At 45.5% G+C, this 265,433-nt stretch overlaps 1 protein-coding gene across 1 annotated transcript; it reads right to left on the bottom strand.

Annotated features, from left to right (window-relative positions):
• Positions 1 to 24,431: 24,431 nt before the first annotated feature.
• On the bottom strand, positions 24,432 to 165,431 carry LOC109576502 (uncharacterized). Its single transcript, XM_070777269.1, has 6 exons — positions 165,390 to 165,431; positions 164,752 to 165,312; positions 160,452 to 160,510; positions 44,195 to 44,309; positions 32,140 to 39,097; positions 24,432 to 28,047 (listed from the first exon to the last, which is right to left on the bottom strand). The coding sequence occupies exons 1-5, from the start codon at positions 165,429 to 165,431 to the stop codon at positions 39,002 to 39,004; spliced, it is 873 nt and encodes a 290-aa protein (XP_070633370.1). The 3' UTR covers positions 24,432 to 28,047; positions 32,140 to 39,001.
• Positions 165,432 to 265,433: the final 100,002 nt, after the last annotated feature.

The following is a 265,433-nucleotide window of genomic DNA, read 5'->3' as shown; positions in this document are numbered from 1 at the left end:
TTGTCTGTAAAGCTTTCAATTTCTCTGTTGAATCAGGATATAATTGACTGGGTAGAGTAATCTTGGCTTTAGGTGCTTCCTCATAATCACTTTAAATGTATCCTGCCACTCTCTTCTGGCCTTCAGAGTTTCTGCTAAACACACACACACACACACACACACACACACACACACACAACTCAACTGATAACCTTATGGGAATTCCCTTGCATATGTTTTGTTGTTTTTCCATTGCTGCTTTTAATATTTTTTCTTTGAATTTAATTTTTCTCAGTTTGAATGATGTGTGTCTTGGTACATTCCTCCTTGAGTTTATTCTGTATTGGACCCTCTCTGCTTCCTGGGCTTGGGTGACTATTTCTTTTCCCATGTTAGGGAAGTTTTCAACTATAATCTCTTTAAATATTTTTTCAGACACTTTCTGTTTCTTTTCTTCTTCTGGGCCCCCTATAATTTGCATGTTGTTGCATTTAATGTTGTCCCAGAGGTCTCTGAGACTGTCTTTTTTCTTTGTTCTGTTCCTCTGCAGTTATTTTCACCATTCTGTGTTACAGCTCACTTTTTCATTCTTCTGCCTCAGTTATTCTGTTATTTATTCCTTCTAGTGTATATTTAATTTTAGTTATTTTTCACTCTTTGTTCACTGTTTGTTCTTTAGTTCTTCTACGTCCTTGTTAAACATTTATTTTCTTTAATCCATGCCTCTGTTGTATTTCCAAGATTTTGGGTCCTCTTTAATATCATTACTCTGAGTTCATTTTCATATAGATTGCCTATTTCCTCTTCATTTCTTTGGTCTTGTAGGTTTTTACCTTGCTTCTTCATCTGGAACATATTTCTCTGTTGTCTTACTTTTGTTGATGAGCTGGGCTATGTTCCTGTCTTGCTGGTTGTTTTGCCTGAGGCATCTAGTGCAGGAGCTTTAAGGAAGTTGGGTCTTGGTGCTAAGATAAGGACCTCTGGGATAGCTCACACTTATTAACATTTCCTGAGGACTGAAGTTCTCTATTAGTCCAGCAGCTTGGATTCAGTGCTCCTGCTACAGGGGCTCAGGCCCAAACCCCAGCCTATGAGATGTGAACTCTGTCGTCCTACTCTGCCACCTTGGCCCCACCCCTCCCTCCCATGGCATTTTTTAAAGTACCAGCTACTTCCCCTGGCTAGGCAGGACCAAGGGAATATGCTGTACTCTTTAATGGCTAACCATTCAGGGAGGAAGAACACAGATATTGATAAATTTTGTTTCTGCATCACCTCTCCCTTGGACTACTTCTGATTTCAGCACCACAGTGGTGGACAGTTCCAAATCAACTGATGGTGTCCTGCAAACTTTCTGTCACTTCAGTTACTCCTAGAAGCAAATGCTAAAGAAGAGTTAGATGAGCAAGAGATTTACTAGGGGAGATGTCTGTGAAGGCTGAAGGGGCTGGAGGTGATGGTAGGGGAAGTGAAAGTAGGCAGGGAGAACCTCAGACCACAGTATAGTTCCGAGACAGTCTTGGCTAGGCCATTGGGTCGTCTGTGAACAGACACCCTTTAGAGGAGTCCTTCAGTGGACAGGAATGGCCTGAGTCTAGTGCCCCTGTTGTGTTCTTGTTTGATGGGGACAGCCAGAGAAAGTGTGACCTTGGGGTGAATGCTGAGGCAGATTCAAGGGTACAGCATCAGGAGATACCTTGTAGCAGGTTCTGCTGAAGGTGATTTAAGTGGCAAACCTCCATGGCTGTTATGAGTGGTCCCTATAACTTCTCTCTAATTTTCTGCCTCATAGCTTTCTCCAAAGGTGATAAAGATCCCTGGACTTTTACACACACTTAGCTCAGTTATGCAAGGGGAGAGGGGGACCTATGAAGAGTGTGTAGCTTCTTGTCTGGGGAAGATTCTATATGGTTCCTCTGATGGTCCCCAACAGGACTGAGACTCATTGCCTACAATACTAATTAGTTCATTAATCCACGCTTTGCTGTAATTTTTTTTCCCTATTCCCACAACTTCCCTTCTGCTTCATGAAACCACTCTACAAAGAAACCACCCTCATACAAGCCCTTAGATGAGATTCTACTGAGAGTAACACATCTGAGAAGCTGAGCATTCCTGGGGATCAGTGGCACTGCTCCAGAGTGAGAACTCCCTAAAGGGGGTGACATTCCAGGGTACAGGGCTGAAGTTCCCTCCAGGGTGAAACTCAGGTGGTGCCAGACATGTTTTTATAAGGGAGGCTGGGTTTCCCAACACACTCTGTTTTAAAGTGTCTCATCTTTTTAAACCATGAGATGGCTCTCATCCACTTCCCCATGTCCCTGGTCACATAGTGTTTAGCCTCTTGACCTTGCTTATGCTGACAGTGTTCCCCAACTATTGTTAAAAAAAAAAAAAAAAGATTTATTTATTTGGCTGCCTTAGTTGTGGCACTTGGGGTCTTTTGTTACAGCTCAAGGGCTCTTCATTGAGGCATTCGGCCTTCCTAGCTGTGACATGGGCTCCAGAGAGCATGGGCTCAGTAGTTGTGATGTTCACAGGGTTAGTTGCCCCACGGCATGTAGGATCTTAGTTCCTGACCAGGAATCAAACCTGTGTCCCCTGCACTGGAAAGTGGATTCTTAACCAGTGGACTACCAGGAAGTCTTCTGTTTCCCAACTTTTTAAAACCCAGGTTGCTTATTGGTAACCATCAAACTTCTCAGGATCTGCTACCTGTCCCAAGAGAATATTACATGAGACTCACCAGCTTGGAGATCACTGCTGTTTGTTGTAAATGGCAGATGAGATTTCCCTGAACTTGTCTTTCTATACTGGTATTCTCAAAAAGCAGGACACTCCAGCCCCATGTAGAATTATATTAAAATATTTTCATACCAGTTTCCTTTCCCTGGAGATCACCCTGCCATTTTCATAACCTTGAGATTTGTTACATTAGAAATACTGTGATGAGAGTGGGTTTTCTCTCTTTCCCTTCCTTCTTCCTTTCCCTGAGTCTCACTGCAGATAGGAGGTAGTAATAGATAAGAGAGTAAAGAAGCAGAAAATTCTATTAACCTAAGAATCTGTAACTCCCTTTGCTGGTGTCCACAATCCCTTGCCCTTATCATCCCACCATCAGACTTTTCCAGCTGCTCACACCTGCATTTTGTTGCCTGAGGACTTGTTCTGACAGCAGAGGACATTTTTCCTAACCCTGGGCAGGCCCAACGCCCTAGGGAATTAACAGGGAATTAACTAATGAATACCTAACTGTTTTATTGTTTATTTTTTAAATTTAAAATTTTAAAATTGGAATTTAATTGCTTTACAATGTTGTTAGTTTCTGCTGTACAACAAAGTGAATCAGCCTATGTATACATATATCCCCTCCCTCTTCAGCCTCCCTCCCCACCCACCGCCCACACCAGGCCATTACAGAGCACTGAGCTGAGCTCCTTGTGCTATACAGCGGCTCCCCACTAGCTGTCTGTTTCACGCAAGGCAGTGGGCACATGTCAATGCTAACCTCCCAGTTTGTCCCACCTTCCCCTCCCCATCCCATGTCCGCATGTCTGTACTCTATACCTGTGTCTCTAGTCCTGCCCTGAGAATAGGTTCATTTGTAACATTTTTCTAGATTCCACGTATATGCATTAATATGCAATATTTGTTTTTCTCTTTCTGACTTAATTCACTCTGTATGACAGAGTCTAGGTCCATCCACCTCTCTCCAAATGACCATATGTCATTCTTTTAGTTCATTTCATGTCCTACTCTTTGCAGCCTCATGGACCACAGCATGCCAGGCTCCCTGTCCATCACCAACTCTCGGAGTTTTCCCAAACTCATGTCCATTGTGTCGGTGATGACATCCAACCATCTCATCTGTCGTTCCCTTCTCCTCCCGTCTTCAATCTTTCCCAGCATCAAGCAAGTTGACTCTCTTCCAGTGAGTCAGTTCTCCCCATCAGGTGGCCAAAGTATTGGAACTTCAGCTTCAGAATCAGTCCTTCCAATGAATATTCAGGACTGACTCCCTTTAGGATGGACTGGTTGGAACTCCTTGCAGTCCAAGGGACCCTCAAGAGTCTTCTCCAACACCACAGTTCAAAATCATCAATTCTTCAGTGCTCAGCTTTCTTCACAGTCCAACTCTTACATCCATACATGACTACTGGAAAAACCATAGCCTTGACTAGATGGACCTTTGTTGGCAAAATAATGTCTCTGCTTTTTAATATGCTGTCTAGGTTGATCATACCTTTCCTTCCAAGGAATAGTATCTTTTAATTTCATGGCTTCAGTCACCATCTGCAATGATTTTGGAGCCTAAAAAAATAAAGTCTGACGCTGTTTCCACTGTTTCCCCATCTATTTCCCATGAAGTGATGGGACCAGATGCCATGATCTTAACCTTTCACTCTCCTCTTTCACTTTCATCAAGAGGGTCTTTAGTTCCTCTTCACTTTCTGCCATAAGGGTGGTGTCATCTGCATATCTGAGGTTATTGATATTTCTCCTGGCAATCTTGGTTCCAGCTTGTGCTTCTTCCAGCCCAGCGTTTCTCATGATGTACTCTGCATATAAGTTCAATAAGCAGGGTGACAATATAGAGCCTTGATGTACTCCTTTTCCTGTTTGGAACCAGTCTGTTGTTCCATGTCCAGTTCTAACTTTTGCTTCCTGACCCGCATACAGATTCCTCAAGAGGCAGGTCTTTTAGTGGCTGAGTAATACTCCACTGTGTTTATGTACCACATCTTCTTTATCTCTTCATCTGTCATTGAATGTTTCCATGTCCTGGCTGTTGTAAACAGTGCCCTAGTTGTCTGAGGTGTTCATTCTCCGCTAGCTTCCAATGTGTCCCTGTGGGTGGCATAAATCTCCAATGGTCCTTAGAGGTAACTAGCTTAATAAGGAACCCTTCCCTATCCCATTTTTCCAGTCCCCAAATTGTGTTTTCTAGGATCACTTCCCAAGTAAAATGTTTTGCCCTCACACCCTTATCTCTGGATCTGCCTTTTGGGTTCTGGACAGAACCCCAAATAAGATATAACTCACCTAAGCTCTGCTCTGAAGGGAGTTGAGTGACCCACAGGGAAAGCTTCTTCCATACACAGAACCAGAACTCCAGCAATGCCATGCTGCCTCTCCAGATAGAGCCAGGACCCAGGTGGGGAAGGAAGAAGAAAAAACTATGGGGTTTGGGAAATCAAGGGAGGGAGGGAAGGAGGGAGTCAGTGGAGTCATAGTGATGTAGTGCTTCTGGACAGCCATTTGGTGGAAACCAATGGAGATGTGTGGAGAAGGCAATGGCACCCTACTCCAGTACTCTTGCCTGGAAAATCCCATGGATGGAGGAGCCTGGAAGGCTGCAGTCCATGGGGTCACGGAGAGTCAGACACGACTGAGAGACTTCACTTTTCACTTTCATGCATTGGAGAGGGAAATGGCAACCCACTCTAGTGTTCTTGCCTGGAGAATCCCAGGGATGGGGGAGCCTGGTGGGCTGCTGTCTATGGGGTTGCACAGAGTCTGACACAACTGAAGTGACTTAGCAGCAGCAGTAGCAGCAATGGAAATGTGGTGGAAAAGCAGAGTGAGATGCTCAAATCATCTGATGATAAGAATAACCCTTCCTGGAAATGGGCTTGACCTACCCTTCCTTTGGAACCAAGTTGGCTTAATGAGAGGTTCTGTGCCATGTCTGCGTGTGGGTTTATGGCTCCCCCAACACCAATGACAGAATAGGTGGATGAAAACAAGAACATTTGGGATACTTTTCTCTTAATTGAAATTTCAAGACTTCCTGACTTGAAGGACCTTCCCTTCGTGTTGGTTTAAAATAAGCATCCAGAACAAGAGGCTTCTGTTCCCTGAGGTCTCTTCCACAGTCTCAGTGTGAAGTAGCAAGGTTTGGCTTAGATGGCAGTAGGACAGAGCAGCCTCTGTGGAGGGTGGTGCTGGGTTGTGTCACGCTGCTAGGTGATCACTGCATCACCTTATTTCTCTATCTAGTGAATCTTCCTGAAATTTTTCTTTTGTCAGTAGCTAATTTGGATCTGGGAAATAGACTCTTGGAGGGCACAAACAGTACCTTGCGTGCACCAGGGCCCAGGAGATAGTAGCAGTGACCCCACAAGAGACTGACCCAGACTTACCCAGGAGTATCTAGGAGTCCCTGGCAGAGGCGTGGGTCAGCTGTGGCTGCTGCAGGCTTGGGGGCACTGAGTGCAGCAGTGCCTGCATGGGACCTTTTGAAGGAGGTTGCCATTATCTTCATTACCTCCACCATAGTTTGGCCCCAGGTAAACAACAGGGAGGGAACACAGCTCCACCCATCAATAGAAAATTGGATTAAAGACTGAGCATGGCCCTGCCCATCAGAACAAGACCCAGTATCCCCCTCAGTCAGTCTCTCCCATCAGGAAGCTTCTACAAGCCTCTTATCCTTCTCCATCAGAGGGCAGACAGACTGAAAACCACAATCACAGAAAACTAACCAATCTGATCACAGGGACCACAGCCTTGTCTAACTCAATGAAACTATAAGCCATGCCGTGTAGGGCCACCCAAGATGGGTGGGTCATGGTGGAGAGTTCTGACAGAATGCCCACTGGAGAAGGGAATGGCAAACCACTTGAGTATTCTTGCCTTGAGAGCCCAATGAACAGTATGAAAAGGCAAAAAGATAGGACACTGAAAGATGAAGTCCCCACATGGGTAGGTGCCCATTATGTTACTGGAGATCAGTGGAGAAATAACTCCAGAAAGAATGAAGAGACAGAGCCAAAGCAAAAACACCACTCAGTTGTGGATGTGACTGGTGATAGAAGCAAGGTCCTATGCTATAAAGAGCAATATTGCATAGGAACCTGGAATGTTAGGTCCATGAGTCAAGGCAAATTGGAAGTGGTCAAATGAGATGGCAAGAGTGAATGTCAACATTTTAGGAATCAGTGAACTAAAAAGGACTGGAATGGGTGAATTTAACTCAGATGACCATTATATCTACTACTGTGGGCAAGAATCCCTAGAAGAAATGGAGTAGCCATCATAGTCCACAAAAGAGTCTGAAATGCAGTACTTGGATGCAATCTCAAAAATGACAGAATGATCTCTGTTCGTTTCCAAGACAAACCATTCAATATCATGGTAATCCAAATCTATGCCCCAACCAGTAATGCTGAAGAAGCTGAAGTTGAATGGTTCGATGAAGACCTACAAGACCTTCTAGAACTAACACCCAATAAAAAGATGTCCTTTTCTTTATAGGGGACTGGAATGCAAAAGTAGGAAGTCAAGAAATACCTGGAGTAACAGGCAAATTTAGCCTTGGAGTACAGAATGAAGCAGGACAAAGGCTCATAGAGTTTTGCCAAGAGAACACACTGGTCATAGCAAACACCCTCTTCCAACCACACAAGAGAAGACTCTACACATGGACATCACCAGATGGTCAATACCAAAATCAGATTGATTATGTTTTTTGCAGCCAAAGATGGAGAAGCTCTGTACAGTAACCAAAACAAGACCAGGAGCTGACTGTGGCTCAGATCATGAACTCCTTATTGCCAAATTCAGACTTAAATTGAAGAAAGTGGGAAAACCACTAGACCATTCAGGTATGACCTATACAGTGGAAGTGACAAATAGATTCAAGGGATTAGATCTGATAGACAGGGTGTCTGAAGAACTATGGACTAGGGTTTAGGACATTGTACAGGAGACAGGAATCAAGACCATCTCCAAGAAAAAGAAATGCCAAAAAGCAAAGTGGCTGTCTGAGGAGGCCTTACAAATAGTTGTGAAAACAAGAGAAGCGAAAAGCAAAAGAGAAAAGGAAAGTTACACCCATTTGAATGCAGAGTTCCAAAGAATAGCAAGGAGAGATAAGAAAGTTTTCCTCAGTGATCAATGCAAAGAAATAGAGGAAAACAACAGAATGGGAAAGACTAGAGATCTCTTCAAGAAAATTAGAGATACCAAGGGAACATTTCCTGCAAAGATGGGATTGATAAAGGACAAAAATGGTATGGACCTAACAGAAGCAGATGATATTAAGAAGAGGTGGCAAGAATACACAGAAGAACTGTACAAAAAAGATCTTCACGAACATGATAATCGTGATGGTGTGATCACTGACCTGGAGCCAGACATCCTGGAATGTGAAGTCAAGTGGGCCTTAGGAAGCATCACTATGAACAAAGCTAGTGGAGGTGATGGAATTCCAGTGGAGCTATTTCAAATCCTGAAAGATGATGCTGTGAAAGTGCTGCACTCAATATGTCAGCAAATTTGGAAAATTCAGCAGTAGCCACAGGACTGGAAAAGGTCAGTTTTCATTCCAATCCCAAAGAAAGGCAATGCCAAAGAATGCTCAAACTACCGCACAATTGCACTCATCTCACATGCTAGTAAAGTAATGCTCAAAATTCTCCAAGCCAGGCTTCAGCAATACATGAACCATGAACTTCCAGTTGTTCAAGCTGGTTTTAGAAAAGGCAGAGGGAACCAGAGACCAAATTGCCAACATCCGCTGGATCACTGAAAAAGCATGAGAGTTCCAGAAAAACATCTATTTCTGCTTTATTGACTATGCCAAAGCCTTTGACCGTGTGGATCACAACATACTGTGGAAAATTCTTAAAGAGATGGGAATACCAGACCACCTGACCTGCCTCTTGAGAAATCTGTATGCGGGTCAGGAAGCAACAGTTAGAACTGGACATGGAACAACAGACTGGTTCCAAATAGGAAAAGGAGTACATCAGGCTGTATATTGTCACCCTGCTTATTTAACTTATATGCAGAGTACATCATGAGAAACGCTGGGCTGGATGAAGCACAAGCTGAAATCAAGATTGCTGGGAGAAATATCAATAACCTCAGATATGCAGATGACACCACCCTTATGGCAGAAAGTGAAGAGGAACTAAAGACCCTCTTGATGAAAGTGAAAGAGTGAAAAAGTTGGCTTAAAGCTCAACATTCAGAAAACTAAGATCATGGCATCTGGTCCCATCACTTCACGGCAAATAGATGGGGAAACAGTGAGAGACTTTACTCTTTTGGGCTCCAAAATCACTGCAGATGGTGACTGAAGCCATGAAATTAAAAGATATTTGCTCCTTGGAAGAAAAGTTAAGACCGACCTAGACAGCATATTAAAAAGCAGAGACATTACTTTGCCAGCAAAGGTCCCTTAATCAAGGCTATGGTTTTTCCAGTGGTCATGTATGGATGTGAGAGTTGGACTATAAACAAAGCTGAGCACTGAAGAATTGATGCTTTTGAACTGTGGTGTTGGAGAAGACTCTTGAGAGTCCCTTGGACTGCAAGGAGATCCAACCAGTCCATCCTAAAGGGAATCAGTCCTGAATATTCATTGGAAAGACTGATGCTGAAGCTGAAGTTCCAGTACTTTGGCCACCATTGTGAAGAATTGACTCATCTGAAAAGTGCCTGATGCTGGGAAAGATTGAAGACGGGAGAAGAAGGGGATGACAGAGGATGAGAGGGTTGGATGGCATCACTGGACAGGAGTTTGAGTAGACTCATGAGTTGGTGATGGACAGGGAGGCCTGCCGTGCTGCAGTCCACGGGGGTCACAGAGAGTCAGACATGACTGAGACTGAACTGAACTGAATTTGAATCTGGTATTTTTAATTTATCTGACTATTGACCTTTGCAAATGGAGATGATTGTGTGTCAAACTAGAAGCCTGGGAAGTATGAGGCAGAACATTTATGAGCAGAATTAACCAAGAATATGGGATAGAGGTGTAGATGTTCACCTTCCGCTCTCAGGAAGCTCCCAAGGACTTGTATCTGCACAACATATACCTGCTGTGTCCATGCCAACACCTCCAAGGGGCAGCCTGTGTGTTTCTTCTGTTACTATTTGATGTAATATATTTTCTCTTTAGTGGGTATGCATTATAGCTAGCTCATAGACCCAGAATATCTATATATAATTATGAATTAAAAAATCATTTTCACAGGATAGAGTAGAAATGGAAAAACTGGTTCATTTGTCAGCTTTTAATCCTCAAGGTACATGAGTCTCTGTGAAGCATCACATTTTGCCTTTGACAGGCAAAGCAGCAGCATTCTCTCATCTGCTTGAATGCTCTGTGAGCTTAGGGCAGACGTGGGCATAGGGGTGTCCTTAGGACACCTCTCTTTGAGAACCAGTGATTTGGAGGAACAAAGTGAGAATGCAAAAGATGGCTTTATTAGAATGACCAGCGTCCCAGCTTTAAAAAGAACCTCAAAGCCCAAAATCAGCCTCCTGGGGTGGGGCTGAAGAGCTGCCTTTTAAAGGCCCCTCTCTTCCCCACAGCTCTCATCTCTCCTAAGATTTGAGGCTCTCTGCTCTACACAGGAGAGGGTGCTGTGGGTGGAGGAGGCAAACCTCTCTTTAATTTTATGATTCAAATATTCTATCACACGTGTCCTGATTTCTTTGTCTCTCTTCTGAAAATACAAAGCAGTCCATGGAACAGGAGGACACAAAAGCCAACAGCTTAAACAAAACCAGGATATCTCATATTAGCGGGTCAGAGAATGGGACTCAGATGCAACATGTCAGCAGGTGTGTGGCCCCATTTCTATTTGTCTAAGCAATGGATGCATTATGGAGTGGAATATGAATGTTGCCGCTGAAACAGGATCTTCAAAAGTAATGGTCAGCCTGCTGGAGGGGAAGGAATGCCCTGCTCCTTCCCTTTAGACAGCCAAGGTGCATTCTCATCCTCCTCCTATCTGACCATAGTGTGGTTTTATTTTTGGTAGCTGAAGTAAGTTAGATTTAGGGGGCACTGGGGCTCTACTGTGCAGAAGTGGGTCTCTTTTTGGGCAGTGGGAAGGACCAGGAGCCTGAAGGGTGAGAGGAAGATAACAATGCATAATTTTGTCTGATGCCTGACCTGCCCCCACACAACCTCTCTTTGGGCCTGGAGGGGCATTTTATTAGAGAAACTGATCTAGAAGGTAGAGTCTTGAGTTATTGAGAACGACCCATGTGAAGATCCAGCATTTGGTGGATGATCATCCATCCCATGGACAGAGGAGCCTAGAGGCTACAGTCCATAGGATCACAGAGAGGCAGACATGACTGAAATGACTTAGCACGCATGCACACTTGCAACCATAGTCAAATTTAATCCCAGGTTAGAGGTCTTCTGGCTCTTGGAATGTAGATCCCCCAAATGCCCAAAGTAACCAACAGCCAAACTCCACTCCACCTCCAAATGTGCATCAGATACAACAAGAGGTATCAGAGGCTATGAAAGTGTTCACTGTGATGAGAGCTTGACCCACATCCTCATTCAGTCTTCCCTGAATCATGAGGTGGTGTCTTAGGTTGGGTTCTGTTCAAAGCAAACCCTGAGCCAAGGCCCCTGGTGGTTTATTTGGGAGGTGATCCCAGGAAGCATGGTGATGGTATGGGGACGTGAGTCAGCGAAGGGAGGAAAATGATACTGTGCATGAAAGTGCGGGTTATGTAGTGGGCACCCAGTTCTCCACCCTGATGGAGACCCACAAGAAAAAAACTTGTGAAACAAACCTCACAGTCACCTCGCCAGGGGCAAGAAATCTGCCACCAACCCCGATCCTCACTGGTTGAGGCTGTGGGCACATGTGGATGGCCCTGCACATTCAGCTGTGCTCAATGCTGTGGGCGGAGGACACTCTCAGGTAGGAAGTCATGGGTTTCCTTAAACTGTCCCTTGCAGCCTCCTGAGGAAGCCCAGTGGCTATGAGCGAGATCCCAGCAGCTTCTGCTGCAGGCGCACGTCACTTTCCTGTGAGAGATGAGAGACTTGAAGGAACTCCCAACGTCAGACAGCTTGGCCCTGCTCAGATCTGCTGGATTAGACGTTGCTCAGTGTCCTTCTGTGAGAACGTGCTCCAAGATGAAGTGAGAGTGGGACCAGGGCCCATTGAAACTTTATCACCACCTTCAAGGTGATGCCAGCGGCAGCCAGAGCAAGGAAGAGCCGACTGCAACTGTGACATGACCCTGCTGTGGTTCTGGAAGCTCTGGCATCTCTGTGGCACTCCTGGTGGCAGCACACCCAGGCAGGAGCTGTCCCATGAGAGCCTCTGTCTGTCCCACAGAGCCTGGAGCCTAGAAGGGCGGTCACTTCAGGGGAACCCCCCACTGCTGACCCAGGGCCTCAGCAGCATCTTCTCAGCTGTACCTCCTGGGTCATGGCTCCCTCCTCCAGATCTTGTAACAGAGTGGTAGACATTGATAGTATCGAGGGCTTGTGATGGCTGCCAGACCAGACCTGGGGGGTGAACAGCAGACAGAGATCTGAGACTAACAGACAAGCAGCCAGCCCGTAACACCTTCCAGCCCCACCATCACCCACGCAGTCAGAGCTGGCCCTTCCCTGCCCCCAACATACCTCATCTGCACTGTGGCCACTCTCAGCTTGGACAAGGTGGACCCACATAATCACATTCATAACACGGTGCCTAACAGTACATATTCAGGAGTCAGACAGCTCTGGATTCAATTCCCTGCTCCGTGGCCTGCCAGCTGCAGGTTACCTGACTTCAGTGATGGGGAAACTGGAGTCTCTCATCTGTTGACTGTAGGTGACAAATGGCCCCTGGCAGAGCCAGGATCAAGTGGGTCAGGCCCTCACATATATTAAGTGTTCAGTCAGTGTGAACTGTTAGCTTTGCAGTAATTGAACTACCTGGGGGAAGGGAGAGGCATGATATGATTTGTCCAGTTGGTGTTCCCCAAAGATGGTCCATAATATAACATTAATCATGAATAATTACTAATCATGCTTCTTACTAATTACACTGAGCCACCATAGCCCCATACATGTGTGCATGCTGTTTCTCAGTCATGTCTGAATCTTTGAGACCCTATGGACTGTAGCTCGCCAGGCTCCTCTGTCCATGGAATTTCTAGGCAAGAATACTGGAGTGGATTGCCATTTCCTCCTCCAGGCGATCTTCCTGACCCAGGGATCAAACCCATGTCTCCTGCATTGCAGGCAGATTCTTTAACTGCTGAACCACTGGGGAAGTTCTTATAGCCCCATGATTTCTGTCCAAACCCCTGCAAGTCTTGTGGGGACACTCAGGGGTCCTCTGAGGACCTCAGATGTTAACATTACCAACTCTGGGCTCTATGCTAATGGGGGATAAACAAAGCATGGACGGTCTGAGGAAACTGGATCTGACCCAGGCTCAGGGAGGCTCATGGTGGAGGTGGCTGCGAATGAGTTCTCCCTCTGGTCCGGAAAAGACAATTCCTTTCCATGTGTTCCTTTGCTCCTGGAGGTTGCTTTCCAGGCAGTGTGGTCCTCCCAGCCTTCCTGAAGCTCTGCCTCCTCTGCACCAGGGCTGTGGGGGGCATGCCAGGCCCCCACAAACTCCCTTTGTTCCGAGCACACCTGTGGAAAGCTGAGTGGGGTAGGAGCAGGTCCTCCTATGGCCTCACCAGCCGGTGGCAGGGCCATGTTCTTAGATCCCCATCTTGACCCGTGGAGCAGATCACACCAAGGGAGACTTCTGGCCTCCTGGAGGAACTATGGCTCACAAGGCCACCTTGGCAGATTGCAGCCCTTCCCCAGAGTCCCCTTTAAACCTTTTCAGTGACTGCAAATCGAAAGCCCTGGAAGACTCAGGCAGGTGTTGGAGGAGTGCCTGGACCCCTGGGCTGGCGTGGCTTTCTCTTTTCCAGGAACTGCCGCTCACTGTCTGATTACAGGGGCAGCACAGGCCTTCTCTTCTCTCTTTCTCCCCTCCCAAGGGTATTTTCTATGTGACTTAGAATAAGTATTCGGTCATGTGGATGTTACTATGGCAACCCATGTTTTAAATAAAAATAGTCCTCCACCCCCGGTAGCCTGTCAGTGTGAAATGAGCCGATAGGCAGTGAAAGGCTGTTGGCATCTGCATCCCTTCCATTCCCAGCAGCAGCCTCCTGGCACCCCCGGCCTCGAGGGCAGAGCCTGCAGCTGTGTGCAGGGGGCGGGCCTCCTGGGTCATCTGGGGAGAAGGCAGGTAACTTAGCGCAGTTTCCCCACCTGGCGGAGGGCTCTGTCTGGTGCTTCCGCCCGCGGACCTCTGCCAGCGGCGGATGGATGCTGCTGTTCTCAAAGTTTCTCGCCAGAAAGACTCTAACTGATTAAAAGTGGGCTTTGTCTTGAGGTCTCCATCTGGGAGAACAAAAACGGAGACAAGGATTTATGTGCAAGTAGTTTCACTGGGAGGCCATCCAAAGAAGCTCCAGCGGAGCGGGAAGGGAAGGCAGCTGGTGAAGGTGCCTTATCAAAAGTTGACTGCTCTGCATACAGGGAGCTCAGCCCCCAGGAAGTTTGGAAGCCATGTTATCCCCCAATGGGGCAAAGAAACTGGTGGATTTATCTCGCAAACTCCTTGGGTGCTTGAATGAGTGCTCTTCCCAGGGGCCATAACTCTATGTTCCCAGCTTTACCTGTGAGAAATCAGAATAAAAACAAAACGCCAGCGAAGTCATCAGGCAGAGTCGCAGGCATTAGCAGGCAGTAGCCTGCAGCATTTGAAGGTGAATCCTTACGTAGAGGATCCGCGCAGGGCAGCAGGTCACCTGTCCTGGGCCTCCTGGCTGAGCTGTCTGTTGGCCTGTCCATGAATTTCCCCAACTGTCCAAAGTGCTTTAGAGTTGGGCTAAGGAGCTTCAACTGAAAAGTGAAAGGAATGTAATAATAAAGATGTTAATAAAAAACGGACCTTTGAAAGGTTGCCAAAGTTCCAGAGAGCCAGGTGGTGAAATTGGTGTTTCCATGGGCAAGGCTGACTGTCCTCATCACACTGGAGAGTGGAGGAAGGGTTGTTTTGTTGTTGTCGTTGTTTAGTCACTAAGTTGTGTCCCACTCTTTTCTGACACCATGGACTATAGCTCCCCAGGTTCCTTTGACCTTGGAATTGTCCTGGCAAGAATACTGGAGTGGGTTGCCATTTCCTTCTCCAGGGGATCTTCCCAGCCCAGGGATCAAACTTGTGTCTCTTGCATTGGTAGGTGGATTCTTTACTGCTGAACCATCTGGGAAGCCTCAGGAGGCAGCCTATTAAGTCCCAAATGAGTGGTTTTGGAAAAGTTTGGGTACATCCTTCTTGACTCCCATATCTGATCCTGTGGGGAGTTAACACATGTTAAGATTAGACACAATGATATTGAACCTAACTCAAACACTGAGGGGTGTAATGGATGGTGGTTTAGGTAAGAGCAAACAGGTAGAAATGCATTGGAGGTGCATTGCTTTGAGCTCTTGGCATGAACTGGGACAAGGCAGGCATTGTGCCTTCTCATTAGGTTCCATTGAAACTAACAACCATCTGGCAGATCCATTCACCTTCAAATGTCAGGCACCTTGGTCTTGCTTTGGATGCAGAGTCAGTGGGTCTTTCCATCAGTGGAAGACAAGTTGCTTCTGGAAGTTGCCCCACCACCTCCTTCTCAATTAGATACCTTCTCCTTGGAATCTGACTCCTGAGTGGATGTAACAAGGACAAAATTTGACTGGAGTTTATTGATGTCAACAGTAGTGTCCTGAAGAAACAGAGTTTTCTAATTCCAGGAGACTGTGAGCTCTTGGGGCGCTAAAATTCTCTGGGTATCCCATTGTTGTTCAGTTGATAAGTCATGTTTGACTCTTTGCAACCCCATGGACTGTGGCATGCCAGGCTTCCCTGTCCTTCACTGTCTCCCAGAGTTTGCTTAAACTCATGTCCGTTGAGTTGGTGATGCCAACCAACCATCTCATCCTCTGTCATCCCCTTCTCCTGCCCTCAATCTTTCCCAGCATCAGGGTCTTTTCTAATGAGTCAACTTTTTGCATCAGGTGGCCACAATATTGGAACTTCAACTTTCAGCATCAGTCTTTCCAATGAATATTTAGAGTCAATTTTCTTTAGGATCCACTGGTTTGATCTCCTTGCTGTCTTAAGGGACTCTCGAGAGTCTTACCTGGCACCACAGTTTGAACACATCAATTCTTCGACCTTTAGCCTTCTTTATGGTCCAACTCTCACATCCATACATGACCACTGGAAAAACAAGAGCTTTGTTGACAAAGTGATGTCTTTGCTTTCTAATATGTCGTCTAGGTTTGCGCACTTTTCTTCCAAGGAGCAAGTGTCTTTTAATGTCATGGCTGCAGTCACCATCCACAGTGATTTTGGAGCCCAAGAAAATAAAGTCTGTCAATAAAATAAAGTTCCACTTTTTCTCCATCTATTTGCAATGAAGTGATGGGACCAGATGTCATGATTTTAGTTTTTGAATGTTGAGTTTTAAGTCAGCTTTTTCACTCTCCTCTTTCACTAGCATCAACAGGCTCTTTAGTTATTCTTTGCTTTCTGCCATTAGGGTAGTTTCATCTGCATATCTGAGGTTATTGATGTTTCTCCTGGCAATCTTGATTCCAGCTTGCGATTCATTCAGCCTGGCATTTTGCATGATGTACTCTGCGCAGAAGTTAAATATGCAGGATGACAACATATGGCTTTGATATACTCTTTTCCCAATTTGGAACCAGTCCATTGTTCCATGTCCAGTTCTAACTGTTGCTTCTTGACCTGCAAACTGGTTTCTCAGGAGGCAGGTAAAGTGGTCTGGTATTCTCATCTCTTTAAGAATTTTCCACAGTTTGTTGTGATCCACACAGTCAAAGAGTTTAGCACAGTCAATGAAGCAACAGTAGATTTTTTTTTTTTAATTTCCTTGCTTTTTCTATGATCCATAGCATTTCAATACATTCTTCTTCCTTTTCCTATGGAATTAATAAGAATCTGTCTCTATGCTTGCCATGGGAAGAGACCTGACAGATTCTAATTCCTTTGGAGGGATCCCAGTGGGATTAATATCCTACTGCTGCTAAGTCGCTTCAGTCGTGTCCGACTCTGTGCGACCCCATAGACGGTAGCCCACCAGGCTCCGCCATCCCTGATATTCTCCAGGCAAGAACACTGGAGTGGTTTGCCATTTCCTTGTCCAATGCATGAAAGTGAAAGGTGAAAGTGAAGTCGCTCAGTCGTGTCCGACTCTTAGCGACCCCATGGACTGCAGCCCACCAGGCTCCTCCGTCCATGGGATTTTCCAAGCAAGAGTACTGGAGTGGGGTGCCATTGCCTTCAGTTCAGTTCAGTTCAGTCGCTCAGTCGTGTCCGACTCTTTGCGACCCCATGAATCACAGCACGCCAGGCCTCCCTGTCCATCACCAACTCCCAGAGTTCACCCAGACTCACGTCCATCGAGTCAGTGATGCCATCCAGCCATCTCATCCTTTGTCGTCCCCTTTTCCTCCTGCCCCCAATCCCTCCCAGCATCAGAGTCTTTTCTAATGAGTCAACTCTTCGCATGAGGTGGCCCAAGTACTGGAGTTTCAGCTTTAGCATCATTCCTTCCAAGGAAATCCCAGGGCTGATCTCCTTCAGAATGGACTGGTTGGATCTCCTTGCAGTCCAAGGGACTCTCAAGAGTCTTCTCCAACACCACAGTTCAAAAGCATCAATTCTTCGGCACTCAGCCTTCTTCACAGTCCAACTCTCACATCCATACATGACCACAGGAAAAACCATAGTCTTGACTAGACGGACCTTTGTTGGCAAAGTAATGTCTCTGCTTTTGAATATGCTGTCTAGGTTGGTCATAACTTTCCTTACAAGGAGTAATCGTCTTTAATTTCATGGCTGCAGTCACCATCTGCAGTGATTTTGGAGCCCAAAAAAATAAAGTCTGACACTGTTTCCACAGGCTCTCAGATGAAGTCCTGTGAAAACCTTTGTGTTATTTCATGCAGGAGATCTGTTCAGGAGTGAGAGAGGAATGGAAAGATTATCTTAGTCTCATTTTCACAGAGGACTCAACTGAGAGGGACATAGCAATGAAAGGATTGTTTTGAGGGCAGGGAATGGGGGAGTGGGTTGGGCAGGAAGAACCTGCAGCTGCCATGCAGGTCTGCTGATGTCTCAGCCAGGTCACTGGGGCACTCCTGAGCAAAGACTTCCCCTCTGAGGAGTTCCGCATTGGCAGGAAGTGGCCGGGAAGGGCATGACCTTTGTTCTGAGACTGGGGTACATCTGAAGGCTCCATGGAGGCTGTCAGCTCACTGCACTTCTGGCAGTTGAATGGCAGGCTCTTTCTTGAAGGGAGCTCACAGCTCCGTGGCTGTATAGGGAAGAAAGGGCGGCCGCCTTCTGCCGAGCACAGACGAGGCGGGCACGTTCTCCATTCGCTGTTCTCAGGTCCCCCACTGATCCTGGGAAGTCAGTGTCATTTCCACTCCCGCGGATGATGGAGATGTTGCAGAAAGGGGACTCATTCCGGGCCCGAGGCTGAACTCTTGTCTCACGCTCAGAAAAGAATTATCCAAGGGGACACATGTGATGACAAAGGAAGAGACTTTTTGGGAAGGGGTGCTTGGGTGGGTGTGGGAGAAGAGCAGCAGGGGAAGGAAACCCAGAACTGCTCTGTCACATGGCTCACAGTCTCGGGTTTTATGGAAATAGGATTAGTTTTCACATTGTCTCTCATCAAGCATTCTGACTCAGAGTCTTTCCTGGTGGTGCACACATCACTCTGGCAAGGATGGGTTCCAGCAAGGAAGGTTCTGGGGGGATGGCAAGACATATGGATTGTGGTCTCTCTCCTTTTGACCATTCCCGAATTCTTGTGGTAGGTGCTAATTCGTTAGTTCTGCATTCCTTGCCAGAACTTCCTGTTGTAAGATAACTTATGCACGTCATTACTGTTGGGCCTGGCCAGGGCGGATGTTTAGGCAGTGGTTCCCCTAATCTAGCAAGTTGTTTACCCGAGGCTGCCCTGCTAGTGACTGGCAGAACTGGGATTTGAACCTGTCTCTATCTGACTTGAACATTCCTGCTTCTGTGTTGTGGGGCAGCGGGTGCTGGCCCCAGCTACCATCATCCCCTGAGGGACGTGAGCTCTGCAGCCGCGGTGCCTGCTCGTTGCCCCCAAAGGCTGTTTCCTCTCTGGGGTGGTGTAGGTACAGCCGGCCCTCTGTATCTGTCAGTTCTGCATCCTATCAAAAATATTTGGGGGGAAAGAATTGGACAAAGTTCCAAAAAAGCAAAATTGGAATTTGCTGTGCACCCTGGCAACTCTTTACATAGCATTTACATTGTATTTACAACTATTTACATAGCATTTACATTGATTCAGTATAATAAGTAATCTGATTTAAAGGAGATGGGAGGATACGCCTAAATTATATGCTGATACGATTTTATTTGTGGGACTTGAGCATCCTTGGATTTTGGTATCTGGCGGGGGCGGGGTTCCTAGAGTCAATCCCCTGTGGACGCTGGATCCTGAGGGAGGGCTGTATGCACAGATGGGTCTGTCTTGGGTTCAAAACACAGCTCTCTTCCCCATGTGCCTTAGGCAGATGCTGAGAAGAGTAGTTTAACAGAGAGGGGATGACAGGAAACAGGCGTTGAGGGGAGGACTCTTGAGCTGTGCAGAATGTTTGGACAATTTTTAAAATGAACTTTTATTGCAGTATAGTTGCTTTCTAGTGTTGTGTTGGTTTCTACTGTAGAGCAAAGGGTCAGCCATACACAAACATACACTCCCTCCCTTTTGGATTTCCTTCCTACTCAGGTCCCCACGTGGGGATGGGTGTGACTCGGTCCTCACGGTGGCACTGGCTTCCCCCTGCACTTCCTGAAGTCTGTGGCCTGCACAGGGGCCCAGTGACGCCAGGGTAGCAGGTAGAGCCTCAGGTCCAGAGCTTCAGAAAGGATGTGGTCACCCGTCTGTCACAGCCCCAGGGAGCCCAGGAAGCCCAGGTACCAGGTGGGCGTCCACACCAGCAGCCACACTGAGTACCCAAGGCTTGTGGAAAGAACCTGCCTCCAGTCTGGGGGTATCCAAGTCTTGCAGCTCAGGATGCAGGAGCAGCAGTGATCCTCACATTTCCTGGGACATCTGAAGTAGTCACGTCACACTGCTGTCACAGAATATGACTGGGTGTCTTAAACAACAGAAATTGCTTTTTTTTTTTTTTTTAATGGTTTTGGAGGCTGGAAGTCCAGGATCAAAGTGATGACCAGTTTCGTTTTTTCTGAGGCTGTGCAGCTGTCTCCTTGTAGTATCCTCACGTGGTCCTACCTCCTGTGTGTGTGTGCCTTTTGCATGAGTCTTCCTCTTCTGTTTTTTTGGCCGTGCCACCTGGCTTAGGGGACCTTAATTCCCCAACCAAGAACGGAACCCAGAGCCTCTGCAGTGGAAGCGTGTGTGGAGTCTTAACAACTAGGCCACCAGGGAGGTCCCTCTCTTCCTCTTTAAGGACACGGGTCCTGTCTGATTAGGGCCCCGCCTTTATAACCTCATTTAAGGTTCATTACCTCCCTGAAGGGCCTATCTCCAAATACCATCACATTCTAAGGCATTAGGGCATTAACATGCGAATTTTAGGGGGACACAGTCCAATTCATATCATGCGCGAGTAGCTGGCAAGTGGACCTGGTCTCAGCCATCTTGCCTCGTTGTACCGACCCCAGAGACAGGAAAGGGGACAGCTGAGGGCCCCACAGCTTGAGTGGCAGTCAGTGCTGAGTCAGGAGCAGATCTGTCTGCCCACGGTGATCCCAGCCCGAGGACTGCTCATGCCCACAGCCTGCAGGGCATCATGCCTCTGAGGTCTCCTGGCCTTGGTTCTCTCTCCTTGGGGACCTCTGGCACCTGTCTGTGGCTCCCCAGATTCTCCTGAATCTGGTGCTTCTCTTTCCTTGATGGATGCTCCAGGAGGTGGCAGGGTGTAGCGCCAAGGCCATGGTTCCCAGGCTGGCTGGGCTGGGTGACCTTGAGCAGGAGCTTCTTCCCTCTATCCCCTCATCTGGAAACTGAGTGGGCAGGGTTAGGCTGTCATTCATGTTTCTCTAGTCTTTTTTTTTTTTTTTTAGTGTTGTTGAAAATTTGCGGGGAGGTATGTGGGCACTTGTATCTGCTGGAGGGATAATACATTGCAATAATCCATCTGGGAAGGCAATTTGGTAGTATTTCAAATGCTTCAAAGAAACTACATATCCAAGATGATTTCTTGTGACATGTTCTTAGGAGCAGACCAGCTGGGCCGCATCTTAGCTACAAGGGGAGACCTTAGTGTTGGTTTCTAATTCTATTTTTATAAATGTCAAAATGCCCAATGCCAAGGGATCAAACGAACAATGGTAGTCTAGCCAATGGAACACACAGACATGATTCTGCAAAGATCATTTAATGACTTGGTAAGATTTTTCATCATATCAAATGAAAAGGGGAATTACAGAACAGCACACAGTATGATTTCATCTGTTAAAAAAAATAAAGATCTGAAAGGATAATTACAAAGGTTAACAATAGTGGGATACACAGTGATTGCTTCTGTATGATGGGATTGGAGAGGTGTTTTAAAATCTTTATTTTCTAAAGTAATATGTATTCATTGCTTTTATTATAAGAAAACCCACAGAAACAGTTCTATTAAAATAATTTACATAGTTCTGACAGATACTTCTGGCTAAGTCTATAGCTATTACTGACTCACTGCTCCCTTGCTGTCTCAGCTTTCCCACTCTGTATCTGAATTCTCATCTTTCTAGGGTGGGTAGGGAGGCCAGCTGATAGAGTTGTGGCCATTGAGATGTATGTGGAAGTCTGCTGGGTGATGGTGGAGGTTTCTAGAGAGGTTATGTCTCTTGATGAAAAGAAGGGGATAGTATTGGCTCTTCTACTTCCCTTTTCCTCTTCCCAGAAGGTGGAGGTAATGCCTTGAACAGCAGCAGCCCTCTTGTGACGGTGAAGTGATAAGGATGATAAAGCAGAGGGGCTCCAATAGCCTGGGCTTTTGATGGCATTGTTGAGTTATTTCATCCTCCTGGATTCACCTTTCAGGCTTCGTGTTAAGGGTGATAATTCTGATATAACAGTTCTGATTAGGCAGGTTATGAATGCTGTTAGCTGCAAGCAACAAAGTTTAGGTCTTTCCTTTAGGTCCTAAGTCACTCCTACCACACCACACTGATTCCATGGAAACAGGGGTGTCTTCACCAAGACACTTTCTTCCAAAGATGGTGATGCCATCTGTTTGGCATTAGTGTCTCAATTTGTTTGGTGACTCTGGGAGGAGAGGGGCACTGAATGTCTCCTGAAGGATCAGAAATGCAGTAAGCATGCCCCCCAGCCAGAGCAAAGCAGGGCACGGCATGGGCAAGTGTGTCAGCTGTCCCTCAAAATACCTACTATGTGCCGAGTCCTGGGTTTCTGAAGCTTATTGTCTAATGGAGAAATAGGATATGGCAAAGCCATAGTTAATTATTTGCTGAATTGTTTTGAAGTACAGGGTGCCGTGCAAGTAACGGGGATCCTGACCTAGTCCAGAGCTCAGAGAAGGCGGCCTAGAAGCTGTTTTGTGTGTCCTTCAGCTCCACAAGGATGAATGCCTCCCAAATGCCTGGGCTTGTTTCTGATGGCCTCTGGTCACAGTGCCCCAGGGAAGGCCTTCTTCTCTGGGACAAGAGCCCTCACCTGTGGGCTTCTGAGCTTTCAGCTCCCCAGAGCTTGAGTGACGTGAACACACCTTAGCGGAGGCCACCCCTGGAACCATACTCATGCAGGATGGGCTGGCCAAGCTGGGCCGAGAAGGGCCTGTCTACAAAGATGGGGTCCATGGTCTCTCTTTCAACAAACATGTATTGACACCGACTGTATGCCAAGTGCTGTTGGATACACCAGTGATCATAGGAGTCAGTTATGCCAGCCCTTGGGTCTGGAGGAAGATCAGATCACAGGTAAATAACATGAGTCTAAAGGTGACCTGTGCTGCGTGCAAGACAGGGCAGGGTCCGGAGATGGGAGGGAGGGGTGTGCTGCCGATGGCAGCATGCGGTCCGCTGGACGGTCAGGGGGCTGTCACTGGGGGAGGAGGGGCGTGGTGACACCTGAGGGGATGCTCGTGAAGGCCCTGGGGGAGGCAGTGTGGGAACAGCAGGCCAAGGGGTGGATCCCACGTGGCCACGGGCGGTGGAGGCCAGAGCCCTGTGACCTGACTGGTGTTTTAAAAGGACTGCAGGTCAGCCTTTGCCTCTTCAATTTATGGAGTCAGACAGCAAGAGGGTCAAGGGTGGGGGGCCCTGGCAACCCTCCAGGTGGTGAGCTGCGTCAGTGGCTGTGGTCTCGGCCCCTGTGCCCGCCAAGGAAGCTTATCAGTGAAGCGTTTACCTTCATCTTGTTGTATCTTTTAATGTGTATGGCTTTGGTAATCATAAAAAAGTATTCAGATTACTTCTAAAGAAGTGGTTCTCTCTGGGGACAGAATGATAAAGGCCTTCCACAGTCTTCCATATGTGTCTGTGCTCCTCTTGATTTTTGAGCGATTTGGTTCTGCAACAGTGTATTTTTTTTCCCTCCTGTTTTGTTCTGTGGCTCTAAACACTGAGGGGCATTCCTGGAAGCATTGTACAAAAAGAAATGGTAAAAAAAAAAAAAAGTGAATGGATTGTGTTTCACAGTTGTAAAGTCACACACCCACACACCCCTCTTCCTCCACTTAAGTCAGGCCTCAAGGGAACAGCCTTGGAGGTTCACTCCAGGAGGGCATGGCTTTTCCCCCTCATTTCCAGTGCTTTCTCTGCCCGAGCTCCAGAGTTTCAAGCAGAAGACACGTAAGCAGTCTTGAAGGCACTCGGTCACATAGTGTTAGGCTGCTGGCAGGTGTGTGTGTGTGTGGAGCGGGGGGAGGGCGCTGCCCAGGAAGGAAGGATGAAGCCCCTCAGCAGGGTTGGCAGCAGACATTTGGGGGCCTGATACCTCACCAGCCGTGAGGCCTTGAGCAAGTGTCTCGACCTTTCTGAGCTGGTTCTTCACCTAAGAGATGGGGATGACGACACTGCTTCCCTCCCCAGAGAGGCTCCGAGCCTCAGTGAGATGACCCCGTCCAAGGGCCGGGATGCAGGAAATAGCAGCAGGGGAGTGGGGTCACTGTGTTGGTTCTGGAGCATAGCGACCTGTGGCTCTGGAAACTGAGCTCCATGCTGTGTGGCCTAAGCCCGGTTACTTGACCTGTCTGGGCCTCTGCTTCGTCAAGTGGAAAATGGAGTTGCAATGGGACAAGGCCAGGTGGAGGTCTTTCCACAGTCACAGGCACCCCCCGAAGCCATGACGGCAGCCCCTCTGCTCCTCTCGGTGCCCACCCCAACTCCCGATTTCATTCACCTGAGATGTGACTGATGGGCCACTAGGAGGCGCCCACCTGCTCTGCTAAGATGGCAGAGCATCCCGGACCTGAAGGAGCTCCCAGCTGTCACGTTTCTTAGCTCTCCTTGCTTCTGGACTCTGTGCTACCCATTAGAAATCAGAAGCAGTGCCCCAGTATACCAGAAGCTGGAGAGAATTAGGCTCTCTTACTTATTTTGATCCATTTTTCTACCAAAACTCTTTTCTGCTATGCCTTAAGAAGAATTAATCTTTATTGGAGTATAGTTGATTTACAGTGTGTTAGTTTCTGCTGTACAGCAAAGTACATCAGTCATACATATATTCACTCTTTAGATTCTTTTCCAAGATAGGTCATTACAGAGAACTGAGTAGAGTTCCCTATGCTCTACAATAGGTTCTTATTACCTATTTTTTGTGTGTCAGGACTTCCCTTGTGGCTCAGACAGTAAAGCGTCTGCCTACAATGCAGGAGACCCGGGTTCAATCCCTGGGTCGGGAAGATCCTCTGGAGAAGGAAATGGCAACCCACTCTGGTACTCTTGCCTGGAAAATCCCATGGATGGAGGAGCGTGGTAGGCTACAGTCCATGAGATCGCAAAGAGTAGGACACAACTGAGCGACTTCACTTGGTGTATATGTCAGTCCCAATCTCCCAATTTATCCCTCCTCCACTTATCCCCTGGTAACCGTAAGTTTGTTTTCTATATCCGTGACTCTACTTCTGTTTTGTAAGTTCATTTATAGCCCCCCTTAAAAAAAAAAAAAAAAAAAGATTCCACATATAAGTGATAATACGTATTTGTCTCACATCTCTCAGTATGACAAACTTTCAGTCTATCCATGTTTCTACAAATGGCATTTGTTCCTTTTTATGGCTGAGGAATCTTCCATTGTATGTGTGCACCACATCTTCTTTCTCCTTTCCTCTGTTGATGGACATTTAGGTGGTTTCGCGTCCTCGCTACTTGTAAACGGTGCCGTTACAGCCTTGGGGTGGACTGCTTTGCCTTTTAAAATAGCAATTTCAAACTCTTTGGCCTCTGTGAGGTTCTTTGAGTTTAAGGGACAGAGTGAATGAGGGAATGAATGTTTATTGCCTCTCTTCTCTTTAAAAACCCATCAACCATCACTATGGTGAAAACCTTCCACTTCACCTCTGTGAGGTCCTGAACTCTTCCTAAAATTTCAGCAACATCTGTGTATAGAGTTTTCCCTGCAGCCTCACTGCTGTAGGTAAGATACGATACATGGGAGTTCTTGCTTTGTGGCAGCACAGCGAATACGTTACTATTAATATATGTGTAGCTATATAGTGAGGAAAAGCCACTACCCCGGGGTATCATTTTCAACAAAGGGCTGAATGTCCTTGGCTGTGGCTTACACAAGGCATGCATAAACCCCCACCCGTGGGACCTAAGTAAACGTCTAGTCATGACTCCAAGTGAGGTGAACCAGGAAAATCTCCCCTCCCTCCATCATCAAAAAAGAAACCCACCTCAAGGTAAATAACAAAATTTTTCAAGTTCAAGTGAAATGACTGTCCAGTGTTCATCTTTATGGTGTTATGTTTTAGAGTCAAGAGTTTCCCCAAGTTAACTGCCAAATCCTAAAGGGCTTCTGATTACTCAGACTGACCCCGGGTGCTCTGAGCTGGCATGGCTGACTTTCCTGGTCCCCAAGTGTTCATTACAGAGGTGGCCAATCAAAGGCAGGTCTGCGTGTGGGTCTGGGGGAAGGTTTCTTAACCTCTCCTTGCCTGTGGTTCCTCTTCATAAATGGGCTTGTTGTGAGCTCTGATGAAAGGCATCTAAAGCCCTGAAAATGTGCCTTGTACTCTGTTAATAATTCAGTCACTAAGAAATGAACATCTAAACCTTTAAATTGGTGGAAACTTTTACCTTCCAGTGTCCCTGCTGTGAGGGATAAAAGGATGTTCTGGGGATGTTTGTTTAGGTGAGGAAAGGAAGGGTCAGGTTTCCACAGCGTAGAACACCAGGAGATTTACTTTAAAAATTCAAAAAAGTAGGTTTAAGAAAAATTATTATTCAACTACAGTGTGGACTTAAAAAAATATTCACAACCTTAAAGTTGAGAGTTATGTTTTCTTTGGCGGGAATTTTTAGGATTTCGAGCCCAGGAGACAGCCTCTAAAGTAATCCTGAGAGAACTGCTCCAAGGAGGCGATGAGGGGGAGCTACATTACACAGAATTTTTCAACAAAGGGCAAGTAGTCAGAACAAGATGATTGTTAATTAAAGAAAACCAGATATCTCAAGATCAGGAATTTAGCACTTTGCTCTGTATGGAAAGAGGCAAGGAGAAATCATTCCTTTGATATGTACCTCTCCTGTCTGGGGCCAGTATGCAGTTTCCCCATTCTGAGTTTCCTCAGGGCTCACTGTAGGGAGTGGCTGCAGGCCGGCAGCTAGATGGCAGGTGGTCTTGTCTTTCCTGAGTTTCTCAGGCTCGTGTTGCAGGACTGGAGTCGCTGATGACGTGTTTACTGATATGGCCAGAAATATTCTATTTCTCAGATCCTTCTCTTGAACCAGAATTTGACCAATATCTGGGAGATATTTTATGACCAATTATTATCCCAGGGCACAGGGAGGCTCATCCCAGATCAGGCGAAGTTCCTGTGCCACTCCAGGTGCAAAGTTCCAGATTAGGCCCTGTTGATAAGGAAAGGTTCTTTGGATCTTCTGTCTTAGTCAGATCCAGGAAATGTTTTTCCTTGTTGCCTATTCTCATACCTAGAATCACACTGTTATAAGAGTCATAAATATGATCAAATTCCTCAAGATGTTTCAGTTCAGTTCAGTCGCTCAGTCATGTCCGACTCTTTGCGACCCCATGAATCGCAGCACGCCAGGCCTCCCTGTCCATCACCGACTCCCGGAGTTCACTCAGACTTACGTCCATCGAGTCAGTGATGCCATCCAGCCATCTCATCCTCTGTTGTCCCCTTCTCCTCCTGCCCCCAATCCCTCCCAGCATCAGAGTCTTTTCCAATGAGTCAACTCTTCGCATGAGGTGGTCAAAGTACTGGAGTTTCAGCTTTAGTATCATTCCTTCCAAAGAAATCCCAGGGCTGATCTCCTTGCAGTCCAAGGGACTCTCAAGATGTGTGGCCATCATCAGTTTTGTTGGAGTCCTGGTTGTACACTGGGCACTGTAAAAGACAACAATCTCACAAAATAGACATGATATATAAATAATACAGCTAGTACCGTTGACAAAAGTCATAGTTAAAAGTCCTATTCACCATTCAGTCCTATGTAACCAACTCCTGTTCATCTGGAGGAAGGAATCAGACATATTCCATTCGTTTTGTCACTTGTTACCCAGTTAGTTCAGTGGCATCTAAAGCTATCAGAAATTTTTGTTTTAAAAAGTTCTTTTTATGAGTCTTCTTGAAAATCTTCATTTTGTAAAAGCATCAGTGTAAAATAATTATTGTCTACAAAGGACAAAGCTTAAAATACTGTGGTTAAAGATTTAAGTACAATGCAATTACCAGGAAACTTGGATATTTTTGTGATATAACATTTTAGGATAATAACTAGAATTATGATTAATAACATTATATCAGGACATATCAGAGGGCAGGGATTCCATATAAATTTTGGAATATATTAATGACATTTATCCATGCTATAACCTAAGGTTATAACCTTATAAGACTATAACCCTATAGTCTTAGGTTCTAGGACTATAACCTAAGGTTCATCTTCAGTTACTTGACAATACTTCTGAAGTAATTTAACATACCAAATAAACTTAGTTTAATATTCCTCTCCAAGATCATTCAGAGATGTTCCTTTGAAGTATCTCAGAGTCAACTGGAAGCTAAAAGAATTTTAGTTAAGAGTTTGATAAAAAATATCAAAGAGGTTTAAAATGCAACCAAACTTACACAACAGGAAAACAAATATGAATCACTTGTGTGTGCACTAAGTTGCTTCAGTTGTGTCCGACTCTTTGCGACCCCACGGACTGTAGCCCGCCAGGCTCCTCTGTCCATGGGATTTTTCTCCAGGCAAGAGTACTGGAGTGGGTTGCCATGCCCTCCAGGGGATCTTCCCACAGGGATAGAACCTGAATCTCTTACCTCTCCTGCAGGCACAGAAACTCACACCGTATGTTACCAAAGAGGAGCGCTTCTAACAGAGAGAGAAATCAAATTCCAGTCTTGCATTAGTTTACTTAACAAGATCCATTTACTTAGTTAACTTCAATCTAAATTTAGTTAATCCTAACCATGCATAAAACTTGTTTCTCAGGTTTCTTTTCCACAATTTTTCTTCAGTTTCTCAGGTTTCTTTTCCACAATTGTTCTTCAGTTTTTGTATCTGTATCAGCCTGTCCCTTATATTTTTTCTTCCACATAAAACCAACCAACTTATTTTCCTCAATAAAATATAATTCCATTCCTCATACCTTCTTTACTGAAAACACATTCTATTTCCTACTCAATATTGAAATGTTTCTATAGTATTCCTAGTAGTTTTAATTACATGTTTAAATTAGAATCCTCAACTTTGTTTTGAAAAACAAGTCTATAAATTTATTCATGACTATTAGGCACTGTGGGATTCTAGTTAAAAATGGATATATCACCATAGTATAAACTAAAAATGCCTACAGGCATTATTTTTCTAGAGTAATTCAAATTAGTAGCTTCCATCTAGAAATATCACATAAGGTGTCTACATGGTAAACTGTCAGTGATTAGGGTTTTTCAATAGCTATTTAGAAAATTTTTAATTGGAGGGTAAATTACAGTATTGTGATCGTTTCTGCCGTACATCAATATCAATCAGCCATAGGTATACATATGTCCCCTCCCCATCCCACCCCTCGAGGTGGTCGCAGAGCACTGGCCTTGAGTTCCCGTGTCATATAGCAAATTCACACTGGCTGTCTACTTTACATTTGGTAACGTATATGTTTCAATGCTGCTCTCTCAAATCGGCCTACCTTGTCTCTCAACTGTGCCCAAAAGTCTGTTCTCTGTGTCTGCATCGCCCCTGCTGCCCTGTAGGCAGGTTCATCAGCACCATCTTTCTGGCTTCCATATATATGTGTTAATATACTATATTTCCTTCTGACTTATTTCACTCTGTGTAATAGTAGGCTCTAGGTCCTTCCACCTCATTAGAGCTGACTCAAATGCATTCTTTTTATAGCTGAGTAATATTCCATTGTGTATATGAACTACAACTAGAATCCTCAACGCTTCAAAACCCTAATTTCTAGTAAAAGCTAAGACGTAAGCAATATGAACTGTCTTTTACATTAGTATTTTGTATACTGGTGAACATAAATATCAGTAATACTTTCTAAAAACATTTGTTTTCTAACAGAGCATTTCAGGTAGCACTAAATATTTTCATTAATAGTTCTAAATACCTTTAGTTTTTCTATTTAGTAACTTATGACTCAGTATCTAATTTCTTTTTGGAAATTAGCTAGTCAATAAACTTCCATCACTTAAATTAGCACAGGTTTAGTACTGTAAGTTACCAATATCTGTAAAGATCATTTTAAGTAGGCATTTCTAAAATATTTTTAAAGAGTTTACCCAAAAGCTCATCAAGTCTCATGCTACTGCTACTGCTAAGTCACTTCAGTCGTGTCCGACTCTGTGCAACCCCACAGACGGCAGCCCACCAGGCTCCCCAATCCCTGGGAATTCTCCAGGCAAGAACACTGGAGTGGGTTGCCATTTCCTTGTCCAATGCATGAAAGTGAAAAGTGAAAGTGAAGTCACTCAGTTGTGTCCGACTATTAGCGACCCCATGGACTGCAGCTCACCAGGCTCCTCTGTCCATGGGATTTTCCAGGCAAGAGTACTGGAATGGGGTGCCATTGCCTTCTCTGATCAAGTCTCATAGTATCAAGTTATTTTCCTTGCAATAGATAGAATAGGGTTTTATTTAACTTCTGTTAAACCTAGGCTTCCTTGATGGTAAAGAAACCACCTGCTAATACAGGAGACATGGGTTTGATCCCTGGGTCAGGAACATCCCTTGGAGAAGGGAATGGCAACCCACTCCAGTATTCTTGCCTAGAGAATTCAATTCCATGGGCAGAGGAGCCTGGCAGGCTACAATCCATTGGATCGCAGAGTCAGACACAATTGAGCAACTAACTTTCACTTTTCAACCCTAAGTACTTAATACTGGTGACTCTAAAGAAGTGTCTATATTATCTAGATCAATAAACCTAAATTTTAATACTAGGTTTCAACTTAACATTGAATACTTCCTAGTTCATGTGAACCTGGAGGTCATTTTGGCCAGTTTCTTTAATTTGTAAGCACTCTTTAAAAATTTAATTTTGATAAGATTATCCACAAGTAGAGATATCTCATATGTATAATGTGTTCACAGACATAAACAGGCAAAACTAGACATCTCACGGATTTGTTAGGAGAAGCACACAGACTGAAACTGCCCACCCTGGCCAGGCACCACTGTAACCATTTACATGAGTTGTTCTACGACAGGAGGGCCTGGTAAGGAACACGGAACTAATAAGCCACCACCAACCAGAAGAGTTCAGGAAAGGTCAAAAGGAGACACCATATGTCTGACCACCTCCCAGAATCCTCCTCTCTGGCATCCATCTTGGCTGAACAAGCCATGCACCACCAGGAAGGGCTCTGAGTTAGAATGATTAGCTAAAGACAACCCAGAAACTAATCCATCACCATAAACCCCGAGACTGCAGAGCAGTTCTGGGTTCCCTTACCCGACTGCTCTCCACCCGGGTGCCCTTTCCCAATAAAATCTCTTGCTTTGTCAGCACGCGTCTCCTCGGACAATTCATTTGTCCGAGTGTTAGACAAGAGCCCAGTTCTGGGCCTCAGAAGGGGTCCCCCATCCTGTAACAGATTCACTTTAAAAAAAATTATGAATCTGGTATTATAATATAAACTTACTAATTTATAAAGAACAGTTGGAATAGAACTGCTTGCTCAGATGACTAAAGCTTTACTACTTGTGAAGTCTGGCTGAGGGAGCATTCCCAGTGGTTTGAATTTTAAAGCTGCCACTTTGTCATTTTTTTTTCTCCTTGGTTTCAGGTCTTAACCGATTGAGCTAATTAGGCTCAGACTCAGGTCTTTGTGGCCTGTACTTGGTAATACATTCTGGTTTGTAGAGACTTGCACGATAAAGACAGTTGCTTTTAATTCCCTCAAAGAATAAGTCTGTCAGTGAAATAATACTAAAAGATTGATTTGTCCAACTATATGTTATGTATCAGTGAGAAGACAATTCCTGTAACAGTTTCTACCTTGCTGAAATAGTATCCAGACTTCCTTATGTGTTTTTCCTATTAACATTAATTATTCTAATGCCATCTGTAAGACTCATGGAGGGGGAAGCAAAAACCACAAACGGAGCTTCCCAAACCAGTGTTTCTTGTTTTAAACTGAAGTACTTGGGTTCACCATTAAATACATATTTTCCACCTCTGGTTTGTTTTTATAAGTACCAATAAAACAGCTACTTATAATGGGAGCTCTCTAGATTCCACCAATTTGTTAGTTTCTCCAATTTTAAAAGGATCCATCATTTGGCCATTAATAAAATATATATTAATAGTGATTCAAACCTGCAGGAGACTTCTCCACAAGAGTAGGGGAGGATGTAAGTAAAGCCTGGAGAGTTTACTTTCAAAAATAGTATAGCAGAGGGCAAAACACACACTCTGACATGCATAGAATGTCCTAGGACAATCAGGTAGAAGACAAGACACAGAGAAATGCAAGCTCCCCACTAGAAGGGCTTTGTTTAAAGTCAAAATTTGAAAAGATATTTTTATCAAGCCAGCTTTTTAACCTTGATTTAACTGTATGTAATAAAAGAGTCCCCACCCCCACCCCCCCATTTTTAGGGCAAGATTTTCTTTAATTTCCTATTAAGTAAGTACCTGTAAATTCTGTACATATATAAACCTGGCTGAGTTCAGGTGAAGAAGAATCTGCTCCGGTCACTTCATCAGTCTGGACTTAAAAATATTGACAACCTAAAAGTTGAGAGTTATGTTTTATTTGGTGGGAATTTTTAGGACTTTAAGCACAGGAGACAGCATCTCAAGTAACACTGAGAGAACTGCACTGAGGTGGCCGGTGGGGGAAGCCAGGTTATATAGAAGTTATGCAAAAAAACGCCAAAAGCTGATTGTTATTTAAAGAAAACCAGATACCCCAGGTTAAGGAATTTAGCACTTTTCTATGTATGGGGAGATGCAAGGTCTGGGCTCACTGAAAGCATGCCTTTGATATGTGCCTCATCTATCTGGGGCCAGTATCCTACAGTTTTAACATCCTGAGTTTCCTCAGGCTCACCAGCTCACATGGAGGGCTGGAATCGTTGATAACTATGACATCCTTGTGAACTGATATGTCAAGAACTATTCCACTTCTCACAGTAAGTGCCCTCGGCTTCTCACACTGCCTTGAATGGACCGCGTGGGTTTTCCACAACCTTGCCCCTTTTACATGTGGTAACGAAAGGGTTTCCCCTACGTTTTACGTATTTCAGTGGTTCTCAAACTTGAGGCACTTGAGAATCTCCTGGAGGGCTTATTAACACCTAGGTTGCAGGGTCTCCCCTCAGGGTTTCTGATTCAGCAGGGCTGTAGGGACGTGGAGAGGATGTATGTGTCTAACAAGTTCCCAGGCGCTGCTGACCTCTGAAGGTAAACCCCACTTTGAGAACCATGGCTCAATCTGACATTAAATACTTCCTCAGGAAACTTCTTTCTAAACCCTGCTGTTCCCAGAAGCGCTGACCTCTGAAGGTAACTGTGCAAACCTCGAATGAATTCACCAGCTTAACAACAAAATTAAGTAGAGCTTCCTCTGGTTCTTAAGCAGTTTTCTCTCTCTGGACTTGACCCTATTTTATATTTCATTAGGTTTTTAATCAGGTTTCATTATGAAGTACTTTAAACAAGGTTGGAATTTAACCTTTTAGAAACGTACAAACAGGAAGACGACTTGCCTGGTCTGCCGGGTTTCAGAGACCAGAGAGGAGGGAGTGGGCTTTGCTGGGTACCTGGGAGCAAGCCCTGGGGACCTTCATGTCCAGCCTTGTCCTCCTGTTTTAAAGTATAGGTGATTTACAATATTGTGTTAATTTCTGCTGTGCAGCAGACTGACTCAGTTATATATATGCACACACATAAATACACGTTCTTTTTCATATTCTTTTCCATAATGGTTTATCAGGGGATATTGAGTTCCCTGTGCTGTACAGTAAGACCTTGTTCATCCATTCTATATATACTTGCTTGCATCTGCTAACCCCACACTCCCACTCCATCACCCCTCTCCCACCATCTCCCCCTTGGCAACCCGAGTCTGTTCTCTCTCTGAGTCTGTTTCATAGATAGGTTCCGTTGTGTCCAATTTTAGATTCTACATACCAGCGACAGCACATTTGTCTTTGTCTGACTTCACTTAGTACGATCATCTCTAGGCCCATCCATGTTGCTGCAAATGGCGTTGTTTCATCCTTGGCTGAGTAATACTCCATTGTATGTACGTACCACAGCTTTTTCATTGTTGATGGACATTGAGGCTGCTTCCATGTCTTGGCTCTGGTAAACAGTGCTGCAGTGAACACTGGGGTGCATGTTATCTTTTCAGCTAGATATACGCCCAGGAGTGGGATTGCTGAATCATAGAGAAACTCTATTTTTAGCTTTTTTGGAGGAACCTCCATACTGCTTTCCATAGTGGCTTCACCAATTTACATTCCCACCAACAGTGAAGGCGGGTTCCAGCTCTGTCCCCTGTGGCTTCTCAGCAGCAGAGTAGTAGGTCAGGGTGGCGCCAACTACTAACAGTAGGGATGGAGTGGCCTCACTTCTTACCTGACAGGCGGCTACACAATCTGCCACTTGGAGGTAACTGATGATGCAAAGGGCTCAGGGCAGTGTGTGCCCCGGTTTCTATTAAGTGCTTGCTGCTATTACTATAGCGTCACTGGAAGGAAACAAGGACCCAAAGCTCCAATGAGCAAGAGAGCCATTTGACTTTGAAGGACACTCAAGAGCACAGACTGAACAAATTCATTACTGAGTCACTACTCAGTGCCAGACACTGAACTCAGTTGAGGGTCCCTGCCCACAGGAAGCATCCAGCCATCGGGGAGGATTACATTCAGCAAAGATTCCCACCCGTGAAGGCATCATGACAAAATGGGACGAGTGTTCTGCAGGGGCAGAATTCAGCTTGCTCTGAACATCAGCTGTCTCACGTGGCCTCCTGGGTTGGGGAGTCAATGCTGGCTGAAATCTGGAGGACAGGAAGTTGCCAATCGGGGGAGTATACTGGGGGTATTCAGACAGGGCTAAGCTGTGCAAACGCCCTGGGCAGGAGGGAGCTTGAGGGTGTGAGGGTCTGGAAAGGGGTCTTGGGGCAGGGGTGCTGGAGGGAGGAAGGGCATGAATGGAGAGGTGGTTGGGGTGGGGGAAAGGCCACTTGGGGGGCCAGTGCTGTTAAGGTGAGGCCAACTCCCTGAGCAGTTTTAAGGCAGGGAGTGGAGGGGTTCCCACGATACAGGCACGTGTTTGGAAAAGACCATTCTGGCTGGAACAAGAAGACATGAGGTTGGAATGGAAGCGGGAGAGGATGTGGGGCGACCAACAGGAGCTGGTCGTGTTAACACCAGTCCCTGAGCTGAGGCTGGGCTCCAGGCCCCAGGACTGTGATGCAGCAGGCGTGTGGGGGCCACCTTCCCAGCATGCTGATGCCACCACCATGGACCACACCCTGAATGGTGCCTACTTGGACACTGGTGGTAGAAGGAGAACAGGTTAGTAGACAGATTCTTAGAGACATGCTGTTTATATGCTTCAAGAAAAAGGCGGGGGAGGCCTTTCTGGGAAAAACTGGGGCTCTTCACTCTAAAGATACTTGTCCCCAAGCATAACACAGTACAAGCTTCAGAGATGCCTGAGCGGTTTGGGGGTCAAGGACAGAACTTCACAGAAGCTTCAAGGGCCGTGATTAACCCAGGCTCTGGGTAACCTCGTTCTGCACCGGATGTGTTTTTATCCCTCCCTGTGGCTTCCTTGGGGACAGCAGCAAGCACTGAGGTGACACAGACGGAAGCCTGGGTTCATCGCACCAGCCCTGGATCTTGCTTTGTCCCATAGAAAACCAAAGAGGTGGACATCCTCCTTTTTGCTTAGTGCTTCAGAAAGCATGCTAGTCAACCAGCTGCTCTGCTTTAAACTCCTCCTTGGCTCTAAGAAACAGCGGTGTCATACAGAAGATTTCACTTAGGTACTCAAACATAACCACACTCCAACTCGGGAGGCCTCTGTCAGTACCCCTCTCCCCCTGCCTGCTGCCAGGTCCCTGGCTGTGGGGTCCTGGGGAAAGGAAGCCCACCTGTCAGCACAGCTGACTGATCACATTACCCAGGATGGGAGTGTGTGACACACCGATGGCCTGGAAGGGCCCTCTTAAGGCTCGTCCCGCGTGGGGACACGTTCTGACATGGGCATGTGTTCTCAAGGGCACCCAGGACCATCTAGGATAGATGTGTCCCCGGTCTGTGTGGGCCTTGGCCCTCCTCTCCCCAGGACTGTCCCCAGAGCCACCATCCTGTCACTAGGGCCTCCCTTCCCTCCACTCTGCGAGGTCAGAGCGGTCACCATCACGTATTAAAATCTTGGCCCGGCTCACAGCTGTGTTCTTAGCACCAGGAGGAATGGGCCGGTCGGTGCTGCTCAACCCTCCCGAGGTCATAACCCCGTTCTCACCGTGGGAAGCTGGTGGCTCCATTTTCTCTGCAGGAAGCCAATGCTGGTGGGAGTGCCTTTCACTTCCAAGTGGAGCTGTCTGCGCCTGGGGAGAAACCGCCTCAGGGCTCCTGTGTTTGCGGTGGTGTCTGCACAGCGTGAGGTGTCAACCGGAAAGCCGCTTGCTGCGGTTCTGGGGGGCTTGGCGGTGCCCCAGCGATGGCCATCGGCCGAGGTGGAGGCTGCATGGGGGCTGGAGCTGGGAGCGCTGCCTGGGGTGGGGTGTGACCCTGGTGTTGTGAAGTAGCCGTTCTCTGATTGGCGACGGCCTGATTCACAACACCAGCTGCCCCACCGCACCGTGCCAGCCGACGGACCTCCGTGCTGCCTCTGGAGTGCGTAGGGAGCAGAGAGCAGCCAGGGGTTAGAAGCAGAATGCCAGCAGAGTCGGCCTTTCATCTCCCCCTCTGTCTACACCCTGTTGACTTCGTTTATATTTTGAATTCTGTTTAAAATTTTTTTATTGATGTATAACTGCTTTATGATGCTGTCAGTTTCTGCGGTACAACAACGTGAATCCGCTTTATGTTCACATCTGTCTCCTCCCTCTCTCAGCCCGCCCCACCTCCGCTCATCACAGAGCACGGAGCTGTGCTCCCTGTTACACAGCAGCGCCCCCTCGCGATCAGTTTCACACGTCGGGGCGCATATATGTCAGCGCTCCTCTCCCAACTTGGTCCACTGCCCTCCCCATCCCGTGCCCACATGTCTGCTCTCTACGTCTGGGTCTCTGTCCTGCCCTGCAAATAGGTTCGTCTATACCATTTTTCTGGATTCCATATATATGCGTTAATATGCTATGCTTGTTTCCCTCTTTGACTTCCTTCACTCTGTATGACAGACTCTAGGTCCATCCATTTATCTGCTGTTCTGACTTCTCAAACATGCCACCCAAGCTGCTTCCTCCTCCTGGAATGCCTCATTCTCTATTTCACATAGTTTAACACCAACTTCTCTTTCGGCTTTCCAATCCAACATGACTTCCCGGACACCGTCCCCCAGCCCAGACCCAACTCTGCTGTCACGTGCTTTCCAGGCCTCTGGGCCTCTTCCTGAAGGTTCTTACCACACAGTGTGCGGCGAGCTGTTGCCACTCGATTCCAGCCTCCCTCTCGGGTCCCAAGCCTTCGCCATGTAGGGGATGCTTGATAAATACTGGCTGAGTGAATGTATCATTCAAACTAAGACTTGCGTGGTCCAACTCGTCTTTTCTAAGCGTTTGAAAACGGAAAAAGAAAGCTGGCACCCAGCGTCCTCAGGACGTGCACACAGCTGTTCTGTATGAACAGCTGACTGTCAGACCTCCTCACTCACCTCCCTGCCTCTCGGCTCTCGTGCCCTGATGCACAGCGACACCATGGGGATTCCTCCAGAGGGCCAGTTGGATCAGGATTAATCTCTCCAAGGCCCCCATCACGCCCACAAGTCGCAGATCCCATGGCTCCTCACTTCTGCACCTGCCCCTCCTCCCTCGTGGAGCTGGCGTCCCCCCAGTACACCCCGTGTGCCTGCCTCTGTGGCTCTGAACACCCTCCCCCATCTCGTGGGCTCCAGGGTCGTCCACTCTTCAGCCTGATCGTGGGGTCCCCTGCAGCCCAGTGCCACACAGCAGGACCTGCAGCTCGGCCACGCTCTTCCTGTGGAGGAAGTCCCCGCAATCTTAGAGGCAGAGACACAGCTTTGTCCTTAGTGTCTGCTCTGAGCCATCAGGATGGCCAACATCTTGCCACTGAAGGACATTTTCTCATCTCCACAGCCACCCTACATGGCCAGTCCAGCCCTCTACCCCTGCCAGCGCCCCACCTCCCACCTGGACAATGCTCCACGCATCGAACTCGTCCCTCGGTGGTTCACTCTACTGCAGCCTGAGTGACGCTTCTAAAAGATGACTCAGAGCCTGTCATTCTCCTGTTTGTCCCCTCCTTCCCTCCCCCTGTCCATCCAGAGTAAAATACAAGTCCAGCAGAAGCACACAGGTCCCGGTGGCCCTGCCCCGCCCACCTCCCTCTTGTCTGCTCATCTACGCAGCGTCTTTCCTTCAGATCTTGACACACTCAGCTAGAGCACGCAGCGCCTTCTGCAAGGGAAACAATCGGGCCTTTCCTGGGGACGGAGCCTTTTGTGAGCTCAAGAAAGTCCCTCTTTTCCTGGGCAGATGCAGATGCAGAACAGAGTATATGGGTGGCTACCTGCTGGGTGGCCTGGGCTGGACCCCAGCCACCACGTGCCCCAGAACAGGGGGCTGGCGCATCACAGATGCCCCTCCCTCTCTGCTCAGGGCCCGGTTACCTGCTGTTGCCTCTGAAGTGCCTCAGCCATGCCAGGGGCATTGATGAGCATGTTAACATTTCTGGTGTTCCAGAATTCTGCACCCATTTTAACCAAAGCTTTTTATCTCTTTATTTCCCACTCTGGCTTGTTTATATTACTTCTTCCTCTTCACTATTTGCTTGGCAAGGTCAAGCTAGCTAATTCTGGTGTGTGTGAGTGTGTGTGTGTATGTTTAACGTCACGTAATGATCACTTGGCGAAGGCAATTGGAAGGATGTGACATTTATCTAAGCTTTATAACATCAGAGGTCTCAAATCAACAAACCATTTTCCTGCCCCTTCCTTCTGGAAAAAGATGATGGCAATAGAAATAGGGTGTGTTTCCTCATCAACCAGCTCCCAGGGTGTCCATGGGTCAATGCAGATTTTCTCCAGCAGCTGACATCCCCCCAACCTGGCTGACTGGCTCAGGATGGGGAGGTGGGATTCAGGGCTCCCTCCCTCCCCACTTCCCAGCTTCTGCTGCAGTTGGTTTGAAAGTGAAGCCCAGGAATCCACCCCTACCCCCAGGGATTCTGATAATCCAGATTTGGGGACTGCTGCTCTAAATCTACGGCTCTGTGAAAAATGGAGATTTATATGAACCCTGGTGTGGTGATGAGAGTCTGATAGAGAGCATCTTCAGATGAAAATGAAATCTCACTCACGTGGCAGGTGCTGGCTGTATGGGGCCCCACTGGCCCTCTGCACAGGGTACCCTCGGCTGGCGTGGCCTCGCTTGGGCAGGAACATGGTGGGCCTGTGGGGTACAAGGAGTTAACATCCCTCATCAGTGATGCTTGGAAGCTGGTGGAAAAACTCCTGCTCTCTCGTCCCACCCAGGCTGGCAGAGGTCCCCAGCTGCCCACAGCAGTAACTTGGAGGGTAATTCCGTCTTTCTTGGTCCCCTCTCCTCTCACCTGCCTGGCCTCTTCCTGGCGCTGCCCCCCAACACTCAGCTATGCATTAGCGACAGTGTGAGTATCTAAGCGCGCCTGCATCTTGAAGGCCTGTATCTTCCTCGTTCCCACCACTGCTTTCAGCAGGACCAGGATGAGAGGCACGAGGCACTTGCTCTCAGGTGCTGATGCTGCCCTTGTATGGCCGGGACCAGGAGCACCTTCTGAAAATTTATGCCTTGGCCTGTCTTGCTTGCTCGCCCTGCTCTTGCCCTGACTTCCACACGATGCAAATCCACGCATCAGGCACAACCAACCATTCCGAGTAGGTATTTTGTCACGTGTGTTATACTTAATGATCGTTCATTGTTTTTCAGAGACAATCACCCTCTGAACGGAGGACCCTTTGGCATTCAAGCCCGGGGTACAAGGATCACTCTGCAGTCCGTGGGCGCCCATGCTGCCATGGGTATGTAAGAATGTACATTTGTTTATTCTAGGATGACAGCAAGCGTGAGCCTAAAGGCAGCCTGGGAAGCCTGCCTGGGTTAGCTGGTCTTGGTTGGGAGACTCCAGGTGGGCTTTAAAATAAAATATCCTGTTTCTGAGAGGACCCACAGGGCTGCCCAACCCAGCCTGGAGTTTATTAGCACAGTTAATATCGCATGCAAATAGATTTCCCCGCCTCGGTCATGCCAGTCCATTAATTCAGCCCCTTGTCTGCTACATCTTTATCCCTGGCAGGTTAATCCTGCCAAATGCCTTTGCTGTAGCACGTGTCACGCCGCGCCCACGGCCAACAATGCAGTTTTGCTAATCCTGTTGTATCAGCTTTGTGGCCCTGTCTGGTCAATCCGATGGTGCAAACAGCGCACAGAAGGGTTTTGTTTTGTTTTTTGCCAAGATCTTTCTCCTGCTCTGGCACCCCATACCCCTTCCTTCTCACTCTTTTTCCCCCTTAAATATGGTTTCAATTAAATAGTCTCAAAGTCAACCACAGTGTTTGGACAGCTGCCAATGCCAGTGCCTTTCAGACAAGGATGTCAAGGCTCTCAGCGGGCCTCCAAACTCTTTCCAGAAGCCTCACCCAGCTGGCAGCTGAATATGCTAAGTGGGAAGGGTTCAAACAGGAAAATCTGATAAAGATCCACCTTTTCCAAGGCCTTGAAGATGACTGAACGGAGGCTGTTGGTATCATACTCTTCCTCTCTGGTGCCACCACTTCAGTGTCCAGTGGGATCATTCACGTGAATTATTACAAAACGCGCATCCTTACCTGCAAACACCCATGCCAGGCGCGCACCTACCACAGGGAAGAGAAGCAACTCCAGGCCCCACAGCACGCTGCACTTCTAGTCTATGTCACTGGAGCCAGGATCACCCAAGTTCCAACCCCTGCCAGACCACTTCTACCTCTGTGACCTCAGGCAAGTCCTTTCTTCTTCCACAGGATGGGTAAAACCTACTGCATGGGATCGCTGTGAGGGTGCAGGGCCTTCACACACACTCATCACTGAGGGCGGTGCTGCCACACACAGAGCAGACATGGTAAAGGTAAGCGAGTATTTGCAGAGACGGCGAAATCCATCACCACACTCCCCTGCAGCTCCCTGCAGCACACAGGCCAAGCATGGTCACATTCCGCGTGAGCCTGTCTTGTAGAGTCTTCAGACCCTAAACGTAAACCTCACTCTCTTGCCGGTGAGTTACTGAGACCTGGCTGTGAGAAGCCCTTTCCTGTCTCCCCACCACCACTAGTCTTTCGATTTATCCCTGGCAGCTTTGGTGGGCAGGCAGAGGGGTTCTAGGTGGAGAAGCACAGGATATGTGATTAGATTTCCAGGGACTGAGTTCTGGCCTGTTGTTATATGACTCAGTACAAGGTACTCAACCTTTGAGACTCTTACCATCCTGATGCTGTGAGGTTTGGGGAGGACAAGGTGACGAGCAGGTGAGAACTGCCTGGCACACTGAAAGAACAGTCATCGCCCCTTAAGTAACGGCTCTGATGAGTCATGGAGTCTTCTGCGAGGTAACGGGCTTCCCTCTCCATCCGCCTACCATCTCATCTCCCCTCAGCTTGCATGGAGACGTTGTGAGAATCGTGTAGGGAAAGCAGCACAGGGTCTGGCTTCCAATACAAGGTCAGAAGATGACCCACGCTCACTGCCGTTAAACCGTAATTTATCCCAAAGCCTCAGCTCCACCATCCCTTTTACATTAGCCTGCGCATCAGCCTTTAGGCTGAGCCCTAAGGGGTGTGACTGGTCTGTAAATGAGTGTGTGCATAGGTTTAAAACTGCCCGGTGTTTAGACAGAGCTGAATGTACATGAGCATTAGATATTTCCGTGATAACCTTGAGGGTGGAGAACTAAACCCATCTGATACCGAGTAGATCAGGACAAGCTTCCTGCCCCGGATGTGAAAGGGGAATTCTGCTGCCAGGAAGTGCTGTTACTACATGCTTCCCTTGGCAACTCAGCCACTGAACACACTCCTACCTCTCCTGGGTCCCGCTAGACCTGCTGATCGAGTCTAACAATACAGTAAGTTGAGGATTTATGCTGTCCTTGTTACCGGGCTTGATCCTCCACAGGCATCATCTCGTTGAATTCTAGTTGAGGTGAGAGTCCTGTTTTACTGATTTTCTACTTTGAAGAAATGGAGAAATGCCCAAGTACTAAACTACTATTTAAATAAAAAGAAAATAGAGGCTCAGAAATGACAATGAACTTACCAAAAGCTGCAGCTCAAAAGTGGCTGCAGAGCTGTGGTTTGAGCCCAGGCCTGTGAGCACTCTGGACCACTAGGCTACCTAATCCATCTGTGATGTGATGCTGTTTCTTCTACTGAGCCTCTGAGTCAAGGGTCCTCCCAAATTACCAGCTCTCTTTAGCATTTATTTGTTCCAAGTTACATCCACAGCAAATGCAACTGTTTCCCCTTTCCCTTTAATTTTTGGATGAATTGTGTACTTAAGGTTTTTTTTTAGAGGGAGGGGTAGGATATGACAAAAAACAAAACAAAAAAACCTCAAGATTCCTTTTCTGCAAAAATTAGGATATACTAGTCTCTAGCTGGGATTAGGAAAAACCCCATACAGCCTAAGTTTATAGGACAGATCTTAATCTGATCTTTTTGCCATACTTCACGCTGATTAAAATCTGATGGAGTCAGGCTATTTGCACAAATGAGCAGTTCTGACCCTGTAGCCTCCACTGAGGCACACCTGTGCGTGGCCAGGGCGAGAATTCCTGCTGAGAGGGCAGCCTACTGGCTCGGGTCTGGAGAGTCCTGCTTACCTAGTGGAACTCAAACAGCTCTGAACTTTGCTTACTCAGAAAGGACGGCCTCAGCGTCCTCCTGCTTTGCGGGTGGCAGGATCAATCACACATCCCCGCTCATGATTAATCTCTCAGAGGCGAAGCTCCTCCTCGGGATGGATTGCTGTAGCTGAGTACAGCCTTCTTGGGGGAGAGGTGGGAGGCAAATAAAGGCCAAGAGCAGAATAAGCAGCACCCGGAGTCTGGAAAGAGGCTGCTCCGTGCCACGGGCTGCAGGAAGCTTCTTTGAGGTGTTGATTCACTGTCAAAAATTCACTTTTGCCCTAAAGACTTAGCATCACAGAGGGAGTTTATCATTTCTCCTTTCCTACCTCTGTGTGAATTGGGTGCTTAGATGTGTGTGTGTTTCCTGTTCTTTTTAAGCCAAATCCAGGTTGGCTCATTCCTGCCTCTTGGGTGGTTCTAGGGTTGCCCTCAGCACTCATGTCCTGTCAGAAGGATAGAAGAATGTACTTGGGTTTCTTTACTCAAAAGGTTTTCACTGTGATGACTTCATACAACTGACAGAAACCTGCTTTTGACTTTGCTCTCAGGACACTGCTTTTCTCATTCTTCACTGAATTCAAAAACACTTTAGGGTTAATTAAAAAAAAAAATTGTGAGGACTTCCCTGGTGGTCCAGTGGTTAGGACTCCACACTTCTGCTGCGGGAGCCTGGGTTCAATTGCTGGTTGGGGAATTAAGATCCCATGAGCTGCACAGCATGGCCAAAAAGAGAGAGAGAGACACTGCGGTCATCTCAGTTGCTAGGTTTGGCTGAAGGGCTGTGTTTGGCGGGGGTGGGGTGGTGATAATCGTTGGGTGACAATCCCATAGGCCTTCTTCAGAGCAGGCTAAGCCTTCTTGCCCTTTCCTGAATCATGCTGTTTGTTTCTATTTTAGGAACCAACCAAAATGCAGGAAAAAAAACCCTTGCTTTAAAGAAACCCAGTTTGTAGAAGCCTCTACTTCTGCAAAAACCACCTACGGGGTGACTTCAAGAAATCTAGGATTGCATTTGTTACAAAGCAGGTTACCTCAATGCCTTGAACACTGTGCATGAGACACACAGACTTCCTGGCGGGGACAGGCCCACGGTGAGAGAGGTACATCTGCCGCTCCCTCTGAAAAGGGATTTCTTCCAAGAAAGCGCCCCCTCCCCGCGAGGTCCCAGAAGACATATCGACAACGGCAGGATTAAGCCAGGCTGACAATGGGAGGATTATTTCCTAACCTGGTGTGTGACAAACGCCTATTAATATATGAACCAGACAGCCCCATCTCCATTTTCTCCTGGAGCTGGGGCATCCATGGGGTGCCTGACGGCTCCTGTCCTGTTGCCTGCCCAGGCCCTGGGGAGAGTCCCTGTGGGCTCAGCTGAGACCCCCGGGCAGAGGTGCCAGGGGAGGGCGTCGGGGCTCCAGCACCTGTCTCCCGGCAGTGCCCCTCAGGCTTTATTCTTGGCGTTTCTACTGACAGAGGACAAAAGGGTTTCTTGTCAGACAAAACGCACACCGGGGAAGCATGCCCAAGCCATTTTTCTCAGGGAAGAAAGGAAGTTGTTGTTTGAAACCTAAACTGGCACTGAGACCTCAGGGGCCTGGCTGGCCAGCTCTGGTTCTCAGCAGACCTACTTTTTCTGCTTTGAAAGTCCTGTTTCCTCCCGCACTTCCTGGCCATGGAGCTCCAAGGATGTCTCCCTGTGAGGTTTTAAGGCCTCTGTCACCACAGGTCTGAAGTCTCTTCACTCTGTAGAAAAGGAGGAAATAATGCCATTTGCAGCAACATGGACAGACCCAGAGATGATCATACTAAGTCAAGTAAGAAAGGGGAAGACAAATACCATAGGATAGCACTTATCCTGCTATGGGGATAGCAGGGAAAGTCACTCAGTCATGTCTGATTCTTTGTGACCCCATGGACTATACGGTTCGTGGAATTCTCCAGGACTATACGGTTCGTGGAATTCTCCAGGACTATACAGTTTGTGGAATTCTCCAGGCCAGCATACTGGAGTGGGTAGCCTTTTCCTTTTCCAGGGGATCTTCCCAACCCAGGGATCACTTATAAGTGGAATCTAATTTTAAAAACATGACACTTTTTTTTTTTTTTTAAACAAAGCAGAAACACACAGATCTCAAAATCATACTTATAACCATAAGGGGAAATGTGTGAGGAAGTGATCAGGCTGTGATCGACAATATACACACCACTGTATTTAAAATAATCTACAGGGACTACTGCAGAGCACAGGGAGCTCTACTCAGTATTCTGTGATAATGTATATGAGAGAAGAATCTGTATAACTGAATCACTTCGCTGTGCACTGGAAACTAACACGACGTTGTAACAACTATATTCCAACAAAAGTTTTAAAAAACCAGCAACTAATGCAGTCTTGGAGGAAGGAAGCCTTTGAGTGAAATGTGATTTAACACAGTAGCTAAGGGAGGTTTTGCTTCTGAACAGAACGAGTTATCTCTATGCACCAGAAAATACTCAAGAGGAAGATAATGAGGAATAGGCTTATGAGAATGTATGAATTATCCTCACTTCACTTACCTGTGTAGCCCAGGGTTCGCAGAGATGCTGATTCTCACACACACTCACATCTAGGCTTGCACAGCCGAGTGACACCCCGCCACCCCTATTCATGGTCTGTTAGGAGATCACCCGAACATTATTCAGGGAGATCACTAGCAAAATTGAGGGACAGATCACAAATTTCCTGTGGTTATTAAGCAGTTTCGGGAGGCTGGGCGCAGTCACCTCTTGGAGGAACCACTCCCCAGATTCTAGAGCTAGGCTCATCACTGACTCTGGCAAAACATCATTACTGGAGCAGCTCACAGTCCACCTCTGTTATAGCCCCTAAAGAAGACCCAGGCCAGCTAGTGAAGTCCTCTAGACTCTGACCCCACGGACCACACCTCAAAGGTGCCTTCCAGTCCTGGGGGCTGTGGCAGCTTTCCCGCCGGTGGAGGGTTGCATGACTGGGGTAGGGCGTCATTCAGAGGAGCAGGAAGGTGGTGTGGACCAAGGCAGAGGATAGAATCTGGGGATGGGGTTGGGGTCCATGCAGTTTTTCTTTGGCAATACTATTGAAAAGACGTCTCTGTGTAACTTTTAACTGATCAAATTAAACGAGGACTACTTAGACAAATAGGCTTCCCTGATGGCTCAGCGTAAAGAATCTGCCTGCAATGCAGGAGACACGACTTCAATCCCTGGGTCGGGAAGATTCCCTGGAGGAGGAAATAGCAACCCACTCCAGTATGCTTGCCTGGAGAATCCCATGGACAGAGGAGCCTGGTGGGCTGCAGTCCATGACTTAGCACCCAAACAACCACCACCTAGACAAATACTCCCGAGATTTTGCTCAAAGCAAAGCACTTTCGAAACCCTAGACATTTTACCTTAAGCATTTAAAGGTAGCGTGATGAGAAGGGGTCCACAGCAGAGAAAAGATCAAGGACCCCTTCCCACCAAGGATGTAGATGCCCTGGGAGGGTGGCCATCAGTATGGGTTTGTAAAGACTCACCCCGACATCAGACCTGTCGCCCTGTCGAGCTTGCGGCATTCGCGCAGCCTGCTACTGCTGTCCATGTGCTCTGGCCTCACTCTGTGCCTCAGTTTCCTTCCTGCTCAAACAAGAACAAGACCCTCGGACCTCAAAATCAGACATGTGTCTTGCCCTCAGCCATGGCTACAGTTAACTCCGAGCCCCGATCCTGAGGCCCAGAAAAAACCCTACTGACCTGGAGGCACTGCTGGTCCTCTCTGGACACAAACTGGGATATCCAGCCTCCTTCATTCCACAAGAAATTTCCAGAAAACAGTCACCCTCATCGTCACACTAACTTCAGCCTCAGCAAAGGCAACCTGGGGGTTCAGCTGAATTTCACAGAGACTGTGTGGCTCCAAATGCTCGTTTACTGGATTGGTCATTAACGGGCTCAGAGATCTTCATCATGTATTTGTCTTATATTTGCATTGTTGGGTTCTTAACTTTTTGAAAATAATGTTTTGATGTAGAGATTGGGACTAGCTGGTAGGTGAACACGTAACATTGTATAATAAATGTGCTCAGTTTGATTGTTGCTTCACAAAAGTAAAAAGAAAGGATGATCCACCTTTACCACTGACCTGCTCTCCTAACTGGGCTGAACAACTGCGGGGGTGTGTGGGGGGGGTGGGCGTGAAGGTGGGGAATCCTGCTAGCTTGGGTCCTCACTGCCGGATTCTCTTCTGCACATGCGTATTTTTTAAGACAGAGAGACAGGCACAGGTAACATCATCACAGCACCCTTAAGTGCCTCTTAGCTCCTGTTTGACTCAACGCCTCTAGTGACATGCTTTTATGTGTCTTTAAGCATAGGTGGCAAGTAGACGAGTTTCTGGTTTAGGGCCAGGGCACTCTCACCCACCCCACCTCCCCTCACCCCTATTCCACATTATTAGGGAGAAAAGACAGACAGGACGATGACGCAGCACTCTTTAGATCAAGTACCAGGCCTGCAACCTAGCTGATGCCACTCCTCTGCCCCCTCACTCCCAGAGGCAAGAGCTGCAGACCTGGGGTCTCTGGAGAAGGGGGGGACTTTGCAGGCAGGCTGGAGAGAAATGGGGGAATACGAGAAGACCCTTTGCAAAGCTTGTCTTTTCAGCTGAAGATACACCTGATCTCCATTCCCCTCAACCTCAACAGGTACTAAAAATGGAGAGGGGACTGAATCATGGTTTTGTGTCCACTTTGCAGATGGGGAAAGCTGAAGCAATGGGGCCCAAAGCAAACTTTTCTTGGGGGCAGCCTATTAACCCTGATGAAAATCACAGGTTGGTGGGGGCCACACATATTTTGTAAATGTTTTTTTAACTTTTCTTTGAAGCAAATTTTAATAGTTAATGCTTTCTATTTCCTTTACTCCTATAATGGGTTCAGACTAGCCAAGTGAAAAGGAGATAAAGAATGAAGCAGCTTGTCTGGGCCACAGCACTAATTCAGACTGAGTCAGCAGGAAGTTCAGGGCAGAGGGCTGCCCTTCAGGACTTGGAAGGAAGGCTCATCACGGTGACACCCAGCATGTGGACAGGCCTCTTCCGACATTACTTACTGCCTTTTCCACTTGAATCCTCTGTTAATGGGACTATGGTGAGCTCACGGAAGGACATGGGATCATGACTTTGCTTCTTTAGAGGGAGCCCTGGAGTCAGAAGGTGAGGATTTTGGTCACTTCCCGCCATGTGACCCTGGCCACTTAGTCATCTACCCCAAGCTTCAGCTGCATCACGTGTAACAGGAAATTGGGTTATTATAACTGAACAAGACCATATGTTTAAGGAAGGCTTTGCCATTTACAAAACGTTCCCCCCAACCTCTGCCAAGAGCCTGTAGCTATGTAACACTGCCCACCTTTCATGGCTGGTTCTGAGTGTCTGGCCACCTCGTGCCCATCAAATAGAGGGCAGTGTGGCTGGAGGTCCGGGGGAACCCTCACAGAGACACCCTGGTTGCCTGGGGTGGAAGGGTTAAGGTCAGTGAGAGAGATTTTCAACGATTAGCTGACAGTTTCCTCATCTGTAAAATGAAGACAACAGCAGCATGTATCCTCCTTGGCCACTAGAGGGAGTGAAAGAGCGAATCCTGGGGCTTGCTACACACACACAGCCATGATCATGAATGGCATCGGCAGGCAGCTCACCAGCCAAGGCAGTGGGGTGTTCCAGCCCTCCTTGGGGAGCCTTGGAGGAGTGCTGAACACTTGGAACATTCCTTCTCAATCACACTTCTTGCACTCAGTTCAGTGTGCCAGAGATGACATGTTGGTAGAACCCATTATGTTTTGGGACGTGGTTTTCTCCAACATCAAAGATGAAGGGATAGAGAGAAAAAGGGATCAAAGTAGAAGCACTCAGTTGATTTATAGCTAGGACAGGCTACAGAATATTTAGGTATCAACAGTAAAAGCAAAGAAAAATAATGGCATAAGGAAACATTTTACAAATGATGTTGGTAGGACAGCTGGTCAGCAATACTGAACAAACGTTTTGATGGCTACTAGGTAATGGCCACCTTGTGCCTGTAACCGAGCAGGACCCTCTGGGGAACCTTCTGGGACAGACCCCTCCCCCGTATCCTCTGCTGTAGGTCTTCTATGAAGTACCTAGATAACAGCACCTGATACACATTTCCTGAGTTGTTCTGCAGATGCTAAAAAAATACTCATCAAATGAAAGAAATTGACACATCCCCTCTGGAGTCTGGCCGAATCAGGAAATATCTGCAACAGTTCAGTTCAGTCGCTCAGTCGTGTCCCATGAACCGCAGCGCACCAGGCCTCCCTGTCCATCACCAACTCCGAGAGCCTACCCAAACTCATGTCCATTGAGTCGATGAGGCCATCCAACCATCTCATCCTCTGTTGTCCCCTTCTCCTGCTCTCAATCTTTCCCAGCATCAAGGTCTTTTCAAATGAGTCAGCTCTTTGCATCATGGGGCCAAAGTATTGGAGTTTCAGCTTCAACATCAGATCTTCCAATGAACACACAGGATTGATCTCCTTTAGGATGGACTGGCTGGATCTCCTTGCAGTCCAAGGGGCTCATCAAGAGTCTTCTCCAATACCACAGTTCAAAAGCATAATTCTTCGGCACTCAGCTTTCTTTATAGTCCAACTCTCACATCCATACATGACCACTGGAAAAACCATAGCCTCGACTAGACGGACGTGGGGTAGCTTGTCTCTGCCGCTGCCCCTGACCTAGATGTGGGGTAGCTCGTCTCGGCCGCCGCCCCTGACCTTGGACATTGGGTAGCTCATCTCTGCCGCCGCCCCTGACCTCAGATGTGGGGTAGCTCGTCTAGGCTGCTGCCCCTGACCTCGGACGTGGGGTAGCTCATCTCTGCTGTCGCCCCTGACCTCAGACTTGGGGTAGTTCATCTCGGCCGCCTTTGTTGGCAAAGTACTGTCTCTGCCTTTTAATATGCTGTCTAGGTTGGTCATAACCACCTTTTTCCTTTACCTCACCATACACCAATCCTAGAATTGTGCATGAGTTAATCACATACCCTGGGACTCCCCTCCTTTGCCTGGCCTTTAGAAACGCTTTGCTGAAACCTATCGGGGACATTGGGCTTTTGGAGCATTAACTGTCCAAGACTCCCTGTCTGGTGCCTTACAGTAAACAGCACGCTTTCCTTCACAGACCACGTGTCCTTAAGATACAGTTTACCGCATGCGGCTGAGTGGACCCCAGTTTTGGTTCTGGTAACACTGCTGTCTGTCTTCTGCCACACGGTGACGCCTATCACCCATATCAAAATCAGTATCTCAATGGCTGCCTCGCCCCAGCACGCCCAGCCTACAGAGTTCAGCCACCCCAGAGCTGAATGGCTAGCCAGGCCTCAGAGTGGCTAGTGCCCCTCACCCCACCATTAACGTGCTTCTCAGGGCCTGAGCAGGGAGTGTCCTCTGAGTTTAGCCTGGGGACAAGGTGAGAAGTGGGTGTGCAGGGCACACGTGATAGACGCACTCCAACCTGCCAACCTTGCTAAGCCTCTAATGCCCTCCTCCTGTGATATGCCAGGGACACACCAGAACTGCACTCAATGCAGGCTCACTGAGGCCAACGTTCAGCCCACCAACAAAGCCATCTCTGAGAGCCACCTCCAGCTGTTTGAGCGAACATATTACATTCAGACTATTTCATCTTAGTTTAATTTGCTTAGAATCCATTCCAACCTGCATTCCTCAGGTTTTTCCCCATATGTGTGCCCAGTCACTTCAGTCATGTCCAAGTCTTTGCAACCCCATAAACTGTAGCCTGCCAGACTCCTCTGTCCATGGGATTCTCCAGGCAAGAATACTGGAGTGGGTTGCCATGCCCTCCCCCAGGGGATCTTCCTGACCCAGGGATCGAACCTGTGACTCTTGCATCTCCTGCATTGGCAGGCGGATTCTTTATCACTGAGCCACCTGGGAAGTCTCCAGACTTCCCCAATAGAAATGAGCAGAATCTAGAAGTTCCTTTGGAGGAATGCCCCTTCTGACCTCTCCCTACACCTGTACTCTGGGGACCAGACCCCATCCTGTCCACCTCCCGATGGAGGTCTAAGCTGAAGCAGGACTCCTGGGCCCCACATCTTTTGGCTCCTACTCACCACCAGCATTTCTGCTGTGGAGACGGTTCTCAGGGAAGTGAAATTTGCTGACAGAGAGGCTCAACTCTATTTTGGCATTTTGCCAGAGATTTTATTTTGATTTTTGAAACTGAAGAATCCTTTTGATCAGGAAGAAGTCTCAGAAGACTGAGTCTTAGGAAATGCCCAGGAGCCCTCTGACCTGACAGTTCTGCTTTTTACAGTTGCCTCTGAAATCACCTTTGCAGGCGGGGACTCCCCGCGGACCTCCCCAGCAGCGTAAACGCTCACATTGGCACTCTCTTCAAATGCCAGAAGATCTGGAATTCTTATCAAAGACAGACTGTGAGCTCGGGTCTGCGGAGGAGGAGAGCCATGTCTGGGGGCTCTGGGAATGCTTCTGCTGCAGGAACCACCTCTCACCAAGCCTGGCTGTGCCGGTGGCCCAGGAGCCCACGGGTTTTCTGCTGAAGACTCAGTAACCCGGGGAGGGAGGTATCACTCCCTCATGGATGAGGAAATGGAAGACTCGGCCTCACCCACATGCTTCCCCGACATCATACGTGCTCCCAACGGTAGTGATAACAAGACAGGGAGGTTGGCTCTCTCTTACCCAGGCGGTGAGACAACAAAGCTGGACGGTGGAGGAGGGTTTGGGGAAGTGAGAGGGACAGTGGGCTTCTGGGTCAGTCACAAGGGACGTGGCTTGCGTTCTGGCCACAGTCCTCCAGCTCCAGACACTGGCAGGAAGTGTCACCTTCCTCTCACAGATTGGCAGGCTGCCCACTCCCAACTGCTTTCCCAAATTCCCTGGATGCAGAAGGGAGAAACTCAAGCCATTTCATTTTATTCTTGCTCTAGAAGTACCTCCTTAAATGTTGGCTATGAAAAGCCCAGAATTGGCAGCAACACAAACTTTTCAGACTAAGAACTGAAAAACTCATGCCACTTCTGAAATGTACCTGAGAAATGAATGAACTGCTGCATGCAAAGCAATCCTCTGAGGAACAGACTCCGTTGTCAGCCACCATGTTTGATGTTTTCAGACAAATTACTGACCAAAAGGATACCAAGTTAAAATTTTTTAAACACTTTAATGCCAGTGTATAAATGTATAAAATGACTTCTTTCCCCAAGCATCTTTTAGCAAGTCAGTTCAATCCTGAATTACTTGGAAATAGTGGGCAATAGTTCCAAATAGTTGGAAAATGTCTCAAAGATAAGGCTTTGGTGAGAGAGCTGGGACTTTGGGTCAGACAGACCCATAAACTTGATTCTTTGCTCTGTGATATCTTGGGGAAACCACGAGAGTTCAGTCTCTTCATTATAAAATGAGGATGGTAATCCTTTCACAGGGGCCTGCTGTGGGGATCAAACCAGATAAACAGAGGGTCCAAACGCTATTAACGAACAGTGAGAACAGTTGAGCCCAACACAACTCAGCCTCTTGTCTCTTTGCCCTTGGGATTCACCTGCTGGTCACAAGAAGAGAATTTTCACACATGTCCTAAGCATTCCTGCAAGAATTTCTTTGTGATTCAACGTCTTTAAAAAAATCAGCTTGGACACTAAAAAATTTGGTAACCAAATGATTCAAAAAGCAAGTCAGCACCAAAGTCCAGTTAATAGCCTGGTCCCTGGTACTGGAAGAGAAAACCAATTTAATCTACTAGACTTTGAACACGGAAACTTCCTTCACAATGACTCTGGACAGAAGTATTAATTGCTACCTACACAACCATAAAATTAGTCAGCAACTTCCCGTTAAAGCTCCTATGCTGAACAATAAGAGAATCATTGGAAACAAAATCCTCCCAATCCAGATGAAGAACAGGCTGAGAAATAAGAACACAGCACACACCAGTCACGACAAAGGAAAGTGAAAGTGTTAAGTCACTCAGTCGTGTCCGGCTCTGCGACTCTGTGGACTGTAGCTGCCAGACTCCTCTGTCCATGGAATTCTCCAGGCAAGAATACTGGAGTGAGCAGCCATTCCCTTCACCAGGGGATCTTCCCAACCTAGGGATCGAACCCCCATCTCCCACACTGCAGGCAGATTCTTTACCATCTGAGCCACCCGGGAAGCTCCACTAGTCACGAGGAAGATGAGAATTTAAATCCTTGGGGGACAGAGTCTGCTGGAGCTTCTGTCTTTATCCTGCTCTTCTGATTATCCCACACTGGGAGTTTACAATGCGAAGTTGCAAAGGCAGGGATGTACTAGAAATGAGGAATCATAGCTTAACTTGTGGGCTGGCAGGGTCTGATTTCTGTGGGGATAGGACCCAACCGGAAGCAGACAGACTCAAAAAGTACAACTACTGAGGCTTGGTTTCAATATCTAGCTGAACCGCAGCCTTACATGCAGCAATGCAGCCGCCCACTTTCCTTCCACGGAAGCTGCATCCGCCCCACAATGCCACCTACATGCAAAGAAATCCTACTCCAGGGGGAGGCAGCTCTTGGCAGGCGTCTTTTCTGCTTTGAGCCTAATTAACAACAACAGGTCATCTCATCTTGGCATCCCGATTTTGTTGTGGGTTCACTTTCAATTTGGGTTGTCACGAACCGCCTCAGTCAGGAGGAGATTAGGGAGCAATGTTCCCCAGCCCTCCTCTACACACACACACACACACACACACACACACAGCCTCCCCGCCTCCCCTAGTCCTTGCTGCTGGGACTAAATCTACAAGCATGCAAGTGCCATTAACTGACATTCATCAAAACACTCTCCATTGTTCGCAGACATGAGCGGCCGAGAGGTGGAAATTACTTGGCATTTCATTTTAATCTGTATTGAAGACTTGCCTGACAAAACATATTAAGTGTAAGAATTGCCGGCTTGGGAATGAAGCTCTGTTTATGGCCTGCCCCCCTATCTTCCTTCGCTAAAGGAAAGGCAACGACACTCCCCCATCCTTCCCTACCTTCTGCCGCTTACCCACCCCCACCCCACCACCACCATCCACGAAACCCTAACACTGAATTTTCCTCTGTGAGCGTGGCTTTTGTTAGCAGGGCCTACAGAACTGTCATAAACATTCTGTGCCTCTGCACCAGCACCTGAGGTTTTAAAACAAGAACAGAAACCCAGCAAACTCTGCCTTGAAGACGGTGTTTTCGGTAGCATCTCCCTTGGGATGGTACCTGGTGGTCACGTCGCTGCAGACCACAAGGCTGTGTGCTTCTCTGGAGAGCGACTGTCATCAAACGCTTGTGACAAAGAACGGATGCCACGCTAATGGATGCGCATAATTACCAAGGGACCCTGATTCCCGCTGCTGCGGCTGACGGTCTGTTGCCGAGTGCAGTAGCCTACGTACAGCGCTCGCCGGTCTAGTTCACCTTCTGGGGCTCTTCAAGTTCACGCTTTTATCTTTCAGGGTAATTTTGCATTGTGTTGACAATTAGAAGTCATTAAAGCTTCTCAGAGAGGGAAGCCTGTTTGTTTTTCCTGCTTTCCCAGTCTCTTTCTAGATTATGGGGCTGCGCTCTTGGGGTAAGGCACAAGGTGAGTGGTCCCCACTTTCGAGGCTGTGGCTGGCCAAGTGCAGGCCCAGGGACCCGAGGGCGAGGAGGAGTGATGGCCGACTCCTGGCACAGGCGGTTGGGGGCTGGGACAGGTCAGCAGGGAACCCAAGGACACCTGAGCTTGTCCATTTTATGCTCGCTCTGCTCAGGAGCCTTCTGATGGCAGAAACGGTGCTGTCAGAGGGTAGGTGGCATAGGGATACCCTTTGTCTTGCGTTTGGCTGTGATAAAATCTGTGCACTGGGCCTTTCCAGAGTTCCTCTTCTTGAAAGTGAAAGTGAAAGTTGCTCAGTAATGTCCGACTCTTTGCGACCCCATGGACTATACAGTCCCTGGAATTCTCCAGGCCAGAACACTGGAGTGGGTTGCCTTTCGCCAGGAAGTCTGACCTTCCAGGCTTGGCTTTACTGACCTTGGTGAGGGTCATGTAGGTAACCATGGCCTCTGTTGTCCCCCACTGTGACTGGAAATACACAAGAGGTGTGCATTTCAGCCCTTCCACTGGGCCTTTTGCCATTCCCAGGGTTTGTGGAATCAGCTGAAGAGCAGAGGGGAGGACAGGCTGGCTGAGATAAGCCGCAGTAGCAAGGCCTCAGCCACTTCTTCCCAGGAGGGAGCCCTCCCTTTCCCTTCAAACTGTGAGCCCTGGGGGGCTTCTGCTCAGGGGGTGTGGAGGGGAGGCGAAACTAGGAGAGTTGACTTCAAAGTGGTGGAGAAGCCGCCCACCCAGGGGAAAGCTTATGGGCGGGGTGCCATGTTCCGCCCCACCACAGGCATCAGACCTGCCGTGCTACCTCACCCTGCAGTAAGCATCTCTGGTCAAGTTTTGGTGAACGTATATACGTTTTTTTGGAGGGTGTGCGGGCACTTTCCCATAATGCACAAGAGAAAGCCCGTTGCTGATAAATTTATAATGCAACTATCTTAGGCTGACACCCAGAGACTAGAATCCATTTGTTATGACGGCTTGCAGGCTCGTTACCAGTCATGCCCTGAATAGATTCAGCCCTTCCTTCCTCTTGTGCCCCATCCAGGCTACCCTGTGGGCATGCTCAGTCATGTCCAACTTTTCATGATCCCATGGATGGTAGCCCGCCAGGCTCCTCTGTCCATGGGGATTCTCCAGGCAAGAATACTGGAGTGGGTTTCCATGCCCTCCTCCAGGGGATCTTCCCGACCCAGGGATCAAACCCACGTCCCTTATGTCTCCTGCATTGGCAGGCGGATTCTTTACCACTGAGCCGCCTGGGAAGCCTGATGCACTGCAAAAGCTCAAAGATGTGACCTTTTGAAAAGATCTGAGAAGAATAACATCTACCCGGTTTTCAGTCATCATTTCAGTCTGTTACCTTTTGATTCGGAAGATAACTACTATAAGAGAGACTTGCATATGGCCCGTTTTCAAGGGCAGATGTGAATGGAATGGTAATTACTTTGCTAAGAGTCATAGAGATTCACTGGAATGAACTGCATGGTATAGTCACATCATGTCTAGAAAGCGTGAGCAAGACAAAACCTATTCTAAAGTTGTGGTCCATAACTCGATTCTCTGTCATATAAACATAAAACAAATGATAATGCTCTATTAGCTTCCCCTGGTATAAACAGTCTTCTTCTTCAGGAAGTAGGTAATTTCTCAGATTATCAAATGGTGTCTTGTCCAATTCCTTGACCCCAAGTTCTCCCTGTAAGGTGGGGACACCCGGCTGAGGCAGTGCCTGGGGAAGCCAGGTGAGCGCCCGCACCCTTTCCCACTCCCTTTCACGCTACCCTATTTGATTGTCATCGTGGTGCTTGTCACCACCGGGAAGTGTGTCTTCCTGGCTTTACTTACTAATGTATCACATGACTCTTCACTGTCATATGAGCTCCATGAAGGTAGGAATCTGATCTGATCCATCAACTGTGTATCTCCAGCTCCAAGAGCAGTGCTGGGCATACAGGAGATGCTCAAGGTGTGCTTGCTGAATGAATGAATGAGAAGCAGCGTCAGTCCACAGGGATGCCCACGCTCCTCTGATCTTTGCCACCCCTCCACCCTGGCTTTGCACAGAGCAGGACTGTAGTTCTGCTACAGAAAGTAGTTCAGGAGAGTCTCGTGGAAGCTGAAGGAGAAACTTAGCTCAGAACTAACTACACTGAGAACCATAAACCAGGAGGAGGCACCAAGCATTCGGTTGGCCAGAAAGTTCATTTGAGTGTTTTCCCACACCATGTTATAGAAACACTCAAGTGAACTTTTGGGCCAACACAATACCATGGTTAAAAGCCTCAAGATTCTGGTATCACAGCCCAGGGGCAGTTGTTATAATGTTTCCAGTCTGCATCTTTAAGACTGGAAATAAGTGCAGACAAACAGGAAGGGGAGGAGGAAAAGGAAAAAGTTACAGACATCAGTGAAGGTGAGCACCAAGCAGAAGTCATAAAGCAAAGCCCAGAAGAACTGTGCAGTGCTGTTCAGAATTTAGAATGTGCGTGTGCTGCAGGCATGAGGGAAACCGGCCCACACCCCGAGAAACCTGAGGACTCAGACGTGAACCTCTTCAGTTCCAAGGACAAGAAACAACTCTTTGACTATTTCTTCTTCTAGATCCAACCACAGGTAAACATTAACTCTCACACACATGTCCCATATTCCCTGCAAAAACTTCTCTTAACCGAACCCACTAGTCAAAAGCTGGGTGTGGGGGTAGGTCTCGACTTGAAGACAAGAAGGCTATAGATTTCACTTACTGGCCTGAATGTGAACATCCCTTGTCAGTCTTGTTCACTGGTTTCTTGGCCTTGCCAATGATGTTTACTCATAGTTCCCAGCCCCTTCAGGTATCAGGCAATGTTTCTTTAGGTTAGCAGCTAATGTCAGAATCAGTTTAAAAACTTAGCTTGCTAATAACTATTAGTAATAGAAGAACGTTTATATGGCTGAAATATTTTTGATAATATATGTGGCCTTTTCTTTCATGATCGTCTTACATCTCTGACACACTTGGAGGGACTTCCCTGGTGGTCCAGTGGCTAAGACTCTGAATTCCCAATGCAGGGAGCCCACGTTCAATCCCTGGTCAGGGAACTAGATCCCATATGCCACGCTTTTATGCGGGTGCAGCCAGACATAAAAATAAATTAAAACATAAAACAAAACAGAAAGGGGCAGGAAAAAATAGGTTTTGGGTTTTGAAATGGTTGCTTTCCTATTTTGGAAAGAGTCCCTGGATACTTTGTTAGAAAATGCCTCCTGTGTGGGACAGGGCAGAGGGCAGAAGGCAGAGCCCTTGGCACATGGCAGGACTGCCAGCCACGCCCAACCATGAGCCACGGCCGATCTAGACACAATTTGGGGTGACAGGGCTCTGAGGCTTGCTAACCATCTGCCACTGCATGATTCTCTTATGAATTTGGATTATTTAAAAGAATATTGCCATTAATAATGGAAAAATAGGCTCTCATCTAATGATGAGGAAACATCAGAAAAACCCCCAGTGAAGGACATTCTCTGTTCTCTCTTCATATGTCAATGCTGCAGAAGACGAGAAAGGCTGAGGAGTCAGATTACAGAAGATCAAAGAGACATGACACCCACATGTAACAAGCAAGCACCACTGAACGGGATCCTGGATGCATGGAAAATGAAAGTACTTTAAAGAATATTACTGAGGCAGATGGCAAAATCTGAATATGGATTGCGATACAGCCTCAACACAACACAGTACTAATACAGTTGCATCCACATAATACTATTATACTGATGTTAAATCTCATGAATTGAATATTGTATTTGATTATGTTTTCAGGAAATACAAGCTGAAATATTTTAAGATAAACTAACGTGAAGAGCTGACTCATTGGAAAAGACCCTGATGCTGGGAAAGATCGAAGGCGGGAGAAGGGGACGACAGAGGATGAGATGGTTGGATGGCATCACTGACTCAATGGACATGAGTTTGAGCAAGCTCCGGGAGTTGGTGATGGGCAGGGAAGCCTGGCATGCTGCAATCCATGGGGTTGCAAAGAGTTGGACACGACTGAGCTACTGAACCAAACTCTCAAATGGTTTAGGGAAAATGTACGTGTATATGTGTGCACATATAAATGTACATGTGTGTGTATATAAGAGAAAGGGAGAGAGAAAAATGATAAAGCAATTACTAATCTGGGGACTTCTCTGGTGGTCCAAGGGGTTAAGACTCTGCATTTCCATTGCAGGGTTTGTGGGTTTGATCCCTGGTCAGGGAACTAAGATTCCACATGCCTTGTGGCCCAAAAACCAAAACATAAAACAGAAGCAATATTGTTATAAATTCAATAAAGACTTTAAAAATGGTCCACATCAAAAAATTATTAATCTGGGTCCAGAGTACATAGAATTATTTCACTATTCTCACAATTCTTTTTTAAGTTTTAAATTATTTTGGAGGGACCCATTAAAAATTTTTTTTTTTCTTTCTCTTTTGAAATCTGTCATCCATAAATACAGGCAACTGTGGTTAAGTTTCTTCTCAATTTTTTCAAAGAAGCAGGAAAAAGTAATACCTGAAGTAACTGACATCACACTGAATGTCAATTTATTTATCATGGTATTTCTTTAAACTCCAATATTATATGACCCAAGTCATTACTTGATGTACTACCCAATCTTAAACTGTTCCTTAATTTTCTGCCTTGTTGAAAAGCCACTTTGGGAGGAAATATATTTTATTTTTATATGGAAATAGATAAAATAGATGGTTTATACATTTTTACCCCCTAATTGCATCAGGTGGTTTAAACCACACAATGCCCTTTGGCTTTTTAATTAGTCTGAAAAATAAATTCCTAGTAATCCCCCTCAAAGCTTCTTCCTGCTCCTACCCCTACCTTGGCAATTTCAGAGGCTCATGGAGCTGGAAGTCCTTGAGAAACCTGCCTACCTCTCATATATGTCTAATCATCAAAGGGGATTCACTTTTAGCAAGCAAGGTCAACACAAATGTTGCCGATTTGACACTAAAAACATCCTTCCTTCTTTTCAAATGGCAGATGATCCAAAGGATTCAAGCAAGAATATCTTGCTTGGCACATGGCCTAAAAGTTCTAAATTTATGTATTCTATTTTTGCTTCTTTCTCAGATCAGATTAGTTACTAGGCAACTGAAGTATTTAATTTCATTTGCTAATAGTTACATTTTAATAGAGGCTGCTAGTGTACATGACTGATGCTGCCAGTACAAACACAATCCCAACGCCAGTCTCTGTCGGGCAGTAGTGAGCGCCCCTTCATTCTGGTTCTAGACAAACACGACTCTGTTCTTGCCTTTTATTTATTTGACTTTCAGGTACAGGAAGAAGGATGTCTCTTTTGGAATTCTTTATAGAAAGAAAATTTTAAGTGGTTTGTTTTCTTCACTCAAAAAGCTACCTGTTTGTATCCGGTCCCATCACTTCATGGCAAATAGATGGGGAAACAGTGGAAGCAGCGGCTGACTTTATTTTTCTGGGCTCCAAAATCACTGCAGATGGTGACTGCGGCCATGAAATTAAAAGATGCTTACTCCTTGGAAGAAAAGTTATGACCAACCTAGACAGCATATTAAAAAGGAGAGACATTACTTTGCCAACAAAGGTCGTCTGGTCTATGGGGTGGCACAGAGTCAGACATGACTGAAGTGAATTAGCAGCAGCAGCAGCAGTCAAGGCTATGGTTTTTCCAGTGGTCATGTGTGGATGTGAGAATTGGACTATAAAGAAAGCTGAGCACAGAAAAATTGATACTTTTGAACTATGGTATTGGAGAAGACTCTTGAGAGTCCCTTGGACTGCAAGAAGATCCAACCAGTCCATCCTAAAGGAGATCAGTCCTCGGTGTTCATTGGAAGGACTGATGCTGAAGCTGAGACTCCAATACTTTGGCCACCTCATGTGAAGAGCTGACTCACTGGAAAAGGCCCTGATGCTGGGAGGGATTGGGGGCAGGAGGAGAAGGGGACGACAGAGGATGAGATGGCTGGATGGCATCACCGACTCGATGGACATGGGTTTGGATGAACTCCGGAAGTTGGTGATGGACAGGGAGGCCTGGCATGCTGCGGTTCATGGGGTCGCAAAGAGTCAGACATGACTGAGAGACTGAACTGAACTGACTCACAGACATAGGGGACAAACTTGTGGCTGCCAAAGGCGGCGGGGGGCGGGATGGAGTGGGAGTCTGAGGGTAGCAGATGCAAACTATTATACTGAGGATGGATAAATAACCATGTCCTGCTGCATAGCTCAGCGAGCTATATTGAATACCCTATGATAAACCATAATGGAAGAGAAAAGGAAAGAGAGTACATATGTGTCTAACTGAGCCACTTTGCTGCATAGCAGGAATTAACAGCATTGCAAATAAATCAAGTATACTTCAATAAAATTAAAAACAAAGAAGCCACTGCAAAAGAGCCACCTGTCTGTGTCATTCTAAACCCTCTTTGAGATTTCTGCTTCAAGATGGCAGACCAAGCACATACGCTGTCTTCCCCACACCAAGAAGGAAAAGAAATCCTTATGAGCACTGAAAGGGTGTCATCAGTGCCCCAGACATGTTGACAGGAAGGGCAGGTTGACGGAAAAACGAGAATGGGGAAAACTGCTGCCCCAAACAAGCCCAGCACAACAGCCGGTTCAGCAGAGCCTTCTCACTGGTGTGCTGAAAACCTCCAAATTTGGATACAAGGCAGACCACGGGCTCTAAATAACCTGGACCACCCTTCCCTGCCCCTTCCCCCGGCATGCAGAAGGCTGCATGCTGTGAACTTACAGCTTTAAGAAGGCTGGGAGCTGGAGGGGGTTGGGGGTGTCCTCCTGGAAGCTGAGTCTAGAGCAACAGGTGGAGAGCACTCAGCAGACAGAGTCGAGGGGAAGGTGGGGAAAGAGAAACACAGCTCAGCGTGGAAGTCAGCTGTGGGAAACTGGTTTGTCTCAGGGCAAAGCTCCCCAATGGGACCCCACGAGGGTCCCCAGCTGGCCTGGCTGCTCCTTCCCAGATGTCCAGAAGGGAAATCGGCTGTCATACCACTGCCCTCTCATGAACCAACATGCGATTCTTAGCCATCACTCCCCCTCAGAAGAGGGATTTGCGGTGGAAACCAAGCATGTGATGCTGAGGAAGCACACGGCAGTGACCAACACCGATCCCCAGCTTTCTGCATTTTAACATGAATGGACAAGCAGGAAGTAGGAGACGTTTGGGGAAATGCTTTACACCATAAAGATGAAAATAACCTAAATGGGATTCCAATGCAGAGAAGAGAACTTACACACACACACACACACGCAATTGCTATCTTCAGAGGAATACTACATTGAGAAAACCAGAACGGGCTGTTGTGAACACAGTCATCAGAGAGCAAGAAAGAGTCCTTGGAAGTTAAAAACAGGTAAAACTTCACTCAAGATCTTGTATCGTGGCAAAGGTAGGTTACAAATTCTGATTAAAATGATATTTTCCTCTCAGTGATGAGAATTAGATGCTCTGCCTGAAACAACTGAAGAACAGAATGTAGAAATTCCAAAGCACCAAAATAAAAAAAAAGATAAAGATGACATTATGAGTGCAGCAATAAAGAAAAGGGAGTTATGTAAAATAGAAAGTGAAAATAAATGACAGGGGCAAGGTCAAACATAGTGATGTTTATAATAAATACAAATAGCTTAACTTTCCTATTAAAAGACAGACTTTGTGATGAGAAATATTTAGAACTGAGCTGTATGTTATTTTAAAAGACTTAGAATGGCACAGAACAGAACGACCGGAGATAAACCTAATTGTCATCGTTTAGTTGCTAAGGCATGTCTAACTCTTTGCAGCACCACGGACTGACTGCAGCCTGCCAGGCTCCTCTGTCCATGGGACTTCCCAGGCAAGAATACTGCAGTGGGTTGCCATTTCCGTCTCCAAGGGATCTTCCCGACCCAGGGACTGAACCCGCATCTCCTGCATTGGCAGGTGGGTTCTTTACCACTGCGCCGCCTGGGAAGCCCAGTAAACCTAGTACGTGTTATTAAAAAGAAAGGAAAATATGAAGTGTTCACATTAGACAAAAAGTGGGATTCAAGGTCAAAAGCAAAGGACTATTTTACGTGGATTAAAGATACAATCTAGAAGACAATAGTCACAAAGCTTTTTCACCGAACGCCACAGCATGGAATTATGTAACAAGCGTTTGAAATGCAAGCAGAAACTATTAAATCCATGAACATAGTGGGAAATTTTAGCATGTCTTCCCCAGAAATTGACAGATCAGGTAGACAGAAAAAGAGGTAAGGATAGAGATGATTTCAATACACAATCATCAAACTAAATACATTTCCTTTTTGAATTCAGTTCCCAACTAACAGACAATTCAGTTTCCAGCTGTTTGAATTTTCATGAAACAGTTAAAAAACCTGACCAATCATTTGGCCACAGATAAAAATCTCAGTACAACTCCTGGAAGATAAATAGCACAGGCCTCCTAGAACTCTAACCCAAGAGTTAATTTACAAACGAAAATCAAAAGAAATTGGAACCCACGTAGCAATGAATGATGATAAGAGCACTCAGCTCAAAATTGACAGGATGCATCAAAGAGGGACTCCATGCCTCAAGTGCATTTGGAAAACTAAAAAGATTAAAATTGCGCTAAACATTCATCTCAAGAAATGTCTTAGAGCTCAACAAAGTGGAAGGAAGGGAATCAATAAAGAGAAAAACAGGAACTGATAAAACAAAAAACAAACAAGTCGGCCGCATCATTAAAACCAAGAGATTATTTAAAGACCAACAAAAGAGATCAGCCTGTGGGGGAAAAAGGAAAGGAAACCAAACAAAATTAGAACTAATAAAGGGACTGAACTAGAGACGTGAGAGGGAGGGTGGGATGAGCTGGGGGATTGAGGTTGACGATCACCCCAACAGTACTGGGATACTGCTGATACTGTGTATACAACAGATAACCAAGGAGCACCTCCCGGACAGCTCGAGGAGCCCCACTCTATCTCTGTGGCGGCCTAACTGGGAAGGAAATTCAAAATAGAGGGGCTATATGGCCGATTCACTCTGCTGTACAGCAGAAACGAATACAACATTGTAAAGCAACCATACACCAATAAATATTTAAAAAGAAAAAAACTACAGGCATGGATTCATTTCAAAATTATTAGAGAATACATATGCGAGTTCCAATAGATTTGAGAAACCTAAATTTGCAAAGAAAGAGAAAATGATTTTCTGGGAACATGTACATGACCAAAATGACTCTGTAAGAGACAGGAAACCTGAAAAGACCAGTAACTATAGGAAAATAAAACAGAAAAGGTAGTTAGATACCCCTCTTCCACCTCCAATCCGCACTAACCAGGCCCCAGAACCAGATGGTTTTACTACTCACTCTTCCTTTTTTCTCACTTTCAACACCTTTAAAGTTTAAAGTACATATTAATTCCTGTGCTAGACTGCTGTGGAATGTAGAAAATATGTAAAGATTCTCCATTCATTCTACTAACCTAATGTAACCTAGATACCAAAAATGGATAGGATGGTGCTAACGCAGCAAAGTACAGACCAATCGCTCAAAACGCCTATGAAAGCCAGACCGGACACTTCATAAAAAGAAACTCAGTATTTAATAGGAAATGTAGTATTCATTTAACAGTGATTTTAGGGTGTGGTCTGAGGCAGTATGCAGAACACATGCCCCACTTGAAATAGGTCAACCCACTGGTGTAATGCAGGGCTTTGAAACACAGTCTTATGAATGCATACATAAGCAAAAGCCCTAAATACAGTACCCAGTCGAAAGTCGCAGTGTCTTAAAAGAGTAACACACCGGAACCTAGGAGGGTTTGTCCTACGAATGCAAGGAAGACTCAACATTAGAAAAATGTGTTACTAGAGTTGGACACAACTGAAGCGACTTAGCAGCAGCAGCAGAATTCTATTATGAATAGACCAGAGAAGAAAAAACACATGATTTTTGATGATACCAATTGATCATCTTGGTAAATTCAGTAAAGGTATTTCATAAAACTGCACATCCAATCTGAATAAAAATTCTTAATAAGCTATGTTTGGAGAAAACACTGATAAAGGATATAAACAGAAACCTAAAAAACAATCTATTGGACACTGAGAGATTAGATGCAAGAGAAGGACAAGTGCCCGCTATCATCACGACTCTGCCACATTACTCCGGTGATCCTGGGTAAGGCAGCGATGAAACAGGAAGTGAGGTATAAATATTGTACAGGAAGAGAACAGGATAGTTCTTTTCCAAGTATGTGATGGTCATTCTCCAAAATCCAACTCATCATTTGAAAATGATCAGAACCACTACAGTGGTTGGTAAGGTGCCTAGACAGAGGCTCTCTATATCTGTATACTTGCATCTCTACATCATGGAGACAAGAGAGGTGAGACGCGGAGAGAAGACAAGACTGGCCAGGGCCTGGGGTGCCGAAGAGCGCCGTGATGACTGTTCTGGGTTGTCCTTTTGCCTCCTATATTCCAGACTTGGAGGTGAAGAACCCAACAACTTGGAAATGCCACAGTAATGGAGTGAGTTGCCGTCTCCTGCTCCAGGGGATCTTCCTGACCTAGGAATCGAACCCACGTCTCTTGTGTCTCCTGCACTGGCAGGCAGGCTCTTTACCACTGTGCCACCTGGAAAGCCCCACAGGCAAAAACACCCCAAACAAGCTGCTCTTTACAGCCAAAGGACTAGAAAGAGGCATCCTCGCAAGACAGAAAACTTTTAGACAATAACTGATCCATTCCAGCCAAACAATGCAGAAAAAAACTGTGACCCCACTCCCACCAGCAAAGCTCAAGTGGAAAAGCTAAACTTTCAACCTTGCCAGCCTGTGCTAGGTACCCCCAATATGCCCCACCCCGACTCCTGCCAGGGTGGTGTCAGAGTAGTCTAAGTAGGAAGCCTGAACTTTCATAACCACCCCATGTTGGGATGGGGTCTGGGAGGCCTTAGGAATGTAAAGACTTTCAACAGTGCTAATGAGGCAAGCCACTCTCCTCAAACTGAGTTGCCAGTGCAGACCGTACGAAGAGCGGTAGAGAGCACCCATATTCTTCCCAGCCAGGTGGTACCAGGCTTAGTGGGGAGCTGAACCCTCCACCCCTTTACAGCAATAATAAAGAGCTCCTTCTTCCCTTGGGTATCAACAGCAGCTGAACTGGGAACCTGGACGTCTATACTCATCTGGCAGAAGCAAGGTGAGGCTATCTATCCCTTCCCTTGCCGGAACAGTGTTAAAAGAAGTCACCTAAAACAGAAAAAGCTTTGAGTAAGATTCTAAGTCTCATAAAACCCAAAGTGTCCTAGACTCAATCTAAACTTGCTCAGACCAATAAGTAGGAAAATCTCAGCTTGAATGAATTGAATGAATGAAAAAACAAACAGATGCCAATGCTGAGATGACAGAGATGCTACAGTTATCTATGAAAGGTTTTAAAGCAAGCATCAAAAAATACGTCAGTGAACAATTAGGAACACTCTCGAAACAAATGGAAAAAGAACAGTCTCAGCGAAGACATAGACCTATAAAAGAAAAACCAAATGAAAATTTTAGAACTGCAAAATACATTCAATGAAACAGAATGCTCAGTGGATGGGCTCAACATCAAATGGAGGGGAAAGAGGAAAGAATTTCTCATCCAAAACCAGGGAGGCCAAGTAGAAAGTGGTACAACATTCTTCAAGTGCTTTTCAAAGAACTGTCAACCCAAAATGCTATACCAGTGAAAATATCTTTTAGGAATCAAGGGTAAGTCAAAGCATTCCTATTTGAAGGGAAACTAAGAGAATGTGTTATTAATCCCATAAGAATGGATAAAGGAAGTTCTCTAAACACACAGGAAATGAACATGAAGGGACCTTGGAATGTTAGGATGAACAAGAAAATATCAATGGATATGAGTTTGAGCAAGCTCCAGGAGATGGTGAAGGACAGGGAAGCCTGGTGTGCTGCAGTCCACGGAGTTACAAAGAGTCGGACATGACTGAGAGGCTGAACAACAAATAATATGTCATCCCTCTCTTCTTGAATGTTCTAAAGTATCTTTGATGGTTGAAAATGAAACTGTCTGATGGGTTCTAAATGTAGGTAGAGGAAATGTTTATATAAACAGGAGAGAGTGAAAGAAGATAAAGGGAAGTAAAGTTTTTATATGCCACTCAGACCAGTAAAATGTTGATACCAGCAGAATGATAGATTACACGTGTACACAAGCACACACACATACATATATATATGCATATATGCTTTAGTACCTAGATAATCCACTAAAAAAGTCTAAACAAAAGCATACTCACGAATACTATATATAAACTAAATGGAATTATAAAATATGTTCAAGCAACCCAGAGGAAGACAAGAAAAAAACAGAGATAAAAAAGAGAGGGGGGAAAGTACAATTAGAAAGGAAATATAAAATGGTCAACTTAAGCCCTAATGTATCAATAATTACATTAAATGTAAATGATCTAACTGTATCAACTGAAAGTCAAAGAGTGGCTGACTGGATAAAATAACATGACCCAATTACGTGCTGTCTACAAGAAACTCACTTCAAACATAATGTTAAAGACAGATTAAAGGCAAAAGAATGTAAAAAGATGTATCATGTAATCATTAATCGAAAACTAGCAGGAGTGGGATTTTGATATTAGGTAAAATAGGCTTCAGAGCAAAGAAGATTACCAGAGACAGAGATGAACATTACATAAGGTTAGAAGGATCAAAAAAAACAAAAAACAAAAAACACCCAACAAACAAAAACAGCAAATCCTAAACGTGTATGCACCAAACAGCAGAGCTGCAAATACCAAAACCTGACAGAACCGAAGGGAGAAACAGAGAAGCCACTGTCAAAGTTGAACACGTCAACATCCCTTTCCCAAAAGGTAGTCGAAATAAGCAAGGGTACAGAAGCTCAGCATCACTGACCAACAGGAACTAAGCAACACTGGTATCAATACAACACAGCACCTGATAACTGCAGAAAACACATCCTTTCAAACGCTCATGGAAGTAGTCAAAGAAAAACAGTATCTAGAGCCAAACTCAACAAATTAAAAAAACAAAACAACACCTGTGATCAACAAATTAAAAAAAAAACAACACCCGTGAAACCATACAGAGTATGTCTCTGACCACAATGGAATCAAACTAGAAACAAATAACAAAAAGATAACTGAAAATTCTCCAAACAGAAACTAAAGAGTTCTAAGCTATCCATGGTTGAATGAAGAAGACTCAAGGGAAATAGAAACAGAACTTAATTAAGATGGAAATAAAACATATTAAAATCTGTGAGACACAGCTAAAGCAGTGCCAAAAGAAAATTTTTTAGCACTAAACGCTTATTTTAGAAAAGAGAAAAAGTCTCAAATAATAATCTAAGCTTTTACCTCAAGAATCTAGAAAAAGAGCAAAGCAAGCCCAAAGCAGGTGGAATAAAGGACATAATAAAGACCAGAAACCAGTAATATTGAAAATAGAAAAATAAATGAGAAACAAAAGTCTGTTTCTTTAAAACAACACTGATCAAACAAAAAAGAAAAAAAAAGAAAACACAAACTACAAATATCATGAATTAAAACAGAAGCTATTACTATGTGCTCTGAAGATACCAAAAGAATATGGAATTACTATGAATAATGCAACACACATAAATTTCACAATTTAGATAAAATGAACCAATTCCTACAAAAATACAAACTATCACAAACTCACCCCATATAAAATAGATAATTTGAATGACCTTAAAGTATTTTCACTTTCATGCATTGGAGAAGGAAATGGCAACCCAATTCAGTGTTCTTGCCTGGAGAATCCCAGGGACGGGGGAGCCTGGTGGGCTGCCATCTATGGGGTCGCACAGAGTCGGACACGACTGAGGCGACTTAGCAGCAGCAGCAGCAGCATAAGTATTAAAGAAATTGAATTTGTAATTTAAAGTCTGCCAAAGGAGAAATCTCCTGGCCCACATGGTTTCCTAGGAAAAGTCTACCAAGGAAGAATTAAGAACGACTGTATACGTTCTCTTTCAGTGACTAGAAGAGGAAGAAACTTCTCATCTTATGAAATCAATACTATCCTCATATCCAAACCAGGCAGGGACTCTATGAAAAAGAAAACTCGAGATCAGTAGCCTTCATAGAAATGGATGTAAAACTCCTTAAAAATATTAGCAAATATAATTCAGCAAAATATAAAAAGAATTATACACCATGACCAAGTGGGCCTTATTCTAGGGATTCAAGCTAGTTCAACATTCAAAAATATCAGCCAGCGTAATCCACCATATTAATAGGCTGAAGAAGAAAATTACAAGATAGTTATCAATTAATGCATAAAAAGTAGTTGACAGACTTCAACACCCATTCATGATAGAAACACTTGGAAAAATAAAAACAAAGAGGAACCTCTTTAACTTGAAAAAAGCACCTACAAATTGCTGTATAGTTAACTTACTTCATGGTAAAGACTGAATGCCTTCCACATAAAATTGAATTAGGCAAGGATATGCGCTTTCAAAACTCCTGTTCAACACAGCACTGGAAGTTCTCAGTCAGTGCACTAAGGTGAGAAAAAACAAGTTTATAAAGAACAAAAGATATCTCTATTTCTAGATAACATGAGGTTACATAGAAAATTCCAAGGACCCTAAAAAGAAACCAAAAGAAAAATGAACAAATGACTCCTAGAACTCATAAGGAAGTTTAGCAAGGTTGCAGAATGCTAGATAAATATAATATTTAAAAATCAATTGTATTTTGTAAGCTAGCAATGGACATATGAACACCAAATTAAAAGTGTAATATCACTTACAATTGCTAAAAAAAAAAAAAAAAAGGAGAAATACTTACATGTAAATTTAACAAAATTTGTACAGAACTTGGACGCTGAAAACCACAAAATGCTAATGAAAGAAATCAAAGATCTAAATAAATGGAGAGACATACTGTGTTTATGGATCTGAAAATTCAACATAGTAAAGATGTCAATTCTGCCTAAGTTGATATAGGTTTTAATGCAATGCTTTACAAAATCCCTCTATTTTGTAGCTATAGACAAGATGATTCTAAAATTTTTTTTATGTAAAAGCAAAGGTACTAGAATAGCTAAAACAATTTTGAGGAAGAATAAAGTAAGGATCACTCTGCCTGCTTTCAAGACTTACTGGAGAGCTATTGTGTGGTATTGGCAGAAGGAGAGACAGAGATCAACGGGAAGAATAGAGAACCCAGAAATAACTCCACTTTACTGCCTAACTGATTTTTGACAAAGGTGCAAAAGTAATTTAGTGGCAGAAGGCTGACTTTTTCAACAAATGATACTGGGACTGTTGGATACCCGTAGATAAAAAAGAAAACCACCCCCCTCAACTCAAACCTCATACCTTATACAAAAATTAACTCAAAGGGGATGACAGACAAATATAAAATGCAAAACTATCAAACTTAGAGGAAAAAAAAAAACATGAGAGAAGATCTTTAGGATCTAGGGCTAAGCAAAAAATCCTTAGATAGGACATGACACCATAAAAGAAAAAGAAGTTGATGACTGGACTTTAATAGAATAAAAACCTTGTGCTATATGGGCTGGAAGAAAATATTTGGAAGCCACATAGTCCACAAAGGATTTTTATCCAGATGATATAAGGAACTCTAAACTCAACATTAAAATCTCAAACAGGACTTCTCTAGTGGTCCAGTTGCTTAAGACTCCACACTTCCAACACAGAGGTTGTGGGTTCAACTAGGGGAACGAAGATCCCACGCTGCATGGCACAGCCAAAAAAGAAAGTCAATTTAAAAACCCAAAAGACTCAATCCAATCAGAAGGTGGGCAAGATACAAGAAGACTCATAACAGACAGACATTTCACTAAAGAGGCTAGGTGGATAGCAAATAAGCCCAACACAACTATCCATTTGGAATCGCAAATTGAGATTATGATGAGCCATCACTCCACACTTCTCAGTCCAGATGAAATTAAAACTTGTGGCAGCACAAGATGCTGGCGAGGATGTGGCAATATTGCTCATACGTTGCCTTTGGGAACGTGAAATGGTACAGCCACTCTGGAAAATGTCTGGCAGTTCCTTCAAAAAATAAACACAGATTTGCTATATGACCCAGCAATGGTATTCCTGGGCATTTGTCCTGGAAAAATGGAAATTTACATTCATGCGGAAACCTGTACACACAATTGTTCATAAAAGATTTACTTAAAAAAAATCTAGAACTGGAAACAAGCAAAATGTTGCTGCACAGGGAAATGGCTAGAGAAACTGCGGTCCATGCATATCGTGGAAGAGCACTCCACAGCAGAAAGGGACAAACGAGGGTACAGCAGCTGGGGCAGATCTCAGGGGCATTGTGCCGAATGGAAAGCAGCAGCCAATTAGGAAAGCTCACAGAGTGTGAGTCCGTTTATACAATAAGCTCAAAACGGCAAAATTGTAGAGGTAGAGAACAGGTGAGTGGTTGCCAGGGTTAGAGAGGGTGGGGGGTGAGGGGTGAGGGTGACTGTAAAGGGCCAACATGAAGGTCTTCATGGTCATGAACAGTTCTTCATCTCGACTGTATGATGGTTACACAAATCCACAAATGCAATTCTATTATATAAGACTGGTTTACATGATGTCCTATGATACTGGGGAAACCTGGAAAAGTATGCACAGAACCTTTCTATACTATCTTTAAACCTTCTGGGAATCTATTATTATTATTATGGGGGAAAAAAGGTTTTAAAAAAGCTACTAAAGGTCAAACTATATGGTATCTGAAAATCAGGGACTACAACAATTCTTGGGTGTTGTATCCTTAGCACCTAAACAGTGCCTTGGCTGTAGGAGCTACTCAGTTAACATCCGGGAACTGGCTGAATACTCATGTATGAGAGTCCCACTTTCGGCTTCTGTTTGCAAAGGCATATGATTATCAATGGCAAATGGTGAATCTTCCCAGAGGTGGGACAGAGACGGGGAGAGATGAAGCTGGCAGGTGAGGTGAGGAAAGGGAGATCTTATAATCAAGGCAGAAATACAGAGTAGAAGTATGTTTTCCATACATTTCTACCTCTATCATTCTAAAAGAGGATCTTTCTCATCTTAATAATTTTTTAAAAACTGTAATATGTGCTTATCCTTAAAAAAAAAAAAAAAAGCAAATAAATACATATATAAGGAATGGCACCCCACTCCAGTACTCCTGCCTGGAAAATCCCATGGACACAGGAGCCTGGTGGGCTGTAGTCCATGGGGTTGCAAAGAGTTGGACACGACTGAGCGACTTCACTTTCACTTTTCACATTCATGCATTGGAGAAGGAAATGGCAACCCACTCCAGTGTTCTTGCCTAGAGAATCCCAGGGACGGCAGAGCCTGGTGGGCTGCCGTCTATGGGGTCGCAGAGTTGGACACGACTGAAGCGACGCAGCAGCAGCAGCATAAGGAAATAACCCCACCATCTTCCTTCTACTGTCCTGACAGATGACAAGTGGTCTGTGTTAGTTGCTCAGTCATCTCTGATTCTTTGCAACCCCATGGGCTGTAGCCTGCCAGGCTCCTCTGTCCATGGGATTTTCCAGGCAAGAATACTGGAATGGGCTGCTATTCCCTTCTCCCAGAGATCTTCCCAAGCCAGAGATTGAACTGGGTCTCTTGCATTGTAGGCGGATTCTTTACCATCTGAGCCACCAGGACACCCGAGTGGGGAATCTTTATTAATTTTTAATTAAAAAAATTTTTTTTGGCTGTGTGACACATGGGATCTTAGCTCCCCAACCAGGGATGGAACCAGTGCTCCTCGCAGTGGAAGTGTGGAGTCTTAACCACTGGACCACCAGAGCAGTCTCAAGTGGTTGAGTCTTGTGGCATAAGCACAGGACAGTGAGTGAGTCTGCGACAGCAACCAGGCCAGGGGCACAGCAGAAACTGCCTGCTATAGCATCTCCCTGCCTTTCAGGCTGTCTCTGAAAATGCATACCGGTCAATCTCAGGGTGGAAAATGCACCTTACATACAAAACAAGTCCAAGTAACTTAAAACATTCATAAATTCTTAAGAAGCTAGAATAGAAAAATTACTTTATGTAAATAAAATCTACCTATTTGAGACTCCTTCTCTCTTCCCAACACCCCTTGCTTTTCTGTCTTGATGCGCGGTGCAAGGCATTTTTAAGGCAGTGACTTGAGTGATAGTGGTCTTTCTTTTTTTTTTTTTTTTTGATAGTGGTCTTTCGACCAATTAATTGCCCTCTGCAGGTGGTGATGTAAATTCCCCTTGCCCTCAGGGAAGAAGCACTGAAACATTATTCCTTGTATGATTCATTTCTCTTTTAACTTCAGTTCTTTTGGCTAGATCATGGCTAAAATGTGCCTACTTTCGGGCAGCCTTGTACCCAAGTACAAAAAGGCCATAGCAGACAGTGAACCCTTAATTTATAACATTTTAATTTTACGTTATATCATATCATGCTTTAGGCTTTTCAGTGTCTGTTCACCTGCGTCTCTTTGAAATGACATAATAGGCCCATGAGGTAAGCAGTATAAAACATTTTCAAGAAACGAAATATTATACCTAACATTTCACGTTCAGACAGTGGATGAGTCAGAAACCCAACCAGAGATTTCTGCCTCCCATTATCTCCAGCTTTTATGTGTTCTGGAAGGTGTGCTGGTGGGGAAATAAACACATTGTTTGTTACATCTTGTGAAAAGGAACGCTTAATTGCAACGACGGCTGTTTCACTTTGTTCTTCCTGTTTCACATAATACTTCAACTTTACACCTGTTCTCTCCTTAGATGTAAATTGTAAAAATTGGCAGATATTTAGTAAAGCTCTACTCTTTAACAGTTTAGAGACCCAATATTCTAGTGGTAGAACAGCTTAACTCACTTTCTATAGAAATAATGCTGAGAAAAGTCTAGAATAAAAGAATCTTCTTCCCTCCCTGAGCTTCTTGAATTTTAAAGAATTATAATCTTTTCAAGGCAAAGCAAAAACACATCTATGCTTTAGAAAAAACTGGTGAAGTAAAACAAAGTAACTCAATAAGTAAAACAATGCAACTGTGAAGTCTTAGCGATGGCTCTTGCAAGTCAGCAGATTTACTAAGCTGGACAAAGGCTGTAAGGTCACATACTGCTGAAAGCTTTAAACCATCTTCTTGGTGAGAAACATGACTATTAAATGTTGTGTCTGCCATGGAGGAATAACGGAATTACAGAATGAAATGTGTCAAAAAGAAAGAAAGAAACCCACAGTGGGGAGGACTTACTTTCCTGGTGATCCAGTAGCTAAGACTCTGTGCTCCCAATGCAGGAGACCTGGTTCAACCCCTGGTTAGGAAACTAGATTCTGCATGCCACAACTAAGACCCGGCACAGTCAAATAAATAAAGATTAAAACACACACACACACACACACACAATAGGATAAGTATGGTAAACCTGGTGATTCTAGGAAGTAAGAGGGACTGGAATGCAGGCAGGCATTATTCTGAATGAAAGTGAAAGTATTCGTTGCTCAGTCGTGCCTGACTCTTTGTGACCCTATGGACTGACTGTAAGCCCGCCAGACTCCTCTGTCTATGGGATTCTCCAGGCAAGCATACTGGAGTGGGTTGCCATTTCCTCTTCCAGGGGATCTTCCTGACCCAGGGATTGAACCTGGGTCTCCTGCATTGCAGGAGGATTCTTTACCGTCTGAGCCACCAGGGAAGCCTCACCCTGAATGAAACCTTGCCCAAAGTTGTTTCAGGAGGTGCCCTGAGATCAGTGACTCTCAAACTTGGCTGCACAGCGGATTCCAGTGGGATGTCTGAAAAAGAGCACAGCTGCCTCTGTCCCAAAATTGCCCAGAAATTCAGTTTAATTAGCATGGGGCTAATTAAACTGATCAGAGGGTTTCTAAAACGCCCCACCTCTAGATACTACCGATGGGCATCTTTTCCACACACCTCCCCTCGGTGCCTGATCCTGAGGTGACTGCAAACCTGGGGCCCCGGGAGAGCTGACCACATGGGAGCCCAAGGGCCCGGTTTCCCGGGAGCTGCAAAATGCACTGTGAAGCAGCTTGGGCATCCCTGCACACTCTCTAGGGCTCACTATGCCTCTCGTCTCTCTGGGCTTTAATTCAGTGATCTTAAAACAAAGTGGAAGACAGGCAGTGTCCACTGTGTCTCGTGGGGGGCCAGTTGCAGGATAAAAAATGTGCTCAAAGTAGGGCCCTTGTGATCTCCCTTTAATTTTTAGAGATCCTCTTTCATTTTCAAGGAAAAAAAAAAGAAAGTGACAGTTGACAACAGTTAGTAATTCATCACTACCCAATCTGGATATGGGAAAATCAGCCTTATCATTAATCAGTTAAGGATCACATTTTCCCATGATGACTGGCAAGCACATTTCCAGTGTCACAGCTTAGACTTTTTTTTTTTTACAGTGGATTAAGATTATGGGAGGAACCATCCCTTTCTCTTGCTACCACTGTGATTGAATTCTGACACTTTTGGTCAAAGATATAAAACGCTGCATACCACCCCCTAGTCTAAACGAGGTACAGTTTGCTGAACAGAAAGACACGTGGAGAGGGAGGCAGTAAAACCATCCCAGCTATTCATCAAAGGCTGCTGGAAGAAGCTGCCTCATGGGGCAAGAAACCTCACGCTTTTTAGGTCTCACCCAAGGGGAGCAGGAGATGAAGGCCAAGGACCCAAGTAAAGCAAGAGCTGGGTGAGTCATCTGACACCAGAATCATCTGACTTCATTACGGAAGACGGAGAAATTGTGTGTGATTCGGACCTTCAAAAACAAAGGCAGAAATGACTAAAGCTTTGATCTCATGCATGCTTTTCCCCATCCCCTCTTCTCGAGCCATTATTAAGAAACAAATAAGCAGAAAACGAGCAGCAGCCTGCAATCCTGAGCGGTACCATTCTGGCCGGCGACTCAACTCGGGAGCCGCCTTCCTGTCTGTCTCATGGGCTGAAGATCCTCCAGAACTTGCTCGGCATCTACAAGGTGAAGTGAGCTCTTCACCGCAGTTGATTTTACCTCTTCCAATTAAGTACTACTGTTGTAGCTCTTTCCCCGATGCATTATTCATTGAGCACTAATCCCCTTAAAATTGGTCTTCGCAGGGAAACTTTGCTTTTTAAAAGTCAGTATGTGTTTAATCAAGAGAGTGGGTCCCGGCTTTGCTGATGGGCAAGCGGCTCCATCAAGGCGAGCCGTGGGCCTCCCTGGTTCTCTCCACGTGCACTGCCAGCCTCCCATCTCTGCCACTCGGTGAAATACGAATCTTCTCTCTGTTGGCTAATAGACTCTCTTCAGAAATGGAAGTTAATCCTTGGGTGAAGCAATGTTAAACTGCTCGAGGAAGAATTAAATATTTCAGAAGAGGCGGGGGGAAGAGTTGGCAACTGCTATTTTAGATTCTTTGAAAATTTTAGAAGAGCAAAAAATAGACAGCAGCCCGTCTGCAGTACAATAGATCGAAGTTCACTTCCGTGAAATTCTTAATGAAGGGCAAGGAGACCAGGAAAATGGCCACATGCTTGGATGCCATGAGGGGACCCAGCCTCTCCAGTCAGAGGGGGGCCCCTCACATAACTGACAATCTCACAGAAGTGATCGTGGACCCACTGTACCAAGGAGGAGACTGTTCCAACCCTTTGGCTGTGAAAAGGACATGCAACTGACAGATGGAAACTGACCTATTTCCCTTTCCCTGGCAGTAAGGGAATGAAAAGCAAAAACTTTCACCCTCAGGAGGCATGGGCTCTAGTGTCTGATGTCTTGGCTTGGGGTCCTAGTCCACAGTCACCAGCCCCTGGGCTGGGAACACTGCTTGACTTCTCTGAACCTCGGCTGACTCCCCCGAAAAGGAGTAGTGCCAGGAGGGCCCTCGGCTGGAGTAGCTGTAATGGTGATGAGCAGCAGTGCCCTGTGAGGGGGTGAGTGGGGAGCAATCAATACAGGCTGGACGATGACGGTGTAATAATGAAACGGACTTAACCTGGATACATTTTTTAACCGCCGAAGTACAGCGAGAAAGCGCTCTCACCCCTCTGCACCGAGGAACACCAGGTAATTGTAAAAATGCTGCAATCATTTTTCTATCCTGCACTTTTACAATCCAATTTATTGCTCTGCTCCTCACAGCTGCTTTCCAGAGCCCACAGACTATGGTTACAACATATTAGCTGGAGTCAGAATAGCAGGCTCGAGTATTTATGTATTTATGGGTGGCTCAAAGAGGCACAAGTGATGTGACTTCGATTGTTTTAATTTGCTGGCCCTTCTCTCCTTCTGCCTTGGTGGGGGAGGGTGGTCTGGAGAGACAGGAGCTCCCTAGTGCGTGGGGGCTCTGTACACACTCTCGCAAGCAGCCGGCTGCAGGGGAAGCACAAGCCTGCGGTGACTGTGCTTCTGGCCACCTGGGGATGTTCCACTCTGGAGGCTTGTGTCACCCAGGTAGGTCCCAAAAGTGCCTCCACCTCCAATACCACGCAGGATGTGACCCAGAAACACCTCCATTCACACATGGTGAGGGCGGCTCTCACTGCTTCCAGCCTCTGTGGCTTTGCGACCAGATCGGGTCCCCAGGATAGGGGTCGACAGTATGGCAGGAAGCCCAGGTGAGGAGCAGGGCCTCTCGAGGGTGCCAGCTGGGGTTTTGCTCCTCGCTTGACCTTGAGCAAGTCCCTTAGCCTCTCTGGGCTTCCGTTTCTCCATCTGTGAAATGGAGGTAATAAAACCTACTTCTGAGGGGGAGGAGAGAAACTGAACTGATGCCTCCAAAGTGTGCAGTGGTTTAAGACTCTAGATGTTGGCTCTGATGTTACAGCATTTGGATGTTGAGTCCCATCCAAGGCCACATGGCCATGCAGCTGCAGGCCCAGACACACCCAGACTGACTGACACTCTTCCAAGTCCCACAGGGGGACTCCCTGCTTCTACAGGCAACACCCCACCCCCTGGAGGCTTTGCCCATCTGAGAGCTACTGCCTCATTCCAGTCTCGCCTCAAATGCCACCTCCCCCTTGAGGCCTCCCAGGCTGCCTGCCGGCCAGCTCGCTCCCCTTCCTTCCTTGGCCTCCCCTAGCAGGTTATGAAGTCACAGGGTGTGTGTTATGGACTGACACGGGTCATCATGGGGCCCAGACACAGGGTTGTGTCTTATTTATCCCTCTGGCTTTTCCATCTTACCCCATCCTTGGCTTGTACTCAATAGATATACCCCATGCTCTGGCTGAACTGTTACTTTCCTCACATGACCTTAGTAACCCAGCTTTCCGAGATCCCCGAATCAGAGTCTGACAGTTTATGTAGTGTTAGGTGCCCAGCTCACTCAGACATAAACGAACGTACCAGAGCTAGCCCCTCCCAGAACCTGACAGGAGCCCTCTTGCCCAGGGCACTGGGAAAGATGTCTGACCAAGAATCCCTTGTGGTGTCTGCCAAGGTGTGTGGTGGGCTGGGGCTGGAACGGGACTTTTCATCCTAGGTATATTAACAGAGAAGAACAGACCTGCCTCCATATTGAATCTACTCTTTTAGCCTCAACCTTTGTGCTCTGTTGACAGCCTGTGCCGAGTCATGCTGACTCTGCACCTCTTGTAAAAGAATGCTGCCGGCAGCCGGAAATACAAAGGGTAGCCTATTTTAAAGGCTCTGACCTTAAAGAGTCCATCCACATAGAGATAAAAAGTTACAGAACAAAGAATAACATTTGTCTTGGTGGAGGTTTTTAGGAAGGTTGTGATTGGACCTATGCGGGCAGCTACAAGAACAAGGGATTCCAGCACCAAGTCTGCACCCCACTTTTAGTATAAAAGCCTGAAGATGGTTCTTTGGGACACTAGTCTGTCGTTTTCTCGGTCTGCTGGTTTTTAAATAAAATTGCTCTTCCTTGCCCCCAAGTGCTCAACTCTCAATTTACTGACCTGTCATGTGGCAATCAGTATGAGCGTGGACCCCATAACAGCCAGACAAAAGCCCTGGAGGTAGATGCTCGTGAAGCACACAGGGAACCACGCACACCGTCTAGCTCTAGGTCAGCACACAGCAGACACTGTTAGTGTGCAACGTTCTACTGAAGGGGCTGTTCAAATGTGCATCCCCTCAACTTCCAAGAGCACCTCCTGAATTTCCCCCCAGCATATGTCATGAGGGTGGAAGCCCCTCAAGCTGCCTTTAACACTAGATGGCAGGGTTAGGAACTGGGGTTCTCTTTCTGGGCAGGTCTAATACTGCTATTCCCAACTGAGTGCCCCTGATCAAAAGTATTGATCCATGGTATGTCCTGGTCTCCTTCCTGTGAAGTTGGAAAGTGATTCACCCCCACCCCATGGAGCTGTTTGGCACAGCAATGCACCATTGTATGGAAAGGCTTGGTACAACCCCTGGCATACAGTAAGCACTCAGTAATAATCACTATTACTGGAATACTGCTGTAGTGAGGGGTGATTCCACTTGAAGTGAATTCTCTATAATCTAGTGTGAGGACTTCCCAGGTAGGGCTAGTGATAAATAACCTGCGTGCCAATACAGGAGATATAAGATGTGGGTTCGATCCCTGGGTTGGGAAGATCCCCTGGAGGAGGGCATGGCAACCCCCTCCAGTATTCTCGCCAGAGAATCCCATGGACAGAGGAGCCTGGCGGGCTACACTCCACAGGGTTGCAAAAAGTCGGACACTACTGAAGTGACTTAGCGTGCACGCAATCTAGTGTGAACCAGAGATTATGGGTGAACCTGTTTTGCTTGATGAGTCTGAGTGGGTATGAAGACATCAGGAAAGAGTAAAGAAAATGATGACTGGACCCAGGTATATCCAGACCCCAAATGCTGGTAAATGCTGCATTCTGCTTTTTAAGAAAAAAGTTCAAGAGGCAGTGCAACGGGTAGGGGTGGGCACGGTGCCTGAGGGAGAAATTTGAATGGATTTTTCTATTTCATGGGCCTCAATTTTCAAAATAAAGTCTCATGACAATAAGTACACCCTAGCTCTGAACTCATCACCCAAACATTAGAACTAAATAATAACGGATAACAAATGAAACGTGGGTCCCAGTGTATAACCCTTGGGATCTGAGAGGCCAGAAGGGCACCAGCTGCCCTTGGATGGGCCTATTCTCAGCCAAGGAGGGCCTTCAGTGGGAGTGAGAGAAATCGTCAGCCTCAAATGCTCTGTGCTTTTCAAATCCAGTAGACCTCTAACCGCCCTCTTCAGTTAATGAGTGAAATGAATGCTTGGGAGCTGCCTTTTCTGAAATGTACTGCTACAGTCAGAAGGGCAGGAGGCCAGTTCTGCAGACAGTGGTGATAAGGAGGTGTTTACGGAAGCTCCTGAACTATCTGCCTCCATCCATGGGTGCAAATCATCTCAAGAAGCTGCGGAAAACCACTTCTAGTGTGTGCAGGGGGCCAGGGAGAGAGGGGTGGTGGTGAGAAGTCATCTAGCGTGTGGGCTAGAGAACCATTTCAAGTAGAAGGAAATCAGCAAACCACCCTGGCCAATCTATTTAAGGTGCCGCTGCAATTAACAATTAATTTACAGTGTGCAGGAGCCGTTCTGCCTGCAGAAGCATTTGCTCTTAAGCTGTGTGTACCAGTGGAATACATCTGCTGAACATGCAGAGCTTCAAGTGCTCAGCAAGGTGGCAGCGGTGGGGGGAGGCTTTGGGGGTGCAGGCAAGTTCATTCCTTTGGAAAGCAGTTTTTGGTATGGATGTTTACTAACTGGTTCTCATACCTGTGATGAACTCACGGCTGCTGCTCCATACTCCCCCACTAATCACAGAAAAGGCCTCCCAGGACCTCAAGACCCAGAGTGGCTCCAGAGACCACGAGCATCTCACTGAGGAGTTGGTGCAAAAGAGGACCCCTAGGTTCACTCCTGGCCTGCTGGATCAGAATGTGCACTTAACAAGATCCCTGGGCGAGCACAAGAAAGCTGGAGGAACCCAGCTCAAGGGCAGAGTCTGATGAAGTGAAAAGTGGGAGACAGGTGGCCTCCTATCAGGCTGTTTGTTCAAGAATGTTTTTTCTCATGCACCAGGTGGGTTCAACTTTCAGGGAAAAGAAATTAAGAGCAGGTACAGTTTGTAAATTCTGGTTTCTGCCAATTTTATAAAAGCACCTCCCAGGATCAAAGGGCTCATCAGTTGCTGGGAGCTCACTTTGCATTTTTCATCACTATTACTCAGTCTTTGTGGGTTACTAATCTGTTTCTTTCTTTTCCCTTTAATGATGCTTTTTCTAGAGGTAGGACTGACCAGGGACATTTCCCAGTGCCTGGTTATTGGACCCCAATGCAGCCCTTTCCCAATTTGGTTGCTCTCCCGTCATCTTTCACTCCTCCCCTGCTCACAGGTGCGCACAGCTCCGCTCCTAGCCAACAACCATCATCTGCTTAGGCTGCCCAGCACCACCCCACCCCAACTCCAGCTCTTACCATTGCCATTAACCTGCCACTGTGTCTGCATCATCCTCTCTCCCTGATCCTTGGCTGTGGGAACCATGTCTTCTGCTTGCCCCCTGGGTCCCCTCTCCTCCTTTTGTCGCCCAGTTCTGGGATCCAGAAGGCTGACGCACAGTGGGGACTCCATCGATGGCTCCCTTCCCTCCTGATGGGGGAGGACAAGATATTGATGCCCTGGCTCAGCCTCTGCTGGTCCCTCGCCGCTGAGACTCTCTGTCTCAGGTTTTGGGAGCAGCACCCTACTCTGGTCCTAGGTCTGCAACATGTCTTACATCCTACCCACACTTCTGCACACCATCCCTTGATTAAATTCTCCTCAAATGACCCAACCTGAGTGGGCCATCCATCTCCTCCCGGGTCCCCTGACCGCTGACACACAGCTCTGCTATCCAACACACCTTGCATTCTTAAAACAATCCCCACGGACTCCTGCAAAACAGCCAATGGTGGTTTCTCTCACCTTCATCCTTTCTGCTTCATCTGATAGACAGCTCCTCTTGGATCCAGCCCCACCCATAACGTCACATTCAGGATGTCTGAAATAACTCATTCTGCTCCCCAAATGTGTTCTTCCCACCCCCTTCTGGGGGCGTAACCACTTGCCCGATCCAGGCTTCTACCCTGCCTTCACCTCCACCACCCCTTCCTGTCTGAGAGTTTCAGGAATCATCAAGCTGGGGGAGCCCCAAGACTTCCTGGTCTGCCCCAATGGGACACTGAGGCTTGGTGAGCAAGCTGCCCAAGGGTCTGGCCTTGGCTGTTTGGGGATATGGGTCCTTGGATGAAAAGTTCAGGCTCTTTCCATCTCCCCCATTTCCCCTTTCCTGACATGGCTGCTTCAGAGTGATGGGCACCTCTGCTCCTGACCCTCTCGAGTTCTTGATTCTCCCAAAATACTCTTTATCAGCTCCTTGATGGTTTCTCCATTCCAGCTTCTCTAAGTCCTTCCACCCACTGGGATAATGAAGTCATCCGAAAAATACCATTTTGAACATGCTACCCACCAGCTCCACGCGGCTCCCAGCTTCCCAGTTTGCATAAGCCCCTTGCCTGAGCACGCAATCTGGTGTCCTGCCACCTTCCCAGACACCGGGCAGCCTGCAGCCTCCTCTCACCTGCGGACATCAGTCCTCCACGCAGGCTCCTGGGTGTGCCCACCACAGCCCAGCCCAGCACACCCACCCTGCCCGCTGCCCCCGTTCACACTCTTGTCCCAGGCCTGGTATCCTTCTAGCGTTCAGATCTGGCTTGGAAAACCCTAGGGGGCTCTTCCTCTCTCTCATTTCCTACAGTCCCTTATTTTCTGTCCCATTTATCATTAAACAATTAGTCATGTCCTACTTCTGGCTGCCTTGATCGGCTATGAAAGACACACACTTAACTCTTCAGCTGCCCCTGCCTAACGATTCCAGCTAGACCCGCAGTGCTCTTATCGTGTGCATCTCTCCGCCTCGCCCAGCATTGAGCAGAGTGGGATGCACACGGAAGGTGCCGGAAAGGCAGCATGCCACCCTCCTCCACTTTAAAATGGGGGGATATATGAATAAAAGAAGGCAAAGGCCTCTGGGAGAGTTTGAGTGCCCTGGGAACCAGAGGAGGCACAGGGACAGTCATTCAACCTCTGCTGTCCTCCAAACCACCTAAAACGAGGTCTCCAGTTTGTGGCTTCTGTGTTTTATATAAATCTGGCCTCATTACACCTGATTAAATATATTGCCAATTCTATTTAAATAGAGGTTACGACATCCAGACATTCTCCTCATCCAAAGACGCTGAAATGCTTCTATATTCTGACTCTCATCCGAGACCCTCATGTGAGACCAGCAACACGGCCGCTGTTCAGGTGCCAGCACCCTGTCCCCATCACACGCTGCCCATCGGCTGCCTCTCCTTAGCCATCACCCAGTCTAACCTGCTCTACCCTGCAGCAAGGTTTTATGACAGCCAAGTTGATCGTGTCATTGTCCTCCATGGCCTTGATCCGTCAGTTCTTCAAGGCCACTCCCATGCCCCCCACCATCTCCTGTCAGGATGGCTCACCCTTCCCCCAGTTCCAGCTCAGCCCCTCCCTCTAGCCGCCTGGTAAACCCATCCGTCAGGTTTCTGGCCTAAATGCCACTTACTCCCTGTCTACAGGCCCCCCTGACCCCAAGGCATAAACTAAGCGGCAGAGGGTCTGGTGTGATTTTCTCAGCATCTGGAACTTCCTGCACATAGTAGGTCCCCAATGTGTGCATCTCACTTTCCTCAAGAGACAACTGGAGCACGGGGAATTCAGAGAGAGGCGAGCCATGCCACATGTCCCGACGTTCATCCTTGTCTCAAAGTTATCAGAGCTCTACCAGCAGGGCACCCTGTTCCGTCTGTGCCATGAGGAGGCGACAGGCTGAGTGAAGGCACCTGTACCCGCGGTGGCAGCAGACACCTCAGGCTCTTTACTGGCCCCGCCGGGGATGGCCAGCCACCGAGCAGCCTTGGGGACGCTGCTACCCAGATGTTGGGCCTTGGTTTTCCTCCTTTTTAAATAGGAGTAAAGTATGTATAACAGAAAGTTAACCATTTCTAAATGCACAGTTTTGTGCATTCACCATCACCCACCTCCAGAACTTTTTCATCTGCCCACACTGAAACTCTGAACCCATGAAACCCCACTTTCCTCCTCTCCCCTGGCTCCTGGCAAGCACCGTCCTGCTTTCTGTTTCTGTGACTTTTCTGTTACTTCACATAGCAGGAACCACACGGTACTTGTCCTTTCACTTAGCAGAACGACCTCAGTGCTCACCCACGTTGTAGCAGGTTCCTTCTTTAAGGCTGAAATACATTCCACTGTATGCAGAGACCCCATTGCGTTTATCCATTCATCTGTCCATTGACCCTGAGTGGCTCCAACCCTTCCCCCAGCAAAATGGAGCAGGTGCTGCTAACACGCTGCTCACGTACCCTTGGCACCTGCTGTGCCACCCAAGTCTTCTTGCCCTGGATTCTCTGCCTGAGGCTGCAGAGGGCAGGCTGGACGTGCTGGTATGTACACAGCCCCGGGAGCAGCCCTTATGGCCTGGGAGCTGGGGGGTGAATGTCCCACTGACACTCTCACCCTCGTGGCTGTACCCACCTGCCCTTCCCTCCCCATCTGCCCTCTCCCTGCTCCGCAGTGCAGACTGCGCTCGCCTCCCAGATAAACCAATTGCTTTTGAATCCGCCCGCAGTGTCCGCCTCAGGGGGAATCCAAATTAAGGGCTGTACCAGGCTCCCTCGCACACACAGGTCACAATGGGGGGAGAAGCCGGGCGGCCACAGCAGGGTATGCTCTGTGGATGGAGAACCCTACCGTCACCCACAAGAGCACGGTCATGCCGCCCAGCAGCTCTCAGTAGAGGGATCTTGACTGAAGTCACCCGGGAAAGCCTCTTGGGAAAGCAGCGAGGGGGTCCTTTCTGCCCGCCCCAGGCTCATGACAGCAGCCGCTCTCCACCGGTTCCAGGCCTCCCCACCCAGCAAGCTGAGCAGTGTCTCCCCCACAATAGGGAGGACTCAAGTGCAGTCAGGCCCCAAGCACACCTCACTCCTGTAGCCGGGAGCCCACCTTCCTTCGGGGGCTCATCATGCCCTCTGTGCCAATGCTCAGATGTCTAGGCAGGGGCTGGCCAGCAGAGGGGTAGGTCCAGACCAGACACCAAGCCTCCGCCCACCACAGGAGCCAAGGACTGGGTTTTACTCAGTCATCGAAACCTCCCGGCTGCCTTCCTGTCCCTTTTCAAGGCTCATTCGGCTACATTAACCCTTTCCTGCCTACAGCGAAAGATTCAGCGACACAGCCATTGTGCTCTGTTGATGCCAAAAAGGCAAGAGCCGGAGTGCAGGGCTTCTAAAGCAGCAGCCGGCTCCCATGCCTGTCTGCAGTTGCCGATACGATCGTAAGTGGACATTCTGTCGTTACTAAGGTCACGTATCTTGTGCCCTTCTTTCCTGATTCAGTGTCTGGCACTGGGAGCATGATAGCTTTTCACAGATCCAGCTGGAATGGACCTGCGTGGCTGCAGGGCTGAAATCAACACCGGAATTTCCCTGGTGGTCCAGTGGCTAGCACTCTGTACTCCCAATGCTGGGGTCCCGGGTTTGATTCCTGGTCAGGGAACTAGATCCTATATGCGTCAACTAAGAGTTTGCATGCTACAACTAAAGATCCCATGTGCAGCAACTAAGCCCTGGCACAGCCAAATAAATTAAAAAGCAAAACAAAACACTGATTATAAAAACGAAACTTACTAAATTCCACAAAGTCCACATGTTCCTCTCCTCCTTTATCCACTGGCAGCTTAGTCCAACCTGCCCACCAAGGCCAGGAGCAATCCTATTTATTCTATAAGTACTTATTGAATACCCTCTCTGATAAATGATGCTGGGTTGGGGGACGCACAGAGAAGCCTGAGTGAGAAGGGACCTGCCCTCCCAAGCCTCCTGTCTAGTGAAGGGCAGACCAGTCAGAACCCATAGTAACAAGTGCTGAAAACGTGCCACAGCTTTCCAAAAGCTTCCATCTGCTCTATCCTCCAGCAGCCCTTTAAGAAGGACGTCCTATGCTCTGCTCATCACGGGGTGAGGAGGCGATGGGACCCCACTGCCTCAATTCACCCAGGGTCAGCAGGCCATCAAGGGTTGGGCCAGGGTCCCACCCAGACAGCAGGTCCCAGCACCACACTCTTAACCCCTGTGTCCAGCCCTCGGCATTTCGCATGGTCACTGTCTGTCTGCTGCCTCCTTTTCTGAGCCTTGGGATAGACCCGTCTCACTTCCACAGGGAATCCACGTGTGACAATGAAGTCTGCTCACCTTTTGGAATGTCCTAGGCTCTTCTGAGCCCCGTTCAGAGCAGCTCTGTGTGACTAGTGTCTAAAGTCAGGGTTCTGATGGAGAGAAACAAGCCACAGACGTCTGATGAAACGTTCCAGGGCTCTGACTTTTGACAGAGGCCTTCCCACCACTGAGGGCAGCCGCTTGACAAGGTCTTGCCATCTTGCTTTCATGAGTCACTGAAATAGCCTCATCCCATCTCCTCTGCCAAGTTAAAAATGTTTTAAAGTACGATGATCACAATAGACTATGACACAACAGAATAAGCATAGAGACATACTCATGCACATATGCAAACCCCGCCCCCCCCCCCCCACCACATCTTGCATTTGGGTTGTTTCAACACAAACAACTCACCCATCCCTCATTGATGGCGGAAAAGACACAGACATTTATGCCAGGCAGTGTGGCGGGTACCTGGAAGGATGCAATGGTCTCTGACCTGAGGTTCTCAGAGTCTAATGAGAAAGACTACCAGGGCATTCACTTTAAAATGCTATGATAGTGACTTTCCTGGCAGTCTAGTGGTTAAGATTCCACACTTCCAATTCATGGGGGTCACAGGTTTGATTCCTGGTTGGGGAACTAAGATCCCTTGTGATGCACGGTGAGGCCAAAAATAAATAAATAAATAAATAAAACTGAAGATAAAGGAAATCAGTCCTGAATATTTATTGGAAGGACTGATGCTAAAGCTGAAGCTCCAATACTATGGCCACCTAATGCGAAGAACTGACTCACTGGAAAAGACCCTGACCCTGGGAAAGAGTGAAGGCAGGAAGAGAAGGGGATGACAGAGGATGAGATGGTTGGATGGCATCATCGACTCGATGGACATGAGTGTGAGCAAGCTCCAGAAGTTGGTGATGGGCAGGGAAGCCTGGCATGCTGCAGTCCAAGGGTTGCAAAGAGTCAGACATGACTGAGTGGCTGAACTGAACTGAAGCCCTGGGTTGGGAATGAGGACCCCTAATTTCTAGAACTATTTCTGCCTAAGTCTTGAGGTTTAAAAAAAGAAAATTAAAAAAGAATGCTATGAAAACAGCGCTGGTTACACGAGAAGCCACTGATCCTGTCAGGAGTCAGGTAGGGGTGACAGGGAGTCAGGGAGAGCCCCCAAGAAGGAAACTGACAGCGGGGTCTTGAACACCAAGTAGCAGTAATTTATAGTTAATTAAAAAAAAAAAGGATGCAGGACAAGGGGCTAAGGAGGAAGGGCATTTCCTAGTCAGGGATGTGGAGGCAGGAGCTTGGGAGCTTGGAGGCTCCCAAGGCTCCACATGTAGACCCTTGGTCCCACCTACTGGGCCTGGACCTTGACCAAAGATTCCACATGTCTCCTCACCGGTAGGAGGCTAACTGCACACACCATCTCATTTACTCCTCACCATGATCCTTAGCCCACCCAGCACCTGGCCAATCACTTGCTTATTCAAACGATGCATGAAGAAGTCACTTTATTTTCTACCGCAACTACGTAAGTCACTTTGGTCTAGCAAAGGTCGGGGTGCGCCCCTCATCCAATGTCTCAGAGTTTGGCAGCGTCCCTGGCTCCTGAACCAGAGCTTGAAACGTGAATAAAAGTTGACCCTTTCGTTTTTGCAGACCATACTTCCTGGCAGAATCATGGCTTCCCAGATGGCTCAGTTGGCAAAGAATCCGCCTGCAATGCAGGAGACCCTGGTTCGATTCCTGGGTCGGGAACGTCCACTGGAGAAGGGATAGGCTACCCACTCCAGTATTCTTGGGCAGAATCATATAGGAGAGCACATAATAGCTGCCACACTACCATTAAGAGGAGAAAATTCAGCAGGCTCCAACAGAGCACAGGACAAAGAAAGCCTCCATCAGCTTTTGGGGCCTGTTATTTTTTTTTTTTTAACTTTTTATTTTATATCGGAGTACAGCCGATTAACAACACGGTGATCGTTTCAGGTACACAGCAGAGTGACTCAGCCATGCATATGTGTGTATCCATTCTCCCCCAAACTCCCCTCCCATCCAGGCTGCCACATAACACTGAGCAGAGCTCCCTGTGCTATACAGCAGGTCCTTGTCGGTTATTCATTTTAAATACAGCTGTGTGTACATACATGTTCATCCCCAACTCCCTAACTCTCCCTTCCCCCTTCCTGCTATTTAAATGGTCATAGTCTCTGCAGGTGGTACCGTGCAGTGGAATGGGATGTAGAACTTGGCTACAGGTGAACGGAAATTTCCACCAAACCACCGGTTAATTGTAGTGAACCGCAAAGCCCAGAAGAGAGGCCCCTGTTGCAGAAAACAATCCACAAATAAATTGCCAATCAACACAGCTCCAAGTCAACGGCAAAGTCCTCTTCAAAACAGTGCAGGAAAAAGCAGTGAGGGAAATTTACAATCTTTTTTCCTGGGCATATATCAGCCTATATTCCTGACAAGCGGTAATGGAAAATAGGCTTCCTGCACGCTCCTACTCTCCTGTCTGTTGCTTCTCTAACCTGCTTTCTGCCTCTGTCTGCTCTTTCAACATTCAATCTATTTTGTGATGCTGACTTGTCCAGTGACCCAGGCATGCGTGAGGCTCGCTTAGAATTTTAACCACAGTTCTTTTTCCTTTTTTTTTTTTTCACTTTATTATTTTTTTTGGAGGCTAATTACTTTACAATATTGTATTGGTTTTGCCATACATTGACATGGGTCCGCCACAGGTGTACACATGTTCCCCATCCTGAACCCCCCTCCCACCTCTCTCCCCGTATCATCCCTCTGGGTCATCCCAGTGCACCAGCCCCGAGCACCCTGTCTCATGCATTGAACCTGGATTGGCAATCCATTTCACATGCAATAATTTACATGTTTCAATGCCATTCTCCCAAACCATCCCACCCTCGCCCTCTCCCACAGAGTCCAAAAGACTGTTCTATATATCTGTGTCTCTTTTGCTGTCTTGCATACAGGGTCATCGTTACCATCTTTCTAAATTCCATATATATGTGTTAGTATATTGTATTGGTATTTTTCTTTCTGGCTTACTTCACTCTGTATAATAGGCTCCAGTTTCACCCACCTCATTAGAACTGATTCAAATGTATTCTTTTTAATGGCTGAGTAGTATTTCATTGTGTAACCACAGTTCTTTTCTTGACTGGTTCTAGCTTATCCATTTCTCCTGTGTTCTTGGCCTCTGGTCCTTGGTACCAAAAAACCCAGAAGTATGAATGAGCAGTGGCTTGCCTCTGGTGGCATGAGGAACCAGAATGGTCTTTGAGACAGATTTTCACAAAAGGAACTGGGAGGAGAACAACAGAGAAGGTACAGGAGAATAAAAGTGGTTTCCAAGGCACTGAATTCGAGGATTCTAGAAAGTCCCTTACACTAAAGCCTACAGAAAAACAGTGATGGAGGAACACCTAGTTTCTCTGTCTCTGACGAGATCAACTATGAGACGGCGGCTGGCCATGAACAGAACAGCTCTGGGAGAGTCCAGAGTCCATGTAAGAACTTTCAGCAACACTGTGCAACAAAAGCCCTGAGAATAACCACACAAGAAGTCAAGGAAGAGAGTTTCATTCTGCCTGCGTCACGCCATCCCCTAAGCCGGCACCACGAAAGACCATCTCAGCTAGAAGGAGCTCCCTCACCCACCAGGAAACCCAGAGTGCAGTGAGCAGCTGGCCTCTCCAACTTTTGGGGGCAGCATGCAAAGGTCTTGCTTTGGTCTCACCTGATGTAGGCACCTTACAGAACCACGCTTCTCAAAATTTATGGCACACATGAGTTACCTGCAGACGCTGATTGGGCAGGTCTGAAGTGGAGTGTCTCAAGGTCTGTGTTGCTAACCAGCCCCCTTGGACCACACTTTGCAAGATTCTAGGTAACCTAATTCAGTCTTTGCATTTTTAGACGAGGACACTGAGGTCCAGAGTGGGGCAATGACCTTCGGAAAGATGGCTCGAGTAAGAAATGAGCTGAATCTTTCTGGGTCTGTGATTCCTGGCCCAGCATCCCTTCAAAGGGATCACTTAGATAACCACGGAAGCAACAGGGGTGAGCGGCCTGCCCTCCCCTCATATTCAGTCTTAGACCGCATTTTGCTTGGCTATGCTGCTGAGTTTTGAACTCCAAGTGAAAGCCCAAAGTGAGAATATAAAGTTCAGAGTAATGACCTCTCAGTGCCAAATCTACTTTTATTTTCTTCTTTCAGAAAAATTATTTACCTTGTTTTATTTTGGGGCTGCAATGGAGGTGCAGAGTCTTAACCACGGGTCTACCAGGGAAGTCCCTGAACCCATTTCTTTGCTGGTGCTCCTGAAGGAACCAAGAGGGCTGATGTCATCAAGTACAGCACTCTTAGGGCCACAGAAAGAGAGCTGCCCCCTGTCCCCTGAGGTCACACAAGGACAAGAAATTACCGATTCTGTGGGAATGCAAGGCTTCTGCCTTAATAAGACAACATCTGATAACACTGCACATCCTTTAATGCAACCACGTCTTCCTGATCTGGGTCACAAATAATCAGGGGGCTTCCTTGGTGGCTCAGTGGTAAAGAATCGACCTGCCAGTGCAGGAGACTTGGGTTTGATCCCTGGGGTGGGAAAATTCCCTCAGAGGAGGAAACGGTAACCCACTGCAGTATACTTGCTTGGAAAATCCCTTGGATAGAGGAGCCTGGGGTGTCAAAGAGTCGGACATGACTGAGTGACCGAGCAGACACATGCAGGTAGCAAGATTTGGAACAGTCTGAGTGTTACCTGAGCGGAGGCTCTGAGACCACTGGTTCCCAAATGAGCGGGCCTCCCTCTCTGCCCTCCGGGGCATCCAGGAAACTGAACGTGTAGACAGTTCCCCAGCTGATTCGAACGCCCAACCAGTTTGGGGGACCAGCAGCTTAACCGACCCCTCAAACTGCCTTTTCAGTCTGGGATGGTGCAACAGCCTGAGACAAGGGCTAAGACCGGACGGCTCACGTGTCACCTGGGGATGGAGGGATTAAGGGCTCATGGTGGGAGGGTGAAGTTGAGGCCCTGTCTCGTTACTAATACAGAGGGGAATGGGGTTGGGGGCTGGGGTCCCTGCCCCTCATCTCTGTGAACAGAACCACTGGAGTGGGTTGCCATTTCCTTCTCCAGTGCATGAAATGAAAAGTGAAAGTGAAGTCGCTCAGTCATGTCCGACTCTAGTGACTCCATGGACTACAGCCCACCAGGCTCCTCCATCCAAGGGATTTTTCAGGCAAAAGTACTGGAGTGGGGTGCCACTGCCTTCTCCGAACAGAACCAAAGTCGCCCACAATGAGGCAGGGCCACAGATGAGCCACCATCATGCTGAGAAGGGCAATCTGGATAATTCCGAATTTATCAGAGGAAAAGGAACAAAACGAGTGTACAGGAAGGCATTTCTAGAAAAAAAGAAAAGAAAAAGAAAAGGCTCCTTTGAAAAGCTTTTGAGAATCACATGGAAAACATCTGAGGTGGGACAGATTTTCTCTGAAAGTGGGAGCAGCTCGCTGGGCGATCCGTGCTGTGTGAGAGCATGCTATGGGGATGGTGTTATCGAGGTCCTCCAGGCTCCCTCAGTGCCTGCTAGTGGGAGAGGGCGGTGGAAGAGGGTTCCTCCAGATGAGCCTCCAGTGAGGGGTAGGGGGCGTTATGGACCCGGTTCTGACCCTCCACCCCGGCTCTTTGCCACATGAATTTGCTGACTCTTCCCACTAAAGGGGGAGGGGCGCACGGCCCCGTGACTTGCTTTGGCCAGCAGACAGATGGAGTGCTGGCAGGCAGTCTGGAGCCTAGATCACAAGTGGCCTGGTGTGTTTCCACTCGTCCTCTCACTCCTCTACCTTTGCCATGAGCAGAGCTGCCCGGCTTCCTCACTGGTCCACGGAGAACGAGAGACCAGCAGAGCACAGCTGCCACATCTTGAAGCACCGGGACCCCGCCGGGCCAACCCTACATCAGCTGTCCCAGCAGTCCTGCAGACATGGGATAAACGAGTGCTTCTGAAGCCATCTGGTTCTGAAATGGTTCCTTGCGCAGCCCTGGATGACCAAGGAGACACTCAACGGCCATTAGACACTCAGCCTGCCAAGTCAGTGCTCTGCGGGGCAACCCCTGACTCTAGAGGGGACAAATCACCAAGTCGCTAATTGAGGGGACAGGACAAAGCCACCAACAGTCATCGCTGACTCCAATTTCCTGATGCCTTCTGCTCACATCCCTACACATAATGAAAGAGAAACTGGACTTTTAATCATTGTGGTTGGCTGGACAGTGTGACACTTTTGCTAATAATAAACATGAGATGCTTAATGCTCTATTGTGTCACATGCCTTCTGCCGGGTCCCTGAGTGCGCCATAAACACTCACTCATTCAGCATCTGGAGGCCTGAGGCTTCTGATCACTCCCACAGCCAGGACAGCAGCAAACTCCTGGCCTGGAGCACCATTCCCAGGCTCCTGAGTTAATAGGTTTCTCAGAGGGAAGAGAAGGAAGAGGTATGACCCATGGCCTTGTTGGAGAAGCAAAGTACTGACTGTAAATAATTTCTTATCCATCCAACTGCTTGCCTTGTCAGAGCCTGGCTCAGGTCTTAATCTGGCTTACCTTTTTTTCTGACTGTGTCAACTGAGGAAGATCAAATTTTCTGAAACTCAGTTTCCTCAGCAGAAAACCTTAAGAGTTGCTGTCAGGGTTCTAGATAAACCCTGTGTTAACTGCATAAAAACTCTTGGCCAAGAAAGGACTTGGGGCTGAAGCTCTGCACGCCAGGCCATGTCTCCTGTGTGGCCTGTGGCTGTCAGGAAAAATGGGTCCCTGCTCATAATTTGCACAAAGGCTCTGCAGTAATCTTGAGGGCAAGCCCAGTGTCCTTAAAGCTAAAGCTGTGTCTATGCTGAAAGTTTTCTGAAAGAATGTGAAAACAAAATAGATCACTTAACTGGGTAACTTGCAAATAATTACACAACTCAAAGGGCTTCCTTGGTGGCTCAGACTGTAAAGAATCCACCTGCAATGTGGGAGACTGGGTTCGATCCCTGGGTTGGGAAGATCCCCTGGAGGAGGGCATGGCAACCCACTCCAGTATTCTTGCCTGGAGTATCCCCATGGACAGAGCAGCCTGGTGGGCTACAGTCCATGGGGTCGCAAAGAGTTGGACATGACTAAGCAGAGCACACAATTCAAAAAAGAAAAAAGTCAATGGTTTTCCCCTTCACCCTGGAGACTCTGATTCAGTAGGTCTGGGGACAGGCCTGAGAAGAGGGGTCCACAACCTCCAAAATCTAATGCCTGATGATGTGAGGTGTAGCTGATGTCACAGATATAATAATGATAGAAATCAAGTGTGAAATAATGTGATGTGCTTGAATCATCCTGAAACCATCCCCCCCTCACATTCCGGTCTGGGGAAAAATCATCTTCCACGAAACAGGTCCCTGGTGCCACAAAGCCTGGGGAGGGCTGCCTTAGAAGCTGTATTTAAATCAAGTCCCAGGTATCGGCACACATCAAGGTTCACTGTGAGGTCTCTGGTGCCTTTGGCCCAGGCCTGGGCTCCTGGGAGCCAAGAGCAAATCCAACAAACCAACAAGAAAAAATCTCCAGCAGTCCAAGTTTAAATCCCAGAGTTCAAAATCCAGAAATAACCCCTGCGTCTGGTTAACAAGAGTTCCGGTCGGCCAGGACCTCCCAGAGGCTGGAGCAGAATGGCCGGGGCCGGGCAGAGGCTACACAGCGGAAGGGGCTCGGGAGGTGTGTAGGTCTCTGACAGGTAGCCTCTGATGCCCAGGAACGACAGGGCAGAGCTTGGCCACCAAGGGCAATTACAGAGGATGAGACATGGCGCAAGCCAGCAAGTCGGGGGAGGGCAGGGGGATCTTATTATCTCTCTGTCTCGCTTAATAGGAGTTAATAGTTGGAAGGGAATAAAAGGAGGCTGTGTGAAGTTTAGTGCCAATCCAGTCTAATATGCATGCTATGTTTTTATTTCAAAGAGGATAAAGGCCCAAATTTTATACTGAAAACAAATGTTAAAAATTAATTATAAAGAAGACACCAGAGAGCCCCGAGCCTGTTCCCTGGGTGACTGATTAAATGCCTGCCTCATTTAGACTGGTATAAACCCAATCTCTTGGAAGAAGGCCAAAACTATTTGCCAACGTCCACAGAGACTCTCCAAGAAAATGATCCCGGTGCCAAGGAAAGAGACAAACACGCTCGCCACTGCTGCCTGGAGCCGGCCCCCGCCACTGGGTGGAAGGAATTCAGTCATGGGCAGGAAAGTTGAATGATCCTGCAAGGTCAACGTGGGTGAAGTGTGTCCTTCATCACCTGAAGCTGACCAGTGAGGAACCAAACCAACGATGCTGCTCGGGCCTGTGAGAAAGAGGCCTGAAGAGGCTTTGAGGGGACAGCGTTGTTTTTTTTTTTTTTTCCCATCCCTGGATTTTGTTGGGTTTCAGAGAATATCTTCCCAATTCTTAGAATATGCAAGCTCCAATTGAAAATTTCTGGGCTAGGAAGTAAGCCAATGACTCCATTATCTTTTGAATTTTAAAATTACATTTTAATGGCAAGATAACATTTTCCTTGTGAAAATAAAACTGAAAGATTACCAAATAATGCAGACGTCCCCCTTCAGCACTCCCTGCCCTCAAACTCTGGTTCCTTCTTTTTGCCCCGAAGGCAACTACTATTAGAAAACCGGGGAGGCGGGGGAGGGGGCGTTCCTCAGACCCACAGAGAACGCCAGCTCACAAGAGCTGTTTTGCGTGTGATTTTTCCACTGGTGATATCACGCTGGGCATATTTTTCTGCAACTTGCATTTTCCATTAAACGACTGGCCTTGGAAGTCAATCGATGTTGGTGCATATGGTAAATGCAGCATAATACTCCAAAATATGGATCCAGTAATTTCATGTTCAACAGAAAAAAAAAAAAAAAGAAACACCATGTTTCTTAGGCTGATATTTAGGGTTGTTCATAATACGGTCCCAACCTACATTTTCTACTGTTTTCCTCAGGTCCCCCCGCCACCTCCAATGGAAACTACACTCAAACCAGAGAAATTATCTGCAGTTTCCTACAAGGGAAGGGCGGCGTTTCAGTGGAGTGTTATCCACATCATCCACTCCCAGTGGGCAGTCATTACACCTCCTCTATGCGCCCTTTGCACAGGGCCCTTAGCACTTCCGCTGGGCATTCAAGTCATTACCAGCTATGTTCACTGTCCTTTCTTAGGAGTGAGCTCTATGGGGATAAGAGTATGGACCAGGGATAGTAGGAGCCCGATAACTTTTTTTTTTAAATGGAAACAAAGTCTTACTAATTCTCTATCTTGCTATGGGAGGAGGATCGAAAAGTCAAATAGAGGTTGGACTATGGATTCATTTTCCTTCCCTCCCTCCATCTGTCCATCCATCCTCCATCCATCCTAACCTAACCTCCATCCTCCATCCATCCTAACCTAACCTAATCCATCAACCTAACCTCTATCCAGCCAACCAGCCATCATCCATCCACCTACCATCTAGCCATCCATCCATATTTCCTTACATCTTTCCTTCTGTGCATCTTTCCACTTCTCCTTCCATCCTTGGTAGCAGTTATAAAAATGCACCTTTCAGATCTCTGATTATAGGCAGTGTGTTGGTAACTTGCAATATGAAGCTGGGGTGGGTTAATTCATGAGAAGCATGAGATCGTGCCTGCCACGTAGGTGTGTGGCACCCCCATGGCCACTGCTGAGGTATGACAATGTGGTAACAGCGGCTAACATCTGCTGGGGCTCCTCTCTGAGCCATATCCCAAGGGTGCACCATTCCTGGGTTCCTCAAACGATGGTAAAGGGCCTTCCACTTTTGTTTTATCCTACTGTGATCTGGGATTTGGCCATTCACATTCTAGAGTTAAAGGAAGTGACCATGTGGAGAGACCTGTAGTTTGCCTGAGGGGCCGCAGTTGATGCCACACGAGCCCAGATGCTCAGACCTCTATGAGCTCCTCCAGCCTGACGCCGTGGAGTCCAGACAACCACTGGGGAGTCATTGGAACCAAACTGGTTTCCTGATTATTCTCAACTCTGTCTGGCTGCTGCTTGTCTAGTAACATACAGTATGCCCAGCACATACTGAAAAACTAGGATTTAAAAAACACAAAAACCAAACAGACTGTTCCACCAGGCAAAGATCGGATCGTACTCTCCTTAGAATTTTCTAGATTCTGAGATTCCAAAGCCTGCTCCACACACCCTCTTTCCAGACACGTGCTGTCGCCTCAGGTTCTTTTACTCAGTCTAGGAGCTCCCCCCTTCCAAGTACTGGCGTCAACAGCAGTTCCCCAACTTTGGAGGCTGCAGTGAAGCCTCTGTCTACCTAAGTTCCCATCACTGACACAGTGACACTGGCCTCGCCTTCCTGACTGTGTCCCTGGAGGAAAGTTAGACCCTGGAGGGCCAGAGACGGCTGACGACACTGTCACAGAGGAGGCTGGGGACAGTGTGCAGGGGGACGCCTCGGAGGTCAGTCAGCTACAAAAGCAGACCCTGTGTGTGTGTGTGTTGTGTACAATGGAACCCTACTCAGACATAAAAAGAATGAAATCGTGCCATTTGCAGCAACATGGATGAACCTAGAGATGATCATACTAAGTGAAATCAAGTCAGAAAGGGCAGGACAGATACCCACATGTCATCACTTAGGTGTGAAATCTGAAATACGACATTAAGGAACTTACCGACAAAATCAGGAACAGACTCACAGACTTAGAAAACAAACGTGTGGTCCTGAAGGGGAAAGGGAGGGAGAGCTAAACCAGGAGTTTGCAGTTAGCGGATACACACTGCTGTGCATAAAGCAGATGACCAACGAAGATCTGTTATATAGCACAGGGGACTATATCGAATATCTTGTAATAACCTATAATGGAAAAGAGTCTGAAAAATATATAATATATATAACTGAATTACTTTGCTGTACACCAGAAACTAACAAAACATTGTAAATCAGCTATACTTCAATAAGTTAAAAAAAAATTTTAGCAACTTGAATCCAACAATATAATCAAAAGATAACATATCATTAAAAAAGCAGCTGCACAATAAGGCACAGCCAGCCCTCTCTGGGCAGTCCCCGCCAAGTCTATCCTGCTCACCCCTTCCCTCTCAGCTTCCCAAGCCTTCCAGGACTGACTCCCCGCTTCTCAGCAGCGGCTGCCCGCCGTGTCTGCCAACCCTGCCAGGCCTCTGCAGGGGGGTCATGCCTTGTGTTCCCATTTCCCAGCGTCTCCCACGTCCACTTTTGGGAATAGGCTTGGAACGCATGCCTGCTTGTCAGCATCCTATCAGCTGTTTTCCTGGCTGGTTGCTTCTTTTTCCTACATTTCCACTCACGCTCTGTCGGAGGCCTTGTCCCTGCTGCTCGCACGCCCCCAGCGCCTCCCACCTCCGCTCCTTCTAATTCTCTCACTGCCTCTTCAGCACACTTGCCCTCAGACCTTTGTTCCCTTCCTTTATTTTTGCTTTAATAACACATTAAAAAATACTAAAAAAATTTTTTTACAATGTTGTGTTGTTTTCTGCCATACAACAGTGCAAATCAGCCATAATTATACATACACCCTCTTGCCCCCTGGAGCCTCCCACTCCCCCAGGCCATCACGGCGCCAAACGGGGCCCCTGTGCCACACAGTAGCCTCTCACCAGCAGCCCATCTCACACCTGAGTGCGCATATAGGCTGATGCTACTTTCTCCATTCGTCCCACTCTCCCCCTCCCACTGTGTCCAAAAGTCCATCCTCTACACCTGCTTTCTCTTTTCCTTTCCTGCAAATAGTTCCATCAGTACCATTTTTCTAGATTCCATAGACATGCGTGAATATACTTTATTTGATGAACCTAGAGCTGCCTCGGTTCCTATCTTGATTCAGTGGATCGTCCCCTGTGTTCGGTAATGCCTGTCCAGCGGTCAGCCTGACTGTGATCCTGTGATAACCTGGCCCCAGATCCTGCTGAGCCCCTCAGCAGCTTTTAACACACCATCCATTTTCAGCGAGGCAGTCAGCATATTTTGGCAGACAAGTGCCTGAGAGCCAGCCTGGGAGTTATTGGGTAGGAATCAGTCATTTCAAAGGACTCAGACATAAACAAGATCTATCCAAAGTGTTTTAGCTGATGGACCTGGTGAACAGAGAGGGTAGGTCTACACTGGGGGAGAAGAACTAATTTTGATCAATTTTGTTTTTCACACCCCAATAAATGAGCCATGGGTACTGGTGATGATAATAATAATAATACAAAAATAATAAAGGTTAAAACAGTAAATTTCATTTTTAAAAGTCAGGTGAATATCAACTATTTCTGTTCTAATGGTTAGAAGTTAATTAAAGTCTAGGAGAGAATTGAAAGCAAATAGTCACTTATGGTGCTTTCCAAAAAAAAAGGAAACAAAGTATGTTTTTAAACAATCTTTTCTTTAGAGTCCTATTTATTTATGTATTTGGCCACACCATGTGGCATGTGGTATCTTAATTCCCTGACCGGTGATCTAATCTGAGCCCCCTGCATTGGAAGGCGGAGTCTGAACCACTGGACCTCTGGAAAAGTTCCACAAAGTATTTTTTTAAGAAACAGAAGAATTAAAATTCCCCAAAAGGGTTAACTTATTAACTCTTCTATTTTTTACTTGATGTATACAAATACAAAAAAGCTATTCTGACTTTGATGCTGAAAAAACAAATGATTTCAAGTTTGCGTTGCCTTTCAAGATTGTTGCATGAGCCCCTAAACAATTTGTAGGGTATAAGGGGGGGCATCCACCATCACCCTAACACTCAGGAAAAGTCTTATCAAAGGACTTCCTTGGGGTCCAGTGGTTAAGACTCCATATGCAAGGGGTGTGGATTAGATTCCTGGTCAGGGAACCAAGATCCTGTATGCCATGTGGGCAAAAAGTCTCATATATATATATACACACACATATACATATGGAAAGTCCTACCCACCTTATATTTTATTCATCTTTGAAGAGACTAAGACATCACAAATCCCCAAGAGCATCAGGTGACAGCTCCATTTTGCCCTGGCCCTGCTATCTTTAGCGTTCCAGAATGACTGCACGTTAAACATGGGTTTTCCTTGTCAGCTGAACAAGAGCTTCGATTCTCCCCGCTAGAGATGAGGCTACCTAAAGCATCACCCACATGTGTTCCAGAAGCCTCTGCTGGCACCACAAATGAATAGCCCTTGGCCCAGCTCTGGGGTGGAGTGGGATCCGACAGGAACCAGAGCCTTTACTTCACGGGCAAAACCAAACTAGCCACCCTTCACCAACGTCAAGTAGCATGATCATTGATTCGGGCTGGTTGAAGCCCCTCGTCTTCCCAGGCTACTGATGTCTGCTGTTCTTTTCTATTAACTCTTCTCCCAGTGACCCTCCACCAAAGGGCTGGCATTTCTACTTGTGCTTCTCAGGGAACGCATCCCTCCCTTTCCTGAAACAGCATGTTCAGAAGTTGCAAGCAACGGGTTTTTAGGACTGCTTGCTCCCACCAGGGAAGTGGGGAGTTTAAGCGATCTCAGACCTTCACGGGTATGGACTCGCACCCTTCAACCTGCATGCGTTTTCACAGATGAAATGCGAGTCACCGCTGTCTTCACAAAGGGGCGTCGATGTTATCCCTATTGTCCCATTAATCATATTTAATGCACACCTCTAACAGTATTATCTTTGCTCCTAGTTCCAGGAGCCTGTAATTTAACCAAAGCATGTCTTCCCAAAGTGTGAATCAGGTTCAAACACTATCTCTCCCAACTTCCTTTGTGCTTCTAAATGAGAAAACCAAAATGTCACTTTTCTCAGATATGAAATCCTCTCAAGGTCAATGGAAAAGAATAAGGCAATTAACTTCCTGGGTAAATCGCAGTATGGAGGGGTGGGGGAAAACACCGTACCTGAAAAAGTGGTTAAAAAAGAAAACCGTTTCTCCCAACAACATCCCTTGTTTAAGCCCCAAATGATGAATGCAGGTCCCAGGGCTCCTGTCGGATGAATAAAGTAGAAGGAGTCCACAACTCTTGCCAGCTGGCTACAGCAATGCTGTTTCTACGCCGCTGCATACAGTGACTTGGGTGTTTGCTGAGGCAGCTCTGTGGCTAGTTTCTTTGCTTTTCTTCCTTTCCTCCCCTTTTGATTCTTGCTGTTTTAGTCACTAAGTCATGTCCAACTCTTTGTGACCTCATGGACTGTAGCCTGCCAGGCTTCTCTGTCCATGGACTTCTCCAGGCAAGAATACTTGAGTGGGTTGCTGTTTCCTCCTCCAGAGCGTCTTCCTCATTCAGGAATCGAATCCAGGTCTCCTGCATTGGTAGGCGGATTCTTTAGCACTGAGCCACCTGGGAAGCCCCTCTTTTTGACACCTTCTTCCAAACTTTCTAATAAAACAAGTTCCATTTCTGAATTTCCAGTGGGGCCACTGTGGTCTCACAAATAATGTGAACTCTATACCCTGGCTAAAAACACTGCATTCTGTTAGTGAGACCAGTAATTATGAAGAAACAGACCTACACAGAAACAAAAAGACAGAGGCAAGGCTCCAACGAGTTGTTCAAATCTTGTGAGTTTTCTTCCATATTTGATTATAATTGGGGTTTAAAATTTGCCATCTCCTGCTTTTGCATAAATAAAAAAGAAAACACGTTTTCTTAGCACATTTCTTTACAAGAGTCACATTGTGACTCCAAGGGTGAAAGGACCGGCTTCCCATATTTGACTGAATTTCCGAGCCATGGGCTGGGGCACGGAGGGCTGGCCCAGAGCCCCGGAGTTCTCATAACCACAGAGGTCAACAGTCCACCCGTGACTGAATTTCCTAGAACCCAGCCAAAGGCATCAGTGGTTCTGCAGAAGAGCTTGACCTCAGAATACAAAATGGTCTTTGGAGCACGGCTGCACCTGGCAGACCCAGGTGTGGCCCCAACACAGGCAGGAGGCACCCCAAAGCAGTATTACATCAAGGCATGGGCTAATCCTACGGCCCCAACTCACGTCAGTAATAGGAAGGGGGCATGCTGAACTGAATGCCAGCATCATCTCTTCCCAGGTCCCTAGATGTGTGCACAGGGGCCTGTGAGGCTGTGACCATGGATTCTCACTAGCCTCTGGGGAAAGGCAAGCCTGTGGCTAACCCTTCTGTGAAGGCCCCTGAAGCACCGGCCACAGGTTCTAAAGAGATGCGGATACACACAAACAACAGGCTTTGGTGCAGAGGCTCTTCCAGGCACATTTGGGGGTTTCAAGATCTCCCCAGCTGCTCCAATCCCCAGTTCCCCACCAAGTCCATCTTTCATTGCTCCCCAAGCCCATCTCCCACCAAATGTCTAGGCATCCTCCCCTGCTCATTCCAGTCTGGTGAACCCCACAGTTCCTGGAGGAGCTCTGAGCATGACTGCACAGACCTCAAAACGCAGCAGGCTCTGTAGAAGTCCCCAGCCCCACCGAGGGCTGGGTGCAAGTCTCCTCCCTGCCCCTTGGGGTGCAAGACAACAAGCAATGCTGAAAGCAAGTGTGGCCAGGATGCACGAGAACCTTAAAGAGCACACACACTGCATGCCCAGGGACGCCGGAAACCCACTCTTCCTGTGATCTCCAGTTGTAAATCTTCTCAGCTCTTCGGCAGGCAGGCAACTATTCTAATCCCTCCAGCCTCCTCGGCAGGGCCACACCCTCCTGCTGCTTTCTCAGGGTGGTGACGGAAGATGCAGAGTGACAAACGCACACTCAGGGCTCAGTCTCACGTGTCTGGGGCAAAAGCAGCCCACAGCTGGCAAAGAAAGCCTTCAGGACTCAGATGAGCCCAGCAGGGCATGCAGGGAGCCAGGGCGTCCTGGGTATGCTGGGAGGTGGTGGTGGGGGGACCTCGAGGGAGGGAAACCATTACACCCACCCCTGGGTGCCCCCCACCCCCAGCTTCGCATGAGGTGTGAGCAAAATTTTGCAACCCGCTGCTCCACGCGGGGCTGGCAAGGCTCGCTTTCCCTGTGACTCATCCCGCTTCACTCTTAGGACTTCTTAATGCCTTTTATCTGCCACGAATGTTCCCGTCAGGGAGCTGGTAGGTGTTAGATGTTCAAGCCGACTCAGGGGGTGCGAGCACACACACACGCTGTCTTTTGAAAAGCACGTTTGTCTCACTTACAAACAAACAAAAAACAATACGCCTAGTGTGCCTGGAAGCACTCCTCCGGGGATGGACAGCCTGCCTCTGACTTCTGAGCTCCCGTTTCACTGCCTCCACAGGGATGAGCAACTCTCTCCTCAAAAGGAAAAGCAAGATCTCAGGCCTAGACCCACATGCCGCTGGAGCAGGCACACGGGCAGCAGGAGGAGACAGGCGGGGAGGACGAGAAATGAGGACGGCCTGGCAGACGTGTGGGGCTGAGTGGATGCAATGATGCTGCCTGACATACAGCCGGGGCATCAGTGTGGGCCCCATGCAGGACCGTGGGATGTTGGGGGCGGGATAACTGGAATTCCTTGCAGAAAAGGTGAGGCAAGAGAGAGAATATTAGTGTGATTATTAATCAATAGTGCGTTCTAAGTTGCTTCAGTCGTGTCCGACTCTTTGCAACCCTATGGACTTTAGCCCTCCAGGCTCCTCTGTCCATGGGAGTCTCCAGGCAAGAACACTGGAGTGGGTTGCCATGACCTCCTCCAAGGGATCTTCCTGACCCAGGGGTTGAACCCATGTCTCTTATGTCTCCTGCATTGGCAGGTGGGTTCTTTGCCTCTAGCGTCACCTGGGAAGTCCAATTAATAGTAATAACTATTATGAATAATGAACACCCTCTATTCTGTCCCTCATCTTTAAAAACTGATAACAGAAGGTGGTTTCCCAAATTTTCAAGTCACGCTTAAGATACTCTGAGAAGTCATTTTCATCTAAAAATCCTGAGGTCATTCACCTTCTAGGGCTCCAACCAACTGAACAGATTCAATTTGACTCCACAAACCTTCAGAGAAGCATAAGGAATGGCCCTTGGGAAGCTGATGGCTTGGTGGGGGCCGGGGTGGTGGTGCAGGCAGGCAAGTAAAGATCTTCCCCAATGTACGATTGGGTTACTTCCCTATCTGTTTAATGCACCTAACCTACTGAACATCATTGCTTAGCCTAATGTGCCTTACATATGCTCAGAACACTTCCATTAGCCTTCGGATGAGGAAAAATCTAACAAAAAGCCTGGCTGCTTGTCTTAAATTATTATTTATTTTTGGGTGTGCTAGGTCTTCACTGCTGCCTGGGCTTTTCTCTAACTGCAGTGTGCGGGCTTCTCATTGCAGCGGCTTCTCTTGCTGAGGAGCACGGGCTCTGCAGTACACGGGTGCAGTAGCCATCGTGCTCCAGCTTAGCTGTCCTGTGGCTGTGGGATCTTCCCGGAATAGAGATCGAACCCACGTCTCCTGCATTGGCAGGCAGATTATTTACCACTGAGCCACCAGGGAAGCCCCAAACACTGTTTTATAATCAAGAAGTCTCTCATGTAACTGACTGAATACTGCACTGAAAGTGAAGACCAGATAGCTGGTCTGGGTGCGGGATGGTTGTAAGCATGCTGGTTGCCTGACCCTCTATGACCAAGAGGCTGACTGGGAGCTGTGGCTGGAGACCCCTGCGAGCATCACGGGAGAAGATTGTACCACCTATCACTAGCCCAGAAAAGATCAAAATTCAAAATCTGAACTCCGCTTACGACTGAGTGTGTATTACTTCCAAACTGACACAAAGTTACAAAACCATTAAGTCTAACCCTTGTAAATTGGGGACCATCTGTATATGAAACTGCAGAATAAGATAACAGATGTCAGAGTGGTGTCCAAGAAACATGATGGAACACAGAGGATGACGGGGGATCAGGGAGAGCCTTGGTGGAGGTGGCATTTGAGCCTCAGAGAATGGCCCGGCAGCAGGAGGCAAAGGGGAGTGCTGGGGGGCACCCAGACACCTGGGACCACCAGGCAGTTCACAACAGGCAGGCAATGGGGCTGGCAGCTCCCTGAGACCCCTATGAGAGTAGATGGTCGTCAGATGCCTATGACGGCTCCAGTGTGGGGGGTGACGGTCAGGGTGGGGAGGGGGACTCGGGAGGATAGTGGGGGTGGAAGGGAAGGGTCAGAGCTGAAACACAAGCTGAAGGCAGAACTCACAGGACGGGGGCTCGCAGGACAAAGCAGAGAGACGTGTCTGCCAGTGAGAAGTAGATGTAGGTGGCTGGGGTTCAGGATTTGAGGGCAGGGGAGGAACCGGAACGGGAAATACACAGAGAAAAGGCGCATCTCGGTGCAGAGCTGTCTTCCCGTTTAGGGGGCTCCAGGCAGCTGCCTTCATCGCTGAACCCTGCACACCTCACAGGATCAAGTACAGTGAGAGGCCAATGTCAGCTGTCACAAACAACACAGCCTCATCTGAAGGGATGGGGCTAAAAGATACAGGCTCTTGTGAGCTTGGACCAGGGACCTATGTGGGGTCACAAAACAAAACGGGGGCACAAGAGACCACTGTAAAAGCCAAAGAAAACTGAGCACTCGGTTAGCCTCCTGACTCTGAAGGCTGGCCCTTCGGCAGTGCCGACACAAGCGAGGACAGTTTCCAGGTCTCGGAAAGCTGGTTCTCCCTCAGCAGGCAGCAGCTCTGCCATGTTACTCTGGCCCCAGAATGACCAGGGAGGATCAAGAAAACAGGGTCTGTCTCCAGGAAGGAACAAGCACTTCACAAGCCTTAATTTTAGCTGAACGTGTGGACGGAGATTTACTAGCACTGACTCTCAGCGGGACGGGCTGTCCTCTCTCCCTCCTGCGTGTTAAAGCCACAGCCCCAGGAGGCATCCTGCGGGGGTCCCGAGCGGAAGCCCTGGGTCTCCTGCACACCCCACATTCGTCCACAGAACCTGCAGAGAGGACGCCGAGGCACACAACCGTCTCAAAGGAACCCCACAGCCACGGCGTTAGGCGATGATACAAAATAAAACGACCAACCTTTGGTGGAAATGCAAGACATCTTCCCACCGTGCTTTTCCTGGCACTGGCTGACTCCCTCTGCCCGTCTCCTTCGCCACAGAAGGAAAGGAGGGAAAGTGAGGAGAGACCACAACTGCACTTCAGAAACAGACTTGGTTTTCTTACATAAACTTCTGAGTGGAATATTTCATCAATTCCCCGACTGCAGGGTATTCTATCTTAGGTTACTGCAATTAGGTAAATCCCGCCTGTCTTCAGAAATGAAATGAGGAGCTGAAAGAGCGCAGAGAGAGTCTCTCCCCAAGGTTACCGTGCACAGAATCCTGAAGTCGCAAAAGAACGAACGGTTTCAGGGAAAACAACCCACATATCCTAGGGGTGTATCTGAAAGCTCTGCCAAAGAGCTGTATGTTTAGCTTCATCTGGTGACCTATCCGTGACTTTTCTCTATCCTCTTCCTTCACCCCACGCATTACTTTTTGTGCTTTTTGAGGGCAAGCATTTAGCTGCTGACAGCACACATACATGAGAAAACAAACGATACTTACAAACTGCTCATCAGGTACCGAACAGCCATCACCTATCAGGGTGTCTTAGAGTATAACTGGGGCTTCCCCAGCGGCTCAGGGGTAAAGAATCCACCTGCAATGCAGGAGACACCACAGGAGACATGGGTTCAATCCCTGGGTTGGGAAGATCCCCTGGAGGAGGGCATGACAACCCAGTCCAGTGTTCTTGCCTGGAGAATCCTATGGACTGAGGAGCCTGGCGGGCAACATACAGTCCATGTGGTTGCGAAGATCCGGACATGATTCAACCGACTGAGCATGCACTGAAGCACACGGTATAACTAGCGGTTGCTTGTACGGTAATCAGTTATATTTCAAGTTCTATCTCTGAAGTTAGATGCAGAGGGATTTGAAGCAGCAAGTGAGTCTTTGCTTTCCGCCTTCTCCAATATACTGGCCTTTTGTACCATGGAGTGACTTTTTGAATGAACACGCACAATTGAATGAATGGCCAGTTTACTGCAGCTTAGTTAGGTCCAGCTACGCTTTCCCTGTTTCACCTTCATAAGAATCTTCTCGGGTTGAGGGCAGGAGGACGGATGGCGGATGCGGAAAAGCCTGGTCAGGAAAGATGGCAAATGCGTGACACTTGAGCCAGTCCTCCTCCTCCTCATGCCCTTGACAGACATTAATAATCAATTACAGGACTCTCTGCTGAGCACTGATTAGATCTCACATTTCATCTGGGATGCCAAACCCAATCAATGGCAGTAGCTACCCTAAGTCTTAGGAAGAGAAGGATCTATTTGCCTTCTCTTTGTTAGATCCAGATATTTTAAAGCATCACTTAAAAAGAAAAAAAGCAGGATCATCTCTCTGGTTTTAATGTCACCTCTTTTATTTTTAAACCCCTTCTTCCTTCCTGTGATTTTTTTCCCCCCTCGATATTCTACCTCATTCCGTTTAAACAGAACCGTGTGTGATAATACAACTGACTTTCCTTGAGATGCTCTCTGTTCCTGTTCTCCTACATCAAATGGCCAAACATTCTGGGCTCAGGAGATGCACTGGCCACCTGAGAGCTAGGTCATCCTTACAAAGGGAGGGTGCAAAGTGACAGTCAATGAGGTTGATGGGAGGGTCTCAGGCTAAAAGGTCCTTCCTACAGAAATACGCTATGTGCTAGCAGCACTGGCCCGGGGGAGGCGATGGAGAGAGGCCGAGGCCAGGGTGGTGTAACTTCAGAGTTTCCAGGAGTGGACTACGATCCCACACCTCCAGAGTGGGGGCAGGGTGAAGGCTCGAGGGGCGGGGCTTGTGTCTCTACAGGTTGGTCTCCGCAGATGGGGGAGAAAGGAAGACAGATCTCCTCCACCTTTAGAGGGCAGGAGCCGGCAGGGCGCCTGTGGAGTGACGGGGTCCCCCTTTCCTTTTCTTTGCTCCATGTCTCTGAACTGCTGACTGGGGTTGAGTCGCGGCAGGCTGACCGCAGCTTCGCTCAGGGAGACGGATGTGAATTAAAGGATGAACAAGGCCACTCAGTGGCAGCCTCACTGCCAGGGAGGTGGTGGCCTGGGCCATGCAGGGAGATGCACTAGGGACAGACAGGGACGCTCAGGAAGGCGGGGGTCAGCACACAGAATCGGCACCAGACTCAGGCAGAACGGAACTGCAAAACCCCCAGTGTGGTCCCAGTCTTGCTCCTGGGGAAGCTGGCTGAGTGGCCTGAGGTGGGTGGGACTAGAAAGGATGAGCCTTGCTTTCCCCTGAGGCTGGCGGGGTGACATGGCACTTGGTCTGGACATTTTGCGTCTGTCTCTAGAGCCCTAGGGGGTGAGAGGACGGGTCCTTGCTGGGCAAACGGTGCTCTGGGCATGGGAATGGTGGCCCAAGGGGCCGGCAGTGGGAGAGGTGGGCTGCTGCTCAGAGCTCACCCTAGGCTTTGCGCTCGGCCTGGGCGCCAGGCACCTTGGAGCACAAATGCAAATGTTCTGGCCTGAGGGCGTATAATCGCAGACTAAACTCATCTGGATAAACAGAAGTCTCCAGTTTCTCCCTCTGTGGGTGTCCTGTGGTCACCGCTTCCTTGCTTTCCTTGGGGGGATTAGGAACCCACTGATAAATCAACCCCAAAGGTTCCCATCAGTGTAACTTGGAGCGAAGCCCTGGGGGAGGGGAGCCTGTACCACTCTCCCGTGTGGGCTTCCCTCCAGCTCCTGCCCCTCCTCCTGCCTTCACCCACAAGGCCTCTTCTGGGCCCAAGACCCCCAGCTTCCCCGTCCTCCACCTCCTCTTAGACCCGAAGCCTCGCCCTCCTCCTCTGATTCCCCAAAGCAAGGCAGAGCCCGATAAACAGTTTGAGAACGTGTTATCTAGGAAACCAGGTTGTGTTTGCTTGCTTGCTTTGCAACTCAGAAAACACACAGTCTCTACCCTGTAAAGAAAGATCTAATTTCATTTTGGATCACGCTTCTGTTTGCTTCTCTGGAAAGTAAGATCCAGGCAAGTCTGTAAGAAACCCTATAGGCCTAAAATTGATTTCATACCCCCACACGCTACAGAAGCTCATCAGAGGAAAACATATATAAAACTGACCCAAAGCTGGCGACTGAACACGCTTCCGCACCCACAGATGGACGGGCCTTCTTGTGCCAGCAGCGTCGCACAGACAGTGGGGGTTTGTTGGGGAAGTTATATCAGACTTCAGTCGAGGCCCCCTGCCCCCTCCCCAGCTCTGTCCTTTGTACCAGTGACAGGACAGATGTGCTGACTGGAAAAGGGTGGGGAGATCCACCGCGTCAATGCCGGAGATGTTGGGGGGCAGGGGGGGCGGTGCGCTAAGGACCAATTCAGAGCCGTCAATGGCTCCATGGAAAGCCCTTTGTGATGGCCCCCTCCCCAGGTGCCGGGATATAAGGACTGGGCATGAAGGACCCATTTCAATTCAACAAGACTGTATTGAGGTCCCACCAGGTGCAAGGCACTGCGCTCAGCCTGGGGAGAGGCTGGCCGGGAGGGACAGAAGACAAGACGGTGGTGTCAGGGCTGTAGTCAGCCGAGCCCCTGGCATCGAGCTGCACTGATTGAGGAGTGGAGATGTTTGCACTCATTGTCCCCGCACGTCCAACCGCTCACCCGAGTCAAGGGAGCTGGGGACTTTGAGAGTCATGGAGGGATAAATAGGCACACTCTTGCTTTCTGCTCAGGATGGTCCATTCTGCAGTATCTCAAGGGCCCCACTGCCCCTCAGCAGGTGGTACCCAGAGCATGCCAACATCTCTGCCCAAGGCCTTCTCCCCTACACTCCTGTAACCACCCTCAGCACGGTCCCCAGGGTACCACGTGCCACTCGCCCACCCACCCCTGCATTCTCACACGTGAAATCTCAGCAGCTTAATGACACGTTGATTTCTAAGTAGAACCGAAGTTGATTTTTGAAACTGGATTAAGCACTTTGACACTTGAAAGTGAAATCGTCCTTGAAACATGAAGACTAAAAAATTATATCCATTGAGTTGGTAGATAAAATTCCCTTAAAAGCAGGGGGAAAAAAAATCTTTCTGCCATGAGCCAAAAGGGTCTTTGTTCCATGATGCATAAAAATACTCATAGCAAAAGAAGTCAGTAACAGTACCTAACTATTTACCCTAGTTTTTCACAATTTCATGCAAAGGTACGAGTGGGTCAAAAATCGTAAATGAAATTTTATCCCCAAATCAAATCCTCATATAAAAACTATTACCAGAAGATCTCTGTTTAGCAGCGTACATCCCAATCAATATTGTGAAGCCTTCATGTTCTAGCATAAGCGACAAACCCAGTCTTTGTGAGTTTGGCGCTGTGGGGTTTAATCTGTATTAAAAGTTCTTATCTCTAGTGGAGAGATTTGTGGGGGAGGTCCTGTCTGCCTACGGAACAGCCATCAGCTCAGATGCCGTATCTGGAAGATCCTTCACAGAACCAAAGTCTATGCTACTGAAAAAACTTTGAAAATGCAGGATGAACACTATATATAGCAGAAAAGCTACTTTTCACTGGGGAGAGAGGGAGTTCTAGCCTTAGACATTGTTGAATTCAGAGGCTAATTCCTGATGTTCCTCAGGCGACGCTTTCATTAACAGGACACCTCACCCAGGTGCTGTGAAACCCCGGATATCTAGCTTCAGGTATTGGTGGAATGACCTTAGGGTGGTAGCTACAGGGTAACAGACCGACAGCGGGTTATCACCCATGGAAGACATTACTAGTCAATCTTCTGCAACCTCATACCTCCTAACACTGACTCAGGCAGCAATGTATTAACATCTCAGTAAGGTCCCCCTTCTGTGACAAGGAAAATCCCCTAGTCCAACCCCGGAAAGCAATTTTCTCATCTAGAGCTTTTGGACCACAAACTCAGGGTGGAGCTGCTAAGAAAATAGATGACAAAAGCTTTAGGCTTAAAGACAGCATTCAGATGGCTCCCAGCAGTCATGTCTAGAATTCCAAGAATGGACTGGTATGAAGAAGGCCAGCTCAACAAACTTGTTAAAAATACCAACTAAACCCAGTACACTGGACCCTTTGTTTATCTGGGCTGTTCATAGAGAAATGTCCCAATTCAGAAGTATTTACAAAGAGCTGAAATGACCATTCACCAAAAGACCTCTTAGGTTGCTCCAAACTGATTAGCACTGGAGGGCGGGCCACGAGAAGGACCGATAAAACGTGAATTATTTGGAGGCCAGAACCTTCCTGTCAAACTGCATTCCAAAGATAACCAAGGAAATCACAGAGGCTGTAACATCGCTTATGTGCCTGCTGGATCACCTGTTCAACCTTCATCACAAGCCTCTGTTGGTTGATAAAGGGGGAGCCCAGAGACTGCTCTAAAGATGGAAGAATATCCTGCTGCCTCTTTAATCCTGGGAACTGGTTGCTTAACAGAGGGCTCAGACTCCATGGCTTTCCACAAACACATTTACACTATTAACCAGGGTACAAGAAACGTGGATGCTGAAGGCACTTATGGACCCTGATTGGAATACAAAAATCCAAGGAGGTCCCTACGGTTCATAAGCCCCCTCCTGCAGAGATGGAGGAGGTTTCACTAGTTAATCGGCAGAGAAGATGCATGATCAGAAAGGGATGATCCACAGCTCAACTTCCAAGGCAGTGCCTTGAAACTAGTAAGAATTTGTCAGGTGCTAACATTTTAAGAATCAGACTTGCTTTTAAAAACAGCATTGTCAGGTCTATCCATATGGCCACATCCCTTGCATTCCGATGAGATGCTGGAATGGGAGAGAGGGGGTGACTTTGGTGACTGCCAGGGAACTTTTCGGAGCTGGCAGCCTGCTTGTCTCTGACACAGTGCTCAGTGAGTGCCCATGAACCTTGTCCTGTTAATAGTGATGGCAATTGTTAAGTACCTCTGTGCTTTACTCCCCTGCCGGAGATTTTACTGTTAGTTCTGCTGGAATCTAAAGATACCCACAGAGGTCTACTTCACTTGTCAATGTTAACATGTCTGTGATTGGGGTGGGGTGACAAGAATTCCTTCTGAAGCAGGACTTCCCTGGTGGTCCAGTGGTTAAGACTCCATGCTTCCACTGCAGGGAGCACGGGTGTGATCCCTGATCGGGGAACTAAGATCCCATTAACCAAGCCATGCAGCTAGGAAAAAACAAAAACACTTCATCTGAAGCAGTCAGAAAGATACTGACAGACAACTTGGAACTGAACAGAGGTTGTCACTCGGAGCAGCTGGTTACGGCTCAGCCCTGGGGAGTCCAACATCTTACCTGGCTGGGGAGGACTTCCAGGTGCAGTCAAGTCAATGCGTCTTCCAAAGGCTTCCCCATCTCAATACGGTTTTCTAAGGTGTTTCTAGTGCTGGAAAGAGAAGGCTTTCCCTGGTCTATCATGCTGTGTGTGGAGGTTGTATTTCTCACTGCAAAGCATCTGATGGGTTTTTTAATTTACCAAGAAATGTAAGCAACAAGGGTGTGGTTTCCAGGGTCTAAGTCTCAGAACCAAGAAGCCAAACCACCACTGACCTTCATGATTATTACCTGGCCTGGCTGTCTTATTCTCACTTTTTTGACAAGGGAAAAAAAAATACATAGTAGAAACATGGGGGTTATAAAACTCTGGTCAACATACCCATAACTTGGTAACCCCAAAATGAAGCATACACTTAAAGACAGATTTCCCCCTTACTACCTACCTCTGAAGTTTTATATCATATACAATCACAGCACTGATTGTGTCTACTCCCCCTAGAAAGTTCTTCATTCTATTATGCATACCAGAGGCTAACAATAGAGTATGTAAAATATGACAGCTCACACTCTTAGATTTTTGCAGGAAACAACACAAGTGTTATGAAGGGCATACCAATACATCATACGATGCTGTGAGGGAAATTACCATACTTGATTTATACAACTGATGCTTACTTTAAATTTCTTATTTTTACACACTCAGGTGAAAACTGACCCTCTTTGTTCTAGATTAATGGTAACTAGCTAACACAGGGGCCTCCAATCTGTGCTGAGCACACAACCCCACTAGTATAAGGAAAACTGTGGTCACACCGCTGATAGATGCATGCTTATTTTTAAAGCAGGTATGTGCACTGCTGTACTAACATACTTAGCCTCATCCTCTGTCATCCCCTTCTCCTCCTGTTCTCAATCTTTCCCAGCATCAGGGTCTTTTCCAAGGAGTTGTCTCTTTGCATCAGATGGCCAAAGTATTGCAACTTCAGAGGATGAGATGGTTAGATAGCTTCTCCACCTCAAAGGACATGAGTCTGAGCAAACTCCAGGAGATACTGAAGGACAGGGAAGTCTGGCGTGCTGCAGTCCATGGGGTCACCAAGAATCTGACACGACTGAGCGACTCAACGACAACTACCATACTGGATCTATGACCCAGTGCATTTTTGGTGCTCACGGTGGGTTATCTTGTGTGTACTCACTTTGGAGATCTCATGTTTAGCCAACTGAGAAAAAAGTGGTCAGCAAGACTTGGCTGGTGTTAGTTTGCCACCTGAGAGGCTCCATAAAACCCTACCATTCAGGTCTCTCACATGTAGCAGGGCCACACGCTGGAAATCTCCAACCCAGATGAGCGGCATGGCCTCAACAGCCTGTACCTGGTAGGTTGCCAGCAGGAACTCTCTTTCCTGGGCTCAAAGTCCCTTCCAACAGCGACATTCAGAGCAGCTCTGCCTGGGGACCTCAGCACAGCTGGCTGAGGCTCCAAGGAATTTCTGAGAGAGAAACATTCCCCTGTTTATTCATATGGCTTGTCTACAAGAAGATAAAACAGAAAAGCTTCAATGATTCTTTTTCTGCTCAGAAAGCCTTAAATACAAATAGATGGCAGTCAGAGTAGTCATATCAAAGGTTTCTAAATGTTTTTTACAAAAATCTGATGTTAGGACATTACTAAAAGTCAAAACACCCTGGTGCAAGGCTGCATCTAGATCTGTCTTTAAAAAAGCCAATAAGAAATGCTAAGGGACTTCTCCGGTGGTCCAGTGGCTAAGACTCTGTGTTCCCAATGCAAGGGGCCCAGGTTCCAACTCTGGTCAGGGAACTAGATCTTGCAAGCTGCAACTAAAGATCCCGTATGTTGCAATGAAGACCTGGCCCAATCAAATAGATAAATAAATAAATAGTAAAAAAAGAAATTCTGAGAATGCGTGTGCTTCTCTATTTTCTCCAAACAAGTTCTGAGTGACATGGGAGAGCTCTTTCAAGTTCAAATCTGGAGGATGATGGAGACTAGAAGTTAAACAAACAAACAAAAAAACCCAAACTCTGTGAATCCAAAACAAAATCTCATAAAATGTCTGCTAACCTCAATTCCATGTTTGCTAGATGGAGGCTCTGAAGAATCTCCAGGATTTGGAGTACCTCACCTAACATCCAAGAATTAGCAGAAAGTAGGAATGCAATACATCTTCGGAATGAATGAATGAATGAATGAACCAACGAACCATGAATGAATAATCCCCTGACATTCTAAAGTACATCACTGAGGTGTGGGTCTCAGCCTGTGTACTCCAGAGATTTTACAGACATGCGGAGCCTTCCAGAGGCTATTTTTTCAAAAAAAAAAAAAAAAACTAAATGTATACTGGGAAAACAGATGACATAAAGACTCCTGGCCTCCAAGAACAAACAGAAGAGTGCAGAAGAAAGAGGATCAGCACAGAAGGTCCATTTAGCATGCTCTCACAAGAGTCAGAACAAACTGCAGGAGGTTGTGGGTGAGCAGAAAGGCCTGAAGCTGCCCTTGGGCCAGTAGGGATGGGGGACAGGGAGCTGCTCAACAAGGTAGGTCGGGGTGGGGGGACCCCCAGCACAGGAAGCAGCTCCCTGGGGCGTGCCAATGGGGAACATTGCCAAGTTCAAGACGCTCAGGCCTAAAGGAGGAGGCTGACTGCTTGGCAAGCAGCTTGCAGAAGGCATTTTCATTTCATCCTGCAGGCAATAAGGAAATGAGTTGACTTTAAGTAGGACACAGACTTTGGTAGTTTTTGAAAACATGACTGAATCTGAACCAAAAGAGAGAGAGAGAGCTCTAACAGTGGGAAAACAGGAAATATCCAAAAATAATTCATGAGCTCAGATAGGTTAAAATATCACTTCTGTTCCATATTATGGCCCCTCCCAATTCGCAATCATTAATAATGGGGCAGAGCACCCTTTGACTGATCAGAAGCGGGTCTGCTTCATGGAGCAGAGCCGACCAGAGCCACTGTAGATGCGTACACCTCGTGATGTCTGTTATGAACTTCAGATTCGGGTAGAACCATCTGAAAGAGATTCCACTTTTTATGGATGTTATACCTGAATCTCCCCTCAAGAAACTGACTACGGCTGCCTAGAAATGTGTGCTAGACAATGTTGCAAAGGAAACAATTGCATGCAAATAATGACTTAGCTTTTTCCAGAAGGATACAGTAAAGACTTAAGCTGACCCAATCTTATTAAAAACCAAAAAAATAAGAAAGACAATATGCATGTCCATGAGATACCACAAAAACGAAGTCTCTGTCTGCTTCAGTCCTTTACAATCACCCAGGAAAAGGCAGGAAGATGCTCAGGAGAGAGTTGCACAGGAACGGTCATGCCTACTGACTGGAAAAAACTTCCATCAGCCATCCTGAGTGACATGATCTCATGACAGTAAGGAAGGAGGTTGGTGCGTTGGCTTTGGGGGGGGTGAGCCTCGCAGGTTGGGTGTGACTGAAATTAAGCAAACGCTCCAGTCTGTAGAAGGGAGAAAGATAACAGGTAGGGAACCTTGGAGAAGGTGTTCTCCAAGCTACAGCAAGGGCCCAGCTCTGTGAAGTCACCATATCAAGAGGGGCACAGCATCCAGGGCTTGTAGGGAGGCCACAGGGAGGGGCTGCCAGGGACAGGGTCACCCTCATCATTTCATGTGCTGTGGGCGCACAGCCACAGGGGTGCTCGTATAAGGGGTGATGGGTGCTGTTCTCTGCTGCCCCGTCTGGGCACCCAGGAGCACTGACCTTGGCTTCTGGCTGGCCAGTTCCCCTCCTCATCCCTGTCCCCCAATGCTCCAGTGGCTCACGACAGCCAGCTGTACAGACATTGACGAGGAAGATGCTAAGGGGATTTTTATACTCTTCACACACTGACGAACTTCTTCCAAAATTTGGAAGTAAACATTAGAGGTAAACTGATGAAAGTCTGTTGCTAAAACAAAACGAGGGCAGGCAAATTAGGTGTCACAAAGCCCCAGTGAAACCAGCACCATTTGGGGGGTTGCCTGACCCCGTTGGCCACCAGAACAGCAGTTTACGCTGACACACAGAAAGACAGGTGCACCGTGGCCCAAGCGGAGTTGAGCATGGGGCCTCTCTACACAGCTGAGAAGCCAAAATGGGAAAGCCAGTCATCACACCCCTCTCTGGGTGCCCAGCAGCCTTTGCTCACCAGAGGAGCGTCCTGGCGTCCTCATACTCGGGGTAGGGGGGAGCAGCAGGACACATTTCCCCCAGCACTACATACCCCCTCTTTCCCGCACATGTCTTGGGACCTGCCCTCCTCCACACCTAAGGGGCTGAGGCATACCTGCAATCGCAGGGCACCCCACTTTCTCTGTGAGGCTCAGATCGTTACCAGCGCCACTGTGATGGCAAGACATGTTCATTAGTGAAAGGTGCTCTTCGGAGGAGCGATTTTGATCTGAATGAGCAAGAGACACACATGACTTGGAACAACCTGCTCTGTCCCCTTCTTGGGTGATCTCTTCTGGCCTTCCTCAGTCTGTCCTGCTTGTGAGATGTATGACCAGTGCCTTGCTGCTTTGCCATCAAACGCTGGCCCCGAGGTCAGGCTTTGCTTTTACAGAGCTGCTTTGTAAAGAAAGAAAGGTCTGATCTACCGCCAGAACCAAAGCTCCCACCTGTGCCCTGTAGGAAGCACCTCAGAGCAGTGACAGACAGTTCAAACAGGCAAGGGCTTGCCCTCCGGCTGAGGAATCAAGATGAGACCAAGGCCCAACAGAGTGCCACAGACTGAATTGAGGATCCTGGTCTGCCCGGAAAGGTAGACACGAGCCCCAGAGATCACCGTGTCCAGTGAGAAAGAGCACCGTGAGGTCAGAGGGGTAGGCACTTCTGGTGGGTCAAGGGCGTACCAAGGTCCTCCAACCTGGCCAAAGCTGCAGCCAAATACCACACCTGGAAAGCCCCTTACAAATAAACATGCAGCCCTTTCACTGTATTTATTTATTTTTATCTTCTCAGTAATTATGGGGCACAGGCTTAGCTGCTCCGAGGCATGTGGGGTCCCCGTTTCCCCACCAAGGATCTAACCCACATCCCCTGCATTGCAAGGCGGATTCTTAACCACTGGACCACCAGGGAAGTCCCAGCCCTCTCACTGTATAGGTAGGTAATTGCCTTCTTCTCCAAGCCTCTGGCTCCCTAAAATGACACCGTAAGCAAGTGACTGGGGCAGAGGAGTGGGGACAAGAATCTTGGGTGTCCTGCTTACTGATTCTTATTACCAACCCACCAAGCTGCTTCTGGAAATGGATAATCATTTTCCACCTCCCAGCTCAGAGAATGCCTTAAAACACATTTAAATCGGATGCACTCCAAAAGCTTGATGACAAGAACTATGATTTTGGCAAGCAATGTGAGTAGACAGTTCATGGAAGCGCTCATTCAAATAGCCAATAAACACAGGGAAAGATGTTAAACCTTAGCAGTTGTCAAGGAAATGTAAATCATAGCAACAATCAGCTGTCACTTATCACTCTTTAATTTACCAATCTGATAAGTGAGAAATCCTGGGGGTCAGGTGGGGTATGGCTCAAAAAATCACTGGTGGAAATGCTAAGTATTTCCATCTGCTTAGAAAGCAATCTGACAACACAGACTCCAACTTAAAGAATACATTCCCCTACTGCTAAGTCACTTCAGTCGTGTCCGACTCTGTGCGACCCCATAGACGGCAGCCCACCAGGCTCCCCCGTCCCTGGGATTGTCCAGGCAAGAACACTGGAGTGGGTTGCCATTTCCTTCTCCAATGCATGAAAGTGAAAGTGAAGTCGCTCAGTCGTGTCCAACTCTTAGCAACCCCATGGACTGCAGCTTATCAGGCTCCTCCATCCATGGGATTTTCCAGGTAAGAGTACTGGAGTGGGGTGCCATTGCCTTCTCCACATTCCCCTACACTTAAACTCAAATCTCACTCCTGGCAAACTTTTCTTTCGTAGATACTGTTGGGTTGGTTTCCTACTCAGCATTCACTTCTCCCTTCTTTCTAATATTATAGAATACCAGGTTTCCTGGGTATCCACCTCTGCCTCCCACACAATTCACCCCAGTTCTCACCTACAGCTCCTTTCAAGTACCCATGATCCAAAAGTAACCCCAAAAGTAACTTGCCTGTGATTAACTCTGGAACACAGGCCTAAGCCAATCAACTCCTGGCCTTCTCCTGGCCGGACCAATGGGACTGAAGCTAGAGTTTTCTAGGGGCTTCTGGGGAAAATGAGTCTGAACTCTAAGGAGACTCATCAGAAGCCTCTCTCTTCCTTTGGCTGTTGTCACATGCAGTGGCCAGGCCAGAAAGACTGTACCAATCTCGCTTTCAGTCTGAGAATAAATCACAAACATGCCAGAGGACAGAGGCTTCCCTGAACCCCATCTGCCACTGACCTTTCTTGCCAGTGAATCTCTTTCACTGGTTTTCTTTGTATTTATGAAGTATTTTAAACACACAGAGAGGTACAGAGGTTGTGGTAGTTGTTTAGTTATTAAGTCCTTGCAACCCCATGGACTGTAGACTGCCATGCTCCTCTGTCCATGAGGTTTCCCAGGCAAGAATACTGGAGTGGGTTGCCAGTTCCCTCTCCAGGGGATCTTCTTGATCCAGGGATTGAACCCACGTCTTTTGCATTGGCAGACGGATTCTTTACCACTCAGCCACCAGGGAAGCCTGTACAGAGGATAAGGAAGTATATCCAAGTGCCTACAACTCAGATTTCACAAATGTTCCCATTTTGCCATATGCTCCAGTTCTGCATGTTAAATCAAACTTTAGACACATTTGAAGCTCCCTTTGTAGGTTTTCCTGACTTGGTTCCTCTGTCTCCCTCTACAAAAGCAATCACTACCCTGCAGCTCGCCTTCCCTTTACCTTTTAATCTCTATGTTATGTACATATTAGACTATACAAATTGATCAATATCAATCATTTTTACCTATGCATTTTATCTACATATATTTAATATATTTCAACCTAATTTTTTTTTTTTTTTTTACAAATGGCATCACTGTATGTATAATTTAGCAACTCTGGTAACTTTTGAAGTTTATCCATGTTGATCCCTGGCATTTTAACTGCCACTCAGAATTGCACTGATTTGATGAGTGATAAAAGTATTTTTCACATCTTTTATAGATGGGTGTTGACCTGTTTTCCATTTTTTTAAAATCACAGGTGCTGCACCTCCTGGTGCTCGTGGGGAGTCTCTCCAGGGTAGAACACTCAAGTGGAGCCCCTGCAGAGAGGCAGGATCTTGAGGTTTACTAAGTGTTATCTGCATTCACAGTCCTACCATCCAGTAAGACAGCTCCTACTTCTTAGCTTCCTCTCCAAAGCATCCTCCTCTCTGCCAGCCTTCAACATGTGTGCTAATCTGCTGGCTGTGATAAGCCTGCAGCTAACGTCATACCTAATGGTGAAAAGGCGGAAGCTTTCCTCTAAGATCAGGAATAAGACAAGGATGCCCACTCTCACAACTTCTATTCAACAGGTATTAAAGTTCTAGCCAGGGCACTTAGGCAAGGAAAAGAACTGTCAATAAGAGGCATCCAAATTGGAAAGGATGAAGTAAAACTGTCATTATTTGCAGGTGACATACTATATATATAGAAAACACTGAGGACTCGACCAGAAAACTGTTAAACTTATAGATGAATTCAGTAAAGTTGCAGGACACAAAATCAATATATAAACGTCTATTGCAGGTGTATATGCTAATAATGAACTATTAGAGAAATGAAGAAAACAATCCTATTTACAAGTAAAAAGAATAAATACCGAGAAATAAATTTAACAAAGGAGAAGAAAGACCTGTACACTGAAAATTGTAAGACATTAAACAAAGATATTAAAGAAGATACAAATAAATGGATGTTCTATGCTCATTGGGGGCTTCCCAGGGGACATCAGTGGTAAAGAACCTGCCTACTAATGCAGGAGACATAAGAGATGCAGGTTCGATCCCATGGGTCAGGAAGATCTCTTGGAGGAGGGCATGGCAATCCACTCCAGTACACTTGCCTGGAGAATCCCCACGAAGAAGAGGAGCCTGGCGGGCTACAGTCCATAGGGTTGCAAAGAGTCAGACATGATTGAGCATGCATGCATGTCTGACATGCTCATAGACTTGAAGAATTAATATTGTTAAAATGTCCATACTACCCAAAGCAAACTACAGAAGCCATGCAATCCCTATCAAATACAAACGGGAATTTTCACAAAAACAGAACAATCATAAAATTTGTATGTAACCACAAAAGATTGAATAGCCAAAGCAATCCTAAGAAAGAACAACAAAGTTGGAGGCATCACACTTGCTAATTTCAAACTATATCACAAAACTATAGTAATCAAAACATTATGGTATTGGCATGAACACAGACACTGGATCAATGGAACAGAATACAGAGTCCAGAAATTAACTCATACATATACGGTCAATCAATTTACAGTAAAGGAGCCAAGACTATAACAATTGGGAAAGGGCAGTGTTTTTGATACCTGGTGTTGGTAAAGCTGAACAGCCACTGGCAAAAGAATAAAACTGGACCACTATCTTATATCAAACACAAAAATGAACTCAAAATAGATTAAAGGCTTGAAAGTATACTAAGACCTGAAACCATAAACCTCCTATTAGAAAATGTAGGTGGTAAACTTCTTGATATCTGTCTTAGCAGTGACTTTTTGTGTTTGACAGCAAAATCAAAGGCAACAAAAATAAAAATAAACCAGTGGGACTATATCAGACTAAAGAGCTTCTGCACAGCAAAGGAAACCATCAACAAAGTAAAAAGGCAGCCCGCTGAATGGGACAGAATATTTGCAAATCATTTATCTGATAAGAGACTAACATCTAAGACATAAAAAACTCATGTAACTTAACATTAAAATTAAACAATATGATTTGAAGCATGAACAGAGGATCTGAATATACATTTTTCCAAACACAACATACAGGTAGCCAACAGGTATATGAAAAAGTGCTCAATATCACTAATCATGAATGGGTTTGATTTCAAATACAAATCAAAATCACAATGAGATATATCTTTCTCCTGTTAGAATGGCTATTATTTCAAAAAGACAAGAAATAATAAGTATTGATGATAATGTGGAAAAAGGGAACACTCGTGCACAGTTGGTCCGCATGTACATGGGCACAACTGCTATGGAAAATGGTATAGAGGGTCTGCAATAAATTAAAAATAGAACTATCATATGGTCCAGCCATTCAGCTCTGGGAATTTATCTGAATAAATGAGAACACTAACTTGAAAAAATACCTGCATGCCCATGTTCACTGCAGCATTACTTCAAATAGGCAAGACATGAACACAACCTAAGTGTCCAGTGATGAATGAAATGGATAAAGATAATACGGTATGCGCGCGCACACACACACACGATGGAATATTATTCAGCCATAAAAAGAACGACATCTTGCTATGTGTGGCAACATGGAGGGGCCTTATCAGCATCGTGCTAAGGGAAATAAGTCAGAGAAGGACAAATACCATACGATCTCTCTTTTACATGGAGCCTAAAACAAAACAAAACAAAAAATCACCCAGAATCCCAAAACCCAGTTCACAAATGCAGAGAACAGATTGATGGCTGCCACAGGTGGGAAGTAGGTGAGATGGGTGAAGGGACCCAAAGGGTACAACCTTTCAATCATAAAAGGGAGAAGTCCTGGGCATGTAACGTATAGCATGGTGACTACAGCTCATAATATTGTATTGCATATTTGAAAGTTGCTAAGAGGGTAGATCTCAAAAATCCTGATCCTAAGGGGAAAAAATATAGCTACGTGTGGTATCAAATAAGTAGATTTATTGTGGCGATCATTTCACAATATATCCAAATATTGAATCATTACATTGTAACTGAAACTAACGCAATGCTGTACCTCAATTATATCTCCGTAATAAAAAAGGAATGTAAGATGAGGTTGTCTCCAGCATCCATCTGGCTTTTAAAGCCACGGGTTCATGTCTTTCCGTTCCATTCATTTGCTCAGTCGTGCCCGACTCCGCCACCCCATGGACTGCAGCACACTGGGCTTCCCTGTCCATCATCAACTCCCCAAGCTCACTCAAACTCATGTCTATCAAGTTGGTGATGCCATCCAATCATCTCATCCTCTGTTGTCCCATTCTCATCCTGCCTTCAATCTTTCCCAACATCAGGGTCTTTTCTAATGAGTCAGTTCTTTGAATCAGGTGGCCAAAGCATTGAAGCTTGAGCATCAGTCCTTTCAATGAATATTCAGGACTGATTTCCTTTAGGATTGGCTCTCTTTGCAGTCCAAGGGACTCAAGAGTCTTCGCTAATAAATACTTTGTTACATTGTTACTAGGGCTGGTTCTCCGCCCACTTTTTTTTTAGTGATGCAGGAAAATTTTTAAAAAGAAACAGAAAAAGAAAGAAATCCTTCCCTGCCTGAGGTCATAAGGATAATTTGCCTGGTTTTCTTTTAAACACCAAAAAACCCTGTCTTTCATGTTTAGGACTTAGATCCATCTGGAATTTATTTTTGTGTGAGATGTGAGAAAGCAATCTTGGTTTACATTTCCTTGTATGAGAAATCAGTCATCCTATACTGACTTGGCGTCCTTTCCCACTGATAAATAACGCCACCTCTGAACTGTAACTGTAACTCCAATACACACTTTGACCAAAGGGACAGACTACAGAATGCAAATACAACATCTTTGTAAATAACACGTTATTTTAATAACTATCTTTTTGAGAAAACCTCTCTCATTACACAAGACCACCTTCTCTAAGCTTTGTCCTGGGTTTTGTTACCCTTTACTCTTTCATGTAAATTTTTTAATCAGCTCATCAAATTCTGAGCAAAATTTTATCAAAGCTTTTATTGAATTTGTACTTAATTAATACATTAATTGGGGGAAATTAATATATTAATGTCTATTTAGCCATCCTTTCTTGTTCTTCAATAAATTTTAAAATTATTTGCATATACATGTCATATGTCTGTAATCAGATTTATTTCTGAGTTTTTGCAGTTCACGGCATCTTCTAAATTTCACCCTCTATTTAGAAGTTGCAAGTGCTTAGGCATACTACTGAATTTGTATTCAGAAAACTTTCTGAATTCATGGAGTAGTTCTAATTGCATAGATTATCTTGGATTTTTCTAAACTGAGTACCATAAGGGTTTCCAAAAAACAATAAATTTGTTCACATTTCAATCCTTAACAGCCCTTATTTATCTTCGGTTGCACCTTAGTGCCTAGGACTGCCAGTGGAGATTTTAAAGAGAAGTGGTCCAACTGGGCCTCTCTGCAGTATTTCTGCATGTAACATTTCACCAGTAAGCAGGTGTTTAGTGTAGGTTTTTGGCAGATGCTCTTTACCAGGCCCTCTATTCATATGGGATAAAAAAATTTTTCAAACACTGGGAATAAGAGTAGAATTTCTGCTTTTTATGCATTAATTGAGATGCTTGAACTCTTTTCTCCTTGGATCTGTGCTCAGTTCTAATAGATTTCCAAATATAAAGCCATTCTTCCATTCCCTTGTATTGATGTATTTTTTACTAATAAGCTGCTGGATCCATTTTACTTATATATTATCTGGGATTTGTGTATCACATTTATTGTGTTTACTAAGCTCTTACTTTTTAAGCCAGTTTGAGTCAGATCTCCTCAGAGCAAGGGCTCCAGCTGGCGTGATACCGCTGAAATCAAAGCGAGTGGGCCCTGCTGTAAGCACATGCACGCCTATCACAGCGGAGGCTGCTGCAGCAACATGCTGCCTGCACTGCGGTCCACGCATCCCCAAGGAACTGGCCACCACCCACATGGAGGGCGAGGGTTAGCTCTCACCATTCCCTGGAGGGAGCAGTCCGTTTGTGAAGGGACGAAGGCGAAATGCAGAGAAGCACGGGTAGGATGACTTCGCATGCCTCAAACAATGACCAAATCGTGTTTCTCTATGGTATGCACTCAGGATTACACACCCGTGCAGAGAAGTATGGAAAGAGACTACCAGACTCCTGAGGCTGGTTATCCTGGAAGTGGCGGAGACAGGGGAAGGGAGAAGGGCTGTTTAAAAAAAAAAACGTCCACTGTGAAAAATATCACACCCCATGTATGATATGATCCCCTGTGGATGACATTTTAAGAATACTTTTTGAAGCATCAGACAATTTTTGAAAGCAAATTATATTTATGTAGTGAAAAAAGTTTAAAGATTATTTTCAGAGAAGATTATTACCAAAGATGCCCCAGAAAGACACATTTGATTTTATCTGAAAATGTTAATGTGCATGTCAGAAATTGCTGTCACTGAACTCTACAGCCAAACAGCTCAGCTCCGGTAACTGTATCTGCCAGCCAGACACCTCACACCTGCTGGGTGAGGGCAGGGGCCATGGCAGGAGCTTAGGAGGCTTAGGTGGGTTTGTCCACACCGACCCCACAGTGCCCCGGGGCCTGTATTCATGTGTGCGTGTGTGTGTACATGTGCATGCGGTCATATCTGACTCTGCAAGTGTGTATGTGTGTGTGTGTGTGTGTACACGCACACGCACTCACTCATGTCTGACTCTTCAACTCCATGGACTATAGCCTGCCAGGTTCCTCTGTCCATGGAATTTTCCAGGCAAGAATACTGGAGGAGGTTGCCAATCCCTTCTCTAGAGGACCTTCCTGACCCAGGGATCGAACTCAAGTTTCTTGCGTCTTTTGCGTTGGCAGGCGGATTCTTTACCACTAGTGCCACCTGGGAAGCCCCCCTCCGCATTCTAAGAGCCAGTTCAACAAATAAAAGATGTTGACATTCTACCCACTTCTCAGAGACGCCACAAACCAAGAGGGAAAACCTCAAGCTGGTTTCTCACCACCTCCAAGCCCCAGGCAGGAAACAGAGAATAGATGTCCTCGGGGGACCCATTTGTTCCTGGCATCTTCTCTTCTCCTTGCTTTTACAGAGAAACAGAAGAGATGGAAGAACTTATTTTTTTCCATCAGCTCCAGAGTAAAGTCACTTATCCTAAGCAAAGGGCTTAGAAGGATGGCGAGGCAGGTTGGCTGCTGGGCTGAGATCATGGCACCACGAGCGTCTCTGCGGATTACCCGAGGACGTCCCTTGGCCACAAGCGACCTCTTTCTCCAGCTTCTCTGTAAGGAAAATGATGGACTTGGAAAACATGTGCTAGCATTTGCTCTAGGGCCAGGAGCTGGCTGTGCACTGGGGGTCGGCAGGCCCCGACTTCCAGGAGCACAAAGTCTCCTGGGAGACTCTCCCACTTAAACCAAGATTTTAAGCCCTAGAAAACTGCAGAGCAGTATGAAAAACCACACATCCTCCCCACTCCAAAAAAAAAAGAAAAGAAAAGGGAAGAGGCTTATCTCTAGATATAATGAATCCAAGTGAATTTCACAGAGTGGCATGGTTGAAGTCTTCTGTCAAGAATGTTGGTAAAGATGTCTAACGGTGTGGAAGGCGTCAGGGAGAGAAGAGGAGGGAAAAAAAATGGAAGGAAACAAACAGGAAGAGGAAAAGAAAACCCAACAGTTGTCACCCATGGTGCCAGGCGCCACTGTAAATGCTTTGCATCCACTTACTCATCTCCTGACAGCCTCCCTGCAGTGGTATCACGGTAAGCCCCAGAGAGGCAGTGCGAAGTGGCACACGGGGTTCAGTGACCAGCTTTGGCTTGGTGGCCTCTTAGCCACCGGTTCTTACTGTTGTTTAGTCGCTGAACCGTGTCTGACTCTTTGCAATCCCATGCACTGCAGCCCGCCAGGCTCCTCTCTCCATGGGATTCTCCAGGGAGGAATACTAGAGTGGGTTGCCATTTCCTTCTTCAGGGGAATCTTCCCGACTCAAGGATTGAATCTGTGTCTCCTGCTTGGCAGGTGGATTCTTTACCACTGAGGCACCAGGGAAGCCCAGCCACCACTTCCACTTCCTCAGAAAGAACCTGAGAAAAAGTGATATCCTCCGCTGGCCTAGAAAGAGGGTCCAGTTGCAGACTGATGTGTACTGGTACCCCGGGTGAGGTGATGAACTGCCACCTATTTAAATCAAAACTTTAAATATTGTTACACATGTCTGAGAGGCAAGGTTCTATGCTGCTCTGGGGAGTTGTGCAGAGGGTGGGGTGGCAGGGGGCAGTGTCTCCTTGAGGGTCCCCAGGAAGCAGTAGGTCATCATCACTGTCATCAGATCAGCAGCGAGCCCCACACAGACCGAATCCTTTTGCTGGGCCAGGTGCTGCTCTAAGCGCTTAATATTTATGCTCGTCAAGCAGGGAAGCAAGCATGTACTGTTAACAGCCCCATTTTGCTCATGAAGCCCTGGGAGGTGAAGCAACCAGATACACACAACTGAAGCTCAAACCCGGCTGCTCTGTCTGAATTACCAGGAGTCGGAGGCCTCACTGTCAGGCAGTTCTGGCCTCAAACTTGGCACGCCCACCCAGCCAACCAGAGCCCTGGGATTCACTGGCCTCATACACTTGGGCCAGCAGCTCGCTGGGTATCTGCTGTTAATCTAGCCTGCTCTTTGAGGGTCCTCAGGGTCATCACCTAGCCTACCCCAAATGGCAGGCTCCAGATATCCCTCTCACCATATCCACCGAGGAGTCCTGGGAAGACAACCTTTTCCATCTTGTTGAATTTCCCTACATGGGGAGTGCTCTTGGAGGACCATCCAAGCTGAGTGCCCTTAGGAGACTGTGTCCAGGGGCGGAGGCAGTGACTCCGGCTTCACCACGGGACTAAGCCATCCCTCCTGCCACCCCCCACCTGGTGTGTCCACCGATGCCATGAGCTGTAATTTGGCCTCGAGGCAGATGTCCTTCATTCCAGTCTCACGCCTGCCCTTGACAGACCGTCTTCCCCAGGCAGGGACGCAGGGCTTACTTTCAGTTTCATAAACTGGGCGGGCTGGACAAGAGGACCCAGAGGCTTCTCTCATGTCCCCCAATCAACTGTGCACCTTCACTGAAGCCTTCTATTTCCACACTTGGACAGCCAAGCCTGAAGCAACTTGTTCACTGCTTTCCTAAGCCTCTGTCTTCAGAATTGCTCTCCTCTTAGGAGGATTGGCCCGGGCAGGGGGTGGGGGTTGGGGGGCGGGCGAGTGGGTGGGTTATGGCTTTTAATGGATGAAAGCCCATAGCCCTTTTCTAGCCAGGAGCAAAATGTACCTTGAAAGTGAGCAGTGTTCAGTATTCGGGATCTTAGTTCCCCGACCCAGAGATGGAACCCAGGCCCCCTGCAGTGGGAGTGCGGAGTCCTAATCACTGGATCACTAGGAAAGTCCCTCTGTGCCGACTTTAAACATAAGCTATAAATGGGAGAGCCAGTGCGATCAGTTACTGACCCCCAACCTTAGTTTAAAAGGGAGGGATAGACAAAACCAACTCCGACAGCTTTGTGTTCTATCAAAAGATGCTGGCAGCTTTTCCTTTTAATTATCTAAGAGAAAACATCACAAAGAGCCAAAGCTCTGGGTGCAGGCAAGCCTGGGATCTGATCCTAACTCCACCTCTGTGAGACTGGGCAACCAACTCAGAGGCTCAGAGTCTCATTTTTCTCCACTATTAGTAGAAAATTCAAATAGCAGCATCCCTATCATAGGATTTCCATCAGCATTAAATGAAATCAGACACAAAAAGTCCCCAGTAAATGTCTGTGTTTGAAGACTCACAAACAAACAACCTAAAGCACAACTAATTTTAAGAGAATTGTAAAAGGACCCTTGAAACATGTAATGAATGGTGTCCACGTGTAAAAGTGTACACTACAGATCTGTGTGTTTTACTCTATGTAAAATATACTTCAATCTTAAAAGTTATAGGAGGAAGAATAGGATGTGAAGGTTTATTAATCATGACATTTACAGAACTAGTCTGCATTCTCGTGAAAAACAGGAACAAACATCCAGCCATAGTCGAACAATGAAATAAATTCAGGGACTGCCAGGCAGTAGAATGCCGTTTGTCTACTAAAATTATGTTTTCAGAGAATGTTTAATGTCATGCGAACATGCTCAAAATAAAAAAGTAGGAAGAAAACAGGATAAGAAAACTGTGTGTAGACTACAATTTCAATTCATAGCTCATATCTGCACAGATCAAGATGAGACGAGCCTGATGAAGGTGTTATCAGTTGTCGTCCTGAGGGGTATAACTGTGGGTGGTATTTATTTTTCTTTTATCCTTTTCTGTATTTCCTCAATTGTCTAAAATGAACATGTAGTACTTTTAGAATCAGAGGGGAAAAAAAACACAGTAAGAGATAAATGTGTGCCAGATAGCACTTATAAGAAGTGGTGGTGTTGTGGAAATAAGGTTTTTCACTAACGGACTATACTCCCAAACCTGTTTGGGGTTTTTCTGCAGAACAGAAAAACCTTGGGCATCTTATCACTGGAAAAATATAGAGCCTTTGACTCCAACCCCAGCAGAAAAGCTGGAAACTGGGTTTCAAGATCACCAAAATGATGAACCAAAAGCCCAAAGCATTGCTTAAGCACTCTTGGAAATCGGGGACAAGAGGGAAAGAGGAAAAACCTTCAGGGTGATTTCAGAGTTCCAATTACAAGAGACACAAGAGAAGTTTCTCAATGAGAAAGACTGTTTCTCAACAATTATTTTTTGGTAACACAGAGACAGACTCATTCAGGGATCACCTTCTTATTTTATGATCATGAATACTATTTTCATCAGATTTTGTAAAACAGTAAACTGTCTGCAATGTGAGGATGGCTTTTCATTTTTGAACTGAAAAGATGAGAAACTAGAGTTTATCTCCAAAGGAAAAGAATATGAAATCTCTGCAACAATGAGGACTTTGTGTGGGATTTTACACTTGCATTTTTTCTCTTTTCAAAAAGATGTAAAATAGAATATTGCCTTTGATTTTTGGTCTTTATCTCAATGTGTCTAATGTTCCTGAAAGGATAACATGAAAGAAGAAAGAGAATCCCCTCTTATCCTAGCAAATGCGCCATATGACACCGGGGGAAGGGGGACTATTTAATGATCGAGGTGGAGAGGTGCTGAGGAAGAGGATGGATTGAGAAGGACCACAGCCACTGCCAGGGGACGCATCTGGTCCTGAAAACCCCCTGAACCCTTCGAACAAAGCTCAGCGTGCAGTCCCCAGCCACTCCTGTCCCACCAGCTTGCCCTGAGGGTGCTGCCGACGATGCTGTGACTGCCCTTGTCCTCACCCAGACAAGCCAAACTGAGACCCGCCAGGAGCCATCAATGGAGAAAAGGCAAGGGGGACACCTCAAAACCCCAAGGACAGGGAGGCAAGGGACCCCAGTAAAAAGGGTCAGCTGAATTTCCAGAGGGTTTTAGCCAAAGGTTTTTTGATCTTTTCAGTTAACAAATTGGACTGGGGTATTTATTTCCTGTCAGTAAGATCACAATAAATCTGGAGAAACAAGACCAAAAAAAAAAAAAAAAAAAAAAGTCTTTCAAGCTGAGGTCTGAAGAATGAGAAAAGAGAAGAGGGGGAGGATTTCAAGGTAGGATCTCCAAGTTGGGGGGAAGAATGGCTTACCCGAAGAAATGAAAGAAGGTGGGCAGGGACCCAATGGCACAAGGCCGGGGGAGCAGGTAAAGGATTTTGGTCTTCTTTTTAAAGGTAACAGAAAGCTTTAAAGAGACCATTGGCTCAATTCTCTCAAGAACAGTTTATCATCTGTACCTGCCTAGATGCATCAGAGAGCAGTTAACTCACTACATCATGCATGCCTGAGGGGCTAATACCTTTAATGAACTGACTGAGAAAGCCTGGCTCACACTGTATTTGGTAACCTCCTTTTGTTATTTTAGTAACCATACCCCTCATTCAGGGAAGTCTAAGGCTAAACTGCTTTACACAAAATTCTACCACACGGGGGTAGGCAGCAGAGCCCAGTGGCTACAGACACTTGGGCGGAAATTCCAGCTCTGTCGCTCACAAGATGCATGACCCTAGGCAAGCCACTTAACCTTCCCGTCTCAGCTACTGCCCAGTACTTCCATCATTCCTTCCTTATATCTTCCAACCAACTCTAAGCCATGATTCATATCAGGATTTTGGCATATGTTGACTGGGCATGTATTGTTATTACTGCATTATTATTATCACACAGTATTTGAGAAAGGACTTCCTGTGTCACATGAGTGAGAACTACCCTCCTGCCTTCCACAATGGCCGAGAAGTTACTTCATGAAAACATATACCATATTAAAGTGTTAGTTCTTGGTCTTTAGACTAAGTTACAGTTTCCAGTAAGTGAAAATAATTGGGGATATTTTTTCCCCAGAGATAGGTGTTGGTCAAAGTTTTCTGCGCATTCTGGATGAGGGAAGGCAAGATGAAACCCCCAATTTGGGGCTCGGCTATGAGGAGTCTCTCTCAGGATTTTCTGGGTGGCAGAGCTGTAACCATGTGACCTGGGAAAGCCCATCCTTGCTTCTTACTGGCTTAGAAGGGCTCTGAGTCACCTCTTACCAAGTGTTTTCAGGACTAACTACAGACATTTCTGACCAATACTATTTTAAGGGTTATCTGAAAAGTAGCAGAAATCAGACAGACCTTATTCTTTCTACGGACAAAACCACAGTACATCTCTACCCACTCTGGTGAAGAAAGACAGGAAAATCAGTTTAGGATGTGTCCCAAGGAACTAGAACAGTGGATGCTCCATTTTATCAATATTTGTTACAGGAAGGAAAGAGGGGGTTATAAAGCCTTTCCTGGCATTTTGATGTGGGAAGATGAAGACCGAGAAGAGGATTCTACTGGGAACAAGAGTAATTTCTAGCATCCTGGGATGTGTGGGCAGGGCCCACCTCAATCTTTATAGACTTTCAGCAGGAGGCGGAGAGTCAAACCCACTCATTCAACATCGTAGTCTGTCTCACTTCACGGTTCACAGGGACCTTTCCCACATGTTCTCTCAGTTCCTGCCAACAGCTCTGACACAGACGGTCTTACCCTCTCTTTAGGGATGTGGAAGCTGAAGCTGAGAGAAGTACTCAAACCAGTCTGCTAGCCCCAGCCCCTGGAGCTGTTGTGAAGATGTAGAATCCCAGGCTCCGGCCTCAGACCTATTGAATCAGAACCTTACGTTTGGGGAGGGGCTGGCCTGGGGATCTGAATTTGTAAGCATCACCCCTGGTGTTCTCACTTCAGCTCCCCACTTACCTCCCAGTGTCCTGTCCCTTGATCAACCATAAACTGTTCTCATCTAGCAACTCTATTCAGGCCAGATTTTAAACCACCATCCTGGGACCCAAGCCAGAAGAAGAACTCAGAGTCTGTATGGGGCAGCTTTATCTGGTCAAAGGGTCTACCTTTTCCAAAGGAAGGGTCTGAAAAGAAATACTAATTTTTAATATCTGCAATTTTGCTGGTTTTATTCCCTGGTTTTGTACATTCCATCAACAACATAAAATTTAAACCTTACCTATTTTGTTTCTCTCTGCACAGTACTAATTTGTAAGGTACTTCATTGAATTACACAGATATCAATGTGAATTTTAAAATAACCAAGAGGACCTGATGGATTTCAGAATGGTACTGTGCATGGCCAAATAAGCAAATGGAAGAGGGACAAGGAAGTCAAGTAGTTCATATGCAAAGGCTCCAGGGCCAACCCACTTCCTCCCTGTGAAAGTGACCAGGAATAACTGAGAACATGTTTGAATGAATTACTCAGTGTGGTGGTCATTCTGTGTATCTACACCTATGTGTTATGTTATTGGTAATTTTGCACTTCCAGTTTGAGGACCAGTTAACAGTTCCATCTTGTCACATCCTTGCTCTTTCTTCTCACTTCTAGGCTTTCAGAAAGGTGAAAATATGGTTAAGAAAACAAAGCAAAAGATGGAAACATCTGACATAGAAAACACAGGGACATTTCCTCAAAGAAAATGGAGGATGGAGTCACAAATAAACTGGGGCTATAAAGTCTAGAAAAGATGAGGGGTTGGCCTGAACAATAAACAATCTTTAGCCTACATGCAGATCTTTACTCTAAAGACGTTGATCGTGAGCTGTCGGCAGAAACACACAAAGCTCTGTGTGTGAAGAATGTGCTTTGGCAGAAGGAGAGAGAGATGAAAGACCTGCTTTTGCAAAATCTGACTTGATATGTTCATAAGCAAGACGATAACAGAATTATGAGCAAGATCATACAGATAATGTTAAAAAAAAACAAAAAAACAAAACTCTCAGAACACAGTCGAGTTAAATTCCTCTAAAATACTGGGTAATGGGCCATTCAGGTCTATAGGATTGAACAAGGCCCAAATGGAAAAAACAGAAATCATTTCAGTTTTTAGAAATAATATTTCAGAGTACTCTCTTCTGAGCGTGACGGTATGCCTACAAGAAAAGTGACTGTTCTGGTCACTCACCCCCCATAAAGACCCTTGTACTTTCCATCAGCTGAGGACAAAGATTGGGAGCTTCATTTTTCAAAGCGTGACTTTGTTTTGCATTAAGAATCCAAAGTAAGAAAAGATACCAGGATGCTTTATCCCTTGTCAAGTCAAAGACTCTACATTTCCCAAAAGAAGGGCTTGGAAAGAAGAGAGATTTCACTGTCAGTATCAGTTATTTTGCCTGGTGTTTTTATTACGTGGTTTTGCAAACACTAGGAACAGCATATAACTTAAAAGCCACCTTTGAAGTGTTCTTTTTTTCAATGCATCTGGACTCTGTGTGGACAGGAAAAACATAATCTAGCAAGTTAGGAGTCCAAAGCATTGAAGGACACTGGCAGTCCCTCCAGGCGAATGCTGAAATGGGAACTCTGGGGTGTGCCCACCCTTCAGAGCCCCTGGCTTCTCCGCTGCTGACTGGCTACGTGGCACACCCAGGGCAGGAGAAGCCACTCAACACTGCTCTAACTGATCTTACCCTCCAGTTCCAGCTGTTCTGTAGCTATGCCATGGGATTTAAGAAGAGATGGGGTGATGCTTAGGGTTCTAGAAGCCCGGAACAAAAGGAAACCCATGGCAGGCTAAGGCAGGGCAGTGGGAGTTTAAGGAGAGGAGAGAGCAAAGTGCCTCCATCATCTCTGACTTTACAGAGGACGGCAGAAAACAAGTGGCAACTTAACTCTTTGCAAAGATGCAACAGAAGAGCCAAGACGGAAGTGAACCCAGTGTCCACCGACAGGGAAATGCATAGAGAAGATGTGGTCCCCATGCACAATGACATACTACTCAGTCATAAGGAAGAGTGAAATAATGTCATTTGCAGCAACATGGATACAACTAGAGATGATTATACTAAGTAAGTCAGAGGAAGATAAACATCTCACTTATATGTAGAATCTAATTTTTTAAAAATTACACAAATGAACTCATTTATAAAACAGAAATAGATTTACAGAAATGGAAAACAAACTTATGGTTACCAAAGCGGAAATGTGGCAAGCAGGGATAAATCAGGAGTTTGGAATTGACATACAGTGTTACATATAAGACAAATAAACTACAAGAACCTACTGTATAGCACAGGGAACTCAGTGCTGTAATAACCTATATAAGAAAAGAATCTGAAAAAAAATGAATATATGTATAAATGAATCACTTTGCTGTACACCTAAAACTCGCACAAAATTGTAAATCAACTAAAATCCAATAAACTGAAAAAAAAAAAAAAAAAAGGTTCAGCAGAGAAGACAGCCCTCCCCTTGATCTACCCCACCGTGGGGCCTGTCCTCATCTCCTAACAACTACTATAAAAAGAATATTCACATTTGATATCCACTGAGCACTTACTGGGAGCCAGGATTTCTCAGCACTTGAAAAACGCTATCTTATTTGATGCTTAGAATACCCCTGGGAGGTGGGCGCTATGAGGACAGAAGGGAAGCACAGCTGAGAGGGGCAGGAGCATGTGTTTGGCTCTGAGGGCTGGAGAGGGCCGGGTGGAAGCTCCACAAACAAGCACTGGATCACAGATGTGGACCCTGAGGACCAAAGTCCATGCAGCTGGCCTCAGTGCTGTGGCCAGTGTCATGGGGCAAAATGGATCAGTAACACCTTTCATGGCCTCCTGGCACTCTGAGGCACCCATGCCACTTTGGGGGGAGGTGGTGTAAGAATTCAAGGAAAGGAAAAAAGGCAGGAACAGAGGGACTCAAAAGGACGGACTGAGGCTGTGGGCAAAGAGCCTGAGTGAAGCAAGCCAGGGTACCATGGTCGGGAGAGTAGGTTAAGACAGCCTGGCTGTGGCTCACCTGCACTCAGCTCTGCTGCCAACTGCTATGACCTGCAGTCAGCTATTCAATGTCACCATGCCTCAATTTCCTCATCCGTGCAATGGGGACGATACCTCATAGGGTTGCTGTGAGGGTTAAATGTTTAGACGTAAAACCAAGTCCTTATTCACTGTTCGTGTGTGCATACTCAGTCATGTCTCTTTGAGGCCACGTGGACTGTAGTTCACCAGGCTCCTCTGTCCATGGGATTCTCCAGGCAAGAATATTGGAGTGGGTTACCATTTCCTTCTCCAGGGGATCTTCCCAACCCAGGTATCGAATGCGTGTGTCCTGTGTTTGCGGGTAACCACATTCACTGTTAGCTATTACCAGATCACCCCGGTAGTACTGCGACTTACCGAACAAGATTTAATTTTAGAAAAACATCACAGAATCTACTGCACCTTCATCAGCCTGAGTTCCCCCCAAGGGCACTGCCTGCAACAGGCGTTCAAGGGAGGATGGTTTAGCAGGAGCGGGGCAGGAGGGTGAGATGAGGAAGGAGCTCAAGCAAGCAGGGGAAGCATCACAGGTTGGCTGGATCTTACATGAACTGTCCAGGGAACCTTATGCAATACGGGCAAAGAATGAATGGAGAAACAGACCTCCACCAGCCCTCACTCCCACTTCCTGGACGAGGTGTTACCAGCGGGGCAGTCAGTACAGGGTAGGGCAGAGACTCCTCTGACTGGCAGCTTGGGACCAGACTCTGCAGTGGCTGGGGCTGCAGAGGGTTCAGAGCTGTGAGCGAGGCGTCCACAAGGTGTCCACTCAACAAATTCCTACTAAGCGCCTCTCTGCTGTGTGGCCAGGCAGGGCAGACGGAGCAAAGAACAAGCCAGGCAGAGTATCTGTTCTCTTCTCCACTGTCGTGAAGGAGATGACAATTAAGCAGCAAGCAAAGCCCAAGTCTGTTCTCTCTGTCTAGGGTGGAGGGAGAGGGATGGACTGCAAGTCTGGGGGTGGTAGGCGCAAACTATTGCATTTAGAATGGATAAACAACAAGGTCCTACCATATAGTACGGGGAACTATAGTCAATATTCTGCGATAAATCATAATGGAAAAGAATATTAAAAAGAATTTGTGTTTCTGTGTATAACTGAGTCACTTTGCTGTACAGCAGAGATCGGTACAACACTATAAATCAGCTATACTTCAATTTTTTAAAAAAGCAAGGGAAAAGTAATTTTAGATAGGGATAAAGCACCTGGGAAAAAAAATTACAATGAGCTAACAGGGTTAGAAGGAAAACTTCCTTTAGACAGAAGACCCAGGAAAGACCTCTCTGAGGAGGTGGCATCTGAGTTGAGGTTCAAATTATGAGGAGCCAGACAGAACGCACAGGGCAGATACAAAGATTCTGACTCGAACTCCAGGAATTTCTCCGAGTCTAGGACGCCAGTTCGGAGGAAGAGGGAGCTGGGGGACAGGACCGGGGCAGGGGAGGAAGGTAGGGGAAGAAGGGCAGGCAGGGGCCAGGTCCTGAAGGATCACAGAGGAGGCCAAGGTGAAGAGCCTGGATTTTATTCTGAGCCCACTGAGAAGGCAGTAGGACATTTTGCAAGCAGGGGAATTCTGTGATCTGGTTGTGTGAGAAGGAGAGCAAGGTGAGAAACTGGGAAATGAGTAGCTGCTGGTTTTGTAGGTCAGAAATGGCTGAATGCTAGTGGTTTCAACTGGTTCAACCTGATTCCTGTCCTGTTAAGACTGTCATTGAGAACAAGAGCAGCATCTTAATAAGGCTGCGGTGACCGCCACCACCATGGAGGCTTCCCTGGGAGCACCAGGGACGACGGCTCTGAACCAGGACGAGGACCTGAACCTTCGGGGGGTGTGGAGGCGGAAGCACAGCAGAGGGGTCTCGCTGGGTCCCTGCAACCCACACAGCACACAGGAAATGATCCCTCAGTTAGTGTTTCCGGTCTATCATCTTCCCGGGTATTGGGTTATTCATGTTCTGCCAACTTGCCACCAATGCCCTTGACCACCTGTATTTATCTGCTCCATCACAGACAGACAGACAAGGGAGGGCCTCTGCCACGGCTTTCCTCCCAGGCTCTTACTTCTCCGACTGCCTCTGGCCTTTTTAAAAAATGTTCACTGGCGTAGATTTACAATGTTAAGTTTTAGGTGTACAGCAAAGTGAGTCACTTACATACACATTACATATATACGTATTACATACATTACATACACATATATCCATTCTTTTTCAGGTGCTTTTCCCATATAGGTTAGTACAGAGCATTGAGTCGAGTTCTCTGTGCTAGACAGTAGGTCTTTAATAGTTATCTATTTTATTTATAGTGCAGTGCATATATTAATCCCAGTCTCCCAACTTATCACTTTCTTCCACGTTTCCCCTTTGGTGACCAACACAATTCCACTCCCGGGCATATCCAGGAACACCATAATTCGAAAAGACACAAGCACCTCCAATGTTTACTCTAGCTTCTGCAGAAGAAGGGAAAGTCTTCAGAACAGGAGAGAGGGTCTGTGTAAGAGGTGACCACAGCCACTGACCAGCGCACCTGTGCCATACAGTGACGAGCATCCATTTGCATCCTGACAGGCCTCAGTTGCAAGGATTTTGCAGTTAAGCAAAATGCAGACTGCTGCACTGCCAGTCTGATTTAGCCCCCGGCCCAGATGAGCACACAGTCCTATGCTTCAACACATCCACGTTTTACTTAGGTGCATGTGACGATCAGTTCCACAGTGGTGTGAAGGTGATGCTTTAAATTCTGTGGGAGAATATGGCACCAAAGTTTATCTTGAGGCTGTGGAACTGATACCTAGTATCCAGTATTTGCCATGCAATTTAGGAAATTTCTTAAGTTTCCCTCTTCAGTTCAAAGACCATCAGCTGTCTAGTAAATTAAACAATACCTTGATGTTACTGTACACTTTGATTTTTCTGTGGTTATCCTTGAAGCACAGAGGGAAAGTGCTTATTTAACCCCCCAGCCACCCAGAGACTGTTATGAGGAAATCCTCTGTGGCACAGATACAGAAACTTCACTGGAACTCAAATCCCACGTGAGTCATTAATGGTTCTCAGGCAGAAGGGCACTGACTTTGGGATCAAGTTTGAAGAAAGGGTGAGAGCTTTCTCTCTGAATCTATTAGAAACTGGTTACTGATGGCCTCTGGGGCTGCCCACAGTCACTCTTCATTTATCCTAAGATCCGCTGGGTTTGTTAACATTGGTCAGCCATCCAGAGTAGCAAAATAGGCCACTGACCTGGAATAGAGAGCTTAAAATACGTAAATTATGTAAAGATAAAACCACTAAGGTATTTTACTGTCTCCCTGGAACTAAGCTCTGCAAAAGTACACCAAAAGCAGGTCCTTTTCAAGCATACAGAAGATGTGGGGTTTTTTAGGGGGGCATCATCATAACCCCCAAAATGATAATGTTAAAGTGAGACCAGAGACAGCTTTGACTCAAAGGTGGTTAGAGGTCACATACCAGCTACTACGGGAGCCTAACTCTACCAACACAAGAAGGTTTTTTTTTTCATCCCATCTAATTTTTAGGGGAATTCAAAATATCCTAGTGGGATAACTGACCCCAGTGCACAGAAAGTACAAAGAATTCCATCCTATGTTGAGCTGCATTTAAAAAACAACAGTTTTGTATGTCAGTAAATAAGTACACATAATGTCTATTATGTGAAATACTCCCCATAAATTCATTCTCAACATCACCCTTGATAAACAACAGGGGACCGATGGTGACCGCAGAGTGGAAATGACCTTCCCCTTGCTTCTGATTCAACCACGACAGACAGACATAGCATCATGTTGTCCAGGTACAGGCTTTTATATTCAACAGTTCCCTTTCAATCATTCACGGAAATGGGGGTGAAAATACATATGTGAATCCTTGAATCAATCAAATAGGAGGTTTGTGTCAAATGTTTCTCATACTGAGGAATATTTCATTTGCTGTTCTTTCTTAGGACAGAAGCCTAACCAACCAACCAAATCAAACACCTGTCTTTTTAATAATTAAGAGTTTCCGGTAGGGAAGAGGGTCACTTTCTAGGCTTAAAACAAAAAAATCACAGCTAGTGACCTGATGGTAATGGTCTTGAATGGAGCTTCAAGAAAAAATCCCCTGTAATTTTTTCAATGAATTGAAAAGAAGACTGCACAAATGTATGTTTGCATGGCTTACTGTCTAATAAACAAGCATTTGTGTTTATCTTGTAGGAGCACAAGAGGATTCAGACTCTCAGTACAAGATGAGATACACCATTATCCTCCCCAGGGATTTAGTGCCAACTCCACGTACAGTGAACAAAAGACCACGCAGACAGTACCACGAAAGGCGGTGCTGGTGACTACTGTGTTCTCACTCAAAAACACACATTTCAAGGCAGAGTATCTCTCTGCTTAGAGACAGTCAACTCAGCTCACCCTAATTCTTTCCTTCCTGACATTCTGTGCATGGTAAATTTCTGCTATTCCCAAGATCTGGAAAAGATCTATGTAACTGCTTCCATGCTAAATGTATTACTGCTGTGTTAAGTCGTTACATATTCATTCTGTGTTCGATACGTCAGTACCAGAGCTCACAGACAAGGGTAACGTGCCTCCTATAAAGCAGGCACAAAAACACACCAAACATACCCTGTGCCTACATGCCAGAGTCACTCATCTCTGCTGTTCCTGTTAAAAATCTAGCCTCGTGCCATTTTCAGAATATCAAGTTTATGATTACTTTTCAGCAACTGAGGCATGTCAAAAATGTGTGTAGTAAATAACATAGAAACAATATACTGCCTAGTTAACATTTGGTCCTCCCACTTTTACTTAACCCTTCCAACATGCATACGATACCAACAGGGAAAGCTTGTTTAATATTTGAAGGGAAAAGCTTTGGGGTCCCTTTTCATGTGGGTTACCTATAAATTACTGATCTGGAGTGGTTTCCCTCTTGGTGTTTCTCATAGAGGCAGACGCTTCATCAGTCTCACCCTAATGGCTGTTGTTTCTACCCATGGATTAAATCCTACATGTATATATGTACTATACATTCATCTATTTTATACAGAATACTAATTGGCAACACACTGAAAATTTAGATCATTTTAAAAAAGTAACAGAGGCGTATCAAATAGAATACACAATAAGTCTGCAGAAAAGATAAAACCCAAACAAATGTTCTATACTCTAGTGATTCAGTTTTACATGACTTCTTCCCTTGAAAATACAAGAAATGCATACTTTTTTCTAGAGTTTAAAATCAGAATAATATTTCATGGGGTGAGAATTTTTTTATTGTTAGATCGGCTAATTCCATAAAGGAAATGTGTAATGATTTAATCACTAACAATATAAAGATCTTTTGTTAGGAGCACATTTACATTGATTGGAACTGGTTGGGTTGAACAGGCTTTTAAAGTACTGAATCTAAAAATAGTTCTATCAGGATCTGTAGAGACATTTTTGCTAAGTGTTCACTGGCCTAAAAATATCTTTTAGAAACAATTTAGCTAATGTGACTGGGGGGAGGGCGGTGGTTCACATAGACGTACTGGTCCATAGACTGTGACTTCCTGTATGACAGAATAACCTATCAAATTAGTAACATCACCCAGGTCAAATTTATAGGCATAATAGAGCTCCTGAAGAAATACAAGCAAGTCCGCAAAGGTAATATTTTGTTTAATGATGGGGTTATAGATGGATGTGAGAGGACTGGGAGCATGGAAAGATGAAAATCACAGTTGAAGAACAAAATAAGAAAATAGAATATACAGTTGAAGTCGTGTCTCCCTTTCACTGCAGTTTCCTTTGTAATGAAAGGCAACATTTCTTTTCATGGACCCTGATGGGAACATGCGGTTGACTGTTTCACAGAAGTAAGAGCAATCCTGGAATGAACCCCAAACTGAAACAGCACAACACACTGTCCACTCAGTGGACACAGAGCCCTGAAGAAGTTAGTTCTCAAATGCTGGGCTTTTAAAAATAACCGTATGCTTTATTTACCAACACTAATATTGAATTCAGTGATTCCTCCGGAGGGGGGGATCTACCATTGCTAACGAGCTTTCCCTATAACAACAGAAGTCAGTGGTCACTAGGTAGAAAATGAAGGGGTGGGGGGAGGCGGCAGGACCACCTTTTGTCTTTGATCTGGGACGCGCAGACGATTCCACGAATTCAAGATTGCTAATTACTCAAATAAAGCACACTTTACACGCATATCGATAAATCAACCTGCAATGGCAAGTCGGGTAGCGGCTACCAGACAAAATGAATATGCATAAGCACCACCTCCAGGGAGAGACTCCGGTGGGTGTCGGGGCGGATCACCAAATCTGAAAGGACGGTCCCAGGAAGGCGACCGGCAGTGCCCCGGGAGAAATGACAAGTAATTCACCCACCAGAGAAGATGCCCTGCTAAGAAGTCCCGGCGGGGAGGGCGGGGGCCGAGGTCAGCAGCAGAAGCCCCGGCGAGGACCCCTTACCTTGGGCAGGGGTCGGAACGGGCAGGCAGCCGGCCACGTCCCCGCCGGCCCCGGAGCGCATCCAGCCGGAGCGCTGGGCGGCCGATGCTCGAGCTCGGCGAGGACCGCACACCCGACTGGAGCCCCGAGCGCCACTCTGCTACTTACCCCATCGGCGTTACTAATAGATGTTAATGGCTCCCTCAGATCCAGTAGAAACCTCTTTCTTGTCATCTGGAAATTCCAAGTTAAAAAAAAAAAAAATCCTGAAGCAGCAGTGGGCTCCCTGCAGCCGGGGATGCCAATCCGCACTCCGCCCCCAAGCCGCCTCCACCCTCCGAGCCAGCCCCCAACTTGCTGCCGCGGGGGCCAAAAATCAATCCGAAGCCGGAGCGGCCGGGCGCGCAGGCAGACAAAGACTTCACCTCGGGCAGGGCCGGAGTCTGGCTTTGCTTTGAAAGCGGTAACCTGCCAGTGGCATTGCAGAGAGGGGGTCCTACATGTTGTTTACCTCCAGAGGATTCTTTTAGGACACCCCAAAATACTCAAGTCCGAGACTGCGCGGGAGGTTGTCCCGTAGCTGTGGACAATCATGTCCTATGATTTAAAAAAAAAAAAAAATCCCCGTCCCCTTTGTGTGAGACCAGAAAGCACACTTGGGAGGCTCCTGGCCCCCAGACTCCTGACACCCCATGTTCTTTCCTGACACACCTATCCTACTGGCATGGAGTCCCCAGGGACCTCCCTCTCCTGCCAGGAAGAGCCTTCTAGCCTCCCTTGGGTTTGGGGAGGGAAGGAGGAAGGGAGTCAAGGGGGAGGAAAAAAGAAGAGAAGGAAGGAAAGAAGGAAAAAAGGTAGGAAGGAAGGAGGAAGGGATTAGGTTTAATCCGTTCAGAAGTGCCATAGTTAATATCAATCAACTTTTGCTGCTTTTAGTTCCAAGATGAAATGTTTCCCTGAAAAGATGAAAAATTAAAAAAGGAAAAAAAAAATCTCTGGTGAGGAGAGTTGGTCTGAATGCAGTTGAGCAGGAGACATACCTGGCACTATTGTGTCTGCCCCTTTAGTGGGGTTACTTAACTCCCGGATGGGTCAGACCATCTGGGTTTGTCACACCCACCCCCAACACCCAGCAAGGCCTGCCATGTTGGTGACCAAAGCAAGCCAGGTTACCAGTTTAGCTGCTATCTGCTAGAAAAGTCTGTAGTTCAACTCAGGGAAGGACTCATTAATTTTGCAAGCTGTGATAAACCCTTCTGTGGCGGTGGGCCATAGGTAGGGGAGTGCCTGGCTTCCACCCTTCTTGACCCTCAGAATCTTGTACGCTTGGAAAAGGAAGCCATCAAAACTAACAGCCTTTGTTTCTTGACTGTGTCTTCCAGTTCTTGGTGCAGAAATTGTTAGAGGTCCTTTGTAGTTAACATGGAACCATGTTAAACATGCTTGTTGTGCATTGTAACTATTCTTAATTATGCTACCTTTTCCCATTTCTTAGTTTTCATTCTTATCTATATAGCTTCCTCCAAAGTAGTAAAACTCCACTAGTATAATTACTATTTTTCAGCAAATCAGATTGCTCCTGTGACCATGATTCTCAATCAATGAGAATTAATGGTCTAATAAACTATAGAGGTTGCAACAGAAGACACAAATGAGAGAAAAATTGGGAATTTCACTAGACCCTTGGAATAATTTTATCAATTCCTTATTCTCTTCACATAGGACAGGATAAAATGTGATAAAGTTTCAGAACAATGGAAATTTTTAGAGAGACATACATGCTCTATAACAGTCAATATATATTTTTTTTAATTTGGCTTTTAATGAGCAGCTGCAAAAGTTCAAGAATAACCTATTAACCACTTCAGGGTCTGCTTTATGAGAAATGTGATTCTCCTGCATGACCCAGAGCCCTGCAAATTCCAGTAAACGAGGGGTAATATAGTTTTAAAAATAAATCAATATGCCAAAGTAATTGCACTGAACATGCATGGCCTGGGAGGTGAGAGTGGTTAGGGAGAGGGAGGCAGACCGAGAGTTACCTTCTTATGTGCTGATAAAGAACCGCAGCGATTTTCTTATTCTCACCCAAAGAATGAAAAATGTCATTAATTCTTCCAAGACAAATGCAAGCAACCGGCTTTGTTGCTGTTTCTTCCTCCTTCCCTCCCCCCGCCCTCTTTCTCTGCATCTTTAGAGAAAGACAACAGTTAAGATTGTAGCAAGGATGGAATCACAGGGTCTGGCTATACTAGCAGAATCAGACAGCACTAGAGCGATGTCTTCGCTCTCCAGCTCTCTAATTATTTACCCAGATCAAGCCTGACTGCTGGAAAATCAGCTCTCTCCAGGAGGTAACCGAGCTGAAAGGTTCTTTTCACTGAGAAATGATGGGCTGGTGGCTGGCATCCAGCCCAAAGGCCAGTGTGCCCTTGTGGGCAGTGTCACAAAATGAATACCCAGGACCACACCATTTTCCTCCTCTGTCCCCAGGAAAGTATTGGTCAGTTTCAGAAAATTAGGGGCAAGGAGTGTTGACTGTGGTACAGCAAACACACACAGACTGAGCCCCTACAGGACACTGTTCTTCAGAATTAACTGGGTGACATGAGGAACTTGGGGGCAAGCTGAGGGTGTTGGTATTTTATAGCTGGAGCTTTTCTGCAAAGTCCCTCTATGCAAACAAAGCCGATCGCTTCATTGTTCCCACTGACGGGTGCTGTTTTCCTGTGCAGGTCTCCAGAAAACACAAACTGTTCAGCAACGTTTCTGTTCTAATTTGCTCGGGCTCTTCTAAAACAGAAAGCTGCTAGCCCTCTGTCACCTCCTATATGCCTCCAAAGGCTTTGGGGTCACTCGACTCCACAGAAGAAAGGATTTTTAAAAAAATCAATTTAAGTCATTCTCATTTGTGTGTGTCTGTTTCTAAAAGCTTTGTTAGAAGCGACACAATTTCAATGCCTTGCACTTTCTCATCTGTGTTCCTCGGACTGCAAGACTACTGTCTCACACATGTAAATTTTTCATTTACCAGACCCACGATGGGACGGATCACCTTCAGATTCCTGTATTTTTTTCACCACTCACAGACGAACATGGCTGCCAGCGAGAATCTGTCTGAACGTGAGGGCCTGGCACGCACATCACCCCTGCTCGCCTACCTACACATTCAGAAGATACAACATCAGGGTTCATCCACCAAATCTATCATAGGTTTGGGAAGACAATGTATGTATTATCGACTGGTATTTCAAATGTATGCTGTGTTTATTCTAACATTATCATCAATTTGTATTCTCCCCATACACAGCCACTTCTTAATAGTACATTTAAGGATGTTTTTTCCCTGCTTCCCGGTCAAGACTGGAATTCCAAATCTGCTGTGGTTAGTTAGCCTGCCAATTTTTAAAAATGAATCTCCCATTAAAAAAAAAAAAAAAATCCCTCTTTTGGGCAACTGACATTCTAACTTGAGTTCACAAAGCGGTGGAATTTTCTTCCTGCCTTCAACATCTAACCAAACTACTTCCTTTGAGTGCAGCTGGGATTTGTAATATATTCATCAAATTTCTATCATGAAACTTGGGCATCTATATTACAGCTTCTATGTTCAGGAGAAGGGGTTCAATAAATTCATTATTTAGAAAGGAACTAAGCCTGGGTTTCCTAAAAGTCTGTATCAAGGTTCTCATTAGACTCTCCAGAAGCACTTATTAGATTCCACAGAACCAAGTATTAATAGAAGAATTAATAGAATTTTGAAGAGGGTATAAATTTAACCAGGTGGGATAATGGGGTCATTTCTGTTTTCAGTATAGAAACCACTGCCCAACTGTCTTGCGATGCCACTGAAAATAGAGAAAACTTCATGTTAGCACGAGGGGAAAAAAAACCCTCACCCTCATTTAAATAAATTGTTTTATAGGAAAACAGAATATTTTTTATCAAATTATTCATCAGGAGAATACATATTAATTATAAACAATATCCTCTTTGGTATTAAAAAAAATCTCGGGTGGAATATAAAGGATTTTCTCCTAGTTCTAGGAAGAAAAAGAAACTGTCAGTATTCTCAGAGCCATCACAGACTGTAAGACTACAGAGTAAAATATAGAATTTTTTATCTTGTATATAAAAATGTTTATTGTAGGGATTGAAGTTTTTTTTTTTTTTTTTTCAAAAAAGATGTTGGGGATATTTTCACTGCTCATAGGATTTGCAGCTACTGAAATACCTTGTACTTTCTCTCTCATAACTGGATCTAACTCTACTTACACAAAGCCACTGTCCACCCGAGTGCAGGGCAGCCTCCCTTTTCCTCCCTGGGACTATTTAATGATTCCCCTCTATTTTTCACCCAACAGTACCAGATATAAAGTTATTGGAGCATTGGTCCATCCATACTCCTAAAACAAATGGACTGAGTCAGGACCACCCCAGCCTGGAGAAGAGCCATTTGATTTGCTTCATGGCCAAATTATTTCAGGATGGAGAGTTAGCATAGTCGACTGCCTGGGCGGGGGGGGGGGGGGGCGGGCTGGGGGCTGTGACTATCAATGGGGGCGTCCCTAGAGGAGGAGTGAGGACCACCTGCAACACCTCATCTCAAGGCAATGCCCCGAGATTTCCTCCTGGTCTAGACTCTCTTGGTTATTCCTTTCCTCAGCCCTGGTGCTAATCATTATTGGCTGTGTGTGATCCTCACGTTTTCATGGAGACAGTCCAGTTGGATCACAAGTGCTTTGTGAGTTGCTCATGAGGAATCACAAGATGGTAACTATAAAAAAAACCAACACTACCTTTTCGAGTTATGGGGCCAGAGTGGACTAAGCCGTTAAAGTATCAGTGTTTGAAAGGAGAATACTGTAGACCTGAATGCGGGTGGTGTTTATACAAACGTGTTGTGGCAGCCCTGCAGCAGGTGAGGGTACGTGGTGGTGCTATTTTGCAGAAGAGGAAACATGTCAGCAATGAGGTGACGAGGTGACAGAGGCGGCTCGTGTCCCAGTCCAGGATTATGTTTACCAAATCAGGGTGTCTCCCTCAGGAGTCTCTGATGCTCTGAATGCCCAGCTAATACTGGGATGGGACTGCCTTGTGGTTCCTCTTGGAAGCAAGGGCCTCGTGTTACTCTTCACCATCTTTCAACCTTAATCCCCCTTCACCTTCACTCTCAAGGCCACTCTCATCCCCTGCGGGCCCACACTGTCAGCATCAGGAGGGCTGCAGCTGGAGCCTGGACCGGAAGCTCCTTTATTTACATGAGCGCAGGCATTCCCAGGTGGCTCAGCGGTAAAGAACCCACGTGCAATGCAGGTAGACTCAGATTCGATCCCTGGGTCAGGAAGAGCCCCTGCAGAAGGAAATGGCAACCCACTGCAGTATTTTTGCCCAGGAAATTCCATGGACAGAGGAGCCTGGTGGGCTACAGTCCAGGGGTTACAAAAGAGTCAGACACGACTGAGTGACTAAATAACAACAAACAGGTAAAGGTAACCCCTGTGTGATGCCACCATCTGCCTGGGATTCCATCTGTGTGCAGCATGGAGCTTGAGTCTGTGTGACCAATACCAGCATCTAAAACTGCGGCCTGATCACGAGTGCAAAATGAGACACGAGGGTCTCCCTCAAGGACAAGGTCAAGAAGCACCTCCATTTCTTGTTTTGAGTTCTTCGGTCTTTTCCCCTTTGACTACCACCTTAAAATCTTTCTATCACGGCCCGACTATTACAGCTGCTGTGACTGAAACTCCATTGTACCCCATTGTCATCATCTGTGAAGCTCTTGTAACACAGAAGAACAAATCTGACTCCATATCAAATCTGTTTCTTTTACTTTACCCTTTATTTCTTTTGCTACAATTTACTATGCTTGATCTCAGCCAAAAGGCTAAGAAGTGATTTTTTTGCTACAAGTTAATTTAAAGGGATGCTGCCTATAGCTTAAGGCATATGTAATGGCCCATCTCCAGGAACCCTGCCCCTGCTGCCTGAGTGTTCGGCTACAATACCTTTGTCTAAGGTCAGAGGAAACATCATGACCAGGCCTACCTGTGAATGGCTGCAGGAAAGAAGAAATTTATATATCCTCCCTGGACCCTGGTCAAAACCAGGAAATATGTGCCACAGTTTATCCCCTTTGTTATTTTACCTCATCTCCCTCTCTTTGCTCTACAATAGAGACTCTACAATAGAGCACCCAGACCCAGGCAAGATGGTTCTTTGAGACATTAGTCCACCATCTTCTCGGTCTGCTGGCTTTCTGAATAAAGTTGCTATTCCTTGCCCCAACAACTCATCTCTCAATCTGTCCCGTGGCAAGCACTATAAGCTTGGACTCGGTGACAATCTCAACTCAAAACCCTCACTGCTGATACGGATGTGGGCAGGGCCAGGCCCTGCAGGGGGAGGCTTCTTTTCCTGCTGTTCTTTCCCCTGCTCTTTGTCTTCCTGTTGCTGTCAGTGCTCTGTCTGGAGACTGACCACACCTGACCTGTTGTCAGACCTCAAGAGCTCCAGATGAGGTAAGGGGCCACCCCACTGACATCCTGATGAGACTGAACAACTCTTCTCCTAGACAGACTCAGACAGTTCCTAGATTCTTTGCGGGGAAAACTGTCTACCTGCCTTCACAGACCATCACCATATCTGAGCTGTCCTCACTGAGGGACCTCGTCTTGGCCGTGACCTGGAGAAAAAGTGGTTTGATCCCATTATGGCAGAGAAGATTTGCTTACTTGTTTCTAGCAGGTTAGTTCCTCTTAGGCTTGGCTGATAGACCAGGTCGGGGTTGGGGTGGGGCCGCATCAGCTTCTCTGAGTCTCAATTTCCTTATCAGTCACATGGGAAATGTACAACCCACCCCACAAAGTCTGAGTAGAAATGACTTGAGATATGGAGGAGAAAATGGCTACCCACTCCAGTATTCTTGCCTAGAGAACCCCATGGACAGAAGAGCCCTGGCAGGCTACAGTCCACGGGGCTGCAAAGAGTCGGACATGACCGAGTGACTGAGCAAGCAGGAACTGAGATAACGTGTGAGAAATCTGGCACCAAAGGCAAATCTCTGTTCATCCTCTCTAACTCAGCCAGGATTTCAGCCACCAGGAGCTAGTCCAGCATCACCATCTTTTTCCTGGTGAGAAGAGACCCGTCCTCCAAGCTCCCCAGAAGCATGTGCACCAGCTGCCTTGGGGAGCCCCTGGCTGGCTGTCAGGAGAAATGGCAGATGGGTGGTAGGCTGGAGGGGGGCGGGGGTGCTTACTTCTCCACCTGCCTGCACCAGCCCTGTTACCTCCACTAGGTCCTCCTGGCTTCTTAGCAGATGGGTTCCCAGACATTCCCGTCTTTTGACTCTCTAGGGCTTCCCTCTCTGTCTACCCCAAGCCATGGTTGTAAGCCCACTCTAGAGATAAGTAACACAGGGCCCTGCCTCAGGGCCCTTACCAGCCAGTGGGGGCAAGAAGAACAAAGCAGACTGCCGAAACTGCAGTGTGTTATGAATACAGGAAGCTGGAGCTCGAGGCCGCCAAGATGGAAACAGGAGACATGATGTGATCAGATTTGTGTTTCTCAGGCCCACCCTGGATGCTGTATGAATGGGGATGGAACAGAGGCTGGAGACAGGCAGACCTTGAGGCCAGGGTGGGGGCCCAAGAAGGGAGGTGTTGGCCTCTGCTCCAGTAGCAATTCTGGAGATGGGGTGGGTACAGGCCTCAGGGAGACGAAGGTGCCAGAGATGACAGCAGGCTTGGGGCATGCAGTCGGCTCGCTGGGGTCCCTGGAAACTACAGGAGAGATCTGTGGTCCATCAACAGGCGCCCACCTCTTGGCCACGAGGCAAGGATATCCCAGAGGGAACATCTGAGGCAGGGAGGGTTGGGTGGGTCCCTGAACCACACCTCTTATTGTACATAATGGCCTGAACCCCTCAAGCCATCATCGGATGTCTGCTTCACCTGTGGGACTCAAGCACCCATAAGAAACCTGAGTTGGCCCGCAGATCCCCAGCTGGCCTAGAGAAGACCACGCCGCTGGATGAAACCCATCCTGGCTGGGATCGCAAGAGCTTTCTCCAATTGGATGGGAGTCAGGTAAACAGGCGTCTTTCAAAGACAGAGCAAAATACATAACGGCAGGTGACACTGAGACACTCCCCTCTCGCCTGACCGGTGGCCCAGGGAGTAACAAGCAAAAGCAATGGATCAAGTGCAAATACACAAAGAATGAGGGCACTCATAGGACCAGTCCAGCTTCCAGAACCGGGGCCAACCCCAGACCTGATCTCATTCACCAAGAAGCAACAGCACACCCAGAGAGAGGAAGACAGCCCAGATCCCGCATGGAGCTCGGTGTGGCAGAGACACGTTAAATAAACAACAGATCACATCAGCTCCCGGACGGCTGTGATATGAATCTTCTGATTTTGGGTGGGCACTTTGCTAAAGCTGTCAACCGTCTCTGCCTATATAAAAACAGGAATTACTCCTGCTTTTCATTGGATGGAAACATCCCAACTGTTCTGAAAAGCCCTTTCCAGAAGCCAGTCTGTTCTCACTGCAACAAGGCTGAGCTCCTAATATGTGCTGGGCACAGTTCTCAGGGAGCTACATGGACGCACTCATTCTGTCCTTGTATCCACCCTGGGAGGGAGTACCACTATCGTATAGATTTGGAAACTGATGCACAGAGAGTTTAAGCAACTTGCTCAAGGGCACGCAGCACTGACCCACAACATAGCCAGGATTTGAACCCAGGATCTGAATTCAACCCTGTACTCCAGGGCTCTCACCAACAGGCTCAGGAGCTCAGCGCTGTGCTGAAGGCTACAGCCGCTTACCCTGCCTTTCTGCTCCTCCAGCCCTGAAGCCTGTGCCCGCCTACTCGGGTTTCCCGTCTTCCTTATGTGTCCCTGCTCAGGAAATGGCAACCCACTCCAGTGTTCTTGCCTGGAGAATCCCAGGGACGGGGAAGCCTGGTGGGCTGCCCTCTATGGGGTCGCACAGAGCCGGACACGACTGAAGTGACTTAGCAGCAGGAGCAGCAGCAGCTCAGGAACCCATTTCCCATTCTTTCAGTCTTCTCCAGCTAAGGTATAAATTGCCCTGAGACAGATGTGGGATCATTATCTGGGATTAAAAAAAAAAAATTGAGGATGGATACCGCACAGAAGCCAATATCCAGGGTTGAGAGCATATGGTTCTAAATTTTACAGAGATAGAAATCTAATATTCCAACAGAAAGTAATTCTGCAAGTCTTTGAAACACTTCAAAAAACTGATCTGCAGAGGCAGACATAAATCATCATTGTGAAGGAAACTTTTCCTCCTAATAGGAAAAAAAAAAAAAAAACTAAGGAAAAAAAAAAAGTTGAGGAAATGACTCACTGATGTGTATGGAGGCGAGAGAAAGTGGGCCCCGAGGAGCCACATGGGTGGTTTACAGAAGCCTCGAGGCCCAGCTGGGAGGAGGAGGCAGGCAAGTGAGGCCCCTGGAGCACCCATCTGAGCTTCTGACTTGTTCTTTCTTTTGCTTCTTCCACAGTCCATGACTCAGAAGCACCTGGAGATGGGGGTGAGCTGGGCTTAGGAGCCTAGGCTCAGACCGCTCAGAGTCCAGGCCCTGGAGAGGCGGGACAGCAACTTGGTCCACCTCTTCCTAGCCGTGTGGCCTCCAGCCACTGGCCTGCCCTCTCCGAGCCAACTTCTTTGTTGGAAAGAGTGGTGAGAGCAGTACCTATTACATGGATGGTTATCAAGATGCAAAATAAAAAGAAACTCCCCACACCAAGGGCCAAGGAAACACTACCAAGTAATAGCTAATGACGGTAGTCATAGTAAGGCTGGCAGATCCTCTTATGTCCTGGATCACAGTACCCAGGGACCAGGTGGCCAGTTCAGGTCCAGCCCCGAGATGGAGAGCACACACCTTGGGCATTCCCAATTCAAATGATGGCCCTGAAGCTCGAGCCAACTGTGGGCTGTGGTCCTGACCTGAACGGGAGCCCTGGATGCTGGGCAGAACAGGAATGGCAGGCCTGGGAGCTAGGAAGAAGGGGTCCCACCGTGATGGTGGGGGCAGAGTGGAGGGGTAGATGCGTCCAGGTAAAGAAGGGTTCCAGGGTCTTTGGATCCTCCTGCATGTTGGACTATTTCCAAAACTGCACTGGGTCTCGGTCCAGACCCCTCCTACGGCCCACCTGTCAGGGGCAAGTTCAGAGGGCGTGTGTGGGTCTCCCTTACCAGCTGACGGAGCATTCACGCCAACAACCAGAGTTATAAGTAACCGCTGTCCTTCTCGGGTAGAGCTCTAGCAGGGACCTTTCATTGTACACCAGCCTGCTTCCTCTCTGGCTTGTTTGAGTAGGTGAGAACGACTCCCCACTGCCCACATAGGCCCCTGTGCATTCTGCAGAGGGACCCTGGGCTGGCAGGGCCTGTCCCAGGCCTGTGTCCACAAGGCAGCCCCCCACCACCCCCAAAGCCTACAAACCCCACGACAGAGGCTGTGCTGGCACTGCCCACACACCCAGCCAACTCGGATCCAACCCAGGGATGCTGGCTCAGGCGATTGTGCTGCCCGGGGACAATGAACCCTCTCAGTGTCCTTTACATCGAATGACCCAACACCCTGCTTAAAGCCACGCTGCTTGACCATTCTCAAGTACAGTAACTCCTATCAAGAAAGATATAAATGGTGCTGAAGTGAACGACGGGGCCATTCTTGCGCATAAAAGGGCTTCTCTGTGTAGGCTTGTTGTGAATTGTCCTTTTTCAGTGCCTTGATTGTCAAGCCAGTGACTGACAGCAGAGCCGAGAAGGCACTGGCTGTGTTCGCCGGGAGGTGCTCCAGGGGGCCGTGCAGAGTCACCCACATCCTTTCAGGCTGTGGTCCTGGAGGGGCCTGGGAAGGTGGGTTGCCCATGTGCTCCTGGCCCTGCGGGGCCACAGCAGAGGAAACCTAAGTGGGGAAGGGGAAATGGCCGGTGCTCTTCCCCATAAAAGATGCCAAAGGGACTCTGGGCTGAGGGTTAAGTCTGGAATGCGTGGTGGTTCATCCTTAGGCCACAGTGCCCTGGGGCTTGACTGTCATTTCCCCTCTGGGGGTAAGCCTGGGGATCCCCTGGCCTGACCACGGGGGCAGCCACTGCAGCAAAAGCTCGCCACCTGGCAAGGCTCGGGGGTGGGACGAGAGCAGGGCGCAGGGGGGCCACGCCCAGGCCCGGCCAGTGTGGTGGCGCCGGGAGGGGAAAGTCCCCAGTGCGGGTCTCCAGGGGCTCCGCAGGGCCCGCTGGGCAGCCACTCCCTCTCCCCTGAGGATGGGCTCTAAGACCCGGAGCTCTTGTCTCTGCCTGTCCTACCCCTAAGTCCACCCCACACTGAAATACTTGACATGTTTGTAGTTCCTCAAATAAGCCCAGCCTTCGCACCCTCCCTCAGGCCTCTGCAGGCATCTCAGGATGCCTTCTGTCTCCTCCTCCTTCACCAGCATTGAGCTCTGGAAGCTTCTTCAGTTCGGCCTAGTTGGATGAAGCCCTCAGAGCCTTGGCTCAACCCCTGCCAGTGTTTCTCCCCCTCTCCTGATGGGCTGCCGGTCTTTCTCCCCAGGGGAATGAGACATGGAAAAACACCCTTCATTTCTATGCATTTGTCCAGAGTAGGGGGGCCTGGCTGTCCCCAGGGACCCTATGGGCTCTCCTCGGAAGATGGGAGATGCCTTCAAGGGTCTGGCTCAGTCATCTAAGGTTACCTTCAAAGCAGCTGCTCAAAAAGGGGGCGCAGGGTCCAGCCAGGTTGGCTAAGTCTGAGCCAGGAGTGGAGCAGGGACAGCCGACACAGGGAGGCGACAAGAGTGGGAGGGGTCCTGGCATCCTTCTCCTTCTACTACCAAGACTTGCCAACCGCGTCTCAAAATTCTCGCTCCTTCACAGAAGGCCGGTGGAGAAGTGTTTTCCAGAGGTACCACCAAGGTGCGAGGAGGCCGCTCTGAGAACACAGGGAGGGGTGAGCCTCTGCTGGGAGAGGAACAGAGATCACTCGTGGGAGGACGACGCTGTGTGTACGTGTCTGGTCAGCGGGCTTGGGGTCCAGCACCTCCACACGCAGGGGAAAACCAGAAGCCTGGTCACTGCTGACAGCATCCAGTTGGGGCAATTAAAAGCCATGCCATAGGGACTTCCCTGTGGCATTACAGGGGGGCCCCAGTTCGATCCTTGGTCAGGGAACTACATCCCACATGCCACAACTAAGAGCTTGCATGCCACAACTAAGAACTGGTGCAGCCAGATACATTAAAATATATATTTTAAAGAACCCATGCCACAGGCACCTGGGTGGGAGTGTGTGATGGTGACAGGGGTTTTGCAGGACCCCTGTCCTTCGGATACAGACACTGACTGGGGCTCCTGCCTGCAGGATGGACTTGGGGCGGGTGTGGGAGTGGGGGCCCTGTGAGTAGCTACATAGGAGCCCCGGAAGATGAGAAAAGTGAGCCCATAACTAGAAGTGCAGGTGAAGGTGTGGGGCCTTGGGAATGAGGGGTCTGGCCAAAGGCATGGAAGGAAGCTTGCAGTTGACCTGTGAACCAGTCCGTGAGGGAGATGTAGATCAGCAAACACAGATGGGGATGCAGAAGAACAGGAGGACCACACACGAAGGCCTGGGGGAGCAGCCCTGGGGGTCAGGGGTTGTGAAGGCAGGGCGGGGTGGCTGAGGGAGGTGTGGATGGCCCTTGCTCATCAAGAAGTCCTAAGGAGCTTTGACGTGAGTTCTGTGAACTGGCCTATGGTTCCTCACAGGAAAGACGACCAGAGAGAAGAACCAGCTAAGGAGGTAGAGACCGACTCAGGGCCTTGCTAATCAACCGGGGCATGAGACAGCACAGGCTGGAACTAGGTCAGCATCAGAGTGACTAGAGAACAGGATGTTGCTAGGGGACCACAGCTGCGGGACTCGGGGACCACACTGGGGGAGGAGGAGCAACCAAGGTTGGCACCCCGACTGCCAGGCATGGGGGAGGGGACTTGGCCCAGTGTCACTGAAGGACACAGCTGGCAGGAGCTGGAAAATGGGATCTGGAAAGGTCACCGCAGAGACACAGGCCCAGAGGTCATATGCTTAGTGGGCAGAGCCAAAGAGATGAGACTGAAAAGCAGATGAAGCAAAGATGTTGAAACCCAGCATCATAGAGCGGGGGGCTGGATGCATAGCAGGTACTCAACATGTCAACCTGCTCCGGTATCCTTGCCTAGAAAATCCCATGGATAGAGGAGCCTGGCAGGCTACAGTCCTGTGGTCACAAAGAGTCGGACACAACTGAGCGACTGAGCACGCACATGTAAGCTAGGGGAGTCATCCTAGCCAAGACCCCTACTGCGCACCCTGAGCCCCTCCGGGATGGAGCCAGATGCAGGCTGCATCAGCCGTGCTGGGGTGGGGAGGGAGACGGCTTGAAATTCATCAATGTCCAGACCCCACCCCAGAGATTCTCAGTCGGGGGTGCAACCCTGGCAGCAGCATGTCTTAGAAACCCCCTAACTGTGAAGACAGGACTGAGAGTACTGAGAGAAATGGTCTAATTCCACAAACGAGGAATGTGGCCCAGAATCTGCTTAGGAATATGTTTTTCCTAAAGAAACTTGGGTGATCCTGCGGCAGGACCTGACAAGAGGACCTCGGGTCTGGGGGAGACAGTGGAGTGTGTGCTGGGGGCTGCCTAAGGACAGAGCAGCTCCACCCACACATGCGCGCCTCAGTCAGGCTCTCTCCCCGGCACAGACGGAAGCCTCCTCTGTGTGCCGGGACGCATGGGGTCTCCCTGGCGATACAAGACGGTCACACCTGCCAGGTACCCTCCATCCCCTTTCTCTCCCACTTGCCTCGTCTGTGAAGACCTCAGAGTGATGGGAGCCAAAGAAAGCTGAGCTCCACTAGGAGAAGTCCACTTACTCAAGGACAGGCTCTGAAAACGTCACCGGCAATTCAGTTAGAAGACCCTTTCCATTTATAGAGGAAGCTTTCACTGCCTTGAGGAAGAGGCCTGTGTCTGCAGAATAAGCGAGTTGCTGTAACTTATTAATCAGTCTTGTCTGAGGGGGTCCGTACTGAAGAACACTGGAGGTAAAAACCCTTTTAGACACAGAGATAAATACACGTGTTGATAAATAGATGGTGAAGCTTTAGTCGTGGGCAACAGGGTGCAGAGACAAAAAGAAGGACGAAGTAGTGGAAGAACCTTCTAGAAGGGCAAATCAAGACGTGTGCCCCTAAATCTCGTATCCTAAAGCCAGAATTCTAAGAGTACCTCAGACGTACAGTCATAACCAAACAAGCTAGCCAGGACCCAGAGAGGTTCTGGGACAAGGAAGAGACTACCCCGTTGGGGACGGGGTCTCTGAGCAACAATAGTCCTACTCAGGAGAGCAAAGAATGGAGTGGTGGTTGCCAGGGGCTGGGGGTAGGGGGCAATGGGAAGTTACTAACCAACGGGTATGAAATTTCAGTTATGCCACAGGAATACATTCTAGAGATGTGCTGTACAGCACGGCGCCTATGGATAACAATACTACACTGTACGTGGGGGAAAAAAAAAATCTGTGAAGGGGCTAGATCTCATTTTAAGCGTTCTTCCCATAATTCAAAAAGAAAAAAAAGAGGAATAACAGTATCATCTTTTTTTTTTGGCGAGGGGGTCTTCCCTGATGGCTCAGTGGTAAAGAATCTGCCTGCCAACCAGGAGATGTGGGTTCAATCCGTGGGTCGGGCAGATCCCCTGGAGGAGGGCATGGCAACCCACTCCAGTATTCTTGCCTGGAGAATCCCATGGACAGAGAAGCCTGGTGGGCTACAGTTCACAGGGTCGCAAAGAGTCAGACACGACTGAACAACGACAACAAACAGTATCGTGCACTGGGTCTGATCTGGGAGGATGCAGTTCTATTTTAAAATATGAGGAAAAGAATCTAAAAATAAGAGTAGATATAGCTATATGTCTAACTGATTTGCTTCGGTGTACCCCTGAAGCTAACAACGTTGTAAATCAACTATACTCCAACGAAATTTTTAAACAAATAAATAAATAAAAATGTGGAAGCACAACAGCAACGGCACAGCCATGATGTGCCCGGCAGCCCTGCGGAGGCCACCACACGGAGAGCGCGCACACGGTGGTCAGCACTGGGGTGGTCCCCAGTTTCTGGAATGTGCAGGGCCTTTTGCTCATATCGCCCATAAAGAGGACTCTATGCGAAGCTGACTCACTTTTCTGACTGTCTGTGGTAACACTGTCCAATACATGCAGCCCCCAGCTACATGTGGCTTTTTTAATTTACATTTTAATTAAAATCAAATAAGGTTTTGAAGGTCAGTTTCTGAGTCACACTAGCCACCTTCAAGCGCTCAGTAGCTCCACATGGCGTGTGGCTCTGTACCCGATGGTGCGGAAAGCAAACATTCCTGTCATTGCAGAAAGTTCCATTGAACAATGCTGCTCAAGAAGGCCGCTCTTGAAGGGATCAGTCAGCCTTGCGTTTAGAGCTAGAAAAATTAAGAATGATTAGTCATCGTGGTCACTGGCAATGATGTCCCTGGACTGTTACAAAAGAGGAAAAAGAAAACTCTGGAATTTTGGCTGATTCTCCTGCATTCATTGACATCTCTGAGGAATGAACATCTATCTCTATACATGTTCACCTTCGTGCTGGTTTTGTTTTATTTTTTTTTTAACAATCCAGTTAAATCCTTGCCTGAGAGATTGTCTGTCTGTCTGCTTTAATCCAGCATCTCAACTCTGCAAATCTTGGCTAAACTCTGTCTCCTAAGGAGCATTCATATAAAGTCCTGAGTCAGAGCTCTGCCCAGGCTGAAAATTCAAGCTCTCCAGGTTATTTCCAGAGCCTGTATGAGAGTGGACGAGCCTGACATTGTGGGTCTACAGGAGGTTTCATATTTTTAAGTCTTATCTTGAATGCTTATCTTTTTAACAATATGAGAGAAAAATGATTTTGAAGAACTTTCAGAGAGGCATAGGTGTGTTTGTAGGAGCATACAAGCGGCCTGGGGATGAAACAATGACTCTGAAGAGGGTGTGGCCACTTGCTGGAGAATAACATCAATTTCAAATGCTTGGCGTGGGGATAGAATTCATAGGCTGACCACTCCCTCTGTTTGGCCGAGACAAAATCAAGCCCATCAGACAATGGGTTTGCAGGTCCACGCCTGTCAGTGCGACCAAAGCAAGGTCTTAAGGGAGGAAAGACCACAGCAAGATGAAGAAGTTTCACCTGAAAATGGGATTAACTGGTTTCACTTTTTTTATTTTTAAAAATGAGACTATCATTCCTGAAAGCCACGGCCCCTCGCCCCAAATATACACACGAAAATCAAAATGATCCCAGAAAAACCATCACGAAGTACCTTTCACCAAATTCTTACATAACCATGGTGGATCAGCCTGTCACTAAGAAAACGATTTTTGCGATAGCGTGTACCTCAAGCTAACACTAAGCTGGGCAAACAGTTGAGCCTATATTCTTTCATATTATAGGACATTTGGCTATGTCCATTTCTCAGGATTAGGTTTCCAATGAAACTGAAATGGTTCAGGTTTGTTAATAATTATAGTATAACACTATATTTGTAATAAGTATATATTTACATGATATAGAAAATATATTAACATATCATTAACATATTAATATAGTAAGTCATCAGCTGACTGCGACCCCAAGTTATCCCCTTTTATATGGCAGATAGGGATTTTTTTGGTGTACAGTATAGTGATTCACAATTTTTAAAGGTTATATCCCATTGACAGTTACTATAAAATACTGGCTCCACTCCCTGTGTTTTACAGTATACCCTTGCAGCTTATTTTATACTTAACAGTTTGTACCTCTTACTCCCCTAACTCTATCCTGCCCCGCTCCCTCCCCTCTCCCCACTGGTAACCACTGGTTTGCTCTCTGTATCTGTGAGTCTGCTTCTTTTCTGTTATAGTCACTAGTTGGCTGTATTTTTTAGATTCCACGTATGCATGAGAGCACACAGTACTTGTCTTTCTCTGTCTGACTTATCTCACTGAGCATAATACTCTGCAAGTCCGTCTGTGTTGCTGCAAATAGCAAAATTTCATTCTTAAGAGGCTCTGGGGTTTAATAAACTGAATTCACACAAAGCTCAGCAGCAGTTCTATGCCCTAAGCAAGTTTTATCTGTTGATTCTCTCTTAACATGAGCAATTAAACCTGAAAATAAACTTTTTATTAATTGTAAAGTGAGATTTATTAGCAGTAATATACAAACTACTACTTCACTGATAACTGAATTCATACACTGTAATTTATCTTTATTTTGCCTCCGTGTGTTCTTTATTAAAGTGAAAAAACCAATTTTTTAAAAAGTAGTATTACCCTAATCCATCGCATCAGCCTAGTTATTATTTACATCATTGTTGGAAGGAAAAGTTGTCCCACTGCAATTCTTCTATTAAATGAGGATCACTTTAAATGAGCAGCTTCTAACAGAAGAGAGCTCTGATTCTTGCTTCTGAAAATGCTGTATTTGCAAGCAAGCAAAAATCCAGGAGTTTTAGTTACTCCCTGATGTTCACTAAGCATATGTAGAAATCAAACCTCAGAAATTGTAACGTCCATTTCTCCGAAATGGCTGCCAATTCAACTAGATATTAAAAATGTGTGGTAAATAAAGGTGTTAAACAACAGGAACAACAGCAACATAAAAGCTTAGCAAGCACCTGGTGAGTATATGGTGTTTTCAGTTCTACTGACAAGGTCTAGAAAAGGTATGTGCTTCAACTTGTCTTTAAATATCCTCACTGTAAGATGGTACAAACTGGTAAGAAAGCTATCTATTAAAAGTAGGTATTTATATTACCAACATGTAATCTTGGATATCTTTTAATCAGAAAATAGCTCACAAAGCTTCTATTTCGTTCCTATTCTTTTTCTCCCTTCACTTGATTATAATAAATTGGTAAAATGATCCAAAATTTAAGAGAACAGCAAGGACTGCAAATGCAGGTTTTAGACTCAAATTTCTCTGAGAAATTTCTTCCTTCCCATTCTCTCTGCCCTGCAATTTTATTTTTCCCTTTTACTAGTGACACCCAGTAAGGTCAAGTTTTAACATTTGCAGACATTTGTTTCTCTGCAGGTTAAAAGTTAAGAACGCATTTCAAATATCTAAATCCCAAGTTTAAAATCTCATATAAGGTAGTTTCTGCTAAAATCTCACCAGCGTACTTCCCCAAGCTTCAACTACTGAATGTGATTGCCTTTCTTTGTGCAAAAAAAGCACACATTATAAATTGTTTCTAACTTGTCACAAAACAGTATACATATGTAAGGGACGATATAGAGGCAATGTTTTACTTACGAAAGGTATTATTAAAATCCATAGCTCCCCTATAATCATATACTGTTGAGTCGCTGCAACTGGCTAGTTCTCAAATAATCCCATTTTCTCAGCAACCTTTGCATTTCTCTTTTACTGCTAATCAGAAACCTTACCAAAAAAAACCAAAAAACAACAAATCAGAAGCATTTTAATGAAGTAGATGAAAACAGGCAAAAGTGCTCAAAGCCCTACAGAAAAACAGCAGATATGATCAGAGCCTGATGTCACGTCTTTTATACCCTCATAGCCTCATCGGTCCTTTATACACACTCTGGGATAAGTAGGTTCTTCTGGTTGTTGGGACATGACCTGAGATTTAAGAAGTGAAAATTCTGCCATAATCCGCTTTTAAAAATCTTGAATAGAATAAAGGAACTGGAAGAGATGATTGTCTGATTGTCAAGAGTATTATTTGATTTTTGCCGTTAAAAAAAGCAAATTAAAACCTGATAAGCAAAGAGCATGTTGGCTCCATTCACTTACAAGAGACTAAGAATTCCTTACAGAAGCTAGGCTGACCCCACCCCGTGGACTGGGACAGTGTAATATACCCCACAGAGTTTTGAGGGGAAGCCGGATGACAGCTCCTACAATACCCCACGTTCCCTCTGGGGCCAGATTCCACACAGACAACCAGCAGCAATGGAGTCAGAGAAAAGTCAGCATCAGAAGGTAATCAAAAATACTACTTTCCCAGAAATACTTGCCATCATAATCACTGCTCTATCAAGAAAATCGATTTTGAAGAATTACATTTAATACTTTAAAGCTGAGATTCCTTTACTTAGCATTCGATAGGAAATTAAAAAAAAAAAAGATTTCGCTTTCCTAACGCATGGCTACTCCTCTGCTCAGTTGTTCTTAAAAATAATTTATGTAAAGCAGGATTTTCTCTAAATATACCGTGCTCTCCCATGTACACATTGAAAATGATATTTGCATACAGCGAGTGTATGCACTGATACACACATGGTAAAAAGTTAAAAAATATGGACTGCATAAATCAGTATCTGATTTTAAATATACACCAACTTCAACAGATTTGTTTGCAATTTCTGAATTCCTCAGGTAGAAAAGATCTTTCTTGCTGGCTGTGATTCGAGAAGATGTTTATACTCTATAGAGTGTGCAGAAATGCCTTCCCATATAAACAAAGAAAGAATGGTTCCAGAATCTTGGTATTCTAACCTTGCCTTTGCTATTAAATAGCCACCCGAAGAACATGAGGAGACTGGCGGAATCAGTCTGTCATGCTACAGTAAACATGATATTTTGTGTGCTGCCTGAGACATTTTTTTTTCTCATGAATATAAGTCGCCTGCCATTTATTATGAGATTTTTTTCCCCGATTGACACCCCATTATGTATATTCAGTCAAGCTCAAACAAGATTTCAAGTGATCAATATACTATTTGTGTTGAAAGTCTATTACCGCTCTAGCAATAAACTCTGCAGTGAAACCAAAAATGGAGAAATATTTAGTAAACTGAATTACACGGAAAGCCATATTTGGGGCAAAGGGAACAGAGACAGGGAGACAGAAAAGCAAGGAGAAGAGAAGGCAGGGAAAATTTTTTTCCTAATCAACCAGCTTTCTAGAACCTGACCACTGATGAAACATACAGGAAATAAATGCCTGAAATGCCTAAGGATTTTCCAAAAATCTTAAATTACATGTTGAGGTCTCTGAAGAAGCAGGGAAGGGTCTTCCTCTGGGTCTCTTTCTGAGAACAGACAGTAAAGAGCCATACTTAGAAGTACCTGATACCCAGAAGTGGAGAAGGTGGACCCATCCCCAGGAAATCTATGCAGTCCCACACCATCCAATGTCTTTGCGTGAAAGAGCAACGGTCTCTTGTGTACTGTAATACTTTCCATTTTATAACTGAAGCGGACCAGTCCTGAGAGAGTGACCTTCATCAGCTGAGCTAAAGAAATATTTTGCTTAATGGATATGGTAGGACAGCCAGCTCGACAGCGGGCTTAAGATTTCATCCGACATTTTCTGATGCTGCTCCTACGTGTGTCTACATATTAGGATCTGTCTGCTTGAGCCAGGAGAAGATCAGAAGGGGCAGGGCCACACAGAAAGACGTGACATCTGGAGAATTACCAATTCAGCACTGCCCAGACACTAAAGGTTCATATTCTGTTACCAGAAAGAGAATGCGATGGGGACGGGGAGAGAAAAACACCAATGGGCAGCTGTCATGGCAGTCACACTGCTCTACGATGAACAAAGTAACTTGGTCTAAGTTGGACATCCTTCTGCCTACCCAACGGGATGATGTTACTTCCTTCTTGACTCTTACTTATGAGGCTAGAGTCCTGGGCAGAAGGAATGAAAATAGAAAGAACGGTTCTGCATAGAGCTCTAGAATTACTGATATCTGATTATTTGGTTTGCTGAACTTACGGTTTGAACCACCACTCGCATGCAGGAGAAGAGTCACCGTCCACCATATCAAAGTTCACCTGTAAGACGAACGTATTTAGGTCATTAGCAGTCCAGGTAGCTTCCCAATTTCGTGAGTAACAAAGATGCATGCACCAGGCAAGAATACTGGAGTGGGTTGCTATGCCCTCCTCCAGGGGATCTTCCCCACCCAGGGATCAAACCCATGTTCCTTATGTCTCCTGCACTGGCAGGTGGATTCTTTACCCACTGAGCCACCTGGGAAGCCCCGAGAAGCAAAGATGATTTACTGCAATGTGACCAAAGGAAATGTATCCGAGCTACATCTGGACAAAACCTGTTTCTTGTGATACTTTTGGTTCTAAAACCTAGAGCATGACTACTTTTAAACTGGCAACCTAAAGGAAGACATATTGTAAAAAAAAAAAAAAAAAATGTCCTTTACTCATGATACGAACAACTGTATATGTCTCTTGCACCTTCTTGAGGGTCGTAGGCACTAAGATACTTAAGCAGCAGAATCGGAGCCTGGCATCCACCAGGAAAAAAGAAAAACTCTCCCCACTACCCCAAGTTGCTGCAAAATAAATAACCGAGTAATTCTAAAGGGCAGTTCCAGTTTGTGTAGGATGTGTGCATTTGTGGCAAATTGTGCGTACTGAAGTGTATTCTTTCATATTACAGAGATGAATGTGGAAGTACTTAACGTCACATGATTTTTTTAAAAGCATCGATTTCCAAACAGTTTTTTAAAGGCAACTCCCTAACACTCACATATCCACAAATCTGTGAATTTTTAATTTTTACATGCTTACAGCCAATGATATTACTAATATGATTAACCTTCCAACTCCCTATAGTAAGTGGCTTAGCAAAGTGTGTTTTTCTTCGATTTCTTTGAAAAACACATATAACCTGACATTCTCGAAGGGAAAAGGTAGATCCTTGGAGGCCAGTTCTAAAAGAAGTCAGACATCAGATGGCTCTCTCCATCCTACAAGGCTCTCTAGTGTCCTAAAAAAGCTCAGTGTACACTAAAACCATCTCTTATGATATAAAATGAGATCTGCTGGCGGGCCAAGGCAGCCCAGGTGTTTATTCAGGCAGCACATTCACTTCACCGGGAGGTGGGAGTTCTGGAATGCTCCTCATACAATGCTGTGTACACATTACTGTTGTAACTCAAGGAGGTAGTGTTCTGGAACCTTCTTACTCTGACATTAACGATGCAAGTGGGCAGGGCTAACTTCCACAAAATAATCATTGCAAATCTTAGGACAAGTCCCTCTTTGAAACCAGGCTACTGGGGCCGCTGGTGTCTGAGCAAAGCGCCAGAGACATCCTCCCAATGGAATGTTTAGACTGAAGCTGAAATCTATTTTGATTTTAGAATGATCCATTGTCACTGGCAATTTACCTGATTGTGTGTTCCTGGTGAAACCGCAAAGCCTTCTAGGTGCTAGGATTAGGTAGGATTTGAGAGAGGGGAAAGACAGTATTAGAGGAAGAAGGCAAAAAGCAGAAGGTGGTCCCAGCAGCTTTGAATTTACATTCAATCTGAGCAGAACACGCAGTTTTCACCTGGAGTCTCACCTCAGACTGGAATAACTACTGAGATACAGTTATCCTGTTACATAAATGGGCACCACATCCAGATTCAGAAAGGCATTCATTCACTCCAGCCATCAGGGGAAAAGTAGAATTTTTTCTTATTTAAGTGATTTGCATTAATAAATGGTAACATCAAGTGGGCATCCTTTTGAAAAATTTTGTTCTTGTTTTTTGAAGAAAAGGAAAGAGCTCATCTTGCTATCTCTCTTCCTCATGGTCAGACCCGCTGTCTGCAGTAGACGACATGGGTTAACAGGGCTATGACAATAAATGAATTAAATGACAATAAATAAATGAATGCCTCTTTCTTCAGAGCAGCGCAAAATATTTTCTTTCCCACAGATTGGAAATAAGGTTTGAAATCGCCTCGTTCTGTTGCAGGAATGGCTTTCCTCTCACCTGACGTGACATGACTGGCTTCTGATGAAAGGACCAAGCAGCAAAAGGTAAACTCATTCATCTGCTTCCTGCTTCCGCTGTGCATCTCTGTTCTGAGATGCCTGGTGCTTGTCTATTCCACAAGCAGGTTTATTGCCTGAAAAGGAAACCTCTCTAAAACACTTACTTTGATAAAGAAATTCTGTTAAGAATACCAGAGCACAAAGAACTCTTTGGGGCTTCACCAGATGCTTTGATATTTGTCCTTCCAAGAGTGTCTTCTAACCCCAGGATCTTAAAATGGGGAAGCAGCATTCACTTCAGACTCCTTTTCTTCCAAACCAACCTCTCAAAGTTAAATGGATATTTTCACACGCTGATAAGCGACACGGACTTAATACTGTGCTTTTCCAAGACCTACCTATGAACTGAAGCCTAGCCCCCAACCTTTTAGTGATTATTTAAATAAACGTTCACACCCAAGTCTAGCAACTGCCTATGTCTGCACCCCTGCAATTGTTGAATTCCTTTCCTGGCCTTTCATGCAGATGCTCAGAAACAGGGTGGGGCTCCCTGCCCCTGCATGCCATGTCAAGGGAGACGGTGCTGCAAAGAAAATTCAATTAATCGTTCATAGTCCAGGGTTTCAGCATCCTTCACAAACACCTTTAAAATAATCCTATTGGTAGGAGTGCCACTATTTCTCATGTCAAGATTTAGACAAAAATCTCTGGTGTCAACCCAAATGTTCCGGGCACAAGTATGGATGACAGGGACTGGAATGAAGGTGACAAGTCAAGGAATTGGGAAAACCTCCCTCAAGAAGAGATGTGAGGAGACAAGCTTTCCTGTTTATGGATGTCTCTGTTAAAGATTTTCTTTTCCTTAAAAAAGATTCTTTTTTTTTTTTTTTTTTTTAACAGGTATGGTTATTTAGAAGTCAAATCCAACCCTCCTGAAGCATGCTGGCTTCCTTATGAGTCAGCAGGCCATGAGCAGTTCAGACAGAGTAAATGGGCAAGAGCTGTCTTTGGACACACCCATTTTGCTCATTCTCACTCTGATTTTTTTTTTAATCATCTTTATGCTACTTGGTGTCTGACTGCAGAACTTGCATCAAAAACGGCACCCTTCCATCTCCACCATCGCGGACTCAGGCTCCCAGGTGGAATCACTTCCCTTCAGCTCTTTTACTGAACACAATTGGATTAGAGCTCATTTCTTCCTCGATGGGCAACTCCTGTTTCTGTTTCTCTCCAGCCTGCATGTTATCAGCTTGACATTCCCTTCAGAGGCATATGACAAATCAAATTGTCCATCATCGCATTTATCAACGAAAGAGTTTTTTATTTCCAAGGACTGGTTTCGCCCACTCCCTTTACGATCATGGACACACCAAAAAAAAAAAAAAAAAAACAACCATGTCTTGGGTTGGTTTTTTTTTTTTTTTTTTTTTGAGGCAGTAGAGTGGCATGAGATAAAGGAATAGATACAACTCATTCTAAAGACAGAAAAGCAACCGACAGCCAGGAAGCCAAGGGCAGTCTTAAAACATGATTTTAAAATACCTGGTGCCTACGCCCTAAACTTATAGCATTTATTTAAAAAATGACTACTAGCTTTGAAAAACTTTACCAAAAAATGAAGTAAATTATTTTTCATTCAATTATTTCATTATTTTCCCGTTCCATGTCTTTTTGCATGATTCAGCACTTTTAATTCAAAATCCTGCCAAGAAGTTAAAAGGTAAATGGAATATCTTTTGGGTGCCTTAAAGCTTCATACACTCTTTATTGAAGCCACCTGCTCTTCTGTTACTACAGGAGCATATCAGAAATACGGGGGTCACCGGTTTGCTGCTTTAACATCCAGTGACCACCTCAGAGCAGCGCAATTTTCCTCTTGGGCATCTAAGTGGCTCTGGGGGACGGAATGACCCACCGCAGAGGCTCACCCCATCTCGGGCTCACCCTACTCGCCCGGGAGCCACCAAACGCAGGCAAACTCGAATGCACCTGTCCAACCCCCATCAGCTGTAGCTACTAGCTCCACCTGATGTGTCTTTTCAACCTTTGTCAAGTATCTCAAGGCAACAGTTTCCTGAAGCCCTTCCCCCCCGCCCCCAAATCGAGGCTTTCGCTGGAGCCCCCAACCCGCGGGAGCCGCAAGAGGAGGTTGAGATGGAGAGAGACCTCGGACTCGCTCTGCAAACTTAACCTGCGCATTGCACGGACCCGCGTCCACAGCCGAGGACTCGCACGTCGCCCCTGCACTCTCTCCGCAGCATCCCACGCCCACACGGCACACTCACCTGCGGGAAGGCAAGCCGCGCGCCACCGCGGTCCAGTCTCCCGGCGCGACCTCCGCGGGCAAGCCTCCGTGCTGGGTGCCAGGAGCGCCCTCGGGGGTTGGCGGGGACCGCCGGCCGGCTCCGGGCAGGGCGGCGGGACGCCGGCAGCCGGCGGGAGGAGCGCTCCCGGGCGGGTCCGCGCCGAGCCCGAGCGAGCGGGCGAGCGGGGCGGGAGGGGCCATTTGTAACCGAGCAGACGCTACCACCGCCCCTTACTCGCGGGGGGCGGGGGCGGGCGGTCAGGTGACGGCGGCCCACCCTCCGCCGCCGAGCCGGGTGGTTCCTGCCCGGGAGGAGCCCCCTGGCGCGCTCTGATTGGAACTCCCGCCGCAGTGGCGGGGGGTGTGGGGAGAGGGGGGCACGTGACAGCCCGGCTCCGCGGCCCGGCGCGCCCCACCCCCGCTGGGTACCCCATCTTCCTCCTGGAAAAGCCGGGGGACACAGGGAAGGCGGGGGAGCAAGCGGGGGTGCAGGAGAGCCTACCAGCCCTTTTTGCCGCAGCTCGGCGTTTGCTCCCGGACCCTGAACCCGGAGAGGAAAGGTTCCCCTGCGGCCAGCCGGCCTTCACGGTCCTCCCAACCTGCCCTTGGCCGCAGTACCCTCCCCCACAACTCCAGGCACCGGCGCTCTGGATAGACCATCGCCACTCCGTAGATGCCGGTGGCACTTAGAAGTGGTTCTTTTTTTTTTCCCCCTTCTCTCTGCACACCGGCACAATGTGCTAGAGAGAACCCAAGACGATGCATTGCAGACACCGTCCAACTCGGAGGCCCGGGAGACCCCCCGGGGATGTCTGATGGCTCCCGGGTTAGTCTCAGAGAGCTGGGGCCTGCTTCCTCTGGAGAAGGGGCACCACCGGAGAGCTGCAAGTCTCCGATCCTCTTCAGGAAGCAGGGGGGGAGGGTGGTTTAGAGGACGGTCTTGGGGTGCGAATCCAGTTTCCAGCCTGTGGGAACGCGTGGCTCATAGTAAAGGTCAGATTAAACTGCTAAGCTAGTGGTGCTGGCGAGGACGCGCCGCACGGTCGTGGGAAGCCCGGCTATTAATTACTCATAACCACCACTGCTTGTCTCAAGTGGGGGAATGGGGCCGTGGGAAAGCCCCCGGAGTTGCGCGCTGTGCTAGAGCCCCAGTGCTTCTGCAGAGCGAATGAATTCCGCAGCCTCTTTCCCACCTCCCTGAGGCCCTCTCACCCGGCCGCACCACCCTAGAAGACAGGAATTCAGAGAAAATGCGGTGTCACGTTCCCCGCTGTGACCGCGGACGCGTCTGCGCCAACTCCAGCACCACGTGGGGGCGGTGAATCTGGGTGCCTGCTCCCCGCTTGCGTGGTTATGTGGGTAAACTTATAAGATTATTTGTTATAACGAGATTGGAGGAGGTCTGTCTCTACACTGGATTCTCTCAAACTTTAGTCCAAAGGAGTTTTGTACTCGGTTAGGGCGAGGTGGTTTCTAGCCGAGGCCGCCGCGGCGCTCAGTTGAGTCCAGGAAACCGCCGGGAAGAAGACCGAGGCCCTTAGTCCCTGGACGCTGTCGCCTCTGTTCGCCACTTCGACCTGCCCGGCAATCCGTCTTGCTCCCCCGAGGGAATTTCTAACAGGAATGTGACAGTGTGGAACCTTGACCCCTTGGTACCTGGGTTTCGCTGGGCAGGGAAAAAGTGGTGGGCAGACTGACCAACCCCCCAAAGGGCTTTACCCGTAAAGCTTCTGGCACAAATCTAGAGAGGGAGCCTTTGAGGAAGCCGACTCACTCGTAAATTGGGTGGGGAGAGAACTATCTGTTTTGAAAATAAAAGCCTTGCTACCATTACCTCCCCCACCACCCCGCTTCTCCAAACCGCAAAAGGTTGGGGGAAATCCCATCAGTAAAGTGTAAGGCTGTCGAGAGGAAAATGCTTGGTTAAAAATCAACACCTTTTTAATAGGAAGATGGGTAAGCTTTCCATTTCCAAGTGTTAATGATACCACTACATCAACGTTGGAGGTTGATGGTGACAGGAGAATCCCAGCCCACAGGACGCAGACAGACAGAATCTTCACAATTGAAAATAAAGTCTTCCTCCCTGCATTCACCCCCATCTGCCGATCCCAGTCAGCTACTCCATAAGGACTTGGGGGACCGAGAGGCTGTAACTCTGGGTAGGCAGCGGGGCCACTTGTTGCGGCATCGCCAGAGGAGGTGATTTCCAAGCGGATCTGGCGGAGATGCAGAGTTAAAATCCTTTCTCCCGGATGCAGACGTTCTAGAAGCCTCCGCAGGCGGCGAGCCCTGACTCAGTGCCTCGAGACGTGGTGTTGGGGGCGGGGGGTTGTTGTTGTTGTTTGTTTGTTTGTTTTACTAGAACTCTGGGCCATCTTTGCGTGAAATGCTTTGTCTTGCACGTCTGGGAATTTACTCTGTGCGGTTACATGCGTACCGCGCGCACACCAACACATTCACACACACACACACACACACACACACACACACACACACACCATCAGGGGATCGACCCGCTTGGGCGGAGGTGAGTGCCACAGACGCTTCGGACTTTCATGGGCTCTGCCCTTGGGAATCAGAGCGAGGGGGACGGCCTCGTCGTGGCTGCTGACCTGAGTCAGGTAACTCGGAAAGGCCCTTCTCCCGCCGCTCGGGGAGGAGGGAGCTGGGAACCGAAGTACCAGGGCGGTCCAGGTGCCCACACAGCGCCCGCCGCAGTGAAGGGCAGAGATTTCGGGAGGCCAACCGGACAAGAGCGAGCGGGTTCTCAGGGAATCCGAGTTCATTGTCTACCAGGTCACGCTCTGTTGAGAAAATGCGCGATACCCAAGAGGGAGTGAAAGAGAGAGAGAGTGACCAAGGGTCCGTGCAGGGCCGACTCACTCGCTTGGGGAGGGGGACGCGAGGCTCGTCCACACTGAGCTCGCGCGGTAGTCTCACCGGCGCCGGGCGGCCACCGAGACACTGCCTTCAGCATCCTCCGGTGGCACTCTAGCGAGTTTGTGGAGCAAAAGCCGAGCACAGGAGCCGCTCACTGTGGGTTTGGAGTGACCACGTCTTGGGATACGGAGAGCTGCCTCTGGGGTCTTCGGCACGGAGAGGTTAACAGAGGGAAGAATTTGTCCTGGTTTTTGACATAAAATGAGGCTGGTAATACTGAGCTCTCAAAAGAGTAATAAGAATTTGAAGGTGTGTAGAGTAGGGGTGGGAAAGGGTTAATGCTAGGCTTAGGACTACGATGGGTAATGCCCGACTTCAAGATCTCCCCCGTCTCAGGTCGCGCACTGGGAAGCTTAACCCAGGTGGAGGCACCTCCCCGCATTATGACACCTGGCGGTACCTTGCAACTCCCACATCCCTACGGCCAACCTCTTAGCGTCGGCTGGAACCCGCAAAAGTCTTTGCCCGCCCACGCCCCTTTAATGGACTCTCTTTGCCTTTTGCTTTTAATCCGAGGGCAGGTTAACGCCGACTGGGACCGCAGTGCGGCCGGCAGGCACCTCGCCGCGCGCCGCAGCCTCCTCAGAGCCGGGCGGGGACTGCGGGGCTGCTGCGGCAGCAGGGCCAAAGCCTTGCGGTGCCTCCCGCCCCCTCCCCCGCGGCCACACCTCAGTCGCGAACCGCCCCCCTCTTTCCGCCCCCCACCGCCACCCACCCAACACGGCCGCCTGCCCTTCCCCGCGCGCTCCCGGCGCCAGCCCCTCCACTGGCGGGTGGCAGTCAGGGGCTATATGCCCGCGTTCGTGCGCTGGCGTAGGGGAGCGTACGCGACGGCGACCCGCGACCCCACCACTGCGCCCAGCTCGGGGTCCACCCACGTGGAGCCCACCGGCCCTCGCTGGTCCCCCCGCGCCGGTCTCCGGACTGGGCTGAGGGTGCAGCTTTCGGAGCCCCTTGGTGCTCCCACCAGGCTCTGTCCATCCCAGTCTTTCCTCCATGCCAGGGTCTGGCAGGTAGGGAAGTCCCTTCGTCTCCCTTCCGCGCCCCCAGACATCCCCGGACAAAGCCGCCGGGCTTCCCGCACCGGCGCGGGAAGGAGGCTCCCCCTCCTCGTCCCCGCACTGGCTAAGAGACTCGCGCGGAGAGCGCCTCCAGGCGCTGGGCTTGGTGCGGTCCCCGCCCCTGGCCTGCCAGCTGGGTGCTGGGCTGGGGCTGAGGGGGCCGCCTGCGCGGGGCTGGTAACCCACCCTGGGTTCCTCCAGCGCCGGCACCCGGCCGCCGCGGCGCTGCAGGAAGGAGGCCCAGCGGCGCCGGTTCCCCCACACCCACGTGCCCCGCGTGTGCGCGCCCCGGGCCTGCAGAAGCTACCCGGCTGGCGCCGCCAGGATTTCTGGGCGGCCCCACCCTCCCGGGCCACCACGCTTCGCTCGCAGCGTTCGGAGTCTCCTTGGCGCCTTTGCTGCAGCATCCAAGACCCGGCGCCGCGTCTGCCAGCTGGGCTGCAGAGCACGCCTGCGGGCCGCTGCCCAGAGGCCGCACCTCCCGCGCGCGTCCCGCACTCACCTTTTCCTGTGGAGGGTGGGATTCAGTCATTGCACCCTGGCTGTTCAGCCACCGCCCACGGCCTCCTGGAGAGAGCAGCAGGAGGGCGTTCCTGAGGCGCCAGCACCTTTCAGAAACCCTTCCCTGGCTTTCAGCACAGCACCTTAATCAGCTGGCCACCCTCCCCGACAGCATGGGAGGCGCAGCTCTCCCTTGGCTGTCTCTTTTTCACCACCACACCAGAGCCCACCTATAGACACACACACACACCTGAGCACCGCAGGCCAAGGCCGGGATCGCTCTCCAACTCCTAATTCCAGCACTGTGCAGCGCACATCACGTCGCTGACAGCAAGGTGAAGGAGTGGCACTCAGGAGCTAGGTGGTTTCTTAAAAATTATGAAATAGCTTTCTGCCCCTAGTCATGGCATTTTAAAGAGGATTGTCCTTTATTAAAAAACAAAAATGCACAACAGTGTAAGGCAACTATAATAAAAAAAAAATAACCCAGGAACATTTGCACTTTAAAAATAATATCAAAGTATTTTGAGCTGATGGTAGATTCATATGCAGTTTCAGAAACAATATAGAAGACATCTTGCGCACCTTTTACCCAGTTTTCCACAGTGGTAGCAATTCCCAGAACTATGGTAGTGTCCTAACCAGGATACTGGCATTGAGCAGATCCACTGATGGTACTTAGATTTCTTTGGTTTTACTTGTATTCGTCTGTGTATGTATTTAGTTTTATTCAGTTTTAACATATGTGTGGGTCCATAGCCACCACCACAGTCAAGGTAGGGAACTATTTCAACACACAGGATCCCTCTTGTTGCCTTTCTGAAGTCACACCTGGGGGAGAGGCGGCCTGGTCACCACTAATCATTTTTCTTTAGCTTTGTCATTTCAGGAATGTCATGTATAATGGTATTATATACTAGTACCTTTTTGGGCCAGTTTTATTCACTCAGCATAATTCCCTTAAAATTCATTCAAGTCATTGTATCAATAGGTCCTTCTTTTTATTTCAGGTCCTTCTTTTTATTGTGGGTTCTTCTTTTTATCCATGCCATGGAGCTACCATAATGGTAAACAGTTTGTTTAACCATTCATGTATTGAAGGGCATCTGGGTTGTTTCCAGATTTGCACTATTATAAATGAAACTCCTGTGAACATTTGCGTCTAGGATTTTGTGTGACAGTAGCTTCATTTCTCTGGGATAAATCCCCCAGAGGACAAATTTCTGGGTCATATGATCAGCACATTTTTAGTTTTGTAAGAAACTGCCATACTCTTTTCCAGAATGCCTGTGCCAACAGCAGTATATGAACGATTCAGCTTCTCCTCATCTTCCACAGCATTTGGTGTTGTCACTGTTTTTTACTTTGGTGATTTTGATAAATGTAGTAATATTTCACTGTGGTTTTAACTTTCATTTCTTTGATGGCTAATGATACTTACTATTTTTCATAGGCTGATTTGTTATCTCCATATCCTTTCTTGGTGATGTTTGTTCACACTTTTTGCCCATTTTCTTTTTTTTTTTTAAGTCTTTATTGAATTTCTTATAGTATTACTTCTGTTTTATGTTTTGGTTTTTCAGTTGTGAGGCATGTGGGATCTTAGTTCCTTGACCAGGGATTGAACCCACACCCCCTGCACTGGAAGGCAAAATCTTAACTGGACCACCAGGGACCAGCCATTTTCTAATTAGAGGTGTTTTTTTTTCTTTTTTTTTTTTCCTGTTAATATTTCAGAGTCTTTTTTAAAAGCGTGTTATTGAGGTATGATTGACATACAAAAAAACTGTACATATTTAATGTATACAAGTTGATGACTTTGGAGATAGATATATACCTGTGAAACTCTCAAACCACAATCTGTGCCATAAACACATCCATCACATCTAAAGGTTTCTTCCCACCTTCTTTATTATGATTAGTTTGTTGTAAGAACACAACATAAGATCTACCCTCTTAGCAAATTTTTAAATATATAACCCAGGCATATGCTAATAACTATCAGCCCTATGCTATACAGTAGAGCTCTAGGGCTTATTCATCTTGCATAACTAAAACTTTATATCTATTGACTAATAACCCTTCATTTCCCTTCCTCCCAGGCCCTGGTAAGCACCATTACACCCTCTACTTCTCTGAGTTTGACTAGTTTAGATTCCGCATGTAAGTTGAGTTGTCATGTAGCACTTGTCCTTCTGTCTGGCTTTTACTAAGTATAATATCCTTTAGGTTCATCCATGTTGTCACAAGTGCCAGGAGTTCCTTCTTTTTTAAGGCTGAATAATATTCCATGATAAGTATGTACCATATCTTTTTTATGCATTCATCCATTGATGAACACTTGGCTTGTTTCCATGTGTTGGCTATGTGAAAAATGCTGCCGTGAACATAAGACTGCAGAATATTTCAGTTCCTAAAGATATACCCCAAGTGGGATTGATGAATTAGAAGGTAGTTCTACTATTTTTTTTTTATTTTTGTAGGAACCACCATGCTATTTTCAACAGTAGGTGTATCAATTTGCATTCCCAACAACAGTGTACAATGTTTCCCTTTTATCCATATCCTGGTTAATACTTATCTTTTTTTTTTTTTATAATAGCCATCCTTAAAAGTGTGAGGTGATAGCTCATTGTAGCTTTGATTTTCATTTTCCTGATGGTTAATGACATTGAGCATCTTTTCATTTATCTGTTTCTTATTTTCATGCCTTATTTTCAGAATGTCTTTTCACTTCCTTTGCTCATTTTAAAAAGGGGGTTATTTGGGTTTCTGTTTTTTGCTATTGAGTTATAGGAATTTCATATATGATTTAGATACTAACCCTTTATCAGATACATGTTTTGCGAGGATTTTCTCCCATTCTGTAGGTTTTCATTTTGTAGATTGTTTATGGTGCAGATGCCCTTTAGTCTGATGTCCTCCCACTTGTTTTTTTTTGCTTTTATTATCTAGGCTTTTGGTGTTATATCCAAGAAGTCATTGCCAAGATCAATGTCAAGAAGTTTTTCCTCTATATTTTCTTTTAGGAATTTTATGGCTTCAGGTCTTCTGTTTAACTTTTTGATTTATGGTGTACAGATCCAGTTTCATTCTTTGTGTGTGGATATCCAGTTTTCCCTACACCATTTATTAAAGAGACTATTCTTCCCCCATTGTGTATTATTCCCCCCTTTGTCAAAAATCAGGTGAACATTTACGTGTGTGCGTATTTCTGGTCTCTCTAATCTGTTCCATTGCTCTATATATCTGCTTTAATACAAGTACCAATACTATTTTTTGTTACTGTAGCTTTGTAATGTATTTTGAAATAAGGAAGTATGATGCCTCTGAATTGCTCAAAACTACTTTGGTATCAGTGTGATGCTGCCCTCATAAAGTGAGTTTCCCTCCTTTTCTATTTTTGGGGAAGAGTTTTTAAAAGATTGGTATTTAATTCTGCTTTAAAAGTTTGGTAGAATTGACCTGTGAAATCTGGTCTGGACTGTTCTTTGTTGGGGGGCTTCCCAGATGGCTCAGTGGTAAAGAATCCACCTACCAATTCAGGAGATGAAGAAGACGTGAGTTTGATCCCTGGGTCAGGAGGATCCCCTGCAGGAGGAAATGGCAACCCACTCAAGCATTCTTGCCTGGAAAAATCCCATGAATAAGGAGACTGGTGGCCTACAGTCCATGAGGTCACAAAGAGTGAGACGCAACTGAGCATGCACACATACACGCATGCGTGCATTCTTTGTTAGGTTTTTGATTACTGATTCAATCTCTTTAATATATCTAGTCAGGCTTTCTATTTCTTCTTGATTCAGGCTTGGTAGGTTGTATGTCTCTAGGAATTTATCCATTTCTTTTAGGTTGTCCAATTTACTGGTGTTTTTCATCCTCTTCACATGAGCTCTTACAAACAAAAGTTTCTCATTTTGAGAGATATAATTTATCATTCTTTCATTTTGTGGATCTTGCCTTTGTTATCAAGTCTAAGAACATTTGCCTGGCCCTAATTTTCGGTAGGTTTTTTCCTCCAACTTTTAAATAAATTTTATAGTTTTACATTTAAAATTTAATTCTGTGATTCATTTTGAGTTAGCATTTCTATGAAGTGTGAAGTTGCAGTTGAGGTGTCTCTCGTCTATGGTCCCAAGTTGTTCTAGCACCATTTGTTGAAAAAGCTATCATTCCTTCATTGAATTACTTTTGCACATTTATGAAAGGTCGGTTGGCATATATGTGTGGGTCTATTTTTGTGTTCTCTATTCAGTTCGATTGATCTATGTAGCTATCACGTGACCAATACCACACCATACTGATTTCTGTGCTGCTGTGCTTAATCACTCACTTGTGTACGACCCTTTGCTTTGTGACCCCATGGACTATACCCCACCAGGCTCGTCTGTCCATGGGGATTCTCCAGGCAAGAATACCGGAGTGGGTTCCCTTGCCCTCTTCCAGGGGATCTTCCTGACCTAGAGATCAAAGCCAGGTCTCTCTCACTGCAGGTAGATTCTTCACCGACTAAGCCACCAGGGAAGCCTGTTGATATGTGTAGCCATGTATTAAGCTTTAATATCAAGTAAAGTGATTCCTTTTACTTTATGATTCTTATTTATGTATTTTTGGCTGTGCTAGGTCTTCATTGCTGCATGGGGGCTTTCTCTAGTTGTGGCAAGTGGGGGCTACTCTTTGTTGTGGTGTGTGAACTTCTCATTTGTGGTGGCTTCTCTTTTACAGAGCGCAGGCTCTAGTGCGCGCTGGTCTCGGTAGTTGTGGTGGACAGGCTTAGTTGCCCCGAGGCATGTGGAATCTTTCTCCACCAGGGGAAGAATGGGTTTTCTATATCTATCAAAAAAGAAAAAAACAAACACCCTTGATGTGACTTTGATAGTAATTTATTTAAGTCTGTAGATCCTTTTGGGGAGAATATTGACATCTTTCCTATATTGAATCTTCTAATTCATGAACATGGTGTATCTATTCCTTTATTTAGGTCTTCACTGATTTCTTTCATCAGCATTTTGCAATTTTCAGCATATAAATCCTGTTCATGTTACATTAGATTTATACCTAAAGGTTTCATTGTTTTTGGATCAATTGTAAGTGATATTGTACTTTTAATTTTGGTTTTCACATGAGCATTGTTAATATAGAAATGCAAGTAATAATTTCTTTAATGGTTCTAGGACATTTCAGATGATCCATCTCATCTTTGCTGAGTTTTGGTGGTTTAGGGTTTTAAACAGTGGAAACAGTGTTAGACTTTATTTTTGGGGGCTCCAAAATCACTGCAGATGGTGACTGCAGCCATGAAATTAAAAGATGCTTACTCCTTGGAAGGAAAGTTATGACTAACCTAGATAGCATATTCAAAGCAGAGACATTACTTTGCCAACAAAGGTCTGTCTAGTCAAGGCTATGGTTTTTCCAGTGGTCATGTATGGATGTGAGAGTTGGACTGTGAAGAAAGCTGAGCGCTGAAGAATTGATGCTTTTGAACTGTGGTGTTGGAGAAGACTCTTGCGAGTTCTTTGGACTGCAAGGAGATCCAACCAGTCCATTCTGAAGGAGATCAGCCCTGGGATTTCTTTGGAAGGAATGATGCTAAAGCTGAAACTCCAGTACTTTGGCCACCTCATGAGAAAAGCTGACTCACTGGAAAAGACTCTGATGCTGGGAGGGATTGAGGGCAGGAAGAGAAGGGGATGCCACAGGATGAGATGGCTGGATGGCATCACTGACTTGATGGACTTGAGTCTGGGTGAACTCCGGGAGTTGGTGATGGACAGGGCGGCCTGGCGTGCTGCGATTCATGGGGTTGCGAAGAGTCAGACACGACTGAGCGACTGAACTGAACTGAACTGAACTGAGGGTTTTCAAGAATTTGATTCATTTCTTCTAATAAGTTAAGCATGAAGTTGTTCATGGTATTTCCTATTTTCCTTTTAATGATTACAATATAGTGATATCCTTAGTCTCATTCCTGATAAAGGTGATTTGTTTCTTTTCTCTTTTTATTTTTGTAAATCTTGCTGGGTGTTATCAATTTTATTGATTTTGTTGAAGAACCAGCTTTTTGTTTCATTGATCATTCCCTATTGTGTACTAATTTTCAATTTCATTTATTTTTGTTCTTCTCTTTATTTCCCCTTCCTTGTTCTTGCTTTGGGTTTATTTTTCTTTCCTTCTCTAGCTTTTTGAGACAGGAAGTTATGTTACTCATTTGAGATCTTCCCTGTTTTCTAGTGTAAGCATTTAGTGCCATTAATTTCTCTCTTGGAACTGCTTCAGTTGTGTCTCACAAAGTTTGACATATATTTTCATTTTTACTCAGTTTTTTAATAAATATTTAAAATTTATTTTGGAAATTCCTCTTTGATCCATGAGGTTTTTTTTAGAAATGTGTTATTTAATTTCCAAGTGTATAAAGCTTTTTCTGTTATCTTTCTGTTATTCATTTCTGGTTTGATTTGATTAATGGTCAAAGAATACACTCATATGCTTCAGTGTTTTTAAGTTTGTTGCGATTTGTATTATGAGGAAAGATATGGCCTATGTATCATGGGCTCTTCTTGAAAAACTTGTATTCTGCTGTTGTTTGTTGGAGTTTTTCATTAATGTCAATTAGATTCTCTACTATTCTATTCTATTCTATGTCACTTTACTGTTGATTAGATGCAGTTGAGTTCTTCTATGTCCTTAATAATTCTCTGGCTAGTAGCTTTTATCATTTGCTGAGAACGCAATATTAAAAGTCCCCAACTTTAACTGTGGATTTGTCTATTTCTCCTGTAAACTCTATCATTTTTTGCTTCATATATTTTGAGGCTCTATGGTTTGCTGCATATACATTTAAGATTGTTATGTCTTCCTGGTAGATTGATCCTTTTCATTACATAATTTTCTTCTTTGTCTCTAATAATTTTCTTTTAAAAAAAGCCACACTTGCTTTTTTTTTTAAAAAAAGTAATATTTAAATGATATGTATATTTTTCATTCTTTTAAATTTCAACCTTCCTCTATCATATAATTTGAACATTCATGCACTTTTTCAAAATTCTTTTTTTGGATGGCAGTTGGTGAAATTCTAAAAGTCATTTTGTCCAATAAAAAGCTTATGGTTTCATGACATTGGATTTGGCAATGATTTTTTGGTTATAATACCAAAAGCATTTGGAACAAAAGAGAAAATAGATCAATTTATCAAAATTTAAATTTTTATGCATCATGAGATACTATCAAGAAGGTGGAAAGACAACCCACAGAATGGGAGAATATATTTACAAATCACATATGTGATAAGGGATGATATAAAGAACTCCTACAACTGAACAACAAGAAAACAAATAACCCAATTCAAAAATTTGCAAAGGATTTGACTAGATATTTCTTTGAAGAAGACAAACAAATGCCAATAAGCACATGAAACGACGCTCAACATCCCTAGTTATTCAGTTCAGTTCAGTTCAGTCTCTCAGTCGTGTCCGACTCTTCGCGACCCCATGAATCACAGCATGCCAGGCCTCCCTGTCTATCACCAGCTCCTGGCGTTTACTCAAACTCATGTCCATCGAGTCAGTGATGCCATCCAGCCATATCATACTCTGTTGTCCCCTTCTCCTTCTGCCCCCAATCCCTCCCAGCATCAGGGTCTTTTCCAATGAGTCAGCCCTTCGCATGAGGTGGCCAAAGTATTGGAGTTTCAGCTTTAGCATCATTCCTTCCAAAGAAATCCCAGGGCTGATCTTCTTCAGAATGGACTGGTTGGATCTCCTTGCAGTCCAAGGGACTCTCAAGAGTCTTCTCCAACACCACAGTTCAAAAGCATCAATTCTTCGGCACTCAGCTTTCTTCACAGTCCAACTCTCCCATCCATACACGACCACTGGAAAAACCATAGCCTTGTCTAGACGGACCTTTGTTGGCAAAGTAATGTCTCTGCTTTTGAATATGCTATCTAGGTTGGTCATAACTTTCCTTCCAAGGAGTAAGCGTCTTTTAATTTCATGGCTGCAATCACCATCTGCGTGATTTTGGAGCCCAAAAAGATAAAGTCTGACACTGTTTCCACTTTTTCCCCATCTATTTCCCATGAAGTGATGGGATCCTAGTTATTAGGAAAATGCAAATCAAAATCATAATGGGCTATCATTTCATACCCATTAAGATGGGGATTATAAAAAACAAAACAAAACAGAAAATAATAAGTGTTTCTAAGGATATGAAGAAATTGGACACTGTACATTGCTGGTGGGAATGCAAAATGGTACAGCTGCTATGGAACACAATTTGGTGGTTCCTAAAATGTTAAACTTAGAATTACCATATGATGTAGCAATTCTATTTCTAGGTACATAACCAAAAGAATTGAAAGCAGGGGCTCAAACAGATATTGCACATCGGTATGCACAGAAGTATTATTCACAATAGTAAAAATATGGAAACAACTCAAATGTCTATCAACAGATTGATAAACAAAATGTGATATATACATAAGTGGAACATTATTCAGCCTTAAAAAGGAACGCAATTCTGACACATGCTACAACATTCATGAACTTTGAAAATATTATGCTAAGTCAGAGAAGCCAGATACACAAAGACAAGTATTATGTAATTCCACTTAAATGAGATACTGAGAACAGGCAAATTTATGGCGACAGAAAGTAGAATAGAGATTATCATGGGCTGGGACAAGAAGGGTGTAGGGAATTATTGTTTCATAGGTAAGGAGTTTCTGTTTGAGGTGATGAAAATGTTCTGGAGATGGATAGTGGTGACATGCGTCAACACTGTGAATGTACCTAACGCCCCTGAATGGGACAACGGGACACCTAACAATAGCTAAAATGGCAAAACTTACATTGCGTATATTTTACTGCAATATAAGTGATCCAAAAAAGCTAATGGTTTGATTTGTCAGAAATATTTACCTACACTACAAAGGTGTTTCTATGCAACTTGCAAAGGCTCACTGTCAATAGGTCCCTACCCCACCCCCCCCTGCCAGTTTTGTTATTGTTTACTTTAGAGACCTGAATCTGTTTCACCCAGGTTTCCTGCTGCATCAATTAGAGAGTCTTTTTTTTTCAATCCTACAATGACAGGAATGAAAATAGCCAAGACATATCGATGCTGCTGGCTCAGGAAGTATCTTCTCCTCTGTCTCCCCACTTATGTGGTCACTGAAAACAACACTGACCTTGACCAACAGTCACCTTGCCAGTCCCATCGACTTGCCTCTTCAAAGACAAATATGAGGACTAAGTGAAACCTGCCTGAACTCTTAATTTTCCTTTGTTTTTTTTTTTTTCTTTCTGAGTCTATTTAACTTTCATTATTATTATGGCTATAGCATCACAAATATAAAATGCCTGTCTCACTCCTATCAAAAGGCTTAATTTTTAGAGATTTAAAAAAAAAACAGGGATTGTTCTTTGACCACTAGGATTTGCTATATATTTGTAGGGTCCAGTGAAAAATGAAAATGCAGGCTCTTTGATCAAAAATTAAGAATCTCCATCAGGAGAAGCCAGTTACTTAAACCAAGTTCAGAGCCCTTTTGCGCAGCCTTTTGCGGCTGTCTGTCCATACATCAAAAGTCAACCCACCACCACTGGACTCCTGGGAAAATGTTTAAGTCAACGTAGCACCCTAAGCACATTGAGACCACATGTGTGGTTGCATTTTTATATACAAATAACACAAACAGGACACAAATCTTCCAATCGGCCATGTTGTTAGTCCTCAAAATTAGAGTGTGCTAATGAGTGGTCCCTGCTGAGCTGAGAGGCAGCACAAGAAAGTGAAAAGTCTATAAAAGTGGCCATATAAAAAAAAGGTCTTCATTTTAATAAATATTTATCAAGCACCGACTAATGAACTTGGCCCTGAGCTAAGTGTTCTGTAAGGGCAGATAGATCTGTCACCCTGGGCATTTCAGTCCGTCTTTGATACCTTGGTTCCCTGGGTTGTTCAATGGGTACAAAAGTATTGTTCACCCAAAATCTTCAGAAAGTGAGATGACTCCAGAGGTTTAAGTTGAAATAACAGTTATAGTTCTGTTTTGAAAATTTTTAATAATGATATTTGTTAAAAGGGACATTATAAAAAATACAGAATGAAGCTAGATTATAGGGTCTCAGAGTAGACTATGATTTTTCTTTCTTAGCTTTCTTTCATCTGAACAACTCCATAGGAGATTCTATTCCCAGAAACCATACCCAGGTCCTCTAATATCTTCTATGAATTTATAGAATTTCATCCTTGAACTTCAAAGACCCAAAAACCAATAACAAGGAACTTTCTGACATACCTGGCTTTCCACAATTGATGCAGTCCTTTTAAAAAAAAAAAAAAGAGTCAACTGAATTGTTAGAAACTGAATTATATTTGAAATATACTAGAGAACTGGATATTAAAAGAAAACCTGCATTGGATCCTTTTGTACAACAAAGAATAATTTTTATAAAGTAAAAAATTACCCCTAATTTGCTTGATGTGAACACTCAGGCTTAAGCACAGACAGTTTTGTGACTGTAGAAATAGGAGCCCATTTAGATTACACAATGGTTCCCTGTCTTCCTTTTCAGCTCCATCCAAGGATGTGCAGGTGTAAGGAAGAGGAGGAAAAGGTGGAAGGATGTCACCATACTTTGTCAATGTTCATAAGCCATTTCCCACCTGAGAGAAAAGCATTTTCCTAAGCTCCAGAAGACAATAGGACCCAGAGGCTTTAACGAGATCAACAGTGAAGTGACAATGGGAGCACTTTTCAAGAAATACCCTGTGAAGAATAGCAACAAACATCAATCAAACCCAGAATTTTAGTTAGTTGGGGTGAGGTGGTGGGGTGTTTGGGTTCACAGGTCATCAGGCCCTTGGCTTTCAAACTGGAGCAGCCAAGTAGCTATCAAGAGATACACAGATTCTGAGATTCTACCCCATTCCAGAAGGAACAGGGACTAAAGCCGTATTTCTCTGTGGTCAAAGGGATGCTCACTGGAGGTAATAAAGCCAAGTGGCCTTTGGTCTAGAAGCTTTGGAAGGGTTGGAAGGAAAAGAAACCATGTTGAAGGCATAAAGAGAGAGAGTAGGCAAAGAAAATATGATTTCCCTCCCTTGGGGGGTACACACACTATATAGCCCTCTCCTCTTGACTGTGAACACAATTTATGAACATGATGGAATATCAGTTCCATGATTAGCTTCTGCAATATAGCAAGGATGTAATTTAGGTCCCCAAGCAGTTGATTTTGAGTTATCCAAAAAGGAGAGTCCCTTGGGTAGACTGATCTAGTCATGTAACTCCTTTAAATCTAGGGCTAGAATCTGAGAGAGAAGTCAGAAAGATTAAAGCTAACTAGCACTGGGCTTTCTGCTGGCCTCAAAGAATATGGAAACCATCATGAATTCTATCACTGTGTGAAACGGAATCCTACCGACAAGCTAAGTGAGCCAGGAAAATGACATCAAGCTCCAGATGGGACTAGAAGCCTGGCCAACTCCTTGATTCCACACCTGGAACACAGGATTCAGTAGAATGGTATCTGGGCTCCTGACCCATAGGAGATGTTGAGTTTATATTGTTTAAGCCACAAGTTTGTTGTAATTCATTAAACAGGGGAAAACTAATACACTAAGACTTCTGTTTGGAATGAGGGAATTTTAGAACACAAGAGGGGTATACAGGGTGTATGCCTCCCATGGGGTGTATACAAGTATATACCAAGACAGCAGAATCTGCTGAGGCCGACAGTGTTTGTGAGCACTGGTGTTTAGCTAGTCTACTACCCAAAACACATCAACCAATATCCTCTTTCAAAAGAGAATTAAGGCATGCCTGGGGCTGCCTCTGGAACAAATTACTTCCCTTAGAGCACATGGGTGCTACAATCTGGTGAGTCAGAATTAAGGACAAGTGACGTCCAAAGAGAACACTGCTCCTCCATCTTCAGGAATTTCAGGAATAATTATATATATTTCACCATCATTATTCAGTTAAGTCATAGAAGCATGCTTAGAACAAAAAATGATTTGATTACTTGTTCTGATAACCTTCTATTCACCGTGATGGTGAAGGAGATTTCCTGCTCTAAGGAGTACAAGGCCACTGAATGCTAGTGTCTAACACCAGAGAAGGCAATGGTACCCCACTCCAATACTCTTGCCTGGAAAATCCCATGGATGGAGGAGCCTGGTAGGCTTCAGTCCATGGGGTTGCTGAGTCGGACACGACTGACTGACTTCACTTTCACTTTTCACTTTCATGCATTGGAGAAGGAAATGGCAACTCACTCCAGTGTTCTTGCCTGGAGAATCCCAGGGACGGGGGAGCCTGGTGGGCTGCCGTCTATGGGGTCACACAGAGTCGGACACGACTGAAGCGACTTACCAGCAGCAGCAGCAGCAGCAGTGCCTAACACTGATACATGAGACTGGCAGCAGTTTATTAGTCACGGAAACTCAGCGCAGGGAGAAGGACAATACACACCATGTAGGGCCACACGAAGGCACCATAGGAGAGCAAGTGAACCAGCAGTGGAGGTGGGAGGCAGGCTTTGCAGTCACGGGAGGTTGCGGGTGCTGCCAGGTTCTTGCTGAAGGATGTGATTGGTTTGTTTGAATAATTCCACAAACTGACAGGGAAGTGAACCCCATGAGACTGAGGATTCCACAGGGTGCAGCTGGTCTGGCTGATAGAGGAACTAACCCAGAGGGAAGCCTCTCCTGCTGGGTGAGGGTGCGTATCCAGAGGGAACAGGGGAACTCACAGAACCCTCCGAAGCTCTGAGATGTCAGGCAGTATTTGAACTCTGAGGTCTTACAAAACATTACTAAAGCTTTCTAAACCTAAATTTAATTTAAAATGAGATCTGGAAAAATTAACCTAACAGATATGGATAAGTGTGCGTATCTTTCTACTCTAATCTAGTGAATACTGATGTCAGTTCCAAGGAAGTGAAATAAAATTGTTCATTATTTTTCTATTTTTGCCACAAACAACTAAAATTATATATGAATATCAGAAGTTAGTTTTCCATTTATTTTACTTACAATGTCTATTTCAAAATTTATTCAATTTAATAAGAGGGTACAGCATTTTTTTTCCTTTTTTTTCACTAATTGTGGCACTGGAGAAGACTCTTGAGAGTCCCTTGGACTGTAAGGAGATTAAGCCAGTCAGTTCTAAAGGAAATCAACCCTGAATATTCTTTGGAAGGGCTGATGCTGAAGCTCCAATACTTTGGCCACCTGATGGGAAGAGCCAGCTTATGGGGAAAGACCCTGATGCTGGGAAAGATGGAGGGCAAGAGGAGAAAAGGGTGGCAGAGGATGAGATGATTGGATGGCATCACCAACTCAATGGACGTGAGTTTGAGCAAATTCCAGAAGATAGTGGAGAACAGGGAAGCCTGGCATGCTGCAGTCCATGGGGTCACAGAGTCGGACATGACTTAGTAACTGAACAACCAGAGTCACACATGACTTAAAAAGTGACAGCAAATTTCCCAGATAGAATAGGAGCAAAAATTATCAATAGCTTTCCTTCAAACCAGCAATAACAAATTAAACAATGAAACAGGAAAAAACCCCAGTTACAATAGCAATATAAAAAATAAAATGTTTTAGTTTGGGACAAAATATTCACAAATGATATGACTGACAAGGGATTAGTCTCCAAATTTTACAAACAGCTCATTAGACTTAATATCACCAAAACAAACAGTCCAATCAAAAATAGAAGACCTGAATAGACACTTTTCCGAAGAAGACATACATAGGGCTAAGAGGCACATGAAAAGATGTTCAATATCATTAATTATTAGAGAAATGCAAATCAAAACTACAACGAGACAGTTTCACCTTACACTAGTGAAAATGACCATCATCAAAAAATCCACAAACAATAAATGCTGGAGAGTGTGTGGAGAGAAGAGAATCCTTCTACACTGTTGGTGGGAATGTAAATTGGTAACACCACTATGGAGAACAGTATGGAGGTTCCTTAAAAAACTAAAACAAGAGCTGCCATCAGTTCAGTTCAGTTCAGTTCAGTTACTCAGTTGTGTCTAACTCTTTGTGACCCCATGAATCGCAGCACGCCAGGCCTCCCTGTCCATCACCAACTCCCGGAGTTCACTCAGACTCACGTCCATCGAGTCAGTGATGCCATCCAGCCATCTCATCCTCTGTCATCTGCCATCCAGCCATCTCATCCTCTGTCGTCCCCTTCTCCTCCTGCCCCCAATCACTCCCAGCATCAGAGTCTTTTCCAATGAGTCAACTCTTCACATGAGGTGGCCAAAGTACTGGAGTTTCAGCTTTAGCATCATTCCTTCCAAAGAAATCCCAGGGCTGATCTCCTTCAGAATGGACTGGTTGGATCTCCTTGCAGTCCAAAGGACTCTCAAGAGTCTTCTCCAACACCACAGTTCAAAAGCATCAATTCTTTGGTGCTCAGCTTTCTTCACAGTCCAACTCTCACATCCATACATGACCACTGGAAAAACCATAGCCTTGACTAGACGGACCTTAGTTGGCAAAGCAATGTCTCTGCTTTTGAAAGAGCTGCCATATGACCCTGCAATTCTACTCCTGGGCAGATCTCAAGAGAAAAACATGGTCCAAAAGGATATTTTCACCCCAATGTTCATTGCAGCACTGTTTACAAAAGCCAAGACATGGAAGCAACCAAAATGTCCATCGAAAGAGGAGTGGATAAAGATGTGGTACATATATACAATGGAATATTACTCAGTCACAAAAAGAATGAAATAATGCCATTGGCAGCAATATGGATGAACCTAGAGATTGTTAAGCTGAGTGAAGTAAAACAGATAACGATAAGTATCATATGACATTGCCTATATGCAGATACAAATGAACAAAAAAGAAATGATACAAATGAACTTATTTAAAAAACAGAAACAAAGTCACAGACTTAGAGAATGAACTTGTTATCAGGGGAAATGGTGGGGTGAAAGGATAGTTAGGAAGTTTGATATCCACATGTACCCACTGCTATATTTCAAATGGATAACCAACAAGGACTTACTGTTTAGCACAAGGAACTCTGCTCAATGCTATGTGGCAGCCTGGATGGGGAGGAGTTGGGCAAGAATGGATACATGTATATGTATGGCTGAGTCACTCTGCTGCACACCTGAAACTGTCACAACATTGTTAATTGGCTATACTCTAATATAAAATAAAAAGTTTAAAATGTAAACATAAGTAAAATGCTTTGAAATAAATCTAAGAGCTGTATAAAATCAGTATGTAGATGATCATAAAACTTCATTGATGTGAATTAATGAAGAAACATACTGTGTTCTTGAATAGGATACCTTAGTATAATGCAGATATTTGTTTCAATGAATTAGTCTGTAAGTTTTACATAGGCTCAAACAAAAGCCTAACGGGATTTGTCCTGAAATTTAACAAATTTAACACTTGATTCTAAAATTAATCTGGAATGGAAAATGAATAAAATAGTCAGACATACCTTTTAAAAAGAAAAATAATGAAGGATCCCAAATACAAAAGATACTGTAAAGCTATAGTAACTAAAATTGTGACCCTGGCCTTGAAATAAACTAACTAATGAAACAGAGGCATTCAGATACAAATGCATACACGTAATTTTGTGTAAAAGAAATCAAGGATGTTTAACTCAGCAAGCAAAGTATGGATTACTAATTGTTAAGAAAATTTTCTAGTCATTTGGAGAGAAATAAACTTGGGTTTTATCTCTTGTCATAATGAAAATATTTCAGGTAAGTTACAGAGTAATTCTTAGATAAATATGGAGCCATGAATTAGAAAGTTTACAGCTTTGGGAGTAAAGTTAGCACTGTTAAATGAGATACAAAATATAAAATACTGAAAAATTGTCCGTCTTTTAAAAAATCACATGCTATTTTTCTGAAAAAAATTTGCAATATATATTTATAAATGAATTGATGTCCAAGTACATAAAAGTTATGAATTAAAGAAGAAAGTCAACACAGTCTAATTAAAAATGTGAATAAACAATTCACAGAAAAAGGAAAAACAAGTGGCCAGTAAATATGTGACAAAGCTCAATCTCATTTGATTGTAATATTGGAATTACAGTAATTTGGAAAATAAAAATTAAAACAATGAATTATCAGTTCTAACCCATCCAATTATTTATATGTCAATAAATATCCTGACTTGAAGAGGATAAGGGAGAAACATATACTCTTTACATTGCTTACTCCTTGGAAGGAAAGTTATGACCAACCTAGACAGCATATTAAAAAGCAGAGACATTACTTTGAGAACAAAGGTCCATCTAGTCAAGGCTATGGTTTTTCCAGTAGTCATGTACGGATATGATAGTTGGACTATAAAGAAAGCTGAGCACCGAAGAATTGATGCTTTTGAACTGTGGTGTTGGAGAAGACTCTTGAGAGTCCCTTGGACTACATGGAGATCCAACCAGTCCATCCTAAAGGAAATCAGTCCTGAATATTCATTGGAAGGACTGATGCTGAAGCTGAAACTCCAATACTTTGGCCACTTGATGCAAAGAACTGACTCATTTGAAAAGACCCTGATACTGGGAAAGATTGAAGGCAGGAGGAGAAGGGGACGACAGAGGATAAGGTGGTTGGATGGCATCACTGACTCAATGGACATGAGTTTAGGTAAACTCCAGGAGTTGGTGATGGACTGGGAGGCTTGGCTTGCTGCAGTCCATGGGGTTGCAAAGAGTTGGACACAACTGAGTGACTAAACTGAACTGAACTCTACCTTGCTGTTGGGAGTGAATATTGATAGTTTTCTTCTTTTTGGAAGTCCATAGGTATTATGTTTTAAAATTTAAAAGAGAAGAAATTAATGAAATAGAAACTGGCAAAGAATAGAATAACTTAACATAGCTAATGACTTCCCTGGTGGATCAGATGGTAAAGTATCTGTCTACAATGCAGGAGACCCAGGTTCTATCCCTGGGTCAGAAAGATCCTCTGGAGAAGGAAATGGCAACCTACTCCAGTCCTCTTGCCTGGAAAACCCCATGGATGGAGGAGCCTGGTGGGCTACAGTCCATGGGGTCGCAAAGAGTTGGACAACTGAGCAACTTCACTTCCACCTTCCAACAGAGCTAAAAGTTGGTTATCTTAAGAGATTAAAAAAAAAATTTGCAGCTAGACAGTTCAAGAAAAAAAAAATGCAAGTTATCAGTATCATGAGTGAGAGAAAGGATATTGGTATAAGACCTAGAGGCATTAAAAGGATACTTTACAAATAACAACAACTTTATGCCAATATAGTTAATAAATTAGATAAAATGAATAAATTCATTGAGAAATACAAGTTACCAAAACAGAGACAAGGTGATAGAAAATATCTGAATAGTCACATAACTAAAAATAAATTGAATTAATCATTAAAAATAAACCTTTCCAACACACAAAATTCTAGGCCTTGATGGTTTTACTAGGGCCCAGATGGTTTCATTGATGAGTTATATCAAATATGCAAGAAATAACACCATCTTATACAAACTCTTTCAAAAAATAGAGGAGATAATTCTTTTCAATTGACTTGATGAGTCTAATAGAATCCTAACACCAAAATCTCACATAGTTATTACTGAAAAAATTACGGGCCAATATCCTTTATGAATATAGATACAGATATTCTTAATAAAAATGTAAGCAAATTAGACCCAATGTCACATTAAAAGAATAACATGATCAAATAAAGCTTAAGGAATCCAAGATTTGTTTAAAGAAAATCAATCAATGTAATTCACGGCATTAATAAAGGAGAAAGCTCATGTGATCATCTGAATAGATAAAGATAAAGCATTTTACAATAGTCAATATCCATCCATAATAACTACAGCAAACATAACAACCCACAGCAAACTAGAATAGGAAGGTATCCCTTGACCTGATAAAATCAATCTATTGAAAACATATAGCTAACATCATGTTTAATAGTAAAATTTTGAACATTTTTCTTCAAGACTAAGACTGAAACAAGGATGCCTACCTTCACCACCTCTATTCAACATTGTACTGGTGATGCTAGCCGTTGCAATAAGTAAAGAAAAAGAAATAGAAGACACAAAGATTGGAAAGAAAAAAATAAAACTATCCATATTCTCAGATAACATGATTTTTTGGTAGATAATTCTATGAATTTCATAAAATAATGATCAAACTCAGAAGTTAATTTAGTAAGGTCACAGGATACAAGGTTAACATATTAAAGTAAGTTGTATTTTTATGTATCAACAGCAAACAATTGAAAATAAAAAACTAATTCCATTGTTTTAAAAAAGTTATAATAAAATATTTAGGATAAAATGTAGCAAAAGCTATACAAGAAATTTAGACTAAAAACTGTAAAAATTTGGAGCTAAATTCAAGAAAACCTAAATAAATGGAAAAATATATCATGTTAATTAATTGGAAAATCCACTGGTTTAAAATATTAACTATTTCTAAATTAACCTAAAGATTTATGTCCATCTCAATCTTAATCCTAGCAGACTTTATAAAAAAGAAATTGACAAGTAGATTTTAAAATTTATGTAGTAATAAAATGATATTGAATATCCAAAGCAGTCCTAAAAAGGAACAACAAAGTCAGACAATTTAGACTATCTGACTGTAAGACTTCCTTTTGCAGAATGGTGCTGGGATAAACATAAGCAAATAGATTAAAAGCACACAAGAGTAAACCCAGAAATACATCCTAGTTAATGCAAGTATTTAACTTTTAACAGAGGTGATAAAATAATCCAACACAGAAAGGAAATGTTTTTCAACAAATGGAGCAGGAATAAATGAATACTCATCTGGAGAAAATTAAATAATATTTCTACCTCACCCTATTGTGGGTTGTGTTGTGTATTAGTTGCTCAGTCATGTTGAACTCTTTGCAACCCCTTGGACTGTAGCCTACCAGGCTCCTTTGTCCATGGAATTCTCCAGGCAAGAATACTAGAATGGGTTGCCATCCCCTTCTCCAGGGGATCTTCCCAACCCAGGGATCGAATCTGGGTCTCCCACATTGCAGGCAGATTCTTTACTGTCTGAGCCACCAGGGAAGCCCACCTCACTCTGTGTTCCAAATTAATTTAAGATGGCTCTTAGAACTAAAAATAAAAGCTAAAACTATCAGTTGTTTACAAGAAAACTTGGAAGAATATCTTTGTGAATCAGGGTAAAAAAAAAAGTTACTTAGGAAGGTCACAGAAAGCAATAATTATTTTAAAATTGATAAATTAGATTTCATCAAAATTGAAAACATCTGTTCATCAAAAAGCATCACCAAGGAAATAAATAGGCAAGCCACAGATGGAGAAAATATTCACAAAACGTAAAACTGACCAAAGCCTAGTATTCAGCACATACAAAGGATTTTGACAACAATTAAGAAGTAAATATTGAGAAAAATTGGCGAAAGTTTTGAACAAACACCTTCCAAAAGAAAATACTATATGGTTTCCCAGTAAGGACTTGCAAATGCTTGATTACAGTAGTTATCAGAGGCTTACAATTTAAAACCACAAGATACTACCACAGTTCGTGACCCATGAAATTCCAGATGTTCAAGCTGGATTTAGAAAAGGCAGAGGAGCCAGAGGTCAAATTGCCAACATCCGCTGGATCACTGAAAAAGCAAGAGAGTTCCAGAAAAACATCTGCTTTATTGAGTACGCCAAAGCCTTTGACTGTGTGGATCACAACAAACTGTGGAAAATTCTCAAAGAGATGGGAATACCAGACCACCCGACCTACCTCCTGAGAAATCTGTATGCAGGTTAAGAAGCAACAGTTAGAACTGGACATGAAACAACAGACTGGTTCCAAATAGGAAAAGGAGTATGTCAAGGCTGTATATTGTCACCCTGCTTATTTAACGTATATGCAGAGTACATCATGAGAAATGCTGGGCTGGATGAAGCACAAGCTAGAATCCCAGCTGATATTTCTGGGAGAAATATCAGTTACCTCAGATACGCAGATCACACCACCCTTATGGCAGAAAGTGAAGAAGGACTAAACATACACTTGATGAAAGTGAATGAGCCGAGTGAAAAAGTTGGCTTAAAATTCAACATTCAGAAAATTAAGATCATAGCATCTAGTCCCATCACTTCATGGCAAATAGATGGGAAAACAATGGAAACAGTGAGAGACTTTATCTTTTTGGGCTCCAAAATCATTGCAGATGGTGACTGCAGGCTTGAAATTAAAAGGCGCTTGCTTCTTGGAAGAAAAGCTATGACCAACCTAGACAGCATATTAAAAAGCAGAGACAATACCTTGACAACAAAGGTCCGTCTAGTCAAAGCTATGGTTTTTCCAGTAGTCACGTATAGATATGAGAGTTGGACTATAAAGAAAGCTGAGCACCGAAGAATTGATGCTTTTGAACTGGGGTGTTGGAGAAGACTCTTGAGAGTCCCTTGGACGGCAAGGAGATCCAACCAGTCCATTCTGAAGGAGATCAGCCCTGGGGTTTCTTTGGAAGGACTGATGCTGAAGCTGAAACTCCAATACTTTGGCCACTTGATGTGAAGAACTGACTTATTGGAAAAGACCCTGATGCTGAGAAAGATTGAAGGCAGGAGGAGAAGGGGATGACAGAGGATGAGATACTTAGATGGCATCACCAACGCAATGGACATGAGTTTGAGTAACCTCCGGGAGTTGGTGATGGACAGGGAGGCCTGGAATGCTGCAGTCCATGGGGTCACAAAGAGTTGGATACGACTGAGCGACTGAACTGAACTGAACTGACACACCTCTGGAATGGGCTCAAATGCGAAAGGAACAATACTAAATGTTGGTGAGGCTATGGAACAATGAAAATCCTTACAAAAAGAATATATACAATATGATTTCATTTGAAGTTCTAGAACAGGCAAAAGGATGGAAAAATGTCAGAAAAGTAGTTGATTCAGTGTGTATACAGGTAAGAAAGGGCATGAGGAAAATTCCCTGGGTGATGTTTATGTTCTAATTTTGAAGGAGTCCAGTGAGACATGGGCGTGCATACTATCTGTCAAAACTCCATGAATGTTCATGTAAGGTCTGAACACTTTCTTGCACATAAATTCTACATCAAAAGAAATAAAAACTCTAAAAAAATTTAACACTAGTCAACTATATGCAAGTTGAAATATTTAGGGGAAAGTGTAAAGGTCAGTTTTCATTCCAATCCCAAAGAAAGGCAATGCCAAAGAATGCTCAAACTACCGCACAATTGCACTCATCTCACACGCTAGTAAAGTAATGCTCAAAATTCTCCAAGCCAGGCTTCAGCAATATGTGAACCATGAACTTCCTGATGTTCAAGCTGGCTTTAGAAAAGGCAGAGGAACCAGAGATCAAATTGCCAACATCCGATGGATCATCGAAAAAGCAAGAGAGTTCCAGAAAAACATCTATTTCTGCTTTATTGACTATGCCAAAGCCTTTGACTGGTGTGGATCACAATAAACTGTGGAAAATTCTGAAAGAGATGGGAATACCAGACCACCTGATCTGCCTCTTGAGAAATTTGTATGCAGGTCAGGAAGCAACAGTTAGAACTGGACATGGAACAACAGACTGGTTCCAAATAGGAAAAGGAGTTCGTCAAGGCTGTATATTGTCACCCTGTTTATTTAACTTCTACGCAGAGTACATCATGAGAAACGCTGGACTGGAAGAAACACAAGCTGGAATCAAGATTGCCGGGAGAAATATCAATAACCTCAGATATGCAGATGACACCACCCTTATGGCAGAAAGTGAAGAGGAACTCAAAAGCCTCTTGATGAAAGTGAAAGTGGAGACTGAAAAAGTTGGCTTAAAGCTCAACATTCAGAAAACGAAGATCATGGCATCCGGTCCCACCACTTCATGGGAAATAGATGGGCAAACAGTGGAAACAGTGTCAGACTTTATTTTTCTAGGCTCCAAAATCACTACAGATAGTGACTGCAGCCATGAAATTAAAAGAGGCTTACTCCTTGGAAGGAAAGTTATGACCAACCTAGATAGCATATTCAAAAGCAGAGACATTACTTTGCCAACAAAGGTTCATCTAGTCAAGGCTGTGGTTTTTCCTGTGGTCATGTATGGATGTGAGAGTTGGACTGTGAAGAAGGCTGAGTGCTGAAGAATTGATGCTTTTGAACTGTGGAGCTGGAGAAGACTCTTGAGGGTCTCTTGGACTGCAAGGAGATCCAACCAGTCCATTCTGAAGGAGATCAGCCCTGGGATTTCTTTGGAAGGAATGATACTAAAGCTGAAACTCCAGTACTTTGGCCACCTCATGTGAAGAGTTGACTCATTGGAAAAAATTCTGATGCTGGGAGGGATTGGGGGCAGGAGGAGAAGGGGATGACAGAGGATGAGATGGCTGGATGGCATCACTGACTCAATGGATGTGAGTCTGAGTGAACTCCGGGAGTTGGTGATGGACAGGGAGGCCTGGTGTGCTGTGATTCATGGGGTTGCAAAGAGTCGGACACAACTGAGCAACTGATCTGATCTGATCTGTACTGTATTTACTTGTAAAGACTTCAGAATATGAGATAGGTTAATGGATGGATAGAAGAATTGATAGATACATGATAAAACAAGTATACAAAAATATTAATGGTAAAATGGTAGATAGTGACACACTGGTGTTCACTTAAATTTATTTAATCTTTGCTGTTTGTTTGAAAGTTTCATAATAAAGTGGGGGAAAATAGGCATACCCTTTGACCCAATCCATTTATATCTAGGTACTTATCCTAGAGAAATACACTTCAGATATGTACCAAGAGGCATATAGGAGGGTAGTCATTGCGATATTAACAGCAGGGGAAAAAAAAAAAAAAAAGGTGGGTTGGGTGGTGGGGCATGGTAAATCCATAAAATAGAAAACTGCAAAAGTTTTTAAAAAAAGAATGAGGTAGACCTATATGTACTGATATAGAAAGATCTCCAGGGTATATTTTAAAGCAGAAAAATAAATTATTGAATAATATATATGATATGTTCCCTTTTATGTAAAATTTTAAAAATCAACAGTTAACATGTCATGTTGGTAAATATATATGTATATAAATGATTAGAAAATGGTCTAGAACAAGAGCTGGTATATTTCTGTAAAGGACCAGAGAATAAATAGTTTAGGCACTACCACTTCTATTGCAACTACTTACCTCTGCCATTGTGGGTGAAGGTAGCCATAGATAGTACATAAAGGAACGAGCTTGGCTGTGTCCCAATAAAACTTGATTTACAAAATCAGGTGGGTTGGATTCAACCTATGGTCCATAGCTTGCCATCCAGTAGTGGGACTGATTGCAAGGTTGCTCCGGCTTCTTCACCCCATCCTGTATCTATACCCGTTGCTCTTTGTCTTTGTTTCACCCTCTCCTCCCAACTCTGAACTCAGCCGTGTGATTTGCTTTGGATCAATGGGATGCTGTAAGTGGGACACAAATGTAAGCTTGAGAGGCACTGGTACCTGGGACTACCTTGCTCTTGTGCCTTCTCCATCACTTAGAGAAGATGCCTGCGCTGGCCTGCTAGAAGACAAGAGACACATGGAGGAGAGTCCAGTCTCCATGGTTGTCTCAGCCGAGGCCACCCTAGATTGCTTGATAGTTGACCCTCAGACTTGTGGGCAGACCCAGTCCAAATGAACAGAGCTGCCGAAAAGACCATACCAGACACGCAATCAATAAATGCCTATTATTGTAAAGTAATTAGCCTCCAACTAAAATAAATTTTTTTTAAAAAGCCTACGAGACAGCAAAAGAGACACAGATGTATAGAACAGTCTTATGGACTCTGTGGGAGAGGGAGAGGGTGGGAAGATTTGGGAGAATGGCAATGAAACATGTAAAATATCATGTAGGAAACGAGTTGCCAGTCCAGGTTCAATGCACGATGCTGGATGCTTGGGGCAGGTGCACTGGGACGGCCCAGAGGGATGGTATGGGGAGGGAGGAGGGAGGAGGGTTCGGGATGGGGAACACATGTATACCTGTGGCGGATTCATTTTGATATTTGGCAAAACTAATACAATTATGTAAAGTTTAAAAATAAAATAAAATTAGAAAAAAAAAAAAAGCCTATTGTTGTGTGTCACCCAATGTGTTGTGTGTGGTTACAAAACTTTATCTAACTACTACAGAAACAAAACACACCCAACTGATAACACTGATTCTCTATGAGAAAGGGGAGGAATAGGGATGGCTTTTGCAACTGAAAAAAAAAAAAATTTAACAAAGAGAAATTGGGTAGTGATATTCCAGAATTTAGAAAATCTAAGTTTTGGTGAAAGTTCTTTGGAAGGTCAGGCAGAGGGACAGACACAAGTAAAGGACCAAGGTCTATTGGCCATTTCTTTTCTTCTATCTTTAAAATCTTTTTTGTTCATCCTCTGCCTATAAATATGTTCAAGTGCTTTCTATGCTAAAAAGCCCTCTCCTGCCATTGTAACCTTGGTTAACTTTAATCTAGCTCTCCTCTTTCCTTTTCAAATTTAATTTTATAAATAACATTCAGACAGTACAGAAAACCCAATATAAAAATAAAAGCCTTCTTTCCGGCCCAACACCTTTCCACTAGTACTGCTCCTTGAGACCAACAGTTTTCAAATGATACTGCTTCTACTTTTTTTCCTGGTAGTTATCCACATTTAAAAAAAAGTACTGCTTATACCTCTATTTTTTGACATGTATATTTTGGTTTCTCTGTATGAAAGATACAGCTTTTAGCTGATGTATTCTACCTCTCTGCCCTCACCCTGCCTTCACACAAATTGTGTTTCTTGAAATTTTTAGTTCTTCTGTTTTTATATGTGTTATAGCTTTAAATGATATGCTAAAACATCTAGCTTCTTTATTCATAGTGACTTTTACATTTTTATAAAAGTAATAGGATCACCTAGTTAAAAGCAATATCCTAGTCCTTCCCACCTTCTAGTCTCCACCTTAACTCCTCCAAGAGGCAGCCACTTCTAAATGCCAAATGTATACACAAAGAACCTAGGGATCTACTGAAATGCAGACCCGAATTGGAGGTCTATAGGTGGGACCAAGTCTCTGCATTTCTAACAAACTCACAGGTGATGCTGATGCTGTTAGACCATGGACCGCACTTGGAGTAAGGATGTGCAGATGCTGGCAAAGAATCCTCTTAGTCATATGTGCTTGGGTTCTGAGGCAGAATTTTAATTCCTTTGGGGACTGAGTTTTCAGATGAGAAATTTGAGGCCCCCATCCTGTCTTTGGGAGGCGGCCAGCCTAACAGGGAAGCAGTGGAGCAGCCTATGTCCTACCCAAGCCTGGCTCTTTATCTGGCCCAACAGTCCCAAAATCTTCATTTAACCCAACTCCTGTATCATTACACAAATACCTTCCTGGTGGCCTGGTTAACCAACTAGAATTTCCTAGGTAGAGAATAAGTTCCAAGGCAACCCTTGCAATCTAAGGAAAATATAGAAATGCTATTTAGAGGGCAGTTCTTCTAGTGTACCAGGAATCTCTTTCCTCTCCATTAATCTAATCCCCAGCTTCTACCATTAGTTGGTACATAATTGTAGCATATCAAAAATTCAAATACTTGGCACTCTCCCTTATGGCCATCTTCCATAAAAGTAAGTAAATAAGGCCCTGAACAGGCCATACTAGAAGTCATACATTTGTCTCAGTTCGGTTTCCCCAAAAACAGACTGTAAGATAGGGACTCAAGTGACATGGAAATGACAGTGTCAGTTGCTCAGTCATGTCAGACTCTTTGCCACCCTATGGACTGTAGCCCGCCAGCCTCCTCTATCCATGGGATTTTCTAGGCAAGAATACTGGACTGGTTTGACATCCCCTTCTCCAGGGGACCTTCCTGATTGAAACCCCGTCTCCTGCATTGCAGGCAGCCTCTTTACCATCTAAGCCACCATGGAAGCCCAAGGACTCAAGTACTGATAGTCTATTTGAGAATTGGTCCCAAGAAACTCCAGGAAGGGAGTGGTGAAGGGAGACAGGAAAGGGAAATCAGTCAGTAAAGGATGTGGAATCAGCAGGTTATCACCATGGATACCTGGAACATAGTCTCTTTGAGAAACTCTAGAAATAAATGTAAAACGTGCACCTTGGATCTGTCCCACCTGAGGGCAAAGGAGCTGTGTTTATGCAACAACCCCTCGGGGTAAGCCTTGCTCCTGGGAGTAGGGGAGTCTCTGGCATTCAGGGTCTGCTGTGTAGAGAGAGAACTCCCAGGAAAAGTCATGTGGGATAGGTGCAGGCAGCCGGATCTGTCCACAACCTTCTACCATTTCAAACAGCTCCCTCCAGAGTGGGGGACCCCCCTCAGACCAGCATCTGAAGCCTGTCAACTCCTCCTTGACCCTATCTACACAGAAGATGCTGCATAGTAACAACTCCAGGGTTGGACTTCTCTTAAGTCTGCCCCTAATTGTTGATCAGCTGTCTCTCACCAGGACAAGGGCAGATGTGATCCAGGTGACCTGCAACCAGAGGCTGGAGAGCAACCCCAAATGGGTTGCAGGGACCCCTGGCCCTGGCCCAGCATCCCTGGGGTTTTACACAGTGGAACACTCATATCTGTTCCTCCCCCTGTACAATCTTCCCTGCACCCGATCATCGGCTTTGTTTCCCCAGGAATATATGTCAAGGAGATAGATCTGTGGAGAAAAGCCATCTGGAGGGGCTATTTTCAAAGGAACTATTTTAAGGCTGTCCTTCCCGTCCACCACATCCTGACATTTGGTATATTTAGCATTATCCATAGACAGGGCTAATGGATTTTTCGTTGCAAATCATTATGATTCAAACCACTGCAGTCTTTATTCTTTTTTAATTGCAACTAAGTCATGCACACATACACACATATACAACACACACATTAATAGCTACCTTATATTTATACACGAAAAATACTTCCAATCAAAGCAACTCTAGTTTAACTTACAAGCCTTTGCTACTGAACCCTTTTATAAGGGAGGGGGAGGGACGAACGCTGCAGGTTAGCGGGTATTGCCTTCACACTGCGCCTGAAATGCACATATATTTGGTCAAAGAAAAGAATGCACAAAAGGTGTTTAAAATTGACAGCCCAAGACAGGAGTAATTTAACATGCCATTCTTTGCCTCCTGCTCCTGTAGGTGCAGAGCACTGCTGATTTGCCTCACTGAATACAAATTTATATCATCTCTGCCATTAATATGGTTTCCTTTCATCCCATGAATTAATCTCCTTCTGCCAGCAGAATAATGGATGTGAAGAAACAAGTTCCAATGTCAGGAATCAAAACTGCAGTAGACTCGCGCTTTCTCAGGCAGCTCCCACGGGCTGTGTTCATTATCTTCAGATAAAACAGGAATTACACAAGCAAGAGCAGTGTCCACAGTTCACCTCTGCCCTGGGGCCACCAGGCCCAGGCTTGACTTCTACTTCCCCTGATGACGGGTCTGGTGATTTTCTGAGATACTAACCCAGACATCAAACTTGTTACTGTTTTTATTTTGATTTAAAAAACAAGGTTTTTTTTGTTTTTTTTTTTTCTTTTTTTTTCCGGCTGCACTGCACAGCCAGTGGGATTTTAGTTCCCCAACCAGGGATCGAACCTGCACCCCCTGCATTGGGAGAACAGTCTTAAGCACTGGACCGCCAGGTAAGTCCCTCTATTGTGGTTAAAATCAGCTGCCTGGTATCATGGTTTGGGGCTGGTCTCAAATGTTCTACCCTAGGCTGGACCCATATTTTCCAAAAGCAGATGTTTGGTCTTATAGGTCTCCGTATGCCTACAGCCTCTTGTACAATACCTGACACATGGATACTCAGAAAAGGCTGGAGTGGATAGACCCTATATGTGCATCCACTACACACCATAGCGGGCGGATATGTGAGTAGACTACAGAGCAGAGCAGCCACACTGGGACTCAGCTCCCTGGGGCAGGCAACTTGCCCTGGGACAGGCCCTACCACCTTGATAAGATGGATCCATTCGACAAACATCTTCAACAGGATCGTGACAGGGGCTCCGATTACTGAGCACTGACAAAACATTACAGTTGTGGTTCCCATAGGCGGTGCTTGGACCAACCACAATGTTACAGGATACTGGTTAGAGATGTCAATTCCAGGGCCTCCTCCAGACCCTAGAAGCTCTGAGAGGTGGAGCCCAGCGATCTGGGTTTAATCATCCTCTGGGTGATTCCCAGGCAAGATTCAGATAGAGAATTGCTGTACTCAGATAAAGAACTCAGGCTCTGGAGGGACTTCCTTGGTGGTCCAGTGGTTAAGAACCCACCTTGGAATGCAGGGGATGTGGAATCAATCCCTGGTCAGAGAACTAAGATCCACACGCCTCCCAGCAACTAGGCCCTTGAGCTGCAGCTACCGAGCCTGCGTGCCGCAGCGAAAGATCCCGGATGCGGGAGCTCAACTCGGACCTGACCCGGCTGAATAAATACAGACTAAAATAAAAAAGGATTCAAGCTCTGAGCCAGAATGCCTGGGCTCCAATCACAGCCGTTTCACCTCGAATACACCCTTCAAGGCCTCCGTGCCTCAGTTTCCTCATCTGGAAAATGGAGGAGTGCTAGTTTGTGTTTTTCCCAAAGCAGACCTGCAGGCAACTATTTGGACGAAAGCAGTCTGTTTTGCGAGGCTTCCCAGGTGGCACTAATGGTAGGAACCTGCCTGCCGCCGATGCAGCAGACATAAGAGATGGGGGTTCGATCCCTGGATAGACGAGATCCCTTGGAGGAGAGCATGGCAACCCACTCCAGTATTTTTGCCTGGGAAATCCCATGGGCAGGGGGAGCGTGGTGGGCTACAGTCTATAGGGTCGCAGAGTCAGACACGACTGAAGCAACTTAGCATGCATGCCTGCAGTCTGTTTGCAAGGTAATCCTAGGAAGAGGGACCAGGATGAGTGAAATAGGAAAAGAGTACAAAACAGTTCCTGGGGGACAACTGGAGTAAATTTCACTGGGCTTTTCACAAAAGAGTGGGGGACAAAAGATCATAGCCCAGGATTGATCACTGTAACTAGCCCATCAGACTCTGATTTGTGTTCTACCAACTCCCCTCCTGCACTGATGATGGGTCAATCCTGGGGTGTTAACATCCTGGCACCTCTAGGGTGTAATAGAGTGAAACTGACAAACGTAAATGCCTCCTTTCAAACCTTACACAGAAGTGACGAGGCCTGGGTGAGCCGAGGAGCACATGGTCTAAGAGCTGGGTGATCTGCTTCTACTTAGCCTACTTTGGCAAGCACATCCACTTTGTGCAATGATCCACTTTGGTAGAAAAATGGCAAATGCATTGGCATTATTCTGAATTGGATTCCCCCAGAGGCAGACCTTGAGACAAAAATTCACGTGCAAGTGGTTAATTTGGGAGAAAAGCTCAGGAAGCTCCTGGAGGGCAGTGGGGAAGGGAGGGAGGTCCAAGCAGGACACTTTTTAGAGCAGCTCTCCACCACGGGCAGCTGGGGTCTGGCACTCACCCCACAGCTGTCCCACTGTAGCCGACAAGGAAGCGGGCACAGTTATCCACCAACTCCCCTTATCTTCAGCACAGGACTGCTTCCAGTACTACGGGCTCTCCTTCCTAGCCTTTCCTGTGTGTGCATGGCAAACTCTCATGACCATAAGATACACCCGGGCAGAGTTGTGTTTATCCAGCAACTTGCCTGTGGGGTGAGTGCCCTGCCACAGCAGTGGGCGCCAGTCAGGGACCCTGCTGGGACATCTGGCGCTGCATGCAAATAGGAAAAGCTGCAGGTGTTGCCAGGATCCTGGTGCAGTCGTGGGTGGTTCTGTGAGAATGAACTTGTAGAGAAGCACCACTGAAGCTGGAGTAGGGGCGCCTTGGCGGGTGGGGCGGTTCCCTTTCCTCTGCTCAGAATGGAGAAGCTGCAGGGGGCAGGGCAGGATATACTCTCTTCTGTCTCTTATCTCGTTCTCTTAGCAGTGGAGACACTGAGGAGACTCTGTACCCCACCCACCACCAGCCCCTCAAGGAACCAGAAGCTTTTAGTTGCAAAGGACAAAAGGAGTGGGCCACCTGCATGAGATGGATATGACCATTTCATAGGTGGAGAGGCTGAGGCCACGGATCACTGCTACCACTAAAGTTCCTCTTAGGGCACCATGGGGCTTAGGCATATACGGTCAGGTTATTGTTGTTGTTCAGTCGCTAAGTCGTATCTGACTCTTTGTGTCCACATGGACTGTCGCACAGCAGGATTCCCTGTTTCCCACCATCTCCCGGAGTCTGCTCAAACTCATGTCCATTGAGTTGGTGATGCCATCCAACCATCTCTTCCTCTGTTATCCCCTTCTCCTTTTGCCATCAATCTTTCCCAGCATCAGGGTCTTTTCCAATGAGATGTTCCTTGCATCAGGACTGGCTCCTTAAAGGGACGGAGGGGAGAAAGATGCAGAGAAAATATGGAGTCTCTTATTCAAAAATTATGAAGAATTTCAAGATGGTGGCAGCAGGGTATTATATCAAGTGTGAGACCCTTTTGCACGTGGGGTCTGGCACCTGTGAGGTGGGTCCTGAGTGCGATCCTTATAGAAGTAGCTGCAGGGAGCAGGTGAGGCCCGCCAGGGCAGACAGAAGCACCAGAGCACCCCCAGGTCGCCATGCTCATCACACAAGGAGGGATTTGCTTTTGCTCTGTGGGCAGAGGAAGGTGCCTCCATGCTTGTATCTTGAGGAGGATCTATTAAAACACTCAGCAACAGACAGAGATGGAGCCACTCGGAGGCAAACCCAGTGGCATGGAGGAAGTGGGACTCAGGCATCCATACAAATACCACGGGGGAGGGCTTGGGCCTTCCAAGGGACTGGGGGGGAAGCGTGTGCTCAGCTCTCTTGCATGAAGGGGGAGGTTCTGGGGTGCCTGTCAGAGTGGCAGTGGGTGGGGCCACTGGGGTGTCCATCTCCTCTCCTCCTACTTTAACCCAAGCAGCTGTCTGATACGGGGTTCCACTTGGAACTCACAGGCTACAGGTCATGCCACTCAAACTCCAGGCAGTGGGTGGCTGTGAGTGGAGGACTGTCCCCTGCGCCCCCTCCACAGGCATGAAGCAATTGCCTGGGTGAGGGAGTGGGCAGAGTCCTGGCTCAGCTGAAGCTGGCTTCCCGAATCATCCTGGCCTCATGGAGAAACAGAGCCTCCGTGGCCAGTCTCACTTCCTTTAGTTTTATCCAGTGGCAGGTAGAACAAAAAGGGCCCCCGCCCCTCTCTGGAGTGATGTGGACCTCTCCTTCCAAGGTCTGCAAAGTTCACTGAACCTCTGGACTTCCTGTGTGAAGCTTTTAATTCACTTAAGGGAATTGTCTTAAGGGCTTTGGGCAAACCAGCTCATAACTGATGTGCTCTAAACAGTTTGGCCTAAACAGTTTTTTAAAAAATTTAGACACAGTATTTAAAAATCAGTGATTTCATATAAAATTTTGAATTTCTGGCTCCTCTTGAACAAAAGTGCCTTTTGGCAGCTCTGGTCATGATTCTACATGCGGCTACACTTACACAAACCAGTGAATTCTAAAGGAAATCAGTCCTGAATATTCACTGGAAGGACTGATGCTGAAGCTCCAATACTTTGGCCACCTGATGTGAAGAGCCAACTCATTGGAAAAGACCCTGATGCTGGGAAAGTTTGAAGGCAGGAGGAGAAGGGGACGACAGATGAGATGGTTGGATGGCACCACTGACTTCTGATGGCAAGCTTCCTGATGGCAAGCTCCGGGAGTTGGTGATGGACAGGGAAGCCTGGCATGCTGCAGTCCACGAGGTCACAAAGAGTCCGACACGACTGAGTGACTGAAATGAACTGAACACTTAGCTGGGGTAATCGGCAGGTGCCTTCTTAACTGGCCCAGGTTCCTCACTCAGCACGGTCCCCACTCAGCCCACGGCACTCACTTTATCACGTGCCTGGATCCTGTGAATATTTGCACTTGCCCTGGTGTCATGCTGTGAACACACCTGGAGTCCCCAGATGTCTCCCATGGAGTTACTGGGCCTCAGATGTCATTTAGCACAAGCCTCATCTCAGAGCATGAGTCTCTGGCCAGGGCTTAGAAGTCTCTGAGTTTAATTTTAGAGTCCAATATTTAATCTGTTTTGTTTTGTTTTGTTTTGTTTTTGGCCTGGGAGAGATTTTGGTGACACAAGTGTGTGCTGGGAGTGTAGGAAGTTCAGTCTGGCTTCCTGCTGTGTCAGAAGGCTTACACTTCACTCACATTTTTCACCAATCTTCCCAAGGGCTCTCTGAGCCCATTCCTGGAGTTTTGAATCTTTGGGTCCCATTCTCTCTCTCTGGCGCTCTCTGTCTCTCTCCACACTGCACCCCTCCCTTGCAAAATGAATACTGCACGAGACTTGTGTAGCCGATTGCCTCATTAGCAGAGCCCTCGCAGGAGAAGAGTGGATGGATGCTAAGCATGTCGGTAATTACGTCCTTGGTTTGAGGCCAGAGCCCCCTCAGCCTCCTCGGCCATTTGCCAGCTCTAGGAAGAGACCACAGGCTTCCGCAGCCCCACCCGGAGAGCTTGGAGCCTGCCACTCTGGAGACGTGAAGCTATTTCTGTGTGTGTATGTGGGAAGGGTGGGAAGATGGAAAGAAAAGTGAGAAAATGTATGTAAGCAAATATTTCAAAGAAAAGAGGGGGAAGCTCATTTTTAAACAGCATCATAAAAGAATCGACAGGCTCCTGCCAGACCCCCAAATGAACAGCAGGCCCCGTGTCCCTTTGTCCCCCTGGGGAGGCGCTCATGATTGCCAGTTGCAGGCTGAGTGCAGCCCAGAAGTCCTCGGGAAAATGAAGCCAAGGTGGCCTTCCCGCCTGCCTGCAAATGATCAGCGGGCCCTGAAGCTGCACTTGGAACCAAGTCACAGAAGATGACTCTGCTCCATTCCACTGCAGCTTCCTGGACGATGCCTAGAGTTGAACACGCGGCCAATGCCCACATGACTTCATTAGGATTTACTTATGGGAACAAAGGATGAAGAGAAGAGAGGCAGGCAGGGTGGTCATGAAGCTGAGTGAGTTTTGTTCCTTAATATGTGGGGAAAACAAGTAGGAAAGTTTGCTGCAGTTTGCAGCCGCTTCTTCCCAGGGACGCTTCCTGTCTACACCTTCGGCAGATTCTAAAATAGCTCCCTCCCCGCCCTTCCTCCTCCACCTCCAAGGGGAACATTGTGAAAGGTAAAGGAGGAGATGGTGAGTGAATAGGACTGACGTGGGTCCCTCATGACAGAACCAGACCAACTGCTCACTTGGGGAACAAATGTCCACGAGTGACTCAGACCCAATACAACTGCACCACAAATAACTTTCAGTTTTGAGGCAATTTTGACATCCAGGCTTTTCTTTGTTTCAGTTATTTCAGAAAGTATAGCTTCTGATTTCTCTTTCTGATTCATGTTCCAGTTCAAAGATTTGGATTTGATTCTATTTGGATTTAGAAAAGTAGTGTTTTTTTGTGTGTGTTTTTTTCTGGGTCTGGTTCTCAGTGGGTTAAGTTTAAGGCCCAGGCAAACAGAAGCACTGACTGAGAAACATACATTTCAACATGGAGAGCGCGATGGAGTCAAATAGTCTAGTTATTGATTAGAATAATTAAAATATCAAAATCAAATGGATGGAAAGTACCTAGAAGAGTGTATATGTACCCACAGGGAACTGAGATCAGGCAGCAGAGAACCCATCTTTTATGACAAGCTGGGAACCGGTAGTGTTACTGCCAAGGACCACACAATAAATCCTACGACATTAGATATGCTTTTTGGTGTCAGCTATTCATGTGGATACAGACAGGCTAAAGTTTGGTACTTCCTCCCATGGTGGATGCTTCTGGCACCCCATGCAGATCCCATCACAGCACAAACACATCTGACCTCTGGCTCCAGTAAGCAGTAGATGCGAATCGCTTGCAGCTGCCTCCTCCCCATGCTGGCCTCAGCCTGAGGGATATGAGCCACTCCCCCCAAGGTTACAAGTCACTCTGGCCCCCACAAACCTGAGCAATGACTAAATGACAAGGCATGACAAAGGTACCCCCTGCTTCATGCTGGGACAGCTCTGATACGATTCATGCTCCAGAGCTCCCGGAGGGATCAGGCTAAGAGGGTGCCCAGAAGAAATCACATCCTCATTGGCTCCTCCCTCGCCCCGCTTCATCCTGCTTCTCTGAGAGCACCCCCAAAGAAGAAGCGCTCTCTCAGGCTCTCTTTCTTCCGCATACTATTTAGCTAGGATGCCTGTGTCTTCCAAAGTCCTGTGCAGTTTAGATGTGCTCCGTTGAGCTTCTGTCCAGCCTCTCAACACTAAGTTCCAGTGACCCGAGCATGTTTTTAGTTGACAAAACCAACCCTGCTCTCTGAGATTAGCCCCTCTTCACCCACTGCAGGCTGATCTTCCCTGTCTAGGGCCTGCCAGGTGAATAGCTGTTTCCAGTTACTAACAAGAATAATACAGTCAAAGCAACACTAGATTTTCTTCTAAGAGCTAAAAAGACTTCCTTTTCAAGCAACACTTGCAACCCCCTCTCTTGCATTCTAAAATGCAAAAGACAAACAAAACAATAGAAGATGCCTCAACCCAGCAATTCTATTATCAGTTCTTAGACAGCTCTTTCTCCCTCCCTCCCCCATCCCAAATTGGTCTTTATCTCCCCCTTATGTATTCTCTACACAGCTGGAAAGACCACTGAATCTAGGAAGAAAATGGGCAAAACCATCCAGCTTCGTTGCAACAAAATGGCACTTCCTCCCTGGACATCCACGTGTCAGCTCTTTTGCCATTTCTAAAAGATTGCTCAGGCTGTGACTCCCTGCTGGACACTCCATCCTGTTCTTGGAATCTTGATGTGGGTGGGAAGGACCTCTCGATCGTAGGGACCAGATTTTCAATCTGCTCAGCAGAACAGAATCCTATAATTTGGGAGCATGGAGCTACACCAGGAAAATATCACTGGCTTAGACCACCTGGGTCACAGTGAGAGATGCAATGATCGCTCAGGGGGAAAGGGGAGGATGACTCTACGCCCACCCACTCTAAGCATGCAGTGGGCAAAGCGCATCGCTTCTGATAGCAAATAAGAGAATAACTGTTGACCATCTCAATGAAAGCAATGTGTCTGGGTCGGAATGGGCTTGGTAAGATCTTTTCTCTCTAAAGCCCAAGATTACTGATGACTCTGTCTTCTGAAGAGATTACATTTGTAGCAGATGTTGCTGAGGACCTGCCTAAGGGCTTTTTCCCACACCACAGGAAATCATTCAGCTGCAAGCAGAGGAAACCGGAAATGCAGGGGCGTAGTACAGTCACACCAACTGATGGGGCTGGGAAGAGATAAAAAAAAGGCCTGGCTCTCTAGTCTGCCAGATCCCCTGAACCATGCTCAAGAAGTTCCTGCTCAGGGAGTCCCCATTGGGTGGAATAAAGCTCCCAGGCTCCCAACAAGGCAACCTGCTCATCTGTGCACCATTTATTGACTCATTTACTTTCCCAGATTATTACTGCTTCCTGAGATCACCTATAGAGAAACTGCTTGCATCCAAATCTTCTCATTGGGTCTGAGTTGCGGGAACACAAATGAACGATCTATCCATTTTATCCATCCATCCCCTATCCATCCACCCATGCTATTCAATTCCCTTTTAGGTCCCGGTTACTGTACTTGCATGGGTTGCAGAGGGGGCAGTCAGGCAAGTACAAAGCTAAATAAGATACTCTTCCTCCCCCCAGGGATCTCTCAGTCTACCTGAAATAAACAATCATACGATGGGGCAGTGCTAAAACAGACAGAGACAAATTGCTATATGAACACAGGGGAGAGAAGAGCTAACTAAGCTAGGGCATCAAGGGAAGCCTCAGTGGGGAGACAGAGTGTCTACCAGCTGTGTAGGATCAGTAGTACCCTGGAAAGATGCCTTACTGGAAGAGGGAGGGTCCAGGGTTGGCTTAAAAGGTAAACGCTTACATTGCTATTGCTAAGTCACTTCAGTCGTGTCCGACTCTGTGCGACCCCATAGACAGCAGCCCACCAGGCTCCCCCGTCCCTGGGATTCTCCAGGCAAGAACACTGGAGTGGGTTGCCATTTCCTTCTCCAATGCATGAAAGTGAAAAGTGAAAAGTGAAAGTGAAGTCACTCAGTCGTGTCCGACCCTCAGCGACCCCATGGACTGCAGCCTTCCAGGCTCCTCCATCCATGGGATTTTCCAGGCAAGAGTACTGGAGTGGGGTGCCATTGCCTTCTCCGAACGCTTACATACGTGATACCAGAATCTCTAAACATCATTGGCAGTGTCTAAAATTTTCTCCTTTTCAGGAAGACAACTTTTATCGACTAAATTCTTACATGATATGAGCTCCCTGATATTATCCAGTCAACAAAGAAGAGGCAAGGATTTCCAGGTGGAGAGAAGAGAAGGTGAAAGGCATGGAGGCACAGACTCGTACGGCAGTTAGTTAGATTTCTGGGTGTAGAGTAAGTGGTGCTGATTAAGCAGGTGAAGGCCAGATTGTGAGCCCCACTAAAAGCCATTCTCGGGAGCTTTCACTTTTTCCTACGGGCTTATGGCAGTCACAGAGCTTGCTGAACACAGGAGTGATGGCTCTAGAGTGATCTTTCAAAACACTTAAATTGGGCTTCTTGCACACAACATATATAATTGGATCTTCTTTTTATTTTAACCCCCTGCCAGTGGAGGAAACTCTTGTTTTAATTGGTGTATTTAGATGAGTCACATTTAAAGTGATTATTGACATTAGTTGGAATAATGACCCTCATTTTTATAACTTTTTCCTCTCTGTTGTTCTTAATTCTTGGTGCTTTTAAAAAAAAAACTTCCCCTCTTTTTCTGTCTTCTCTGATTTTAATTCAGCATTTTGTATGACTCCATTTTATCTAATTTCTTAGCATATTAATTACATTTCTTTTTGGTTTGTTTTTAATTTCATTTCTTTAAAAATTTTTTTTGTGTGTGATTGCTCTAGAGTTTACAATCTGCATTTACAACTAACTCAATGAAGACCCTTTTTCCTAAAAGGCAACTTTTTTAAACAGCACTATAATACTTCACAGATAGGATGGGTACCTTATAACAGAGTTCCCAATGCCTCACTCCCAGCCCATGGAACACTGTTGTAATTCACTAAATCTTTCAAACTGTGAGGCTGAACCAGTGTGGATGATGAACTTCAGTCAGACAGAAATAATCTGACAGAACTTTAAAATCTTGGAGGCAAGAGCTGATAAGCAGGAGACAGTTTGCAAAAATGGCTAACATCATGCTTTCATGGATGGGACACTGACCAACGTGCTCCAAGCAAGGACTTGCAAAATACCCCCGCACTGAGACAGGGCCTCTAATGAAAGTGTTAGTTGCTCAGTCGTGTCTGACTCTTTGCCACCCCATGGACTGCAGCCACCTGCCAGGCTTCTCTGTCCATGGGATTCTTCAGGCAAGAATACTGGAGTGGGTTGACATTTCCTTCTCCAGGGGATCTTCCAGATCCAGGAATCAAACCTGGTTCTCCTGTACTGCAGGCAGATTCTTTACCATCTGAGCCACCAGGTGCTTAAAAGCTGAGTATCATTGTTATTTAAAGGCCAAGCTTAGTTCAGTAACAAACAAGAAACCTTCCCTTTAGTGTGCTGTGGGTTGTGGTCTGATCTTCCCAGACGTCCAGCTGCCAGCACATCAGCCTCATCCATCACAGAGTCTTTAGCTACTGTGTCCACTTTCTGGAGGCTGCCAGCAGACAGCCCAGCCCTCCATTCACTGGCCTTTTTAATAACATTAGGAAAACCTTGGCTCCAGTCACCCTCTGGTTCTTGATATTTGGGAACACTCACCAGCCTATCTATTTTATTAAAGAACAGTCGGGACACAGTGCACCCTGCCCCCACATGCACACCTTAAATGGAAAGAGGGCAGGACCAGAAGATTTATGACTGGTGATTTGGCATGCAGCGAGCCCAAAGGAGCACAGTGATGTCCTTGTTGTTCAGGCTGGGCGGAAGCTGGCTCACCAGGTACCGCCTGCATCCTCTCACCCCCTCTGTGGGACACACCTCCTTTCCAGCTTCCCGTAAGCCACCAGCCCCAGCAACGCTTCATCATCACATTGCCACGGATGAAAATTTAAGGAGTCTGTTGTCTCCAAGAAATGAATCCCAGATTACTTTTCAATACTTCTGCCCCCACTTTTGTTCTTTCTCCCTTCTCTGTCATCAAGCCTTATTTCTCCAAGGAGACGCTGCTGGAACATGTTCTGAAGAAAGCTTCAGGTGGGGCATAGGTAGTGCCGAGAGCTCCAGAGCTGGGACGGTTGTGGCTGCCCAGGTGCTGGGCTGGGCTTCCCTGATAGCTCAGTTGGTAAAGAATCTGCCTGCAAAGCGGGAGACCTGGGTTCAATCCCTGGGTTGGGAAGATCCTATGGAAGGGAAAGGCTACCCACTCCAGTATTCTGGCCTGGAGAATTTCACGGACTGCATAGTCCATGGGGTCACAAAGAGCCAACCTGAGCGACTTTCTCTTTCAGCTGCTGGGCCCACCTTGCCCTTTTGAGGAGCTGCAGGTTGCCAGCATGAAGGGACTCTGGCCCTTCAAAGGCACTCGTGATCCTGGGCAGGGCTTCCCAGAGGTTTGCTTAAGGTACCTGGGGAGCAGCAGGAAGGCTTCATGGGACGGTTTGAAGGGTGAGGGGAGCCTGATCCTCCCCTCACCCATCTCAGTGCCCTGTTCTCAGCCAGGCCTGCTGCTGCATTGGAACCTGTCCAACCTCAGGGTCAAGGAAGGGCAGATGTTCTGAACCGCCCCTCAGAGCAGCGAATCTCTGAGGGCACACGGGGCTCAGCTTCCCTGGTTTTCATTGGTGAGAGTCAAAGCCAACATTTGTGCTAGGGCCTTAGCACTGAAATAACTGGTGGCCACATACAGCAGACAGGAGGCGATGTGCAGGCATGGTGCCAGAAACTTGGCCCCGGGGGCAGACATGCTGGACTGTTGGCTTTGTGGCCTTGGTCAAGTTACCTGGCCTTACTGGGGCTTAGTCTGCTCATCTGTAAAATGGAGATCATTGTCAGGACTAAAAGGAATACTAACAGTAAAGCAGTTGTCATATATAAAACAGATAATCAACAAGGACCCACTGGATAACACAGGGGACTCTACTCAGATCAGATCAGATCAGATCAGTCGCTCAGTCGTATCCAACTCTTTGCGACCCCATGAATCGCAGGGATCACACAATAACCTATATGGGAAAAGAATCTGAAAAAGAATAGATATATGTATAACTATATGTATATATGTATAATAGATATATGAATCACTTTGCTGTATACCCAAGACTAACACAACATTGAAAATCAACAAACCAACTATAATCTTAAATTAAATTAAAAAAAAAAGGCAAAGTAATTGTCACATTAAACACTCAGCCAAAGAAAGCAAAACCAGTTGATAGTGTTGATATAATGCTTATAATATACTACTACTACTATTATTAATGCTGGAAACACCAGATCTGATGGGACAAGTGTGTAAGCCTCAGTCCAACAGGGTAGGGCCAGGATGCAGGAGCTAGGGAGGGGCCAGTCTGGACAGGGCGGGGACAGGATCTCCATCTTGCCCCCACCTGATTGTCACCCCCTTCTGTTCCTTTCCTATGCGGGAACTCCATTCCCAGATTCTTGGCAAGTTCTCAGTCATCTGCCTCAGTTTCCTGGCACATGTGTTTAACAGAGAATGCACCTAGCTATGGGAGCCTGGCTGTGCTACACTGTCCATGGATGACCTGAGGTGGGATAACTCTTGTTGACTCTCCACAGTGTCTTTGTGTGTCTTGGTTGTAGAGTGTCCAGCCTCTCATGCCTACCAGGGTGGAGCTCTTAACCTCTGAGTGCAGTAGGTCCCACCATTGTGCACAGCATCCTAATAAAGGGGGAAAAAAAAAACAAAACAATAAACCAAATCAAACAGCCATTCCCAGAATTGCTGGGGCAGGACGAGGCACAGGCTCCATTCATTAGCAAAACCAGTCCTGGTGATTATCTTTAATACATGGGCTGTGTCTTTATTGCATTTTAATCTACTCCATTCACTCTTTGCTGGCCCATGATTTGATTCAGAAATCAGGTCAACAATTTCAGGATTGCAATTTGTTGAAAAAGTAACGGTTTTTAAAATGCTCCCTTGTTTTTATTCTGGCCCAGAGGAAAAAGTGTTCCGCGTCAAAGTCTACAGATCCGAGTTTGAATTCTGATATAGCTACTAACTATCTGAGTGATCATAGGGAGGGCATTCAAAGGAGACTTCATTTGGGTTCTCCAAAAACTGACTCTGGGATGAGAACATTGGTGTAGGGAGTTGATCAGGGTAAGTGGAAGTCATTCAGTCATGTCTGACTCTTTGCGATCCCATGGACTATACAGTCCATGGAATTCTCCAGGGGATCTTCCCAATCCAGGGATCGAACCCAGGTCTCCTGCATTGCAGGCGGATTCTTTACCAGCTGAGCCACAAGGGAAGGGTGTGAGGAAAATGAGAGGGGAGTGGAGAAAAGACAGCAGTGGGTGTGGCAAGGTGGGGCTCCATGCCACTGGGGTCTGCTGAGGAGCCACGCTGAACACCCTCAAAATTCTCCTTTGAGGGCTGGGAGCCCGGGGCACAAGACCACACTGCCTGTTGGGTCCCCTCTTCTGAAAGTTGCTCCAGCATATTAACTTCTCTGAAGTTCAGTTGTGCTGCCTGTGCTGGAGGTCCTCATGGTGAAAGTCCGGAGAAAATCTCAAGTGGAGAGAAGAAGGCATGAGATCACCAGAGGTGGCCGCTGTCATGCAGGAACTGTCTCCTACAGCTGCAGGTGAACTCAGGAGGGTGGAGGGGATGGGCCCGCTGCAGGATGAGGGGACACGCGAGTGGGTTAAATAGTGGTTTATAGCCCAGAACACACATAGGATCTATTTTACATTCTCTAAGCACCTTTGGCTCAGCGTCCGAAATTGAAAGGTGATCCCCAAGTTTGCCACAGCCCAGGTGGCCAGTTGAAAAACATCCATTTCCCTTCTTCCTCAGTAATAGGATGTCTAGCTGGGTACGTGGTCACGCAGAAACCAGACTACATTTCCCACCCGCTCCTGAAGATGGGCGTGGTCACGGGACTACATTTCCCAGCCTCTCCTGAAGATGCGTGTGGCCACGAGATTCAGATCAGCCATTAGGATCGAAGTGGAGTTGTGGCCATTTCCAGGAATCTTCAATCAAAATAGCTGGTGGTGCCCTTTGTCCTTTTCCCTTTCTTCTTTGTCCCATCCTCCATCCTGCAGCTGGGCTGGAGGTTGAGTGTCAATACCCTGGGTGGCACTGGGGGAGCTGAAAGGAGCCTGGGTCCCTGCACCCTTGGTCGGGGAGCTTGCCACATGAGCCACCAGCTGAAAAGCTCCAGCCTTTTGACGGAGGGATAACTTTTTCTCTTGTCTAAGCCATGATGTTTTGAGTCTCTGGTTACTCGCTAATGTCATCCTGGTGGATATAGTCCCTCTCTGTTCTACTCTTTCCCCGTGAATCCTATGTTTCTTTTTATTTTTTTAAAAAGGAGTAAGAATCCTTGCTGGCCTCCCCCGCCCCCGTTTGGGGGGCTGCAGCCTATTTCCCATGCATGGCCGGACTTACATGCAGGCCCTTCCCCTCCAGCCTTCTTAAATGCCTGCACTTCTGGCCTCCACCTGGGCCTGTACCTTCGCCTGTCACTGAGGGCCACCAGCCTCCAGATCTTTGCTGTTTGGAGGGATCATGATCTTTATGTTCCATATGCTGTTGAGACCACCTTCCTCCAGAGCTCTAGGTAGGTATAGGAGAAGCTTCAAGTCCCCTTCCTCCTCCACCTTCCTTGGAGTTCACTTGCTGCAGGGGGCAGTCCCCACGTGTGACAGCTGCCACTCCTCAGGCCTGTGTGCTCCACCCTGCCCAAAGCCTTCTCTGGCTGCACAAGAGTTGCTCAGCCTGGGCACAGCAGCCTGCCATGCTTCAGGGTTCACACCCTAGGGGCAGCTCTCATCTCAACTAAGGAGCTCTAGGTAAAGCCACTTTTTTTCCTCCTGGGACAGTCCTAAAGTGTGTTCTACACACTTCATCATCTACATGCTTTGTCCCTGGGATCACCTCTGCAAGCAAACCACGTGCACCCAAGTCCTTATCTCAGAGGGTGCTCTGGGGGAATTGAACTCCCCCAACTCCCCAGCCTACACAACTCCACTTCATGGCAAATAAAAGGGGAAAAATGGGAAACAGTGACAGACCATATTTTCTTGGGCTCCAAAATCACTGTGGACAGTGACTGTCGCCATGAAATTAAAAGACACTGCTCTTTGGAAGGAAAGCCACGACAAACCTAGATAGCGTATTAAAAAGCAGAGACATCCCTTTGCCGACAAAGGTCCATCTAGTCAAAGCTATGGTTTTCCCAGTAGTCATGTAAAGATGTGAGAGTTGGACCAGAAGGTTAAGCGTTGAAGAATTGATGCTTTCGATCTGTGGTGCAGAGAAGACTCCTGAGAGTCCCTTGGACCGCAAGGAGATCCAACCAGTCAATCCTAAAGGAAATAAACCCTGAATATTCATCAGAAGGACTGATGCTGAAGCTCCAATACTTTGGCCACCTGATACAAAGAGCCGATTTATTGGAAAAGACCCTGATGCTGGGAAAGATTGAAGGCAGGAGGAGAAGGGGCGGTAGAGGATGAGATGGTTGTCACCAACCCAATGGACATGAGTTTGAGCAAACTCCACAAGATAGTGAAGGACAGGGAACCCAGGCGAGCTGTAGTTCAGGGGGTTGAAATGAGTAGGACACCACTTAGCGACTAAATAACAACAACAAGAACTCCACAGCCTAGACAGATCCAAAGTCCTACCTGAATCACACTAAGCCCTAGAGCAAGGTGTCCCTTGCTCGTGGCTTGCCACCCAGACCTGCCGTCCTTATCTGTCCTCGCATCAGCCTGGTCACAAAACGCAGGACCCTCACAGACATCCACTCCTGCCGAGTTATGTGGACTTCACTGCAGACTCTGGGCTACGGGCTCCTCTCTCTTCCAGTCACCTCTGCTCCCACCCCTCCACCCTCACCCCCCAGAATCACCCCCAGGAGCGCTCAGCTCTCCTTCATCCACTCTGCAGAGCAGTCCAGCCTGGACACTGTGCCTCCACACCCAAGGAGCCAAACCAAGCCTTTGAGGTTGTTGGCAGAACAACTGAATAAAACTCACTTTCCTTAGAATTGGGTTTTCCCATACTTTACATGTCAGGAGACCAGACCCAGGGTCACGTGACTAGTAAGAAGGTAAATTAGAGGCTGTTGGAGCCCACCTGTGTCCTAACACTTATTTTTCCACAAAGCACCACCCTGAACTTTCTACTTAAGTGCCGCCCCCCACCCCCATCCCCACAAGGCACAGAGGACAAGTTGAAGTGCCAGAGAGTTAATACCCTCAGCTGATGATGGAAGGGTGTTGGTGGACATGTCCCTTGGCTCCCTCGCCTCTGGCCAGGAACAGCTCTGCAGCTCACTTCCTGCGATGCTAACTGCTGGATAACTTACTTTGTATCTTTACCTTCCCTTGCTACTCCTCCCCAACTGGTATGTCTTGGGGTTATCTCCCAAATTAACTACTTGCATCCAACTCCTCATCTTTAAGGCTATTGGTGGAGGGAGGAGGGTAGGTCTCAAAAGAAGACAGTAGCAGAGCTGGAATTTGAACCCATGTCCTAATGACCCCCCCCAAATGATGCTCTTTCCAACATGCCATGGTGGGCCCTGACCCGGTCTCCCAGGCGTTTCTGCCTGTTGCTTGGTTCCCAGCATCTCCTGATATTCATGATGCTACTTAGTTCCTGACTCACTGTCCCCTTCTCCCAGGGTCCTGTCTAGTTTCCAGTGGCCCCCTACCCTGACTTTCTGGCCTTGCTTGGGAACCACATGCTGAGCTGGGAGCTCTTGTTCTAAGACCGTGGGAAATCTCCCCACTCTGAGACTGTGGGGGTGTAATTACTCGTGGCTGTGGTTTGCCTGTGGCCTGGAGTTTTCCAAGCTCTTTGCAATCATTTAGATGCAACCTGCCCAGCCCTTCTGTGATGTGGCCGTAGGAAATTGCCTCTTTGTTTTCTTGGCTGCCTCGATGCCTTTGAAATGGGCCACCCTGGCCCAGTTTACAGTCTGCGTGGCTCATCTGTCTGCGGTTACTCAACCTTTTCCCCCTACTCTCCTCACGAGAAAAACTAATCAAAACTAGAACTCGGCATTCCTGAGAAGGGGAGTCAGTCATATTTTTGGCAGGTCCTGCGAGGGTCATCAGTGTAGCCAAATGGAGTATGGATCAGGGGCACTGTGATGTCATGCATGGGGCCTGAGGTTTGTCCCTGATTCACACACTGGCTGTGTGTGGTCCCTCTTGGGGGCTCTCTCTGCCACGGGACACTCTACACCCTCTCTGTCCCTCGCTTTGCAGAAATCTGCTCCTGGGCCAGAGGAGGCGATAAGGTATCAGTGACGATAATGAAGAGACCCAAAGAGCTGGACACAGAGCTGACTTTGTGGTACACAGCCTTTGTAGGCCTTGCTTTGCAAACTCACTGAAGCTTTACCAGGAAGTTCTTTGAGCTTCTTCCATTTGTGACCTCTTCCCCCTGAGAAGGGTCCCAGTGAGAGACAATGACCACATGGACTGGCCTGGGGGCTCCTGGAGGACAGGGCATTAGCAGTGGCCCTTCTACTGGTGAGGAGCAAGGGGGAAGCCTGGAGAAGAACTTGGGCGTGTGATCAAGAGCTACATGCTATTCAGGGAATGAGGTGCTTCCTAACTGGATATGAAAGTTTCACCAGGTGGCTTAGCTGGCAGGGAACAGAGTGCACCAAAAGAGGAATTTGGCTGGGATATGATCACTGGTTATACAAATACAATAAAAATACCAGGCAGTCTAGCCAGAGAACCTCTGTGCTTGGTGCTAAACACAGAGGTCTGACAAGAGAGTCTATTAGAAAGTGGATTCTGGGTGCCTATAAATTCATCCTCACTGAAAATTTAATGGATTTCTTAGTTTCTCTAAAGCTTTCTGAAACCTCAAATCCTATTTTCACTTCAAGGGCCACTTCTTGAATAATGGATATCCTGTATACAAAGGAGACTCAGCAGCTACCTTGGCTCCTGTCCCTTCTCCTGACCAGACAGACTGTCCCTTATGTTCTTATTGAGTAGGTTACACTGGAGTATACAACCTAGGCAGTTAAAAACATCATTCAGCATTGCTGGTAGGAATGTAAAATGATGCAGCCACTGTGAAAAACAGTATGGAGGTTGCTCAAAAACTCAAAAATAGAGTTTCTGTATGACACAGTCACTTCATTCCTAGACAGATACCTAACAGAAGTGAAAGCAGGGACTTGAACAGACACTTGTGCACTAATGTTCACAGCAGCACTGTTTACAGTAGTCGAAAGGTGGAAATTACTCAAATGTCCACTGATGGATAATTGGATAAATGGAATGTGGTTTATACATACAACTGGAGTATTATTCAGCCTTCAAAAGGAATGAGGTTCCAAAATGGTTGAAACGTGAAAGTATTATGCTGAGTAACATAAGCCAGACAAAAAAGGATTCCACTTATAATATGATTCCACTTAAATGAAGTATCTAGAATAGTCAGATCCACTGAGCCATAGTGGTTACAGGGGCTGGGAGGGAAGAAGGGATTGAGGAGTTACTGTTTGATGCATACAGAATTCCAGTTTGGGAGGATGACAAACTTCTGGAGACGGATAGTGGTGATTGGTTGCACAACGTGTGAATGTACTTAATGTCACTGAACTATGTAACTTAAAAATGATTAACGGGGTAAATCTTATGGATATTTTACCGTAACAAAAAAATGTTTTAAAAAATCATTTAGTGAGAGTGCTTGTGATGTATCCTCTCGTTATATATACACAAATCCTTTTATGTGCTCATTCTAGTTTATCTGCACACATTGCTCCAAAGCACTAATAAGCCTCGGCTTTGTGTCCTGACAGGCCTCTTTGCCAGGTGGATGTACTCCTTTGCACATGGTTTCTCCATTCTGACCTGATCATCAGCTTTTCTTGGGTGGTATGGTGGGGCGGGGATGAGAGTGCTGTGGGTTCCTGAAGCTTATTTCTCTATTCTGTCAATGATCTGCCTTCCCAGAAGGAAGAAAAAAAAGGTTGAAAGATGCTGACAAAGACTACAAAGATTGCCTAAGCATCTTGGGTAACAAATGGCTCATAAAAAGCTAGGGGGAAAAAGTGTACTTTGATGAGTAAGGTATACGTGAATCAAAAGCTCAAGAAATAAATACATCTGAAATCTAGGTAGGTTTAAAAATGAAGGGGAAATGATGCTTAGCAAAGTGATTTGTGGTTTTTCAAACTCAGATCAAGAACAATAGAAAATGGTTCCAGATGTTCGGTGCAACCTGGAACGGAGCCAGATCCACCCAACCCAGTGGTGTCTGAGCAAGGGAGATGGAGAGAAAGGAGGGAGGAAGAAGGAGGAAAGAAGGGCGGTGGGGTTGCTTCCCGTGTCTACATTTAACTGTGAAATCAAATACAAATGATAAAAGATGCCAAGGTCTCTGTGCCGGCTACACAACGCATGCCAGGTCACCTGAGTTTCTGAATTTACAATTATAGGATAGAGGTTTAAATTGGCTCCCATGTTGGACACTTGGGGACCTTCCCTCTGAGGGAATTCAGGCTTAGAAAGAATCCTGTAAGTTGTATTGAATTCTTCCCCTTTAACGGCACTTGGATTACTTTCTGCTGTTCTTTATGTTTTGGTATTGTTCTCTGAATTGAAAGTCTTGTCATGTTAATTTATTTATAATCTAACAGAAGCTGAAGATGCACAGGCTGTTACTGATGAGCCACTGTAACTCATTCGCTGCCAAGGGCTGGGGCACACGCGAAAATGCTGTGGGTGAGTTCCTGGTAGTTTTCTGTAGTTGCCAGAAGACTGGGTTAAATCAGCTCGCTATGGTCCTATAGAACATGTCCCCTTGCAAAATTAACATGATTGTTCACTGTAAGCCACCTGGATACATTTAAATAAAAAAAAGAAACCCCACTACCCAAGAACACAGAAAACTCCGCCAGCTGTCCGACGCCAGGAGCTTGTTTTCTGTGCGGAATCAACTGGATGGTTCATTCAGCCCTTGCTATGTGCCAGCCTTGTGCTAAGTGCTAGCAAAGGGAGATTCCTGCTCTTACAGCAGAAAGTCTAGTGGGGGCTACAGACCCAAATCAGTCGTATAATTTCTTAAGTGTTGTGACAGAAGCTTGTACACAGTGCTATAGGAACCCAGGAGAACTAGCAAGCAGTTTTGTTTGTGTGTGTGTGTGAGAGATCAGAGGAGGCTCCACGGAGAGACACTTGTCCTCTGTGTTGAAGAGTGACTCGGATTTTGAAACTTAAGGGTAGAGGCAATTACAGATAGAGGGAACTGCATGAATAAAATAGATGGTGGGACTTTCCTGGTGGTCCAGTGGGTAAGAATCTACCTGGCAATGCAGGGGACACAAGTTCGATCCCTGGTCAGGGAACTAAGGCCCCACATGCCCTGCGGCAATTAAGCCTTCGAGCGGCAACTACCGAGCCAGAGCCCCACAGCTAGAGTCCATGCCTTGCAATGAAAGACTTCGCATGATGCATCTAAGACCTGACACAGCTAAATAAATAGATATTAAAAAAAAATAGATTGTGATTCAAGCCACAAAATATTTTTTGTGATGGAAACAGAATTGATTAAAAACCAAAAAATGACTTGTCCTATGCCATTTTCTCCTTTCACTTCCCATTTTTCTTCTCCTTTCTTCCTGTTTTTCCCTTACTTTCTAAACAATTTATTCTACAGCCTTTTGCTGGGGCAGAGCAAGTAGACAGCAATACCTGAGAAAGTCGTGACAGCCCAGAGGAGCATCACAGCCCTGCCGGGTCGGGGGAGGGCACATGGTGGGAGATGGGGGTGGTGATTTAGAGATTCCTATTTTTCCACATCACTGCTGACACTTACATTGTCTGTCATTTTTATTATAGCCATCCTAGTGGGTATGAAATGTTAATTCACTGTGCTTTTGATTTGGTTTGATGCTCAAAAGGATGTTGATATACATATCTTTGTATATGTGTTTTTTATTGGGTATTTGTGTATCTTCTTCGTAGAAAAGTTTATTCAAATTACTTGTTCATGTCTAAAGTGGGTTATTTATCTTTTGATTATCGAGTTGTAAGAATTCTTTGTGTATTGTGGATGTGAGTCCCTTTTTGATATATAATTTGCAATAATATTGTCCCATTCTAGGGGTGCCTTTTCAATTTCTTGAGGGTGACCTCTGAAGAACAAACATTTTAAATTTTGATGAAGTCAAAGTGATATAGTTTCCTTTGGTTTACTTGTGCTTTAAGTGTTACATCTAAGATATCCTGGCCTAATCCAAGGTGATGAAGATTTATACCTGTTTTCTGCTTAGAGTTTATAGTTTTAGGTCTTAGATTCATTTGGGGTTAATTTTTGTATGCAATATAAGATATGGGTATGCATTCATTCTTTTGCATGTAAATATTGAGTTGTCCTAGAACCATTTGTTGAAAAGACTATTCTTTCCCATGTTGAATTGTCTTGGCATCTTTGTCGAAAATCAACTGACTAAAACATGAAAGGGTTTTTTTTTTTTTTTCCGGGATGCTTCATTCTGTCCCATCGAGCTGTCTGTCCTTCAGTCAGTACCATACTGTCTTGATTACTGTAGCTTTGTAGTAAGTTTTGAAATCAGAAAGTACTTTACTAGCAGCATCAGCAGCACTCTTGACCCCTCTTCTTCCTGGTGAAGCAAAGCAGAAGCATACAGCTCCCTCCTGGAAGAGCCTCCCCACAAAGCCTTCCTTTCTGAAGTTTAAATCAATAGGCCCTCCACTTTCACTGTCTCATTTAACCCTGACAACATCCCTTTTTACTGATGAGGAAATGGAATATGCCAGATATGTTCCCATTGGCCCTCTAGGCCCACACTCTGTGCTCAGGGGTCCTTGTATCCATAGACCCCTCATGCTCTGGCTTCTGATTGAGTTTGTCAGGGGAGCCTCTGCAGGAGGTCAGAGGGTGGAGTGTATGAGTCTTAGGGCTTTTATTCCATGAGGGTGCTTGTGGCTGACCTTGGCCCTTCCTGAAGGTCATAGCTTCTTTCAGAGCAGCTTGCTCTACATGACTCCTTCCCAGTTCTAGAGACCTTCCCCTCCCCCAGGTCCCCACATGCATAGGAGTGGCTATGCTTCTGGGAATTTTGGCTTCCCCCCAAGTGGACTGATGGTCTTAGAGCACTGGCTTGAGTGAACCCCTTCTGAGTGGCATTGGTTCAGCAGGCTCAGAAACGTGTACTCTTGAGAAAGGCCCAAGGGAAGATCCTCCTGATGTGCCAGTTTCCAGAAGCACTTACTCTGAGGTCCTTTGCCAAGATATGTAATATTAATGGTGGTAGTAGCTGGAGCAAGTCCTTGGGATAAAGCTTGGGAAAATCTAATGGAACTTTCAGATGCAAAGTGCAAGGCCATGAGTTCGATGCTAAAGGCTGCCTTCAAAGGCCAATCGGACTCTGTCAAGTTTGGAAAACCACTTAGTCTTTCAAAGCAAACTGAGAAGGAGGGAAAGTCATTAAGTCAAATGTCAAAGTAACTTCTAGTAGAGGAGCCCATTAGCAATACTTCTGGGCCATGCAGGTATTCAGAATTGTGTGGCTGATTTTGAAATGATCTGGGCAGGATCCAAGGACCTGCATGGAGCTATGCTTTCTGGAGAAGGGGAGGGAAGACCCGTGCAGAGCTTAACAAGAATGGCTACCACTTCATGCTCTTACTACTGAGTACTCCAGTATGCCTACTGCATGAAAACAGCATATTTATTCAATGTAGAGCCTTTAAATGGAGAAGGCAATGGCACCCCACTTCAGTACTCTTGTCTGGAAAATCCCATGGATGGAGGAGCCTGGTAGGCTGCAATCCATGGGGTCGCTAAGAGTTGGAAACGACTGAGCGACTTCACTTTCACTTTTCACTTTCATGTATTGGAGAAGGAAATGGCAACCCACTCCAGTATTCTTGCCTGGAGAATCCCAGGGACGGGGGAGCCTGGTGGGCTGCCGTCTATGGGGTCGCACAGAGTTGGACACGACTGAAGTGACTTAGCAGGGTTAGCAACAGAGCTTTTAACAAATTAAAATTTTGATCAAAGGGCAAAAAAGCCCTCAGACCTGCTGAGAAATTGCAAGAATATTGCCCTGGACTCTCATATTTTTCGTATAGTCACCTGTTGTTCACATTTTTCCATTTTTCACTTTATTACTCTTTTCTCTCTTTCAGTTTATATGGTTGGGTGATATGAAATATATACACTATTTACTCCTTTCTTATTTTTGCTAAATATTTGAGTAAATCACAGAGACTCAAACCCTAAGCCCCTTAGTACTTTATATGTACCTCCTAAGTTAAAGGATATTCTCTTACATAACCACAACTCAAAAATAAAAATTTGAGCAATTAACAATTTCTCTAACTGCCAATTGCCCCAATACCACTTTTTTTTCTTCAGCAGTGTTGACCCCCACCCCCCATGCCAGTCCAGGATCCAAGCCATCACCACGCCTGGCACTTAGATGACAAGGTGAGAGACTTTTGTTGGGTGCTTGAGTTGTGTGGGATATAGCATGAATTCAGGTCTTGGCTTGTTGGTTCCACAGAACAGAGGAGCAGTTACTTCCCTCGAGATAAAGAAGCTTCCAGTGCTCCTGAGATACACCCTACAGTCCAGCACTCAGAGAAATCCCAGGGCCGTGATGGCTCTCCTGAGAGGCTGACACAAAAACACCAGGAAGGAAGGGTCTTGCTCTGGGTCACCAGTCAGTGGCCCCATGATTCACAGTGCACATACAGATGTGTGACAATACTTCCCAGCATCTCCTCTCCCCCTGACTTTGCTCAAGGAGAAGGCCACTGGACTAGGCTGTCGTGTGGTGCCCACCCTAGCACTTTGCCCAGGGAAGTTCATGTGGAAGCCAAGAAGCAAAGCCAACAGTATTTGGTCAGAACCTGAAGGTTTGTCTTGGGAGGTTGGAGGATAGGCAGGAAAACCCACTGTCATGGAGCGTACCAGGGAATTTAACATGACCATGAGGACGGGGTGACCCCAGAGAGAAGTTGCAGAAGCCCCCAGGGAGTATCCAGATGCTCCGAGTTGGGGAGTCTGGGCATATGTACTGAGTGAGGGCTTTGATGACTCTGCCTGGGGCTCTCCCTATTCCGCACTTTAACAGAGAGCTCAATTCAGTGCTCAGTGGTTTAATCTTCACATTCTGTGAGTCTGTGCTCCCTCCTAACAGATGTCTGGTGATGAGATAGAGAAGGAATGAGAGAGTGAGGGAGGAAAGGAAAGGCATGCAGGAGGAAGGGGTGGCTATTTCTGGGGGTCAGGACAGAAGAGACTCTGGCATTTGCTATCTTGTATAGCAAAATGGCTGTCTGAGGAGGCCTTACAAATAGCTGTGAAAAGAAAAGAAGCCAAAAAGCAAAGGAGAAAGGAGAGATATACCCATCTGAATGCAGAGTTCCAAAGAAGACCAAGGAGAGATTAGAAAGCCTTCCTCAGTGATCAATGCAAAGAAATAGAGGAAAACAATAGAATGGGAAAGACTAGTGATCTCTTCAAGAAAATTAGAGATACCAAGGGAACATTTCATGCAAAGATGGGCTCGATAAAGGACAGAAAGGGTACGGACCTAACAGAAGCAGAAGATATTAAGAATAGGTGGCAAGAATACAATGAAGAACCGTACAAAAAAGATCTTCATGACCCAGATAATCACGATGGTGTGATCACTGACCTAGAGCCAGACATCCTGGAATGTGAAGTCAAGTGGGCCTTAGAAAGCATCACTATGAACAAAGCTAGTGGAGGTGATAGAATCCCAGTGGAGCTATTTGAAATCTTGAAAGATGATGCTGTGAAAGTGCTGCACTCAATATGCCAGCAAATTTGAAAAACTCAGCAGTGGCCACAGGACTGGAAAAGGTCAGTTTTCATTCCAATCCCAAAGAAAGGCAATGCCAAAGAATACTCAAATTACCACACAATTGCACTCATCTCACATGCCAGTAAAGTAATGCTCAAAATTCTCTAAGCCAGGCTTCAGCAATACGTGAACCGTGAACTTCCTGATGTTCAAGCTGGTTTTAGAAAGGGCAGAGGAACCAGAGATCAAATATCCAACATCCGCTGGATCATGGAAAAAGCAAGAGAGTTCCAGAAAAACATCTATTTCTGCTTTATTGACTATGCCAAAGCCTTTGACTGTGTGGATCACAATAAACTGTGGGAAATTCTGAAAGAGATGGGAATACCAGACCACCTGACCTGCCTCTTGAGAAATCTGTATGCAGGTCAGGAAGCAACAGTTAGAACTGGACATGGAACAACGGACTGGTTTCAAATAGGAAACGGAGTACATCAAGGCTGTATATTGTCACCCTGCTTATTTAACTTATATGCAGAGTACATCATGAGAAATGCTGGGCTGGAAGAAACACAAGCTGGAATAAAGATTGCCGGGAGAAATATCAATAACCTCAGATATGCAGATGACACCACCCTTATGGCAGAAAGTGAAGAATTAAAGAGCCTCTTGATGAAAGTGAAAGAGGAGAGTGAAAAAGTTGGCTTAAAGCCCAACATTCAGAAAACGAAGATCATGGCATCTGGTTCCATCACTTCATGGCAAATAGATGGGGAAACAGTGGCAGATTTTATATTTTGGGGCTCCAAAATCACTGCAGATGGTGACTGCAGCCTTGAAATTAAAAGATGCTTACTCTTTGGAAGAAAAGTTATGACCAACCTAGACAGCATATTAAAAAGCAAAGACATTACTTTGTCAGCAAAGGTCCATCTAGTCAGGGCTATGGTTTTTCCAGTAGTCATGTATGGACATGAGGGTTGGACTATAAAGAAAGCTGAATGCCCAAGAATTGATGCTTTTGAACTGTGGTGTTGGAGAAGACTCTTGAGAGTCCCTTGGACTGCAAGGAGTTCCAACCAGTCCATCCTGGTTGGACATCAGTCCTGAATGTTCATTGGAAAGACTGATGTTGAAGCTGAAACTCCAATACTTTGGCTACCGGATGCAAAGAGCTGACTCATTTGAAAAAACCCTGATGTTGGGAAAGATTGAAGGTGGGTGGAGAAGGGGATGACAGAGGATGAAATGGTTGGATGGCATTACTGACTCAATGGACATGAGTTTGAGTAACCTCCGGGAGTTGGTGATGGACAGGGAGGCCTGGCCTGCTGCACTCCATGGTGTTAAAAAGAGCTGGACACGACTGAGACACTGAACTGAACTGATAGCAAGAGATGGGCTTCCCAGGTGGCACTAGTGGTAAAGAACCTGCCTGCTAAAGCAGGAGACATAGAGACAAGGGTTCAATCCTTGGGTCGGGAAGATCCCCTGGAGGAGCGCACTGCAACCCACTCTTGCCTGGAGAATCCTATGGACAGAGGAGCTTGGCGGGCTACAGTCCATGGGGTCGCAAAGAGTCAGACATAACTGAAGCAGTAAGCATGCACGTGTGCACATAGCAAGAGGTAAGTGATAAATTGTGACAGCAGGGCTCCCGAAGAGGCAGGAGAATGGACACTGGGGTGTATATCTTCCAGCCCATGAGAAAAACCAAGAGGCTCATGTTTCTGCTTCCTTCTCAGCAGTCTCCGCCTGCTGATTTAAAGCCTCGCACGGCGCTCTGCATTTTGGCTTCCGTATTCTTATTTGGGTTTCCTCTTGTTTGTTTTCCAGCTAGAGTGTCAATTCTATGCTCCTTAACTCCCTCTCAGCCTCTAGGATGGAGCCTGGCACACCGTGAGCTGTCAGCCTGTTCACTGATTGCATTTGAGCAAAGATTTTCGTTGAGGTCTCTGCCTGTTTATATCGTTGACACCTTGCCCTTGTTAAGGCGTGTGACAGCACCACAGGAAGCAGGTGCCAACAGTGAGTGTGCCCTTGGCATCCAAATATACACCTCCAGCCCACAGTGCCTCCACCTCTGGCTTCTAAATCCAGTGGCCCCTCTGCACTCAGCACCTCTGCTCTGATGGCTCAAAATATCTCACACACGACATGTCAAGGATCAAATTAATGTTCTCCCTTCCCTCCCCCCAAAACCTTCCCCTAGCTTCCCCAAACGGCACCAATACTTAACTCTGGACATCTCCCTCACCCTCACCCTTCCTAATGCACCTCTTCCTAAAGCCCACTAATACTCACCCCCTAAATATCACTTCCCTCCATCTTCATCACCAGTTTTGCCCACCCACTGGCTTTCTCACTTGGACCACTCAACTGTTACTTCTCGTTGGTGCTTGCTAGCTGCCAACCTTTCCTGCATTCAGAAACCCAAGATATTTTCACAAAACAACCAACAAACAAAAATAAGACCATGTTCTCCTTTGCTATAAACCATTTCATGATCTGCTATCACTTTCCAAATAAAGATCAAAATCGCATTTGTGGCCTCAAGGATCTTTCTGGCCCTGGAACATCAGTTTGCTTCAACTCATTCTTAAACAAGCTGGAAACTTTTGAAGAATAAGCCACAACTTTGCTTTGAGTTCTTCAAACACCCCCTCTTCTATCCCTCCCTCTGCTGCTTTTCTCCTGTCTAGAACACTCTCTTCCACTGCCTATTCCCTCACTCCTCCAGGAGTTCCTACTCAAACATCGCATCTCAGGTTAAAGTTACTTTCCCAAGGAAGCCTTCCCAATCCCCACAAAGCCAAAGTGGGCCCTCCTCTTACTGTGGTTTTCCTTATTACTTACCACAGTTACACAATACAGACCTGGGAGATACTGTGGATTTGATTCCAGATCATCGAAATAAAGTGACTGTTACGATAAAGGGAGTCACCTGAATTATGTGGCTTCCCATGCATATAAAAGTTATGTTTATACTATACTATAGTCTACTAAATGTGCAGTAGCCTTAAGTCTAAAATAAAAACAAAAACTATGTGTATACCTTCATTAAAAAATCATTTGTTGCTAATGAAGGTTTCCCATCATCTGAGCCTTCAGAGAGACATGATCTTTTTGCTAGTAGAGGGTTTCATCTCCATTTTTAAAAAAATTCTATTTATTCATTTTTATTTTTGGCTGCACTGGGTCTTTGTTGGTGTTACGCAGGCCTTCTTTAGTTACGGTGAGCCTGGGCTACTCTTTCTTGCAGTGCGTGGGCTACTCATTGTGGTAGCTTCTCTTGTTGCAGAGCACCGACCCTAGGTGCATGGGCTTCAGTAGTTATGGCTTGCAGGCCCTAGAGCTTGTGGGCTTCAGTAACTGCAGCACGAAGGCTCAGTAGGTACAGCTCCCTGGCTCCAGAACACAGGCTCAGTAGTTGTGGCACACAGGCTTAGTTGCTCCATGGCACATGGACTCTTCGCAAACCAAGGATTGAACCCATGCCCCCCGCACTGGCAGGTGGATTCTTGGATTCTTATCCACTGCGCCACCAGGGAGTTCTCATCTCTATGTTGATGGCTGCTGACCGGTCAGGGTGGTGGTTCTGAAGGGTTAGGTGGCTGTGGTAATTTCTTAAAACAAGGTAATGAAGTTTGCTGTATCAACTGACTTTTTCTTTCACAGATCATTTTATTTATTTATTTATTTTTGTAGCACGCATTGCTGTTTGATAGCACTTTTTCCACAATAGAACTTTCTTTAAAATTGGGATCAATCTTCTCAAATTCTGCAACTGCTTTATCAACTAAGTGTTTGTAGTATTTGAAATTCTTTGTTGTCACTTTGACAATCTTCACAGTGATTTTACTGGAAGTAGTTTCCATCTCAAGAAACCATTTCTTTGCTCATTCATGAGAAGTAACTCCTCATTCATTCAAGTTTTATCAGGAAGTACAGAGATTCAGTCCCATCTTCAGGCTCCACTTCTAATTCTCTTGCTATTTCCCCACATCTGCTGTTACTTCCCCCACTGAAGTCCCCTCCCCACCTCAAAGTCATCCAAGAGAGTTGAAGTCCACTTCTTCCAAACTCCTGTTCATATTGATATTTTGACCTCTTCCCATGAATCACCAACGTTCTTAATGGCACCTAGAATAGTGAATCCTTTCCAGAGATTTTCAATGGACTTTTCCCAGACCCATCACAGGAATCACTCTCTGTGGCAATTATAGACTTGTGAAATGTATTTCTTAAATAGAAAGTTGAAATGACCCTTTGATGCATGGGCTGCAGAATGGATTTTGCATTAGCAGGCATGAAAACAACATTAATCTCATACATCTTCATCAGAGTTCTTGGTGCATTGTCAATGAATAGTCATAGTTTGAAAGGAATCTCTGTTTCTTTGAGCAATAGGTCTCAACAGTGGGTGTAATCAGTAAATGAGGCTGTACACAGATGTGCTGTCGTTCAGGCTTTGTTGTTCCATTTACAGAACACAGGCAAAGCAGATTCAGCATAATTCTTAAGGCCTCTAGGATTTTTAGATAGATAATGACACTGACTTTAAGTCACTAGCTACAGTAGCCCCTAAGAAGAGTCAGCCTGTCCTTTGAAATTTTGAAGTCAGGCAGTAAGTTCTTTTCTTGAGCTATGGAAGTTCTAAATAGCATCTTCTTCCACTAGAAGGCTGTTTGTCTATGTTGGAAATCTGTGGGTTAGTGTAGCCACCTTCAATTATCCAAGATAGACCTTCTGGATAACTTACTGCAGCTTCTACATCGGCACTTGCTGCTTCACCTTGCACTTTTATCTTACGGAGATGGTTCCTTTCCTTCAACCTCATGAAGTAACCTCTCTTAGCTTTATACTTTTCTTCTGCAGCTTCCTTACCTCTCTCAGCCTTCATAGAATTGAAGAGAATTTGGGCCTGGCTCTGGGTTAGGCTTTAGCTTCAGGAAATGTTGTGACTGGTTTGATCTTCTATCCAGACCATTAAAACTATCCTCTACATCAGCAATAAGGCTGTTTTGCTTTCTTATCTTTCCTATGTTCACTGGAGTAGCACTTTAATTTCCTTCAAGAACTTCTCCTTTGTCTTCACAACATTGTGATTTCCCTGGTGATCAGTGGCTAAGACTCCACATTCCCAATGCAGGGGCCTGGATTTGACCCCTGATCAGGGAACTAGATCCCACATGCTGCAAATAAGAATGCATACCACAACTAAAGATCCTACATGTCATAGCTGGAGCAAAAAAAAAAGGATCCTGCTTGCTGCAACTGAGACACGACTCAGCAAAATATACATATATATATATATAATACATACAACATTTATCAACTAAGTTTACCATCTTTTTATCTTGGAATATGACAGTTATGTCATTTTTTTGAGATCATATGTATATGATATTTGTTATATCTTTTTTCATTATACACAATATAAACATCTAAATTTAGCATCTTAGATGGATGCAGTTTGTCACCCCCAAACAGGTACGATACTAATGTCACCCACAAGAGATGAGAAGTTTCTTTTCTAGAGAAAAAGATTCCCTTTAGGCATTTCAGGTTCAGGAGACATGGGCACAGTGGAGGTAGCAGAGAGGTATGGGCTCACAGTAAACATATGAAATAGAAGTTTGTGTCCTGAGTGGGTCCCTCTTTTGTTTTCTTAGCATGTCCCCAAATACAGGCATCTGGGCACCTCTACTATGAGCAGAAGATGGAAAGATTCTTCTCTACAGAATCCCCAGAACCTCAAAAAAAAAAAACCAAAATGCTGTTCCTGGTCACTGGGGGCAAGGCCCGGCCTGACCATGCAACCTGGACCCCTACCCCTGACACGGACCAGTCTGCAAGCCCTGCCTGTGCTCCAAGTGGAGAAAGATGCCTGGACCCTTCCCCCAACCACATGAATATTCCTACTCACTAGCTTAATCCTCTTAGGGAGAGAGAAGAAAATACATTTCAGCCCTGGCAGAAAGTGACAAAGAAAAACAAGAACAGAATACTATGAAAGAGGAGCAACAGAGAGTGTAAACCAGCCCTGAAAATTTTAAATGTAACTAAAATTAAAAAAAAATCAAATAACAGAAGTAGAAAATAAAGTATAGGAACTCCCCCAGAGGACAGAACAAAAAGGTAAATATGCCAGTGATAGGGCAGAGAAGATAATAAAATTATATAATCAGTCTGGAGTAACAGAAAGGAAAGGGCATCAGGGGAGGAAGTTATTAAAGAAACATTACAAGAAAACTTTCCTGAAGTTGAGATGGCATAAATGTCATCCAGTTCAGGAATCTGAAGAGAGCTCGGTATCAAGGTACATCAGCAACAAAAAAGAAAAGATTCTGAAAGCTTCCACAGAGGGGAATAAATGGGTCCCACACAAAAGGACTGGGCAACATAATGGCATTGGCTTTCTCAAAGCATAATGGAAGCAATCCATTTAAAAATACAAGCAAGGTCAGTTTTGAATCAAAGGGTTTATATTTTCAAGCTATCAATCAAATTTTAAAGCAAATATTCTTAGATGGGTACTGTTTCAAAAAGCTTGCTTCTCAAGCAAGAAATATTGGGAAGCTACTGGAGGATTTTACTTCAGTAAAATAACAGAAAAAACAGAAAGAAAAAGAGGAAAACTTTAAATCCATCAAGCCAGAGAAAGAACCCAGAAGGATGAGGAGAAATGTGGGATACAGTCTGCAATAAGTCCAGAATAAAGGAGAAAGATAGAGAGTTGTGGAAGGCAAGTCTTTAGGAAATCATGAAGCATCTGATATGGTTGCTCATTTAGAAAATGTATCTGTAGACACTTGACAGATCCATTAGGAGATACAGGGAAGACATAGAAACTGAAACGTAGAAAATGAAGTAAATGATAAAAACTGAGGCAGGGATAAACTCCAGGAAAACCAAAACTTGTACGAGAGATAAAAAGGTGAAAGTGTCTCTCTGCTTGAGCAGTGATCAATACTGACAAGGTTGTACTAATGTAAACGCTGACGACTGGTTTAATTCTGGAAGTAGCATATTAGGAGAACGGGTGAAATGGAAACTTTTACAGAGTGATCTGTAAGAGTGCGAAATCTTTACTTAATTGAATATGAAGCCAATGGATCACTTCTAACATTAATAAATCAAGAAACTGCAGCATGGGCGTGTTATTTAGAAACAGGAGAGTGAGTTCCAGGAGAAACAACTGAACTCAATGGTTGTCTCTGGGGAGTGGACCCCAAGTTTGTACCATGCAAGAAAGGAACCCATGCTTTTTATTGCCAGACTTGCAATATTATTCCTCACACAAAAAAAATTGAAAATCAATTACAAAACCATAAGGAGTTTCCTTTAGAAACGTGTGCTGTGAAACCAAGAATTGAAAGTTTCCACTCCCTTTCCCTGTGAGAAAAGTGACAATGACATTCCTGGCCCCACAGGACTTTATCATCCTGGGATCAGTAAGTTCCCACCTAACCCTCTCCCCCAGTACACACACATGCATTTGGTGTGTGTACAAAACCTTTGTTGCTTTAGAGAAAAAAGAAAACAAGCCATGTGGAACTCAAAAATTCATAGCAACCAGAAAATTCACAGCCCAAAGCATATATTTATTTGCATCTCAGACAAACCCTCAGATTTGGTGGGAAAAACTTAAAATCATTAGTGTCTATGTTAGTGTCAAACGTGTTACCCACAGTGTTTTCCAGCAGAGCAGCACATGGTTCAGAAATAAGTGGGAGACCAAAAGGAAGGAGCCAGAAAGCCAGGAAGTGTGACTCAGACATTTGCTTTTAACTTTAATTAGCGAGCCCTGCCAAGTTACTTCTCAGAAGGGGAAGTGCATCTCCTACCTTCTTTCTTCTAAAGAGATTTCAAGTGAGTCTCGCCCAAGAAGTGAGCCATTTTGTTGCTGTTACACGTCTGATGAGGCCTGCTCACGTGGTACTAGTTAGCATCTGAGCTGCACACCAGTCAGCAAAAATACATTGATCACTGTTTCTCTTTATCCTTACAGCGTTTGGTTGGACTCCCTATTGCTGGGGATTTCTCAAAAAGAATCCAAGTCCCAGAAGTTTTCTCAAAGAAATGATGTTGTGTATTTGGCTCAGAAACAGAATTGCAAAGTCCTTTCCAGTTGGTAGACTTGTAGAGAAGATGCAAAGAAGAGGACATGCACAGAAGGGTAGTGTGAATTTGATTCAATAAATATTTATTGAGTGCCGACTGCATGCTGCTCTTCTGGGATATAGACATGACTAAGACCCAGGACTGGCTCTCAGTTACCTCCATATATGACCACAATTCTTGTTCTAAGCCCATCCATTCAGTCCCGTGGTTCTGGGTGAGCCCCACACTGCTCTCTGGGTGGGAGGGAAAAATGAAGGGAATCCAACAGTGTCTCCAGCTTGGGATTTCTGCTGTTAGAGAAAGGGGGCAGAGTCCACCAGAAGTCAGTAGTGTGCGTGTGTGTGTGTGTGTGTGTGTGTGTGTGTGTTGGGGGCAGGGGTTGTTGCCCCCCTTAAAATACCTAATCTGGGGGCTTCTCTGGTGGCTCCATGGTGAAGAATCTGCCTTCCAAAGCAGGAGACACAGGTTTGATCCCTGATCCGGGAAGATTCCAGATGCTGTAGAGCAACTAAGCCAGTACCCCGCAACTACTGAGCCTGTGCTCTGGAGTCCAGAAGCGGCAACTGTTGATGCCCCCAAGACCTGAAGCCCGTGCTTACAGCAAGAGAAGCCACCACAATGAGAAGTCTGAGAACCAGCGAGAGAGTAGCTCCCAATTGCAGCAACCACAGAAAAGCCCACCCAAGAGCAAAGATCCAGCACAGCCAAAAATAAATAAATAAAATTTAAAATTATTTTTAAAAATAATGAAATAACACTTTGGGGAGTTCCCTGGTGGTTAGGATTTGATATTTTCACCGGGGAGGCCTAGGTTTGACCCCTGGCCAGGGAATCATCCTTCATGCCACATGGCATGGCCAAAATACTAAACAAACAAACATCACATTAATTACCTAAATAAATAAAATACCACGTTGCTAGTTTTCTGTATTCTAAATACAAAGTGACTCCTGGTGGTGTTTTAACCAGGAGGAATTCTTGTCTAAGCCCCCCAAGTCAAAGAGACCTGGAGGATTTGTTTAGCTAACTTTCCTTGTTAGGCATCTAGGCCTAACAAGGAAACATAAAAAACATCTAGTGTCCCCCATGAATGTTCTTTCACTTCCCATTCTCACTGCTCAAACCTCAGCTTCACATTTTCTCAATAAGCCCTTGCTCTGCCCCACCCCAGGACATACTTCCCCTCCCCGACCCCATAAAACATCCCTGTAGCAGCTCCCAGCTCTCTGTCAGGCATATTTCATTTGGAAGCCAATGTCATTTCTTCTGTGCTGGCTTTTACTGGGTCTTGGGGTGGAGGTGGTGGGCTTCCTTACTACTGACAGCTGAAGCCTGGGCAGTTACTCAGACCCTTATGGCCTGAACGCTTCTATGTTCCAGGCAGTTATCACAGCAAGAATTTCTCCCATCTTAAAGAGCATTCAAAGCATGAGGGAGACAGGTTTCTAAACTCTCCAGTTAGGGTTTCCAACTTTTTGGAGGGGTGCTGAAATGTCAGTTACCAGAATGTTAAAATATGAAATATGCTGCATCTGGTCATCTGAACCATGATGGTACATCACTCATGGCGCAACCCAGACAATAGAAACCATCTAGGGATTTCAAAAAGAGGTAGTTTGATACAGAAGTTTGCTTACAAGGGATTGGAAGGGTTGGAGGAGTAATGGGGAAAAAGAGGGATCCCGAGAGATCAGAAAGTCCTCACACCACTAGGCTGGAAGTCATGAAACTGCAGCTGCTTCTGTGCCGGGAAGATGCTGAGTGTTCCTGGACCAGGGCTGGGACCTGCCCTGGCAAAGCTGCTCTCCTTGCTGTCAAGGAGCAGAGTGGGACAGCATCACTCTGCAGGGCAGCAGGAATTTGGGGCCCGAAGGCCTGGGGGCTCAGCCTTTCTGCTGGCAGATGCATATAGGTTTTCTAGGTATTTATTAAGGTGGCTGAGAAGCCAATCAGGATAGGTCCATTAAAAAAGACAAGCAGGAAAACCTATTTTATCTCTCTAAAAAAACTCTTTAGAGGAACAGTATAAAAGTATGAGCTTACTACAAAATTGGCTGTTTGTATGCCCCAAACAAACATGTTTGTCCAGTTTGACTTTGTTACCCCAAACCAGCTCTCAGCCTTGGGGGAAATGTATTTCAGAAATACCTCTTTTCTGAAAGTCAGATGTAATATAAAAACATGAAAACACCACTGAAAATTTACTTTTATATAAAAGTACATATTAGGTTCATTGTGGGGGGTAATTTTAAGTTTTTTTATATTCACAATTAGAAAATATTAAAAAACATAAAGAAAAAAACAAATTACTAGAAATAGAGAAATTTTCTGGCATAAAAAGAAAATATACACAGCTCTCTTTTTTACAAATATTTTATAGATAAAACTAAATTATGAATTACCTTGTAAATATTTTTCTGATTAACAAGATGTCATTACATCTACTTTTACAACATAATTTTTGAGTGGCTCTTTGTATTCTACCAAAAGGTTTGTATGATAATTTACTTAAACTATTTATAGGCTGACTATTAAATTATTTCCCATTTTTTGTTAATGCTATGATGAACATGGACAAATTTTTTTCATGATCTTGATTATCTCCATAGGAGCGATTCCCAGGGATAGAGTGCTGAGTCAGAGGTTATGAATCATTTTAAGGCCTTTGATGTGCAGTGTCAAATATCTTTCAGATACATTGAACCAAGTTCCAGCCCTACAATCAGTGCACCAAAGTGGTTGCTTCCCTAAACTCTGGCCCATTCTGGGTTCTATCACTTAAGAAACAAATAAACAGACAAACAGAAACAACAGAATGCTCACAAAGACCATGTAAGGTATGTTTTTCACTTGTCCAAACAGAATCTGTAACGTTAAATGCCACATTTTGCTGATTGTAAGATGTACCCTTTTTTACGCTCCTATTTTCACTTCTCTGAAATCACTGGGGACGGTTCTATGAAGACCTACAAGACCTTTTAGAACTAACACCCAAAAAAGATGTCCTTTTCATTATAGGGGACTGGAATGCAAAAGTAGGAAGTCAAGAAACACCTGGAGTAACAGGCAAATTTGGCCTTGGAATACGGAATGAAGCAGGGCAAAGACTAATAGAGTTTTGCCAAGAAAATGCACTGGTCATAACAAACACCCTCTTCCAACAACACAAGAGAAGACTTTATACATGGACATCACCAGATGGTCAACATCGATTGATTATATTCTTTGCAGCCAAAGATGGAGAAGCTCTATACAGTCAGCAAAAACAAGACCAGGAGCTAACTGTGGCTCAGATCATGAACTCCTTATTACCAAATTCAGGCTTAAATTGAAGAAAGTAGGGAAAACCACTAGACCATTCAGATATGACCTAAATCAAATCCCTTATGATTATACAACGGAAGTGAGAAATAGATTTAAGGGACTAGATCTGATAGATAGAGTGCCTGATGAACTATGCAATGAGGTTTGTGACATTGTACAGGAGACAGGGATCAAGACCATCCCCATGGAAAAGAAATGCAAAAAAGCAAAATGGCTGTCTGGGGAGGCCTTACAAATAGCTGTGAAAAGAAGAGAAGCGAAAAGCAAAGGAGGAAAGGAAAGATATAAGCATCTGAATGCAGAGTTCCAAAGAATAGCAAGGAGAGATAAGAAAGCCTTCCTCAGTGATCAGTGCAAAGAAATAGAGGAAAACAACAGAATGGGAAAGACTAGAGATCTCTTGAAGAAAATTAGACATACCAAGGGAATATTTCATGCAAAGATGGGCTCGATAAACGACAGAAAGGGTATGGACCTAACAGAAGCAGAAGATATTAAGAAGAGGTGGCAAGAATACACAGAAGAACTGTACAAAAAAGATCTTCACAACCCTGATAATCATGATGGTGTGATCACTGACCTAGAGCCAGACATCCTGGAATGTGAAATCAAGTGGGCCTTAGAAAGCATCACTACGAACAAAGCTAGTGGAGGTGATGGAATTCCAGTGGAGCTATTTCAAATCCTGAAAGATGATGCTGTGAAAGTGCTGCACTCAATATGCCAGCAAATTTGGAAAACTCAGCAGTGGCCACAGGACTGGAAAAGGTCAGTTTTCATTCCAATCCCAAAGAAAGGCAATGCCAAAGAATGCTCAAACTACCACACAATTGCACTCATCTCACATGCTAGTAAAGTAATGCTCAAAATTCTCCAAGCCAGGCTTCAGCAATACGTGAACCGTGAACTTCCTGATGTTCAAGCTGGTTTTAGAAAAGGCAGAGGAACCACAGATCAAATTGCCAACATCCACTGGATCATAGAAAAAGCAAGAGAGTTCCAGAAAAACATCTATTTCTGCTTTATTGACTATGCCAAAGCCTTTGACTGTGTGGTTCACAATAAACTGTGGGAAATTCTGAAAGAGATGGGAATACCAGACCACCTGACCTGCCTCTTGAGAAATCTGTATGCAGGTCAGGAAGCAACAGTTAGAACTGGACATGGAACAACAGACTGGTTCCAAATAGGAAAAGGAGTACATCAAGGCTGTATATTGTCACCCTGCTTATTTAACTTATATGCAGAGTACATCATGAGAAATGCTGGGCTGGATGAAGCACAAGCTGGAATCAAGATTGCCGGGAGGAATATCAATAACCTCAGATATGCAGATGACACCACCCTTATGGAAGAAAGTGAAGAGGAACTAAAAAGCCTCTTGAGGAAAGTGAAAGAGGAGAGTGAAAAAGTTGGCTTAAAGCTCAACATTCAGAAAACGAAGATCATGGCATCCAGTTCCATCACTTCATGGGAAATAGATGGGCAAACAGTGGAAACAGTGTCAGACTTTATTTTTTGGGGCTCCAAAATCACTGCAGATGGTGACTGCAGCCAAGAAATTAAAAGATGCCTACTCCCTGGAAGGAAAGTTATGAGCAACCTAGATAGCATATTCAAAAGCAGAGATATTACTTTGCCAACAAAGGTCCGTCTAGTCAAGGCTATGGTTTTTCCTGTGGTCATGTATGGATGTGAGAGTTGGGCTGTGAAGAAGGCTGAGCACCAAAGAATTGATGCTTTTGAACTGTGGTGTTGGAGAAGACTCTTGAGAGTCCCTTGGAGTGCAAGGAGATCCAACCAGTCCATTCTAAAGGAGATCAGCCCTGGGATTTCTTTGGAGGGAATGACGCTAAAGCTGAAACTCCAATACTTTGGCCACCTCATGTGAAGAGTTGACTCACTGGAAAAGATTCTGATGCTGGGAGGGATTGGGGGCAGGAGGAGAAGGGGATGACAGAGGATGAGATGGCTGGATGGCATCACTGACTCGATGGACGTGAGTCTGAATGAACTCCGGGAGTTGGTGATGGACAGGGAGGCCTGGCGTGCTGTGATTCATGGGGTCGAAAAGAGTTAGACACGACTGAGTAACTGAACTGAACTCAACTGAACTGAGCCCATATTCTGGTTTCTGCTTGTTGTCTTTGTATAATGCTTAACAGTGCTACCTCAACTTCTGAAGAGTTCTGGTTTAGATGATAGATGATCTGGTCATTCTAGTTATCCACTAACCACACAGGGTGGTTGGTTCAGATTTTGGACAGAACTGGGCAGCATTGTGGTGGAGGGGGGCCCTTTGGAAGAGACCCTAATCCTATCCTAGAGAACCAGAGACAGCTAATCCAAGCCTGGAAGGATGAGAAGGGGCCAATCTGGTGGAGCTCATGGGAAGAAGAAAGGTCAAGTCCAGCAGTGAACCTCCCCAAGCCAAGGATTGGAGGTGACTGTGGCACCGGAGGGAGTGGCTAAGTCAGTGGAACAGTATTTTTGGCTATGGGTCTGCTTTTCTGTGCCAACAACCACTGTGGATTTGATTTTGTGACTCTGACCTGAACTGGGATAAAGCCATTAACATATATATATATATAGTACAAGGTGAAGGGGAGACTGCAATGAACTCTTGGTGTTGTTGTTTAGTCATTAAGTTGTGTTCAACTCTTTTTGACCCCATAGACTGTAGCCTGCCAGGCTCCTCTGTCTATGGGATTTCGCAGGCAAGAATACTGGAGTGGGTTGCCATTTCCTTCTCCAGGGGGTCTTCCTGATCCAGAGATCTAACCCATATCTCCTGCATTGGCAGGCAGATTCCTTACCACCGAGCCACTTGGAAATGGCCAAAAAGGATGGCAGCACCCTCACTTCAGCCTGCAGGCAGTACCCAGGCCCTGAAGAAGGAGCAAAGTCACGCTCCAGTCCATTCTGCGGGGCAGCTCCCAGCTCTCTGGTTAGTCAGACCCACATCCAGCAGCTCCCGAAAGTAATTTTTAATTCTTGAATCAACCTCATTAGAGAAACATGGTAGAGATAATGTTTATTGACCCTGGAGGTGTCCCACTTCTTTGATTTTTCTAGGATTTCTTTCATGGAGGAGGGTCATGTCTCCAACAGAGCGGAGTGCTCATCCCCCTGCAAGTCATCAGAAGTCTGGCACCATTCCCATTCCCCCACTGACAAAGTAAACAGTTGGATTAAGTCACTTAGACTTTGTTCCCTGGGTAAAAGCACCAGTGAAGCACAAATTATATCCACATCACTGGCAAATAAACAAAAGAGATTACCCAGGAATGGACGCACACACACAGACACACACCACAATCACACAGGAATAAATAAACGAATACACAAACAGATCAACCATTCCTGCCATGTGTGACTGTGCTGTGTCTGTATCATGGTGGAGGAGGAATATCAACTAGTGTCTTTCGTGTTCCTCCTCATGGCATCACTGCACACATACCCAGCATAGATGAGAGTTCTGGAGGCAGAGTCTGACTCTTTTTTTTTTCTGGCTGCACTGCAGGCATGTGGGATCTCAGTTCCCTGATCAGGGATCTAATCTGATGGCTCTGAACTGGAAAGTGGATTCCCAAACACTGAACATCCAGGGAAGTCCTCAGACGTCTTTTACTGACCAGACGCATGGCCTTGAGTAAGCCTTGAAGCTTCTTTGAAGCTGTTTCCCCAGCAGTAAAATAGAAGTAATAGTATAGAGGCAGATGCTGCTCCCCACCTACTTTCAGTCCCCTTCATTTTTGCCAGTGGAACTGCAACCATGTCTGGGAGACATGCCCCAGATAAAGTGCTCCCCCCCTCTGGCTTGCTTGCACCCAGGGGTGATCATATAGCTGGTTTCCTGCCAATAAGAGGTGACCACAAGCCTGCTGGGCCGGCTCCCAAGAGATTCACTGCTGCTGCTAAGTCGCTTCAGTCGTGTCCGACTCTGTGTGACCCCACAGACGGCAGCCCCACCAGGCTCCCCCGTCCCTGGGATTCTCCAGGCAAGAACACTGGAGTGGGTTGCCATTTCCTTCTCCAATGCATGAAAGTGAAAAGTGAAAGTGAAGTCGCTCAGTTGTGTCTGACTCTTAGCGACCCCATGGACTGCAGCCTACCAGGCTCCTCCGTCCATGGGATTTTCCAGGCAAGAGTACTGGAGTGGGGTGCCACTGCCTTCTCCGAAGAGAGATTCACTGCTTTCCTCATAAATATGAACAGACTTAGCTGACACATGCCTTTTTCTCTCTGCCCTTCTTTTACTTCTTGCCTGGGACACAAATACTGTTGTTGGAGGAGGGGCAGCCGTCTTATGACCATGAGGGTGGAAGCCACATACTCAGGGATAGTGGAGCAGGTCCTGGGGTTCCTAACGATGTCTCCAGCAGCTGGATCAGCTACTGCTGGCTGCTACTTCTCCAGACTTTTTGTCCCATGAGGGAAATAAGACCTTTATTTTGGTTAAACTGTCTCTGAGCCATATAGCTACCTACTTCACAAAGTGGCTGTGAGAAAGAAATATGAGACAAGGATAAAGATTGCCCATTTCATGGTCAAGAGGACTACTTACAGGGAGATGCTCCAGTTTACATCTGAGACATTGGCAGATGAATGACTCAGATTTTCCTGGAACCCGAAGGATGGGTCATTTCCAGCTCAGAGTGAAATCTGCATCCAGAAACCCTATTCTGCTGGTCTGTGGCCCTCTGAGCCTCCACCCACCTGTCCTGGCTTTCCTGCGGGTCGCACTGGCCCTGTAGTGAGTGAAGATCTGTTGCCTGCCACTGTGCTCAGGTGCTCAGTCATGTCCGGAACTCTCCGTGAGCCCATGGACTGTAATCCGCCAGGCTCCTCCGTCCATGAGATTTCCCAGGCAAGAATACTGGAGTGGGTTGCCAATCCCTTCTCCAAGGGATCTTCCCAACCCAAGGATCAACCCTGTGTCTCCTGCATTGGCAGGAGGATTCTTTACTGCTGTAAACAAACGATGTTGCAGCCATTAAGCCATCATATTACAGTTGCCCGGACGGTGAGCCCTGCGGAGACTCAGAATGCTAAAAGCACAGGATGCTGGGCAAAGGTGGGTGAGGTGCATGTCAAAGGAATAATTTCAGTGAACCCAAACCCTTGCATCTTCCCATACATAGAAAAGTGTCAAATTCCTTCACTTGAGCTATCTGATTTTTTAAAATTAACAATAATCTTTTGATGTTCCAACTACTTGGCTTCTTCCTCACCTGTTCAGACCAGTCTCTTCTGAACTAGCTAAGAGGCTATGTCCTGGGCTTAAGTCCTCAGTTTTGTCCGCTAAACAGAACATAATTCTCAATTTTTAGGTTATGCATTTTTTTTTCAGCCGATACTATGTTGAAACAACTCGAAGGTTTTTGCAAAAATAGTAAGACTTAATTGGATGGAGAATTTGAAGAGAGTGTTAATGAGGTAGGAGTTAATCTGGGGGGTCTTCTGAGGCTAAATTAAAGGGTGGACCATTAGGGTCACTAATTAGAAGTGCCAGAAGTAAGAAGTGCTTAAATACACCTCAGAAAATGTGTTGGCTGTTGACTCAGGTTTCCAAACACGGCATTGTGTGTAACTGGTAGAATGTAAATTAGGCTTAGTTCTGGGGGGAAAAAAAATAAAAGAAAAAAGACTATCCTCAAATAGAAATAAAATACCCTCAGTCCAATTTATCTCTCTTGCGATTTGTGACAACTGACAAAAAGTCATTGCCAAGGAAGGCGGATCTGGAGCAGAAATATATGACCAAGACTGGCTGCACTGTGTATGCTTGTGAGTTACTTGTGTAACTTGTGTGTGCTTGTGACAAGTGCTTGTCAGTTACTTGTGAGAGGTGACATGCCAAGATCACTGACTGTAAGTCAGCTGACCAGAGCTGAACTGACTGGCTGCTGTTGCTGAAATTTTGGAACAGAAAAATGTATCATGGGAGAAACGTTTTATGATCCCAAGAGTTAAACCACTTAAAATGCTGCCAGGGGTTTTCTGGTCCAGAAGACTGCATGTAACTGGATGTGTGAAATTACTTTTATTTCAGATAGAAGAAGATACACGTTTATTAATAGAAAATTAATTTCTCAGAGCCTCTCCAAATTAAATGTTGGACAGATATTTTTAAAAAATATTATCTGACATCATGCCAAAATAATAGCCAAAATGCCCGGAAAGAACTTACTGAAGAGAATGATGATCACGACTGGCAGGGACCAGCCCTTACAGATGCACTGCCCTGCTCCAAGCCTTTCACGAAGGTTAGCTCGTTTAAATCTTGAGACCATTGATGAGGTACACTTATCATTCATTTATTACAGGAGGTATACAGCTGATAATAAAAAGTTTCTGCTCTTTCATCTTTAAATACAATCCTTAACAGGAAGTACACAGCAACACAGCAAAGTTAAAAATGCCAACCTATGGTTCAAGTAACAAATGTTTCCACTGTCTCTATTTTCTTTTTATTGATTTGCCTCCCTTTAACCTAGAATATATTTCTTCTACTTTAATACAACTCACACGTAGACTTAGAAAGAGCAAATTCACAAGTTGGTGGCAGAGAAAATGAAGCAGGAAGCAGTGGCAACTTTCCTTGGCTCTGGGGGGATTAATTGTCATGGATATTTAATTTTGGATTAATAACTGTTTTAACGGAGCCATTTAAAAATGTGCCAAGCCAGCAAGGAAGAAGGGAAATGAATTCGTGATCTGAAATTTGGGGAATAAAGCTTCTCTCATTAGCAAACAGCTTTTTCTTTGTAATGTGAATAAATCTAATGAGGGTCAATTATACGTTTTATTAAATTTTACAAAACCCAGCGTCACTGATCCCCCTCAGCTCTATGCTCCCCCTGCCTCCTGAATTTTTATTCTAATTGCTTAGGTTTTCTTCTATTGGACTACTGGTGCCTTTCACTTCTGATCTTTACTTCCTATTAACCTTTTATTTTGGAGAGCTCTTGGATATGATTATCTGGAAAATCTAGACTCAAAGCAAATTTCAACAGTTGCTCATTTGGTCTTGAGAAACAAGCCCCTGTGTCATTTGTGTGTAGGGAGTGGGGAGAAGACGGGGAAGAAGAGGCATTATGAAGGAACCTGTGCTTCCTTTTACCCAGCCGTAAGATCCTGCGCATGCGCCATGTGCTAAGCACAGCTCAGGCGCGCGAGAACAGGACTCACCCCTTGCCCTCCAGAAACTGCAGTCTCGCAAGGACTTATGGCAGGTTAATTTCCTTCAAAGAACAAGGATCAGGTAGTCATGGAATGGCTTGACGAATCCAGTCAAAGCCTCTGCCAGCTGGATAAACTAAAGACTAGATTGAAGGTAATCAGCGGTGACATGACAACCACATAATTTTGCCTTTTTCTTGTGGATGATTCTGGAGAATCCTCAATGAGGCTTACTTTCCTTTAGCAGTGGGTCCTTGACACTGTCAAATCTTCCCCAAGCAGGGGACTTCCCCAAGCAGGGTAGCATGCGGTGCCTACTTTCCAGCAGCTTTCACCACCACTGTTTTTGCTGTAGGAAATTCTGAGTCTCACTTTTGCCAAGCTGGGAACTCAATCTGCAAAATCCCTTCTCTCAAATACTATTAGCTTGATTTTTGTTTGAAAGAGGGGAAAGGCTGAAAATTCCACCCTGCTTGGCTCTGTGCCAAACGAACAGATCTGAAAATGCTACTAGGTATTTTGCACGCCCCTCTGCAATTATTCACCTTTGTTGTCTTATTAAGAGACTCTCTCTTTCCCTAGATGTAATGAGAGCACCTCTGGATTCCCAGACCCTCACGCTTCATAAATATCCATTAGGAAGGAGCCACTGGCCCACAGTCAAGCAACTAAGTACCTTGAATGCAATTCAGTTATTCTGAAGGTCCTTCAGTATCTTCTTGGTCCAGTCAGCATTTCCCCTATCTTTGCAGCAATTATTTTCTTCATTATCATGATCTTTCCTTGTCTTTTGTTCTTAGCCAGGTAAGTAAAATAACATTCCTCTACCCTTTATTAGAATTTCCAGTTCTGCTTTCATGTCTCTTCTGGCTTGTTATCTATTTGGAAAACTCCTTTAAATGAATTACTGAATAACATGAAACAGTGATTAAAACAAAAGGAAACAAAATATGGAGCACCACGCACAGCAGAGACCTAGGTGAGCACATATGAGTTCAGTACCACTGTTCTTAGCCCTTCCTCCATGTCAAACTCTCAGTGTTGTATAATCTTCCTTCAGAGGCCACTTTGCATCCTCTGGTACAATTTCATTGGCAGTATGGAGAGGAGAATTTTTGTTTCCTCTGACTATAGGCCTCAGCTTCTTGCAGGGACTTGGGAGAAAAAGAACTGGAAGCATGCCCTCCCTGATGACGAGGCATTTTCCGTGCGGCACTTGGAAGACAGTGTTGAGGTTTTCTGGCTCTTACCAGCATCACTGCGGGAGACAGACCTTCAAGACTGAAGACACTACACCAGAAGTCAGCTGTGGGCTTACAAAAGTCACGGGGCTTTTCTTTGAAGACGGGGGCGGGGTGTGGAGAGCAGTGGCCAACACGTTCTTAGCCTATGTCTGTTCTCATTATGACAGTTCTCGATATCATAATTTTCCACTTTTCCTCTCCATTAACATCATTTTTCCTGGGCACACGAAGGTGCTCAGAAATAATGGCAATAGGTTATTACTGTCATTAAGCTTCAGTAGGGCAAAACCCCGGAGAAGGCAGTGGCACCCCACTCCAGTACTCTTGCCTGGAAAATCCCATGGATGAAGGAGCCTGGTGGGCTGCAGTCCATACGGTCGATAAGAGTCGGGCACAACTGAGCGACTTCACTTTCACTTTTCACTCTCATGCATTGGAGAAGGAAATGGCAACCCACTCCAGTGTTCTTGCCTGGAGAATCCCAGGGACAGAGGAGCCTGGTGGGCTTCCATCTATGGGGTCGCACAGAGTCAGACACGACTGAAGCGACTTAGCAGCAGCAGCAGCAGGGCAAAACCTAGATTTGTTTCATGATTTTGGAACCAACTCCAATTCATGTGGTATCAGATGCCTCTTGAGCCCTGCCTTACACCCGCCCAGCCTTGACTGTGGTCTTAGCCACGGTGAGTAGTCCTGAGTGAGCTTCAAGTCCCCTTGCACTTTGGGCTTTTAGCATGACTCCATGAGCTGCATGTCCTCTACTTCCTTTTCTGCAGTTCTCCTGGTCTGGTGGAGAGGCATGCAGACAAGGCACCTACACACGTTGTGGTCAGGGAGACTCCCCCCAAGCAGGGTAGCATACAGGATGCTTATTAGGGAGTACTCATCATCCCCTGAGGGAAGGGAGGTTATGGAGGTAGATGTGGACAGAGGAAGAAGTCATCCGTGATCAGCTCCTCGGGATGCTCTGAAGCTGGGATGGCCCTGCAGAGTTGCCTGATTTAGGGGGATGAGTCAGGCTTCTATATTCCAGAGTATGGGCTTCCCTGGAAGGAAATGTGTCCATCTCCAGGAGGGCTGATAGCTGAGGACCATCTTTGGGCAACACCTCCAGCAGCTGGAAGTATAACTCTTGTTTCTGCAGGGGAATCTGGGGGTCATCACATTGCAGCCACTATGCCCAGCCCAAATGTGCAGGAGAGGTCCAATCCATGGAGGGTGGGAGCTAATGGATAAATGTTTCTATCCATCAGGGACGATTGAGAGACGCATCTTTTAAGCTCCCAAGAGTGTCCCAGTGGGGTCTTTAGTCGCTCATAGTGATGGCCTCAAGATGACAGTTTCCTACTGGCTTTTCTTCTCCCCTTGTTTCACTCTCTCTCACTCCTGCTCCCTGGCATCACCCAGATAAACCACCTGCACCCAAGTCTTCATCTCAGGGTCTCCTTTTGGAGGAGGGAGGGCCCAGGCTGTAACACATGTGCAGGTGGATGTTAATAAAGACTTAGTGATGACAGTAGCTCTGGTTCATGACCTTGTGAAAATGCCAAGCTGAGACTGACCGTCAGAGAGATGGTCACCAACTGTGTTATTTCTTGAGTGAAAATTTCCAACAAGCTGAAAAGGGAATGGTGGTGAGAAGTGGGCTGGAATGAGTATTGTGAGTGAGAATTGAGACTTGAAGGCAAATTGGACTTCATGGAAATTTAAAAATTTTTCTCATGGAAAGCCAGCAACAACAGAGTAAAAAGGCAATCCATAGAATGAGAGAGAATAGTTGCAAATCATAGCTGATAAGAGACTAATATTCAGGCTGTATAGAGAATGCATATAACTCAGCAACAACATGCTTAATTTTTAAAAGGGACAAAGAAATTAGACATTTTCCCAAAGAAGATATGTAAATGGTCACAAAGCACATGAAAAAAAAGCTCAATATCGCTAATCATTAGGCAAATGCAAATCAAAATTATGATGAAATTTACAGAGCTATCTCACATCCATTATGGTGGCTACCATTAAAAAAAAATCTTGAAATAACAAGTATTGGTGAAGATGTGGAAAAATTGGAATACTTATGCTTTGTTGGTGGGAATGTAAAATGGTACAGCTGCTGTGGAAAACAGTATGTTGGTTTCTCAAAAAATTAAAAATAGAATCACCATATGATCCAGAAATTACACTGGGTATATATCCAAAAGAATTGAAAGCAAGACCTGGAAGAGCTATTTGTATACCCATGTTCGTAGAAGCGTTATTTGCAATAGCTAAAACATGGAGGCAACCCAAATGTCCATTGACAGATAAATGCATAAGCAAAATGTGGTGCATCCATACAGGGAAATAGATATTGGCCTTAAAGGGAGGGAATTCTGCATTATGCTACAACACGAATGAAACTTAGAATATTATGCTGAGTGAAATAAGCCAGTAAGTGAAAACAACAAATACTAGTTAGAAAGAATAACAATTATAAGGTGTCTTTTTAAATTGGCTTGTAAATTTAACATTTTCACAACTGTGTCTGGTACCCAGTAAGACCTGGATAAGTGCCAGATAGATATATAGATAAAATCAAAATGGATTTGTAGAGCCGGGGGAAAGAAAGAGACAAGGTTCTTCATTTATATGAAAAAACAAACCAAGCAAAGTATGAAAAACAGCTACAGTAATTGAAAGTTTGATGCTAGCATAGACTGAGTTTAGGATGAAGAATTTAGACTTCAGTGTCTATGGGAACTTAGTATATGATAAACGTGGCGTTTCAAATCAGTGAGGAAATACTTATTAAGTCAAATTCTGTATGATTCTACTTCTATGAGGTGCTTTTAGTAGTGAGAAATCATAGAGACATGGAATAGAGTGGTAGCTGTGAGGACCTGGGGAGGAGGAATTATTGTTTAACATGTATAGAAGTTCACTGTTATAAAATGAAGAGAGTTATCGAGTTGCATGGTGGTGATGGGTATGCATGTTATTAAATACCATTCAAGTGGACACTTAAAAATGATTAATATGGTAAATTTTGTGTGTATTTTACCACTTTTTTTTTAATGGGGGAAAAAAAGGGTTTAGAGTTTAGAAACTAGAGGTGGGGACAGAGGAAGAATCAGCCAGAAATGAAAACCGAAAACCGATCTGGGAGACTTCCATGGTGGTCCAGTGATTAAGAATCCGCCTGTCAACGCAGGGGATGTGGGTTCGAACTCAGTCCAGGAAGATCCCACGTCTGTGGAGCACCACAACTACTGAGTCCATACTCTAGAGCCAGTGCTCCAGAACAAGAGAAGCCACCACAGCGAGAAGTCCGTGCACCGCAACTAGAGAGCAGCACCTCGCTGGCCACGAGAAAACCGGTGCACAGCAACGAAAGCCGAGAGCGGCCAAATATAAATAAATAAAAATATTAAAAAGCTATATCAAAACCGACCTGGTTTCAGATCTCATCCAGTTTCTTAAACCCTGGATGGGCAATTAATCTCTCAGCCTCAGTGGCAGCACAGCTGTAGAATGGGACCAATGAAGAAATCCCCTGATGGAGTTTGCTGGAGCATTCCACACTCCAGGCAGAGTTGCAGTGACCCTAAGTGGGAGTGTCATGGGAATACTATTTCTTGGGCTATTAGCTGATACATTTTCATTTTCTCCTTTATCATTTCCTTTTGCAGCCTCCCACCTGTAGGGCTGACATGAATCTTGAGGTTTACTGCTCCCAAGGAAGGAGGAACGGATGTTATTGATCAGTGTTGAGACTCAAAGCTTGTCCATGTTAAGACAATAGTCTTGACATTTGGACTTTTTGGAGAGAAATATCTTTTTACCACCTTTAAGCCCCTAAGAGCAAGGACCGTGTACCCTAAGGTGTTATTATAAGCTCAGAGTATGACAGAGAGAGCAGGTTGCTGCCCACCAGGACCCCAGTGGATCATGGGAAGCAGGAAGCAGAGGGAGGAGAAGAGAGCAAGGTACATGGATCCTGTCCTACCTCCTTCAGGCAAAAGTGTGTATGGGGCTTGCTGTGCTGTATAAGAAGAGAAGAGGGGCTTTGTTTCCCTCTGGGGAGGCGGTTCATGCTGGCCCTGGGTCCTTTGCCCTCCCATCCACATCACTCTTTGCCCTGCCCTGCATCTCAGAGGGGCAGCCTCTGGGGGTCCTTGTCTCCCAGGCTCCCAGCTAAGCAGATGCTCTGGGTGGATATGGCTGGCAACTGGAGGAAGAGAGAGGCCAGGGTGTTTCTCCCTTGCCTCTCTGCTTCAGGTCTCTATGGTGCCCGATCTCTCAGGGGCCAGCAGGCCCTGAGCTCCGCTCACCTCCCCTCCTGAGGGCAGTGGTGTCTTCACACAACTGCTGATCTCTGAGTACCTCACTCTGCCATTTTTGGCCTTTCAATTCTCCCCTCATCTGTGTCACCACTGGCCAGTATTAAAATCCCTCTGTTTTAAATCCCCAAGTACCTTCTGTTTTCTGGTTAAATGCTGACTGCTGCTGTAGGGATGTGGGAGCAGAATATTTCTCACCTAGCAACCCTAGGGAACACGCCACTGAAAAGGTGGTGGTGCCACATGCCTCTCTGCAAGGAAACCCTGAGCTTCTCTGAGCCCTTGGGTTGTCACATACCCTAGAAAGTATGAGATTTGGTCACAGCCATGGGGTCTAGAAGGCTGGACACCGGGGGCCAGCAATTGAGCCTCAGGGGCTATATAGCAAGACAGCGGGAGGACTACCAGGCTCTTAGAATCAGTGAAGACGGAGAAGGTCCCTGGCTCCAGCAGCCATAGCATTGACCGGTGCCAAGAAGGCAGGCAGTGACCAGTGGACAGGAGACACTAGGTCCCCAGAGGCTACTAAGGAGGAGCCACAGCTCAGCACAAGGAAACCAGACCGAGGTCTCCATCCCCATCCTTCTCTGCTGCCCGGACACAGTAAACGCTCAGTGTATCCCTCAGCCTTCTTGGAGAGGAGGATCGAGGACAGCAGAAACTCAAAGTAGACTGGGGCCCTGAAATATCACTTATTTTTTTATATTCGTTTTCTTTTTTTCCTTGGCTTCACCATGCAGTGCATGGGATCTTAGTTCCCAGACCAGGAATGGAACCTGTGCCCCCTGTATAAGGGAATGTGGAGTCTTCATCACTGGACTACCAGGGAAATTCAAAGTATCCCTTATTGACAACTGCAGCTTTCCTCGATGCCTCATAGAGAAAGGGTGCATGAAGAAGGATAGCTCAATGTGAAATTAAGAAGCTAACTTTTCCTTGCCAGGACTATTTTATTATTACAGGCCATTATTGATAACAGAGCAAGCACACGACCAAGCCTACCTCTACCCCCACCCACTCCTTTATGTTCCTTGGAGCTCTTTGGATATGACCCGTATGTCATGGTCTCTCTCCCACTGCGTTTTCTGTGGTTTGCCACTGTCAAGCCCTCAGATTTGGGGCAAGCCATTTAACTTCCTTAAGTCTCAGTTTTCATGTCTGCAAAGTGGGGACAGTCCAGAGCATCTCTGTAACCTGAGTTTTCTTTATTTGGATCCTCAGAGGAACAGGGATGCATGGCAAGCAGAAGTGAATGTAATGATCAGATAATCACTTCTGAATGATTATTTATGAAATGGGTTCCCATTGAAATGTCCCTTTTGAAGCTTGTAATGCAAATGAAATGCAAAAATGCAAAATGGCTGTCTGAGGAGGCCTTACAAATAGCTGTGAAAAGAAGAGAAGCGAAAAGCAAAGGAGAAAAGGAAAGATATAAGCATCTGAATGCAGAGTTCCAAAGAATAGCAAGGAGAGACAAGAAAGCCTTCCTCAGTGATCAATGCAAAGAAATAGAGGAAAACAACGTAATGGGAAAGACTAGAGATCGCTTCAAGAAAATTAGAGATACCAAGGGAACATTTCATGCAAAGATGGGCTCGATCAAGGACAGAAAGGGTATGGACCTAAGAGAAGCAGAAGATATTAAGAATAGGTGGCAAGAATACATAGAAGAACTGTACAAAAAAGATCTTCATGACCCTGATCATCATGATGGTGTGATCACTGAACTAGAGCCAGACATCCTGGAATGTGAAGTCAAGTGGGCCTTAGAAAGCATCACTACGAACAAAGCTAGTGGAGGTGTTAGAATTCCAGTGGAGCTATTTCAAATCCTGAAAGATGATGCTGTGAAAGTGCTGCACTCAATATGCCAGCAAATTTGAAAAACTCAGCAGTGGCCACAGGACTGGAAAAGGTCAGTTTTCATTCCAATCCCAAAGAAAGGCAATGCCAAAGAATGCTCAAACTACCGCACAATTGCACTCATCTCACATGCTAGTAAAGTAATGCTCAAAATTCTCCAAGCCAGGCTTCAGCAATATGTGAACCATGAACTTCCTGATGTTCAAGCTGGTTTTAGAAAAGGCAGAGGAACCAGAGATCAAATTGCCAACATCCACTGGATCATGGAAAAAGCAAGAGAGTTCCAGAAAAACATCTATTTCTGCTTTATTGTCTATGCCAAAGCCTTTGACTGTGTGGATCACAATAAACTGTGGAAAATTCTGAAAGAGATGGGAATACCAGACCACCTGACCTGCCTCTTGAGAAACCTATATGCAGGTCAGGAAGCAACAGTTAGAACTGGACATGGGACAACAGACTGGTTCCAAATAGGAAAAGGAGTACATCAAGGCTGTATATTGTCACCCTGCTTATTTAACTTATATGCAGAGTACATCATGAGAAATGCTGGGCTGGAAGAAACACAAGCTGGAATCAAGATTGCCGGGAGAAATATCAATAACCTCAGATATGCAGATGACACCACCCTTATGGAAGAAAGGGAAGAGGAACTAAAAAGCCTCTTGATGAAAGTGAAAGAGGAGAGTGAAAAAGTTGACTTAAAACTCAACATTCAGAAAACGAAGATCATGGCATCTGGTCCCATCACTTCATGGGAAATAGATGGGGAAACAGTGGAAACAATGTCAGACTTTATTTTTTTGGGCTCCAAAATCACTGCAGATGGTGACTGCAGGCATGAAATTAAAAGACGCTTACTCCTTGGAAGGAAAGTTATGAGCAACCTAGATAGCATATTCAAAAGCAGAGACATTACTTTGCCAACAAAGGTCCGTCTAGTCAAGGCTATGGTTTTTCCAGTGGTTGTGTATGGATGTGAAAGTTGGACTATGAAGAAAGCTGAGTGCTGAAGAATTGATGCTTTTGAACTGTGGTGTTGGAGAAGACTCTTGAGAGTCCCTTGGACTGCAAGGAGATCCAACCAGTCCATTCTGAAGGACATCAGTCCTGGGTGTTCATTGGAAGGTCTGATGCTAAAGCTGAAACTCCAATACTTTGGCCACCTCATGCGAAGAGTTGACTCATTGAAAAAGACTCTGATGCTGGGAGGGATTGGGGGCAGGAGGAGATGGGGATGACAGAGGATGAGATAGCTGGATGGCATCACCGACTCAATGGACAAGAGTTTGGGTGAACTCCTGGAGTTGGTGATGGACAGGGAGGCCTGGTGTGCTGCAATTCATGGGGTTGCAAAGAGTCAGACACGACTGAGCAACTGAACTGAACTGAACTGAACTGAATGCAAATGCAAGGCAGATCAATTGCAAAGAGAAATCACATTATCTACAAAGATACAGAATTTCACAAAGTTGATAAAAGTGAAGTTGAAGAATTGGTAAAGTCACACACCAAGTTAACAAGAATGAGAAAATCATGCAGAGTTAAAACAGTTAAAAATTGAGAAAAAATGGGCAGAAGACCTAAATAGACATTTCTCCATAGAAGACATACATATGGCCACCAGGCACATGAAAAGATGCTCCACATCATTAATTATGAGATAAATGCAAATCAAAACCATAATGAGGTATCACCTCAAACCAATCAGAATGGCTATCATCAAAAAGTCAACAAACAATAAATGCTGGAAAGGACGTGTAGAAAAGGAAGACCTGCTACACTGTTGGTGGGAATTTCAGATCAGAGTTGTATTGAAATATAATTTTTAAAACATGAGACAAAACATATCTTCTTAATTTTAGTGCAACCACTATAGAGAACGGTATGGAAGTTTCTTTAAAAACTAAAAACAGAGCTACCATATGATCAGGCAATTCCACTCTTGGGTATATATCTGGAAAAGATGAAAACTCTAATTCAAAAACATGTATGCACCCCAGTGTTTATAGCAGCACAATTTACAATAGCCAAGGCATGAAAACAACCCAAGTGCCCATCAACAATCAGCCTAAGAAGATGAGGTGTGTGTATATACACACACACACACACACACACACACAATGGAATATTAGCCATAAAAACAAAAAATTGTCATTTTCAATAGCATGGATGGACTGAGAGAATATTATACTCAGAGCAGTAAAGCTGAGAAAGATAAATATTATATGATATCAGAGATGAATCTTTATACAAAACAGAAATAGAAAACAAGCATGGTTGCCAAAGTGGGAAGGAGAGGAGAGAGGGATAAATTAGGAGTTGGGGATTAACAAAGGACTACACATAAAATAGATAAGCAGCAAAGATTTATTGTATAGCACAGGGAACTATATTCAATATCTTATAATACCTATAATAGAAAATAATTTGAAAAAGTATATATAATGGAATCTCTTAGCTGTATACCTGAAACTAACACAATATTATAAATCAATTATACTTAAAATAAAAAACTGAAAAAATTGCAGAACGCTCTGAGGGGAAAGTAACAACTCATTCTTTGTTCTTTCTGAGTTGATCATCATTTGTTCATTCATTCATTCCTCAAATACTTATTGAAGTATTTAGGCTGGCCCTAAATACTAGTAATGTAGCAGATCAGGGTTGCATTGAAAATATGATTTTATAAAACACGAGACAAAACATATCTTATTAAATTTTAGTTTTACTTTTCAAGCTTAAAAAGATGACATTCTAATTTTTCTCACTACTTGAAATGACAGTTTGGTTCTCATTTTAAGTGAGTTGACTTTAAGAGGGCTTTTCCAGACATGAGTTACCCTGTTTCCATTCTTCTTAACTCCAAGAATGTTTTAGAGATTCAGAAATATTAGGTACCTGTCAACACTTCACATTTTCTAACCAACATGACAGGGAAAAGTGGCTCCCCCCTGGGATCAACTACTGTAGTTTGGCGTGACTTATTGCAGAAAAATGTCCCTCCTCCCCAAAGAAAGCCTATTATTTCTATTATTTTAGGTGTTGAGAGATCTCAGGTTATAGCATATTGGCATCATTGCTCCATAGGAGTTGTCACTCTTGTTCAATTGATGTATTTTCCTTTTTATCCATGATCTATTCCCTTCTTCCCACAGGCATCCACTTCAATGTGTTTGATAAAAGCCCTCTGGTAGGATGTTTCCTTGTAGAATATATAGTGTCATTTTGTGTTTTAATTGGTATATATAGTATTGGGTAATGGAACTTGCTGTTTCCTTCTTTCTTCCCACTCAATACTGTGTTTTAAGACATGCACATGTTGTACAGCTGGTGTGTTGCTAGCTGCTGCAGATTATGCCACGGTGTGTGTCCCAATCACTTTACTCATTCCCCTGAGAATGGGCCCCTGGATTGCCTCCCGCTCACTGCTACTCAGTCAACACAGACATGACCACCTTATATGTGCCCCCTGGCAGACTGAATACAGATCCAGTAGAAGGGTCCCTGATCCTAGAGCATGTACTAGACAGGCTTCCTGAATGACTGTCCTGCTTTACCTCCTACCAGCAGTGTATAAATGTGCCCATTTCCTCAAAACCTCATCAACTCTTATTGTTAATTACCTTTCTATTTTTCTTCTCTTCTGGTGAGTGTAATATATTTTGTCCATGTTTTAATTTATTCCTCTGATTATTAATGAGTTTGAGAATCTGGTCTGTGAATTCACTCTGCATATTCTTTGCCTGTTCTTTTCTGGGTTTCCTGTCTTTTTCCTGTTAATTTTCAGGAATTCTTTAAAGAGCATACAATTATTTTTTTAACTTTTTAAATCGTTACATATGTCTTTTCCCAGATGAGACCTGTTTATCATATCTATCTATTGAACAGAAATCTTTTCACTTAATATAATTAAATCTATTGAGTTGGAGGGGGAAGTCTTATGGTTGCCCAACTCTTGGCTACAGAGATATTCTTGTGTATTTTTCTCTATTGGCTTTACTATTTTTCCTTTCAGATTTGAAACTTAAATCAATCAGGGTATGAGATAGGGCTCCAGGTTTACTTTATTGCCCATAAGTTATTATTTTTTTAAAACTCCAGTTTCCTTAACATCATCAACCAAACAATCCATCCTTTTCCTATGCCCTTGTAATAGTACGTTCATTAGTATACCAGCTTACCACAGAAAGACAACCTGGTTCTGTTGTGCCCTTTATTCTGTTCTTTTGCTCTATCATTTTTTTTAACAAGCAGAGAAGCAACAATATTGATTTCAAGAATACAGGATAAGTTTTAGAACTCAAGAATAGCAATGTGGTAGAGTATCAAAAGAGAACAAACAAAGAGTTCTTGTACTTTAGTTTGAATATTGGTTTGTGTCTTTAATTAAAAATTAACTTTATGTGTTGCAGATTTCATCAGAGCTATGAGTCCTAATTCCCAGAAAAGATAAACAGATTCTTTCAGTAGTGGTGGGTTGTTTTTTTTTTTTTGATATCTCACATTTTATCTTTAAAAAATCTTTTGGGTTTTACATTTTGTTTCTTAATATCATATTTGCTGTAATATGAAAACCGTATTTTAAAGGTCATCTACTTAAATTTCAAGACCACTGAACCTATACATAAAGAGCATGGTCTGTGCAGCCACAGGGAGCAGGATTCAAATCCTGCCTCTGCCACTCAGCATCTATATAACATGCAGCAGTTTCCCACAGCTGCTGAAGGCTGCTATAATAAATCACCACAAACTTAGAGACTTAAAGCAACACAAATCTTATAGTTCTGGAGGTTGTAAGTCTAAACCGGGTTGACAGGGCTATGTTCCTCCTGGAGGCTCTTGGGAAGAATCCATGTGCTTGCCTTTCCATCTTCTTTAGGATGCTCATGTATTCCTTGACTTTCAGCCCCACATTCTGCCCTCTGCTTCCCTTGTCACATCTCCTCTTCTGATTCCACTGCCTACCTCTTTCCCTTCTAAGGTCTCTTGTGATTATTCTGGGTCTACTTTTAGATAATCCAAGATAATCTTTCCGTCTTAAAGTTCTTACCTTAATTACACCTGCACGTCCCTGAGCTTTGCAGAGTAACACTGTCAAAGGTTCTGGGGATTAGAACATACTCAGTTTTCTTTTTTTATGGGGGGGTCATTATTCTGCCTACCACACTTTGGGCAGGTAACTTAACCTCTCTGAGTGCCACTTTCCTTATGTCTAAATTGGGGATGAAATGATAAGTAGGTGGTATTTGTTGGCATAATGTTTGGAACAGAGTGAGTCCTTAATAACTTATATTAAATAGGTTTTTTTTTTATCCTCATAATGGTCCAGGAAGGTGCACCATATACTACAGTTGGAGAAATTCAGAGTAGATGAGTCAATTTGTAAGAGAAATGCTGAATTACTGAAGATAGTCATAACAGAATTGTATTAGTATTTCAGTAATCAGTCTAATTAAAGCCCCGGGTTTGCCTGGTTGTCATTTTCTACTTGCTCTTCTGGTGAGTAAAGTCAGGGTGATTTACTCTGCATTTGAATCACATAACCTCCGATGTTCCCTGAATTCATCGGAAACCAAGATTTGATCACCAGCTCTCTTTCGCTTAAGAGCTGGCCTTGCATGGTTTCAATAAAGAAAATCACAGAGGACTGAAGGAGTCTGGTGTTCATAAATCAAGGTCTGTGTGTGAGATCTCCAGAGATTTAATTTGGCAAAAGGAAGTTCTCTGAATCAAGGCCTATTACAATTTGTGTCTAATCAGATTAAGGAGATCAAGGAAGAGGGGAGATCTTGTCATCCCTTGCAAGGCTGTACATTTCCAGAGCAGGAGCTGTCAGCGGGAGAAGGTTGTCCAGAGCAGGGTGGGAACACAGCTGGGGGATACAGAAACCACCAAGTCCAGGCACATCACAAGGCCAGCACCAAGAGCGTCACAACCGCAGACAGACTGCCTTCTGGGGCATATCTCAGCATTTTAGAACCCTGAGAATTCTGTTTCTGGCCCCGGAGTTAGATTGCCTATGTTTGAATATGGTATTTTCTAGCTGTGGCCTCGGGTAGTGTGTTTATTTCTCTGTGCCTTGTCCGTGCCTGCTAAGTCGTTTCAGTTGTGTCTGACTCTTTGCAATCCCATGGACTGTAACCTACCAGGCTCCTCTGTCCAGGGATTCTCCAGGCAAAATACTGGAGTGGATTGAGACGCCCTCCTCCAGGTGATCTTCCCAATCCAGGGATGGAACCCTTGACTCAGGCATCTCCTGCATTGGCAGGAGGGTTCCTTACCATTAGTGACACCTGGGAAGAAGCCTCAGTTTCTCCAATGTTCAAAATGCTGATATTATCACCCACCTCCCTGAGTTAATCTGTTCAAGGTGCTTGGCCTCCACTCAGCCACAGCTAGTTATTAGCATTGTTGTGACTGCCTATCTCTAAAATGAACTGGATACTCTCTGAGGCTTGCAGGGGTTACATCATCCTGCTAATAATTAGGAATAGATAATCCAGGCTCCCCATCTAGAGCTGCTTCCACTGAAGAAAACTACAATAAATTTGGAGGACGTTATAAGATTTCATAGGGAACATCAAGGGCAATATCTCCCTACTGTATAATGATTGTAAAAGAGGCCAGGTTGCAAGTCTTAAAAGAGGGAGCTCCATCCACTGCTCTCTACAATCAAATTCACCTCTGACTAACTGGATTTAGAACATGGTGACCAGGCCACTTTAGCAAGAGAGATGAAAAATATACTCATTGCAGTAAGCTTGCTGCTGTAAAAAAAAAAGCACACCTTTCTGTGGTTTAACACAATTATTTCTCTGCCAAATCAAGTCCAGCATGGGTGTTTCTTCTGGATGGGCAACTCCCATCCAAGAGGTGATTAGGGATCAGGTTCCTTCCATCCTGAGTTCTGGAAATGGCACATTCAGACAGTAAAGAATCCACCTGTGATACAGGAGATCCCCTGGAGAAGGGAACAGCAACCCACACCAGTATTCCTGCTTGGAGAATTCCATGGACAGAGGAGCCTGGAGGGCTACCAGGACCCTGGCAAGTCCATGGGATTGAAAAGAGTCGGACACAACTGAGTGAGTAACTCAGATCCAGTGGACCGCAATTATCACGTGGACGTGGCAGACTCAAGGCAATCTGGGAAATGTGGTCCGGCTGTTGTTGCCAGGGGGCAGAGGAGCTAGAGTTGATAACTAACTAGTTGGTTTGGCCGTAGGTAGTGACATTTTTTTCAGAGGACTGAACACAAACTCAGACCTGATTTCATCTGCCAGCTTCCCCTCAAGAGAGACCCCACCACCATCTCCCCTTAGACTCAGTGAACTGCTCAGCCAGGAGGAACGAAGGCTTGCCATCTGCCTAAGATCACATGTCCTAATGAACCACCACAGATTTAGAGCTGATGGTACTTTTGGGGTTTTTTCAGATGGCAGGGAGAAGGAAGGAAAGACAAGGAAGTGGAGGATATTGAGTAAAAAAAGGTAGAAAGGGTAAGGGGAACAATTGTTTTGAAATTTAAAACATAATTTTTATTATGGAAGTGTTTAAGCATAGAGAAAAGCAGAAAAATTGTTTTTTAATATAAACATTTAAAGAGGTAAAAAGGCACATTTCATTATGGAAAATTGTCAAGAGGAATTAATAAAAAATATCTATGATTCTACCACTTCAGTAGAGCCAGTTATTGCTATGATATTTCCTTCTAGACTTTCCCCACCTTGATCATATGTTTTCACACAGAGTTGTAAAGAAGAGAGGTGGTTATAATCAGGGCCTTGGCAGTATGCCCTTGGGTTGGGGGAGGGGTAGATAGTTCTACCTGTTTGTTCTTCAGAATCCTCTACTCTGTGTTTCTCACTTTGGGGGCATTTCATACTTCTCCATTCTCCAGCAGGTGAGGAGTGGGGAGGTGGGAGAGGAGTGTGGAGAGAGAGGAAGCAAAACTCCGATCAATTATATGTTCAGTTTGTTAGCAACTTCAGGGGCTGGAACCTGGGCTAGTTACCGTAAGCATTTAGCTGCTGCAGTGAAGGCCAGCATCTCAGCAGCTTTGAGATGACGGGAGTATACTTCCGACCTTCCATGTCCCTCAGGTGGAAAAGAGGGGTGTTCCCTAGTTTCCCAGATGGGGCCAGCAGGACTGTGGCTGTTCCCCATGGTGGTCAACTGCTCCCTGGAGCATCCTGACGCCTCCTTCCTGGCTGGCCTCAGTGATGGTCCGAGCATGCATATAGCAGACTTGCCTCCAACTTGAGGGGTGCTGTGACCTGGGCTGACTGCTATACTTGAAGCCCATTGCTGTGTTTGTGTCAGGGTTGTGCTTTCTGTGGGCTGCCTGAGTCAATGACCAGGGAGAACAGGGACTATAATACAGGCTCCTAGGAGATCTGGGACACCTCTGATGCTGGCCTGGCTTGAAGATTTCCAGATATGTCTCCCAGCCTCATATGACATTTCCCCTAATAAAATCCTTGCGTGTCAGTTCCACCTGGGTATCTACCTTCCTGTATTGTATAATGATTGCAGAAGAGGCCAGGTTGCCTCTGAGGGAGGCAGCCTATACCACAGGGCACTACAGAGAGAATGCATATATCACTCTCACTCATCACCCTGGAGCAAAATCTTGTCACAGGGCTACACTGAGCAAGGGAGGCTGGGACATGCAGTGTCTTCTGTGATGACCATGCAGGGGAGAATGGATGGTGTGGGGCTTCTGGAACTGTGGCCATGCCTCCTTATTCAGCCTTCAAAACCTGTTCTGATCCCTTCAAGGTCAAGGTTCTGGAGCAGGATGTGTAGAGGCAGAGACTATGATAAATCTGTGTGGATATAAATTAATTAAAACTAATCCCAATCTTGGAAAAAAAAGCTATGACAAACCTAGACAGCATATTAAAAAGCAGAGACATTACTTTGCCTAAAAAAGTCTGTGTAATCAAAGCTATGGTTTTTCCAGTAGTCATGTATGGATATGAAAGTTGGACTATGAGGAAGGCTGAGCGCTGAAGAATTGATGCTTGCCAACTGTGGTGCTGGAAAAGACTCTTGAGAGTCCCTTGGACTGCAAGGATATCAAACCAGTCAATCCTAAAGGAAATCAATCCTGAATATTCATTGGAAGGACTGATGCTGAAGCTGAAGCTCCAATACTTTGGCACCTGATGCGAAGAGCCAACTCATTAGAAAAGACCCTGATGCTGGGAAAGATTGAAGGTGGGAGGAGAAGGGGACCACGGAAGATGAGATGGTTGGATGGCATCACGACTCAATGGACATGAGTTTGAGCAAGCTCCAGGAGATGGTGAAGGACAGAGAAGCCTGGCATGCTGCAGTCTATCAGATCACAAAGAGTTGGACATAACTGAGCGACTGAACAACAACAAAATCCCAGACTGAACAACAACAAAATCCCAATCTAACTTGCTACTGTAATGACTACTATATACTATGTCTGCACCAAGGCAAAAGTGCAAAGTGAGTGAAGTTTCTGCCCTGAGCCTCACCCACCTCTTGAGCCATGTCCCCTTCTTTCCTTTTCAAATTCCTCCCAGAATCCCACCTACCCAGAGTCCTTATTACAATGTCTTACCCTGGGCATTGCTTCACCAGCCCAAGTTTCTTCTTCTAGCCTTAACATGTTCCTGTTCCATTCTCTAAGGTTCTGCACGTTACTAGTTCGATAAGTTAATTTCATATAAAGACATGTAGGTTGGTTAAGCCTTGACTGTGACAGCAACCAGGTGAACACATCTGGCCTCTAACCAAAACCTGGTGATGCCTTACCCAGAGGATGGAATGACAGTTTACGCAGTGACTGCCACTGAGTCCTGAATTCCATATGACAAGCAAATATTTAGGCTTTTCTTTCCAAGCAGAAAGGATAAAGCCCAAATAATTTACTCCACAGGAAGGATCTTGTAGCCCAGTTAGCATAAGTTGTGCGGCCTCATTTTATTAATACTTTGGGCTAAGTTCCTTGGTATATTTTCTTTTTGTGTCACATTTAGGAAAGAAGCACTAGTTCTCTTTGATTCAACACTAAACTGTTCACAGTACTATCTACCCCTAGAGAGTAAGACTGTAGGTGTGTGTGCGTGGAGGGGGTGGGGGGGGGGGGCGAAGGAAAAGGGCACTGCCACATTTTATGCTCTAGAGAGTTTGGATTTTTCATATAAAGCACATCAAGTTTTATAATTTACAAGCCATTAGTCTCGCCCTGTGGTATGGACAAGGCTCCTGGCCTCTCTGTTTCTGAGAAGGTCTCTTCATCTTTGGTAACTGATGACAGATCTGATCCTCACAGCCTGCTCTTCTCTCTTGGGAATGCATTTGCATCCTTCCTGCTGTCACCCTTCTCCAACATGAAAGGAAATGTCCCTCCAGCCTGGTTTTTGTCTGCTCCATGAGTCAGCTGTTCTGATTTATTTAAAACCTTAATTTTAAGTAAAATTAGAATGGAGACCACGTCTATGGATCTGCAGTGCCTCGGCTCAGTGCCTGGTATAAAGCTGATATGTTATAAATGTTTTTGAATAATGGCTGAGCCCTCAGGTTAGTCAAAGAACTCCTGCCATGACCACTGATCCGTTTCAATATGGCGGGCGAGCGAGCCCTCAACTCTTTAAAGGACTTTCCCTGGGTTGCTCACTCAGATGCCAGACGTGGTTGGGGAGAGGCTGTGGCCTCCTGAAGGATGGTGTAATACTAAAATTAGGAGTAGTATCTGTGAAAACAACTGCTTATACCCTATTTTCCTAGTCACTAGGCAAGGCATGTTAGGCCTCAAGGGGAAATTATAGGCCAGAATCTTGCACTTTTACTGCAAGTTTTGGATAACCAAAAATAAAAACAAAATCAGGGCTTTCAGTTTTCTGTTTGATAATAGTATTTGATGGGCTGTGTGAGTGGAATTAGGGCTTACCAGGTAGCACTAGTGGTAAAGAACTCGCCTGTCAATGCAGCAGTTTGACCCCTGGGTTGGAAGGGGGCACGGCAATCCATTCCAGTGTTCTTGCCTGGAGAATCCCATGGACAGAGGAGCCTGGTGGGCTACAGTCCAAGGGTCGCAAAGAGCTGGACATGACTGAGGCAACTTAGCACACATGCATGCATGCACATGAGTGGACTCAACACTCTCAGAGAAAACTGTCCTTTTTGTTCAGCCACATTATTCTATTTGACTTTCTGAAGTGGTTTCTAAATGTCACACCTCTGAGCCTGCAGCCACTTTTGCAAACGGTGTCATATGGGGCTGCCTCGTGTCATGCTGTGTGCACTAGTCTAACCCCTAGGTCTACACAAACACAGTCACTCAATCGTGTCCAACTCTCTGTGACCCCACGGACTGTAGCCCACCAGGCTCCTCTGTCCGTGGAATTTCCCAGGCAAGAATACTGGAGTGGGTTGCCATTTCCTACTCCAGGGTTATCTTCCCAGCCCAGAGATCGAACCCATGTCTCCAGCATCTCCTGCATTTGCAGGCAGATTCTTTACCTGCTGAGCCATCAAGGAACCCCTAATTCACTGAGCCTTAGTTTTTCTCTTCTCTGAAATTGTACTGATAATGATAGCTGCCTCTAGGCTTGTTTTAGGGATTAAATGAGATAATCCACTTTTTTTTTTTTTTTGAAAGCACAGTAAACACTCAATAAACAGTAACCATTGTTATCAACATCATTATCTAAAGTTTATGAAAGAGGGCCAGAAGGATCTGGGTTGTTTGTTTGTTTGTTCAGTCACTCAGTCCTGTCCGACTCTTTGGGACCCCATGGACTGCAGCATGCCAGGCTTCCCTGTCTTTCACCATCTCCCAGAGCTTGCTCAAACTCACGTCCATTGAGTCGTGATGCTATCCAAACATCTCATCCTTTGTCATCCCCTTCTCCTCCTGCCTTCAGTCTTTCCCAGAATCAGGGTCTTTTCTAATGAGTCAGCTCTTCACATCAGGTGGCCAAAGTATTGGAGCCTCAGTTTCAGCATCAGTCCTTCTAATGAATATTCAGGATCGATTTCCTTTAGGATTGACTAGTTTGATCTCCTGGGTTGTAGGCCCAGAAAATTTCTTTCAGGCCAGATGATAATAATAATGATAATACTCATAGAGTTCTGCTGTGTCATTCTTCTGGGACCTCAAGTTCTGTTCTTCACTGACTTGGGAAGTGGGCAGATTGGAGCATGCAACTGGGAAGGGGTACTGAGAAGACAGGAAAAATGAGGGTTGCTGATAGTAGGTTGGTGGTTTGGAGGCAAAAATGCCAGTAGGAAGGAAGCGGAATTATCAGGCGCTGAGAAGTCCTAATGCCAGCTCTCTGCTGACATAATTAATGAGGCTGCTGCGCCAAAACTGAGGCATGTTGTTAATATACAGACCTGTTTGGAGCACAAGAGAAATGCAAACAGAGAAGTTTTGCCAAAAGGGGAGTGGGGTCAAATCAGCTCTAAAGAGAGACCGCATTATCTGTAAGACTCTAATGCATGGATTTAAAAACACACCAAAAACAAAACAAAAAAGCACCAGGAAGAAGTAAAAGGCTAAAATATTGATTTCAAACATGGGACCAAGAGCTACAGAATACTTCGTGGGCTTCTGGCATTCTTATCTGATTATTTTACTTTTGTCTTTTTTTTTTTCAAAGTTTGTTCAATATTCAATGTGGAATATTCAGATTTACCTGATAATAACAAGAGTCCAACGGAACTTTAGCTTTCAGGATTTTAACACACGTTCCCTACAATGTCTAAGAGAAAACTTTTAAGACTGGCTTCATTGTATTTTTTTTTTTTTAACAACTCTGGGTTGCTGAAAGAAAACAATCTTGAGCCTGCATAAGATTTTTGTGCCTGATGTTTTCATCATAAAAATAAAAACGATGTTCGATTTTTCATATAAGCGTTCTCAATGGTGAATTCAGTTTTCTTTTTAAAAGGCCGTTTTGAATTACTGGATGAGATGGACCAAGGATATGGTGCCTACGGCTGACTGGAAGATCCAGAAGAGGGCAGGAATTGTATCGGTTGCCATCGGTCCCCCAAGGGTGTGTCTGCGGACCAGCGGGAAGCAAACGCCCTGGCAGCTGCTCCAGAAGGTCGCCAGCACGGTCTCGCCCCCAGCTCCCCAGGCACAAGCCCAGCGCCTTGGCTAAGCGGCGGGACAGGTGGCTCTGCGCTTTGACCCCGCAGGAACCCGGACCGAGCTCATGCGCCGGTCATCCTAGAGGGGCGGGGATGGCGAGGGGGCAATACAGGGAGGGGACTTTGGTCCCCCATTCGCCTTGGTTAACCCATTCCTCCCTCACTGCCCGCCCTGCTCCCCTCCATCTCTTCTGGCCTTTTCAGCTGCGCAGTGACCCTGAAAAAGCGCTCGGGAAGCGAGGTGCGGTTGGAGGCGGCAGGATGTGGAAAGGACTGTTTTATTTCGTTCATTCAGTTTTCCTTTCCATTCTGCCGCTGCTAGTGTTCGGAGAGGGCAAGAAATGTTTCATATCTGCCTGTGAAGCCCAAGAGGAGGCACCAAGCAGGGCTTGGTCCGCGCCGGGTCCACGGAGCAGCGTGTTTGCACGTGGGCGGGGACGCGCGGGCGTGCACGTGGGGCGCGGGGCAGACGTGCGCGCGCGCATTGTGTCTGCTTCAGACAGGGTCTGCACTGCGCGCTGAGGTCAAAGCACGTTCGCTTTTCGCTGGGTCCTGATGCCTGGCGCCCAAGCACCGCAGAGCAGAGCATGCAGGTCTGCTCTGCCAGGCAGACGGTGAGGCTGCAGTGTCTAGTGAGAGCCGACACTTGCTCTCCGTTAAGGCACCGTTCTGAGCACTTTACTGGGTGCTTTACTCCGTTCACTCAGGTCATCCTCAACAACCCAGGAAAGTACTGTATTATTACCTCCCATTTCCGGAGGAAGCGAGGCACAGAGAGGTTAAGTTGCCCAGCTATCGATCTCAGCCACTGTCTACATCTTAACCCACTCCTCCTAGTTTCTTGAACGTGACAGCCTCCAGACTCCTGTTTGAAAAAGCATTGGTTAAGGAATTCTTTTCACCTCTATTTAAAGCACCGTCTTTTCAGCTTATCTAAAACCCCGAGACAGCTCACAACGGGCATCTAAAGCAACAAAGTCATTGACTCTGGCCTGGCAAATGGAGTCTCTCAGATGGTGCTTGATCCAATGAAGAGCGCCTGCGTTTTAAACTGATTCGTAGCATCTTTTAGTTTAAAATATAACAATACATATACTTTGATAGAACAGTTGATTCTTTGTTTCTGATTTGTTATTTTCCTGAATGCAAATGATGTAATATATTGGGGAAATGCAGAACACAAAGGAGAAATTAAAAATCCTCCCTTTTCTCCGCCCTCTATATACCATGTGATGTTGAACATCATTTTTCAACGTTTTCAGTCATTTTTTTCTAAGCATATTTATTTTCATGATAAGATTTACCTACAATAAGAAATTTTAAAAGCTATCATAATGTACATTCTGTTTTCTTTTTTATTTAACATCACGAACATTACCCCATATCGGATATTCTACAATTGTTTTTAATGACTGCACAGTATTTTATTGTATGACTTTGCCATAACTTGACTAATCAGTAACCATATTTTTGACACTCAGATTGCTCCCCAATTTTTGCTATTATAAATGATGGACACCAGAAGGCAGTGTCCATCATTGACAAACCTGGGACTATCCCTTAGAACAAATGGAAATGCTGGGTCAAAGTGCATCACACTTTTAAAGGGATCAAATGCCCTCCAGAAAGGTGGGCTCAGTCCACACATCTCCAGGTAGAATGAACATGCCCACTTTCTCAAGTCTGGGTGTCACTGCAAGAGAATCCTTATTAACAAACAAATTATATCCTTAAAGGAAAAAAAAATCTAGGTGATATCATTGGAATGTGCTGGGTTTCAAGAAAAGACTATAGGATTGCAGATTTTTGAAATATTCAGGAAATTTAGTTGATTCAGATGCTCCTCTGGCTAAATGGGACTCTGCAAAGTGAAGTGAGTGAAAGTCGCTCAGTCATGTCAGACTCTATGAGACCCAATGGACTATACAGTCCATGGAATTCTCCTGGCCAGAATACTGGAGTGGGTAGCCAATACCTTCTCCAGGGGGTCTTCCCAACCCAGGGATTGAACCCAGGTCTCCCACATTGTGGGAGGATTCTTTACCAGCTGAGCCACCAGGGAAGGCCAGGGAAACCCCAGGTAAAAAGGGACATTTTGGAAAAAGAAACTAGGAAAGTTAATTCTCAAGCCATTATTTTTTTCTAAGGCAGGAAGATAGATGCTGTCTATAAAATGGGGATGGAAGGAAGTATTAATTGCTTCTTTTGCTGGGTCTTCATCCACTGTCAGGTCAGAAAACACTGACAGTGCTGCCTGCCGCAGAGATACTGCAGAAATACCCCAGGCAGCAAACCTAGGCAATTAGAGGTTTCTGTTAATTTTCTACCCTTTTCTTTCTACCAGCTTCCCCTCCCCCACCAAATCAGCAAGTTGGAGTGACAAATATTTAAAGTCGCGAGCCACGCATGAGCGGCGTAGCTGTGTAAATGAGTGGTTTCTTGACATTCTGAACAGCTTTGTGTGTTCCCTTAGAAACCTTGGGACCCTCAAACCCACCACCATCTGACTTAACAAGATGCCATTAGTTTGGTATTAGAGGCAATAGTGGGAGTCTGGACAGGTGGTGGTTTATGACCAAGAAATGCAAATACCCACAGTCTGCAGATGGTTTTGGAATATACATGTTTGTCGCAATGACCTCTAGGTGGATTTCTGCAGTAACAAAGGAAAGACTTTCAGGGTGTGGTTGAAATTCCTTTCCTTGCAAAGCTTGCTCTAAGATCACTTTTGCCACGATGTCCTTAGTGAATCCAAGAGATGCTTTTGGACCTGACTGGCCTTTTTTCTCTCCACTCAGCATTGCAGCAAGAGTAACAGACGCCTATTTAGGGAAGACTCGTTCCCTTTTCATATGCAAACCTTGTTGCTAAAAATTCTCTTTTAGATGAATTATTAAACCCAATTTATAAAATAAGGACAGTACAGACTTCCTCTTGAACTATTCTTTGCCTTTGATATTCGATACCCGTGTCTGCTGGTGGAGAAAAGTGGTGAGAATATGAGAGGCCTGGTGGGGGTGGGAGGAAGGTGGAATGAGTAAATAAAGGTCATTTTAGAGCCTCAGAAATTTCCTGAATGCTTGGACCCCTTAGAGTGCATTTGGAATGCTTTAATCAGCACATAGAAATGCACAAAAACATAATTATTTTTGTAAACCCAGATTTCTCCTCACGGTCTAATGAAGTAGGAATATTTAACGTATCAAAGTTCCTTTAAGAAACAGTGCTGTCTTTGTTTGGGAACAGGCATTGATCTGTGTTTGGAGCATTAAGGTAGGTGGTTTCAGGAGAGAGTGGGGGTTATTCTTTTCGATTCAAGGAGAGGGATTTTTGTGTTGCTTTTGAAGGAGCCTCAGCAGGAATAAGGCTAGAGGAGCTGAGTGGACATAAAGCCACAGGAAGTGGTGGCCCCTGGATCTTCTGAGAGTGGGACACCTGGGGTGTTCTCATCTGGTTTTTGGGTTATAAACCTAACAGGTGGTACAAACTGTGCCCCCACCTACCTTATGAAATCTTCAGTAACATATACACTTTCAAAAGGCATAAAATCTTTGCCCAATTAATATTCTTTTTGCATTGTTTAGAAGAAATTTGTTATAGAATTGAGATCCCTTTTTGAAATGCATGCATTTTTATGGTAATTATGAAAGAGAAAGTAGCTGTAAAGCTGATACGTCTGTCTGAGAGCAGCAGCGTCCCTGCCCCACACAGCCTGAGCCTATGCCTGCCCCACCCCAGCAGAAGCTGGAGTTTCAGCCTCTGGAGAAACTGACCAGAACAGCTCCCAACTCAGGCCACAACTGGGGATGGAGGTGAGGACCCGGACAGAAGTGAGGTTGAGTCTAATCGTGAGGCTTTGCCCCATTTCAGTCTTTCTCAGACTGTTCCCAGAATGCTGCTTGCCAGGCATACATCTGCCAGCCAGGAACCAGACAAAAAGCCAACATACTGAATTTTGGAGAATCTTCCCAAGGAACAGCAGGGCCTGAGCTTCCTCAGCAAATCCCCAGTTATCAAGCCCACCCCCACAGTTGTCAAACCACATCCCCAGTTGTCAAACCACCGCCATTAACCTTGGATGCCACCTTCCTAGAATAAAGGGAAAGGTGAAGATCACAAGAAAAACCTTCAACACAGAAAGCAAACATCAAAACAAACAAGAGAAGAAAAGGAGCTAAGCAAACAGGATAATGGTGTTCTACCCTTGAAGACAGAGAAGAAATTGTACCTGAAAAGTATTCAAAGGACAGTAGAGGTGTTGAAAATGAAAAAAAAAAAAAAAAAAGGCAATAAAAAGGATGGAGGTAAAGTCAAAGTACTGTCTCAAAAGTGGGATAAAAAACACTAGGGCAATATAAGAGGTCCAACAGAAGATAAAAGATATTCCATGGGGAACAAAGAGAATAGGGAAGAAAAACTTATCAAAGAAAACAGTATTTAAAATACCCCAGAACTAAAAAATATTTTTTTTCCAGATTGAACAGGCCCAGGAAGTACCCAGCACAATGAATCTTTTTTAAAGGGGAGGGAGACCCATCTAAAACACATTTTCATGAAATTTTAAAGGGATAAAGAGCAGATTTTAAAAAATCCTCTCAAATCAAAACTACAATGAGCTATCACCTCACACTGGCCATTACTTAAAAAGTCTACAAACAATAAAAGCTGAAGAGGGTGTAGACAAAAGCATGCACTCCTACACTGTTGGTAGGAATATAAATTTATAACCAATATGGAGAACAATATGGAGGTCCCTTTAAAAACTAAATATAGAATTACCATATGATCCAACAATCCCACTCCTGGGCATATATCTGGAGAAAACCATAATTCAAAAAGATACGT

This window comes from Bos indicus, chromosome 22, assembly GCF_029378745.1.
Source record: "Bos indicus isolate NIAB-ARS_2022 breed Sahiwal x Tharparkar chromosome 22, NIAB-ARS_B.indTharparkar_mat_pri_1.0, whole genome shotgun sequence".
NCBI lineage: Eukaryota > Metazoa > Chordata > Mammalia > Artiodactyla > Bovidae > Bos > Bos indicus.
This window is presented reverse-complemented; position numbering and strand designations above follow the sequence as displayed.

Excerpts from the sequence above, each read along its gene's own strand:
- LOC109576502 (XM_070777269.1), bottom strand. The coding sequence starts at position 165,431 with ATGGTCTATCCAGAGCGCCGGTGCCTGGAGTTGTGGGGGAGG. Across the intron at positions 160,511-164,751 it reads CGCGGCTTGCCTTCCCGCAG|GTGAACTTTGATATGGTGGA; the intron begins GTGAGTGTGCCG and ends TTCGTCTTACAG. Across the intron at positions 44,310-160,451 it reads TGCGAGTGGTGGTTCAAACC|AGTGAAGAGACTTCAGACCT; the intron begins GTAAGTTCAGCA and ends CCTTTTCTACAG.